Here is a 261295-nt window from a genome sequence, read left to right on the forward strand (position 1 = left end):
TATGTCTGTTTATTAGCCTAGACAGAACTAGTCTCAGGGAATAAATAACAGTAGTTTATTCTACAGAAACTGATTTGGGAATAATTATTCAATGGAGGAAAGTGCCGATATTTCAGTACAACATCTGCAGGAAGTATTATTTGCACAGTATTATTCAAACATATATTGAGGTACTGAATAAGGAAAACATTTATCCATAATAAGTATTTGGTAAAAATATTACCCAGATTTGCAATGAATAATTCATTCTGCATTAGTAACATGTGTGTGACTGTGCACATTATTCATATCTTTATAAATGCTGTGGTAAATTGCTACAGGTTAAGAGGTACTTAGATCCTTTTCTGTGTAGAATGCAATTTTTCAGGGGAACTGAGCCACTCAGAAGTTTAAATATGATAATGAGTTGCAGATACTAAGTATGTGTATAAATCAGGCTGTGGCAGCGTTAGTCACAGGGAGGCTGTTTGGCACTGGCATGGAATATGAGGCATGTATAAGAGAAGAGAGAAAAACAGAATGTGAAGCAGTAGTAACATTTTCTTTAGATTTAGCTTCTTGCACTGACCCAAAAAGCTCATCATTCTAAAGAAACTGGAGTTGTTCAATTCATAAAATGTATGGTTTCTGAGAGGAGTTAAAGTTAAGCTGGTTCAGTTCTTCACCCTTTGATTTCAAAGAGCTCTCTAGACTGTATCAACCCATATGTCTGGTTAAAACTTTGCATATGTTGTAAAGCAGTTTTGATAACACAGTAATAATATTGCCATAACCAACGGATATTAATAACAGGCCATTAAGAAAACATTTTATCTATTTATACCACTCTCTCTGTTTATACACATCCTAACAGACCATTATTTCTGTTCATCGAACTAGCCAGTGACCCTAGAACAGGGCTCTACGTGTGACTAGACTGTGCTAATGAAACATTAATTATTTTATCTGGAAGTCCTGAAGTCTGCTAAAGAAAAGCAGGGGATGATAGCACAGGCCACCAAGAGCACAAGAACCTGATGACAGCAGGGCGTTGGAAGGTCCAGGCACAGGACATTACCAGAAGCCTTATGCACAAATCACAAGTAGTAAATTACTAATCTCAAGAGAAACGCAATCTTAAGAGCTGGATAGAACCAGTTTTAGGGCCTAACTGGGACATGTGTTGAGTTGTGTAACAGCCTATTGCATCTGGCCAGCAGCACAGGTGGAGACATCTTTAGATGGCACACAAGATTGTGACAAAACCAACTAGTTGCACAGGAATCTTATTTCAGAATTGGGTGTGTGAATTGATCACTCTGATGTTGTGCATTGGTACACATGTAAAACTATTTCATCCTATTTGCTCTAGTGTTGTATTGCTTGAGTTTGATTTGAGGCTTTGGTTGTAATTTGGGTGCGGCATGCAGAAAGCTATACACCTTGGTTTTCTTGGAAGAGAAACATCAACACCAACTGCTGTGTTTCTTCAAACACCTTTGTTTTATACAAAGCTTGCAGACCTTCATCATCCCAGATGATGCTGTTCCATATGTCCAATTCTAGCATAATCTGGCATTGGAAATCTCTGGAAGAGACTTCAAGAAGCAGATACGTTTAAACATAAAATATGGGCTTAGAGCCTATACTGTCTTTGCAGCAACAAGATTATGATCTTGTGACAGATCTTTCAGCTAAAGAAAACTGATGTGCCTTTTCTCCCTGCTTTTGTGCTGAATTAGGCTGGTAGAGCAAAAAAATAAATAACGTTTACACAAAGCTGGACTAGAATCATGTAGGGTTTATAACATGGTCACACCTGAACAGCTTGATGATGTCAAGTATATAAATTAAAGATGTTCCTGGTGTGTAAAAAGATGCAGCATGCTGTAAGTGACAAAGCTGAAATACTGACTTACAAATTAGCCATGGCATCCGGTGAGCTTGTTAAACAGCATCCCTTGAGAAGACAGTGGCAAATGTGAATGATCAGCCATGAATCCAGTTAATGCATATCCTGTAAGAATAGATTTTGAGCCCACATTTTTTATCCGCAGACAGTTCTGAAAAACAGCATCTGGGAAATGATTCCTCAGCGCAGACATTTTGTAGAGGGCTGGTCTTACTACTCCAGGACCCCCTTTTTCTGATAGGAAGAATAAAGGACTTGACTGGGAAATAATGTGAGCAGTATTCTGATCCACCATGTGTTGATAGTGCATGTCAGACAGGGGTCATGGGCAGCCAACCTCCCTTGGGTTCACACAAGACTGTGAAGGCTGGAGCAAATCTACTTTCCTCTTCCTCTTCTGGGAAAGAAGTTTCAACCTGAAGAAACAGCACAACTTCATTCTTCAGCTCATATTCACATCTCATTGCTAGAGGCATTACTCTCTCATTTTGAAACCACCTTATTGCTTTTCCAGATTTGATCTGCCTTTCTATTTATTTTGTCTTAGTTTTGTGAGAGCTAGTGTTGAAGTGCTGTTCTGAATGAGTTACCTTTAAACACTGAGAGATGCCTTCTCAGGTGGTTTCTTTTTTTCCTGCTTTATACCTGATTTTGTCTACATGAATACTTTGTGTTTTCAGAAAGTAATCAATCTCTGCTGTATCGAATCTTAGTATCTCCGTTAAGGACCAAGAGTTTTACACAAACAGAATCCTCTCCACTTCCCCAGTTTCTTGATATCTTTGTTATGTGGCCTATAGTTGATATATTCTGACTCCCCATCCTGCCTCAGCACACTTCATTCTGGAAGGTTTTGCTTGTACGTGCCTGGCTTCCTCTGAGGAGCAGAAGTGCTTTGCCTTTGCCCACACTCCAGAAGAAAATGAGGTGCTATTGGCAACTCTTAGAATAAACAGCTGCAGCTTCCATGCTGAAATTGAAGGAAAGAGTGCCTTCAGAGCAAGGCATGGGGTAGCTCACGCCATAGATCCCAGCAGATCTAACCCTCTGATGTGAGGTTATGTAGACCAAGACATGATTCTGCATGCCTTTTTACTACTAATGCTTCAGTAAGTGAAAGTTTGTCACTTCAGATGTAGGCTATGTGATGTAAAAACACAAATGCATCTATTTTGCTGAATGTCTGAGTAGTCGTATTTTAAATTTATTTTTTCCATTTATATTTTCTCTTGAGAGTGTATTAATGCAATATTTACCTGTATTGGTTTGTACTGAAAGGACCCAACTCAATTCCATTTTTCAGATTCAAAAAATATGTTTAAACTTTACTCTTGCAGGATCTGATTCTTTATTTCACTCAAGCAAATCCAAGCTGTTCAGGCTGTTAAAAACACACAACAATAACAAAACTCCAGCTTGGCAGTTTCATCAAAAATTTAACAGCATTAAACGATGCATTAGCCAAGACTTCATTACTTTTACCCGATATAGCATGGTGCGTTATAAATATTATCAAAACTGACCTTCAGTTGTCAAATTAAGTTAATAGATTTGATGCACATTTAGCCAAACCTCTACACTTAGTTTGGCAGGGCAGAGCCCTGGGCCTCTCTAAGATGTACAGTCCCTTGGCAGTACTGCTGGTGTGTTGGAGCTGATAGCCCAGAGCTGGTGTGTCCTGCTCTGAAGGAGGGATGTGAAGTTCAAAACCACAAGTTATAAATCTTCACGTGGGCACTGGGCATCTTCATCCTGGAGCTTGTTCCAAGCTCGGTGGATTTTGGGCCAGAGGAGACCACAGGGACCAGTCAATTTGACCATCTGTCGAGAGAATTTCACATGTTGTAGCTGGTAAATTTGCCTCATACAAATCAGATTACTGCACTCGTGCTGCCTTTAATTGAGCACTGTATTAAAAACCACCTCCAACAAAATAATCTATATTTCCCTTTTTATTTGTGGCTCAGCTTTTGCAAATCACTAATACACAGTGACAAAAAGCTCCATGAGAAATATTGTGAGCCTTGGGTAAAACGCCAAGAAGTGTAATTACTGCTGTGAGCAACAAGCTATTGCACATGTGGTGAAAGTGTGATCCTAGCATTGATTTTCCATTACTGTATCAAACTACATGTGTGAAGCATTATTAGCACTTTAGCAGTTGATATAAAAATCTGTCATTTGCTACAGCTGCCTCAGTGCCTGCCCTCTAGCAGCCCCAAAACCTGCCCCATGCCCTCCTGCTGTGTGTCTCAGTGGTGTGAGAAATGATCACTCTTGACACCCAAGAACTAGACAGGGAGAGGGGAGATGGCAGCACATCCCATCTGCAAGATTGTACCTGCCGCAGCACCCTGAATGATGCAGGGAAGGGAGTCCTGGTTTTGCAAAGTGTGCAGTAATTCATGCCCCGAGAACAGGAGCTGCCAGTGCACATGTGCCAATACACCCCAGTGCTGCAGTGAGAGCCAGCACCTGGGAAATGACCTCCTTTGCTCAGGATTGGGTGAAGAAGTCTTGTCTTCTAAATAAGCCTATGATCCAAGGCAGACATGATAAAGAGCCTTTCTGTTTTGAAACTTCCCACACTTCCCAGTTCTATGTAGGAACATATTGCAAATCCCCAAGATAAAACTGCAGTGGTACCCTCTTGGCCCTTGTGCCAGAAAATTTTGTTTTCAAATGCAATTGGTAAAATGGTTGTTCTGCGAGACACAGCCATTCTGTGCAAAGCCTTACTTCCCTTTCTTCAGAGATTCTTTCCTTTCTCTAAAATGTGGGTGAGGTGCCTTACTAGGGTCCTCAGGGCCACAAGAAAGGACAGCAAAAGGAGTCAGAAATGGCCCACTGGAACCTCCACCTTTCAAAAGGTGGAAATTCTGGGAGGGAACAAAATAAAACAAGAGCTAGGCAGATGGTGTCAGATGCTGTAGTTGGAGGGGTAGTAAGGGGGGGGGGGGGAAGGGGGTGGAGGAGTGTGGTGCATGAGGATCAATGTTGTGTTTGGATAAATCCAGAAATAACAATCTGTACCAGTCCTACAAGTGCTCTGTCTCGAAGAACTGATGGCTCAAGAGGTTACAAGCAAGAAGGCAAGAAGATGGTAAGAAAAAGAGTGGAAGTAGAGGAGAATGGAGGGAAGATTGGGGGATTAAGAGGGGATAATGAGATAAGCTGTTGCATGTAATTGTTTAACCGCAGCTGGGAACTAAGTACTACACAGCCACTTGCTCACCCTGCCTCAGCAGGATGGGGAGAATTGCATTGGAAGGGGAAAGTACGAAAACTCATGGGTTGAGATATGAACAGTTTCCTTACTGAAGTAATAATAATGAATGAAGTAATAATGTAATGAAAAGGAAAATAACAAGGCAAGAGAAATAAAACCCAAGACAGACAATTGATGCAAATGAAAACAGTTGCTCACCACTGATCACTGATGTGCAGCCAGTCCCTGAGCAGCAGCCCCCCAGCCAACCTTGCCCCTAGGTTCTTTTTCTGAGCATGATGCCACATGGTCTGGGATATCCCTTGGGTCAGTTGGAATCAGCTGTCCCAGCTGTGTCCCCTCCCAACTTCTTGTGCACGCCCAGCCTACTCGCTGGTGGGATGGTGTGAGAGGAAAAAAAGGCCTTGACTCTGTGTAAGCAATGTTCAGCAGTAGCAAAAACATCCTTGAATTATCCACACTGTTTCCAGCACAGATCCAAAACACAGCCCGTACCAGAGAAAATTAACTCTATCCTAGCCAAAACCAGTACACTGCAAAAACAGTGAAGTATTTTTGTAATGTGCTGCATAGAAAGGTGAAAACCTGTTGAGATTTGTATCATAAGGTCAGGCTTTATGTGAGCATGTATTACCTGGAAATGATACCGCTTATCCAGACTTTCCCAGTACTAATTTTGCTATAAAGTGACAGTCATACATTTAGCAATTGTGATTTGAAGGTAATTAAAATTTCTTCAGTATCAGCAATGCATTATTCTGTATTATTTGGGGCAGTGAGATTAATCACAAACAAGAATGCCCTACAAGAATATGAATTAATAGAATAGGAATATATAATAATTCCTAAATTAATAGGAATGTAAAATGTGGTCAAGGAACTGGCTGCCGAAAACCTTGCTTTCAGTAATTCCAATTGCTATTGCTTTTTAAGCAAATTTTCTAATATTGAAAACTGCAACGCTTCCTGGGTTTGTTGTTGTTTCTTGTATGGTTTACTGAGGCAAAGAGGTCCACATGATGTTTGGGGTTTCTCCTTACAAATAGCAAGAATAGGCTTCAACCCAGGGACCTGTGACAATTAAATGCTTCCTCCCTGGTTTTCCTTAGCAAGCGAAATAGGAATAGGAACATGGGAATGCTTTTGTTTTGTTTCCTAGTACACACAGATAAAGAGTAATATTTATCTGTACCCTCAACTAATTTTACAGTATTCCATCGAGCTTGTATTCCTCCCACCTTGCCACAGAATTAATTCTGTAAGCCACCCTGTCAACTGGATCCCACTCCTGTTCTGGTGAGGGAGCATGTGTTTCTCCATCAGTCTGACTCCATAGGAGTCACCTGTGTGGTCCTGCTTGGAGTTGCCACAGCTTTACTGAGGCACTCTGCAGGCAGGGCTGTGGGAGAGGCAGCCAGCTCTGTGCCATTTGCCATCTCTTGCAATAAAGGGCTCTCTCTGGGCTGCCCGCTTCCATGAATCATGTCTCACAGGGCAGACCTGAGAGTAGTTCTTGTACTTGAAAATGGTGCTGCTCCACCAAAATCCAGAAGAGTGAAGTACTCTGCCTGACCACAGCACACCACCTTCTGCCCTGCCACCTTTGCCCTTCCCCATGGTCTTTGCCCCAGGTACATCTCCAGCTTTGCCAGGAGGTATTCTCGTCTTTATAGTTGCTTCTCAGCCTGACCCCTCTGCTAGAAGAGAAATTAGAGATTAATTTCAGGTGCAGCGGTAGTTTTATGTGATGTGGCTGCTGCTTCAATCCCCAGATGCAGTTGCTGGGCGCTGAACAGACTGTGCAGAATAACGGTTTTCAATCAACATTGACCTGAACTGCAGGTGAACCCACCCTTGAGAGACAAGAAGCTCTGCAGAGCTCCCATTCAGGATTCCCTTTGGCATGCCGAGTCGCTACCACCACCTTTCATTCCCAGGACTGTTTAAAGCAAACTCCATTTCACTCAGGTCATGACCTTTTATTTGATTTTTCAGAGAATTATGACCTACTTTGTGGCAGGGCTTTGTGCCTGCTTTTAGCTCTTCAGATGGAGAAACCAGTAAGTTAAGTACTAGAGGACAAGTGTTTATTTTTAATACTAGCTTCTCAGTGTAACCAACCATAAAATATTCAGGGTTCTTCCTTGTAAATCTAGCAGCTGCTAGTTCAGAATCTGCTGCTTTTACTCCTGACCTTGATAAAGTCTCCTATTCCTTACTGCAAAGTATTACATGAAATTCTGCCAAAATGAAATCTCTGGCCTGAAACACTGTAAATAGTCCATAGCTTAGAATAATGCTGCATCTTGCCACTGGCTAAACTGATCTATGTGTTACCACATCTACTAGCAGAAAGGGAAAAAAAAAAAGGAGATTCCCCATTCCCCACTCTCTTAATCTACCTTTCTCTATACTAATCTGAAGATGAGTTTGTGAATGGTCAATAAGGAGGCCAGGGCTCAAGGACAGCTTGCTGAGCATCTGGCCTACATCCTCAGCTGATGTATATCACATATATTTTGAAGCTCATTACACTGGCAGCAGATTGGGTTCATGAATGCTAAATAGGTACTCCTATTAGGACCTATTCAAGTTCAACAAACCATAATTTTCTGTTCCAGTTCTTTTCCCAGATTAAGTCCAGATAAGCAAATTAGAGCATGTTACAAGAAGACACGCCAACATAGCACTGTTTTGAAGCCATGATTTGATTTTTTGCTGAAAGGAAGCATGTAGCTGATTCTGTACCTTAACCAGGTCACATTGAAGGTTCCCCAGATTATATTTGCCCCATCCTAAAACAACAAAAGTGCTACCAATTGGGCTATAACACATTGTGCATTTCTGAATAGTGTGACAAATGGCAAGTTACACATAATAAGCAGACCTCTAGGAATGTGGACTAACCAAAGCCCTGACAGAGACACAGCCGTGAAGATCTTACTTTGCTGACAGCCTCTGAACTTCGCTCCGCTTTGCTTTGTCCAAGACAGGCTGCAACGCATTTATCCAATAAACTTGTCACATGCGAAAGGCTCGGTCGGGCCTGCCTTTTCTGAAAGGTAAGAGGATCTCAGATTGTTTACAAGAAGGTATTGCACAATTCCAACTCAAGTTAAAAACCAGGCTGGCAGGCTCTGTGGGAGCCATACTGGATAGCACCTCCCCAGCTACCTGGGTCAAAGGCTTGCATAACATTGGGAACAATAATATTTATCTGTGATATTATCTAAAGCATAACCTTCATTAAAAACATCATCTACCATAATTTTTTTCCAGATAAGTATGTAACTTTGGATTTCTAAGATGCAAAAGAAAAAAGAAAAAAAGGGACTAGCTCACTATATTAGCATGTATTGTTCAGTTAATTTTAGATTTTGTGGCATTCTCTTGGTAAACCATTTCACACATTGAGACAGTTACCCCGTACATTTGCACATGTGCAGAAACATCAGGACACACAGACTTGCTTTATTCATCTTCCACACAGCTCCAAGGAAGAAGCTCTGATGAAGTCAGTGCAGTTACTCCAATGTGAGATGCATTACTCTCATCTTCACACCACACAGATACATAGAGTGATGCTGTCACTGTGCTGTTTTAAACACTGTATTTTGCGCTGAGTCTTCAAATTTATGTTATTTGTCTCAGTAAATGTTTGATGGTCTCAGTGTAGCATCTAGTGGAGAAAGGGTAAATAACAGAAAAAAAACCCACCAAAGCAGAAATGCGCCATTAAGCCTTGCACGTGGCAGGGGTGAAAATGTGAACTGTTGGGGAATGAGAATACTCACTTCCCCCAGTCATTCAGCAAAACACTGCAAAGGTTAGTCTCACACGACTGCAGTTAACTGGATATAGTACAGGGCTTGTGATCCTGGCAGAGCAGGATGGTATCACTGCCTTGAATTCAGTTCAAGGTCTCTGTGCCTGAGTTAATGCAATCACTGTGAAAGCGAACTGTCCTTTAGGAGCTTCCACACTTAGTTTAAATTTGCTCTCACTCCAGCAACAGTGTTTCTGTCCTGCTCATGTTAAGCTTTGTGTTTCTCCTGTTCATGCTACTTCTTTTTCCAGTCTAACTACAGAGCCAGAGCTCCTGTTGCCCAGGTTCCATCCTGCCTTATTCCCTGTACATCCCAAATGATGTTGGTGTTACTGCAGCGGCTTGCTGCCCTGGAAACACCACAGCCAGATCTGGCTCACAGACGACTTGCCTCAGGACTAGTCCTGGACCCATGGCATAGCCAGACCTCGCAAGGCTCGGGAAAGCTGTGAATGAGCAAGCAAAGCAGGAATTGTTTCTGCTGTTTTCCTGCAGATTTAATCTGGGATTCATTAATCTGGATTAATTTAGACTTTGAGACATATCAAATCTCAGCAGGTACTGGAAAATGGGGTCTTCTGTTATTTAACAATGGCAAAAAAATTAGTTACATTTTTACTTTTATTTATGTTTTTACTGAAACACATTATTATATCCTGTTTATAAACAAATTAGAGTGGAATATCTGTGGCAACAGAGGAAAGCTTAATTTTCAATAACCATGAATTTAACAGAGGAAAAAATAGAAGGCTTGTTTTGTAATTATTTTCTTCAAACTTTATTGGGACTTTTTCATGTGCATAATGGCTTTAGTATTTTATGGGGAGGTGAACAAAGCAGCACAAATCTGTACATGACGATCTGCCTCCAGGCACACAGTTCATATGGAGAGTCCTCCAGAAGCACCACTGTTAGAGGAGGGAGACAGCTATGAAATTAATAATGGGGTTGCAGAGGCAGTTCCTCATGATATGACATGAAAATGTGGTGCCTTGGGCAGGAATAGAGAGTAGAAAGTAAGTATGCCCCTCATTAAGAGTACCTCTAGAGAACACTGTGATTAATCCAAAATGATCTGAGATACAATTTCTTTCCAATCCATGAGGACTCTGTTGCCACATATATGTAGCAAGCAATTACAGAAGCATCTGTGTTAGCCTGGTGGAACCAGTATTTAGCAGGAGACTTAGGACTCTGTATTTGGCATTGCTAAATCTTGTAAGCAAGATAGCAAGGTGCTCAGATCTGTTTACTCCTTTATCCCCATTAACCAACCGGAAAGTGTAAAGTGGGGGGGAATTCTCATTTTACTGTCTTGGTACAAAGAGTATCGTTGATCGTGCTGCCTGACAGCAGAGTGGGGGGGATTCTCATTTTCCTGTCTTGGTGCAAAGAGTATAGCTGATCGTGCTGCCTGACAGCAGTGAGGCTGTCGAGGTCATCTCCTGAAATGCCTTTCAGCTCTATCCTAATCTCAGTCCAACCCCTCATTACTTCCCGTTCCTCTAAACTGCTGGGGGTCCCATCCAGTGATGTGATCCCACAACAAAAGCCCACTGGAATCAAGATAATTACCCTGCTTTCTGGAAACCTAAGAAAGGGCAGCAGCTATCCCCCAAAACCTCTTACAGCAGTCCAGCAAGTGACAGCTTAGTGCTGAAGAGAGCAAGCTCCAGATTTTTATCTTTTTAAGTGGAGAGGAACTATTTTATGCACACTTTCTGCTGTCCTAAAGGTGACTTGGGCGTATCAGTAGCAACACTGTTGGTAAAGCCAAGCAGTCAAAAAAGAGTTTGTTTCTAAGACTGTGAAATAGAAAATATAGCTGCATTTTAGTCTGCATTCTGAGTTTTTCTCTGACTTTTGACTTTTGTGTTTCAAAGTGCCCACAACTATTATGACTAGAAACATCATCATTATCACTTTTACCATCAGTACTATGGCTGCTTATAACAGTAGTACATTAAAGCTGAGATTCTTGGATAATAAGCGAGTTTCATGAACTGTGGGCAACATTACAGACCTGCTATAGATCAAATAAAAGCCACATTAAATCTGCAGCTAATTGGTAGTCTTGGTGGTGGTGGCACCAGAGGGATGAAGCACTGAGCCATCCTGTCCTCAGTGTGTGGCTCCTTTGCTGTTGAGTAAGACGGGTGCAGGTAGAATAGCGGTGTAAGTGCAATACAATGCTTTATTATTTTCAATGCAGACTACAGTCCGTGAGACTGACAATTCACCCTTTATTGCTTTCTCTGTTCTTCTGCACCCCTAGTAATCCAGAAGCCAATATTGTATCTGTGAAAGCATCTTTTCAGGGCTCTAGCCACATCAACAGCAGTGAAACAGTTTGAAAACTTCCATCGGCTCTCTGGTCCCCTTGTTTTTGCTGATTGTTTCAGAAGACATCATCTGGTACACTATCCATACTATTTTTAGTCTGTATATCTTTAAGTACAACCTTTTTGCAGTCTTGATCTGAAAATATTTTTACCCTATTAGAAAATGCAGTGAAATTAATTTTCTGTAAATGTTGATGATTTTTATTATAATTAATCTGGCTAATTTCTAGATGATTAGCTCAAGCCTTCTAATAAATTTTTGCTATTTATAACATGAACTTTGGAACTACTTCAGGAAGCCAGAAACTGAACATTGTATGAATCAAGAATTCAGAACGGGTTGTACAGTTCCTGGAAGAACTTCACCAGTCAAAAATCTTTCTCGACAATTTTAATTACTTTGCAGGGAGGCCAGAATGTGGGTGTACCAGGAAGTAGTTTGCACATATGTTTATTTTAGCTGAATTGCTGCTCTGCTGCCTTTTGTCTTTTTATTCTAAAAGGTCAAATTTGGCAGTTTTCTGTACTGCACACTCAAATAGATGGTTAATGGAAGGTAAGAGCTAGCCACAACAGTCAATAAACACTCCTCCACTTTTCTCTTTAGAGATACTTGTGAAGAACATTTACTTTTGAAACATGTCATTGTTATACTGCAAGGAAGAAAGATGTTTTTAGGACTGGAGTTGCATTTCTGGCTATGGCTTACCAGCAAGGGAAAACCTTTTGCTGGTGTTTGCTGTTGGCAGACAACGTTGACCTCAAAACCTCAACTGTGAAACTGTGGAGCGGTGAGTGGTGACATATGGTCTCCTCTGTGTTTCAGATGAGTGAATAGTTCTGTGCAAACTTTTGTAAAGAAGCTTGTAAAAGCCCACAGTAACCAAACACTACAGTGCTTTTTTTAAAATCCACAGCAACAAAATGGGAAGAGATAACAGAACACCCATTTTGTCCTCCCTTCTTTTATATGTATTTGTGTTTTTCAAAAGGTTTCCCAATGTTTCGCTTGAAAGGGGCCTGAAATATGAAAACTGCCCATCTGAAAGCCTGAGCTCATTCCAGTGCTTGTCTTGCAGAGCAAGGAAACAAAACCAACAAAAGCAACTTCTTTACAGAGATGGAACGTGTATTGCTTATCTACACAGGCTGCTCGTCACCTCAAATAATAAAATGCCACTGGCCTTCACTCACAAGTGGAAATCTTAGCAACAGAAATGTAAATAGGATAGAGTACAAAACAGCAACCTGTACACATATGGCATCCTTATTAGAATCACTGCTATCTGACCTTTAGCTTTGAAAGAAAATTGTCTATTTCCTGAAAGGTACCTACAATTCAGCCAGATACAGGTCAATGCAAAGTTAGGGAAAAAACATTAAAGCCTGTACAGCTGGAATCTGCATGCCTGAGCTGCCCATTTCAAAATAATAATTGAACATATTTCTATTACTATAGAAAGAAATCAATAGCAGAATTGAACTAGATCTTTACAAACTGACCCCACTTGTACTCTCTTGCATTTTGCATGTTTCTTTCTGTCCTCTCAAGCACTCCACAAATTTTCTGAGAAGTTGGAAAGCCAGGAGGCTGCAGTGGAAGTTCTTAGTGCTGGGTTGCTTAATGATGGATCTAGAAAAGGCAAAAACTATTTTAAAACATGCAACACAGCTCAAACCGAAGTTATAGGCTTGCTGCAGAAATTACTGGGTGAGGTTCTTTGGGCTTAGTCAAAGTGGAGGTCTAAGTAAATGGTCATTTTTGACTTTGTATCTATGCAATTGGTTTACCTAAAATAAGATCACTATGGTTCTCATCTTGAAACATCAATCAAATCCCTTCTAAGGTTCTAAAAATGTTCACTAGATGTTTCATTCATTAAAATATTTTATCAGCATTTCTCATGTTCAATACTCACAAGATATGTTAGGAAGCAAAAAGTCTGAAACAGACATCTTTCTCCTGCAGCCCTAGTGTAAGAAAGACTGAATTAAGTCACACCAAAGGTCCAGATAACCTGGCACCCTGCAGTTGCCTATAGAAGAAATACAAGGACAGAACAGGTACAGCTTCATTTTTCCTCCTATTTACCATCTCAATCTCTGGCAATCTAAGAACAAAATTAGAGGCTCTGTCCATCTCTTTGCAAAGCAGCCTGTTCTTCTGGTAATTTGTCTAGTTAGTTCTTTCAGCCCTTAGCTTTTTTGGCATCTAAAATATCTCATGACAATGAATTACCCAAATTAAGCAGATGTTCTTTGAATAGTAATTCTTTTGCTTTACATTTCCATCTGAAAAAAAAAAGATTCATCCTAGCTCTCATTAAGTAATGAGTAATTGTTCCCTGTTCACCTTTCCCATGTCAGACATGAGTTTTGATACCTGTATAATTATGCCCCCCCTTTGTCATCTATTTCCAGGTAGTCCCAGAGTACTTGATCTTAGAAGTCACTCCATCTTTCTGTCTCAATCCTGTTTGGTGGGTTTGTTTTGGTGGGATTTTTTTTTTTTTTTGTATGTTGTTCTGATGCTTAAGATGCTACCAGAAGTTGAGGGGCTGTAAGCAGAATTTTGTATTTCATTAAAGGCAAGAACAAGATTCCTTAGGATTTATGGAGTACCATTATGTTTTATGTTTGCTGTTTGATTCTCTTTTTTCCTTATCACTCCTAACTGCCTCTCTGAGCACTGAGAGAACAATTTCAAAAAACTGTCCATAGTAACTCCAAAACATCTTTGCTGACTGATATGAAGTAATTTGGAGCTTAATGTATTGCACAGGTAGATCTGTTTTCATGTCATGGACATCTGTGCTCATTGCATTTTAGCTGCTGTTTTATCACTTAGTCTTTAATTTTTCCATTTTTTTTTTTCCTAAATTGTGCCAACAGTTTTGGTTTTGGTTGCATGAATAATTGTGAATCGCTGGAAAACACTGTCATCTCAGTGTTCAATTCTGTTTCACTTACCACTTGCAAACAGGTTTTAAAGAATAGGTCCCCTTGAAATCTCACTGGTTACTCCCTTCTTCGTGTTCATTTACCCATCTATTTTCCTTTTGAAGCAGTTACTAATCACAAAAGGAACTCCTCTCTTGTCCTTCCTAAAAATGTTTGGGGAAATCTATGCACATGATTGCTCTGTGTAGGCTGCATATTAAGTCTTCTTCATGTCACATCTACAGTCCCCTTATTGTTCAGACTGGGAAGCTACTCAAAACATGCTGTCTCCTTCTGTCTCATACCTTTGGATTCTCTTCCTGTGGAAATTAGACCAACAATAAAAGTAAGCTGGGAAGAGGAGAGGAGGCAGGAGATAGCAGAAATTGGTACGTACTTCATCTGTTTCCAGTAGGGAGTTGGATTATGGCTTAGGATTCCAGTGTCCCAACATTTATACGAAGTTTATGTAAGCCAGCTCCCCTTTATCAATACTTGCTGACATTGCTAATATTTTTAAAGCACTAACAGATTTGCTGTTTCCATCTCTTCCCATTACATGGTGATGAGACATGGGTTAGACTGACTGATCTGTCATTTCCAGGTTTTCCCTGAAGTCTTGTCTAAAAATGGGATTGTTGTATGCCACTTTTGAATCCTCCAGAATGGAGCTCACTCCAAACCATAAGCACAGTTAATAGTTTGGCAGTTTCAGAGCCAAGTTCCTTTAGAATGCTCTGGTGAGAAGCAAGTTGTCCTGACAGGCAGGTACCATACAATTTACTGATTGGCTGCTAACCCATACCTATTAAGTTTTGTGCTTTTTTTCTGACTGTACCCCTAAAATAGGTTTTGTTGTGGCAGTCATCTCAAATCTGCCATAAAGAACAGTGGTAAAAAAAAAAAAAGTACTTCGCTTTTCTCCCGTGGTTTCCTTGAATGCTTCTGTTATATGTCTATTTCCTCCTGGTTCCGCATGTTCTCTGGCAGATCTCCTGTTTCTGATGTATTTGGAAAAGTTTTTATGCTTGAGAACATTTTTTTGGTCTACTTTATTATGGTCTTATTTTAACTTGCCAGAGTTTATGCTATTCCTCTTTTGGACGGAAGCAGAAAATAACACTATTCCACAAGTGAATGTACACATGGCATTCACAAGAGGCTCAGGTATTTGCAGTGGGTATCTGCAAATGCAACCTATGGCACTTTGGTGTGTGCAAGACAGTTTGTCAAAGGCTGGCTGGAGAATAAAGGACTGAGCAAAATGTGGTCCAGCAACTGTAGGTACTAATGTTTCCATCAGCTTGCATTCTTGGTATATTCCTAGAGGGTTGTCTTTTAAATATAATTTTAAGAAAAATACAACCAGCCTCCAATCTGAATAATACCTGCAGCAAGCTTACTAGCACAAATTATTATTTCACAGCATTTTAATAGCAACTAATATTGTGGAACCCCATTGCAGCAGGTATTGCACAAGGTTAAGGAGAAAGTTAGTCCCTGGCCCAAACACCAAAATGATTCTGTCCCTGTAGCTTACCTAGGACACAGCTGAATGAGCACGCTCAGTACTTAGGTCACTCCTACATTTTAACAGTGACCCCAGAGCCTTGTTGGGGTACAGACTTGGTGGGCCATTCACAGTGACAGGTGGTATGCTCCACACAGGATTTGGCCAATCTCACTTTAAGGCTGTGCCTGTGCCTCTGAGGTTTCCATGAGTGAGGCTTGTATGTCTAAGTGTTTTGCTGAATCAGGGCCCCACTTTATAAGAAATGTGCTATTAAACATATGTTATGCTTAATCTTAGTGTTAAGACTAAGTGCTTTGTCTCCTGCTCCTTTCCCAGCTAAACTCCACCTGTGGTGAGAGTCATTCATCTTGAATTGCTTTAATGCAGTGTTTAAGTATGTCATCTTGGCAACAAGGCAGTTTGCATGGCATTTCAGTGAAAGATTAAAATCCCATTCACATTTTTAATACACATTTCTCTCACATAAATTCTCACAGCTTGGTTGGAAGGTCCTGCATGAGTAATAAGGTTGTTGGCACAAACACATACCAGATCTATTAAGTAAAGGAGAAGAATTTGTTTGTTCCTACATTTATATAAGAGCTGTGAGGCTTACGTTGCACAAAATGGTTTAAGACACTGGCATTTTATTAGCAGGACATTACTAGTCATGAGATAACACATCCTCCCCAAAATGCATCAGGGTCAGTACAGATAAATCTCTGCACACTGGTTTGAAAATTAAGCTCTTGCTATATGAAGTATCTATGCAAAAGGCAGCTTTCACTGCTTATATACAAAGGCAGACTATAGCAAAAAACTTGCTCTTTTATGTAACAGCCACGCTACTGAAAGTGAGCTGACTGAATATTCTATATGTGAATGTGTTTTTTCAAGTAAATAGAGAGTCACATTTCAGTTTACTTTCTTTCATTCATAATTTTGGGAAGCGATCACTCAGGGTATGTAACATACAACTCAGAAATCAGAATTCTGCAAAGCAAGTTCTCTGCTGAACTCCACATTATCAGGTCTGAGTGATATTTTTGCACAAATATTCTGCAGTGCAGTTTTGCCCCACAGATGCTGCAAGAGCGTGAGCTGGAGAACTTTGTCTCAGTATCTTATGACATTTAGTGCTCTTGCAACGTAGGCCCAACCTGAAGTACTTTGCACATGGTGGGAATCTTCCACTGCCTTTATTTAGGGCTTTGAATTAAGCCTTCTATGAACAATGAATTATAAGAATAATAATGCATTGCAAGGAAATAACTGGTGAATGTCCAGCCTTTAATATCTGTATGTCACCAATTTTGTGTTAGAATAGCAAAACATATCCTTTCCTGACAGCTTAAAGTTACATTTGCCAAACAAATGTTGTGTAGTTCCACAGTCACATTGAACAGTTTGGATTGTTTCTTTATTACACGCCCTGTATCAAGTAATGTATTAGTTGTTGTTATTCTCAAAATGAACATAACTGTATGTTTGATATAAACCAGTAAAGAGAATTATAAGAAAATGTGAGAGGCAGACTTGGAAGCTCATGTGCAAATGGATTAAAATGTACCTATGCAATTTATGAATAAATTTGCCATGATCTGAAAGAGAATTACCAGGAAACCAAGATAACTCTGCAGCTAAGGATCCCTTTAATGACCAAAAGAATGTATCTCATCCACTGCTCGAGAGGTCCAGCAGTAGTTCAGAAATGCAGAGTGCAGTTATTGGATGTCTCTAGATGCACCACAATTAGTTTGTCGATATGAGTATGGAAATGTTTGAGAGCTGAAGCAACATGGACACAATGAGGAATGGTATTACTGATGCTGTGTGTGGTATTTTGGGGCTTTATGCAAGTCTAGGAATTATTCAACCCAGGGAAAACATACACATTTCAAACGTTGTCACCTTATTTACAGACTTTCATTAATAAAGTTTAAATATCAGCAATTTCTGAGTGTTTTCTAGTCATAATAATTTAAAAGCCTAGTATTTAAAAGTGCTCCAGAAATTATGCATTATCTAAAACTACTGCTTGACTGCCTTCCCCAAACTCAGTCTTCCAACCCCTGATTTAACTTAGTCCTGATAGAAGACGAGACAACTGGAGAATCCTGTGTGTGCTAATAATCACTCAGGAAAACAGAGAGGAGGTTAAGAGTTCAGATTGTGTAGCCAGTAAAATGAAGGGAGTATGACTGCTTTCTTAAAAATAATTGGGGGTAAACACCGCTAAGAGGTAAGGGCTATTTAAGCAAAGGAACAAAATTGGCACGAGATTAGGTTGGAAATATACAAAAGGTTTTCAAACATCAAAAGAATGAGAGTTTAGAAAGCTTCCTAATTAGAAGACTACATGCAAGCTCCCTTAGTGTTATTCTGCATCTTGCTACAGTTAGGAATTTAATTGTGAAATCCAAAACTCATTCCCAGCTGTATATTCTGTGTCTGTTATTTGGGAAACAGCTGTATTTTAATAAATGCACATTAAAGACAGTTTTCACCCTTTCACACATTCTATAAATACATCAAAGTACTGAGTTGTGAGAACTAAGGTCTCCCAAAGCCAACCTTCCCATAGGCCACATGTGAAAATCTTTAAGGGGCCAAGAGGCACAATACACCACATACCTTGAAGAACTCTGGCAAGGACTTGCAGTCAGAAATGACTCTCTAGGACATTTGCAGGGTGAGGCTGGGTGGACATGTGGCCAAGACATGTTATACCATTAAAACAGCCGCATTTCCTGTCTCTGGCTCATTTCCATTCACCATTAGGAATCTGACTACCTGGCAGCCCTGATGTCAGTTCAGGCTTGCTGCCATTTAACTGACATTGCCCTGACCTGAAACTTGCACTCAAGACTACTTACAAGCACGGTAACATCGAGATGTACCAGTTACCGACTGTCAGTAAAGCACACTACTGCAGTGCACCGGGGATCACTACCTCACCGCCTTTGTTAAATGCTTCCTCCAGCTCTACTTGCTCATTACGCTCCCGTGCCACCCCTCCAGGGCCAGACTGCTGCCCTACCGTGTCCTGTGGCCTATACCCTACGGAGACTCTGACCAGGCTGGTTCCCAGGCTGCACCTGAGAGTGTGGAAAACTTCATCTCTCCCACCCTACCCAGGCAGGAGCAGCAGCACTGTTTATCAGGAAGGCTGTGGCTACACCTCGCCTTCCCACAGCCCCATTTCTGAAGAGGAGCAACCCCAGCTCTCCCCGGGCCTCCCTGTCCGGGACAGGCCTATGCTGACGGTATTTCGGGTGAACGGCCCGTAGCGGGAGAGAAGACAGAAGCCGAGCCCGTGGGTCCCACCGCCACCATCCCCTCAAGAACGACCTCCATCGCCGCGCAAAACAAGAGACATACTGAGATCACCCCCGCTAGCCCTGCAAACCCCGACACGCTACAGCGCGGAGCACCGCCCCTTAAGTGATGGATGGAGGATCCAACCGATCAGACCGCAGGACAGACTCAGTCCTGCCTCTTCCTTTTTACAGACAAGCAGCTGGGCCAATCACAAGTCAAGCAGACCTCTCACTTCCCTTCTGACTCTCACGAGCTTTCGCAGGTCGGCTCCCGCCCCATCGCCCGCCGCGAGTGACTGCGCAGCCGCCATGTTGGTTGCTATGTTGCGAGGGCTTCTCGTATGAGGCAGGCGGGCGGGCACGAGGGGAGGAGGCTGTTGTTCCTCCACCTTCTCCCCCACAGGCGTTCGCTCACTTGCTTGCTTACCGTCAGGGAGGGCGCTTCTGCAGAGCCGCGCCGCTTCTCCCCTCCCTGGTCCCCTCTGCCTCCCGGCCGGGTCTCCGCACAGGACGATTGCCGGTGTGTGTGAGGCGGAGACGTGCCCCGTGAGGGGGAGACCCGACCAGCCCTGCGCTGCTCTGCCTGCACCCCGGCTCCCGCCTCGCCACCCCTTGCGGCCAGTCACTGTGAGGAAAGGGGAAAAGCAGAGGCCGGAGGGGGGGATCCGCTGCTGTCTCCCCCCTCCGGGCTTCCCCCTCCGTTCCTCCCCCAGCTCTTCCCCTTCATCCACCTCCCGGTCCCTCGGCCCAGCTGCCGCAGTACGATGTGGTCCTCGCCGCTGCGGCTGGGCGCGGGGCGGCTGCTCTCGCCGCTCCCGAGGCTGCGGCTGGGGCGGTCGCTGCGGGGGAACTGAAGGCAGAGAGCGGCGCTCCCGCGCACGGAGGTGCGGTGCGGTGCTGCGCGGTGGTGCGCGCGCGCACCCCGGCGCGTGCCCGAGCGTCTGCGGCGCGTGCCCGTGCGCGGTGCGGGGGGTCGCGGGGCCGCAGCGGCGAGCGCAGCCCCCGCGCCTCTTCCCTCCGCGGTCCCCGCTCCATCTGGAAGGACGTGGCTGTTATATGAAGGTAAGGCCGTCGGGGCGCCCGGGTCTCCGTACTGTGGGGGGAGAGGGGCGTCGGCACGGGGGGTGATACTGTGCGCCGTATTCCTGTGCTATGACCCCCGTCCACCTCCCGTGGCTGTAGGGGCCGCCGCTCCCCTCAGCCTCGCTCTCCCTCCCGTAACTTCGCGCACAGGTCGCCGGTGGCGGAGAGTGGCTGTGCCGAGAGCTCTCTTGGGGTGGGGGGGCGGGGGTGTGGGGGTGCTCTTTCTGTGTGTTTATGTGTCCCCGAAAAGAAGGGAGATGGGGAGATCCGGATCCTCTCTGGCTCAGGCGTCGGGGGAATTGTGTGGAACCGGCCGTCGGCCCGCGGAGAGGGCTCGTAAACAGCCCTTGGGGAGCGAGCTGCGGGGCCGCGGGCGGTGGGGGCAGGTCGGGGCTGTTGGGAACTGTAAAATGTGGTGAACTCTGCTGAGTGCCCGAAACAGATTATTGCTTTTAACATGTTTTATATGAAAGTTTGCGTTCCTGTGCTTTCTAGGCACATGTACGCGTTGCCCTGGTTATGGGCAAGGGAAATGGGTTTGAGTGCTGTCGTTGCATTCCTCTGGTACATTTTTAGTATCTCCCTCAAGCAGAAGGCTTGTATAATCGCCTGTGTCTATATGCGAGAGAGGATTTCGGTGTACCTGGGGATGGGTTAATTCGTGTATACTGTTGCAGCACCAGCTAGAAGAAGAATAACGTCTTTTCCTCTCAAAAAATCTCCAAGAGCTAGTTGCTAAAACTAGATAGCTGCCAGTGGAAGTGAAATGTTCCCACCACTTGCCTATTCAAAGAATTTATGTCGTTTAGTTGTAAAATATATGTGAATGAACTTTGTGCTGTTACTTACCACCCTTCCAGGGCTTCAGTGTGGCCAAGCTGTTACATTATTTTAACTGTGAGATAGAAAGTATTTATGTGATATGTGTATTACAGAAGTGCTAGTGGATCTCAGCTGAAGAATAATTGTTACATTACAGTATGCATATACATTTTCTCACCCACGGGCCCTTTTTTTTTTGCCCTGAGCCAAACTCTGTGTTGAGGGGGGGTTGGGGGGTGGGGAGGGGGTGTGTGAGTGCACGTTTGCCTGCCTGTTACTGGCAAATAACTGCTCTGTAATGCTGGGAGCCGCTGGCGTGTTCACCCACATGCAGAGGTTTATGAGCTTGTGGCACCGTGAATGTGCGTTGCTGGAATACAAGAATGGGGTACATTAGAATTGGTAAAACCATTTTCTTATGAGGTATGTATATTATATTGTAGGAAAGTTTTCCAGTTCATTGCCTAAACATAAAATATTCAGTATCGTGATCTTACGGATGCCATTTTCTTGACAATGGATTTCTTGCTTCACTGACCTAAAAAGTTGTTTTTACATATTGTCATGACTCTGCCTTTGCATCATGTTGATAAAATATGACTCTGGGTGATAAGCTTACAGATATGTATGTGTGTGTCTATATGCTTCCCAGGCATGTTTATGCTTTATAAACTCAGAAATGTGCCCGTTGGTCTGATTTTTTGAGATAATTTTGTTGTCATTAGAGTTTGTGTATTTTTAGATTATGTTTCTGGTTTTGTAGATTTTTTCTTTATTAGATCAAATCATTGCAATACAAATTCATTTTCCTCAAAAGTAGAGATGTAACAAAAGGTAAAATATTAATACATTTTCTTAATGTTTGCAGTTAAGTTTGTTTGGAATCAGGCTCACCTACTTAGGGTTTAGTTTGATGTCAGTTTCTTGTTTGGTAAAATTTTCCACGAAATGTGTAGTTTGTTGCCATGCTTTTTCAATGTCTAATTTAGGTTGTACATAGAAGTATTGATTGAACACCCTTGCTAAAAATACTTGCACTATAGCAGCCGATTGGATGTACTAATACTGTAGCACCAGGAAAGTTAAGCCTATACTGTTCTTCTGTGACTAGAATTAATTTATTAGCAGCTACATTTGTAAAATGTGAACAAAAGCAAAATCCTGTAATCTTAGAAGTAATACTCATGGCTCTATGGAGTGAGCTCTTTATTAATGAATGGAATTCATGTAGTACTATTTACATGTCATTACCATTAGCATATTTGGGATATATTATAACTTAATACCCAGGGTACATCATTTTGTCTGTGATCTTGCAGTGACCCCTGTTTGGGCAGAGGGATCCACCTACACAAAACTCGCTGCAGGAACTTGTAGCTGTAACAGGCATTCTGTAGCCTTTAGTCTGATGTTTATCGTGAGCATTTGCTGTGTGTGAATGTTTTGTATGTTTTGTTGTTAACCTTTGTGTTTGCGTGGCATGCTATACAGGCTTCTATGGGTGCAGAAAGCTGCAGGATTGGTGCCTGGAGTAACAGCCTGATACAGTAGTGTGTGACATGATTATTTTGGGAAAAAGAGGGTTTAAAATTTCTTTCATATTGTAATTTAGTGCTCCTGAAAGGTCCTGATCAGCATTTCGGGGTTCCATCTCTCTAGGGTCTTGTTATCATTGGTAGGTTATCTTATGAATGTTTTGTTGAATGTGTCTGGAAGTTCTGTGCATTTCTTTATGCTCACATATAAAAAGTAAAATGTGTACTCTATAAGCAGATTCTGGAGAACTGAGTGGAAGTTACAACTTGGAATACACTGGATGAGGAGATAGGATGGTTCATTTAGTCTCTTAAACTAACCTGTACATGGGAAACAAAGGACAGAATGGCTTGCTCAGGCAGTTTAGACCTTAGGATGAGGTAAATGGGTTGGGTTATGTGTCTAAGTAAAATTATGGTGGATTAAAAATTCTGCTTTAACTTTTCAGCTGATCAAAATTTAATTAAAACAAATAGGAGGGGCATGCATGTGTTCTATTGTTGATGTCAACCTTATATTGATAAATAGCACATTTTTGTGATTTGTCTTCTCAGGTTTTCATACTATTAGATCCTTTGATACATCATGATTCTGACTCATCCTTCCCTGTGTTCTGCCTCCCAACCTCACAGTTTGGGTGTAAATTTGGTACAAGATCACATGAATCCCATGCCTTCAAACCCTGTTTTTGTGTTACCTCACTTCCATTCTCACCAGTTAGAAAATGGTCAAACAAGAGAATCTTTCAGCAGATGGTTGATTCTGCTTTCTCTTTTTTTTTTTTTTTTTTTTCTTTTTTTGGGTAATATCTCACTTTCACTCTGGTGCTGTCGCTGTTTTATAAAATGGCCAGACAAAATTCTCATGAGTTTTATTATGCTCCAGCATCAACAACTGTAAAAATGGTTTGTGTGTATATATAATACGGGATTGTTTGTTGTTTGTAATGGAAAGAAGGAACTGTGGAGGTGGAAGAAAAAGAGGAGGGGAGAATGGCCTGGGCAGGAGACAAAACCAAAAAAGCTCAACAGTGGCCTGGTAACACAACAGCAGGTCTTTAAAGTCTGGGCCAGCTGTTCATATATGCTTGTTTGGGAACAGAAGCTGTTTTTCCTTGAGGATTTGTAATCCACTGAATTAGCACAAAAATAGTTTTACTTAGGCTTTTGAAAGTCTTTAATTTCTAAAATTTTTCTGTTTCCTCTAAGTTCTCTCTGATACGTCATAAAGGTACGTATCTTCGGGTACATATTTAAAAAATCCATTCTTTATTTTGAAGGATTTCAGAGTTATTAGAAAGTTACTGCTATTTGTCACTTACAAAATAGATTGCTTCAAGTTTACAGCAGTTAATGTGTTCACAGATGTTTTATTGATGTGTCGACATAGCAGAACCAGGTGTCCAGATGTAGGTTACAAGAATATGGTCTTTTATGGTGATCTGTGTTACAGCATTACTAAAGTCTGTGCTGCTTGTACGCTTGCTGTCCCAGTACTATGATATAGAATATTACAGATGATGGTCATGTAGTTACTCAGGTGGATCACACAAGCATAACTAGATGAATATTTGTTTGAAATGTGAGAATTACACCAGTTTCTTCTTTCTTAGCTTATGTGCCTTCAAAAAAAACTTGGTAGGGTGATGCAATTAGACCTCTCTTGGCCCATTACTTCTTGGACAAGTTATAAGGTGACTGTTGGGTGATAAATGCAATTCCATATGCGTGGTTTATGAGATACTGCCATCTCTACAGTTACATGAGGAAGGGGGAAATGGCTAATATCTATTTAAAAATAAACAGTCTTTTAATTATGGGTACTTATGACCTGTAAGGAGGAATGCTCTAGGAAATATTTTCGCTGATTGGGAAATGAAATGCAGTTGCCACTTTAGAGTTTTCAAGCCATCCATTAAATTTTAGAGGAAAAAAAATGATAATGCATTTGCTATTGCATGTATGTTTGTACATTGCCCTTCTCAACATTTCTTATTTTCTGCAGGGTAACTACCTGAGAGAATGACTGAATTATTCTGCATGACCAAAAGCCAAAATCTTCAAATGAAAATCAAATGTAGTGCTGCTAGAGATTAACATTTTCACACGTGGATTTTTTAATTAGAATGGTGTAGATTAGATTAAAGGAAGATGTATTCAGTTCTCTTGTCAACCTGGGGTTTATACTTTAAAAATCGCTAAATATCTGGTATTAAATGCTGAAAACCTTGTTCTAACTGAGGCTTTTTTGGGATGATGTTCCAGTCTGGAGGCTTCAGTTGAATGTAATTTTGTTATTTTGTTTGATAGTTTTAATAAGGTAATTTTATTTTTTATTTTTTTTTTTAGTAGAAATACAATTTGAGTTTATGCTGTTAATTGTGTTTGTCTCTAAGAGGATATTAACTTTTAAGACAGTTGGGTATACTTTAGCTTTTCCTGAGTCCTTTGGTGAGTTTATTCCATTTATGTACCAACATCTTGCTGCTTTAAAAAACCCAAACCAACCAGCCCCAAAAAACCCCACAAACCAAATCCCCAAATAATATCCTGTGTCTGTTGTGAAAGACCAGAAATAAGAAACACTGAAACTGAATGTTTGTTGACTGCAATGGAAGTTACTTTTAAAATGTTTTCTCAGATGAGAAAATTATTCTAAGTCTTATATATATGTATTATGGCATCGGTCAGGCTTAAAGCCAGAAATTGGAACTCTATCTGCAGCAGATAGCTGTCCATGTAAACCAAAACATCAGCTGGTTAAAGATAAGAACCTGCTATGTTTCCTCTGTCTCAGAGATGTGCTAGCATACTTTTTCTTGGAAGAAGGTTAACAAGCAGTAGTGTTGTGTTTTCTTTAGCAGTGGAAAGTGGTATTTGCAGAAGAGGCAAGCAAGTGGATTTGATACACTGAAAAGCTGTGTTTTTTAAAAGAAGAGATTCAAGTGTGACATAGCAGAAACTTGTGTTCTGTCTTGGCCGTGCCAATAGAGATTCAGTAGAGAATAGAAATAGAAATGTTGTTCATTTCTCTGGGTAGAGAGCTGACCACCTTTTCAGTAAGAACACATAGAAGTATACCTGTTAGTGGAAGAACAGTTATTGCTGTTAACCCTCTGAACTCCTGGGTTAGCATAGCTTTGTCTGGCTGAGTGGATAATTTCCTGAGGATGCCTTGCTTTGTATTTTCCTAAGACATGTCAAAGAGTAATAAGTTTAAAAACATGCTCATCGTAACTTAAAGCTCCCACCATAACTGATTTTTAGGGAAAAAAAAAAATTAAAAAACCAACATGGGATGTATTTCTCCTGGGACAAAAGAGGATGCTTCTCAGATCTTACACCAGTGATTCAATGCGTTTACTTAAATAATTGAAAAATAAATAATAAATAAAGACAAAGACAAAATAATTTAGGAGGAAAATCACATGGTGAAACTGTGGACTTGTTTGTGGTGTGGTTTTTTTTTTTTTTTTGCTTTTTTTGCTTCTTTTTTTGAATTCAGAAGTGCTTTTGAGGGTGGGAAATGCAGACTTCCCATGAAAAATTGGCTTAGGAGAAAGTTAAAATTAACATACGTCACTTTGCATTTGTCCGTCTTTGTACTTGTAACAAGCTTTTAGTGTCATCTGAAAAAGTAGTAAGACATATTTTTGTCTTTAGATTTATGAATAGAGTTAAAGGTGGCCAGTGCTGATGACCACCAATGTGTTGCAGTGTAAGTTTTTTGGTTGTGGTTTGTTTTTTTTTTTCTTTCCTCTTTTTTCCTCCATGCAGATTGTGTATGTGCACTGCATATGGCAGCTTTTTATTGTCTCTAAACTGCATATAGCCTTAGTACTGTTTTTGAAGCATTCATATAGTGTGCCTACTCAGAAAAGGTATACTTCAGGAAAAGGGACTTGTATAAAATAGTTTGTCTTTCTAAAAATAGAATTTTATATCACTTGGAATTTGAGTTTTAAATCACTGTGGCCTGTAACCTCCAAATTGTGAGCTGCTATTAAGACTTGCCTTGGAAGTGGTTCTGGCTTTTTTTGGGAGGCAGGCTGCTGTTAGGATTGATACCACAATCTGTTTTTAGTACTTGAGTGCAAATGAAGTTATGGGTGAGTCCTGGGAATCCTAATCTGCAAGTAATTCTCCATTTACTGTGTTTTAGTATTGTGTGTTGACTCTGTAAGAAGACATGCATCCTGTTAGCTCATCTCAATGCACCTGCTTTCCTTGGAGCTGATCTCTTTAATGTTTGAAAGGACCTTTCCAGATGTAGTGTTTATGGAAAAGGGTTAGAATGTGTCTGCCTCTAAAACTTAAAGAATGTATCATGTTTGTCTAAGTCTGGATGAACAAGACAGGAAAGAGGAAACGGGGAGATGCCTTGCAGTGATTATAAAACATACCAAGTTTTGAAAAACACAATTAGGAAAGGTGAATAAGGGTTGTGTTTTTTTTGTTTGTTTAATATCAGCAAATCTCATGACCACATGGGAAGCTGCTGCTGAAATAACTGTGGAACATGCAAGCACAGGAGGGGGAAACTGAAATACAGAAGTGGCATTACAATGGAACATATAGATCAGTCAGCTATGTTATGGGGTCCGTCATACCTCCAAATAATTTGAATATATTTTAGTTTGCTTGGTTTCTGTGAGCTTGAGTTAGACTCCTGACTTAGATCTTTCATTATAGGGCTAATACAGTTGCTTCTAGTTGTGCTTCTAGATTCTCAAATTCACTGTATGTCCAGCTACGTAAGGAGGGACAGAACATTAATGGTGGTAAGAGTTTTTAACTTTTATCTTTTTTAACCCTTCAGTTATGAATATTTTGCTTTTATTTTCATTTTATGATATATTAAAATATACCATATAAGTCAGAATTGTAAACCACTCAGTTTGGAAATGGCTTGAACTTTTAAACTTTCAGATATTCATATTTGGGACTAAGGACATAATTTTTGGAGATCTTTGTCAGGAAAGCAAAAGCTATTTTTTGCTTTGCTTTCCTGGGTGGTCTGATTTGCTTAGGCATCTTCATTTACTAGATTTGCTATTACTTTAGAGACCTTAAGGCATTGGTGATATTGTGTTTTCCATTAGCTCCTAGTATAGATTTTGAGTTCTTTGTTCTACGGCTCTTGGATCTGCTGGGTAAGTGACTTGGTATCTGGGGAGGGGCAGAATGTGCTGGATATTCTCTGGGTTCTGTTTGTAAGGCCCTTTTTGACTTTTCACAGTCCCTGTGCTTGCAGAAACTGGATTATTCTCAAAATTTGACATAATTAAGTGAATTTTATTGACTTGAATAGTAAGCATAATAAATGTATTAATTAAAACATCTCTGCTTTCAAAACCAAGCCACTTAAAAGGCTGAGAGAGATACAGTAAGAAAATGAGGCATGAGTAACCATTAAGGATATATGCAGTTACGCTTAGAATACCTCTGTAGAAGACTAGAAAATAGACTGAAAATTAACATCTCACAAAAAGTCCTCTAAGAGGAAATTCCTAAAGGAGAACTTCATTCTTGAGATTAATTAAATGAAAGATTAGAAATCCTCTAGATAGCTGTAAGCTATTTAATAAGACTGAAGTAAGCAATTAAAAGACTCAGTTGTAGTTACCAGCAGAGGCATTGCCTTCTTTTTATGATTCTGGTGCTGCTCCCCCTCCCCATCACATATGCTCTCTCTCCTTTTACAGGAAAGCTGTATGTGAGGCTCATTAATGCTAGATGTTTTCTGCAGAAGAATTTTCATAAAAAGCATCCCTCTCTGAATAAGGGTAATGTAGATGATTACTTCTTTGGCATTGAAAACACATACGCAGTCCTGAGAAAACAGGAATAAAAGTGCTTTGTAGGAATTATACTAATGAAATGTATGTGAGAGAGTAGCTTGAAAGAGAAAGCTGATTAACATCTGAAACTTCAGCTAACATTTAGCCACCTTTGAATAGAAGTCGTGTTGCCAATAAAGCTACTTTGTCAAATCTCCGGTTTCCATTTCTAAGTCACATTGATGTAAGCATTTTTCAATCCACCTCTTTACAGTTCACCCCCCCGCCCCCCATATCTTCCAGACAAACAGATTAATTCAGACTGTTCTGGGAAATGGTTATATTTACTCTGGTATCTGCAAAAGGCATTTTTCACTTCTGACTTTCTCATTCATTCTGAGTATGTTTTGCATTCTGCTGCACCTGGAGTACCATGACAATTGTGTGTGCTCTAGCATTTTTGTACAATAAGCTGGGGTGTGTTGTATCACTGGAGATCTATCCCTCATCTGAGGGCAGTGTGTGATAGCAAATCATGTCGTCATGTTAGGGAAAAAAAAAATGTAATTGCAGACTGACACTAGATTCCCCAAGATTGAAGTAATTGCCATAGTTCAGCAGAATTACTGTGCTACAACTAAATGAGACAAAACAGAAAAAAATGAATCCTTACATGTACCAAGTAGTGCTATTATGATAATTTTAAGTTATTTCAAAATGTTACTGACTACTTAAGTCATTAAAGAACAGTCTTTTTATGAGAAGTTTACGTGAAAACAGATGAGGTCTTCAGTGAAAATAAAGATAGACTGATAAAGAAGTTTTGAAGGTAAATGTGTTAATGCTATGTTTTTTTTTTCTGCTGTAAATGGAAAGCCATATTTTAAAAATCTGCTTTCCAGACCTATATGGCTTTAATGAGTACTCAGAAAAAAGCACAGTGAAATCTTTTTTTCTTTTGGCAATGTATAAATATCCTTATTTTCATAACATTTAAGATGAAAACATAATCCATTGTCAGACTTTAAGCAAAACTGTAAAAAGGGATTCCTTTCCTAGTAGTTGTTTATTGTCTTTATAATAGTTCTTTGTGTCTAAGTAAAAATAATAAAAAACGCTGACTAATTATTTATAAAATTTTTTTTTTTGGTAGCTTTCAAAGTGTGGAAATGGGCTTGCAGCCTACTATGCTATGTACAATTACTAGAAACCAGTTTGTGTTTTAAAGGCCTAACATTTCTAAAGTTGAGGTAATGGATTTATCTCCTTAACAGTGTTAGTGGGATGTCCAGTTGCCTTGCAAATGCTTTAAAGTGTATTAAGAATGGCACAAAAATGAATGCTTAGGAATGAGGGCATTGGAGACCCAGGTCTCAAGCCTTCGATACACTTCCAGCACTTGCAAAGAAAGTTCTGTAATATATGTATTCTTAATAACTATTTTAACTAATGTTGCCTAAAATCAGTAGGGAATTGGCTTTCGGAAGTGTATCTGTTCATTGTCCATCATATAATTAATATATATTGTGCACTTCCCATATATCTGTGGACATGCTAAATAAAATATCTTCATATTGTATAGTGGACAGAAGGAGTGATACTGTTTTAAAAATCTGTAACACTAAACCCATGTTTTACTGGAAAACATATTTGAAGAGTATCACAAGAATTTTTTAAAACAATTTTTGAAAAGCATATAGCAATGTTCATGCTTCCTCTTTAGGAGTGAAAGGGAAATGTATTTTGTACAAGACTTCATCATTTCTGCCAAGCAGTGTGGTACATGCTAGCACTTCAAAAAAACGTTGAAATGTTCTGTTGACTTTTTGCAACTTTTTTTGGCAATACTGTGCTTTCCATTTATTTTGTCCCTTGTTTAGCAGTTTTTTGTGTGTGTTTTCAAAAGCACTTCCATTCACCATTCAAGGAATTCAATAGAATTCTAATAGGAACTGCACATAAATAACTACAGAAATCAATGCTTCAATTCAGCCAAGAGTTTTTTGTGACTTCAGAAGCCACAAGAGCATTTATTATTAGAAACACACAATTGACTTTTCTTGTATTATCTTTTTGCATAGCGATTTGTTTTTTACCACCACAACAAGATGTTTGACAGTTTCATTTGAAAATGATGTATTTACATTTGGCATTCAAAACAGTGTAATTTTTATCTTTTCTGTGACTCTCTAATCATGTTAATTTGCATATTCAGCTCTGTGCAGAGGTTATTAGTGAAATATTCACTGGTGGATTTCTCCTCAGAGGTCAAGCAAATATTAAGTGTAGTTTTTTGTTCCTGTATTGTAGTGAAAATCTAAAGAAATCTTTAATGAATGGAGTTTTGGGGTTAATTTTTGTCTGTTCAGCTTATGCAATATAAAGCATATACTCTTTTCCGAAATTCTCCATTTCCTGACTATAGCAACTACAAAAGTAACCAACCTAGCACAAGGTTGTCTTGGAAGTACTTCCAACCTTTACTATTCACATTGCACCTTGGGCCATGTCAACTGTAACAGTCCTTTCAATCCTGAAGATTTTAGATGGGTTATACAGAGTGAGATGGTCTCAAAGGGTGTTGTTTGAGCACACTAGAAGCTTTAGAAAATTAATGCTGCTTTTCTTTTGAAATAGCCCCAAGATGATGTGACATGAAATACAATGCTCTGTGTTCACTAGTACTTACTGTCTTCTAAATGGATCCCTTGAGTGCTGTGGCTTTGGGACAGCTCTTGTGCACAGTTTCCATCAGGTTATCCTCTTGGGTGTAAAGCATATCCAAAAGGAAACAGAGTTTTGTTCTGGTTGTCAGGAGGTTACTCGTCAATTAATGGATTTTACTGTATTAAAATTTTGTTTTTCACTGTTGCTGATACTTTGAAAAACAAAGTCAAGTTAACAGCAGGAGCTTTTAGATTGCAATAGCCTTTCCCCTCTGCCCCTCCCCCAAACTCCTAATTCCTGCTCACAAGCCAGGCTGGTTCTGCATGAGGATGATGTCATGTTAGGAACTGCTTTGTGTAATTTCATCTTGGAACCAACTGGTGCCATGACCCGTGACTTGTGTCTCTCCTGGCGCCCTTTACCTTGAGATACAGACCAGCAGTCCCACCATCATGTACCTTGTTGTTGCATTGAGCAGATGCTGGTGGTGGGTGCGTGTTTTGATACTTGAAAAACATTTCAGCTAGATGGAGAGGTAGAGAAGCATGGCCTGTCCTAATATTTGAAGTTGAAAGACTACTCAGGTGAACTTACACTGCACCTTGAGAAGGGTTTTAATGGTGTTGAGGGGGAAGAGAGGCAAGGTAGAGCATGGTGAGGAAAAAGACTAGTAGCACAGTGTCATAACTGTCATTCCATTAGTGTTCAGTGTTGTCACTTGGAATTATATGCATTTAGGATTTGAGTGCTGCCACAATGTTAGCTTAGGAAAAAGATAAAGGAAGAGAAGTCAGACCTTCTTTTGGTTCCTCAAAGTTCTTCCGCGCTTCCTTTTAGCGCTTCTGTATAATTCAGGTTGCATTTGAGTCAGCTGCTTTCATCTTGACAATTATGTCGTTTGAGCATCCACAAAGTTAGTATGCTAATGTCTGCATTTCAACTGACTGATAGGTACACCAAAACCTATCTTACATTTGTCTGTGCAATATAAAGCTTCTTTTAATTTCACTGGCTGTTCAGCATTTACAGAAACAAGATGATGGAACGCTGCTGGCACAGTTTCGAAGTCTAATGTCTGAAGTTTATTAAACGTGGATTTCTTCCTGAAACACACTCTGGCCCTTCCTCTGTTCTTGTAGGTGCTTGGTATTTAACTCGTATATAAGCCAGACTGAAAGAAATAATAATGGGTATCTAAAAATTATGTGATTGTTATGGAAACTTGATTCTGTTAAGGGGCAAAAAAGGCTTTTTAGATTTGTCTGAAAGTAAGCATTCATTGTATTTTCAGGTTTGTGAGTCTTCTGCTTCCTTATGAAACCCAGTTCATGACAGTAGGCAAGACAAACCGGATGCCTCGTGTTTTTCTTGAAATCGTCTGAATATTATCCATCCCCTCTTGCACTGCTGCTTTTACATAGCTAATCCCAAATGTACCAGTGGAGAGGAGAAGAACATCTATAATTTGTTTTGAATGCAGGAAAGAGAAACAGAAGAGAAAAGAATCGGAAAAGAGAAGGGGGAAGGGGGATGACTGGAAAGAAAGAAACAGTCTTCCCAACTCTTGGAAGTAGTTGCCAGAAAACCTGAAGTGTGAAGGTATTAAAATACATTATTGGTATGGAGCAAAAAAGACTTTATTGCTTGATAGAGTGTGCTGTGTTTTGTAGGTCCACCCTATCATGTAATCCCTTGTATTGAACGTCCTTTCAAACTTGTTGACATTCCTTATACCCTGTTTGTAAAACAGGTGGTTAGAAATTTACCTCAGGCAAAAATTACTGCCTTAAATTTGGATTACATTCTTCTCTGGTTGCTTTATTCATTGTGTTTTGTACTCATTCATTTTTCAGAAGTGCGTTCTCCTGCCTGGGCAGTGTGTAAGTCTGTTGCTCTCCTCCATATCATTTAGAAACAAGTATCTAATTGGTGTTAACATTTTAAGGTTCTTAATAAATGTTCCATCAGTTATGTATGGAGAAAAAATTGTGTTTCGAAGTGCTTGAAAACTATGATACATACAGTTTTTGCAGTCTCAGGTGAATCAATCTGAATTCTTTCTGGTTTATCATTATTGTGCTTTCTCAAGTATTTCATTTTGGTACTGGAACAGTCTCTTGACAGTTCTTAATTGACTTATGCCTCTCTTTTTAGCAAAAAAAAAAAAGGGTCTGAGCTTTTGCAATACTGAGCAGCATGAGAGAGGACCTTCATCTGTCCTGTGGGCTGTGCGCCTGACTAAGCATCCTCATATGAGGAATTCCATGTCTACAGAAGCATGACATAGCTGGGTTATGTTTGCATCTGATGACCTACTAAAAATATTCTCTTTCCTTCCCACTTACCTTCTAAGATCCTTGTCTGCAAAATTGGTTTATAACTGCTATGTATACAATATCTCTATTTTTGTAGTGGATTATGCCTGCTTGAGAGAGTATAGAAATTGTCCAAATTCTAAAAAGAAATGTTTTTGGAAGATAGTTTTCCAACTAGGTTTTTAAGAATAAATGTTCTTGTGTTCTGGAGACACTAAAGACAGTAGGAGTTATTTTTTTCCTAAGTTTACACTTGTTTTACTGTGAATGAAATAGATCTTAATTAAGTCTCAGTAAATGACTGGATACAATGTTCATGAGGAGTTGTGGAAATTGCTGGGATTAGTAAAGAAAGCACAAATTGGATCAGAAGCTGACCATAGAGAAGACTGCAAACGGCTATACCGTAAAAGCAGCTAACAGGATAGAGAGAGATTATTAGTCATGCTCTTCAAATATCAGTCTTGATATTATTCCTGTCTGATTACATTTGTTAACAACCTTGGTGTTAACACAAGAAATACGTCTCTTGTTCTTAAAAGCTGTAGATAACTCAGAGTTCAGATTTTTTTTTTTTTTTTAATCCTGTAAGGAAATTAAGATAAACCCATAGATTTAAGTACTAAAAAAAATAAAAGATCAGTACAATTTAATGATACGAAATCAAGTATTTAAGGCATAAGAGTGTATCTTTGGTTTAGGAATCATGAATTGCTAAGTAGGAGGAATTTGGTAATGCTCATAGTAATTAAGTAACAACTCACAATATGAAGTACCAGCAAGGCTTAACCCACTGAATAGTTGACAGTGAACGGCCGACAGAGCAGGATGTACTTAATAATTTCTGCTGTGTCTGCACTGGCTAATGGTTTTTGTTACTGGCTTGGGTAACACAAGAGAATTGAGAGTAGCCTGTCTAAAGTTTCACTTGTAGCACCAGCTAAGGGTGACTGTGAATATATCCGAGGAAGAAGTTTCAGTGCAGAATACTACTTGAAACTTGGCAAGGCAAAGTAGGATCAAATTCATTAGTGTCTGTAGAACATAGTGTGTCTCTTAAAAATGAATTTAGAAATAACATAGTGCCTCCTCATAGCAGCCTTCCAATATATGAAGGGGGCCTACAAGAGTGCTGGAGAGGGACTCTTCATCAGGGACTGTAGTGATAGGACAAGGGGTAATGGGTTCAAACTTAAACAGGGTAGATATAGATTAGATATAAGGAAGAAGTTCTTCACTATGAGGGTAGTGAGGCACTGGAACAAAGTGCCCAGAGAAGTTGTGGCTGCCCCATTCTGAGCAGTGTTCAAGGCCATTTTGGACAGAGCCTTGAGCAGCCTGGTTTAGTGAAGGTGTCCCTGCCCACGGCAGGGGGTTGAAACTAGATCATCTTAAGGTCCTTTCCAACCCTACCCATTCTGTGATTGTAAAACTATTTTCTAAGAAATAATCTTTTTAAAGTTTAGACTGTTTCTCTTGCACAGTTGTTTTGTAGACTTTCTTTACTTTTCGCATGAGAATACACCTGGGAAAAAAGAGCATTCTTTGAGAGTTTTGAAACGTCTTAGCTTTTAAAAAGAATTACATAAATCAAATTTCAACTCTAAGACACATTTTCAATTTTAATATTAATATTAAAAACTTAGTTTTAACAGTAACCTATATTATAGGTAGGTAGAACTGGCAACAAACTGAAATAATGGCCTCACACTTCAGGAGATTTGTGCTGAAACCAGCTGAGGTCGTAAAAGAAATTCTGACTCTGTCCCCATTTCTCTGAAATAGAATGCTGGTGCTCAGTCTGATATTAGGACAGCCAAAAGGTTGATCAACAGGAACATCTGGAACTGAGTGTCAAATGGCCTCATGTGGCAGTACAACTAACTGGAGCTCACTCTTAACATGTGTCCTAGTTCAGATTTACAGCATTTGCAGTAAGATTATCAGTCTGTTATGCTTTTTTTCCTCTCTCCTGAGTTTGTAAAAATACAGGAAGGGGAAAAAACCCTTTATTTGTTTCTGAACGATTGATGTAATTTTAATAATTGTGTGGAGTAGGTAATGTTCTTTAAAGGCTTTTGTACATCTGCTGTGTGCACTGGTCTGGCTGTCTCAAAAACTTTTCAGTGCCAACAATGTGCCAAGGTGAGCTGATCATGTGTTGTAAACCTTAAGGGTGTTTGGAATGCTTTTGATGAATTGCCTTTCCTTTAGGATTTCTGTTCCAGCTTGCCTTTAGTCTCACCTGAGCTTACTTGGATCAGCTTTATAGCAATACAAAAAAAAAAAAAAAATAAAAAATTGCAGGATTTGTCTATATAGGAATTTCATGTAAAATAAAATTTTGCAACCAGCAAAGTCATTATTTCAAACTTGTCCTTATGGATGTTCTTATTCCCTGTTGAGTGTCTCATTGACTTTTGATTGAATTCCCTTCCAGAGTCAAATAAAGGCAGCCTTAATGTTGAATAAATGGGTGCTGTTTTGGATTATGTTATGTTGTGGATTATGTTGGATTATGAGAAGGAGAGAAGAAAAAAGAGAAAGAACAAGATGTGTTAGATTTTTAGTAAACTGACTCAGAACCTGGACATCTGAAATGATTTGTCTTGAACCTCTGGGGGAGGCATCTTTTTTCTTTCTCAAGGAAAAAGATTTTTGTGGAGTCTTCTATGTATGTTAAACATTTTAACTATCAAATTGCAGGAAAGCACAAAATACCAATGTGTATGGGACCTAAAATTGTAAATATATTTCATGTGATAATTAAATTCTACATGACTTGGGCTTCTAAGCACTTCCACCAGTTCTGAAAAGTAAATTTACAGTATTATTTCAGTGTCAGTTTCTCTGCATTTGTTTTAGAAAGAAAACTTAAGCTTCTAAACCAGTTAAATGGTATTGAAGAGTTCATTTGCCATCTGAAAGACATCTTTCAAGTTGTAACCTAAAGCAAAGCTGTCTAATAGATAGGTGCAGCTAAAAATACATAGGGATCTTAATACTTCTCCTTTGTGCCCAATTAAACATTGGCTACTGTGTACAAATATTTTTCTTCTGTAGCAATTACTGTTCCAGGACCTACACCCTTGCCTGGTGTAGTCATTTTCCAGATGTTAACTCAGCCACACGTACTTAAGCCTATGTTAGCTCAACTATTTTCATAGACTATAGCAGTAATACATCCCTTGAGCATCATAAGACCTCTGAAGCAAGGTTCTCTATGGCTATGCAGATTACTACACAAATTTTTTAATGGAATTACTGTAAATGTTACTAATACTTAGTCTTTTCAGAGGATATATACATTCACTGACATCTTAAAAGTTGTGTTCATACATCAGAACCTTTCTGAATAGTAGTATTAGTGCATGAAATCTTTCATTTACAAAGGTTTTGGCCCTTACTGTTGAGAAGAGAAACTTAAGATCATGTGTATAAGTGATGCAGCTCCCCAAACCTGTAGGGAGCCTGCAGCAGTTCCTAGAGGCAGATTGTTTTGTCTGCTTTAATTGTCTTTGACTTTCTAATTCCAGTGCCACCATCTTTGTACTTCTCATGATCTCCTGCCAGGTTGTGATAGAGGTGGGTGGTAGTTGCTGTGGTTTTTGGCTAATGTGGTGCAGCAGAAGCAGTTGCACAGAAAGGTCGAGATCTAGGATGCTGCATTCAAATAACCGCTAGACACAGCTGATAATGACAGAAGTTTGAAAGGGAGGGAGTGTATCCTACTTTATCTCCTCCTGTTGCTGCTGCTTCTTTTCTGCTTTATCCACAACTGGGCATTGGTACAGGCCTTTGGAGTCCATCCCTGTACAGCTACATGGTATTTTCAGGTAGGAGAAGATGTATCATCAAGCAGCTACATAATGAGCTTGGCCTTGCCTACCCCACCCCCTACTGCCTCGGCCAAAAGTTTTATACCAGTTACATTAAGTGCACTGATGTGAAATTCGCAACATCTCTAATCTCGTTTGTATTTTCATACCTCAGAATATCATGTGATTTTGTTCTATTGGCAAAAGCAGCAATGATGATTTTCAGTATCTATTTAGACTTGGACATCTGCAAGGTAAAAAATTGTTATGAATTAAAAGTCTAGACTCCAGCAATAATCTGACAAATAGTAAAACTGAGTAAGAAATTTAAGTGAAAGTTTCAGTTAGAGAGGCTAATTGTAGAAAAGTACATCGGCACCAACTACAACAGGAAAGTCTGTTTTTCTGGAAAGGTTTGCCAAAGTCATTGACAAAGATAAAATGCAGTCTTTCCTGAGCTGTTTTGTGTGATTGTGTGCCAAAGATGATATGCTAAAGGGATCACAGACTTTATGCCAAGTTATGCGGGATTTAAGGATTGCTTGTTAACTAGAGGAGGAAATTTTTTCTGAGTTGCATAAATTAACCTTTCTTCTAACAATTTATCTTTTGTTTATGTATTACTGTTCCTTGTTCATTTATACTGTCATCATCATTCCCCCTTCCCCACTATGCACTAGTGAATTCTCATTCCATGGGGGAAAAAATTCAGAAAGGCTGGCACAGTATGTGCTGCAGATAAGAATCCAATTGCTGTGTTGGATCAGATTAAAGATCCAGAACTCATTCATCATTGTCAGGATTACTAACATGGAGAAGTGTAAGATGCAGGTCCTGTATACAGTGAACCTTCCTTGGTGTAGTCACATACAAACTGTTTATAAATCAGTTTCCTAGTTTTGTTTGGTTTTAAGATGTAGATACTAATGGCTGTAACTTTTATTCTTTAGGAGATGCAACTATTTTTACATGCTCATGGTAAACCCACAAGCATTTCCGATATCTTTTAGGTGATGAAGTACTGGACTGAAAAGGAAGCCACTAGTGTGTTATCTTTTAAATAGAGTATTGTATAAGCTTTAGTGTTCGTTTTCATAGCAAAAGAACAAACAAGCATACATTTGAAATTGTGAGGATTGTGTTGTTTATACATATGGCATGGAACTGTTATAAAAGACCTCATTCTAATGCCAGTCCTGATAAGAACAGCGAGAGATGTATGACCAGTGTGGGCTGCTGCCACTGACTCACTGTGTAATGACAGGCAAATTACTCAGTTTTCTGCATCTCGTTCTACTCCTTTAGAAATGAGAAATACTGTTTCCCAGTAAAAAGTCTTTGAGATCTTCAGATAAAGGAGGAGTTTGGTTTTTTTTTTTTGGTACGCCTACTGAGTATATAAATTTGAAGTGAGAAAATGCAGCAAATACCAGGTTCTATGCAAGTCTTTTACCAGTACAGACACAATATGATGAGTCTTGCTTCTCATTCTGGTTTGTATTAAATCACCTTGTGCTCCTGAAGATCTTTGTAAAGCACAAGTGAAAAGATGGGTTTAGGTCAGACTTGGCACTTGAGTCTGTGTTCTCTTTAAGCCTTTTTATAGTTAAGTACAGCTTCAGTAAAACTAACATGTGCATTGATAACTACCATTCTGTTTTCTTTGATATGCCAGACCCTGTACCACCTTCAGATGAAATAGTACATAGAGCCTTTAGAGCAGTTTTCTGTCAGTCTCCATCACCTCTTTTATGTAACGTCTTTGACTATGTTTTATCACTGAACCTTCATGTTTTGGGAAACTTGATCTTTCAGGAATCATCTGTGTTAACACTATAGTCTTAATCTTTCCTCTTGTATGTCATGAAACAAAATACGAATTAATGATTCAGACACCACAAAACAAATCACATGCCACTTCCCAACTATTCTTCATTGTCATTGTTTGCTGCATTGTATGCAAGTCTTTTATTCTGTAGTGAAAGAGACCTAAATAATGCAGGAGATTTTAAGAGGGGTCAGTAGCAGGTAAGTGGTGAAATGATACAGCAGTTTCAGTTATATACTGAATACTGTTTGGATAAACATAAACAGAATGCTGTTATTTCAGCACTGACGTGATTTTATTTTTTTTTTTAATAAATTCAGTCTTATTTTATGGTAGTTGATAAATAGCTGTGGAAGTGGTGGAGGGTACATCAAATTTCTGGTCTCTGATGCTTCAAGGAAGAATATGCTGTTCCCTCTTTTTGTAAGTGATTGCCCCTTTGGTTTTGCATCTTCATCTCCTTCCATTCCATTTATCATAATATTTCATGCCTTTTTTTAAATGCTGACTTCCTTAGATGTTCACATACCCCCCCCCCCCCCCAAGTGCCTGCTTTAGCTTCAGTATTTAAAAAAAAAAATAAAAGAAAAAATAAATTCATCCCATCAGTGACTGTAGCCATCGCTGTTTTATCTAGTCATGTTCTGTCCCCAGTTCAGTAAATACACAATAAAAAGCCTTTGGTTTTGAAAGTCTTTACATTTTCCCCCACCTTTTCAACCATTTCCAAGTCTTGAAATTGCTTTTACTGAAATGAATGATCTTTACTTAGCTGGATGCTAATACTTTTAAACAGGTGTGCTTGTTTTGATCACGGAAGAAGCAGCTTCCCCCCTTTGTGATGCTGTCCTTGTGCTGCAGTAGTGCTTATGCTGCTGCACAGTGAACTGTTTTGGGGAATTGGTTTGTCTGAAAAATCATTTTGCCGAAATTGTGTTGCTGCTTAATTCTCCACTCTGGTTTACCATATGGCTGTACAAATGGCTATGTCAGCAGTAGGGAGAGGATGATGTAAGGCTGGAAATGAGGATCCAGACTCAGGAGTGGGTTAAGAATGCTGTGTTAACTAGTGGTGCCAGGTTATGTCAAAATAAAGAGTTCATCAGAGTAAAGTCTAATTGTCTCTGACATGATCACATCCTACTTCTGGAAATTCTGATTTCTGCTGCTTTTTTTTCTTTATGTCTCTTCCTCTCCCCCTTATTGTTTAATGTGTTTTCCAACTCTGTTTATCTCTTTCTTACAATTGATCAATAACATCACTGAAATCCTTCATTTTTAGGTGTACATAGGAGGTGGAACCTGTCATCCCCAGAACATGTTGAAAACCTATGTAAATCATCTGGGTGGGCCTTATTAGTCAAACCTCTACTATTATTTGGAAATACCTGTCAAATAATTACGATAAGGTTTAGACTGATAAGCTGTTGGAATTGGATATGTATAAGTTTCAAAAGAATTATTCAAATCAGTAGTTTTCCAAGGCAGCATATGGTGAGTTTAGTGTGAGATTTTAAAGACCTCAGCCGTTTTGGTAGGGTCATTGGCAACCAAAAAAAAAAGGTAATATAACCTCATCTGTTTTCATAGTGTCTTCCACCAGGGACCAGATACCTTCACAACAAATAATTTTGCTTTTCATGTTCCTGAAATCACAAGGCGCTGTTTGTCTATTCACAAATGCACTAAATAATCCCACTCTCTCCTTAAGTCTACAGAGACATACACTCATTAGTCTGCAGTCAAGTTATTAGTAGCAGCATAAAAGTGTTTGTGGGTTGTTTCTGGTTTTTGAGGAGGGTATGGGGGGAAGAGTGTGTTTTTTTTTTTTTTTTTTTTTTTTACTCTACAGATCCTAAACACATTCGGAAATAATGAAATATACATCTGAATTTAAGTTACCTGCAAAGCTGGGCATTTTCAAATCTGAACCTTGATTAAGGCCCACAAAGGATATGACTTCATGTCTAAATCCAACTCTATATACTCCTGCGGTAATGGGTAAATAGATGTTCCGGCTCAATCCAAACCTGTACGTAATACATACATCTGCATGTGTTTAAGTCTTAAAGTGTTTCAGCTAACCTAAGAGTATCTGCCATTGTTCTTAAAAAAAAATCGTGTAAATTGTTCCGTCTATTTCTTTATTTACTTGGGGAAAAAAGTAACAGAAAAAGTGGCATTGTCAACAGTGTAATACATATCCCTGAAACAGTTTCTGCAGCTCTGCTTTGATATTCAGCTGTGTACCCTCTGATCAATCATATGAGCTCTAGTTCATTGTGTTGTCTTTGCCTCCTTTATGGCTATTGTAATCCTGATAATCTGCTTTCAAAATTTCCATGTGTTTCTAGGGCTAAAGGATCAATCTTTGGCTCTTTCAAAGATCAAACCACTAAGTAAAAGAAAAATATGAGCTTAATGCACCAAACTGGACTTGATCATACAGATGATCTTTCTGTTTGTTTTAGTTTGGGTTTTTTTTTTTTGAGCCAGTTTTTTTTATAAGTAGGTCATTTTCTAAACTTGAGTACCAGGATTTGATGGCACTGCCTTTGTGAAGGTCCCCTTATGAACTGTTGAACTCCTATTTCTTGAAGTCTAACCCCAAATCAGAAATGGAGAACAGACTATTCTGTGTCACATCAAATGTAAATAAATGACATCTTTTTGTGAGTTTATGTTCCATGAGTCTCTACACCTTCTCCCAAAATATCCTGAGTTGCTATTTTGTGTGCACTTGGGGATCTGATGTCATTGTTGTAAGACTGGCAGTACTCCTCTGCCTGGTAGCATTTACTGTCATCTTCCTTCTATTCTCAGTAGCCATATAATACCTTTTTAGCCTGTACCTGTTCTGAACTGCTGGTACCTGCTGATAACATGGTTCGTACTGCCTGCTCTTTTCCATAAGCCCTTGCACACTGTTCTCTTTTTCCCTACTGAAAGGAAGGCATGATACTCATTCAGGAGTTGCTCTTGGATTCCTGGGGTAATATTTTTCTTGAATTGTTGCCAGTGGAGATAGTGATTGTGTTCTCTTTACCTAAAAGTTGCTGTAAAATAGTTCTGTTTCTCCCATTGCCTTGCCTAGATTTTATGTGCTTTCCATAGATGTCATATTTTTGTCTGTAAGTATTCTGAAAACAGGCATTTAAGTAAAGGTTCTCTGATCTCCCTTAACTCTGATAGTTATTCTGGAAAGTGATTTTATGTTCTCTTAAATTATCTATCAACCATATTCAGTAGAAAACTGAAAGGAACTTGATAGTGAAGCCAACAAAATAGGCAAACAAACTAACTACGAAGGTGTTAGTAGTTGCTTGTAGTAGTTAGTGTTTTTTCCTGTTTTATTTGAGATAAATATTCAAACAACTATAATTTTAAGACCCATATTTTCCCATCCCTTGTGGTCAGACTGAAAACTGAACAGTCCATGGAATTGTAAAATGAGATGTAAGAACCAGATTAGCAGTATTATTAAAACTTGCCATATAATGGCTACTACTACTCCAGCTACCAGTATCTTCCCATACAATTTTTCAGAAGAACGTAACCACAAATTTACAAAATGGCCTAATAGAATACATAGTGGCAAACATGTTATTGGCTGTTCACAGATGTTAGATATTTTGCTGTAGTGACCACCTTGTGCCAGAGATGTACATGTAGCATAGCCTGTATATCTGTTGGTAAAAAAAAAAAAAAAAAGCCTACCACAAAGTCTGCCTGAGCTGTAGGTTTGGGTATCTGTGCTCTTCAGTTACTTATTTTGGATGTCTTCAGAGCTAGATGAGATTTTTCTGCGCTCACATGAGCTCTGTCAGCACTTGTTCAGTCTAGTTGGCACCTCCTCATTTCTCTGGGTTGTTTTTTTTTTTCTTTTTTGCAGATTTTCTTAGAGAAAGGTGGATGATCTAACACTGAAGAAATTCTAATTTGTGTGTCTCTTTATATACTTCCAGAGGACAGATGGACATGTCTGTTATTTAATAATGCTTGTGTTACATCCTTTGTAGGGAATCAGAATAGCTCATAGCAGTCTGCCTGCCTGTCAGTAGCAGACACAAGCTTCTTGCTGGTTTTGTGTTAAATAACCGGGATTTCTGCTCTGTGGGCTCCAGCTTTCAAAGTTTTGAGAACAGCACATTCTCGGATGGGCATTGTATATTTCTCATACTCTTGGCTGCTGAGAAGTTCTGAGAGATTTTTGGGTGACCTTCTGGTAAATAAACATTCTGTGCTTTTTCTTGGAGAGTGGGAGCTACTTTTGAAAAGGATAAAGCAGTGTTGGCAATAAACCCTTTACCATTGCCCCTCTCTCTGATGTACATAACATCACCCTCGTTCTTAAGGCATTGCCAGAGCTTCCTGATACCAGCATCTGAATCTGGAAAGGACAAGCTTTGTTTCATTCTTTCCTCTGAATATCTGAGTGTTCTTCAGCTCTCACTACTCTTCTGCTTGCCTTCTGAGCCACCCCACCATCAACAAACACTTAAGGAGTGGCATGGTACACAGCGCAGGCTACCTGCTGTTTCACAAGTGGTGGGTAATGTTCCTGGCAGCCTCAATTCAGTAATTGAGTGATCCAGCTGGAACTGCATCTCTTGCTCTCTGGCTTCACAGACTCCAGTTTTGGACTGTCTAGCACTGACTTCAAAGGAGAGCATTGGACAAAGCTGAAACTTCTCAAACCTTTACTGGACTGTAAAAGGACCCATCAGGCTGTATGTTTCTACTCCCCTTGCAACTTCTTGGAGCCAGCAAACCATTTCCAGTTATGGGTCACTGGGTTTTCCTTCCTGTGATGTAGGGAATAAATTGTATGCAGTTGTCACATCTTTCCACAGAAGGTATCAACAATTTCATGGTGGACCAGAATGTTGTTTCTGTTTGCTGACAGTTCAGAGACTGTTGAAATCTGACATTGGCTGCCCACCTCAGCAAGTGCATGGTTTTATCTAAATGACAAGTCAGTATTTGCCAACCTATAGCAACAGATGCTTGCTGAAGTGTACTTGTTCTGAAGTACTGCTAATGCTGGTATGGCAGCTGGAATTCAGAAATGGTAATCAGGACTTTGTTGACTAAAATACTCCCCATGATCATAGTACTAATGTAATTATTTAGTTCTCCTTCATATGCTATCAAAGAATGCAGTTTCTATATGCTCCAGGTTTATTCTGCGTTTCATGGGTTGAAGTTTTTTGCCTTTTTGTAATACAGCAAGCTTGTTTGTCTAAGTCACGGATCCTCTAATTATATCAGGAAGGACTTAACTGGGAAAACCAAGATAAGTGTTTGTTTTTTTTTATTTTGGCTTGGCATTCTGAATCTTCATGGGCCTTACTATTTTGGATTTTCTCCTACATCTTTTGTTACAATGAAGCTTGTTGCTGACTCAGTTTACCACTGTGTTTTTGGAAATACCGAATTTCCTAAAGCCCCTATTTAAAGTTCTTCTTTTAGTGAAAGACTTTGGCCCCCCAGAAGAACTGAATGTGGTCTGTGATATTCTGATGAGAACATCTTGCTATTTAGAAAGAAATTAATCTCATCCCATCAGTGAATGTGGCTATTGCTTGTGTGATAATTAGTGCCTTCATTTTGGGAAAATACCTCTTCTGAACATCTGTCAGAGTGTGAGGAAGAGCTTTGTGCTCTCAGTTGAGCATGTACCGCTGTGCAGAGAGACTTTACTTTGCAAAATGACACTCTTCGTGCTTTTACCTGTGGCTCCTGCAGCTCCTTCCAGGGAAACTGGGCTGTGCTGCACAGCTGCTGGCTGGGGAAAGCGTACGTGAGTAGACACTGGAAAACACAAGAACCCAGTTACTGGTTTCTTTGTTAACATGCACATTCCATATCCTGCCATATGTCCTTCTTCTTTAGCTTTTTAGCTCTGGGATATTACAGATGATGTCTTCAGGAGTGCTTCAGTAATGTTGGACTGTGTACTTGTAAAACACTAATAGACTAAAGTAACAAACTTTTTAATAATGTTATGGTAGTGTTAATGCAGCATGGAAAAATGAACTAAAATAATCATCAACAGCAATGAAAGAGCATTTGGTTTTATCCTTTATAGTGGTATTAAATGCGAGACTCATGAAATTTTCTTACCTAACCCTTGAGGGCCTATCTTTACAGCAATTGGGAAGAATAATATTTTTCATAGGCAATATAAATAAACTTCACTTCTAAGATAATATAGTTTAGCTGTTAGCTAACTAGCTTTTTAGCTTAGCCTATTCTTTTTTTAAGGATATGAATTCTAGATAAAGAAAAAACTGTCGGAATAAGCAGTCCAAGGAAGTATTACTGTTGTTGCCTTCTAATAAAAGAAGTCGCATAATAGCCAAATTTTTATGATATTGTGGCTTTGCCCCCAAGGGAAAAAATAGTGGTGCTCTATATGAGGTAGAAGTTTTACTGTCACGTAACGCAGAAGGCAGCAGTTTAGTTATAAAACAGTGCCTAAAGAAGAGGACGTAAGAGAGTGAGTTGGCCTGATTACAGAGGCACATGAATGAAAAGAGTTTTTAAGCATAATGCCCAAGAGGAGCAGTGCAGGTGTGCTGACTCGAAGAGCTCATCACCTGTTAAAGCCATCTTCACAGATTAGTTTGTGTCTTGTTAGACTGTTCCTTCTCAATGTGTTTTATACAATAATTTCACTTTAAAGAAAAAATTAATGTAATCTATCTTCAGAGTGCCTTGTCACACTCAATAGAGGCTGTAAGTTTTTTTTCTCTTTTTATTTGTTGGAAAACTTAGCTGCTGGAAAGCTGTATTGTGTCACTGTCAACATGTTTATGCATGTTGAGGATAAACTTAATCAGTTTTCCTGCAGGGTTTTCTCTTCTCCTGAAAGTCTTGTTTTTGAAGGAGGTTGTCCCTAAGAATACAGGCACTGAATTTTTCCTGTTGGTGAAGATGATAAAAAAATGAGGCAGGGCAAAGTTCTGAAACCCAGAATTAACTCAGAATTTTTGCATCTGGGAGACTGTTACGGAGAAATTACTTGACTGTGCATGGTGTGGGAATCTTTCTGTACCTTGCATTAAGATACATGAAATTTTAAAAGCCTTTCAATGATTTTTGGTAATACTGTATAGGTGATTATGGTGCCATCTATCCCTTCCTGTCATAACTTTGTGGAAAGCATCTCAGCAGGCGTTGCTCTGACTAGATGTACCTTACCCAGCGTCTCTCTCAGGTTTGGGAGCAGGTTCTTGTCTTGGGCATGGTTCTTGTCTCTTGGCTACAGGCTTTTTTTCTTTCTTTTGGGTGGTACATGTTTGGTTTTCTGTGGGTTTGGGGGACATTTTGGTAATTTCTGTTGCTGTTCCATCTTCTGCACCCATCCCAAAGGAGTAGGGCATGGAGTAGCAAAGACAAGGGTGAAACAGTTAGAAAGCAAACTCTTAGAGCCTTAAGAAGCTAAGAAGGGATGTGGAGGAGATCTAGAGCGCTTGAAGGGGAGGGGATTGGTACAGAAGTGATAGTTTCATTAATAAGTAATTATCTTTGTAGCTTCACCGCATCAACCTGTGATTCTGTAACCATCAACTCATTTGTGAATCTGACCCATGTTTGTACCTGCCTTTCCAGGGAAAACAACAGGAACAAGAGCCAGGCTATTTTAGGATTACTTAATTAGTAATTTATTTAAATTGCCTAATGATGCCTAATGATTTTTAAAGGGCTATTAATAGCCATGTTTAAAAGTCTAAAAACATAAACTTAACAATGTACTATACCCGCTGTCCACTGTTACCTATTATTTATTTCAGAGATGATTACATGTGCTGGCTAAGACAACAAATCTTGCGTTTGAAGTTAAATATTCATAGAAGAATGATTCTCTTAAGAGAGACTGTATCTGTCTTTAGAAGATGAGAAAATATATTGAGAAGATTTTCTTGTTTATATTACCAACATGATAGGAATTTTTGTTGTCTGAAATGGTATTCATGAAAGTAACTTAAACATCCATTATTGTAACTTATTTTCATTTCTCTGCAAGCCTGTGCTGATACCTTTTGAGTATAAAAGCCATTGCCTTTTATTGTGACCCAGGAAAGTTTAGGACTGCATTTTCCTTTGAATTCCCTTTTAGAAAAGGGAAATGAATCTGTCCTGAAATGTTGACTGCTTGGTATTCCTTCTACCATTAATAGTCTCTGCACATGGCATTGTTCAGAGAGAGAATCTGCACAGGTTTTTTTTTTGTTTGTTTCTTGTTTGTGGTTTGCTTGTCGTTGTCGTCCCCGCTTTCCCCCCCCCCCCCCCCCCCTTTTAGAAAAGGGTTGAGCAGAAAAAGTGTTCAATGATAGCCTCAAAGGAAAGGTATTTAAGGAAGCGATGACTTGACTTGTTGGCAGCTTCCCTTTGACTATTTTTATGGACAATTGCAAAAACTTTGATCCTCACCTTCACCAGAAGGACAAGAAGCTGGGAAGCTTGGGTACATTCTGCAAACCTTTTTCTCGCTAAGGACACTTTATTTTATCATTTCTTTCAAAAGACTTGAATCTTTTTGGCTCCACAGTCTTGCAGGAATTTCAGGATTTGTTTGTCAGAGGTCCATGTCTCCACATACCAGTGCACACTGGGTCACTTGGTACTGGTACATAACCAATCCTTGAGAACTGCAGCGGTGGGCAGAAATATGCCTTCTTATTAGGTCTTCCACTGTGTTCAGCATTACACCTGAGACATTACACCTGAGGAAGTAGTTACTTCCTAGATTTATGAACTGCAGCATCATAGTATGCTTAGTTTTAACTGTGGGGAGTTAAACCCTTTTGATAGGGGTTTTGACTAAGTGACAGCTGCTTGCATAATAGCTTGTACTGAATTTTTAAATATTAAAGGTCTGCTATCATAAAAGTAATTGACTTGTCTTACTGCAATGCTCCTCAAATAGCTTTGGAGATAAAATTTCCTCCCTTCTCTAGAAATAACAAATATAGCAGCAGGGTGTGTTTTATACTGTGACTGTTACTTAAGCCATCATTGCAGATCAGCTACTTAAAATGTGTGCTCCTTATATGCTTTTGGAAATTGTGGTATTGTGGATAAGTTTGTTTTCTTCTTGAAGATTAACATTACCTTTTTTATTTTGACTATGAAATCCCTTTCTGGAATTGGTAGCATGCCAGCATAGGTAAAAACAAGCTCACTAAGCCCTGTGTTAGGTTTCCACTGTCAGGATTTTGTAGACTAACACATGCTTCAAATACTTGTTAGGAATTTGAAGCATATAGACATTCAGCATAATCGTTCCTTAGTCTTCAAAGTATTTTTTTTCAGTGGAATCAAAGCAGAACAGAGAGCACTGAGGGAGTTGTTTAAAATCTGTCGTTCAGTCCTGCTGCCTTGCACAGTACCTTGCTCAGCAGAGGTGGTGGGGCTCAGGAGCTTTTAGCACTTGCACAGAGGAGCCAAGTGAACTGACTGCAGTGAAGATGGAACAGCCATGCAGACTTCTGGTTTCTAACAGCCTGGGGATTATAACTGCTTTTGTTCACTTACAATAGTATCTGTTAACTGCAATACAGTGGAAGGTACTAACCAAATGATTCTTTTGCTGAGCATTTGCAAAGCTGCTGTATGTTGGAATTAGTTTGCATAGAAGGCTCTTAAATCAATTAGGCTTCAAAGAGAAAAAGAATGCTACATCCTTATTTTTAAAACAGTGGGGAAAGATTGTTAAAAGCTAGGACATGCCAGTCTTTCCCGTGAGCAGTTGAACAGTAAAGTATCATGTTCATTTTTAACATTATTTTTTTGCACAAGCAGTGTGAACTTCATTGTGACGTCTAAAGTGGAATTAATCACTTGATTAAGACTTCTTTTGAGAGCAACTTTTATGGTTGCATTATTTGATTATGAATTAAATTATGAATTAGGTGCCATTTATAGACAATACAGTGGAAATGTTGATTTGTGTTTCAAAAGTTTAGTGACTAGATACATAAACCATCTCTTTTAGTATGGTTTTCTTATAATTAGGTTTTGTTTGAAACAAAATTGGTCTCATCTTTCATACCAGAAGTTTGAGAAGTTTTGCTGTGATGACATGTGGACTTCTGCACTGGGGTGTGGGCTATATTCAGGTTGGTATTTATATTCTTGGTGGGGGGAAAAAGCCAAAAACCAAACTCACCCCCAGCCTCTCAGCTGGATTGTGGTAACTGTGTGTATGCAGCCTGCAACATGGTGAAGAGCCTGGGGATGGGGATTTGAACCATCTTAGAGTTTTAGTGGCAGAGAGCATGTTTTAACAGGTGCTTACCAGAACTCTGTTGTTTTTGTTGTTTTTTGTAGTTGTTTTTGTGGTGTTTTTTTTTTTCAAAGACAAATAAGAGGTAATTTGATTACTGTCACAGTATCATTAGGAGTGATGGGTTCCTCCCGTACTGGTTTGTGGCAGAAGGTATGTGTTGGGCTCCTATCTGGGAATCTATTTGGCCAGATGAAAGTTCTAATGAGCAGCCGAGAAGTAAGCCACTGAAAGTGGAGACCCTGTGTTACGCAGGTGATTAAATTGCATTCAGGGTTTTGTTCATGCTTAAAAGTGGTCAATACATGAGAGAAACCATAAATAACAGTGTTATAAATAGCAATGTGACATTAAACTTATAAATAATCTTTTATCATTTTGTGGTCCTTTCTTCTTTTAATAGCCTGTTGCTCTTTAAATTCAGCACGCACCAACTCTGCATGTGTGTATTCATTTGTCCTTCTCAGCAATGTTTTATTCCAGCTGGAGCTGTGATGTTTCTTTTATTGCTTTATTTTTAGTTAACTGGCTTGTAACATGGTTGTGTGCCTGCTTTTTCAGTGAACGTGAAACTTCATCCTGAACTGAGCCAATATGATAAAGAAGCATTAAATCCTCTGTTGTTTTCCTGGACATGAATGCTTTAGAGGGTATTGTAGAAGTTATTTTCCTACTAAAAATAAATACCCTAAATACCAGAATAATTGAATTAATTAATCTCAAACCAAGAGTATTGAAAGTTTCTTGCTGATTCTGAATGGCAGCTGATTTCGAAGTTTTCAGCTCCAAGCCACACGGCCAGATAACTTTTCCCAGTGAGATATTTTATTAAGTACAATGATACTAAATGTTTTTCTATAGAAAACATACACATTGTACCTAGAAAATATTTCATTATTATGGTAGTAAAAGGAATCTAACTTCTAATTAAGGCCTGAGATTTAGTTAGGTGGGTTGAGATGAATAATATGTAAGTACAGAGTATGTCAGTAAATTTTAGTTTTGTTTGGGTTACATGGTATGATTTCATTTTAGCGCTGTAGTGCATTAAAAAATTCCTTCTGTCTAGGTTTTATGCTTGTTCCAGTTGTATAGCTGCAACTTTGTACCTTTTTGGATGTGGGAATACAGGGAGTTTTATTTTTTTGGCATTATATTCATAGTTAGCTTTGAAAGTGTGATGTTGCTTTTGACACCATTAATAACATCTGCTATTTTTGTTAATATTGTGGCAAGTTCCAAGTATTACTGTTATTCTATAAAGAAGAAAGCTATAAGGAAGAAAACAGCCATATTCAACAAAAAAATAAAACTTGAAAGCATTTTTCAGAAGTCTTTGATCAACCCATGTAAGAATTATAAACCTTTCCTGTAAGTTTGGGTCTTGTCTCCATTGCATTATGTTGCATTGTGTTTCCTTCCAATCCTTTTTTTTTTTTTTTAACAGCTGCTTCTGTAAGTTTGTCAGTTTAATTTCAAAAGAAGGAAATGCAAAAGAAGGAAACACATTTTTCGATAACTCTTAGGAATACATATGAAGGTAATCTCTCCTCTTACTCGTTTATGTACAAAACTGATCGTGGTTTAGCAATTTGCAAAACTCAGAATGTATGAAGTGCATTAGAGCCTGCAGTCAGGCCTAAATGATTAATCATGTCGTAAGCTCTGACAGGGTGCCACTGTTGAGATTGCCACAATTTTGGAAAAATTTTGGTTTGGCTTTAAGTTTGCCTTTTTTTAAGAAGTACAGATAAAACTGTCCTGTTGTTCTATGGTCAAGATCTTTGGAAATGATCCTTTAACAAAGTAGGTTTGTACAATGTATAAATCTGAGGAGCTCAGACTTGTTTCACATCCTCTGCTAAAGAAACTAAACCCACAAAACTGTGGTTTATTTTCTTTTTTTTATTTCACTGCAGGTGACTGATTATCAGATTTAACTGCTTAATCATTTAAACATGAGTGATATCTTCATTGCCAGATTCAGTCAAATAATTTTGAACTTCTAGTCCTCTTGAGCTGGCTTGTAACTGGAAATTATTTCCTGTAAAGAAAATCTTTGAGAGGAGGCAGCAGCAAATCAGGAAAATACCTAAGCTAAGCTGAAGTAACAAAAATGTGAGCACTCTTAATAATAAATAAATAAATAAATAAATAAAAGGAGACCTTAACATTCAGGATGGTACGACTAGGATGATTCTTTCACTCCTGGGCAGGTCCATCAGCAAAGCTGCTCTCTCGTTGTGCAGAGAGCGTATAGTTCTAGTCCTTGGATGTTCTCTGGGGTCTCTCTCTAGTGTGCATCCCAACAGCAACCGAAGAGGTGACCTGCTCCTCTCTCATACTCCAGGGCCAAAAAGCTGGGGAGAGGCTGAGTATCAGGGTGCTTGGAAAAGGAGTGCAAGACAGGGTGGCAGAGAGCCAGGGGCACCGGTGGAGTGAGGTCACTTCTCTGGGCAGCACTGCTAGAAGACTTCCCTTGATTTGTTTTCTGTTGGATAAGGAAGTGAAGTTGACAAGCATTTTCCAGGCAGGTAGCCAGGCAGGCATTATTTTAATGTTTCCAGTGGAAAATTGGTCTTTTTTGGCAAAACTGAAATTTTCTACATGAAAATTTCTATTTTATGGAAATGGTATTTCTGATTAAGAACTAACTTTGATGGAAAAGGTCCAGTTGGTTGTATTCAGCCTTAGAATTAGCATCTGCTGTGTTTAAGTCTATTGAAGATAATTTGGCTTAGGTTTAGAAACTCTGAACAGAATATAAACTGACAACTTTCCTCCCTCTGTCTAATACTTCAGTTCTAGTGGGAGCCAAAATTCAACTTGAAGTTGTCTATGAGTAGAATAAAACCTTTTTTTCTGAATTTTGCCATTTTGTCTTCAATTCAGACTGCCTTCAGCTACAAAGGCTTCGCAATACAGATGCTATGGCTGGACCTAAAGCTGCTAATTCAACTAGTTGCTCTGGTTTTGAAGATCCTGTTGTGTGCAGCAGTATTGATCTGTGGGTGCTTAGGTGGCTAATAGCTAGCTCACAGATATTCTCCATTGGTATGTTTTCTGTTGGTGTTTTCTTCAGATAATTGTGGTTGAGGCTTGTAGGGCATACAGAATGTGAGATTTGTGTTCATTTATAGTCACGCAAAGTTAGAACATGTAACTTTTCAGCGTTTGGTGCCTTACCCCTGTTTGACCTGCATAGTTGTATACAGTTGTTGAAGACCAGCAGTTGTTATTTGCTTATTTTCTTTTTCTATTTGGCTACCTGTTTGTTGACAAGAAAAGCTGAAATCAAAACCTAATTCTCACATACTACATTTCCTTGCATGTGTAGTCAGGCTGTTACTCAAGTTCAGAGCTGTTGGTAATTAGTGTCCTGAAAGTGCTGAACTAGGTTATTCTAGCTATAGCCAGTTGTAAATTGTCATTAAAGGCTCGAAGATAACCAGGCTCCTTTTAGATACTAAAGAGCTTTTAGTTTCTGCTGGGCCTGTAGGGGACTGTAACCCCCTTCTTTAATAGGTAAAGATATCTCTTTTGGAGGCCTACAGCAAAGGGGAATCAAATTTAGTTACTGCTTTATACTTTTGAGGAAAACTGTAGGAATAAGTCTAGGGACTTGGGTGTTTGTTTTGTGTCATTGTTGTCTTCCCCTCCCCACCTTTCTTAAGTAAGATATAAAGTACTAATTTGTTATCATCTGATGTTTCTGGTTTTAGTTTGTCTGAACTTGAGCTGATTTCAACTTTTTTTTTCTTCTGGTCTGTAAATATTTAGGCTTCCTAATCTTAGAGTTATATGGGAGTCAGAATTTCCTTTTAATGAAAAATTTATTTAAATCTATTTAACCTAATTTAAGAACACATTTTAAAAAATACTGCAAATTTATTTTGAGAAGTTTCTATCTAGAAGATATTTTAGTAATGTTTCATTATAGTCTCAATCTATTACATCTTATTAAAGCATTGAGTCATGAAACCTAGAATAAGAGATCCAGCTCCAGGAATGGGAAGAGTTACATGTAATCATCTGTGTGAGTGTCATGGATTGCCATCTTTAAGCCTGGTGCCCGTTATGGATATCACAGAGTTTAAGATACTGGAGGTAGAACTGACTTGGAAAACTTTTGTGTTTATTCAAAGTAATTTTTACACATGATAAACACTTTCAAATCAGCTGACAGTCTAATATATACTAGGAAACAAGGAGGTTTTCTATCTTATCAATTCATTTATGTATTTGTTTAATTTACAATATTTTTAAAATACAGAAGGATAGTTAAATTCACTGTTTTGTGATATTTAAACAGTGCTCTTTTTCTTTTTCCTGTGGGTTTATCCTTTTCCAACTGCTTCAGCTATCTGCCCTTCCACGGGGTTTGGTCTGCTTCCTTTTTTTTTTTTTTCCTTAAGTTAGATTTTTTTTATCCCTGCTAGCTTTACCGTTTTACGTCCTATGCTGATTATTCCAGGAGCTTGGGCTGCTGCTGCTAATGCGGTGCACATAGAATCATAGAATCGTTAGGGTTGGAAAGGACCTTAAGATCATCTAGCTCCAACCCCCCTGCCGTAAGCAGGGACACCTTACGCTAAATCGTATCACCCAAGGCCTTGTCCAACCTGGTCTTGAACACTGCCAGGGATGGAGCATTCACGTGTTTGTTTGCTGTTCGTCGCTGAAGTGGTCATATAGCAGTGCAGTGATGGCAGCCATGCACCCGAGGGGCCCAAAATTTTCAGATGTGCTTTAGGAATTAATGCTTTTTGTGTTAGATTTGTCTCTTCATGTGGCTGAGGATTGAGGATGTGGAAAAGGAGGATGTAAGAGTAGCTCATTCATTGAAATGTAGGTGAGACTGTGGACATTTTGAGGGCATGTGAGTTGCTCTTTATTGCTCTCAAGGGTGAGGTACTTGCAGATAGGAGTTTCTTTAGGTGTATTATATTTCTTGCATCTGTGAGGGATTTAATCAAGCAGCTCAGAGTATGTGTGAATAATAGAAGTCTTGAGGGAATGCATAAAAGCAGCTGGAGATTAGATAAGTTTCTTGTACCAGTTTTGCTTATGAAGCATGGAGGCTGCTCAGGGCCAGGCTCTAAAGAAGGGTGCAGGAAGCCCTGGCTGATGAGAGTGAGCTTGAATTCCAGAGCTGCCAGCCCCATGCATGTACCTGAGCTAATGAGAGCACAGTCTGCTTGCCCACCAGTGAAGAGAAGCTGCTGAGGTGTTGGAAACTTCATCTTCCAAACTTCCAAGTGTCTCCTTGTATCCTTGCTCTATTTTGACAACTTCTTGGGAATATAGTAGCACTGAAGGAGTTGCTTGTAGTTATGTTGTGCAGTCACTGTAACTGTCCCAGTTCATCAATGGGACAAATGTAATGTCCCTGTTTTCCGCTGAAAGTGTTAGGAAGAGTTTAATAAGTGGCCATGAGAGCTTTCCAGAGTATATTATTTTCCTTCAGCAGAATGAATTTGATTAATTTATATATTACAGATAATAAGTAAACTTATGAAAGAATATGCAGGTTTTGATAGAGGCCAAAATCATTAATGATGCTGTTGCCTGTCTTGAAGTCTAGCTTGATCCTTTGAACCCAGTGACAACAAAGTGGAATGACCCAAAGTTCACAGTATCAGCTTTCAACAATTATGGATACTTTCCATTGTTTGGTCAGCAGAAAGCAGGAAGTAATGAATGAAGTATGAATCGTTGGAATGATATTAGGACTGTAGTGCATGGGTTGATTAACTTAAATGAAAATGAATTTCTGCTCTGATTTTATTTGTAAGGAATGTTCTGAAGCTGTGTGCTACATTGGAATTGCTGAAAGCTTTCAAAACAAATTTTTGAAAGACAAAGAATTTGAACATTCATTTGTTGGACTAATGTCCATTTCCCTCAAAATAGTGCACAATCAGCTAATGTTTAGCATTTTCAAACTGGTCTTGGCTAAAAAAGTTAGTTTCACTAATGTGTTTTCAGTAAATGTATACGAAGATGGGCTGTAGATATAACTCAGTGTTTCTTTTGAATGCAGTGTGTTGTACTACTCTGTTTAAACCTTAAAAATTGTCTTTGTGCTCTCAATTATTTTTTTTCTCCTAATTAGATTAGATAATTTAGTAAACATGGGGCCTGCAGTCTATTTAATGTATTCAAGCTACATCATGTTATAAGGATGTGGGCTTTCTAAGAGTCTGGCCTGCTTTAGGAAAATTCATTCCTCTTGTAGGAAATTCGTGTACTGTGTTGGACCCAAATCAGGAGTTGGGCTGCACTGGAAATCCATGCTTTCCGGGTTGTGAAAATAGCAGCTTCTAAACAAATGGAGATCTGGCAGTGCATTAGCTTCTTAGCTGCTTTAGATCAGCTTTGAAAAATGAAATTTCTCATGTCCTTGCACAGACATGTGCATACTGTACTGTGCTGAGGTGGTTGTACAGTTGTACGTGATGCAAACTCTTTGAAAGAACTCTTTACTTCAAGTCAGTGAATTGATTGCTCTCTTGGATAAATTAATTTTCAGGTAATTACCTTCTTAACCACCTGCTTATTTATTAAGCTGCTTAAATGGTTAGTTTATTGTAAGCCCAAGCAAATTGTTGTTTTATGGTATAAATTTACATAAAAGAATAGAAAATGCCGAAAATTCACTCATGAAGCTTCTGTATGCTCTTTAATGCCCTAGCCAAGCCAGTATTGCAGGAATGTTCTGCCCTTCGATAGGGAACACTCCCTAGAATTGCTTCATCGCTTGAAACCTGAGCTTAGGTTAGGTTTAGGCCCTTCACAAAGTTGAGAGGTAAGTGGTGTTCGTTGTGCGAGTTCTGTCCTTCTCCAGTTGCTGCAGCATCAGGTACTTTGGATTGTTAATTCCAGTGATTTTAGCCTACATGGCCATGGTACTGTCCATTAAATGGGTGTGCACACGGAGTAATACCTTGCTTTTTAAAGCAGTTGTCAATTTTTTGGGGCTTGCATCCCAGCTTTTGTCTTTATTTCTTTTGGGACTGCTTATTTTATTTTGGAGCTCAGGGCAGTCCTTTATTACTTCCATACTAACTTTAGCTTATAATGTATTTTTGTTGCAGAATTCTGCAACCAGGGTGGCTGAATTTTTATCAGTTTTGTCATTTTATGACATTTTATGTCAGTATTTGCTGGGAAATCAGATACTTATGATCTGTAACCTCATAAGCAATAGCTACCCATCTCACTGTTTTGCTATGTTTTGTATGTTTTGAAAACATACAACAAGAATGGCAATACTTGGTCAGAAGAAACAATACTGTCTGTGTTCATGGGGCATGTATTTCTGGGAGAAAGGAGTAGTAAAGATGATACGGATACCATTCAGGACCAATTATGTTGTAAAACAGGTGTCACAATATGACCAGTAATTGCAGAGTCTGTCTGTTATTAACAGCTACATCCTTTTTGTTACGTACGTATGGTGATAGAGGTTTAAATATGGGTTGTATACACATGGTTGGCCACAAAGCAGTTACATGTAATCTGGCAGATCTTAGAGGAGGAGTAGTTTGAGAGGCGTTTTAATGTAATCCCTACATACTCCCATAGTTACTTTTCTGACATAGGGGGAAAGAGTAACTTTGTGGTTTGTGGAAAGTAGCCTGTCTTCTCTCACCTTACTCTCTGTTACTATCATGGCTGTTGCATTTACATTTTGTAGAAGTATTTCAGGATTTCAGTTATTATACTTAGTTGTAAAACTGCTGCAAAAGCCTCATAGTTTCATGAAAGAAACTTTTCTACTTTGAGGTGGTAGTTCAGGCTACTACATACTCATATGAGTATGTGAGGAAAAAATCTTTATGTGTGTTCTATTTGTTTCTTCCTTCCTTAAAGAGAGTGAGAAGGCATTGCTCTTCAGGTCTGTGAGCTAGATGAACTGTTGCTCTGACCCACTATAGCTGGTCCTGTTTCCTTAGCAAACTCATAATACAGTGCCTTCTTCCTTGAATTTGACAGTGTAATTTATGTACACAAAGACCTGAATTACAGTCTGCAACTTTTCAATGTTTTTGGTTAGAGTGAAGATCATCTGTGTTATAACAGGAACCTTGCTGGGTGTGCAGGTTGTGTCTATGAAGGACATGGAGAATGGCTGTTTGGTATTAAAAGATTTTGAGCATCACTGAGGGCTGATTTCCTTCTTGCTAGCTCTTATGAATTTGTTGCTCAGTTTCAAACTGAGAAACGTTCTGTCTAGCTTCAGGCAGTAATGAGGAAGGAAGAAATACTGTTGGTCTTTATCAGCAAGTCAGACAAAAATAGGAAGAGAACGGAAAGCAAAGGTAGTAAGATTTGCCTTTTTTTCCCCTTAAAGCATGGTGGCTTTTAACAAGAGGTTTTTTTCTGCTGCAAAATTGTGGATTATTGGACCACTCTAAAGTGTTGGCTGTAGTCGTTAATTGTGTAGCATCATTGCTGATCTTTATGCCATTATGGCTAATAAAGCAATTGACACGTTTATGTCTGTGTGACAAAATATTTTGTGAAAAGTTATGTTGTTGCCTTGCGTCACTGGTATAGAGGTTCAGTTCCTATTCTTCTGTTAAAGGTTTTCTTCTGCCTTCTGAAGACGTGTAGAAGGCATAGCTGAAGCAGCCTCTTCATGAGGAGCTGTCAGACATGTACTTTCTTGTTAGGCTTTACTTTGGAGTTTTAATATTTGCAACACAATTTGTCATTATTATTAAGTGAAAGTTGTGAGTTTAGTGTACAGCTGGTGGGTTTATCTGGTGTCTTTATCCTTTCTCAGTTTGTCGTGTTAGTTTAGCAAAACAAAAATAAACTTGCTGTTATTCTATGTGAATACAGCATTGAATTTCTGAAGCCAGAGTGACTAAATAGCCAAAAAAAAAAAAAAAGCTGTCTGATAAGAAAAGCAGTACTTTCAATCTGAAAATGCTGGTTAAGTCAAAACTGAAACGTTTTGCAAGGGTGGATTATTGTAAAAAAGATTAATTTTTTTTAAATGTCTGAGATGTGTGGTCATGCTGAAAGAGCTGAAGATATGCTCTAGGAAAGCAAAATACCTCAGGGATTTTTTGGGCAGTTGCTTAGGAAGTTGGCTGCGGGCAGTGGGAAGAAGGTTACACCGCAGAGTCCCAGGCCTTCCTGATACTGGCAGCTTGGATCTTGGTCTTCCACTTTCCCACAAAGGCCTACATATCTAAGCCATCAGCTATTTAGGAAGGGATTGATCTTTTACTTGTTATCCCTATTCACTTGTGTGCATTGGATCACAGGTGCCTTGTATGATCCAGGCAAATGCTCTAATCGCTGCTGGGATGTTTGCTGCCCCCTGCTAAATTTGCTCAGTTTTGAGAATACCTGCTTTATTTTTCTACTTCTTAAAGTATTTAAATTTTCTATCTCAGTATGTTCTCTACCTAAGTGATGAAACTCTTGTTTGCTTACACCCTTGTCAGAGGATGTAGAAATAGTTTGCTGAATGTGTAATTAAGTGAATTACAAGCCCTGATCCTGTGAGGTATTTAAGAAACTAACAAGTATCGTTGGATAGGGCCAGTAGCATCAGGTGTTCACGTAAGTACTTTGCTGGACGGGGGTTGCATGGTAATCATTAGAATCTGAGTTTTGTAAAGCAAATGTCACATTTCAATTCTTAACATTCTGTTTATCAGCACTTAGAGGAGGATGTAGACTTGTATTGGTCACGGCTCCTTATTTGGAGAGTAAGAATCACTTGTGCTCGCAAACTAGATATGTAAATCCAATCAAAGTTATGTAGATGGAACGTTCAGTACTTTGACAAATCTTTATATATGCATTTTACAATTTAAAAAGGGGGGAAAAAAGCAATGCTGATGTTTTTGTTACTGCTGTGTATTCTCATGTCTAATGATTACCCAGTGAATGCACAGGCTTTGCAGAATAATGCATCTACATGTTGGTGTATTTGCTGTTTTATTCATACTTTTTCCCTATAAAGTGTTTCGGTGGAAGCATTAGGTGGGGAGGGGGGGGGGTGTCTGTTTTGTACTGAAGTGAATTATTTAATTGATGCCTTGTAGCCATGATACCCGTCAGTTACAGTGCTTTTTGAAGTACAAAAATAAAAAAACAACCCACCCCTAAAAACCCCAGACCCATAAAAAAACCAAAACTCCAAGACCACAAAACAACCTTAAAATAAGGAGGAGGTTGACAGCAGAAAATAAAGGACTAAATATTTTGGAATAAGGTTGTGGCAAAATTTGTAAGACACTGTTTTGTTATTGGATACCCTGAATTTAGTACTCATTTTTCCTTTGTCTGTAATAGAGTTTTTCACAATGGACCTGCTGTGTGTTGATGTTTCCTTGTAGTATGACATTCTTGCATTTGCATTTTTTGATCTTCTTTAATTCTCTATTTGTTTTGCCTAAAGACCCTGTGTGGACAGTAATGACCGCACGTTTCCGATTGCCTGCTGGCAGAACCTACAATGTACGAGCATCTGAGCTGGCAAGAGACAGGCAGCATACGGAGGTGGTCTGCAACATTCTTCTCCTGGATAACACTGTACAAGCTTTCAGAGTTAATGTAAGTAATTTGCTTACTGCAGATTGGTATCGCTGAGCTTGTTGACCTTTGCTGGATTTGTATGGCTAGAGTTTGACTTTTAAAATACTGTTAAGTAAAGAATAGGAGGGGAAGTTGTGTTCAGACAGTCATGCTTGCACACATATATACTAAATCACTGTGAACTTAGTCATTCTGACATTCTCTATAATACTAACACAGTTTCATTTCAAAATTTATTATACAAAGAGTTATTTATTTCTAGCAATTCTCTTCATGGACTGAAATCATAGAGTGGAAATGGAGGGCAGTTGTGCCACTGAGTTGAACGAGAAGCAAGCTTTTGTTTTGCTCCATTCCAGTTTTTGCATTTTGAGCATGAGTAAGGTGTAGTGGTAACTCTTCTCATGACTGTATAGCTAATTATGTTCAATCGTGTATGTGGTTATATTTGGTTATGACTGTCATCTTAAAGTATCTCTTTGCTTTTTGCTTTTCTCAGATTATATTCTTGTTCTATGATTTCCCTCATTTAAACTTACCATCTTCTAACTCAGTGTTGAGGATGGCAGAAAAAAGAACAGGAAGCTGGTTGGTGAATGCTGAGGACTGTTACTGGGAAGACTGAATAACTTACACATAAGAGCCTGGAATTTAGAACAGGTTATTAATAAGATTTTCTAATCTATAATCCTTGATAAGGATTTAAAATTAAAAAGTTCATAGTTTTGTGCAACCATTTCTTTTAAATTCTTGAGGAAAAATCCCTAGGAACAGCAGCCAAAGACCTCAGAAGGTAACATTAAAGCATTTAAAGTGGTGTTTGTGTGAGAAGAACCAGGACTCAGCACGAAAGAAGCTGTGGGGTGTCCTGGTTCAGGAGAACTCATCTTTTACTTTATAAGATACAGCATTGACGACTTACATGGAGAAAGGTTGAATGATGTGATGATGGAAATTACAGGTGGTGTGATTTTAGGTTTTTGAAGAGAAAATTGAACTTAATGGAGTGAAGCAGTAGTTAGGTATCCAATAAGGCCATGGAACTGTGTGAGAGAGTTGTGTTCGTATGGCTACAGCTTGACTTCCAAAATAGTGTTAAGTACAGAACAGGAGGGGAAGTTGTGTTGAGGCAGGCATGCTTGCACACGTACATACTAGAAGAAAAAGAAGGGAAGAAAAAGAGAAGAGGCTCAAGGAAGACCTTATAGCAGCCTTACAGTAGGTAAAGGGTGGCCTACAAGAGAGCTAGAGAGGGTCTTTTTACAAGGGCATGTAGTGACAGGACAAGGCGGAATGGCTTAAAGATGACAGATGGGAGACTTAGATGAGATATTAGGGAAAAATTCTTCATTATGAGGGTGGTGAGATGCTGGAACAGGTTGCCCAAAGAAGCTGTGGCTGCTTATCTGTGGCAGTGTTCAAGGCCAGGTTGGACGGGGCTTTAAGCAACTTGGTTTAGTGAAAGGTGTCTCTGCCTATAGCAGGGGGGCTGGAACTATATGGTCTTTAAGGTCCCATCCAACGCAAACCATTCTGTGGTTCTGTGAAAATGCAACAAGAGGAAGAGAGCTAAATCTCAGTTTTCAAGGCATATCTACTTTCTGGATGGCTAAAAGTAGACCGTTTGTTAACGTGAAGCCTCATTTTCTTTCTGGGATAATTTCTCCTAAATCCCTTTTATCTTTTTCTCTGCAATAGTCTACTTCTCTTAACCTTCTCATCCTTGCTAACAGTTTCCCAGTCCGTACAGCCCGCCAAAAAGTAGTATGTGGAGAATATAGTTGGAGACAAAGCATTACAAGTGCATGAGAAATTGTAAATGCTGGGTACTTTGCTTTCAGGTGCATGAGTTTTCCATTAAAGTATCTATCTTGCGGGGGTTTATTTGTTTGTAAGAGTTGGCTAAAATAAAAAATAATTGTTGTACAATAGGTATGGGAGGTTATGCTTCTTTTTGATCTAGCTGTTCAAAAGCTGTATGTTAGAAAATGCTAGCCCCTGTGTAGAGTAGAACCACCAGTTATAAATCCTCAAATGTCTGTTCTCTGTCTCCCAAGAAAAAATTATATAATATGTTCTCACCACCTCCCTAGTGTACTAAATATTTTAGTTACATGGATCACGCTTTACTGCTTATAAAGATGAGCCTGCAAGTTTGGCAATTAAAACTGAGTTTAGGGAATAAAAAGTTCCTTGGTGCTCAAGATTTTGATCTTGTGTCTTAGCCTTAATCTGTTTTTTTACAGAAATAGGGAATAATAAAGTATTCAGTTATAGCAGATGTATGCTAACCTACATGGTATATAGGTTTTCAGGTTTTATAGCTGTGTTTTACTTTATTGTGGTTGACACAGTACTTGGCAATAAATATTTATGGATTTGTTTTCAAAATACGAAGAACAAAGATAACACCAAATAAATTAGCAAGGTTTTTTCTCCTGGTGATTGCTATATAGGTATTCCGTATGCTAATGATTGTAAAGCTTAATCATCCAGAGTATGCAGTGCCATATTAATAAAAATGTACTCAAATGCTCTTTCTTCTCCAGCTGCAAAGTACTGATCACAGACAACGTCTCTTGATAATTTGTGACATGTTCTAAGTTCGCATTTCAACCAGCCCTTTCCATTGATCTGCAAAATAGGCATTCTCTTTGTGCTAAGACTTACATAGCATAGGGAATAACAAATCAAATCAAATAATCCCTGTGGACTGCAGGCAGGAAGAGGTTATTTTGGCTGCAGGCAGAAGAATCAGTTGGAACTACCTGTGCATATGTTTGAAGAGTAGAAATCCTCTCTGTAAAATGCTCTGCTTAGCAAATGAAGCATACTCTTACTTCAGCCCTGAAAAGCATATTCTGTAGAACGTGGAGCTGGAATCAGTGAGACTGATTTGAGTTAATAATGTGATCAGGATGATTTGCATTACCATAAACCTGCTTCTTCAAGATCATATTGCTTTAATTGGTTTTAATTAATTGTTTCAATACCTCAAATTGTATCTTTTCTGTGCAGGCTGACTTAACTGTATTCCCCCAAAGCCAGTACATGATATGGAGATCACTAAATCTGTAAAAAACCCTCTACACCAACCCTCCTTTAATTTTAGAAGAGAAAAAATTCAATAATTCAATCTCCGTTATTACTTAGTTGCGTTTTGTTTTTTTTTTTTTGAGGTGTTTTGGGGTTGGGTGTTTTTTTTTTGTTTTTTTTTTTTTGAGGAAAACAAATAAAAGCCTGCTTGTACACTTTTATTTAAAGTAGGATAACTTTCTGGAAAGCTAATGTAAGCTGTAGAATGAAAGGAGACAGTAGTGCAGCGCTGGCTTTTTGGGGATGTACTTGCTTGAGCTGCAACACAAATACTGTGTTGAGCTGTGAGAGGTTCCAGTGTTTCCACTAGCGAAGAAGCAAGCCTCCCACAGACCTGTGAGCAACAGAGCTGTTTGACCTCCTTCAGAAAAGCTTGAGACCTGTCATCCCTGTCATCAGAAGTCCAGATTTGTTTGGACTCACGCAGCAGCAGTAGCTCCCAATGTTTGCTGTGGATGCGGCCAGTTCTGTAGGCCAGCAACAAAACTGAAATATTGTAAGATAAATAGGGAAGATGGTGGTAGTTGGTAAGCAGGCATTAAAGCTATATAACTAGAGATGTTTTCCTAAATTTTCAAACATGGGTAAGCAGCTAACAATCATTTTGCAATTAGAAATGAATGTGTATATATCCAGTGTACCAGATGTTAGCCAGTAGATGATAGATACTTCAAAAAGTGCAGTTGATATATTGATGTCTAGTGCTGATGTCAAATTTGTTTTGAAAGACCAAAATTTGTTAGACATTTTGCCTCCAGCAATGACTAATAAGAAGTACACATAGCATTCTAACATTCCAACTGTGGTGGTTTAAATTTAAGCCCAGCCAGTAACTCAGAACCGTGCAGCCACTCTCTCACTCTCTGCCTTCATCCCCATGCCATGCTCCTGGAGGGATGGGGAGGAGAATCAAAAGAATGTAAGTCCCATGGGTTGAGATAAGAGCAATCCAGTAAATAAGGTATAATACAAAAAAAAGTTGATGTTTTGTATCTAACTACTGCAATTTAATGTTAGATAGTTCCTGTTTTTCATCTATTTACCTGTTATTCCCTGTTTTAAGAGGAAATATTAATGTTTAACTTATCTGTAGGAATAATGCAAGTTTCTTTTTATGTTTATCCACATTTATGGGTTTTACTTTTATGTATATATAAATATATAAAGGCAAAAATAGAAACTTGTTATCATACTTTCTATAATTTATAGCAGCTATTTAATAGTTATGATAGTATTACAAGTATTCTGGACCTTTCATGACAAGTAGGATTGTGACCTTCTGCTCTGGCAAGCTGTAACATCATTATATAAATATCAGAGATGGGTTAAACTGAGGTCTGGTTTTACGAGATGCTTATCTTTATTTTGCACTGAGAGTAAAACACTGTGATCAAAACAAATGCTTCATGTTGAAACTAGTCTTCTCTTACCTAATTTGCTGCTCTGTTACAGGAGAAATACCTTCTTTGCAGTCGTGAAATGACGTTCTGAATTACTAAATTCAAACCGGTCAACAAGTTCCAAATTGTTCGTTAGGAAGCATCTATTCAGATACTTAAGCAACAGTATAAATTCTCAGGTTTAGATTGGAAAAAAGCTACAGAATTGATATCTGCATGTTATTTGAAGAAGTAACATGTCAGCTGTAGTAAATGTAAGCCTAAGCTTGCGTTCCACATATCTCCCATTTTCTGACAGTTACCATCAGAAGTTCATTGAGTTCTGATTTATATCTAAATGAGGAAAATGCCAAGAAGCAATTAGTGTTGCTGTGTTATTTTAAAATTAGTTTTATTTGCTGGGAAATTTGTACTAATTACGGGTTTATTTCAAAATATATCAGAAATCTGTCATTTAGTAAAAATGAAAGTGAGTATTTTTGGATTGTATATTAAAATTGCCTTATGCATTTATACTGTTGTGTATTTACTATGTTAACATCTGTTTGGGTTTTTTTACCTTGTTTTTAGTTACTAGAAAATAAATCTTTCAGTAGTGAACTTTTTAACTATGGTGCTCCTGCAGGCTGCTCATTTCATTAATCATCGAGAAATTTTCTCTCTATGTTTTTTTTATAGTAAATATAGCACTTCTTAGATCACTTTTAACTTAGCCAAATTTATAGAGGCCCTGAAATATATGCCTTATGTAATTTCCACTTAAAACGTGCAGAGCTCTGCTTATTATTGTCCTGCTGGAATAATTTCAAGCATAATTTCTTATATCTATTTTCTATTCCATTGTGAAATGAATTATCAAGCTTCTTGGAGTTTTTAGCCTTTTTAGCTTTCATAGTTTACTCAACCTCAGTGTAATTTCAGCTAAACAGGAAGATGAGTTTTGTTAGGATGCTCTTAGATGTTAACAAACAACTAAAGTGATTTCTAGATTTTTCTCATATATGGATACCAATGAAATTCTTGCAACCTTCCTTTGACCTTTTAGTTACATACTTCTGTTTTAACAGCTATGAAAGTAAACTTGTATAATCTCTTTGAGAAGTGAAGTTCTGCTCTGTTTGGGAGCAGAACAGCAGGTTTTTTTTTTGTTTAAAAACCTTAAAAATGTCTTAATACCCCTAGCCAAGTTTAATTCCAACTGGGCCTTAGCTTTCCTAACCTGGTCCCTAGCTTCCCGGACAACATCCCTGTACTCTTCCCATGCTACCTGTCCTTGCTTCCACTTATTATAAGCCTCTTTTTTCATTTGAATTTTCCTCAGGAGCTCCTTATCCATCCAAGGAGGTCTCCTGGCCCTCCTGCTGCACTTCCTTCTAGTTGGGATGCAACACTCCTGAGCTTGTAGCAGGGGATCCTTGAATATCAACCAACAGTCTTGGGTCCCCCTGCCCTCTAGGGCTATATCCCATGGAACCTTCTGAAGCAGGTTCCTGAAGAGGCCAAAGTCTGCTCTTTTGAAGTCCAGGGCAGTGAGCTTGCTGCACGCTCTTCTCACTGTCCTGAGGATCTCAAATTTGACTATCTCTCAGTTAGATATTTGGCTGCTTCACCTGTCTATACCATTTAACTTTGGAAACATTTTGTTCATTTAGATTCAGGAATAGATTTTTAGGTGAAATAGGTAAGACTAACTTGTACAAACCTGTACTTTCAAATTCAGTGACCCAAAAAAGCCTGCGAAGTTCTTTGTCACATTCTAGCCTTTTTATTTTCTGAGGCTTTTTTTTTTTTTTCTTCAGTACTCTTTTTAAATATCAGAAGATTTGGCTACTGAATGGCTTTCAGGAATAATCATGTAGCTAGCTGAGAAGTGAGAAATTCTTACTGTCAGAAAATGGCAAAGAGGAAAAATAATAATTCCTTACATATGCTTCAGAAAGTGAGATGAAGCTCATTTAAAAATATCCTGGGGTATGCTTTGTGATATTTAATATATAGGCTGCTAGAGCACATCTGAAAGAATGTTTATGTGTTCTGCTTGCCTGAAGTCTTTGTGTCCAATTATATATTTGTTAATTAAAATATACGTGTATTTTTTCTCTGCAGAAACATGATCAGGGACAAGTTCTGTTGGATGTAGTCTTCAAGCATCTTGATTTGACAGAGAGAGATTACTTTGGTTTACAGTTGGCTGATGAATCTACTGATAACCCTGTAAGTTGACTGTTTTATAAATACATTTTTATAAATCATAATTGCATTCTGTGCTCTGTGTCATTGTAAAGAGAATTAAATAGAGTCCATGGGTTTAAAGCCATGGGTGCCATCTTTTCCAACTGTGTTATTTGAGTTGGTCAGTATCACCTTGTAGCTGTGATAAAACTAAATGTGAATAGTTACAAATTTGCACGTTTGGAGTAAAATGTTGAGATCTGTGCTTATGAAATGTTGCATTAAAAGGATATTGCTTGTTTTATTGTACCTGTTTACTAAACTGCATAATCATTCTCTGTTGGCATAAGAAATAGTAACTTTTTTTTTTTAAATTATATGGGGAGTTTATATTGATCTGTATGGTGTTTTTGTTTCTAGCCCAGATACCGTGTAGCTCTTTCAGTAGTGTTGCATATAGTCCACTGTGACAAAGCCTGTCATCTCATCAATTTAACAGAAAAAGGGACTCCTTTGAAACTGAGTATTTATGATAATTGATGTGCTTCAATTGAAAGGAAATTTCGTAGGACTGAAACTTTGTAAATCACCAGTAGAAATTAACAGATCTAGCTGTAATGTTCATTGCAATAGTTATAGCTGTAGGGCTGAGATCATGATTGCTTGAAGAATACTTCCCAAGCAGGAAGTAGGAAGTTCTTTTGTAGATGTCAAATGATCAATACTTGTTATAAAGTGCAATTTAACTAAGTATTATTCTTTGTAATACAGTTCCTTATCAATTCCTATTATGTGTGTTTGTCAGTGATGGGTTCTAAATTTATCTCCCAACTTGTATGTCAGAAGTCATTTTTGTTCACAAATGGTGCAGAATGTGATCTGTAGAGATAAGTGACACTGTGTTAATCATTCAGTAACTAAGGTGAATTTCAGAAAATAGTTCAACTTTCTTTAGTAAGAGCAGATTTCATCTACTGTTGTTTTACCATCAAGAGAGACTGTTCTAAATAGAAGGAATAGTGTTGTTTTTTTTTTTTATCTTACTAAAAGGTTGGGATTTTTCTTTTACCTATTTTTAATGCCTTTTTTTAATGTAGCATAGGAATCAAGAAATCATAATACTGCCATGATTTTTCTGCCAAAATAGTGAACTACTTGCCCATTTCTTTCTTCTCTAGAGCAAATTATTCATAATTATATTATCTTTCTACATTCTGGTAACATTATTAAAATGAGCAGAGACATATAGCATAGTGGTAGATACTTTACAAAGTTTCCTGCTGTAATTTTGTGGCTAGATCTGTTAAGACATTGGCAGACAGGCCTCATTTCATCTTTGTATTCTAAACTTTGTTTCCAGGCTGAAAAGACATAGGCATGCTCTAGAAAAGGCTGAATTATTTTTCAGCTTTGCTTAAGAAGTATGTAACATGACTGCTACTGCTGAACCCAGGACAGAGTATCACTCTATTTCACTCAACATTGAGAAGTTTGTAGTGTTTTTATCTGAGTTTTCAAAGCTTAGATGTCTAAGCTCTGATTTTTTTTTTAGTTTATCTATCTGGAAGCAGCTGAACACAACACTGTAATAGAAGGCTCTGGGAAATAGTTAGTCCAAAAGAAGAATGACTTCAGAGCTCTTGATATAAGAACATGCTTTAAAGGTTTAGTATTCTTTAACTAATAAATATTTTGGCATTTTAGCACATATCTAGTTGACGTGAAAACAATGTGTCGGAGAAATAGAAATATTATGAATATTAGTATGAATATTAGTCATGAAGTATTTATGGGTTTGACTAATTCCTTTTTTTTTTCATTAATATCTGTTTACACTCAGTTCATTTGGACAAAGAAACCAGATTAGATTGACAAATATTCTAGTTAATTCTGAAATAACACAGCAGAATATTGCCAAGATGCAGCCAATATGTCAGCCGATAAAGGTGATGGGGGAAAGAGGATTCTGCTAATTGAGTGTGAAACCTCTGTCATTGTGCCTAAACATGGATGTCATAAACTGCACAAGCTTTTTTTTTTTTTTTTTTTTTTTTTGTATAATATTAATATCACAGTAAAAGTCAGTGCAACAAAGCTGTGTACAGGAGGAGTAGAATATTTGGCTAGGGTCTTGGCCGCTGGGTGCCTGGAGCAATGCCAAGAAGGAGGTACTGGTATATAGTTGGAATAGGGGTGCAGTGGGATTGAGTGAGTAGGAGCCAATAACACCAAGCTGTGTGGTGTGGTCAACATTCTGGATGGAAATGACGCCATCCAGAGGGACTTTGACAGGCATATGATTCTATCTTTACAACCAGAAAGAAATGTAAATACAAGCTTTTCTGCTAGGCATTTCAGTTTCAGGTTTTACGGATTAACTGTAATCTCCAACAGTACTTCTCACAAAAAAGAAAAATATAAATCCAAGGATTATCAGTTGTATCTGTGCATTTATCAGATATATTGGGTCATGACCCCTTGCTTAAAGATACTCAAGTATCATTCACTATGGTTTGAAAGATTCTTATATAATATTCATGTGTATTGCTGGTGGGAGGGTCCTTTATTAAGCCTTTACATGCAGTCTTACAAGTTAATTGATCCTGTTTGAGATTTTCTCTTTGACATAATCACACTCTTTAAGATGTATCAAACGGCCTCTTCGGTCTCTCTTAAGACATTCTCTACAAGGATAATGCATTTAGATCTAGTCATCATTACTTGTTGTTCCTAATGTGTAGAATGTCTCATAATTAACTTCAGACCTATAGTGTCTGTCAGATAGCTCAGGTATCTCTGTGTGTTTGCTTCCTCCTCCCCCTCACATGAAAAAAAAATCAAAAAAAAGCCCTGTGATAAAGGTGAGGTAGTTACATGCCATACAGGATTAGGTCTCTGTCACTTCATAGGAACTGTGGCCGTATAACTGTTTCCAGAGGCCTGTGAGCTTGCATTGCAGGGATGAGGAATTGAACAGTATTTATAGCAGAGACGCTTCTGAGTTGTTCCAGGGGAGGTTTAGATTGGATATTAGGACAAATTTCTTCACCAAAACAGTTGTCAAGTATTGGAACAGGCTGCCCAGGGAGTGGTGGTGTCACCATCCCTGGACATAGTTAAAAGATGTGTAGGTGAGGTCCGCAGAGACATGGTTTTGTGGTGGACATGGCAGTGCTGGGTTAATGGTTGGACTTGATGATCCTAAAGGTCTTTTCCAGCCTAGCTGATTCTATGCGTTAACTGAGCTATGTTGGTATATGCAGAGTCTGCTGGGTTGATGGTGGGGAGTAGTTTAAACAACATGTAGGGCTTTCCAGAGAATCATACTTCTAGATGAAATTTGCAGCATTGATTTTTCTGAGGATTTGTCTGTACTTCCCTACAGCAGTGTTCTCCCATAAAGATGGTCAAGATTGGGTACTGTTTCGTAAAATTGCTGTGTAGTCCTTTCATCCAGTAGGCTGAATGCTGAGCCTCTGGTTTCCAAGATCCCAATTAGCAACTTAGCTAATTCACTTCCTATATATTTCAGACGTGCAAAATGCAGAGTCAAAAGTACTGGAACTAGTTTAAGCAAATTAACTTGAGTTGGGTAAGTTAGCCTGCCTCTAGTTCTTCCCTGCTACAGTTTGTTCACCTTAGATAATAATTTTAAAGAGTAGTGAAGATTGTTAATGACACCATGATTGTGTTCTAACCTCTCACAGGCTCATGTGATAATTGGAGAACCAAGTCATAGTTGAATTAGACCTACAAGAGACAGATTCCTGGACAACAGAGGTTAATATCAGGGAAGGAAGAACAATAGCAGCTGTTGATGATAATGTTGGTGTCTTTCAAGGATCAGTAATAAGACTTTGTATGTCAGTAAGACGTTTTGGTAAAACACCGAGTAAAAAGTAATAGAAAAGCATTAGTTTATTGATATTTAAGGCTATAATGTGTACTTCTTTTGTTTCTCTAAAGTTGATGTTGTAATTTGTCTCTTTCCAGAGGTGGCTGGATCCAAACAAACCTATCAGGAAACAATTAAAAAGTGAGTACATGTATGTATTTGGTCAATTCATATACCATTGTTATGCTGGTTTTCCAGGGTACCCTGATTAATTAGAAATAACTTTGCTTGATTGCAGGAGGATCTCCTCACAGTTTGAACTTCAGAGTTAAGTTTTTTGTAAGTGACCCAAACAAGCTCCAAGAAGAATATACAAGGTAGGTCTAGTTAATTTAACAGTAAAACATTTTCCTAGAAGGTTTATATTTAAGGGGAAAATTATCAGTAATTTTTTAAGGTATAACATAGAAATTTTGTTTTAAATCATTTTTGTGTCATATTTGCAAGCTTCTAATTTTTGCCTAATAATTACAGATATGAACTATGCAGTTGCATCAAATCAATATAACAAAAAGCTTCTGTGAATAAATTTACAAATTTATATGCAAAGTGAAGTAACCACGTGAAGAAAATACTACTAAGTAGAAACAGAAAAGGGAAAATAGAGAAGAGAGGAAAAACTTAATCCCACTATTCACCAATGAGTACAAATTTAATTTTATCCTTCCTTGTGTTCTCCTCTGTGACTAAAAAAAATCCTGAGCTTTCTGCTTTTCTTTCTTGCCTCCCCCTCCCCAGTTTTCTGCTTTACACTAATAAAATTAATCTCTGTTTGCATGTAGTTCTAGCTTGAAGCATGTAAGCTTATTTTGATACCACTGTGTTGAAGTATGTTGACGAAGATTCTCATTGTGAATCAAGATAGGAAGCTTGTGAGTTGCAATTAGTCCCTGAAGAGCTGCCTCAAATTTTCTGAATTCTTAATTAGTTCTCGTCTTCTACATAAGTGGCGTGATTTGGCAGATTGGAATTTTTGGATGTCAGCCATTCTGAAAACAGGTCACCACTGTTCAAAAAACAGTATTTAAATTATTAAGGATAGCTTTAGAAATGTAAGTACCAAAACTGTGAAAATTTGAGTCCACGTTTGTTTATAATTTCTTTCAATTTGTCATATTTTGGACAAAATTTTACACACATACATGCAGACAGAATTTACTAAAATGAATCACAGAGATCCTAGATCAGGCTTTGTTTTGTTGAAATACTTGCTTTAGAAAAAATAGGCAATTTAGAACATCAAAATAATGTATCAGAATAGTAGTGTTACTTGAATTGATGGGCGGTATGTAGTATTTCTAAGGAGATGGAGGAAACAGTAAAAGTTGACCAATATGAAGTAAACACTAGAGAAGAGAGAGAACTGTTTATTTTAAATGGTATTTTGCAAATGCAAAGTTATAAATAAAGCATCCTTTTAGATGAGAAATAATCTATGGTTGCTGTATCTAGGTCAGCTCTGCTTTTTTTGCTAATACGCATAATTGCCCATGAGAAAACTTGTTTGTATTTGGAATTGTTATAAAGAGAGAGGAGTTATCTATGGGTTTTTTTTTTGAGTGAAGTTAGAATGCCATATCACAAATAGGTATATTAGTGTAATAGATATTTCCCCCTTAAGAAAAGAAAAGAAACAAAGCACAAACTTCAGGGAATTCCAGCTTAAGCTGAAACCTTTCAGAGATGCTAATTTTTTATAAATTTCATGAAAACAAAGGAATGAATTGACATATGAGACAGTATAAATAGATGTGAGGGAAAGGTTCATTGCAAGCTCTTGTCTCACTAGATCTCTGTGAATTCATGTGAGGGAGGGAGATTATAAAGGCCCCAGCTCAGGAAAGGTCAGCAGGAGCTCACCGTGTGTTGGAGTTTAGCTTGAGGAACGTTTCTTGGAAGGAAATGAAGCTTCATTAGTTCCGCTCATGGCAGAAGAACTTGATTATTAACATTGACTCCAGCTAGCAATAATTGTCGTACCCTTTTCTAGATATATCTGTATAAGGAAGATAAAAACACTGTAATGCAGTGCCACCTTCATTGTTTTAGCTGAGTTTGTTGTGCAGGCTGTTTCAGAGCTACATTGCTAAATTGCTATTCTATAGATTTCTTTCACATATTACTCAATAGTATGTGAGGCTTCCATGTTCAAACTGGGGCAATTAGCTAACGAGCTGAAAACAGAAAATGGACTCTGCTTGGTGCTCCTTAATCATGAGGTCCTTTAAATACCATGGAATAGTTCTAATAAAGCATACACCAAAAAAAAGGAAAGTAAAATGGAGGTGCAGCTACACATACAGAATGCTTTCTGACCTAATTTTGCAGCCATAAATGTTAACAGGAAAAATAGGAAAAATTTTACTTGTTCAGTGTTTTTGTGAAGAGATGCTGAAGCTAAGCATGTGAGGCATATCCTTTTAATATATAGAATCATAGAAGGTTAGGGTTGGAACAGACCTTAAGAACATCTAGTTCCTATCCCCCTGCCATGGGTAGGGATGCCTGACACTAGACCATGTTGCCCAAGGCTCTGTCCCACCTGGCCTTAAACACTGCCAGGGATGGAGCATTTACCACTTCTTTGGTCAACCTGTTCCAGTGCCTCACCACCCTCCCAGTAAAGAACCTCCTTATATATCCAACCTGAACTTCCCCTGACGCGTCATTTATTGCTTTTTAAACAGTTAAAGAAATTTTCCTTTATCTGTCTCTCTTTTGGTTTCAATATGCATTTTTAGGTGGAAAATAAGAAAATATTTTGAGGTCTCTAAAGCCTGGCTGATCTCTCATTTTAACTTCTTGAAGTTAAGCTTCAACTAAGCTTCTTGCCATTCTGATTAGTTAAAGAACCTCTAGATGGTTTTGTATGAGTTGAGCACATGGGCTAACATCTTTGCTTGTCAGTCTGCAAGCGTCTTCCCTCATTTTCTTGCAAACATGGAGTGTTTACCTTTCCTCTATATTTAGCTTGTAAATGATTGTATTTTTGTGTGTGTGTTTGTAAACATTTGTGGAAGTCTTTGAAGTAGGAATTAATCCACTTTCTGAAGACTATAAAGCTATGACAAGTCATGTTATGTGTAATAAAGTGATATATTTTGGTTTTAATGTCTTAGTGCAAGTCAGTATTGGGAAATATTTAATGTTTGGTTTCCATCAAACTTGAACTGTTTTTTATACGTAATTTTGATGAGTGTTTACAAGGAGTGGGTATGGCTGACCCTGATTTTGAATCAGAACTACAAGAAGGAAACCAGGTGATGACGATAATAACGATGATGAGGCAGGAGGTCCCAAACAGCACAAATTCGTAAGAAAGCAGGAATTATTAAATTTTCCATTCAGTGCAACTTTTACTTTTAAATAAAAAGGCATTGGGGCCTAAATTCTCCAGCTGCTTTTATGCTCTATTATAAGGGGGTTTGTTGAAAGTTCAAGTTTGTGCTAACATCCTGCCATCTCAGTAAGTCTTGTCTGTTACCCCACTTAAATCTTTGTCGGTGGAGGTTTATGGCCGGTGTAATTTGCCACTTGATGTGAACATTTATACTTCTTTCAAATGGTCTAAAACCTTTGAGTGAAATATGAAGGAACAAGATTGAACGAAAAAGAGATTCATTCTGAGACGTGAACAAAATATCTGGGTTTTGTTGGAGAAACAAAGGAAGTAATTTAGAGGGAAATCTTTGCGGTTTAAGGTTTGTTGGGGGTTTTTAAGTCATAGTGTTTCTGCTGCTGCTGTTTGGTGATTAATAGTTCTTGTTTTAAAGTGTTCATCAATTCCTTTTGCTGATTTGAACAAGTAGACATGGGAAGACTTTATAAATTTCTAAAACAAGCCTTTCTCACATCATAATTAAAGAAAAATTAAGAAGTTTAGGGAAGTCAGTTGGAAGTCATTTCACATAATAGAATCCAACTTGTTTAAGAATGTAGCTCCAGAATACAAAGAGTAATTACTTTAATTTAAATGGAACCAGGGTAGTATCATACAGTTAATGAGATTAAATTAATTTTATCTGCCTGGAGTACAAATCCTTTTTATCAAAGTACCCCCATACACAGATGCAGACTTCAGCTTTTGAATGTCATATTGCCATTCATCATGAAGGCACTTCTTTTTCTTTGCTTTTTATTTTTTATGTTTAAGTTCAGCCTAAATACTTGAAAATATATCAGGTAGAATGTGGCATTTGCAGCCATTTAGTGAAATATAATGTAACTTCATAGCCTGTAAATAGTTTAATTTACAAAGCTATATTATTATTTTACTAATCAAGTTTAATTTCTTTCACATAGGAGTTTAAGAAATAGCATGCAAAATGTGAAGTTTTAGTTTTGCACTAACTGAAAGCAAAATGCATTTAATTGATGAAAAATGATTAAGTAATTGTAATTTTACTTACTGTGGTTTTTGTTTATTTCTTTACATAAGGTACCAGTATTTTTTGCAAATTAAACAGGACATTCTTACTGGAAGGTAAGACATTTTTGTTGTGTTAAATGTTAAATGGAACTTGAAAAAAATTGAAAGCTAATGGTGAGGGATTTTACCTTAAAAAAAAAAAATTAAAATAAATTATTGTTTATGCAATGAGGAATATGTATAATAATTATCTATCTAGTTTATTCATAGACTGAAAGGTGAGGCTTTCTCAAATAATTGAATTCCGTACAAAATAGGTAATTTTAATTTTTTTGTTAATTTAAAAACAAAACAGATTGCCGTGTCCTTACAATACTGCTGCTCTTCTCGCTTCCTATGCTGTTCAGTGTAAGTATCATTAGTATTCATGTTAATACTAAAATACATAAAAAGTAGTATTAATTGGTTTCTAAAGACTGTAGTTTGTATGGCATTATATTGTGATGTTTGTGGACATGATGCTACTTTCTCATGATTAAGGTAATATGGTTGGTTGTTTTTTATCTCCCAGCATGTTTTGCTGAATTAGAAATGGAAAAAATATTGGTAGCACTCTGCTTGCTTTCTTTAAACCCATGCTGTTAAAAAGTCCCAAAATAGCCCTCTTGTATTTCTGTGTTTTCTGAAGGAGGAGGGGAGTTCTTGAGAATGATGCTAAAGTGCTTTTTTAGACTCATAAACATTTTTAACATACCATACAGTGAATCTCCAAATAAGTGTGAAAAGAAAATTCTGGACATACATGGCCCAGAAGTCCAATACCCGTTTGGTCAATTTTTAGCCATTCAGTGAGTAGATCTGTGTTGAAGACCAAGATTTAGTCTTCTTCCTCCCTTTTCATTTTCCTTTATAAACTTAAATTGTTCAGTGGGTAAAAAGAAAACACAACACATAACAACCAACTAAGAGACTGTTCAGCACTTAGTTCCTGTAATTTGTGGTTGTCAGAAATTCAGTTTTACAAGCAATGCTGATATATCTATCTTTATTCATGTGTTTTTCTGCTATTAAAGATACTTATATGTACATTTAGTATGATGTAGACTTTGTACGTAGCAGAGAAGTAGCATCCATGTTAATCTTTTCAGGGAAAAAACGTATAGTAATGTTAATGTAATGTTTTATGTGCAGTTTTGATAGGTGGTCACCTTTTTCCAGATCAATAAGTAGAGCAATTTCTCTTAAACAAAGCTCCCATACTCCAGCTACTGGGAAATAGATACGTACTGCAAGTGCTGTCATGGCCTTTAGTGACATGGTTTAGTGATGGACTTGGTGGTTATGGGGGAGCGATTGGACTTGATGATCTTAAAGGCCATACCAGCCTACCTGGTTATATGGTTCTATGATTCTGTAGTGGAGCAGTGAAAAGTTTATAACATTTTTAGCTTTGAACAATGCAATATATTTGGTTTTATAATATTGTAGAAGTGGTGGGTATGTGCAGTTTATTGTAGTTACTTTTATATGAGAGACTCTGCTGCTCTTAAATTTTAAAATGTGCAGACCTCTGTCTAATGATTTTCTGTGCTGCCTGTTACTAAACTGTGTTTAGCTCTCAGGATTCTCTATATAGGTAGATATATAGGTAAATATATATAGGATATATATAATATAGGATTTTATATATAGGTAAATGGAAAATGTGTATCTCAGTCCCATAATCTCTCTAGTAGATTTTAGCAAGGCAGGCACTCTGTTATGAAACCCAGCCCAATTTTCCAGTTTTAAAACTATTTAAAATAGGATCTGTTTCTATTGATGAACTATTCCTGCTTTTCCTTTACTCCCACTCTGAGTGCCTTTATTCCTCTTGTCAGTTCTTCCATGCTCCGTGAAAGTGTCCGTAGTCCTGCCTAGAACCCCACATCATGCTGTGTTGCTGTGAACTTTCCAGTTTTCACATGTTGTGTTACTTATCTGTCACTGTAGATCTGTTACATAGATTGCAGATACTTAAAGCTGAATTTCTTTCATTGTAGGTAGAAAGCCTCAAAACCTGTATTTTTAGCAAATGTTGTTTGTATGTGTTTTTCTGACAACAAATGTGATTTTTAGTTCGGCTTAAAATTTGAAGAAAGTGTAAGAAATTATGTATACGCACTTTTTAGTAGTTTCAAGTAAAGTTTTCAAGTAAAGTAGTTTCAATGTGGGTGTATGTATGTGTACTTTTTTCCATACATATTATTGAATGTGCAAAAAATAGTTTACAAATGCTTCTAAATATATCTTGGTACAAAATGAGTTGGTGGGTTTTGCAGGTCCTAATGACGATATAGCAATTGTGATGTTAACAATATATATATTATGTAATTACATGAAAGCAAACAAAGGTGAAAAAAAAAAGAAAAAATACCTTCAGATATATATTTAGTGCTAGCCATTATGACAGCATTTATGAATTTGTGTATTAAAAATTAAACACTTTATAAACTTCCTTCATAAGTAACTACTCAAAGCTCTCTTTAAATATCATGAGAATGTGAGTGTATATTCAAAGGGGAAGAAAGGAGTACAAATGTCTTCTCTATTTTTGTTTGCTGTAGATCATAAAGTATGCGTGAGCAGACTCTTGTGAATTTTGGGGGCATTGCACCGTGCCAAGTACATCAGTGATAAACAATAATCTCTCTTTTTAATATTTTAGCTGAGCTGGGAGACTACAACCATTCAGAAAACTTTCCAGGCTACCTCTCAGACTATTCTTTCATCCCTAGCCAGCCTCAAGACTTTGAAAAAGAAATAGCAAAATTACATCAGCAGCACATGTAAGGATTAACAGCAGAAGTTATTGACTGACTTTGTCAAATCCTGACTGCTGGTGCTGTTCTGTTACAAAAAGAAAATGAGTGTTTTGTCTTAAAGGTTTCTGGGTTTTTTTTCTTGCTTGGTATATTTTCTTCTTAAGAGTATGTTTAATGTGGAGTTTTCTTATAGATAGTCTGTATAATGGTACCATTAATACTCTGCACAGATAGAATATCTATGACAGAATGACAGGGAAAATAAATGAAAAAATCAACATGTTAAAGGTACTAAAACCAGTATGTGTATGACACAGGATATTGCATTAGTAGGATATAATTTCTTTGAGGTTTTGTTTGGTTTTGTTTATTTTTCCACAGTGTTTGAGAATGCCTTGTGCATAAAGGCTCAGTTTTCATGGTGCTCTCACCAGTAAGCAAGAGTTACTTTAGAAGTAACAAAGTCCTTTTCTTCAATATCTGCTCTTTCCTGCATGCAAGTTTGTGACCTTTTACTAAAGAGGAAAAGGCAGTGAAGTAATGGAAAATATATTTATTTATTTATTTATTTATTTTTTAGTGTGTAACATTGTGGTACTTTTTCAGTGATAGTTGCTTGGTATTTCAGAACTTAAGTGCCTTTTGTTATAGTTAAGTTTAACAAAAGGTAAGCTATGTTTACAAAAACATTCACTTAACTGAGGCATAATTTTGGTTTTAGAAACTACTGAATATTATATTACCTTTAAGTCAATGGCTTAGCAAATTCTGTTTAGTGGGATAAAGAAATTTAAAGTGACTTGCTGGTAAATTGAACTTTAAGGGTGAATTTTGGGTAGGAACTGTTGATACCAATACAAAATACAGGACCGCAAAAGCGATTTCCAGATTCTAGAGCTCCACAGGTATTTAAATGGTACAGTGCATTAGAATCAAAACGTGTGCACAGCACAGCACAACGAGCTGTGTTGTGGACTATAGTCAACACTTTGTCTACGCAAAGTTGGGTTTTTTTTTCTGTTAAAAAGGCTTTTAACCTGAGCAGAACGTTTTTTGTTTTTTTTTTCTGTTAAAATTTTTGGGTTACAGTCTATATATATCGAGAAAGGAAATTCAAATATCAGGGTTGGGATAAAAGTCATAAAATACATGCAGATTTTGAGCTCACTCGGGTGCCTGATGTGGGGGATGTGTTATAATGTTTCTGATTTAGCTTCTGTCTTTCAGAGGATTGTCTCCTGCAGAAGCAGAGTTCAGTTATCTCAATACAGCACGTACCTTAGAACTTTATGGAGTTGAATTGCACTATGCTAGGGTAAGTTTAGATGAACTAGTATTGAAATGTAAAAATGGATTCCTCTGAGATTTATGGGAAAATAAATGCTTATTTTTAGTAAGTTTTCCTGGCTGCTGCTTACAAGAGAAAAAAAAGGAAAATAATATCTTATTAGGTAACTAACTGTGATTTACTTATTTTGGTAGCTGCTGCTTCCCTCTAGTGAAGGTATTTCTTTGCTTAAATCTGGGCTTAGTAATATACATGTTGTTATCGTTGAGCCTTTTTGACCTGAATGCCAGTTCAGTTGGCTACAGGTGAATAAGGAATATGTACTTGTTGAATGTGCTTTTGGTATTTACAGTTCTGTCAGCTTTGAAAAATATTTAATCTGGTTCCTATTAGAACCAAATTATAAATCATTGGTTTTATGTAATATGAACTGTTAATATAAAGTGAGGTGCTATAATTTCATATAATATCAGTTATATCTGGTAAAGCAAGGCGCTCAAGGTCTTGACTCAAACAAGCTTAACCTGTCAGTACAGTGCTATTTCTGCAGAGCTTCTAAATATATTTGATTTTTAGTAGCTAAGACACCTTTTTTTTTTTTTTTTTAAATATTCTTGTCCTACTCCATAAGGTTAAAGAAACAGGTAATAGAATTTGAAATTAATTATTTCAAATAGGATCTGTTTCTGTCGGTGAACTACCTGGACTTCTTTCCTGCCTTCCCTTTCCTTGATTATCCTCCCACTCCATGGGTGCCTTCATTCCTCTTGTCCATTCTTCCATGCTCCATAAAAGTGTCAGTAGGCCTGTCCAGGACCCCACATCATGCTGTGTTGCTGTGAACTTTCCAGTTTTCACATGCTGTGTTACTTATCTAGCACTGTAGATCTGTTACATGGATTGCAGTTATTTAAAGGTGATTTTTTTATTATAGTTATAATCACACTTCTGTCTATATCCTACTAATATCGTGCACATACAAAGAAATCTATAGCAGGTGTTTGATTAGAGTACAAAGATATTTCAGGAAAAATGTACTATTTAAATATGCTTATAATATTGTTTGTTTTAGAATCTCTCCTCTCTCTGTTCTGAGATTGCAATTTCATTTCAGGTAGGAATTTAAGTTGCTGGTTGCTTTTAGTGTAGCAAATCTCAAGCCAGTCTCTTAGTACTTTTGTTTGTAATGAACTGTTAGGATACTCTATATTATGTATTTATTCAAAGTTGGTGGGAGACAGAAGATCTAACTTAAGAAATTAAAATTCTGTGGTAGTGTATGAAGAACTCGGAGCAAGCATTTGGCCTTGTCCTAAATAGTAATGAATAGTTCTTTCTTGTCTTATTAAAACATATTTCCTTCCATGTTAACTGTGATCTGTTGTACTATGGTAATTACGTATTTAGAGAGAGAGATGAGTATGAATGTATATGAGGTTTCAAACATTTATATTGTTCTTCAAGTAATTTTCTCTTTTCTTTTAAAGGATCAGAGTAACAATGAAATAATGATTGGAGTGATGTCAGGTGGAATACTAATTTTTAAGAACAGAGTACGAATTAACACTTTTCAGTGGTAAGGACAGCTGTTCAAGCTAATATTTTTTGTTTAGTGTTTCTCAAGATATATTTTAACCATTGTCAGTATCACATGCTTTACAAAAAGAGTGAAACTTCATTGTAGTGTATCAAGTTGAAATGATTTAACTTTCGCTGTGTGATGGGTAATTTTATGATGGGGTTTTTGTCTTGTTCTGCATGCTGTTAAATGTTTGTGGTGCAAACTGTAATGAATTTTAATGCAGTTTTTCTTCAGAAGTTTGCAAGCATACTTTGTTTAATTTACTGTATAACCAGGGCCAGTGTTATGGTCTAGCCCATAGTCTTTAAAGAGACAACTGATCTTAAAAATGCTAGCCTGGAGAGTGATTACTCTTACCTGTTTTGTCACATATCACTTGATTGCACTGTGTGTGTAAATTTTAATATAGGTATGGTACTTGAGGATAACCGAGGTAGAGCATTCAGAACATTGTCATCTCTTCATCCCCAGATAACCATTTTCATGATAAGGATCAAAAAAGTGTGTTTATTCCAGTGTTGTAATTTATTTCTCTTGTAACTAAAATAATTTTTAAAACTGTTCTATAAACACAGGGGTTATCCTCATTAAATATATTACTCTAATTATTAGTCTTTTTAAGTTGGGAGCCTGTTCTTATTTATACACATAAGGGAAAAGATCTAAAAGAAATTCTGTTCTGCACTGTAAGTTCCGTAGTACTCAACAGAAGTTGTGTTACCTTCTCCAATGCTTTTTTTGAGTTCCCTCAGAAGTAGCCTTCCCTTGGTTTCATTTGTCTGCCTTGGAATCTACTTTGATAGCCGTACTTATTACATATGTTGTAGAGTATGCTATAACAGCATTCTCAGTGGACAAAGTCAGCCATATGAAATTATCAAAATAGACATTAGTTCATGAGGCACAAAAGCTGTTCACTCTAGAAAAATAATGAAACATTTTACGTTTTCATTTGCTACTGGCGTGTGTGGTTGGACATTGCAGCCCTGGACTTTAGAATTCTAAGGTTCTTGGCTGGACTGTAATCTTTGTATAAACAGATTAAATTGATTACCACAATTGAAACTTTTCTCTGAGTTCAAAATGATATGGGCAGTTGAAATCCTTGGGGTTTGCTTATTTTCTGTTAACACATGGTAAGATCTATTACCTATAGTTAGTGACCTGTTTTCACTTAGTAAGTTCCCTTGCAGAGATGCAAGATATTAGTCACAGTCTTGATCTTTCCTGCAACCCAAGGAATTTTTGCAACATTCTGGTTTTCTATGCTAAGCTCAGTTTCGAGTGTTGTAGGATATTATGTATTTTGTGGTTTACCATGTTGGCAGTGTGAATGGTCAACTTTCAGTAGATTTTTTGAGAGAAATTTAAAAAAAGCTACGGCATAGCGTGCTATCCACAGACAGATACAACTGAACATGATAAACATTTGCCTGTAAGCATTCAAGGGAAAGTAAGCCTGAGACAATTATGGAGCATGTAAGTTTTCAGTGTCCATGGTTACTTGGATAAATTAAAAATAGATCTTGCAATGGGAAGTTTGAAGCTACTGTACTACTCAGTCAGACCCGCCTTTGTATTAGTGACACATAGTAAGAAAGATACCTTTCATTTGGTAAGAGTTCTGAAGTGTTAGAGCCGTTTCTGGGTTAAGGCTGCTTTATAAATGCAATACTGTAATAATCAGGAAGGTTTTAATTCAGACTGCTTTTACTGCTGTTATTTTTGGGAAAACATTAGTAGAAATCTGTTCTATAAAACACACCAGTAAATTACTGAGTGCGTACAATATAAGTCATAATTAAGCTACATGCCTCTACTGGAAGCTAGAGGTTTCTGTGAGCTCTGCTTCATATTGTTTGTATGCCAAGAATGCTGATCTAAATTCTTAGTGTGGTTTTGTGTGTGTGTGTAATTACTTAAACAGTTCTTCTTTGTGTTCAACTATATCAGCTGACATGGGGGATATTAATTTCTTCCTGTGAATGCTATAGTACCAACATAAAAAAAAAAGAAAATAGAACCAAACCACACCCCCGTCCGCCTTGTCCTATTATAGGCTTTCTTTTTCTATGAGTAATAACGTGAAATGTCAGTTCTTGCAGTATAGCTCAGTAACAGACCTATTACCTTTCCTTTTTATCCATAGTCAGGCAGCTGCTCCAGTGATACCAGTACTGATACTTTTTCTTCTCACTTCCATTTACTCTTGCTCCTGTGCACCTGAAGCTGTGTAATGTCTTCCCAGTGCTTTATGGCTACAGCGAATGTTTAGATATCCCTTTTTCAGTACTCCTGAGATGAGTTTTGGGACAAGTGAGAGGGTAGACACACATGTATGTGAGAAGAAATAAAGGTTTAACTGTATAGCTCAGAAGAATTAAGTAAAATGCCTTTATCCTCTCCCTCTTAATTTGAGATTATATCTAAATTGCATATTATGGACCTTATGATCCTGGAGAGAAATGAAACAGGAGGGAGACAAGGCAGGAGTAAGGCAAAACAAAAGAGACTGCCTTTTATCCAGTGTGTCCTAATTTGATCTTCCTGTATTGTGGGTAATTTCTCATTTCCCCAGACAGTGCTACCAGGCACAGTGACCTGTGAATATGGGGAGTAGATTTTGCCTTTGAAAAGCATGGAGTACCTCAGCATTTCCTTTATCACTAGATCACCTGTTTACCAGTGGAGACAGGCTTTCCTTTGTCTCTCTTCTGTGGTCTCTGTCCACTTTGAAAGCTTTGTTGCCTTTTACATCCATTGCCAGTTGTAATTGCAGTTGAGTTTTGGATTTCCAAGTTTTATCCTTGAATGCCTAGGTGGTACTTCTGCGTTCCTTCTTGGTCGTTTGATCCTGCTTCCATGTCCTGTACGCTTTCTTTTGTGTTCTAGTCAGCAGTTCAGAGTTTACCCAAGTTGGCCTCCTCACATACTGGCGTATTTTCTAGCATGTTGGGATTGTACTGAATTGAAAAGATTGTCCTTTTAGATTGGCTATCTCTCCTCAGTTCCTGTGCCTCAAAACGCAGCTTCCAAGGGATTTTACCTACTAAAGCTCTAAGCAAGCTGGAATTTCTGCTTCTGAACTCCACAGTGGTTTAGTTTATTGCATCCCTCCTCACTGCCCTCAGGATCTTTAGTTTCACCGTCTCACAGCTGCTGGAGCAAAGTTTGTGTTTGCTAAATCTGGACAGTCTTTCCTTGTTTGTGAGTTGTGATACCAAGAGTATCTTTGCTAGCTGACCAGTCCAAAATCTGTGTCCGAGGAGTCTTGGACAAGAAATTTGCTGGATTGCTTGTGTCCTGCCTTATCAGGGAGGGTTGGTGAAGTCCCTAGTGAGATATCATGAGACTCCTTCCACGTGTTTGAGTACAGTCTTCACTTTAGATAAAGACTTTTACATATCTCTTCATTTAAAAGATGTATCTTATAATTTAGGATGTCTGAGGTGACTGGAAAATTCTACCAGGAAAATATTTTTTTTATGCCTGCTTGTTCTTACCCTTTTCTTTGGATACGCACCATTGCCAAGAGTTGGAGAAAGAAAACACAGGCAGACATGCGTTTACTTTGACTGGATATGGATATACTTATTGAATGACTAGCAAGGTATTAGCAGTGCATATGAACTCTGTATTTTTTTTTAATAGCTGAGATTCAGCTTTGCTGAGTCATTTCTTTATACTTGAACAGTGACTTTTGCAGTTTGATTTAGACCTTATTTGCTCATGTTACAGTTTTGAGTCCGTTCCAGATGCTTTCAGGCTTAAAAGTCAGCTGACCTCACTGCCTAAATTATGGGGTAAGATTAAAAACCAGTATGTGTAGCTTCCATCCTTATCATACTCCCCGAGTCTGTAAATCACTAAAGGCAGTTATTTCTTTAGCACAAGAGGGAAAACAAAGAGTAAAACTTAGTAATATATTTTTATAAACAGAATAATTTTGATTTTTATTGTCAGGTTTTCTGTTGGCATGCTAAGCATCTGAGATGTTGTAGAGCATGTGCAGCTCAGTTTTCAGAAGAGGTATATGTTAAAATGTTCTTTTAATTGCTCTGTACTCAAAAATTTTGGAAAATTAATCCTGACCTACTTCTGGTTAACTGCATCCTAAATAGCCTCATGAATCTTTTTTTTCTGTTTATTTCCACAGTCGAACTGCTATAATCATAGAACCATAGAATCGCCTTCATTGGAAGGGACCTTAAAGGTCATCTGGTTCCAACCTCTCCCTGCCATGGGCAGGGATGTTAGTCCCTAGTCACTAATGTTCATCCCATCCAGCAAATTTAAGACTCATCCCTAATTATTCTGAAGTGATTGTCAGAGGAGGTGCTAAGAAAATTGCTGCACTGCTTGCTTTTTTTTCTTTTTATAACTAATGGCAAACCTAGGAAAGAAAAGATAAATAGGAAAAGATTTCAATAAGCATAATGTAAAGGCTGATATTTACAGACTGCTTGTATGTTATTAGAGATAGAAATTCTCTTAGTGAATTAGAACATCAAAGATAGGTTCCTCTCTGAATAATCCCCTGGAGAAAAATTTAGCCATTTGCTTTATTTAAGATTCTATATATCTATTTCTATATATAGTTATCCAACTTAGGTGTCAGTGTTTTGATTCTCATCCTTCCTAGTCCGGAGGGTTTTTTATTCAGTAAGTTGATTAATATGCAAGTAATAATTCCAGTCTTTATTAATGTCCCTGTATATTCTTCATTAATAAGTTTATGATGAAAATTGTAACACTGTCTTCACTGATGTGTTGGGTTGTTTTTTTTTTAATTATGGGGTTGGTTTTGGTTTGGGTTTTTTTGTTTTTGTTTTTTTTTGGCTTGCTTTTTTGGGGGTGGGGGGGACTTTTCTTTTCTTTTCTTTTTTTTTCTTTATTTTGTAGCTTCACCAAAGCCCATATAATAGCTTGAAGTACAGGGACCATCAGATTACAGTTCAGATTAGTAAGGGTGCTCTGTATAAACATGCTGTCTAAAAGGTTGATTTTAAGTCCTGAAGAGTTTGCAGTGTAATTTCCTGCAAGGTAGCTGTGTGATCCAGATTGTCTTTTGCTTTGAGTTTCATGACAGTTGTCAGCGAAATCTCCTTTGAGTGACCAAAATAACACTCCTCTATATTTAATAAAGGATGCACATTATCTTAATATTGCATTTCCTTGAAAAAGTATGTAATTAGATTGTGATGGAAATATGGCCTGTCTTTTCCCATTTAGCATAACTAGCATTGCAGTGACTATGCAAAATTGTCTGGAGTTCCTGTCAGCATCTCATAAGTTTATAGACAACCTACAAGATGAAAAGATCTGTAGGCTGATTTTTCCCTGTCATGTGATATTTTAAATGTTTTTTTCCTCCTTACAGTGTGATAATTTTTTTTTCTTTGTTTTTAACTTGATAAATACAAAGATTGTAAGTCTTTATCTCTGTGCTTTTGTCTTAGCTATTTTACTAAAACAAGTTCTGGTTATATTTAAAGGCATATAAGAACCTAGAGAAAGAATGTCTTTCAGGAATCATGTGAAGTTGAAAGTTGGGTTTTTTTTTCATATTTTAAAGGATAATGAAAGCGGTCTCAGAAAAGAGAACATCTGGTTGGAATGACCTGGGGATTGGAATAGCTCTTTGGAACTGGGAAAAGATATTTAAATTAGCAACTGTCTTGGGTTTAGGGTAGAAACAAGGGAGTTTGATAAATGACTTAAATATAGGTCTTACAAATTTCAGATTATACAAGCTATTTTATGTAATCTTTGATATTTAATTTTTTGTCATTGGAAATTAAATGAAATCTGTTCTCTCTAGAAAGTGTATTTTCAGTAGGTGTATTTAAGCCTTTAACCATGACTCAGTATATTAAGTGTTTAAATACTGTGATTTTATTTTTCATTTAGGTTGAAGATTGTAAAAATTTCTTTTAAGTGCAAGCAGTTTTTTATTCAACTTAGGAAAGAATTGGTGAGTACTGCTTTAAATATCATAAAAATGAAAGCAACGAAATCACTCCATACCATATGCCTGCATTATACTGGCTGATACTATGTTGATTCTTGCCTTTATCTGCAATTAAAAGTTCAGTTTCACCAACCTTCCAGCTATTTCAGTTTTTAAGTGGACCATTACAGTGCTTCATACTTCTTTCTTCCATTTAATTTGCCTTATATTTTAGATATGTTTAGTTTTACATTTGTGTACAGGAAATGCAACTTGCTTATATGAGACAAACATTGAAAAGGTTGAAAGTAAATCAATGTTAAATTTAAATTCCATAAGAAACCAAATTAAAACTAAAGGTAATTCTTAATGCTGCTTCAGTTGTGCATGTGCTTGTAAGGAAATGTTTCATTAAAACATGCTGATTTGCATTATTCAGATTTAGTAATACAAGTTGGCAGTATTACTTATATTTAAACAGAAGAGGTAAGAAAGTCTTTGCAGTTTTATATTGCATATGGCAATTTTTTATGCTTACTTCTAAGTTTGGGGAAAAAGTTGAAGCTTTCTGTGAAGAACATGTAGGTTTCACTGCTTGTGGTGTGTGTTTGCTACCCTGTGAAGTACTGCAGGACCACTGCACATTTAATTCAGCAAGAAATGGATTGTTCCATGCCTCCAAGAGATTAGTCTAAACCCAATACAGTTGTATCACTGGGAAAAGATGGAGAAATTAATTAAAAATATGACTATGTGATTAACTCATCAGATTAGCTAGAAGGTTTTGTACAGTTCTTACAGCTTAAAGGATTTGAAGACCTGAAATGCAGACTTACTGACTAGATAAAAAAGGTGTATTCTAGGTAGAAATACATCCTGAGTATTATAGGACTATTCCAGATTTAGAGACAATATGGTTAAACAAGAAAAATGTAAGGAGGAAATACCTGTTATGACAGATCAGGGTAATGGCTGGTGACTAGTACTGATACTGAAAATAGGAGTCAGGTGTATCCCTTAAAAGCAGGTTCTTTAAAATGAGGCCCAGGAGTTTGCAGTTTTCACAAATGGAACTACCTGGTCACATGCAGACACCTTGTTCTGAATTAGTTAGCAGGAGAGGTTTAACCTGTGTGCCTTGGAATAGTGTGTGGAGCTATCAGTTCAGAAGTAGAATCAGACGAGTTAGAGGATTTTGAAGTAATTCTTCAAAGAAAGAAATTCTTCTGGAGAAAGAAACGGATTTTAGATATTACATGAAATAAATGAGAATACCTGTAAATGTGAAAAATACCTGTAAATGTGAAAAAAAAAAAAAGGGATGATACAGAAGGGTGGAGGGAATATTTCAGAGAAATACCAGAGACACAGGTATTTCCTATTACCCTACAGGAGCTATATGCTAGTTCTCAAAGGTAAACCAATCTCTGAAAGACCAGATGTCAATTTTGTCTTGATACCAGTGTGTGTAACTTCCATTACTACTGCAGGAATGTTGTATTTAGACCTGAGATAAGAATGTGGGCTTTTATTTGGAATTCAGAAACTACAAACTACAGTTGTTTTGTAAGTCAGAACTTGAGGAAAAGCCTGTGGTATCAATGTTCAGGGCCTTGAAGACTAAGATATGTAGAAGTAAAATTGGATTTGGTGTAGTACTTAAGTGTTTTCTCTTATTTTCTGGAGAAAAAAAAAATCTGCATATAATCAAAGGTAATATAATTTTTTTCTAATTTTTTTTTCTGTTCCTTGTTAATACTCTGCATATTGCTACTTGCAGCAGAATGTAGTATATGTAACTACTATAATTTCTCTTCTGAGGCATCTTATCGAAGCCAAAAAATTAAAAAGCCTTATACTGTTTTCCTTAAAACTCTATGTATCAGATGAAAACTGATGGCAAGAACTTAATTTTCATTCATTCCAAGTCATGAATATCATGAGATCAAAGCTCAAATTTGGCTTCCAAAGAAATCATACCTGAACTATTTTTTTAATCAAACCTTATATTAAAATTATTTCCAGCTATTTTCCCAGAGTAGACTTGTAGGATAAGATTCAGCTCACCTATACTCTGCTTCAGTTAAATTAAAAGAACATACTTTCGTGATAATTATCTCACTGAAGTCAGTCATTAGACTTCCTCCGTAGTAACCAGGCACATGGAAAGGGTGGAACATCTTGCATGAATTGCAAGTACGTTTTACAATGGAATAAGTTGCTCTCTGGTGGTATATGCTTACTTGTGCTTTCACACCCATTAACAATAAAGGAAGCCTAAATGACTCTCTTTAGGCAGAAGAAACTAGGTGAAGTGACTCAGTGATTGCACATTTGGTATGTAAAATAGCTTTGGTCTAGTGCTTTGACTGTATACTTAAAAGCACCGATGTGGCAGTGAAAATATATTCTTGGTATGCTGATGATGTGTTTTGAAGTTTTGTGTAAATTTATACCAAATTCTACAGCTGAATAACCATATTTATTCAGATGCAAAGCTGAGATATTATAGGGTATTAAATTAGCGGACTTGAGAGAGGAATTCTATTTTTTCAAAACTGGGCTACGTACGCTTTTAGGGATTTTTTGAATACTGTTAATGAGTATTGAGAGCTTTTAATTCCAACTGTCCTCCAAAGTGCAAGTGCCTTATCTTTTAATCATCTATTAATTTTATTCTCTGGCTTGGCATTGCTTAGAGGCATCAACATAAGTAAAGAATTATTTGCCTACTTTTAATAGATTATATCTGTGTTTAAATAAATCCCTTGAAGTCAGATGAAGCTGTCTAACATCAGTCATTTTCCACTGGTAGCATAACGTAATCTTGAATGGAAGCTGGTTATATATTCTGACAATTATATAGCTGGAGCATGCGTCCAGTGAAGTAAGTTTTCTTTCCATTGTTTGTTTATGATTTTGTGGAGGGAAAAGAATGTTTCATGTGTGACTTCTTCATCCAACATTAGAAGGTCTCTGAGCCATAATTTTAGTGGCAGGATTTTTTTCACCGTATTTTTATTTATTCTTCCAGTTCCATATGCTGCTTCCCTTCCATGCTTTGAAGCTGCTTGAGAATAATTCAGTAGTTTCATTTTTCTAGATGTTTCCATAAGATTCTCTGGTTTTAGTTAGTGGTATCCTGAGCTGTTGTAATATAAATAGCATCAAACTCATAATGCTGTGCAGCATACTTTAGTGGTCTTGATGCTTTGACAGCCAAATAAACTGTTCAAGATTTTCTTCTGCACTTTCAGAGCTCAGATGTCCACTGAAAAATTATTTGAGTCTGTAACAAAACCATACCATGTGTATTGTCCACGACCAAGGCTTGGTTTCAGTGAGTGGTCAAATATTTCTATTTGTTTATTTATATATAAAAAAATAAAATAGGTTATATATCTGAAGTTTGGGCTTAGAATTTTTTCTTCTTACTGACTTCTAGAAAGAAATTGGGCTAGAATCACAAGGTGATGTATGGGTTTCTCTGCCCAAGTACATACTTGATATTAAGTAACACTGGCATTTTTTAGATGCCTATTTGATTGTTGCCTAATCCTCTTGAAGTTTCTGTCTTGTTTTGTTTTGGTGTGTTGTTTGGTTTTTTTTTGTGAAGAGCAGATACTGTTGGTATAATCTGCATTGAATTTAAGCTTCTACAGGACTTTTTTCCACTACTTCTGCAATATCTAGAGTCTCTGGTGCATCTGCCGTTTATAAATTGCAAGTCATTTTGTCTCTGAGATGGGGTAGGGAATTTTTGCATTGTTCTGGTATTTTTCTTTGCTTAGGCAAAGTGAAACAGACCCCCTAGAGAGTATGTTTTCCAGCCCAGTTTCTGGCCTCACCAGTAAGAGGTCTGCTCTGAATCCCCTGTTTCAAGCCATGGAGTGGCTTGTGTTGGATGGGACCTTTAAAGATCATCTAGTTCCAACCCCTCTGTTATTGGCAGGGACACCTTAACTCGACCAGGTTGCTCAAAGCCCCCGTCCAGCATGGCCTTGAGCACTGCCAAGGATGAGGCAGCCGCAGCTTTTCTGGGCAGTCTGTTCCAGTGTGTCACCACGCTCATAGTGAAGAATTTCTTCCATTTGTCTCATCTAAATCTACCCTCTTTCAGTTTAAAGCGATTCCCCCTTGTCCTGTCACTACACATCCTTGTAAAAAGTCCCTCTGCAGCTTTCCTGTAGGCCCCCTTTAGGTACTGGCTGCTATGAGGTGTCCCTGGAACCTTCTCTTTTTCAGGCTGAATAAGCCCAACTCTCTGAGCCTGTTGTCGTAAGAGATGAGCTCCAGCCCTCTGATCATCTTCATGGCCCTCCTCTGGACTCAGTCTGATAGGTCCACATTGTTCTTATTTTGAGGGCCCCAGAGCTGGATGCAGTACTGCAGGTGGGGTCTTACAAGAATGGAGTCGAGGAGAATCACGTCCTTCTGCCTGCTGGCCACACTGCGTTTCCTGCAGCCTGCATATGGTTGGATTTCTGGGCTGCAGTTCCAACTGCTTCACTCTTCTCCCTCTCTATATTAAGCAGACTATTTTCCTCTCTCTAATAGGAACCATGGACACAATTAGTAAGACAGTAATTTCAGAGCAGAATCCAACTGTAACTCCCTGAGGTTGTCTTCTAACACTGTCTCAGCAGACCTAAGGCCCTGAAATACCTGTATGTCATTGTCCTACAGAGCATTCAGCATCTTCCTGGAGTCTTGTGCTATAAAAACATTCCCATAGGATGCAGTATAACCATCCTGTTATTTTGTGTGCTTTTGGCTGAAGTACGTGGACACTATGAACGTTGCCTTGGGGTCTTATGCTGACCTCTCATTGTTTCAAGCCTACGATTTTCAAGGAAAACAGTGGCAATCTTAGGCTAAGTCCAGCTACAATACAGCAGTAGAGCCAGGGCTTGCACTCCAGAGTCATCAGCAAAGATTAATTTCAAGTGCCAGACTTATGTTTTGGTATTACAGAAGCTGCAGGTATGGACAGGAGAAGGATGGGTGCACTTAGGAGCCAATATCTTATACTCTTCTGTAGCTTAAAGATGGATTCGTAGCTGTAATTAAGATGAAGGGAAGGGTCTGAGAAACACTTCTCTCTGCACTGCAATGAAAGCCTTAAAAGCTATGAATAGAACTATTGTTGAAGTACCTTTAAAGCTCTAACACACCAAGTTCCTGTGAAAGTGCTGTTTCGCATTACAATTAAGCTGATCTAGCTGCAGCTCCTTCTCATCATGATACCAGCTCCTCCTTCATGCTTCATGCCTGATCTAATGATCAGATGGTGCCATGAGAATCAGATCAGCTCCTTCTCTGGAATACAAAATAGGGGGAACAGCAGGGATTTTATTTTTCCCCAACCCATAATTATAATGCTTTGAGTGACATGAAAATGTATGATCATCAGTTCATATAATGTGTCAAATTCTCTTTTCAACAGTGTAAAAGTCTGACAGAGCATTAAAATTTGCTACATCATGAGAACTTCCTGTTGGAACTTAACATCTGAGCTGGCTCATCCTTTACTGTATCCAGATGAGGCAGTTCATAATTTTACATAGTTAGTTGGTCTCTTGCAGAATAGCAATGTATCTTGTTTATATTATTGTACATTTACTTTGTTCATAAAGCCTTTTCTAACTGAATAGGTAATGGATTTAATTTGTTTTGTTAACATGTCTAGAAAATACAGGGAACAGCTGTCAATACCTGGAAATTAAGAGAATGTAGCACATTTTTTAAGTTGAAATAAAGTATCAGGTTTTAGTTTCTTGGATGTAATTTCTTGAATTTCACCAATAGATACTCAGGACTTGATGTTTACTCTTTAAATCCATTTTATTGTTTACCCTTCATCATGCAGCTGAAAATACAGTGCTGTTCTTAGCTGTTGGTCATGAGGACTTCCCAAATACAACACTGGGAGAAGAGTTGCAGGTCTCTGCCCTGGTATTTCAGCAAATCTAAAGATGAGCAGACCAGCAAATGTGTAACTTGGAAAAGGAGTTACTGCTAAGTGGAAACAGTTCAGGTGTGCTGAATGTTGGGAAGGATTTAGTACTGTGAAGAGAAAGCAGAGTGCTGATGGTGTTTTTTGACCTACAAAGATTGTAATCAAGCTCCCTCAACAGGCAGAATAGCTTAGCTTGTTTTGCACTTTTGCCTCTTTGCTTTACCAGGAATCGAATTAATCATTTAGAAGCGTGAACATCAGTTGCTCTCAAGATCAGTACCTGGTCCCAATTTGTAATTGGCACATGTGTGTGGTAGTTCCTCGCCTTAACTTCGGGAATCTTGAACCAGGGAATCATGTTGCTTCAGAATTCTTTAATCAGAGAAATGTTTTAATGCAGCTTGGGTCCTGGCTTTTGGGACCATTTCCATCTATTTGCTTCAGTATCACTACACTGACTGTTAACCTTTTAACAGGCTCAGTAAAAAAAAAATTGTTTAAAGAACATATTTTTAGAGGGTTTATTATCTTAAAAATACTTAAGAGGTATTTTTAAAGGGTTTATAATCCATAAAATTAATGTAAAAGTAGAGAACCACCTCAAAAACCATAATGTAAAAAAATAATAATTAAAATAACCCAAATATAACAGTATCTATCTTAATTTCAGAAGTAACTGGGCATAATTTTTATCTGACATAAATTTTTCTCATTTTTAGCATGAATCTAGAGAAACGTTACTAGGATTCAATATGGTGAATTACCGCGCATGTAAGAATTTATGGAAAGCTTGTGTGGAGCATCACACATTCTTCCGTTTGGACAGACCGCTCCCCCCTCAGAAGAACTTTTTTGCACATTATTTCACTTTGGGTTCCAAGTTCCGGTACTGGTAAGTGCTAATTTGAAATACATGCAAAAGAACATAAGAGAACAGGCAACACATTAATGAACATAGGGAATAATTTAGAATCTGTATGAAGAGGTGTCATAATTCAAGCAGCTTTTGAATCCTGCAACTGCCCCCTTCCCCTGCTGGCCTAAGTTTCAAATGTTGTCAGTAACTCTCTAGGCTATCTTGAAAATATAATTATTGTATTACTGGGGGTTGTTATGGAGTTAGTACTCTTGAGATTGTCTCACAGGCTGCTTTTGCCTGCTTACCTGCTGGGTTATGTTTATCTTAAAAACGTTGTCTCAGAAATTCAGAGTCTTTGACCTGGTGTTTTTGAAAATTGATGGATCTCAGATCTTTTCGCAGCAACAAACCAGACCTAAATAAAGGTCAAGCAGAAATAAAGGAAAAGAAGCTTATACAAGTAAAGCCCACTTAAGCTAGATGCATACAAATAGGAACTAGGTGAAAACAAAAGACATGTATTTTCTTCACCAAAGCCAGAAGTTTAGAAAATAAGGATGAAGTCCATAAATTTTTTAAGGGTGAACTTTATATACGAAAAGCTTGGAGATACAAAGAATGCTGTGGAATGACTATAATCCCCAAGTATAATTTTTATTCTAACGATGGAATGGGTGGTGTTGGGTTTTAGTGTTTTACGCTTTTTACAAAAAAAAAAAAAAATCTCAGTTCAGGAACTGAGTTAACTGTCTCTGCGAGTCATGCAGCTTGCCAATGGCTTAAATAGTGCCAGAAGTAGAGAATAATAGAATCCATCCAGAATGGCAACAGTGTCTGTGACGTATGAAGAGAGATGATGAAAAGCTGGAAAACACAATAACAGACTATTTCTGTTACCCTTGTGAATTGCATAAATATATAAAGAGGAAAGTAATTCAGTGGCTAAATTTTTATGCCATCTGTGCTTTTGACCAGCATTCACAGCACCCATTTGAGAAACAGCATTCTGTGATCCTGAACAGTATTTGAGACTTGATTCAATGTTGCTGTAGTGAATTTTGGGGAGCTTTTTCATTTCTTTAAAGATTTTGAATTTGAATCATTGTGGTTACTATTACAGAAAAGCTCTTTGATGATGACATTCAACTTATGTTAATGTAAGATGAAAAGGGAAACTGCATAAAAATGAAGAAGGTCATTAAAGTTAATGAAGCAGCCAAAAGGCTAGAATTTCTGCAAGTAGTTTGAGAGGTTGTTTGGAGGCAGCATAATAGTAGTAACTCGCACACAAGGAGAGGTTAAGGGCACTGGGTTTGTTTAACCTAGCAAAGAGGACGCTAAGGGGAAAAGCAAGAGGGTTAGCAAGGCTAACGCTACTTCAGGGGCAGTGTCAGAAATGGTGGAGACAAACCTGTGCTGGCAATGACAGCTGGTAGAACAAGGGGCAGCATCCACAAGTTTTACCCGGAAGGTTGTAGCTGTAAACGGTTTTGGGGTTTTGATTTCTTGGAGGATAGTGCATTACTGTAACAAGTTACCCAGAGGGGTTGTGGAATCTCTATTTTTGGAGGCTTTCAAAACTTGTCTAGACAAAGCTGTGGCCAGACATGTCCTAGTGTTAGCAGGAGATTGGAATAGGGACTTCTAGCCAACATTTCTATGATTAAAACCAACTAATAAAATACTAAACTGCCAGGGCTAGACTGAATTATCTCCAGTTCTGAAAGAAATCAAAGACATGAAATGGTTGAATTATTAAATGTGTTACATATTCTATTATATCCATTGGAATAAATGATTCTAATGCAACGATTCTAAAAAGCTTCCAGGAGGGATCAAGAAGACAACTGATGAGAAAATCTGACTTCTGTACACCGTGCTTGGATTTTCAAAGTGGTTCTAAAAGTGTTCCTCTCCAAATACTGAAACTACCAAAACATGAAGAGTTTTATTATATGTTAGCAGCTGTGAACTGTTTTAACCAGATGGGAAACAAGTAGGACCCTTCTTCGCAATGAAGGAAGTTACCACTGAAGCGATGCAGGGCTTTGTAGTAAAAGCTGAAGCTGACTGTCAAAAGTTTCGGTGGTATGTCGCAATGAGGGGTCAGTAGGCAGTAAGATGGTAGATGAAGTTCAGTGTCCAAAAATGAAAAATAATATACACAAGGAGGAGCATCAATTTGAAGCAAGTTATTACTGTCTTGGAGCTTCATAGTTCTCTAAAAACATTAAATCAGTTATTAGTAGCTGTTAGGGAAAGGCAAATATAATGTTAAAGTTATTGGAATGGAATAGGGGAAAATACAGATGGCTTACTGCTTGTCAGGGTTAAAATGTGTAACACCAGGAAGTTAGAAGGCAGCAGTTTTGAAAAAAGACATTTCTTACATTCACACCGTGGCAGAGGTTGGAAGGTAGCTCTGGACCCTGTCTAGTGTAATGCCGTGTTCAAACAGGGTCCACTATAGCAGGTTGCCTTAGAACTGTGTCCAGCCAGGTTTTAACTCTCTCCAAGAACGGAGACTGCACTATCTCTGAGCAACCTGATAGAGTGTTTAATAGCCTTCACAGTAAAAAAGGGGTTGGTTGTGTTTTTTTTAAGGGGGTTTGGGCATGTTGTTGTCGTCATTTCCCCCCCCCCCCCCAGTTTAAGTGGTGTATCCCATAATTCAGTTTGTGACATTGCTTATTGTCCTGTTTCTGGGTCCATTGGAAAAAATCTGGCTGTATTTTTCATTTCCCTCTTCAGGCGTTTATACACACTCATTTGATCCCCAAGTGTTCTTTTCCTGGGCCTGAACAGCCCACATAAGCCAGTTCTTCTGGACCCTTAATTGTCTTTGTGGCCTTTTGCTTGACTTGAGGAAACCTGGAACTCAACACACACTCCACTCCACATGTGGTCTTACCTGTGTTGAGTAAACCTGCTTTCCAGCCAGTTGGCCCTCAGCCTCTGCGTTGGGTTATTCCTCCTCCTCAAGGTGCAGGTTGTTGCATTTCCCTTCACTGAATTTTGTGAGATTCCAGTTGGCAAATTTCTCCAGCCTTCACACATCCAGTAGTTCTGTAGTATGAATATGAAAATAGCTAATTATTCGTTCATTTCATTGTGTGAATGTTCCTGTAAGGAACAAAACAGAGCAGAGTTTTAAGCATCAGTATTGTTTTAGGACATGTGTTTTCTGACTCTGCCTTGGTCTGAAGTTATAAATGGGGAAGTGGCTGCAAGAGGGAGATTTACTGGTATCTTGCCCCCAGTTCTTAACTGCTAATAGACACTCAAAAAAACCCAACACACCACCCTGTATTTTTTTCTAAAATAGAAATTATGAAATATTATAAAGGATCTTTGATTTGACACAAGACATCTGCTCTTATCTGAAAAGTCAGCAAGTTCCAAGATCTAATCTTGGTTTTGACAAGTTGTGTAGAAGAATACAAGCCTGATGTGCTTATTATCAAATTTCTTCATGGTATTTTGCTGAACTAAGTAGTGACTAAATTATTAGCAATTCAGGGAGTAGTTTCGGAAGAATACAGAGGGGGTGCTGTAACTTTTGATTGTGACTGTAACAGGAAAGATTATAATGTTATCCAAAGATCCAATCAGTACTTTCTTGGGAAGGGAAGAGAAGAGAAGAGAAAGCTTTATGTTATGCCTGAAATTGATTGTTCTTTGTTACAGTTACACTATGATAGGAAAGAAGACCTCCACTTCTACCAAATGCTTTCTAAAGTTACGTTGTACTGAATTATTGGCATGATTGCTTGAGCGTAACTGAAATAGAATTTGGGTTTTGTTTTGTTTTGTGGTTTTTGGGGGGGTTGGTTTCTGGTTTTGTTGTGTTTTTCTTTTTGGCAGAGATGTCTCAATTTTAAGGAATAAAATGTTATCCTAAATTTTTTATATTTAGTGGTTTCGTTTGGTTTTGTTTTCCAGTGGGAGAACAGAGGTCCAGTCTGTGCAGTATGGTAAAGAAAGAGCAAACAAAGATAGGGTGTTTGCAAGGTAAGCAATTTGCGTTTGTACAAGATCAGTAAGTCTCCTGTTTGTGTATTTTTAGGTGTTATGGGATCACTGTTTTCTGTGGGCAAAAATGTAAAATAAAGAACAACTATTGTCAACTGTTGTTGGTGGCTTGACTTAGCCATATTAAGGAGTTTAATTTTGAAATGGGATGGTGTCTTTATGAGGCAGCCAGAAACTGGGGGGAATCTTATGATGGAAAAAGTTAATAAGGGTATTCTTTAATATTTCCTCTTTCAGAATAGCCTTCAATCTGTGTAATTTGTTCTTACATGTACTAGTCCTTTTTGTGCTGTCTTTATTGCAAAGAATAGTCTCTTTAACTCATCCATTAAAATATTGAGTTAATGGGTATGTTTTATCCCTGATAACAACTTGCAACTGTCCATGCATACTTCCTTTAGAATAAGGTACTGTGAGTGTCTCACGTAGTGAGAACAGCTTTATTGCTGAAGTCCCAGTGAGATACTTTACTATGAAAAATTTGAGAGTGAGCTGCTTCTGAAGGTGTTCTGTCACAGAGGAGTTGGCTAATCATACAATCTATTACTTAAGATTCCTGAGGGGTTTAGTGATTACAGGAAAGCAGTCAAGACACAGATTTAGTTCTTCATTCAGAACTTAGGATACAGTATTCAAAAGTAAAACTGCTGCTGCACCCATTTGGCAGTCTGCTCTGATCCCTAATAGATAGAGTCCTTCTGAGGAGGGAGTGTGCTCTGTCCTTTTTTTATGCTTATACTTTTGCTGAGATCTTAATGTCTTTTAACATAGTTACCTCTTAAGGAACTCTGGAGTTCAAATTTATGCTCAAAGACTTAGTAACAAGTCCACCAACCTTTCTCAAGTACCTGCAAACACTGCTTTTCAGATCATTGGTGAATTTAGCCTTGATTTCCTGTGTTGTGGTGTCCCCCTTGCTTTCTTTACCCCTGTACAATGTAATGTGAGTTTTCAGCTGGGCACACTGTAGATACTTAGCTCCATATTAGAAGGATTTGGGGGCAGATGTGCTGTGAACTGTTTTTCAGCAGGTAGATTTTATAAAACCAGTTTGTTCTGTGTGCTGTAGAATTATTTTTTGCTTAATTTATTTTGGGAACCTGCTTAAATTTTTACTTAGGGCGACATTTTTAGTTCTCAAAAGACTCAGCACTATGACAACAGAGTTTTAGTTATTTAAATTACAGTTATGAATCAATTAAAAGCTATTTTTTGTGTTGCACTCTGAACTTGGCAATTCCCCACAAGTAAGTAGGGTGGAGTAGAACCAAAACTTGGTTTTGAGGAATATATTTATAATTTTAAAAACTCTTCTTCAGTAGATGGCACTCTTCCCTTTGCATCAGAGCTGAACAAGTGGTACCTGGGTCACTTGTATTTTATAAAATATATTCTGGATTAAATTGAAGGCCGTGGCTAGAACTGCTCTGATGTTTTCTCAAGTCTTTTGGGGTTTTTTAGTTAAAAAAAAAATACTTGGCTTTTCTGTCCTCAGTAATTATATTTTCCACTGTTGCTTTTAAGATTGAAGAATAAAGCATTCTCCTCACCTCTTGAGTTTTTTATTAATGTTAATGTCTGATAAATGTCTGAGGTGTATGTGTGTACATCAGTGAGCTGAAATTTATGGTGTATACCATAAATACACACATCGAAAAACTTTCAATAAATCATGCGTCCTCTGTCCTCCCCAGCACAGTGTGCAATTAATGGCTTTTCAATTTTAAAGACTTCTAGTATTTGTAAAGGTGAAAACACTTGAAACATTAAGACGTTCCTAGAACATTATGTGGTTCAAGAAGCTTAATCTAAGAACATTATGTTTTATTCTTGGTCTTCTAAATATTTACATTTCAAGCTGAAATACTGAGCAGATGTTAGCCCTTTTGTATTTGTACAGAGAGCAAATTTAGCTTTTTAAGGTTTTCCAGGTATAACATGGGGTTTGTTCCTGGGACTTTCCTTTTTCTTTCTCAGTGTGTCTTTCTCAGACAAAGTCATTGAGTTCAATGGACAAGCAGCTCCTTCTGGTTGCTTTTGAAAGTTCGTCTAGGTATTGGTTGCCTTTTGCTGTGAAGTCAGAGCGTGCTAGCGTTACAGTCAGGTCAGTCTTGAGAATTAAGTGAATACAGGAAAAAAAACTAAGTACTTACTGTTGCTTTTATTATTCCCACATCAAAAGATGTGTTCAAGATCAGTTGTTAAGAAAAACAGTTTCAGTATTTTGTTGGTTTTTTTTCTAGAGCTCTCCAGATTTACACTCTTATCATTATCTAACTAGAAACTGCCTTACTGAGCTAATACTGTCTAAGCAAATTTTTGAATCATTTCATTGTAAGAAAATAACACAATTATATTGAGATGTTATTTGAGTTACCTGTTTGTTCTAAGTTAGGAAATGGTGATTGCCAAAAGTAGCGATCCTTTCACACTGTGCAGAGCACAGAGAGCACCAGACATGGAAATAAAATTTCTTAACAGCCATTTGATTAAAACAAACAGTTATAACCTACAATTTAGCAGGCTTAGCTCTGTCCTCGGGACTTTACTTTAAAATTAGGTGAAGTTGTATTCATGTATTTCTTTACTTCCAAACTATAAAAACACTTTAATTTTTAAAAATGGATAGTCTGTAATAAATTTGATACATTTTGTAGATGCTGTTTTCTTAATCTTCAGGCAGCAATAACTTCAGCATTTAGAAGACAGTTGCTGTGGTTGTTTAGGTTATTATTTTTTTTAATCTTTATTACAGCTATTCTCTTGGCCTCATTTATTGTAAGATATTCACAACCCAAGAAGACCCATGAGAATTCTCAGGAGCATACTAAAAGTGAAAACAGATAATAAAAGTGCAAAAAGTTCAATCAAGTCATAAATTGAGAGATTTCTTAAAGACCATTGTTTGCTCTTAAAGTCCTTGCAAAGTATTTTAGTTCTGTTCAATTCTGATGGAAGGTAGTTTGATAGTGAGTAGGTATCTCAGTCATTGTATTTGCAAACTCCCTATCATTAAGTTACAATCTCTATTTCCAAAAATCCAGTCTTGCTTCAACCATGTATTTATTCAGGTTAATTAAGTAGTTCCTCGGTTGCTTTAAATTGCATATGTAATTTGTGTTGTCCCTGCAGATTTGTGTAGACTCAGCCTCTTGATTTGAAACAGTAGTTTCGAGGTTTGATGACAAATACGTCCCTGTGCCCTTTGTCAAAACACAAAGCTAGGCTGTGGCTCCAGGTTATATTTCTTTCTGGGGCAGAAGTGATTTAAAAGATTCCCACCTGTATTCCCAAACAATACCCTCTTTCTTTCCCAGCTCCTGCAAGAATTTAGCAGGACACAAAACCAATTCTGTCTTTGAAAGCTCTTTTGTGTACTGTAGCTGAGATAGTATAATTTGTCATGCCTTTTTTTAGTTGCATTATGTGATTTCATCCCTTCTGCTTGGGGTTGTGTGTGTGTGTTTGATGGAGTATTGCAGCTTGTAAGACTGGTTTTGATTTTGGGGGCAGGTAAAGCCTCTGTCCCTACTCAGATAGAAAGGACTTCTTCCAACATATTTAGGAATGTCTCTGCAGATACACCAGAAATTGAATCTGAAAGAGTTTACTCTGTTAAAAGCAGTGCTGTGTGCTGAGGTACAGTACAAGCATCCAGACTGAACAGACAAACATGGACTTTAGAATTTCAAACTTTATAAAAGAATTTTGAAAGTTTTTTATGGCTTACTTCCCCCTTCCCATCTCCTCAGCTGTATTCTGGCATGAGAAACCTATTTGAATATTGTAAAGAATTAGCAGTACAGGAGAAACTTGCTGGAATATTTCACAACAAATCTTAAATTACAGTGAGAAATAAGTTATTGTTAGAAGTGCTGGCAGGAGGATGAGTATCAAAAAGCCACAGCACTGAGAAGTTTGATGCTGCAGTGTGGTAATTTTTTCTTTGAAATTTCTGCAAAGACAGGAAATGGAGGCAACAAACGTGTGGGTGGGACTCTGAGGTTAGAGCTGTTAATAAAATAATTGAAACGAACCTTTGCTGATAAGTGCTGCAGATGTTTAGTGTGGTGGTAAGCTGTTGTTTCTGAAAGATCAGACCCTAACCACAGAAAAAGGTGAGTTTTCTTAACATTGGATTTTTTTGATGGGGAAGAAGGTGCTTTTCTCATTTTAGAGTTATGTTCATTTGTTGCATAGATTGAGGAAGTTTTCAAAAACGTAATTATAAACTATCAGTTAAGATACAGTGCAGAGTGCAGTAGGGGCTTTTTGAAGCAGTCAGAGGTGAATTTTTGGAAAAACTTCGATTTCCCCCCCCCTTATATATATATATATATATATATATATATATATATATATATCTGTCTCTCTTTGTAATTTAATTTGTTTTATACAGACAAGAATAGTGCCCTTTCATTGTTGCGCTTTAAAAATAATATATATATAGACACACCAACATTCCTGTATTACAGTTGTTGCTTATTCACTGAAGGTTTTGCATGTCTGTCAGAAGATACTGTACCTGCACACCTGTATTTACCCAGTTTAGCACTGGATGTATTATGTTCCTCTGCATTTTTCCCTCAGCCCTTTCTTTGGTTAGTTAGAATCCACCTCTTGGCAGAGCTGGCTCTGGGTGCTTATCTGCTGGCTGTAGGCATGCTGTCAGCAAAGTCTAGGTAATGATAACTTTTGATTAATAAGAGAAGAATGAGCAGATAACATTAGACATACTGTTCAGATCTGCAGGTTTCTTATTATTTCACTTGTTCAGAACTGCTCAAATTTGCTATGTTTGGGAAGAAAAATAGATAAGTAGTTTGAGATGCTCCAATTTGAAGCAAATTACAGAAACTGAAGTGTTGTTTTAATTGACATTATATCAAGCTAATTACTTTTTGAATCAAACTAATACTGCTTAAATACAGTGAAGAAAACAGATGTGTTTTTTCCTCAGGAATTAAATAATTATTTTCTCTGTTTTCAAATAATCAATATGCTGTCAGATTTTTTTTTTCCCCCTGCATGCAGTAAGACTTGAAACAGTAGTATTTTGAACAGCCCATCTCAGTTAACTGTCTGAAATTTGTCAGCTGTTATTTAGTAAGGCTTTCGGGTAGCAAAGCAGAAAGTACATGTTCAAAACTGCTTAGGAGTGTAAAACCAGAAATAAACCCTCCACACACTGACCACCCCTTCTTTAGTATCAAACAAACACTGCTGACAGCAGTAGGACTTAAGTACCTATGTAAAGATAGGTAATTTGATATGATGCTTGGTTGGTTATCATTGTGGTCTCTTTTTGCTTAAGGTGGTGGCTTGCATTGAGCTCTAAGTTCCATGAGAAGCAAAAATGTATTTGCAACTAACGTTCTCATTTTCGGAAGGATGTAATTTGTGTGTGGGTATTTCCTTAATTTCTCAAAGTTCCTTCCTTCTGGACTTACACTTTCAGTAAATCAGTAAGATGATGATGAAGATAAATAACAGTTACCATGTGTCCTAAAACCAGCAAAGGCAGAGATTGTTTTGTGATACAGGTGTATGGAGCTGGGGAAAGAAATAGAGGAGTTATGCTGATACACTAATATGTTGTCGCCTCATTGTGCAAAGCTGGAAACTGGATGTCCTGATTTCAGCTGGGATAATTTTCTTCTTAGTAGCTTATAGAGTGCTGTGTTTTGGATTTGGTATGAGAACAATGCTAATAACACAGTGATGCTTCAGTTGTTGCTAAGTAGTGCTTACCCTGACCAACTCTTTTCAGTCTCTGATGCTTTGCCCAGAAGCTGGGAGGGAGCAGGGACAGGACATCTGGCCGAAACTAGTCAAAGGGATACCAGAGAATGTCATGCTCAGTGTAGAAACTAGGGGGAGTTGGCTGGGAGGGGCTGGTCAGGGCTCAGGACAGGCTGGCACCAGCCAGTGGGTGGTGAGCAATTGTATTGTGCATCGCTTGTTGGTTACCCCTTATTATTGTTGTTACTGTTCTTTTACTTTATTTACTTTATTTCAGTTATTAAACTGTTCTTATCAAAACCAAGAGGTTTTACCTTTTTTCTCAGTTCTTCCCATCCCACAGCGGGGTGTGAATGAGCAAGTGGCTGTGTGGTCCTAAGTTGCTGGCCAGGGTGAAATCATGACAGTAGAGTGTCATGATAGAATATAAAGGCAAATTGGAATTAAATGGTCATAGCATAAAGACTGATGAAATTGAGGTTTCACTGGAACAAGAGAGGGTTGGGTAATGGTAGTGGAGAAGCTTGAAGTATGTAGCACCATTAAAGTAGTCGGAATAAAAGCCCGATAACATAAAATACACCAGACAGGTAAGGATTATTTAAAAGAATTTTTGTTGTTGGATAAAGAATTTTCAGTTAAAGACAAACAGCAAAAGTCTGGGTATGTTTAGTTGTAGGATGATCGAACCATCCAATGTGATGCTACAAAAAAAGCAACCACAATTCTTCAATGATTCATTTGATAATTTCCACTATAAAAGAGAAATGAAGTATTTTATGAGGGATTGCAAATATGGTCTCATTTGTGCTTAAGAAACAGGTGAAAGAAACAGCAGAAGGGGATTGTAGGTATCCTGGGATTACTCAAGAATGAGAAGAAAAAGTTTCCTCAACACCAAGAAAGGGCAACAAATAGAAAATGCTGTTACTTTTGTACAAAAAAATTGGTGATATGACCTTTAACCTGAAGGACTTTTGTGGTACAGTACCAAATGAAGTTTGGTTACTGACAAAGAAGTGTAAATAGAATGATTGCATCTGCGATACAGGTAACAAAACATGTTCTGGAAGAAAGCCTGTCACCTGTATGAAAATCCCTGATAAGTAAACAAAACTCAGGAGCTCTGTTGTCATGTTGATGACTATCCCACTTCTAGTTCTTCATAGTCTTTGGGACATTGTTTTGGGCTGGTGTTTGCACTGCTTTATTTTTCCTGAAATGGCTGAATAGTGTTACTTAGAGGGTTGGGGTTTTTTGTGGTTTTTTTTTTTTTTGTTTGTTTGCTTGTCTTCTGTTTTATTTCTAAGTTCAGACCTCTTAATGGCTATTTTGTTTGAATCGGATTCTCTTTGAGGCATTAGAAATGCCTGGTGAAGTTCAGTGGGTTCCTATTCCATCTTGCCTGTCTTCCTTCCAGCCAGTAGTATTTCATGACTGTATTTCATTGATGTTCTTGTACAGAGTACAGAAAATTAAGTACAATATATTGAGAAAATAAAGAACTGCCCATGTAAATAGTTTTGCATAATTCTATTTCCTTTTTTCCATATAATTTGGTTGTCTGTGATAGAACATCATTTTAATTCTGGTGAATTTTATGTATTTGTATGAGGCAAATTTGTATTTGCTCATACAATTTTTGGTTAGTCATTTTATTTTCTTCTTCTAGATCCCCCAGTAAACCCTTAGCACGAAAATTAATGAGTGGGATGGACTGGGAAGTAGTGAGTAGGAATTCACTGTCTGATGATAGGTTGGAAACACAAAGCCTGCCATCACGGTCTCCACCTGGAACCCCAAATCAGTAAGTAGTGTCCAATCTTCTCTCTCTAGAAGTAACTGCCTACCTCTAATGTGAACGACTTGTCTGTATAATAAAAGGATTAATGCATCACTGAGACAAATAACTTGACAAATTACGTGCTGAGTGGTTCTATGGAACATTTAGCTCCAGATAAGAGAAACTATTTGGGTGTGAATTTTAGGTACTTCTCACTCAACCTGTAAGAAGTGCAAGATGTAGCATGCTACCCTAAATTTGAGAGCTTGAGTTTTCTTGACAGGTTAAAACTAACTTATTAATTGTCTAAGAAAACACTGGTAATAAAATCTGTGTGATATTTTTGAAATAATTTATCCTGGTTAATACCACTTCCTAAAACATTAGGTAAGTTACTTAATTGGAAATCCTTGTGGATTTATTCCCCTCAGTTTTTCTGCATTTCCTTTCAAAGGTCACTCTTCCCACATGATAGAACTTTCTGTTTATGTTTATAGTTAGTGAAAACTCATTCCTGATTTCTTTGGGGAAATAACCAGTTTTTTTCTGTGTGCTGAAAATGGCTTAAGAATCAGTATTGCCCAATTTTGGATTGCATAAACCAGAAGGTTTTAAGATTCTTTGGCACTACAGCATATTATTCAAAAGACTGTTGTTGTAAATATCTGTAGCATTTAAAAATTCTTGTGAAATTATATTTATGCTTATAGCATAATATAATTTAATCGTGTATGTTTTAAAGCAAAGAAGGGTGTTAATGTCCCTGTGCTAGTTTTATATATGGGAAAATTTTAGGTCACAGAAATAAGGCTCACAGTGCAAAGCTTATGATCTTTGTAGGAGAAGATGCAGAGGATAAAATGTTCAGATTAATTTCTGCCATGAAGAGACCTAGATTTTTTTTTTTCTTGGGGATTAATTTTTCTTTTCATTGACTGGACTTTCAGTTCAGTAGCTTGTTCATTGGACCATCATGCTTTCAGGCTTCTTCAATTAAAAAAAAAGAATTAAAAAATTAGCCATTTAGTGTTTATGAAAATAAATTTTGAACACTTTAAAAAGGAAAATAATGAATACCATGTTGATCTGACAACATAATTCAGTGATTTTTGAAGCCTGATTTAATAAAAATATGTAGATGAACATATGCTTGCACTAAGTGTAAATAACTATTTTAATGTTCCTTTGTAGTAGAGTAAGAAATGCAGCCTAATAATATTCTTTTCACATTGCACTGCTGTGCTTTCCCTCTTAGTCGCAATTCTGCCTTCACTCAAGAAGGAGCACGGTTACGACCCTCATCGGTTGGACATTTAGTGGACCATGTAGTTCACACATCCCCAAGTGAAGTATTTGTAAATCACAGATCTCCGTCTTCCACCCAGGCTAATAGCATCATACTGGAATCATCACCGTAAGTCCTGTTGGTCATTACAGTAAGGTAGCATATACGGAGAGCCAGAAAATCTAATAAAAAGGTAGCTGTTATTTCTGGAGTATTAGTAGAAGCCTTACTGAAAATTAAGTGATATAGAAGACCTATATCTAACATGTTCCTGGTGAAGGGTTACAGTACCTTGCCCACCCAGCCAAAATGCGGATTTGCTGTAACATAACCATTAGTGTCTGGATGTGGAAGTGAAAGTTATTTTTTTCATAGGACTGTTTTATGATAAAAGTTTTTAATTCCCATGAGTTTGAAAATTTTGCTTTTTGTCCAAGCACAGAAGTATGAGTGAGCTTTAAAAATTACTTGCCAAAATACCTTTTTAGCACCCCAGCATTCTAAGACTCCTAGTACATTTTGTGTATTGTTTAAGATAGCACTGTCAGGCTTCTGTTACACTAATTATTCTTGAAACTGTAACCTTGCTATGCTATAGTGGGCAAAAATAAAACCTGTTACTGTGTATTAAGTTCAGAAGGATGACAAAAAAAATACTGAATTATTTGAATATGCGAAATAGTTACTTGTGACAGTGATGAATTGGGGCAAGAAGGTGCATGGTGTACACTGTATTAACACTGCCACTGTATCTTTTTATGTAGAGCTATACATGTAATGCTAAACTTGCCCTCATAATTTTGTATAATCTCTCTTAGTAAGGAAATTGTGCAAATTGTTTAAAAACATTTGTGAATTTAAAAATAGCACATACATAACTACACATTTATAAAAACAAATTGTATGTCTTGGGAAAAATTATTCTGGGAAGGCATTTGACACAGTTCAACAGCTTTGCTTGGACTATACCTTCTTCGCTTGGACTGTACCTTCTTTACTTGAACTATACCTTCAGTTTTAACAGCTGTGTGTAGCTTCAGGGAGGGAAATAGAATACCAAATTTTTAAAGTTTTGTAAAGTAACACAAGACATTTTTTATGATAGGGTACAATAGTTATAGTTTCATCATCACCTCGTTATTGAGCTTTCAGAGTTATAAGACAGTAATTTGGCCTAATTAATCTAAAATCCCTGTTTTTTTTGGTGGGCTTTTTATCAAAGGCAGGGGAGTCTCAAAACTCTGGAATGCTTGTGAATCTTTTCTCATATTAGAGTTTTGCTGTACAAAAGCCACACAACGTCAGGTTCCTTCTGTTGCAAGACTTCCAACTTAAGTCAGTTATGGGAAACACTGAATGGTAGAGTGATACAGTCAAGTAAGCACAGTTCTTAGTCTCTTTTTATTCATATGCCTTTAAGTTGTAAAAGATGTTCCTGAGTGTTCTTGAGATTTGTTTATTTAATACCTGATTTCTCGTGTAAGTTGCCATGGAAATGGGTCTTAAAAGAAAGGAAGTGGTTTTGTAAAGTGGTTATGCAACTATGGTGTTCTTTTTCATTATTTTGCACTTTGTATACCCACGCAGAAGAAGTATTGCTCTTCTGTCACTAAGCTTTGGCGCTTTTTTTTTTTGTTGGTTTTTTTTTTCCTTTGTTGGAAGCTTTAAAGTGGAATTTAATTTAATTAAACCAGTGTAGTTATCTAGCATAAGGTATTTTTTTGAATGAGGACATTCACTGTCAAAAATACATGAACACCATTAGGATCTTTTGAAAGTTTCAGATAATGTTGATTTAAGATTCAAGATCTGTGAAAGAAACTAGTACTCATGAAGTTCATATTAGCTATATAATTTAAAATTGCATTGTTTTAGAGTCAAAAAAACCTGTTTCTTAAACAGTTTGACCTTTCTGAGTAGAAAAAAAAAATTGAGTAGTTCATCCACTAATCTGTTGGGAATTTTTTTTAATTGATAAATTTACATACGTAAGAAAGTCAGGGAAGGTAACCAGACAGGCTTTGGGTTTCATGATCTTTTTGAATTTGGAGTCAGCATAGCAAAAGAAATTAGAGTTTCAGTGCAGTATTTAGAAGAATACTATAGCTTAGCTAATACAACCTTGAATTCCACATTTTTCTTCTTCATCTGCGTATGCTATTCAAAACTCAGTTGAGAGACGCTGCTTGTAGTTTCCTGAGGTAATTATAACCTTAAATTCCAACAGCAGTGATATGCGTTTAGTTTAATAAATTTAGGGGGTGTGTATGAAACTTTTGCTTGATATATTAAAAGGTCTGACCGGATATATGTAACAAAAATACCCCAAGCTTGTCAGAGCCAGGGCTTGTGTGTTATTTTATTCTTATGTAAATTGCTGAATGCAGTAACAGAGAGCTGCTTTGCGTGCAAAATAGGCTCCTTTCACTGCCATTGTCTAGGCATTCATAAGGAAATTCAAAGCTGACTGGGCAAATATAAAGCCAATGAAGTTTTTGCCCAAGGCTTGGTTGTTAGTTCTCACAATTCATTATGCTAATACATTACAGTACTTGCATTGCTGCTTCTAAAACGCTCATTTAAGTAACTTTTCAAATCTTTTCTAAAAGTTTGTATGTTTGGTAGGAATTTATTTGTGTTTGTTGTCATGAATGTACAGACATCTAGTCAAACATAAGATCCCATCTTTTGCTTTTATCAGAATGACGTTTTGTCTCTACACTCATGTTTTCTGTTCCTTTTTTATTCAGTTTAAAACTCTCACGAGTAATTGTTCACAGGAAAATACATAGCTATGTTGCCCTTCACTTAAAAGGCGGAATAATCTGTACGGGCCAGACTTGAATGAATAAATGCATAGGCAGTTAAAAAGCTCTGGGTGACCTTTGTGTCAAAGTCTAAATAGTTTATAGCTACCTTGAAAGTTCATTTTGCAAATGTTGGTAATCATATTTTATCTCTTTCTCCACAAAGATTAAGTTAGAAAAGCTGCTTATCCTGAAAAATAAAAGTATGATAATTTTTACTATCACTTGTGTTGAAAAGTGTTTAGGAATACTATTTTTACTCCCTAGTGTGTTTTGAACATGAGGCTCTTCAGACATAAGATACTGAATAATTAGTTATGGTTTTTTCTTCTAACTCTGCATGGCAAAAAAATATTTTCTGAAAGTAGAAATTAAACAGAAGCATACCGGAGAACATATTTTTAGGATCTTTTCAAATGTACCGTTTCACACACTGACCAAAAAAATTATCAATATTTTCTAAGAAAATTTACTAGATTTTTGAAAAGGAAAACATGTTTTTTCAAAGTCAAGTGTTCTAATTCCAGTACAGTTTTCATGCTTTTTGAAAGGTTCATCCTTTATTTTAAATCACTGTAGACAGTTGTGATCTGACTTTTTAATTGAAAACGTGAATCTGGGATCAGGCTTTCTTTAACTGCATAGAAACAAGTTACGTGGTATGGAATTTGATTTGTGCCTTCAGTTTTCTAACTTGCAGAAACTTGAAATGCTGTGCTGCCTCATAATGAGAGTCTTACCCTGCAAACAGCTTACTGTGGCTAGACCAGTTAAATACATAGGACTACTCTTGTGGTTCCCTGTGCTTTTTAGAGAGATACTATGCTATGAGTTACCACTACAGCTCTGTGATAACGAAAGGGACAGTGTTCTATTCTGGTGTCAGGGAGTGTATGTACTTCCCTCCCCATGCAGCGGTCGACCTGTGATAAACCAGTTCTCCTTGTTGAACAAGCAGAGAGCTACCCAGCCTTGTCAAAAAATCAACTTATTTTTGCTTGCTTGGTGAGCTGCCTTAGCCAAGGGAGGAGTGCCAGAATGGTTCAAGGAAAGGGCCCTGTGGGTACGTGTGAAAGAAGGAACGGAGGCACCCATTTTTGGTGGTAGCATGCTCTCTAGATTTAGCTGTAACCTGTAACTTCATTCTTGGTGGTTTTTGGATTTGCCACTAGTATCAGTGGGTTGTTGTCCTAAGTCATTATATGACTTAATAATAACTTTTAATGTGGTTAGTGGGGAGGAAGGCATGCTGGTATTTAGAAACTGGCATTCAAACAAGTTAATGGGAACTATGTGCTAACTGCCTTTTTGGGCCTCTCAAAATGTTCTTCTTAATTCTTAAATATAAAACCATATAATGAAAGATGAATCATGTATTTATGTAATACAAATTATACAGTTAAGCTTTTATTCCAAAAGGACTAATAAAGGAAATTATCCGTATTATACATAAACATAGAGAACATTTTTATAAGTCTACAGTAGACTGCTTGCTGCTCTAAAGCAGAAATAGAACTTTCTGCTATTTAATCTCCAGTAATGGTGTTATAACTCAACTAAAAAAGGCATGCAATGAATGCATTTTTTACAGTGTTTCAAAGCTCTGCATGTTTCAAAGGGGAAAATGTTCAAGGGGGAAAAAAAAAACAGCTCTCTTCAAATGCACACATACACTTTTAATTGGAAAATTAACACTCTCATTTTCGTGGGCATTTCAAATAAATAAGTGCAGGGAGACAGCTGAGTTGTCTTCAGCTTGCAGTCCTCCTGGTTTTAGATCAAAAGCCAAAAATTAGTTATGCTGCTTGTCTCTGGGTTTAAGACTTAAATTGTAGGCATTAATTTAAGATGCAAACTAATTGATATTCTTATGGAGGAAAAATTAAGTGACATATCTATTTTAGTTTTTTGGGTTTTTTTTTTTAGCAAGAGTGCAGAGTATAAATACAGTGAGTTTTACAATAGTTCAGCATAAAATGGGTTGATGATACTAAAACCATTTAAAAAAAAAGTCATGTGTAAAAGATGGAAGTTACTGGTTCTGTGTACAGTTACTTGTGAAGAAAAAAGCAGCAACATGTCCAAACATACACTTCCAGTATATTCTACCACAGTACATTTTTGTGATTCTAAAAATACATATAGACATTCAGTTCTCAAACTCTTGAGTTTCTTCTAGCATTTTCAGTTTATTTGGAACCCTGAAAGAACTGTCAATATCTCATGATCATTCCACTTCATACTTCTATTTTGGTGTTTAGATCTCAAGAAACTCCTATAGATGGGCAGCCTCCTGCATTACCACCCAAACAATTTAAAAAGAACAGTTGGAACCAAATTCATCATTCGCACTCACAGCAAGAACTGGATAACCATATTAATGAAACATTTGATGTTCCTGAATCACCAGAAAAATCCACAGTAAGTTTTTGGATCCACTTTAACTATTCTGCTTTTTATTGGAATGATAGTCCTACTTTCATGAGCTTGGTTCTGTTGCATTTCAGAGAGCTCTTATATTTGTGCATTACATTGCAGCATTTCCATTATATATACTGTCTCTTTGCTAGCTCCCACTATTTTTTCCACCTGCTGGTGTAGTCCTTTGTCAGTTGTTGTCAAATGACTTACATTTTGATGGATATGTAAGCATTTTGAATATTAGCTTTTCAGCACATGCAGAAATTTCTAACTAACCTCTTCTTTAAGGTGTCATTTACTGTCAGTTTTAGAGACGACATTGTAGACACTACCACTGGTGTTTAATCTAGTTTATATCAAAAAGCTGAAACTGAAAGTGCTCTAGAGTGGTTTTGTCAGGAGAGGTTTCTTGAATCTCTTGGTTGCATTTCTCATCAGAATTTCCAAGGAAGAGACTCGAGCAAGGGCACCTGTGACAACAAACGTAAAAATCAAAGAACAAGTTCTTTTTCCACACTTAAGCACATGCTAGATGAGTCAAGATCAGTCACTTGATTATTGCCTGACTGAGGTGAAATCTCACTAACCATTTTTGTGAGTTTTTCTTCTGTCCCTCCAGAAGTTTTCAAGTGGTTCTTGGTTTTATAGTGATAAAAAACAGGGACAGGAGATGTTTTGCAGTATGGGAAAACTGTTTTAAATCTAGATGTAGCAAATACTGCATAAAAAGCTTTGGCAACCTCAGACATTCAAAATTGTGAGTCAGCTCCCAAAATTGGTATTTTAGAAATGCCTTTGGTTTATTTTCATTTTCATTCTGAACTCTAAGCCTAGGGTGTTCTCTCAGGCCTTGTTATAAAGCTAAAATTCTCATAAACCCCGTATTTAATTTCATACGGGGGGCTTTAATAAAATTCACAAAAGTGACTTGCATATTTATGAGCATTTTGGGAATGTTGCAAAAAAACATTGCTTTAAATAACAAAAGCTTTGTCTTCTGTCAGTGCTTACCTGAATCATATTAAAGTACTGTTCTGTCTTGAAAGTTAACACTACTCATCAAGTTATCTTTACCAAATTGACAAAAATAACTTTCAGTTGTTTTTTTTAACTCCTTTTAGTTCTGCAAAACCAACACAGCTGCATGAGAATGAGATTCTTTTCTCTCTGTGCATTGTCGGTGTGATTGTTTGCTTTGGTCCAATGGGCCACATTTATGCAGCCTTGCTTAAGGCAGTATGCTGTTGTAATTGAAGATCTGATTTGGTCTGCTGATGGCTTTTTATTTCGCATATTAGAGAAGAAGGAATACAGCATGACTGAAGTTTTGTGAAATGGTGAATTTAAGTTTTGGAATGTGTTTGGGTTTGGTTGTGTTTTTTTTCCTAAGTTGCTTTTCTGACCAGAATGCACTTCAGGTTTCTGCACCACTTCTGCTGCTCTGTCTCAAATATTGTAAGGAAACCCTCTCACCCCTTACACTTCATTTAGCAGTTAAATTTCCTTCTTAAACACCCTTCCTTATCGGTAATTTACACTGTTACTTTCCTCTCCTTCCCCAAATTTTTCATCTTATCATACTATGAATGCATTCAAGGGAGTTGTTTTGCTTTATCCAAGAGCTTGAAACACCTGAAATTCAGTTTAAGAGCCAAGATGAGCAGACTTCTTTTACCTATTGAGCCTGCAGATTTTGAACATTCTTACGTGTAGGAATGTTTGTTTTAAGAAGTCCTTTTGTTTGGTTTCTTCCTTTCAGAATATCAGTTTTATGCTTTGGCTTGAAACAAATTTCTTTAATAATACTTCACGGGCTCTCCATAGAAACTATAGAAGCACTAGCTGATGTTCACTCTGTGAAATATATTAAGTATAAACTCAAGACCACTTCAATGGCACTAAGTTGATTTTTCCAGATTAAAAAGTATGTAATATTCCTCAGTTTATTGGTAGTTCCTTTAAAGGTGCTGTGTGATCAGAATGAAACTGAAAAGCAAGCAGCTGAAATTGTCAGAGCTTGCTTGGTGCAGAGCATGTGTCATGCCTCGTATTCCACTATATTGAAATGGAATAGGGGTATGGAACCAAGATTTTGCCAAACTTTTCCTTGCTTATTACCAGTATGTTGCTGTTAATAGAAAGAAAACCATACCTTCAATTATCTTATTTTTCATCATATTACATTTTTACTGCAGGCTTTTTACTGAGGTGTTAATTAAAATTATTTTAAGGCATTTCCGTTTAGTAAACTCTTTTTCTTAGGCCTGCTTGAAGCCAATTAGTCTTTTGTAATTCTGTTTCTTACTTTGAGAGAACACACTTTTCAGTTATGTCACAGAATCACAGACTGGTTAGGATTGGAAGGGGCCTTTGGAGGTGATCTAGTCTAATCCCACTACCAATGCAGGGCCACCTAGAGCAGGTTATATAGGAATGCATCCAGGTGGGTTTTGAATGTCTCCAGAGAGGGACACTCCACAACTCACCTGGGCAGCCTGTTCCAAGACTTCTAAATGTGTAACTTTTCTCTTCTATGGAAAACTCAAGGTAAGACCATTTGTACCAGTACTTGATGTTTTCTCAAGCGTCCAGGAACAGTTACTTGATGAGGAAACTGCAAAATTATTACATACAGTATCCTCAAAGTCTAATTACAAATAATATGTATGTTAATATAATATAATCTTTGTTTACTAGCCCAATGGTGGTGTCCCTCATGACAATCTTGTTATGATCAGAATGAAACCAGATGAAAATGGAAGGTTTGGCTTCAATGTAAAGGTAACAGTACATCTATTCCCTTCATGTATATTAAGATTATTTTCTGACATTTGTGATTTATTACTAACTTAATTTGTTTTTAAAGGGTGGATATGATCAGAAGATGCCGGTAATAGTGTCCAGGGTGGCTCCAGGAACACCTGTAAGTTACAGAAAATTGGACTTGGTAGCATTACCTGTGTATTTTAAAGTATGTATTTAAAACTGTGAATTATTTCAGAACTGCCTATGAAAATCACAGCTTGTGCTCCAACATTATTATAACAAAGCAAATTATGTTTAGTAAGAATTTGATGGGGCTACGTAACATTTTTTAAAGTTCTTCAATTATCTGAAATACTTTTTTTTTTTTACTGAAACAAAGCTTAATTCCTGAAAATTACAAGGAGTTCCAGATATTCAGTATGTGCTGTTTCTTGAGCTGTGTCATCCTAAAAATACATTTACTTGGTTACCTTTTCTAAATACAGGCATTCATATAAGCTCACATAAATTATATACAGAAAGAATCTTTTAGTATGTTTAAAATAACTGAAATAGCAAATCTCTCATTTTAGTGACATATGTACCTGAATAAAGCCAAGAGTTATACTAAAATCAGGTATCATGAATCATTCATCAGGTCTGATTGTCTGTTCTTACTGGTGCTTTGTGATTATCAATAGTGTCTTCAAGCTAGGCACAATATTTTGTCAGTTGACTGCCAGAAATACTGACCTGGTATTCAGCTGAGAGGAGTCAGCTCTGTTCATACCTTTTAGAGTGAGCCATTTATTTGCTAACATTTAAGAAGTACAGCTTTTTTTTTTTTATTTCTTTAAATTTTGTTTTTTACTATTTGAAACTATTCAAGTGTTTGTCAAGAGCATTGTTTTTGTCCCTGTTTATTATTCCTGAAATATTTAATAACATAAATAATTTTGGCTGAACACTTTAAACATCCACTCTCTAAGGACAAGGTATTTGGTGATGGCATGTGCTCTTTCTTTTCTGCAACAGTGTTTAGGCTATGATAATAATGATTTTTATTACCTGATTCCTCTCTCTGGGATTACTGGGATTTGTGCATTGTCTTCGGTCCTTAGTCTTGTCATTACAAATGCAGCGTTTCATACCTGAAGCATTTAAGCCTGTGAAATTGATTTGGACAAGGCTTTGCCATGTTACTCCCTTCTCTTCAAAGATAGGAGCGTCCTGCTTTTTAATTGCCTGTACAAAAATGTGATTCAAACAGTTGAACTTTCTACTTCAACCAGAGGGGTAGAGTAACAGCTGCTGAAGGACATGTTACAATGACAGTCACCTCCCAGCTGCAAATGGACTTATTAATGTGAATGGCACTGTCTTATGTATTGTGTAACACTTAAATTTATCATTTGAATACAAAGCAGCAACCATAGCAACTAAGCTATTAAGATTCAAGTCCCTATGTATAGTTACTTTATGTTGCTATTTTAAGGTGAGAAATTGGAAATGGCTTCTTTTACAGCTTTGTTTTTTTTATTACTTTTTTTCCCCCTCCACCTTGCAGGCTGATCTCTGTGTCCCTCGTCTGAATGAAGGGGACCAGGTTGTACTGATTAACGGCAGGGATATAGCAGAACATACCCATGACCAAGTTGTTATGTTTATTAAAGCTAGCTGTGAGAGACACTCAGGGGAACTTGTGCTCCTAGTTCGACCCAATGGTGAGTTATTTATACATAATAATAAGAAAAACTAATAAATCCACAGCTTGCTTTCATTTTCTAACCTTCATTTTGTGTCCTGAGATGGAATGCTTAACATTGTTGTAACAAAGAACTCCCTTCCTTGAAACAGAGTTGCAGCGAGAGAATATATTGTGGAAATCTTGATCAGTCCTTTACTCTAAGGAGCTATGCATAATAACTTAAGTGTTGAAAATTAACAGGAAAGTCAGAGATCAAATATTTCAAACTGATAGGTAATTTGAATTTTGTTCTCATTCTCATTGATAAAAATGTCCAGAAAGCTGTATGGATAATGAGTGCAGTTTCTGAGGCTGCTGTTATTCCATTAAGGAAAACAAAACACAAGCAAATGAACAAAAACTCCTCACTAAACACCCCATGTTTAGGTGACTTTGGAGGTCTATATAAGCAAAATCCTTCCATATACTTTTAAAACAATCCAGAACAGCTGGTAACATTTCTACATGATGAGGCTTAATAGAAGAAAGTGCTTGAAATGGAGTCTAAATAACAGCTTGTGCATTATATTCATGAAATACCCCACTGGAGCATTGCCAGCAAATGGTCACTGGATTTAATTCAGCTGCATATCTGAAGTGTAATACAATTGCAGGGGAAAAAATAAAATGAAAAATAATGATGTTTAATAGGAATAATTTAAATTAGTTTAGGAGAGTACCTCAGCCACCTAAAAGCAATTTTTCCTTTATTCATTTATTTGCACTCCCCACTTGTTCTCTTATTCTGTAAGTTCTCTTGCAGCTTTTTTGTGCTTACTTTCTTTTTCAGTTAAAATTGTTAGCTTTGTTTACAAATTTACTAAAACAGTTATCCTTGTGTGTTGATTATCTTCATAATTTGGATAAAAACATTTGAGTTTTAAAGTGAGGAGTTGCCAGTTTTTTCCTTCATGGTCATGAGACATTTAAACGCAGGCTTTCAAGCATCATGTCTCTTATGTGTAGTAGAAGATGCGTATTATGTTTCAGTTTGTTTATAGGCAGGGCACGCAAACAGTTTTAATAGCAGTATAATAGCATACATTAATGCTGTTTTCTCAGGTGGTCTGCACATCTTGCCCTAGTTGCTGAAGCCTAAAATCAGTTCAAAGTGAGTTAAAAGCATAAATGCTATTATAATGACTTCAGAGGCATGATGTGAGAATCCGAGATTAGGGAGTTACATCAGAGAAGGTAGGGCATAACCCAAATTTTCATCAAACTTTTAGCAGTCAGTGATGTGCTTTCACTTAAAATTACTAGTAAACAAAAAATATTTTTTATGGATTATAATAATCAGTAAAGGCTACTTTTGCTAATGGAGGCTAAAATCAGTGTGCTAGTAAATGCGGACTTTTCTAAAGGAGAAACACTTGTTTGTTGTGCTGTTTTAAACAAATGATGCAGACTTAACTTTGCTTGCCAAACAGCATGTTCAGTCAGTGTTCATACCTTTATTTGTTACAGCTGTCTATGATGTTGTGGAAGAGAAGCTGGAGAGCGAGCCTGACTTCCAGTACATCCCTGAGAAATCTCCACTTGATGGTGTCCATCAAGATGATAATGCTCTGAGAGAATCCATGATTCAGCTAGCAGAGGGGCTTATCACTGGAACTGTTTTGGCTCAGTTTGATGTGAGTACCATGTTGCCTGTAGCTGTGTGCTACAATTCTAAGAAATTATTTAAGAAGAGAGGACTTCAATTGAATTTCATTAGAGTCAGCATCTTGTGGCAGAACAACTGTCTTGTGCTCTCAAAAGAAAAATAACAACCAAAATAAATCCAATCCTGTGTTGTATGTACAAATTTATAGCACTGAATAATCCTAATACTAGTTTTTAGTGTTGTTATAAATAGCTTTATTGATTACTTACCGATTTTTGTGGTTATGAGGGACCTATGCTAATAAAATGCTTTCACAGAGATGAAAACTGAAAAATGTAAACCGAAATGTGTTCTGTATTCAGACCTTCATTCCACGTCTAATTTACTGTAACATTGTCTTCAAACAAATTGTGACATCTTGATCATTTTCAGTGATCCCACAGCATAACTCATAGTGCTTTCTTTTGAAAAGTACATTATTATGTGTATTGAAGCTACAGTTGCTCAGTAGTTTACGTTCTAAAAAGTACCCCATGGCAAATAATAAAGTAACAGGTCTTTTGCATCTATTATGATCTGACCATTGGTTTTGTCTTTAGCAATTGTATAGGAAAAAGCCTGGAATGACAATGTCTTGTGCCAGATTACCTCAAAACATTTCCAAAAATAGATACAGAGACATTTCGCCTTGTAAGTATGTGTGTTTGTATATGTGCTCTAAAAATATTTTACTGTGGTTAGTAAATAAGTAACGTATTTCTAAATTTTTTTTCAGATGATGCTACACGGGTTATTTTAAAAAGTAATGAAGATTACATCAATGCAAATTATATAAATGTGAGTGGCATTTTTCAAAGAACTGCAAAATTAAGTAATTTTGCAGTTTTTCCGTGAAGTTGGTTAAAAAAAAATGTTTTCATAAATCTAGTTGTGACTAGAATGGCTGATAAACCTGTAGTCAGGTGGTGTAAAATTTACTCTTGTTATACTTATTTGGTAATGTTTTCTGGCAGGTTTTTCTATAAATGAATCCCAGAGAAAGAAAAAAACAGTAAGAGAAGCTAGCTCCCTCTACAAGAGGAATTAATTCCTTTCCAAGTATTAATGTGGCAGTAGTGTTCAACATCAGTAATGTTTAATCTGGCACCACTTTCTTTTACACCTTCACCCCTCCTCCCCTCCGCATTCTCAATAACAACAAAATTACAGCTACTTACTTTTCCTTTCTGGAACACAAAACAGTGATTAAATTAAATTCCAAGATCAGCATTTTAAAAGCTAGTGTCAGAAACCCATAGAGCATGAAATGTTTGCACCTGAATTATTTGCCAATTGGTCTATCATTTCTTTTTTTAAAAAATTAATTGTGATTATGGCAACAACATAACTGTCAGGTAATATGTGGGGTGTACTTGTATCTTATGTGTGTGAAGCATTTTGAAGGGTTTTTATTAGTGCCGATCTAGATTTAATAACTTGTAATAAACAGAGTTAATATAGTTGATGCTTCTTTAATGTGTTAGCTCCTAAACAGTAAACATCTGATGCCTGACTTTGATTGTCCGTAAGCATGAAAAGAACTACTTTGTCTTCTCTTAGATGGAAATCCCTTCTTCCACAATAATAAACCAGTACATTGCTTGTCAAGGTCCATTACCGAACACTTGTCCTGACTTTTGGCAGATGACTTGGGAACAAGGCTCATCTATGGTTGTAATGTTAACGACTCAAGTTGAACGGGGCAGAGTAAGTAAAAGATTTCTTTACTTGCATAGTCTTATAGAAACCTGTTGGTGATTAGCCTTTTTAAAGATTTGAGGAGCATACTAGTATGACATGTAATATGACAAAGGGTAATGTTTTTAAACTAAAAGAAGGTATATTTAGTGTAGATAAAAGGAAGGCACTTTTTTACAATGAGGGTGATGGGAACACTGGAGCAGATTGCCTAGAACAGTGGTAGATGCTCCATCCCTGGAAACATTCAAAGTCAGGCATGACAGGGCTCTGAGCAACCTGATCTAGTTGAAGATGTCCCTGCTCATTGCAGGGGTTTGGACTAAATGATGTTTTTAAGTCCCTTCCAAACCATTCTGTCATTCTTCATAGAGGGCAGTGCATTATTGGTACTGTTGCAGTGATGACTCTTATATTTTAAACCTTCTGATATTGTTAAAGTAGTTAATATTTAAACTTTACTCAGTTCTGAAATATATTGAAGCCTTCACATATTTCTTCAAATGTATTGAAGCCTTCACATATTTCTTAAAATATTTTAGGCTTCTTTACTGTAAAGTAAAAAGCATCTAGAATTTACCATCACAGTAGGTTTTTTCTCTAAACTTCAAATGAAGGAACTCCAAGAAGTTTCATCAATTTTTTAGATTAGTTCTTTGATATGTAGGAAATTAATTTTTTTAAGGCAGCCTACCACAGCTTTGTACTGTTAAGATCCCATGCCTGAAGGCTGTCTTCAAGAGAAACCTTGATAAGCTTGAAATCTAAAACTTTTCATGAAATGTTCTTCTGTGGATGTAAACAGTTGTTTAATCCTATGAAAGAATCATTTTCCTTTAAATCATTTCCATACAAATATCTGTAAAAGTACTGGTAATAACATAATTATAATTACAAATTTCTAAAACCAACTTGTGTATGGTGCTGTAAAAGGCCTCAGGTGTATTTTGTGATGTTTCTGGTTTTATTTTTTAAGCTATAGTTTTTCCTTGATAGCTTTGTTTATTAAGCAGCCCTGTCCTTTGGAGGCAGGCAAAACAATCAGATCTGGTCTTATGCACAGTGTGATTTCAGAGTTACTGGGTTTATAGTCTGGAGCATTCACAGTAGCACTGTCTGGTTCAGTGTGTGGACAGAAATGACACTCTGGAATAAAGGTTTAGTGGAATTTCTCCACATTCAGGATTTCTTTTGAAGATGGATTTATGGTAGGTTGTGGGTGTTGTGATCAACTCAGACTATAGTTCAGCTCTCTATATATATTTTGGTTTAATAACCATATATTTGCTGGGAGGTCAGGCCTCTAAATATAATTAAAATAATTGAAGGGGACTTGCAGCATTTTTAAACCATTTTTCAGTGACTCAGTGTTTGCATAATGCTGCCTGCTCCCAAATAAACATGATTAGAGGGCATTTCAGTACAAGTGTGCTTTTTCCTTTGAGTTTTCTTTGCAGATCTGCTAAGAACAGACTTGCAATAGCAGTTCTCTGAGGTTCCCCCACCCCTTCAGTAATGATATTTGTGGAGTTCTTTGGAGAGCTGCTTAATAATGAAATAAAAGAACTTATTTGTCTTATACCCATAGGCAGACTCCCTGCTCTAAAGCTGATCATGAGGCTACTGACATCACTAGCCCACTGCATGCCGAGATGTCTCAGTGGAGCAGGAAGTCTGCAAATCTGGCTGCTCTTAAAGAATTGCCAGGTGGGTTGGAAAAACAAAAGTACACTTGAGCTGAAATGACCTCTGCAATTAGGCATTTAAGCAATATATCTGAAAGTCTTAGTAGTTGAAGTTTTCATTCACATTTAATGACTTGATTGGGAGTCTTTGAAGTCCACTGTCTGCATCCCCCTAATTTCTTCATTAGTTTAGCAACCTTTTCGGGGCTTATTGCCTTTTGGTTCTGGATTTTTTTAAGTTTCATTTGTTCTTTTCCCGTATAAATGTGCTTTAAGAACATTAGATTAAGATTTTGGAGGTCAGAAATGTTTGTAAAGCAGCACCTTTGTCACTGAAGCGTAAGATGGAATATTTATAGATATACTTTGTTTTAAAATTTTAATGAAAGTTAAAGGCATCCATCTTCAGTGAAACTAACCTCAAGAGCTGGTGCATGTGTCCTCTTGAAAACAGAACCAGGAAATCTTCATGATACCGTATTTTATTAACGATAATTAGGTAACAGCCTATTTGGTAAGTAAAGTAATAGTAATTACAAAATTATCAAAATAGTCTTTTATGAACAAAGGTATAAAGAACCGTAGAGAATGAAAATAATCTCAGACGTCTTTAAAAATGTGTTCACTTCAGGTTAAATGCCACCAGTACTGGCCAGAGCCATCAGGAAGCTCATCATATGGGAATTTCCAGATTACTTGCCATTCAGAAGAAGGAAATCCTGCTTATGTTTTCCGAGAAATGACACTGACTAATCTAGAGGTAAAATCGCAATACATTTTTAAAGTACTTACCTGTGGAATCCTCACAGACTAGCTAAAACTTAATGAGGGTTTCATTTCAGCTTCGTGGTATATCCACATAGAACTGTTTATTTCTAGAGCCTGTAGAAAACTGCTTTTTATTGCCATGTACATACCTAGTTTAAATTCTGCTCTTAGAATGATAACAAATCTTTCACTAGCAAAATGTTACAAAGATTCAATTTCCATAATCATATTAATTGGGTTTCAGTCATGTAAAAGATGTATAATTTGTCTTAGAAGTCTTTACTGGTGTCTTTCATGCCCTGGCCAAAGAAAAAGAGTAATTAAAGAAGTTGAGGAACTTGTTGTTCCCTGGATGTTTTCAAAACGTGAGCCACTAGAGGTATTTCATTATTACAACTGAAATTGTGTCTTTGTACAGGCAAACAGTTCTTAAATCTTAATAATTTCATTGTTAAGAGTATATGCAAGTAGATGGAAGATAAATCCTGCTGAGAGAATTAATTGGGATTGATGACTATATGTAAACAAAGACCTTCTTGAACGTGCATTATGTGATTCTTGGAGCACATGTAGTTTTCAGAGTGTCCCCAGCTAGTATTTCAATCTCAAAAATGTCTGGAAATGAATATCTGGCAGTTAGTTCATATACTCATTTCTCACTGCTTGGGTTACCAGATGAGATAACCAGTTTTACAGAATTGCTTTTAGTTAGGTTGCAGTTAAAAATCCTTCCCTGTGTCCTGTTGTGACAATCTGTAAATGATTCTGTGCCTAAAAGGTATTTAAAGGATCTTTGAAATCCTGCTTTTACAGTGATTGTATGTTCTGTCCCCTCCACTAAATAAAGGCAGATTATATTTGTGATATTAGAGCAAGGGGCAGGAGAGAGTGGAAAACAAAGTCATTCTGCATCTTATATATACACTTGATAAAATTAAGAGGTGCAGATAAAGCCAAGACAATGCTGCTGTTCACACAGGGTCTGAAGGAAAGCTTTTATGCCTGAAAGTCCATCCCCTTCCTACCCCGGTTCTGTGATCTGATCTAGTAAGATTGTACCTCTTTCTGTTAAATTTATTTTGCTAAAAATTTGACCACCTTCTTGTACATCTAATGTTCAGGTAGATCATTGGTATCCTTGAATTGCTTTGCTATTACATGGCGTATAATATTTTTAACCTGTTGAAGATGTAAACATTTGTGGATTGCCTTTTTTGTTTTTAAGGAAAAAATAGTAATTAGAAAATCCAGGATAAGCAGTGACTAGCAGTAATAAGCAGTAATAAAGTGCTGCTAGTTTCCTGAAGCCACTTCTATTACAGGTTCAAGTTGCTGTGAATGTACCATTGATTATTATTTTTTAATTATTATTTTTTGCTTTTTTTTTTCCTGAATTACTCTCTATAAACTTGTGTTTCTGATTAGAAAGAGGAAAGCCGCCAACTAACCCAAATCCAGTATATAGCATGGCCTGATCATGGGGTTCCTGATGATTCTAGCGATTTCCTAGATTTTGTGTGTCTTGTGCGAAAGAAGAGGGCTGGCAGAGAAGAACCTGTTGTTGTTCATTGCAGGTATCCCTTTTTTTTCCCAACTTCATTAAATCATCAAACTGCTCTTGTTTATCATCAAATAGATTTTCTGTGATTTGTTGTAAATAAACATTTAATTGTATCTGCTTTGGGGGTGGATGACAAGAAAGCTCAACATTAAAATTAAGCAATTACCTAAAACTGTAATCATGTGTCAGTAAAGAAAATTTTGAGTATCTATATGCATTGATCTGTGCAGGGATTTTGTTAGGTTTTGGGGTATTTTTTGTGGTTTGTTTACAGTTTAAATACTTTTGCTGTAATGATTTAGGGAAATGGCAACACATATTTAGAAACCTTTTCCTGATGGTGAATATTCTACAAAACTCCAGAACAACTATATAAATAATCCATAGCAGAAAACATGAGTGGTATATGCAATGATCAAATAAGTCTCTCAAGTCAGCAGTCTTAGGCTGCATGATATTTTGATGTCATACATTAAGATGACACATTTTCTCTTAATAATTTGCTTTTGTCATGAATTAGAATAGCTCTATTTCTCAGATTTTTATATATACAAAATGTGGGGGGTTGTTTTTCTTGTGCAATAGTTTTTAGTAGCATTTTACATTTGTATAGTAAAATCCAAAATCTTAATCCTTTAAAATACCTAATTAGTAAACTATAATAACAATACCAAATGACTGTAAATTAGCATATGTCATCATTATTATCATCCTCCAAAGGTTTCTAGTAATTGTAATATTCCTTATTCTGAAATAAGAAGATAGGGTTCATTTCGAGAACATAAACATGGCTTTGTCAAATCAGCCCAACATTCCAGTAATGATCATACCAGTAATTGTGAAATGACACAAAAATGTACAGTGTATGCTAGGTATTTCTGTGTTTTGTTATCATCTAGACAATAGTGTGGTTTATAATATGATCTGAATAAATATCTGTTTGGAAATTCTGCTTAAGTGGATGGCTGAGTTAAGGCCATCCCTCTTCAAAGGACTGACAATTCTACACTGAGTGGTTTTGCTCTGTTCAGGCAGGTGGAGGCTTCCAGTGACACAGACACAATCCCTGCCCTAACAGTATGGGAATCATAATGATCAATCATGAGAATCATTGAGAAGGAAGGTCTTTCAGGTATGAACTATGCTCCAGACATCATGTTTCATTTTCCATTTTGTTATTTTGTTGTTTTTTCTCAGTGCTGGGATTGGACGGACTGGAGTTCTTATCACTATGGAGACAGCTATGTGTCTTATTGAGTGCAATCAGCCTGTTTATCCATTAGATATTGTAAGAACCATGAGAGATCAAAGAGCCATGATGATCCAAACACCTGTGAGTATCATACTTGCTGTTCTGTGCTGCAGAAGAATAATTTCCTATTATCTAGTCATATAATTAGATGTATTTTTAATATACTTGCTGTTGATTATACTGCAAAGAGATCACCTTTACCCAGTACAGGTGTAGCCTTGGCTCCAGGCAGGAGTAAATTGCAAAGGCTATTGGAAAGTAGCAATTCTTTAGATTTTCCACAAAGAAAAAATTGAAAAAAGCAGCAGCTGTTTCAGGGATACCTGGCAATTAATGTCAAGAAGCCAATTTTCAGTACTGTTAAAGTTACTCAGTGGAAACAGCAGGAGCCTAATTCCAGGTGTTAAGAATGGGAGCAGTATAAAATCTAAGCATGGAAAGATCTAAGACATGCAAGGAAAATCTTCAGTGATACAATTCAGTGATTTTAATATTGCCTTAGCTATAATGAAAACAAGACTTAACTTTGCCCTGTAGTGACTCTGAGAAATAGTATGTTTTAAAAACTGTGTAATTCAATCTGATCGAGGTATATCAGTAATTTTAAGTATGTTTAGTCTAAAAAAGTATCTTGCTACCAGTATTCCCTTGGTGTTCTCTTCACATTTGGTGCATCTTACGATGCTAGACTTTTTCCTGGATCTGTAATGTTTGGAGCTTTTTGAGCTAATTGTGATGTTGCTTTAATGTGTTATATTTCAAAATTGCAAATGTTTTAGAACATATTTAGAAACTTCTTATCAGTCATATGTACCTAAGAATAGTTAGTGTTCACATTTTTAGAAAATATCTAAAAAGGGTTAAAAGATTGAGCTTTGTTCTAAAAACAAAAGGCTTGGACTCATGGTTGTTCCAAGCTATCCAGGAACCACTTCTTAATGCTAATCATTCTGGGGTTTTTTAATCTTTTTTTTTTTAAATCACTATTCAGTTGTAGAGTTTTGCTCGTAGTATATGTAGCATTTAAAAAGAAAGTGTTTAGAAGGAGAAAACACACTAGGTCCAGTAGCAGCTCTCTCTCACAGCTACCTAAAGGTAATTGAAGATACAGTTACCTGAGGGTAATGGGTAGTAGCTTTGATGTCCCTGCTGCTGTTCCTCTATAATCAAATTTGAATAAGCCTTTTGTGTTCTTCATAGAGTATTCAAACTGACAAAAAGTGTATATGGATCTCCATTTCTAGGTTTCTAAGTCATCTCATTCAGTGCTGCTGTCCAGTATTCATGTTGCACTAGAAAAAAAGTTGTATTATTCAGTTAGCACAGGAAGGATGAAGAAGGTGGTCATACATGAAAAATAATAAAGGGTGACTCTTGCTGTTTGTGGTGACTATACAGTATGAATAGCATGTCTCTCTAGCAAATATAGAGAGGAAGAAAATTCTATCAGTAAAGGTAGGAGGTTCAATGGTAAGAGGTTTAATGGCAGTTTTTCACACCATGTGCTAAATATCTTCTGGTCTTCTCATTTTTCTTAGAGAAACCAGAAAAAATTTTCAAGATTCAGTGAAATGCAGGTGTTTACTGCATCAGTGAGAGAAGGCATAATAAAAGACTTGAAGTGGTTGGGTTTTTAAGATTTCATAAACATTATCTATTATAATTTTTCCCTTGGCACTCTCTTCCTGATTTGTATATCCTGAAAGATTCATTTAGTGTCCACAAGATGGCCCTGTGCATGGGCGTCTGCTGTGTGTACTACGAGAGGAGAGTTCAGTCTCCTTCAGGAGCCATTGGAGGCAAAATAAGTATTTTACACAAATACGTATAAATTTAACTGTTTTAATATACATGCAACAGTAAATAATTATTTTATTGCTAAATCTGTCACTGTGCCTATTGAAGATCTGACATCACTAGTGACTGCACAAAGAGGAATATTCCACAACACAGAAAAGGCAGATATGCTGGCTTTCTGATCAACATACATACCATTATGCAGTGTTCAGTGATAGTTGTGGTGCTTTAAAAAACAGTGGCTTTATTTATTTTCATTTTATTCTAAGTTGATTACGGTTGGGATTTTTAAAGAATTGTTTGTTAAAATATATATATATTAGTGGCCTCTGTGTATGCAGGTGTGAGACTTGAATACATTGCAGAGTTAGACATTATCTAATGTAAAGAAACTGGAGTTCTGGGTTTTTTTTTCAAACATGAAACAGTTTTCTTTATTACCAAATTCTGAGAGAGAGGTGCCAGTAACATACCAGCACTAATCTAAGTATGAAAAAGTGCTTTGAAACTACAACTTTTAAATCCAAGTGAATGAAAATCTCAGGTCAATGAAACTTCAGCAATGAAATGAAGAGCAGAAAATAACTGAATAGGTGATGTTGTAATAATAGCACTGGTTTTGTGGATATGACTTTTGGTATGTATTTCAAAGTGCTGTTCATCCCATTCTTCTGTTGAGAAACAAAATGTTCTAATATAAAGTCCCTGATTTGTGTTTCCTAAACTCGCTTTGAAGCTCAGTTCTTGGACCATCAAGAGAAGGGGATGGGGAAATCTTAGAGGCCTTTTCTGCTTCCAGATGACATGGGTCAAGTACATTTCTTTTCAATTTACTGAATTTACTTTCCTTTTCAGAGTCAATACAGATTTGTATGTGAAGCTATTTTGAAGGTGTATGAAGAAGGATTTGTTAAACCTTTACAAACATCACTGCATAAGTAAAGAGCAAAAAACCCCCAGGATATCAGTTGAGGAATCCTGTCCTCTATAATAAACTGGCAGCATTCTTTGTGCCATAATACTGCTTGCAGGAAATGATAGTGAAGTACAGCAAAGAATTGACAAAGGACTTTGAAAACTTCAGCACTGTTGCACTTTATGTTGAAACAAAATCAGTCTCTGAAACTCTTCTAACTTTCATCTGTTTGAAGACTTTATTTTTGTGCTTTGCTCCGAACAAACCATAAACTGAAAGAACTAATTGTGTTCAGGGTAATCTACGATATTTTGTTGTAGTGCCATATACTGCGCTTCTGATTGAATTGCTACAAACAAGGCTTGGAATTATTTCACTCTGTTTTACACCCATGTCTCTTAAAATGAAAAAGAAACGAAAAAACACACTAAGCCATGGTCTTTTTCCAGTGCTAGGTTTATTTACTACGTACAGACTCTCACTGTTTTGTTTTTTACAACGTTAGCAATATTGCTGTTACTAGATAGATACACACTGCCTACTGATGCAGCACACTTTGTCCTACACCCTTACTAGAGACCAGCTGGTTGTTAGAGGAGAGCTGGCGTCTGTGTTAACCCAGCGGTAGCTGCATAATGCCCACTTACCAGCATCTTGTACAAAATAATAATAATAAAAATATAAAAAAATAAACAGCATTTCTTTGACACAGCTTGTGTGTCATGCACTGGTGTATTCTGATTCGTGTGACTTAAGATTACGTGATGGGAACTAGTGCATGCATTATGTCTTAACCCCTTAAGTGCCTTGAGACTTACAGCGTACATCCAGTGAAAGGCACTCATGATTCTGTGGGGGTGGTATTGTCCTGTCATATTTATCTTAATGGGTTCACATTTTAAAAAAGGCCCTTGGTGCTTGGACTATGTTACCACAAGGGGTCATGGAAATACCATTCCCTCTTTCTTTATACAAGTACCTGCGTGCTGCTTTCGGTAGTGAAAGCTCCTTTGCCAACTTAATGAATGAGCATTGTATGCTGCTGTGCTGTAATTATGTGAAAAATCTGACACATTCCTTCATTCCTTCCAACTAGTAACTTACTAGCAGCTTACAATGAAATGCTGGTAGGGTCATTAGGAGCTGATACTTCCATTTATCCTTTTATTGAGAATAGCTGTCTTACTCGATTAGAACATAACTTTTTAATAGCACTGATAATTAAGTTGAACTTACAATCAGATGTGATTTAATTCCATTATCTGCTAACCAATTACTTGTTATATCCGCATAGTTGATTTCAAGCCATGTTCGTACAGGTCTGCCTTTTATTTTATATTATTTTATTTTATTTTTTAATTGTTTGGCTGGGGGGAAGGGAGGAGAACACTATGAAGTTGTCCCAGAACTTCATTTTAATTCCATAATGACCCCAGTCGCCTTCTGTTATGCTTGTACAAAATTGTTCCAGTTGAATATGGGTTGCTTCTTATTTAAGTAGCTAGCAGATTTGTAAGAAATGTCTGTGATACAGTATCTGAGCTCATTCTAAAGGTACATAAATGTCCCACTTTTAATATTTTTTCAGTATAGGAGAAACCAAGTCAGAAGCAAGGTATCCGGTGTAATATACTGTAAGAAAAAAATCAGTCACTTTGACTGCCCTGTGACAACATAACTGTGTGTCCTCTATTTAAAAGTTCTAATTTATTGTATTGGTTTCCTGAAAATGTTTACCCAGTAAATTTTGTTATAAACTGTATAGAGCATAGAATTAAAATGGAATGTTCTACACTAAATAATTTTTAACTATTGAAGAATTATATAATATACTGTGTTCTATGGACATTTGAAACAGATCAGCTATGAACTATTAATGAAAGGGGATTCAGGCAAAGTGAAATCCTAGCTTAGGACTTAGTAATAAACATGAACCACAATGCCAAATGGAAGATAGAGTTTTAAATATTTTTAGAAAACAAAATAATATTAAATGGCCTGTGGCCCTGTTACTTGTGTTTCTGGATTTGATGTTTAAATCAATATTATCCCTCAGTGAAAAATTAATCTTACAAGAATCTTCTGATAAACTGAAAAAGAGTAATAAGGTAGCTTTAATCTTGGTTTTATTTTAAGCCATTTGCAACAAAAGAAAACTCCTCTTTAGAATTCTTCTTTAACTTCCATGTGACAAGATTATTAGCTGAGATGCTGGCTAGTTGGAAGGTTATTTTAAACTGAGCACTTAACATCTAAAAATTAAAGTAATTTATCCATTATATTGAAATAAATTTTCTTCATAGTCAAGTTCTAAATGAAAGTAAGGGAAATCAGACACGGGAGTTTATATCAACATTATATAGTGTTGGTATGTCATGTATTTAAATATTCCTATGTAAAGTTGCCAAAGCAGTTTTGATTTCAAAAGACCCATTTATACCACAATTAAGTGTGGAATATTTATTGGTTGTCTGTCATTACTGTTTTGATTACAAACACAGGCAAGAATAATAACTCTCTTCAGAATTTTTCTCTGGACTGGCTTAGGTGGATTTGTAGTTTATGAATTAGTTGCACTGGGGAAAAAATGAACAAAGTAACTATTCTTAGATAATTGGCCATCAGCAACTCAGTGGCTTTTTGGCTTCTCCAAAATCAGGATAGTGGAAACCAAAATTTTGATTGGGAAAGGGAATAGTGCTGAAGCCTTTCTGTACTGTAAAACTTTTGTTCATATGTTTCTGCCTGTTGTGGTATAAATGGCCTTTAAAATACTTTTATATGGCCAAAAAAAAAAAAAGCAAAACTTCTAAATATTTTACATTGGGTCATGAAGATCTGTATCATCCTTAAGAGCTTTTTAAAGAAGTTTTTTTGTATGCTTCATGCTGTACAAAACATGAATGTATCTTTCAGACATAATGACCTATAGACCTATATGTGATTGGTGTTATGACTGTTGAATTTTATGAATAATTATTTTCATACCATTTGATTAGGAAAAATGTTGGGTGGATGCGGGAAAGAGTATGTTTGTAACACTTCCATGATGCAAATCCAGTTTAAGAAAAACAAAAAAATTCATTGTAAATAAGAGCAATATTATGACAATTTTGTGCCAATGTATAATGTTAAGACTTTTGTTTTCCTTTTAGGCTGGGATTGAAAACTACCACTACCATCTCTTGTTTAAAGTGTATTTGAAAGTTTTGGGTTGTGGTTTTTTTTTTGTTTGTTTGTTTTTGTTTGTTTTTTTTTTTTTTGTAGAAATACCTGGGGCTCTAGTGGCAGCTTTAAGTGTTCTGGGGCCTTTTTTCTTTCTTTGCTAAATATGAAATAAGGTGCAGGTATTGTTTAATAAACCATCTACAGATTGTCAGCCAATCCACTTTGAGAAATACTGCTTTAGATACTCCAGGTAACTGAGAGCTGAAGAATTCACTTATCCTGAATTTGGAAGCATTTGGGGTTTTAAATAACTTGCAAGTCTTAAGCAACAAAACACTGCTGTTATGCATTTTATTTTTATATATTCTCTCCCAGTTATGAAAAAGCCTGAATTTTTTTTTCTCACTACATTTAATGCTAGCTGATGTGTCTTCCATGTTTCTCTGTTAAAACTTGAAAGCTTATGTTCCATATAGATAAAGCAATAATACTTATTCTGGAATGCCTGATTACAGTCTGGCACACCATCTATTAGAGAAAGCAGTTGGGAGATAAAGGAACATGAGAGTTTGTTATGGAACCTGTGTAGCTGGCAACTTTCCTTGGAGACCTTCCAGAAAGCTTTGTGGTACCTGTGGAAGGGCCAAAATGCAGCAGACCTGCTGCAGTTGCACTGCTCAAGGCAATGGGAAGTAGGGAAGGTCTGGCATAGAGATGCTGGAGCTCCAGGTATGCAGTGGAGCTGAATTATGTGGTATTTTTATGCTTCTGCAGTGTGCGTGCAGGTGTGTGGGCGATGTTTCATGGCTCAGGGAATTGGCACAAGCATGAAAAACTCTACAGATCCACCAGTTTCCAAGTAAAAGCAGGTCTTCCAATATGTATGCTGTAGTTTTGACTATAGAGCCAATATGCAGGCAATCTTCAAGACCCTCAGCCCTAAGGATAAAAGGAGGGATTGGGTTATGGTCCAAATTAAAATTTTGCATGTTTAGACTTCCATAAAGTACGGGAGTGTTGCCCTGTAATGTCAGTTGTAGTCTTTGTAGTTCACATTTCAGGTCCCAGGTTGGCTGGGTCCATTTGCTCATTTAAGTACCCACCTTTTGCATTGAGACTGGAAAAGTTCTTTTCCATTGCTATTCAGTGCTGGGATCCAATATCAAAGTCTGGTAAAAACATACTCGTTGCTTAGATGTGAATCTTGCATGAAATTACAGGGATTATAATTAATGGTGATTGGGAAGCTGTTACAAGGGCAGAATGGTTTGTTTCAGTGTAACTGTTCTGTCCAGTCTCTCTTATCCCACCGCAGTTATCAATTGAAACTGATAACTTGTTTGAGGTTTTTTGTTTGTTTAGCAGTCTACAGAGGCCAGTTTGTTATCACTGGATTGTACCTCTGTGCTAGTTGCTACTGGTAATGTGCATCTTCTCACTTCTACACCTACAAGTTTTAACTGGTGCATAAGTTGTAAGCTCTGGCTGTTGGCTGAGGCACATTTTGCTCGTTGAGAGCTCAGTGGTGAGAATTTGAGATAAATCACTTTAAAAATATGCTGAAATTTCCAGTTAAAAAGATTTTGACTTTTTTATTTCTTCAAATCTGTAGCCTCATTTTAAAACAAACAAACAATAAAACCAAACCACCACTGAAATATCTATCATTGCAGTCTGCTGTAGCATGAGCTATGGTTTCACAGGCTGGCTGACAGTTTGTTGGTTGTGTTATTTCGTATTTAGCAACCTTACACATTTTAAAGGGTAAATTTTTTCCAAGTGTTTTGGTGTTTAAATAGTAGCACTTTATCTCATGCTTACTACTGACTGAACTACTGGACAAAATAAATTGGGTTTGGAGGTAAATGCTTAATGGGTTTCTGTACAGAGATGATTCGGATTACACCCTGGTACAAATGTTTTCTATTGTTCCACCCATTTCTGGTTTGTTTCTTATGCATTTCTGAGGGACTCTCAGAAAACAGATATTAATATTTCTATCATGTCAATTTTCCTATCTTAAAAAGAATATAAAGCTTGCGTTTGGGAAAAAAAAATGGTGCAACTAAAAACTGCAGGGTACTTGTAAATGTATCTCTGATCTCTCTCAGCTAGCTACAGATTAGCTGTGTTTACTGGAAAGGTTTCTGCCAAGCATTATTTCTAACATCAGATCACCTGGAAATAAGTATATTTTTTTTCTTAACTTATTTGAATTTTGATAACTAAAGATAATGCATAGCAAAGTTTAAAGAAGTTGTCACCCTTTTGCTCCTAGGCCAGGGGCCTAGGACATGAGTGAAACGGTTAAACAGTTTACATTAAGCTGTTGTTTTCTTTAACTAAAATATATCCACAAAGACTAAGCTATAAACGATCCAGTGCAATTATCTCAGTACATTGGGGCACCGCAGTATCAACCCACAATAATCTTACAGGAAAATTAAGTAGGAAAACAAAAGTTTTACTTTATCCAATGCAGCTAGATTTGTTTTCCATTTGCTTTGGTTCATTTACCAGTGATGCCACTTTAACCCATCAATTTGGCAGGACTGTTTGTGTAAGGTTTGGGTTTTTTTCTGTGCCAGGTGCTATACTATGTGTATATGCAAAGGGAAGAATATTATTTAGATCATATTAACAATCAGATGGTGGCAATATTTTTTGCTAATTTCTGATAATTAATTTGCATTTCCAGGTGTGACTTTCAGTTGCCAAATTTCATCTCATTTCATACTGCTGAATGATGGACTGCAAGTGTGATCATCTCAGAGTTGAATAGCTCTTTCATTGTTTAGACTAACTCTTGTGTATCTTTATTAATGTTGGGGGGTGGGAAGGTTCTTCCCATAAGTAGACTTTTGCCTATAAATCTGTTTAAAAGCACATGAGGGGGAGGAAAAAAAACCTAAATGCAACATCTTGGCTAAAGAGCCAGTGTGGTTGATCAAAAATGATGGAAAATTGAAATTGGTCAATGGACAATGTGAAAATAAATTCATCTTTTGTCACTGCAGCTACTGTATGCTTTAAAGGGCCTTATGTATTTGTCTTCATTTTGATAAAATGAAATATCTTGCCATTAAAATGATACACTAACTTCTACCGAAAACCAGCAGTTCCCAGGATAAATATGCTAATTAACATTTAACAAATCTTGTTTTAGTCTTAAGTAAAATTTCATTCTATTATGTGAAAAAATGCTGTTATGCATATTTTGTGGATATATTTAATTTCAGTTGACAGATAGTTGTCTAGGTACAGACTTGAAAAAACATATAGTTTACTTGTGGATATTAATTGTTTAATTGCAAAATAAAGATGTGCTTTAGTAATTTAAAGTTTTATTTTTTTTTGCAATTTTCTTGCTACTGTTCACTCGGTTTTGCTATGCTACTTTTATACACTTCTGGTGCCAGATAACGTTCATCTTGTGTTTTACTTTTTGCCATCATATGCCATAAATAGGATGCTATAGTACTATGGATTGAGCACTAGATGAGAATGCTAAATTATCAGGAATGAAATTGCTTGGGTACAGAAGAAGCAGGACATATCAACCAAAGTTTTTTACCTGAAAATATCTACTGCAGGTTTTGCTCTAATGGAAGAATAACTTTATCTCTTATACAGTGAGTGTTTTGGAGACTGTTTTTAATTGAGATTATAGTCTGATCACAAAACTGAGGGTGTGAGGAATACTGATATGAACAAAAATTCCAGACGGAAGCTTGTGATGAAATATTTGCTGCCAAAAAGCAAGGGGGTGTTCAAAGCAAAACTAGGAAAAGATGATGAAAGTTAAGACAAAATCTCAGGAGGGATGAGAGTCAAAGTAAAGAGACCCCCCCCCATATTTTCATAATTTGACTCATTAATGCCGGGTTTAAAGCGAGGACAAGGTGTTTGGATTTGAAGTACAAAAAGATAAACTACTGGGAAAGCATTCGAGAGGAGAAACAGGTACGTAGTAGGAAGAGATCTGTTTAAAATGGAATAGAGTGGATAGAAGATGAGTCACAGCTACCACAGTTGCATGTGTGTATACTTGGACTGTATCTGAGTGGCAAATATTGAGGAAGGACTCTTGATTACATGGAAAGTAGCAAGAGGCTGGTGTGAAGTAAGAAGAGCAAAAATGGCCAAAAAAATTTTTGTATCATTGAAGCTACAAAAAGGAAGCTGGAGCTAACAGCCTTCTTGGTGGCAACAAGAGAGCTTGTGAGTGACAGAGTGGAAAGAAACTCAATGTGAAGAAATAATTGAAGATGGGCAGAAAACGTAGGGACACATAATTCTTCAGGATGCTTTGTCTAGTAGGCAAATATGTAGACATAATGTCCAGGAGCTACTATTTTTCTAACAGAGATCTCCACTAAAAACTTAAGCATCCTTGTTATGCAAATGATCGGTTAGTTGATGTGCACTGAGAATTCATCAGGTAGCTGAAAGCCTCCAAGATAAACTATTTTTCCCCTTTAAATATAAAAAGATTCTGTATGTTTTCTGTGGGAACTTTATTATAAGATCCCACATGTATTTCATGACAGACTACCAGGAGCAAGCCTAGTCCCTGCTCCCCTGGTAAAACCTATCTAAATTAGCCCATTTTGTGGTTTATGTTCCTGGGTAAATAGCCAGGCACAAACCTGAATCTTGCCTTTTCTGTAAGCTTGCCCTGCTCCTTCCGTTTGGGGCAGGAGAGTATTGCTCCGTTGTCAACCCCAGGATGCTAAAATAACTGACGTTTAAGGTTAAAATCAGCGTGTTGCTTTATCAGCAAATACTGGGCAAGTCGGCAAGTGCTATCAAGACAAGTCGATGTATCGGGCACTGAAGCTAATTTTCCCTAGCAATATGTGCTTCATTATGCCAGTTCCTGCGCATAACTGTGAGTGGCCGGTTATCTCAGCCCGGGCTTCACTGCTGGGTGTAGAAAACACCGCGCTACCGGTAGCAAAAGTGGTCCCAGTAACAAGCCAAAGTCTCTGCTTTCCCAGGCTGCTACCACAGGCTGGATTCCCAGTTATCCTGGGATTTTGAGAGAGCCCGGGGCTCGTTTGCCCAGCGCAGGGTCACTGCTAGCAGAGTTTATGTTGCCTTACCGTTTGTATTGCCTTTCCTGAGGTTTTCTATTTGGAGATCTCAAATAGGAGATCAAACACAAATATTTATGTACTAAAGAAAATACGGTGCGGTGCAGCCCTTTGTAATTGCTGCTGTAACGCCAGCGAGAGGGGCTTCTCCCTGAGGCGGCAGAAACAAACGGGAAAAGCGATCAAAGTATACAGATCAGCGGGACAAACTATACTGGTGTTTTCAAAGGACAGCAGTGCACGAACTGCACTTCTTCGCCATAGTCTTGTTCCAGCGTATAAACAGTGTTCGCTTGCCGCTGGTTCTGCCTTACTGGATTTATTGCTGCCATCATCCTGTCAGGCGCGTTTAACGAGACGATTTTCTTCAGCACGGTTTACGGGCGCGTTTCCCCGAGGATTCCCGCTGGGGACCGCTGCAGTTTCCTGGCCGAGCCGCTTAGGGGAACTTCCTACCGCGCCTTAGCAAGAACGCCAGGAATTTCGCGGAATGGATCAAAGCCACCCCGGCCCCCCACCGGGAAGCGCCGGTCGCGGGCTGGTTTCCGGCTCCCCCTGCTTCGCCGCGGGGCCCCTCTCCCCCCCATCCCGGGCAGCACGTTAACCACGCCACGCCCGCGGCGGCCCTCCGCTGGGCGATACCACCTGGCTCGGGGCGGGGGCGCCCCTTCTCCACGGCGATCCGCCCCTTTAAAGGGGCGATTCCCGCGCTGGCGTCCCAAAGAAGTGCGCACTCTACCGCCCGCTTGCCGCTTTTCCTCCCTGCCGGCCTCCTCCTTGATCTACACTCCCACGCCAAGCGGAGAGAGCAGCAGCGGAAGCCGCCAGGTGAATAAGTGTGGACGGGAGGAAATGGGCGGGGAGTCGTTGCCTGTTTAAGGGCCTCCCACCTCGCTCCGCCATGTTCGGAGGCCCGCCCCCTCCCGGGGGCTCCCCTCCACTCCTGCCCACCCTTAGGGCCTCGAGGAGCCGCCGCGGGGACGCGCTCCAGCCGCCGCCGGCTTCGCAGATCCTGCCGCCCGGGCCGCGGGACCTCCCGCTGCCACAGGTGAGCGCCGCGGGGAGCCCGCTGCCTCCGCCAGCGCAGAGGGGCGGTGGCGCCGCGCCGGTGCCCGAGCGGCCAGGGCGGGGGAGGGGGTCCGCGACCCCTGAGGCGAGGCTTCCGGGCAGGTGGGCTGGGGCCGGGGGAGGGGGATCTGCGGCCGTTTCGTGCCGGCCGGACAGGGCGGGTGTTCGCCGCGCTGTGCGCTCGGGATGGGTTGCGATCCGGAGAGACCGGCCGGTTGTTGGGACTCGGGGCTGACTCACCGCCGAGTCCTCGAGTTTGCCGCGCCGGGAGGCCGTCTTCCCCGCGCCGAGCGGGGAGCAGCGACACGGAGTAGCCGTGCCCGAACAGCTCTCGCTTGTCCGTGCAAAGCCTCCCTGTGAAGAGCCCGGCGCCAGCACCCCTGCACGGCCTGAAAGCCAGGTGGTGGGGCGGGAAGTGGGTTCACCTGTAGCTTTCTTTATGGTGAGAGGGATGGAGTTTGTCAGCCAAGAAAGTAGCTGGGATCCTTAGGTGCTTTCCAGCCTTGAGTTGAGCATCACAGCCTCGTTGAGAAGTGTGGCAGTGTTGGTGGTAATGAAACATTGCAGTCAGTTATATGAGATCTACACAGTCGCTGTTTTTTCCCTAGCGTACTTACAGATTGTCCTAAAAATCACCCAGCTACCATCAACAGTTTGAGCTGAGTTTTGTTCAAGGTAGCCGTAGGCTGTGCATGTCTAAAGAAGCTAAACGTCTGTTTGGATCTCTAACTGGTTTTTTGCCAAAGTTTGGCATTTTTAAAGAGCTTTCAATGTAGGGTATTATTTTTTTCTTTTCTGTGAAAAAGTAACATCTTGTCCTTCCTTTGTGGATTTCATAGCAAAGATGCTGAGCTTTTTCCGCCGAACCCTGGGACGACGGTCTATGCGCAAGCATGCGGAGAAGGAACGGCTAAGAGAGGCCCAGAGAGCTGCAACCCATATCCCTGCAGCTGGGGATGCAAAATCCATCATTACTTGCCGAGTAGCGCTGCTGGATGGGACGGATGTCAGCGTGGACTTACCGGTACGAGCAATGCAAGTCTGTGTTTAAATACTTTTGGCTTGTGTCAATCTGATTGTGCCCTTTGCTGTTTACTAGTTGGTTAAAGGCACATCTCTTTGTCATAGCCACCGACCCTGTGACCTGATGTCCACTAAGTTACTGGTTGTAAAAAGGTTTGGAAAGAATAGTTAACTTTTGTTATTTACTGAAACTGGAGAGCATTTTGTTAGATGTCACTGTGCCTTACACCTTGAATGTTTTCTAATATTTTAATCTAATTGTTGCGTCAAAGCTCAATTTGGAGAAGGGGTAAGGTTTCAGACGAATTATATTTTCTTTTCAGTGAGCTGTGTATGTATCTTGAGAAGAAAGATAAATCTTTAGGTGTAACTTTGTTGAAGAAGAGGGATGAGCAGAAGTACTAGCAGCAACTTGCTGTGTGTGTTTTGTTTGTTTTGCTCTTATGTCAGATGCAGTTTTTAGCACTGACTTGACAGGGGAGGGGAAGAGAAAAATTCTACCACTTTCCTCTGCTGAAGGCAGACTGCATAGCAGGGAACATCATTGGGACTGAGGTGTTAGCCGCTGTTTTGCATTTCTAAGGCTCCCTTAATATACACGTGTCTGTTCTGATCTGCTTAATTATATACCTGGTTTTGGCCAACAGGATGAACAGTAGCAATAGAAGTGATGGGCTCTGTTTTTCCATTAGCATGTGTTCTAGTTGTTAGTTACTTATTCTGAGCTTGCATAGCTGGGTTAGGAAACTGTGGGTCTGCAAGACCTTCTGACTAGTTCTGCAGGATTTTGGCTGCAATAACAGTTGCACTGTTACTGAAGCTGCTGGCTGTCAAGAGTGTGTGGAGCAGCCATTCTTTAAATGGCTTTTTTTTTTCCTTCCTTTCTTATTTTAAGCACAACTCTAGAGTCCTATAACGTTAGGTAGTCTGAGGAAGGATTGGCTTGTTAAGAGTATTGAGTGGTGCTGTTGACATAGTGAGTGGAAATAACTCCTGTGATATTCAGAACCCCAAGTAATATAGAGTTAAGGAACCAGTTTGGCATCTTTATTTGTGAAATAACTGTACAGATAGGTGTTTATAGAGGGCAGTGAAACTAATTTGTACATCTGTGAAACAATAAAATGAACATCCGGTGCTGCTCAGTGCCTAGGATGTTTGATTTGAGGCCAGGAATGCTTGCAAACACTTTGTAGCAAGAGTTACACTTAAAAAGTAGTTAAGTTTAAATTGGTCTCCACATATCCAGAGCAGTAATCTTTGGAGCTGGAGTTGGCTCTGTAGTTAAATTCCTGGCGCCTCTAACATTTCTAAGGCTTTGAGGAGCATAAATTGAACCTGAAGAGGTGTCATGACCTGCCATCTGGACTATAAAACTTAAATCAAGGTGCAGGAGGCACTATTTATTTCTACAGGAAACTTTTTTCACTCTTCCTTTTTTTCTTTATAAGCCAGTAAAAAGTCTTGTCTGTGGACATCTAAGTTAGGAGTAACAGTAAACAAGCATGCTAAATCAACATAGCTAGATGCAGTAATTACAGTGCGTTGTCAGTGTACCTGACACATACCAGTTCCTTTGGTGATTAAAATACAATAAATTAAGAGTAGATTAAATGTTTCATTACAGACTCCTTAATGTGTTTGTTCGTGTGTCTCCACTTGTGTCGTTCATATTTTGGGGGTGACTTTTGAAGAGGAAAAGGTGTGGGGGAGAACAAGGGATGAAGTAGTGGGTACAAAATCGTGGCAAAACAATACTGCTTTCTAGAATCTAAAGCTAAATTAAATATACATGCATGTATCTATGGAAAGAGGTTTTGGTTGTTTTTTTTTCTTTGTTTTGTTTCTGTTTATCTTTTTCTTATACAAAACCTTTTCCTGAAAACCATCGTCTGGTGTGTTTGAGTCAAACACCTTTTCCAAGACTGGTTCTGTTACTTTGTTGGCAGTAGATTTGGTTTAAAATGAACTCTTGTTATCTCAAAGAGATGCCCTCAGGTCTGCCAGTTCAGTTGTGTATGGTCTGTGAATTTTTTTTATTAAAAAAGTATATATATATATGTATATATATATATGTATAAATAACAGAAAATGTTAAGACTGAATCATTTTGCAAACAGGTTTGTTCGAGGCCAGAGAAAGAGTCTTGGCAGGAGTGAATGCTGAACCTTTTTTAATCGATGGCTACATAAATACTTTTCAGTGGCATAAGTTGTTGCTGCCACAGAAGGAAAAGACGTTGCTTTTGTTATTGAGTTGTCCTTGTGTTCACATACCCCTTGGCGAAAGAAACAGTTTCTTGGCAGCCAGGCAGTAAGCAAAGTCAAGAGAATGCTGTGGCTGAAAATAATCAGTATAATTTTGTTATGTTAGTTTCCAGCTGGAGTGATTCTCCAATCTGGTTTCCCATGTGCCTTCACAAATGTGGTGAAGAAACATTTAGAGGCAGTATCAGGCTTCTGCTTGTTGAGCTATACCCTACAGTGAATTTGCTATGGAAAGAAGAGTGTTCTGGAGTTATGATCATTCATATAATTGAGATTGCTGAATTTCTGCTTACATTTAAAAATAAATAAATAAAAGGAGGGAAAAAAAACCTCCAATAAAACCCAAAGGAAACCATGGGGAACATTACCACACAAGCCAAACAAGTTTTCAGGTCTTTAAGCAGCACAGGCTGATGTTTTTACAAATATTGAAAATGAGACAGAAGTGACATGTTGTAAGTGATGGAGTTGAGACTTTATTTATTAAACACAGAATCAGGATTTGAGCAGTAATTCTGCTTTTTGTCCACTGATCTTGTCTCTGGTGTCTGTCAAGCCACTTAATCTGTCTGCTTTTCTATTTCTTCTGTTTTTTTTTTAATTACAAAATTGCCTGACTTGAACTGTCCATCAAAGCTTCAGTTCTGTGCAGTACCTAGACTGAATTCTATTTAAGAAGCTATTTATTTTGCAGCCATGGCAATGACTGAAGAATATCAGTGTTACATATGCTATTTACTGTCTCTTTGGTATATTCAAAATGGAAAGCATGAAGTTTATGGGAGTTAAGAGTGTTCTTTTGGGGCAGATTGAAAGGTGTGGGGTATTTATGTCCCCACCTTCACCTCAGATTCTAAAGTTGTGTTTTGACCTGTTTGTTTTCCTGGAGTATTACCATTTTTTGAAGCTTTATGTTTGTCCAAATGCACTCAGTGATTTTGACAGACTCGTGCTTAGTGAAAGACTGAGGAGCTTATTATTCTTCTTCTCTATGAAAAGTTTTTGTAAAATATATGGTGTGTTAACTGCACTGCTGTTGATGTTGTTCATCATACACTGCCTTACTGTTAACTAGGGTTCCACTTGAACAAAAGTCAGGTTGTGCTTTTCCTGCTAATTGTTTGAGATCCGTGGGTGGAATGTTTGTTCAGTGGTATGAGCAGTGAGAGGACAAGAACTCTGTTTTGCTGACATCCCTTATCTTACTTTTAATCCTGTTCCCATGCAAAACTAAACGTCATCTTCCCCGGCTGCAGCCCTGGAATTCCCAAAAGCTGTGAACAGCCCTGGTTAGTACCTCAAGACTCCCATCAGATCGGTCATACCGGTCTGGGCCCCCAAGGGAAACCCTCATCAGCTGGAATTCTGGCTTTTCATGTGGTCATGGTTTGTGGGGAAAGACAGGATGGGGAGGGCAACACAGCAGTGATTGTCCTTGAAAGCTGTTTTGAATTGGAGTAACCAGTAGCTTATGAAATACCTCTGAACAAAAATACTTGTTGAAAATGTAAAATGTAGTGCTGTTTTGAGTTCTGGAGGGTTCCAGAGGAATTTTAAGTCAAAGGATGTAAAAATTGAGTGTTGTAAGTCAGTTCTACCCTATTCATAGCAGTAATTGGGAGAGGCGAAGAATAACCTAGATAAAGGGGGAAAATGGTACTATAAATAATGTAAATTAGATTACAGGCATACTCTTGGAATACGCACCTTTTTAAAAACTCTGGAGAGCTTTCTGTGGAAGAACAAGGTCAGCCTTACAACAACAGCAGATAGAAGGTACAGGATCTCATAGAAGCAGCACTGTACTTTGTGGAAGCCAGGGGTGTTTCAGTAAAAAAAATCCCTGACCCTGCTTAACCCACAATTTACATAATCTTCTCATGGATAATAGAGCGTTAATTGTGTTCCAGTTTCTGTACGTGCAGCCAAAGTTTTAGGCAAAAGCTTCCTAGTGTAAGGTGAAAGACGCAAATTACAAGAATGGATGCTCTTTGAGTAACTTTTAATCTTAGAATATTCGTTACTTACGCATGCATGAAGTTTAATATGGAGTTTGCAGAATGAGATAGTTTTGTCCTTATTATAATGCAGTATCATTAAAACAAGGTTGTGTATAAACCAGTCCAAGAGCTCTGTGGAATAGCAGAAACTAGCTTATCTGTTTACAATTTTGGAGTAATGCTTACAAAATAAGATAAAAAAGACTGTATTTGTAGTGGTTATTTTAAATACAGTTAAGAAATCTATCTGGAATGCCAAAAACGCTGTCAGCAAACTGTTAATGAGTGCTGGTGGCTTTTTGTGCAGAGGGGGATATCTATGTTGATCTGACTACAAGATCAGAGATGTGTTGTGATAGTTGATTTTACTTAGTAATCTGCTGTGTGTTTGATTGCTTTTTAAAGTTTGTAAATATTTGTGTCTGCTTGCTGAATACTTGTAGCTGTAAATATGAAATATACAATGCTGTCTGTGGCACAGATGCTGATTAAAAAGATGATTTAGTAATGCTGAAAGTGTTGGAAAAATCAGTCATTGTGTGAAATGAGTAATCTTAAGTGTTCAAAGCTAGCTTTTAAAACTTCAAAATAAAGCGCAGGTGACAAATAATGAGTAAACAAGCACATGTGTTATGACGATGAAATTTTGGATTAAAACTTTTTTGCCCATGTGATCTCTGTCTTCAACTGTTGGCATGCATTTGACTATTTGCTTAAACTTCCAAAAGACCTTTAGGGGACTGAAACTGGAAAAAATCAATCCAGAGCTGAGTTACAAAGCAGAGGTGCTGTCTGTGTGGTGTAGATGGGCATGGTTGTAGCACAGAGTGATGTGGTGCTTTCTGAGCTGCCAGATTTAAATGCATGTTGAGATTAAATGTAAAACAGTATATGCTGAGTTGCTTCAGCACTTCTGAGAAGCAGCAGAATCACAAACTGCTGTGCTGGAAGTCCCATCACTTTGACTGCAGGTGGGCATTTCAGGTTTGTTGTGATGCAGGCTGCCCTGGCACAGCTGGAAAGGGAGGAAGGGAGCAGCTGGAAGAGTCTATGGCTGCTGTCAGAGTGATTTGTTTCATCTGCAGTGTGCTGCTGAGTGTTTCTGGGGATGGTGCTGCAGGCTGCTTTAGTTGCCCGAAGGTTTAGCATTCTTAACTCTCAGCATAACAGAGCATTTTGCCTGAAGCCCAGCCTTCCTGCTGAACTGCCCCTGTAAAGACCTCAGCCAAAGACCAAGACTCTTGTATGTTCGTAATCAGAGCGCTCCTGAGAAACTTGCAGGTGGAGCATCAAATGATACTGAAATGTTTGAGAATATACTGGAGGGAGGTATTCAGTCTCTAAACTTTAATGCTGGACAAACTGTTTGGATACATTCTGTATTAGAAAGAACATTAGGAGGTAGATTCAGAAATTGATTAAATCAAATGTGTGACTAGAAGATACGAACTTTCTGGGAGAGGAAAAATGAGAGACTTCTGGCAAAAGAAACTGTCAAGTATGAATGTTTCATATTTTTGGTTTTTTATGCATAAGGTCAGTGAGCCTGGGCACAGTACATTACAATCCTTCTATATGGTATTCTAATAAATGCCCATTTATGAAGGTATTGAAATAAATTTTTAATGAAAATTTCTGGGAGATGCCTTTTTCTTTCTCCAGAGAATAGTAGACCGAAATCCTTAATCCCAAATGCTTGTCTTCCAGTATTTGGGAGAGACTGAGTAAATGGAAGAATTGACAGGCTCTGAAGGTAGAAATTAACTCTCTGCAGCCTTCCACCCTGAAGGGTATCTTACTCAGTGCACAAATACATGGTGCCATGTTGTCAAATGTTGGGCATAAACCAGAGAGAGAAGCAGAACTGGTGTTTTACTGCCAGTGGCATCTGTAGATGAAGGAGAAAATTGACTGGAAAAGTTATTTGAAAGATTGGTGCTTAGAGTTTGAGGAGAGGAGCAGCTCCATTTGTAGGTCAGTACTTAAAGCCATAAGAAGATCAGGGTGATGCAAATAATGTGTACTTCTAACACTGCCTTTGTAAAGATAAGGGGGTTTAACCCTCCAGTTCTCCAGCAGAATTTAATGGTGTTAACTACAGATTCTGTATTCATTATATTGCGCTGAAATCTTTTTCCTTTAAAGCTCACAGTTGGAGCTTTCTCGTATTTTTTCAAAATGTCTTGTTTGGGAAAAGGGGGATTAACCTCATAAAAAAAAAAAAATATGGACAGGCTCATCTGCTGCTTCTGCAGTGCCGTTGCCTGCAAACCAGCATAGGTGACGTCCTAGCAACTGGGTAGCTGTAAATCGTGAATAGCGGTCCCTAGCTTCTCCGGGTTTAAATCAGGTCTTTTTGAGGAAACTAGTGTGAGTATGAATGGTAACACTCCTAATGAGTGGATGAAAAGCAGAAAGGGAGGTTTTTGCCCTTCAGTAGCTCCTGAAGGTAGTAGCTCCTGTTAGTGATTGTTAAGTAGCAATATTAACATAATCATTTGAAGAAGTCTTCTGAGAGAAAAGTACAGCTGCAAAGACGCAAGGGTTTATAATGAAGGTAAAGCCTGTTCATCTAAATAAAATAATTTTTTATTTTATTTTAAAATAAACTTCATCTCTAAAACCATGAGAAGAGAATATAAACACTGCTTTTCTAGTTTTAAGCTGTGACTGAGATGCCTGAGCCAAGCTGAATGTCTCCGTATCACTTTATGCTGGAGATGAAGGGACAAACCAGCCTGCTGAGGTGAACACCAGAGCTGGCTTTACCAGCCTTGCTGCTTTTGAGCTACTGGGGTTGAATCTAACCTTCCTAACACCTACTCAGACAGCAATTGCAGTTACTATGAGCAGCATGAGATGTCATTAGTACATAGTTGGGAGCATCCCTGCCATTCCAGGGAGGCGGGTGGGGATTCATGCCAAAGTGATCAAAAGATGCTTTTATTTCAGAGTGTGGCAAAACCGCATAGATTACCTGTCCTATGTAAATGATATATTTTTATTTAAGTTTCCAAGTTCAGCTGTTGATTCTCCTGCTGTGCGACGTTTACTGTTGCTTCCTACGGAGTATTGCAAACTGTGTAAATCGAGTAGTCAGGTTTTACAGAATGAGGAGTTTAATTTGTGCCCCGAAGGGAGGACCAGCCACTGGCTGGACTGCTTCTTAGTGGAGTCGTTAATAGTTCATCGGTAACCATTAGGCAGCTCAAAAATATTTGTCCTTTGAGAATAACCTGAGCTCTGCTGCAAGGAAAACAAAGGTGGGGGGAGAAGCATGGAATAGCAACAGGGTAAAAATGTCATTTAAATTGAATGTTGCCATTAGAAAGGGTAATTTGTTATCAGAAAATGTAATAAAAATGTACCTTTGCTATGGCTTTTGAAAAGACTTCCGATCACGAAGAAATTTATTTTGATTCATAAAAATTGACTGGTTATAAAGCAGTATTGGTTTTGGTTGCCATTTGTTTAAATAAACAAAGTCTTTAGTAAGGCTTTAAAAAAATTTTGATTTAACGCTAAATCACATGTGACATTTTTGCTGACTCACACCGAATACAGCCATTGATGGTCTTATGCAAAGTACAGCATAATTAATTCCATTTTGACAGCCCTGGTGATGTAAATCAGAAACCAAGCTGTAGCTTTGCAGATCTTTCCACAGCCGCTCCAGTGCTATTCTTCAGGGACTTTCTTCCCTATGAGTCATTCTGAGTCCCCTTAATCTTTAAGTCCTTTGCTGAGATTACCGAAATGGCGAACACGCTCTGAAATGAAATGTGACACTTGCAGAATTTGGAGCAATAGTAAGTGTTGGTTGTTGGTAGTTTGAAGTAGTATGTGTAGTAGTTCCTGCCTCGAGTTAAAGTGCTCCATTGCCTGTCCTTTGGAAGGAATGTGGCTGAGATAACTGGTTAATTACAGCTTTAAAAGATGACTTGTTGAGAAAGAGGGAAGGATTCTAAAATGTTCTGTCCGATAAGGGGACATTTTCCTCTAGTTTTAGACAAGCTGAAGAAAGCTTCATGCAAAATAAAATATTTTTCTAGTTTGCTGTTGCAAATACTGAATTTATTTCAGTTGCGTTACTATGTCTTATTGTTTAAGTAGAAGATATCCAGTGCTGAGAGGGAATATCAACATTTCAGTGCCTTGCTCTTCAAAGAAAGAGACTATAGTCTCAGATAGTGGAGGAAATGTGTGGTTTTATATGTAAGGCAACTTGACTTAAGGCTTCTGTTACGGGAGTTTTGCTGGTGTTTAATAAACGTATTACCCAAGAATACCTTTTCTTGTAGTCAACAGGAATAACTTGCCCTGATTCAATTTTGCAAGTTCTACATCTTGGCATTTTCATTATACAACATATTGTAGATACTGTGTGAAGTTCCCCCTGGTCTAATTGCCTTTCATCCCCCCTACTTCCCCAATATTTGGAAATTAGTAACAGTGGGAGAACTGGCTTAGGCAGGTTCAGTTTACAGACTCCTCTGAGATTTTGCTTTCAGCTGTGAAACGTCATGTTGGATTTAAGTAATGCATCGAGTAAACCAATGATTATGATTGCAAAGTGGAATATAAAATATTTAAAGATCAGGTTAGAGGAAGGTGGCAAAAATTCTGCATGCTACTTACATGGATATTGGCGATTAGAACAGATTTTTTTTCTGAGGAGAATGTTCTGGCTAGCCCAGAATTTTGAAAGGTGGACTGATTTTGCTAATTAGCACCTTAGGAAGTTAGCCCATTTCTCAATTTGTGAATATATAAGTATTAAGACAAAAATTGCAGGATGATAGCATTATGGAAATAGATAAATCCTTAAATAGCTTGCAGAGTGAGCATAAATCCTTTCTGCATTTCTTTGCATTTATAGAATCATGGAATGGTTTGTGTTGGAAGGGACCTTAAATATCAGTTTCGCCCCCCTGCCATGGCCAAGGACACCTTCCACTAGACCAGGTTGCTCAAAGCCCTGTCCACCCTGGCCTTGAACTCTTCCAGAGATGGGGCAGCCACAGCTTCTTTGGGCAGCCTGTTTCAGTGCCTCACCACTCTCACAGTGAAGAACTTCTTTCTAATATCTAAATCTCCCCTGTTAGCTTAAAGTCATTCCCTATGTCCTGTCACTGCATGTTCTTGTAAAAAGTCCCTCCCCAGCTTTCTTGTAGGCCTTCTTTAGGTACTGGAAGCTGCTATGAGGTCTCCCTGGAGCCCTCTGTTCTCCAGGCTGAACAAGCCCAGTGCTCTCAGCCTGTTTTCACAGGAGAGGTGCTCCTCTTTGTGGCCCTTCTCTAGACTCGCATGAGCAGGCCCATATCCTCCTTATTTTGGGGGGCCCAGAGCTGGGTTCAGTACTGCAAGTGGGGTCTCACGAGAGTGAAGTAGAAGGAGAGGATCACCTCTGTCAGCCTGTGTGGTTCCACTTGTTTTAATGCAGTCCAGTATGTGTTTGGCTTTCTGGGCTGCAAGCATACATTGCTAGGTCATGTTGAGCTTATTGTTAACCAGCACTCCAAGTCCTTCTTCTCAGGGCTGCTCTCAATCCAGTCTCTGCCAGCCTGTATTTGTGGTTAGGATTGTCCTGACCCACGTGCAGGGTTCTTTTCAACACTGTGACTTGTACCCTGGCCTACTAAATTATTAATGTATTTTTATTGCATTTAGGCATCTTGGGTATTACTGTTAATCTTTTTTTTTTTTTTTTCAGTGTATTATCTTTATAGTAAATCCTTTATAGACTTCATAGCATGAAAAAGTATGTGTTGTGTTGTGTAGAAATTGACCAGTGCTATTTACCTGCCTGGTCTTTAAAAACAACTGTTTAATTTTTTACATCATCACTGTAAAAATGATGTTTAGTTGGGGCCAGAGCTAAATTACATATAAGCATATGTGGTGACTTTTTGCACCCTCAAGTGAGTTTTATGAACATACTTTTGTAAACATGTTACCTAAGTACTATTTGTTAAAGGTGCTTGGCCGAACTGTTTCCTGGTGGTTGTTAAAAGCCCTTGCTAATGGAATGCTCTATCCTAATTCAACATGCTTTGCTACCTCCTTCTAAAGTGGTGAATTGCCTAGATATCAGCCAGTAGTAAATTCATAAGCAATTTGCTGTACTTTGTTCTGAAAATTTTTCAATGCTTTAATTATTACAATTGTACTGCTGTTATTTGCAGTTCTGTTAAACTTTATGGAGTAAAGAAAGCCTAAAAGAGACAACGGTAAAATGCCAGTTTAACATTGTGTTGTTCAAGTCAGTGTTGACATTTTTCAAAAGGAAAGGACTATGTGAGTCCTTTAAGGATATGCTTCTTGTGGGGTGTACATTGGCCTTTAAGCAAAACAATCATCAGAAAATAGGAAAGAAAAAAACCAAGTTCCACATATTTTCAGAAGCTTAGTTTTGGGATTCTCTTACTTTTGGAATTACAATATAAAGTATACCGAGAAGAACGTAGAAGCTACAATAAATCTACCTGCTAAGTACTAAATCCTTTTATATTTTCAGAAAAAAGCCAAAGGCCAGCTCCTGTTTGAACAAATCATGTACCATCTGGACCTTATAGAAAGTGACTATTTTGGATTAAGGTTCATGGATTCTGCACAAGTGGCGGTAAGTAGCAGTGCTTTGTTTATTCATTTATTTATTTTAAGCAACAGTCTAAACCTGAAATCTTAATATTGACAAAAACAGTATAAGAAAGCTGCCTTTTTTGATTTAAGGTTTTGCATGGAAGCTCTGTGGCGTGTTAGTTTGTGACTCCAAGTTTAATTCCACCTCAAGCACTCTTAACACCTTACAGCGCTGTTGTTTCTTCCTTTCTTGTCTTTCACTTGTTAACTGTCACACCTCCTGTTGTCATTAGTGAGGCTGGCTCAGAGCCTGGTGTGGCACGTAAAAATTCTTGATGCTGCTGATGCAGAGAGGAAGGGGCAAAACTAGTGTGTGCTTAGCCCTTTATTGTTCTGCAGAGTGGAGAAAGTTTTCCTTTGCCAATGCCATAAACTTTCTCCTCAGCAAAAGTTTCTTTCTTAATGTCTGCTTGGGAAATAATCTTGGCAAGAAGGGTATACCTTTGATTTGCTCAAATCAGTTGTGACTTAGACCTGCAACTAGAAATTTTTGAGAGAATATAGGTGTGTTTGTATGTATCAGACAGTTTTAGTAGAGCATTCTTGCAAACTTGAGTTTGTTTTTGAAGTTCATCATGTGTTTGTGAAAATGTGACTGCTTTTGAAAACAGCAGAGCCTTATTTGTCAAAAGAACCACAGTTCTTTCCACTTATGGGCTGTGCAATTGTTATAAAAATCTAGCCAATCTGTTTTAATTGATTTTTATTATAATTAATATCGAGAGACAATAAGCAAGCAGCTCTGGGTACACCAGGGAGTCTCCGCTCTGCCCGTGACGTACACCGGGAACTTCTGGGGATAGTCTCTTACACTTTTTGGCTTCCTGGGCTTCTTGGGCTTCAGCCAATCCCATTGTCTTCTTTTCCCGGGCTTCTCCACCTGTTCTTGGGTTCTTGTCTCCGGGTGAAGAAATATTATGTCTATCACAAGTCTGACGGCCATCTTAGCCCCCGTGAATTTCATTCCTTATGTGTTTATTTGTTTAGTGCACAGATTTCACAACGTTCTGTAACAGGACATATCTCTTAAGTTACCTACCCCCCCCCTTTTCTAAGAACATTCATGCAATTTAAACAATGAACAAAACATTTCTTTGCACAATATTGCAGTTGACCCAGGGGAATTATTCCCTTGTTTCTCCTTCCTCCTCACTGTGGTATTGACAGGGGCACTTATCATACTCTTTGCACATAGCACAATGATCACAAAGGATTCCATCTCCACACAAAGTGCAATGATCACTAGGACCCCTGAGTTGCTGACACGAATCACTCTGATGTAACTCGCACAATTCTGTATAGATACTTCTTGCCAAGTACAAGGACAGCTGCATTTCTTCCTGCCTACAAGGACAGCTACAATTTGAGTGAGGTGTTAGACAAGGAGTGCATTTTTGTCTCTGTCCTGCATCCCTGTAACTTAAACATGTATTCACTTACACAACATCCCCAAGTATAATGAGATCTGAGTTTTCATACTGTGTATGTCAGTCAGTTATTTGTTAGAGGTATGACCTTATTGCATATATGTTAGATGGATGATGGATGTTTCAAGTGCACTTGAAACGGAATTATTCCATGATTAGAATGGCAGAGTGGGCGTACAGACAGTTGCTTCCGAGATAAATACCTGAACTGTTTGAGGTCAACATACAAAATTAGAGGCAATACGTTATTACAGGAAATGATGTATATTCCTTTACTTCTGAGGTGACATCTTCATTGCTACTGCTTTATATAATGGCAAAAAACCTCCCCAAGCTTGAATCTTTGAAAGAAGCTGATACTGGACACAGTTACATCCACCCCAAATCACACTTTTATAACCTGATAGCTTCTTTTCAGAATTTCTGTGACTGAGCTTTTATGCTTAGCTTGTAACTGTAGAGAACATTCTGTTAGGATAAAATAATTTGGCTTCAGCATCTGAAGCAAAACTTATGGCTAGTGGGATTAGCTGCTGCTTGGCTGCAGTTCCTAGTAGTGAAAGTGGCCTTAAACCTCTTGCAGAACAAGAGACATTTAACACTAAAGAGAGAAAGAGCATTGCACTAACAGATGGATGTCATCCAGAACCATGAATATCTCCTACCAACAGAAATCAGAGAACAGCCCATTGCATACCATTTTATATTTATAAAACTCATGTTAACTGTGTTAAGCATGTGCAGTTTAGGATGTTGATTATTGATAGTGAATCACTCCATTGCATTTATCTTTTTACTTTAGGAAGAAAATAATCTGTATATTTAAATAAGGTATTCTACTTAATTTCTGCCATGTGGCTTCTGAAGTATTTCCGCATGCCCCTAGGATCCTATAAGAGCATAGTGTTAGTTATAACTGGTGAAACTGTATGGTAGACATTTTGCCTTATTGTTCTGTTAGTAAATAACATCATTCCATCTTGAATTGGGGAAATAAGAGTTAATCTTTTCTGACTCGGCAATTGCTCATGTCTTGGTTTTGTCCAGAAAATTTTACTTCCAGTCCAGACAGCACCTGATTGAGTATTTGATACTGCACTATCTACCAGCTACAGGAGATTTCAAACTTAATTTACTTCCTTTTCTTAACTATGTGTGACTGAAAAGAGGCAGAGTAGAGATAACAATTTGTTTAAACTGGACTTTAATGATATATTCCGCATAATGAAGCAGAAAAGGTAGCATTTTGCCAGGAAGGCTGAATGCACCAACCAGAGATAATTGCTTTAAGAAGTGAAGAACTGTTGTAATGTCAGCCATCCTTGCAAAGAGGAGCTGGCACATTCTAGGAGAAACCCAGTCTGCAGCTGGAAACAAAGAGAGACACTAATCAAGTGACTTGTCAAAGATTATTCAGGAGACCTGTTAAATAAACAGTGTAGGAATTCAGTCCCTTACTGTGGACAAGATTGCCCGCTGGCTCTGAAGGAGATCTTTCTGCTACCCAATTTAAATTAAAGTATGTTGCCTTATTATGTGATGATACACACTGGCAAACTAGCAACATGTAGTTAAACAAAAGTTTGAGAAATACCTTGCTTGTTTTAACTACAAATGAGTTTTCAACAGACTAATTTTGAACAACTGAAGGAGAGCTTTGTTTCCTTCTCTTGAGCTGCTGAAGTGATTCGTAGTTAGGTGTTTGAGTTTATGATGTACTGGGGAGTGTGGGAACCAAAGTATAATACAAACTCTTCCTGACAATTTGGAATTCAGAATTCAAATACTAGCTTCTTTAGAGCAGTTCTTGAAACAGTTGGTGGATTGGAAAACTTGTTTTCGTATATTTTCTGTGTTCATTGCTAGTCTGATGGTTAGGAATAGATCTCCCCCAGCACCTCCCACAAGTAAGAAGCAGGAGGTGGCAGAAGGAGTTCCTTGCAAAACTGTCCACTATATAACAGACTTGATCTAGCAGACAAGGGAACAGGCTGTTGTTACTTGGAGTAACTTCATTTCAGGCTGACAGTGAACAGTGCACCATGTCCAATAACACAAAAGATGAAGTTTTTTATTAACTTCTTGGGCTGTTTGGCTTTTTTTTTTTAGCAGTGCTAGAGATATGTTTCTGGTAAGGATTTAACAGGTGGTAAATTTCTAATTCTAATGTACAGGTTGCAAGAATCAAATACTTGCTCTTCCTAATGGAACTGCACAACACATTGGTTTGTTACTGTGGCAGTTTAATCTAACATAGTGCTTAATGCTGAAAATTATTTGTATAGCGTTGCACTAAGTATGCACTGATTCATTGCATAAAGTATGGGAGCAGTTTTAACCTCCCTGTCTTACTAAAAAGAACAGTTTACCCTACCTTCTTGAAATGTTGCTGGGTTTTTGGAGGGGGAGGGTGTTGTGGTTTGAGGTTTTCTGGTGGTTGTTTTGTTTGTTTTTAATTTCTGAAGCAGCAAACTTCTTGTAAGGACTTAGAGTACTCTCTGCAGTTTGTTGTTCATACTGCTTTTTGTTTAGCAAACTTTATCTCTGGATTTCAGCAGTAGACTCTGCTGAGCAAACTCATCAAAACATAAGCTTTTTGCCAGGTCCACTTGAATTCCATGTTAATCACTTGAAATAAATCTTAAATTTCCTGACGTCTGTGTGTGTCCATGCAGTGTTGGTTTGGTGGTGGTTGGTTTGGGTTTTTTTTTTTGTTGTTCTCCGCATTCCACCTCCCCGCCCCCTCCTACCCCCCCCCATTTAAAAGCAGTTCTGCTTCCCTTCTTCCCCACACACCCTTATCATTCAAACAGCGCTCCTGTAGGCAGCTGTGGTAAGAGCCAAGCAAAGTAAACGCTGTCAGTGCCTGTCGCGGGCCTCTCAGTTGCCTTCCCATGGAATGTGGAGGAGATGAGAGAAAACAGGAGGGAGGGAGATGAAAGAGACATGCACAGCCAGTCCTGGAGTCTAGAAATGGCTCTCTTTGCCATTGCTATATATAAATCACCTGCAAGCCTGCAAGTGAATTGTTTTGTATATTTTCATAGTAGAGGAAGGAGTAAGTAAATAGTCTTTTATAGCAAGCGAGTTTATGGAATAGGAAGAGAGGTTATTTTATTTTCCTAAAGAAACAGCAACAAAAAATGCTCAACTCATATTCACTGGTAGTATAAGCAAAGCTGGTGTAAATGTGCTTCATTCTGCCTTAAGCTTCCTGCTTTGTTTTAAATACGTATTAGGTATGTTTCAACTAGCTTTCTGCAGCTACTTTGTTTTAACAGGTAATGAGAGCTTTCTCAGCTGGGTGCACAGCAGCAGTAGATGGTTCAATAGTTCTGATCTGCAGCTAATACATCAATCACTACATACCCTGGGTGTAGTACAGACTGACTTAACACTCTGCAGAAGGCAGGGCTGCTCTGAAGACAGGAATGTTTGCACTTGGCATTGCAACCTGAAAATACCGGTTCTTTCTCATAACCCTGTTGCTTTTCTGTCGTCCATGGGGCCCACTGTGGATTTCATGGCACATAGTCTAACCAAAGTAGTGTTGCTAAGTAATAATTCATCTGTATTAATTGCAAAGTGACATTTGGGATTGATCAAGTGAGGTTGTTTTACCTGGGAATTGTGAACCATGCAGGACATGATAGATAGCTTGGTCTGGCTGTCGAGTCAATGCAGTTTATATTGAATATGGTGCTATGTTTACCGTTTAACTGAGTCATCTCTTTTGGAGGAGGGAGCTGTTCACTGTGCACAGCACTTAGCTAGCAGTAGAGACCTACTTCCATGTGTTAACTTTCCAGCTTTGTCTTTCATTTCTGGCATAAACTCTTCAGCAGTGGGAGTATATGCAGTTATTTTGTGGAACATATATGTGTATCTGTTTCTCTCCATCTGCCATCAGTAGCTTAATTTTCACATGCTGTTGTATGCAATATAAGTGAAACTATTATTTTGGCTTCATGTCTAGTATATAGCTTATAATTACTATTATTCGGTGAGGCAGTAATGTCCTCCCATGTGACAGTTGTTAAAATGTCACCTGTAAATAGATTCTGGAGAATTAGGTATAGCTGACCCTTATTCTGGGACATAGACAGCTTTGCTGTTACTAGACTGAAGTCATCTAAAGAAAATGCCTGAAAGCCAGCAATATTTATTTTGACTCTCCCCTTCCACCCCAAGTAAACATCACAAGCAACTAAGTGCCAGTCTGCAGCTATGGTTTATGCCTCTCTGGCACATTGTCACTGGCTGACCTAGTAACGTGTGAATTAAGTGTTTGTTTAGACAGCATAAAAATTTTAGTAATTAAAGTGGTTTGTCGTAACTTTTTTAAAGTACATAATGCTTTCTTGAAGATTGGCTTTAAACAGGATGTCTCTGTTGTTCAAAACTGACATTTTGCATTAAAAACTGAGTGAAAGGATCATGCTGAGAGAGCTGTGAAAGATTTTTATTAGATTGTTTTAATGAACTACTTGTTATTCCAAGATGGTCTTCACTAACACATAGTTTGTTGGTTTTTCATGTTTTTGTTCTTTCTGTGAGATTTCTTTATTGATAATTCAGTGAAAGTAATTTATTTTTCAGCACTGGTTGGACAACACAAAAAGCATTAAAAAGCAAGTAAAAAGTAAGTGTTCTTTCCATTTTCTCCTGGGATCTCATATTGAAAATACAGGAGGGAAAGAGAGTTGAAATGGGTGGTGAAGAGCAGTGTTCTGTAAGGGGTGACAAGACCCAGGAACAAAAACCCAGCATGGTGCTGCTGATTGTTTAATGACCTCTTCCCTCTGTAGCTCATATTACATTAGTCTAATGTCCTTAATTAAACATGGTATAGGCTTATTAATTGCAATTTAGATGGGGACAAGGCAGCTGAAGATATTTTAGTATTACCGATCATTATCCTGACTATAGGAAAACTTGTCTTGGAGCCTCCATCCTCTGAGGCAGTCCTGAACGTCTGAGTCTGTGTTTGGTCCACCAAGTCCTTACCTGCTGCACAAGGGTTTATAGTATGGCCTGGTTTCAGTGGTGCATGCTTGGGTAAGCTGTGGCATCAGCTTCCTTGCTCTGCGCTGTGCGAAGTCTTCAGGGATTTGTGGTGCTGTGTTAATGCAACAGAGATTTTGGAAGCACCAAGAGAGAGAGAAAATTCCTCCTGTCAAATGCAAGAATCAGCAGAGCGCTGCACATTTTTAAAGAATCGTTAATCCGTCCTTTTGCTGAATTAACTCTTTGGTTTCCTGAAGAGGTGATTGTTCCACAGAAGGGTCTGTTAAATATGTGCCTGAACTTCTCTGGAATAAAGGGGCCTGAGTTAACAGAAATGGGTATTTCCCAGGCTGGGAAGGTGTAACAGAGACAAAGAGTGTGCCTAGGGGTTTGGTCTTCAGACCAAATGGCAGAGTTAAGATGCTCAGCTTTCTTGGTGGTGGATAGAGTCCTTAAATATAGGAATTAACCTAGTCTTTGTGTGATTTTGGCAGGACAAATAGACTTAATGTTGGATTGACTTCTAACATATCAAACTATTTTGTGTGTATATTTAAGAGTCCTTTCACCCTGATGTTTTTCATGCATTCCCCTGTCACAAATGAATTCCTGCCTTAAGACATTGTGGTAGGACAGAGCCAATTTCAGTCAAGTTTTGTGATGTGATTTCATGTATTAAAAAAAAAAAAAGAATGTTGAATGAATTCTACTTTGCAGTTGGCCCACCGTATTGTCTGCATTTTCGTGTGAAGTTTTACTCATCAGAGCCCAACAATCTACGTGAAGAGCTAACAAGGTAAGAAGAATTTTACGTGAGAGAGGGGTACCCAGGAAAGGCCAGTAAAATGTTTTTGTGGTATTTATCTAAACAGTTGTGTGATGTTTTGAAGAATTCCTTAGAGCTGCTTGCTTATTTGTTTTTTTTTTTTGTAAATGCTTCTAATCTAGTTCTCATGAAATAAACGAACTGTAATACAAAGAGATCTATATATTTACTATATTGATGCACCATTTTCCATTAGGCAATTCTGGCAACTAATCTAAGTAGTTTATACACAGTGGACAGAGATTTTCACTGAAGAGAACAGACATCATTCCTCTTTCTTTATTATTCTTAAATTGCATTTAATTTCAACTGTGTGTAGTCATCCTGTCTCTTTAGACAGAAAGATATCAAATTGCAAGTTAGAGTTTATCTTTGGCAAAAGTTCTCTTTGAAGTTTCACTTTGCCACTATGAAACATTTCATTCATCTTGAGTTCTGCCAGTCAGACCTTGCTACACAGGCTTTAGCAGGGCAGACCTGAAACCTGAGGGCTTTTAAAGCCTGTTTGCCTGCTTAGCTAATCATCCAGAATAGGAAAACAGCAAGTCTTTCTTCTGTCTCGAGGACATTTTATGCCCTAAAGAAGCAGCGGGAAGGGGAGCTCTGCCATGGTTATGTGTATCACTAGCAGGGGCTTTCTGAGGGTTCTACCTTCTCTTGGTGCAGCTGGGGCTACTTTTCAGTTTCCACAGGTGCAGCTTGCTAATGTTTTCTGCCCGCTTTCCATCAGATGCCACCAGTCAGAGGTCATGTAACACAGCCTCAGCATGGGAAGTATGCTTGAATTGTTTTGCAAGTGTTATGTGGCTGATAAGCACAGACTGGACACACGCACTATACACTGGAGGCCTGTGCTCATTCTTTTGGTATCTAGGGTCAGCACCAAACAAATTTATTCCTCACATATGGGCCAGAGTACAAATGACTTTGGATAATGTTTGGTTTAGCAAAGTATTTGTGGATTTCCAAGGGACCTGTAGGAAAATGGCTTTCATCTGTTTTGTGTCTATGTATGTGAGTACAAGTACCCATAGGCACATGTTAAAACAGAAGCATCATCTTTGGTTTTGTGTGGATGGCTTCTGTTCAGTTATAGTAGAATTCAAACTGGATACCATTGCGGAGCCTGGTGTTTAGTTGATGGGACAACTGCTTGTCTTGGCAAAGGAAAGCTGTGTACCAAGGTGGCTCAAGAGAGCTACTCTTTGTGGGTATTGGATAGGAAGGATTGGTGTTGCACACCAAAGGGATATTTGTATTCAATATTTGCCCAATTTCTAAGTAAGAAGAGTGCTGAATAAGCAAGGCAGTGAAGAAAAGCTGGCTCCGAAGAGTGAAACGTTTGAAAAGGCTGTTCTGTTGTTTTGGTTTGGGGTTTTTTTGTTGCTTTGCAGTCAGCTGAAAGGGTTAGATTTTAACTAAGCAATCCATATTAGGAACATTTATTTTTGAGATACTTTAAAATATTTATTCTCTTACAAGATCTGTATAGCTATGAATAATGAAGAAAATGTGGAAGACTTAAGTTGTTCTTTGCCCTAGTAGGATCAGGAGAGGGAAAAAGAAGATGGGTATTCTCTTTCTTCTTCCATGAAGCACTGTAGGTTAGCTTGTGACAACTTTTAGTTTTGGGTTTACTTCATTTGAAATGTGTGCAAATCATACAAACCCAACTGATAAAGCCTTAAAAGATCACAGTGCAGTTTCTTTAGTCTTGAAAGCCCATGTAAAGAGTAGAAAACGTTTTTATTTGTCAGGCTCTAACTTCCTCCTGTAAGCTGAGTCACACATTAGAAGTATTAATCAATGACATTTATTTCTTATTTAATCCTACAGGTATTTATTTGTTCTGCAGCTGAAACTGGATATTCTTAGTGGAAAGTAAGTATTACTGATAAACAGCCTTTTAAACAGTTACAGTATGTTTAGCATAGGATTTATTACACTTACATTTGGATAATTAATAAGTTTTGCTAAGTAATGTAATGTGGGGCTTTTTCTCTAAGATATGAGTTTTCTATGCGTGACTAGCAGCAGAGGAATGCTTAAATAATGTAGTGCTTCTCTCTTGTTAATTTGCTGAAAATCTACTAATCCTTTTTTCATTTTCTTATCCCAAACTGTTGCAGTTTCTCACTGTTGGGTGTATGAATTGTCTGCTAAGTAGTGTCAGCTAAGGGTTTAACAATGCACTTGTCTTACAACAGATTGGAATGTCCTTTTGACACAGCCGTCCAGCTGGCAGCTTATAACATGCAAGGTCAGTAGGTACAAGTGGGGAAGGATGAAGTTGTATGAACAGCTTTGTGTGTAGACTATTACTTTTAGTCTGTCCTTGTTGTATGCAGAAAATAAGTTTTGTGCAGCTGCTAGCGATCCAGTGTGAAACAGCTCTTTTTGATTGTAATTTTGTTGTGAGCATGTATAGAAAATTAGTCAGTTCCCTAGGAAATGTAGCAAAGAGGTTCTGAACAGAAACAGCTTTGTCCTAAACTTGTTTTCTCAGGTGCGTGTGTGCAAACCTGTCCACTTTCACATATGAGATACGAGTTTTGCAGCCTTTGTGAATTGCTTTGAGGTAGTAACATAGTTCACTATTTTTCATTGTAGTTTTTGCCATGTGCTTTATTTGTTGTACAAACTGGGTACAAAATTACTTTGGTTCTGCACTCCATTGAAAAATCTTGCATACAAAATCCACCAGCTTTTGACTGCAGCTTATTTGTAGAAACATGTAGAAAACAGTGCGTGATGTCTCAAGCTGGTACTTGAGCATTTATGGCTGAACTGCACTTGCTAGTATTTCAGTTCCCTCTTCTGTCAAGAGGTGACATGCTGTCATTTCTCAGCTGTACAGCACTGTGCTTCAGCCCTCTGAGACTCTTATGAATGAATTGTCTTTAACTTTTGATTCCAGCTGAGACTCCAGCATCCATGGCTTCTCTGAGAACTATGGTCTGACCTTCAATTGCTTGTATAGGTTGTACATCACTGATCTTTATGGATGATGTCTGCTGTTCGTTGGATGAGGGTGTGATCTTAGCAAATATGAACTTTTCTGTTGTTTCAAGCAGGGGAATACACAAAAGAAAGTGAAGTTTTAGAAATGTCTGCTAGAGCAGGCATTTAGGTCCTTGGAGGATACAGTTAAATGGCCTTATTCAACCCAGTTTAAATCTACAAAAAAAAAATCCCAGAACCTCAGCTGTAAAGTCCTCTTTGATGAAGAGAGAAATTTTAGATGTGCCGTGCGTTTGTGCTGCACAAATTCTCTACACAACATTCATCTTATAGACCAGTACACTGTTGTACTTACTTTTTGCAGGGCTTAGGTAACATGACTAAGTCACTGAAATTCTTTCTTGTACAGATGTTTTCCAAAACAGATTTTGTTCTTCCGGCAGGGCCTGCTAATGGCTTTTATCATGTGTAGGTATAGAAAGCTGGGATTAAACTGTAAAGGTACCTGCCTTTTTAACCCACTTTTTTGTGTGGAAGGAAAACAGTTAGACTACATTCCATAGTTTAAAGTATTAGCATTGTTAGAGCCTTAAGGTACAGGTTCAGTGAATAACTTTTGGAAAAAACAAGGTGATCTAATTATGTCATATATCCATTGCTTTTTGTGCTGGTCTTTTCTTTCCTCTCTCCACAGTCCTTGTAGCAAGGCTTTAATCTTACTGCCTGACAGCTGTGTACTTTTATTTAAATCAGCTGGAACCTAAGCTGGCTTTGACAGCATTCCTTTCAACAGAGGCAGGCGCTTTAGTGGGAGTAAATTACTGTAGAACTACAGACTTCCTCAGTCAGCATTTAAAAAAAAAAAGGGGGGGGGGGGGGGGGGGGGATAAAAAGGCTCTTATTATGCTGCAGTGTTCAGAAATCCAAGAAGGGGGTTTTTAGAATTTGTATGTAGTTTCTGCACATATGGATACTGTATGTGTGTATTTGACTTTGCCATGTCATCCCAAAGATGTCACTTGGTTTTTTTTCCTACACAAACATTGGTAGGTTTTTTTTTCAAGCATAACAATTATTGGCCTGTATCAGACACCAAGGACTGAGTTATAGAATTATTCCTAAATTTTTGGACATGAGCTGAACATTAAGAAACTGCTTGAAATTAATGAGAGGAGCAAATGCTTTAGTGATTCTGAAAATCAGGGCATTTTTATAAAGGTTTCTAACTGTGATTTTCAGCATTTTAGGCATACATCAATCTTCAGAAGCTGGACCCCCCCTGTGGAAGGGGGTTGTGCTTTTGATGTGGCAAACCCGTTGAATAGTATGTTCTGTATGCTCTCTAAATAGCATCTCATATTGCCCCTATTGAGCATGCAGCAGTGGACTGGATGAGCCATTTGACTGACCCAGTAGGGCATTTATTATGTTCTTAGATGAAAAGGAGAGCAACAAATAACAGCTGCAGGATTGTTCCCTGACACAGAGTAATTATATCAAGATGGGGGAAGTTATAAAACCAGAAACTGATTTTTAGAATGGTTTTATGAAGAGTCAGAACTGGTTTTGGGGTTTGCAGCTCTCAAGAGATTCTGTTTTAATAATTTAAGGCAAAATTCTGTTTTAACTTAAGTCTGTTTTAACCTGTCATCTCAATAAAGATATAAGTGATAAAACATTGAAAACTTTCTGCAAGAAAGAAAAGAGATGAGTTTCAAGGATGTTGACAGCTTCCTTGGAAGTTTGTTAAGGAATGCGTCAATAGCACTTTGTAAAAATTAATGCAAAGCTTTTGTGCAGACAACACAACTACTTGTTCAGTGTTAATAATTTTGCTGTTAAAAAAGGTAGTGCTTCAAATAATTGGGAGGACTGGAGGTTGAGAAACAACACAAAAAGAAATTTAATATATTAGATTAACTAGAAAAGTATGCAAAAGTTCCTGTGTCATTGTGAACGCTGCTTGACAATGCTGTTCTTCTGTAGCTGAACTTGGAGACTATGATCCTGCTGAACATGTGCCTGAACTGGTGTCCGAGTTCAGGTTTGTTCCCACCCAGACTGAAGAGATGGAACTAGCCATTTTTGAGAAGTGGAAGGAATGCAGGTACTAGATCTTCCAGTGCATGCTAACCAGCTATTAGCACTGATTTTTCTGTGAGAGAATGTATTAAGATGCTGCTGGTGCTTCTTTGGTCCTGTTCAGAAATGTAATTCTAATATGGTTCTGTCATATTTTGTAAGAGGATGTAATGTGCAACATTGAAGTTTTTCAAAGGTCTGAGTTAAATGATGAGGTACAGATTCTTGAAATGTAATAATTTTTTAGCAATGGTTTCAGATTAAAACTTACAAAAGTGACATTGATGTTCAAAGCAAACAAGTGTCAGCAGCATTGGGGTTTTTCACAAACTTGCAGGAAGTTCTTTTCCTCTTTCTTATATACCGGGTTTTGCTTTCTGTGCTTTGTCAGGCATCTTACCTAACAGCAAAACGTTTATTTCAGGGGTCAAACACCAGCACAGGCTGAAACTAACTACTTAAACAAAGCTAAGTGGCTGGAAATGTATGGTGTAGACATGCACATAGTCAAGGTATGTTTAACCACAGCATGGTGACCTTTGGTAATGATAACGTTAGCTTTGTTGTGCATTTCAACACTGGGTTTGCTTGGAGGTGTGGGGTGGAATATTGTACTCGTCTAAGCTGTGTAACAGGTGATCTGGCTTTGCATCAGCTTTCCACTTTACAGTATACTTTTTAGAAGGTATAACTTTAGAGTAAGCATATCTGCTCTGTGTTAAATACGTGATTGGTGTGGCAATATGGACTGCAGTTTGTATTTAGACTAAAAGCTATGTGAAAATCATAGTAGTTAAGTTAAAACTGGCTGGGGTCTAGTCAGCTACAAATGAAGAACTACAAGTGAAAATAGATCTCCTGTGGAGAAGGAAGTGCAGAGAACCACACAAGAGGTCCCTATTACACAAACAAATCAAGAAACTTTAATTTTCAATTTTAGTCAGCCTTATTGAGGATTTGCAGATTAGAAAAATCCATTGCATAAGGTCATTGAAACACAAGAGTTTTGTTGTATAAAATAAGCAGGTATATGTTTAATTGTGACAGTGGGCAAATAAGCTACATTACACTGGAGTAACTTGGATAAAGGGCTAACCATCAAAATGAACATAATCTTTATTTTGTGGCAATTAGGCAAGAGATGGCAATGATTACAGCCTGGGATTAACACCTACAGGAGTTCTTGTCTTTGAAGGAGACACAAAGATTGGTTTGTTTTTCTGGTAAGCTCTCTGATTGTACATTAAGATACATTTTAAATTTTTACTCTTTTGCTTCATTTGCACTAGTCTTACTATTGAAAAGGAGGCAGAAGCAATAGTGCTAGTGCAGGTTTTATATATAATGTCATCTGGGCAGCTTTTTCAGTAAGAAAATGTCTCTGTGCCTAGTAAAGGGCAGAAACATCTCTTTCTGCCCATCAGTAAGGACTAATCAAGAACAAATAAACCCAAACCCAGATCTATATACATCTAGTCATGGGATATAGAAGTTCCTCTGGTTTTTATGAACATGTGCTTCTTTATCTGTCAAGTACCTGAATAACACCCCACAGTTTCTCATAAGCATTGTGATGAAATTTTGTAGGGCTTTATATTGCATAAAGCACAAGGTGAAGAACCTAGCTAGCATATTTTGGACTGGATATACAGTAATTCATGGATTTAAGTGCTTTATTATCTTCATTCCCATCCAGTCTTTCAAAACTGTATACAAAGAGTTAAGGAGGCAGATGATGAGGTAAAATTTCATCATAGATCTATTCATTTTGGGTTAACCCAGTCCAATTTTGTAAATGGCAGAACAACACTCACTTTTTAGCAGAAATATTATCTGTGTGTCTTGTTCCTCCACCATCATTTCTAGGTATTTTTTTTTTTTGGTGAGCAGGGAGGGGAAGAAATGGTTGCAGTTTTGTGTCATGTCATGCTTGCATTGTTTTGGCTGGGATTTTGTGAAACAGAGTCATCATAGGAATTGATCCGTGCTATATTATACAATGATTTTTATTTCTGTAATAAAGTAATGTTATTTTGGTCTGCCTTTGTGTCTTTCTGAGTTCAGTTTTGTGGGCTTGTGGAAGAGTAGGCAAGCAGGAGCATTTGGGTGCAGTTTGATTTCAGTTCAGATTACCTTTTTAGAAGTTGCTGACTTCTTATGAAACTTTCTAATTAAATTTTAAATTTTGAAGTGCTACATTGGTATCCACAGTATAATGAAACACTACATGAACTTAAAACATCCATAAAACCAGAAAAAGAAAATCTGGTAGAAATACTTGGATCAGCACATTGAATGTACCTCTCAGTGAGTTACTAAGATAGTTTGATGTAACCTGCTTTTTCTGTTCATCTTGCAGGCCAAAGATAACAAGGCTTGATTTTAAGAAGAACAAACTCACTCTAGTAGTTGTTGAAGATGATGAACAGGTAGCTAACTATCTGCTTAGTTACATCTCAGTCTTAATTATACAGTACTAGTTTACATACTCCTGGTCTCCTTTAAGTTTTGAGAATTAACAAGACTTTTCGTTGTGACTTGGGAAGAGGAGGGGAATGAAGGGACTTAAGTATAAAATAAATAGGCTTAATTACTTTTATTCTCACCCTGTTTTTAAAAGGGGAATACCTTGTGAAACTAGTGTAGACCAGATAATTGGAAACAGTGTGCATTGTGCAAGAAAGTTTACAAAAGGGCTGTGTACCACATTTAGGGGAATGAATTTAGGTTCATACTTGCTTTGACTTATTCAAGCCCCTTGTAAATTGTCAGTGTGCTTTGTGTGCTTTAAGGGAAAGGAGCAGGAGCACACTTTTGTCTTTAGACTGGATCATCCCAAAGCCTGCAAACACTTGTGGAAATGTGCAGTGGAACATCATGCCTTCTTCCGGCTCCGAGGTCCTGTCCAAAAAAGCTCAAGTCGATCAGGTTTCATTCGATTAGGATCCCGGTTCAGATACAGGTCAGTATCAGTTAGCATGCACCTTCTGTCATTTCTTGCTTTTCTGGGATATTATGTGTGGAAACACGAGAGAATCTGGTATTCATTCACCTAGGACACAGATCAGTGAAACTTGCAAACTGAGTGAGTTGCATTATTAGTTTTATTAAAAGTATGGATTTTCCCCCTGCGTTTTTCTGATGTGTCTTCAGGTGATTCTGGTCTGTGCAGTAGGAAACCAAAGGTTTCTCAAGGTTTGTGTTCTTTACATAGCATCTGTAGTATGTTGTTTATAGGTCACTTCATCTTGAAAGTCCACCCTTTTAAAAACTATAGAGGGATTGATGATTGACTTAACCAGCTGGGGATATCTCAAGTCTTTTGACTCCTGAGTTTCCTGTCTGTGTGATGGTAGTGCTTCAGAAGCCTAAGATAAAGCCAGTGCATGGACAGACTTCTCAATGGTTTGTAATCCCAGACCTGTCTGCAGGATACTATGTGTTGCCCCACCAGAGTTGGTGAGAACGTATGGAAGGGAGTGAGGTGTGACCCTAGGCAGTACACACGTACTTTGCTTCCATTTCCAGCAGCTGTAGCAATACGTCAAGTCTGCTTCAGGAAGGATCGATGGTACCAAAGAGCCAGCAAAACAGGAGGCTCCTACTGCCTTGGGGCAAACTCTGGCCAAATTTGGGGAAAAAAGACTTGCCTGGGAACAAGAGGATCTAAATGCTGGAATTTAGTCCTATTATCATTTTTCTTTATAGCCTTTGGCAACATACCTTTAGCTTTACTCTCCTAGAATTTTTAACTTCACCCAAACTGCAGGCACTTTGACAACAGGAATATGTAAAGGACAAATGTGTTTTTTCAGCAATTTAGTGTTTTAAGGAGTCATTGCTTCAGCCTTCTGTCTTGGAAAATTGGGGTAAAGATTAGGATGTGTGTGGAACGCCTTCCCTTTTTTGTGAAAAGCCTTCTGAGTTGTTAAGATTGGTATTCTGAGTGAAACTGAGATCAGTTATTAAGCTCTGAATTTAAAATAAAATGTGATGTTTTGATGAGCAGTGTCTATGTTCTGTCATTAAAAGCAAGCCATTTATCTTACTGGTTTATATTTTTACATGGCACTGTTAGTGGGAAAACAGAGTATCAAACGACCAAGACCAATAAGGCCAGGAGATCAGCATCCTTTGAAAGAAGGCCCAGCAAGAGATACTCAAGACGAACACTGCAAATGAAAGGTAAAAGACCTTCTTTTCTGGGAAGTATAATACACTGTGAGAATAAAGTAATAGTATCCTTCAAAGGTTGTGTGTAGGGATTCTTCTGTAGCTGGTTGCCCTTGAGTTTTCAAAATGAGGTTTTCTTTGACTTATCTGGGAGATCACATGTATTTATCAGAAAAAGCTTTTGTCCAGAGCATGTCATCCTAGCTTGTAAAGCACCCAGTAACATTGCGCAGTAGGCCTCTGTACAAAGATGGAAAACGTGGGTCCAGAGACCAGCAGTATATTAATGATAATATTTGAAATTTATTAATCAAGTTTGAAATTTTTCAAAGGGGTTTTGTCACTGTAGGAGTTGCACTCTTTCACAACTTTACAGCATGTGATACCTTGTCTCTTACTCCCAATTGCGTAGATCAAGCGTGACCTCCGTGCATGCTTTCAGATATTTCCTTTTAGATCCAACTCTTTGGTTTGCTGTTCAGATTTTTTTATTCTCTTTTTCCAATGTACAATTTGGATTTTACACATTGTACATGGGATACAGGCAACTTAGCTCTTTGTTGCCTATTTTTAGGCAGTGCTAGATTTTATTTATAATGTATAATATATTAGATATTTGGAATTTATATATAATATCAATATTTAACAGAACCTAATTATATATTTTAATTAGCGCTTTCTATTTTTGCAGCACATGCTGCTAAACTGGAAGAAACAAGGTAAGATGCATTCCAATACTTAAATTTCTCTTTGATGTTTGCCACCTGTACTTAAGCACATGTCTGCAGGAGGAAATTATAATATTAGTTACATGCAGAGAGCATTAACCTCTTAACCATGGTTTTGCTGTGGATTTTTTGTTTGCTTTATGCAAAGCCTCTGGTTTAAAGCCTCCTGTGTTGCTGTCACATAGAAGATTTTGCCAGACTTGCTTACTAGCAGGAAAAGAGGTTTTATGACTAGCTATGATTCTGGCTGTTTATGAGCTATAGTTCTGTGTGCTGCCATATAAAGAGATTGGGTAAAAGCGTGTGAGGGTGTCTTCTTTCCAGAATCTGCCTACTCTGGCTGTGTGACTGAAATACTTAATCAAGTGAAGGTCAGAGACGGGGAAAATACAGCAAAATAAATATTGGAAATATAGCAATGATTTTCTGTTCTGTACTATGCATGCATTTATTTTACATACTGAAGCGTTTTTTTATATATTTATCCTAAATTTATTCAGAATCAATATTAAGAGGGAGGCCTTTTGGTTCTTTATTTCTGTACCTAAATTTTGCATGCGTAGGTTCGTACTTGCTGTTGCAATGTAAAATACTCATGTGAATCTGAATCATACAGTTTTCAAACTCTTCTCTGAAGGAGGACAGGAAACTATGCTCTAATTAATTACCTGGTAGTAAAGGAACTAGGTCACTCAGTTATGGTTCTGTCCTTTGCCCTTGTAATCTGTGAACACTGCAGTGATCAAATGCAACCAAATTGTTTTTTAAAAGTAGGTACTCATAGATGTTAAGCATCAGGGCAATCCGGAGCTGAGTAAGGAATGTAAGGAAGTAACATTTCAAAACAAAGGTGTAATACAGCCCTGTGTTTTGTTTGTAGCAGCAAGGTTGTTTCTCGTGTGAGAGGGAGGAGAAAGTCTAGGAATTGTCTAAGGACAAGACTGCAATTACTTTAATAGAGGTCTGTCTTTGTGACCTCCTGTATTGTCTCTTCTTTTTATAAAACAGGAAAGTACTCGTCAAAACTGGGTGCCATTAAAGTGCTTAAAGTTCCTCGCATGCAAGATGTGACTGATTAATTAGTGCCCTCAGCATGTTGTGTTGTCATACCCTTCTCTGAGTTTCATGCTGCTTAGGTCATTCTGAGAGTGGGAAGAGAAACTTCATCTGCAGTTTCTCCTGATAAGACAGCAGTCTTCTGATCTGTACCTAGGTGTGGCAGTGTTGTTAGTCTCCAGAGCAATCTATGCCATTTCTGAAACTCTACACTCAAGCTTCGGTAATTGAAATTCATCATGAAAGATGTATGTTGTTCCATTCTTTTGTTTTAACTCAGTACAGGGGAATGTGCTACCCACAAGGCATTCCTTAATATTTCTGTTAAATGTGCACTATTCTGTGGTAACCTCCACGTTCTCTCAGTAGAGCAGGTGCAAAGTTGGGGAACGGGCAAGAAACAGCTTTTTTGCTCTTGATATGATGGTATTTAAGTAAAATAATTCTAAAGAATTGCTGAAGTAGATACGGAAATCTATTTGGATTGTCAGCTTGCCAGATTGGATAGCTACTGTCCAGACTCTAAAACAAAAGATTAATTTATTAAATATATTAAATATTTAATATAAAATTATTAGTAATGCTGTGTTGAGCAGCTGTGCATGTAATTTCGAATGGCTGCTTTTAAGACTCTGAAGCAGGAATTCATTCAGTCCATTAGAGATTGTATGCAGAAGAAACTTACTAATGATAAACTTTATGATGTGAAACTTCAAATCAGAAAAGTCTTAGATGTGAAACAAATGCAGTATCTGCAGCATGTAGGTAAGGTTTTGACAATGTCACATTTTACTGAGTGTTTAAGTAAAACTATATTGGTTTTGCTTTAAAGTGCCCCACCTTACTGCTGAATCAGGAAGAGTTTCTAAACCAAACTGGTTTAGTAAAGGAAGAGGGAAAACTAGGTGAATTACAGAGAAACTGCATCTTGAACAAATAAAAAATGCGATACCCCTAGTTACCTAGAAAGAGGCAACTGACCTAAACCAGAAGTTATTAAGGGTTCTTTTGAGAACAGTTAAGTACTTTGGAAAGATCTTCATTAGACTTGGTATTTCTTTCTGAAAATCCTTGCAGTTCTGCTTTGTTAATCTAATTCTAATTTAAATTCTTTTTTGTCTTTTAGTACTGCAAACAATGCAGTTACACACCAAACTAATGGATCACAAGTAAGAACTCTCTCTTTTAAAAGACATTTTTCATGTACTCCACAGAATAGAGGATTTTTTTTTACTCGTTCTTAAAATCCAGTGGTTGACCAATTGAAAGTTACAAACGGTTAACTACTAAATTGCATGCCAAGAAATGACTACTAATTAACAAGAAAGATAATTAGTTAATTTAGTTGGACTAAGGAAGACACCTTGTGCTCCAGTACTATAGAAACTATGCTATTATAGACACAGATTTTCATAAGCACACAGAGTACCTTTGTGTGAGGGTTGTAATTATCCAAACTACATTAATTCTACATGTTAAGTAACCTTGAAAAAAAAAAAAAGGGGTGGGGGGGGTGGAGGGGTGTGCAATTCATCAGCACCTACTTTGATTCCTGGTTAGAGTATTTCTTTTCCTCTGAAAGGGAAATGCACCTGCAAATTTAAGAACACATTGTTAGCAAAAGTTCAATGTTTTCTTGGTTTAAGAGGGAAATCAGACTCCTGTCCCTTTGCATACAGAATACTTTGTTTCACTGCAAAGGATTGTTAGCATGAAGTAATTCTTCTTCCCAGTATCAAAAAACAGGACTTGGATTTTGGAAGGACCCTGTCTCTTTCTGGTGCATTTCAAATGCAGGGTGCAACAGGAAAGGATCATATTGGTAGAAATGAGATTATGGTTTGGTTTAACATTAAAATACTCAATCTGTACTGATACCTAGGTTGCTACTCTGCCCAGCCTTTTGCCTTCTATGCAAAAGGAGTTGTTTTCTGTGAGCACTTACATTTCAAGTGGCAGTCCAAAGGCTCACAACCCGAAGGTGCTGGCTGTTACTGCAAAATTACCATCACAGAAGGAAAGCATTATTGCATGAATTTAAAAAGGACACAGCAGGCTGTAGCTTCTTAGTGAAACTTTAGAGCAGCATATGGTCCCAGTATGCCATACTGGAAAAGACTAGGCATAGTCTTTCTTTACTGTGGAAGTAAGGAAAGAAAACAGCCTTGCTTTAGCTTGGTACTTAAGGAGTGATGACATGTTTTGCTATGTGTAATGTGTCATTGCTTCATTAATGTGTGTATAGTAACTTACTTGTTTATATTCTGTCTCCAAAGAGCTGGAATGCAAAACCAAACCTACCTGTCCTAACAGCGGTTCCTTCTGCCCCAGTCTTAGTGGAAATAGAAAACCTCCCAAGGAGCCCAGGAGCCAGCCAGCAAGACAAGAAGTGGTATGTTCTGCTTTGCTGGGAAATGAATTCTGCTTGCTTATGCATGATTCAAGTAGTTGTTTCTTTATCTGCACTTAAATAAGCTGCCATCCTTGTATTCTTTATGTAAGTTGACAGTCAACTTACAATTAGTGATGATGCAGCTGATTTGTTGCTGTGAATGTAGGATGGGGAGGTGAGGACAACAGGCTTAGTCACTGCTAACTGAAAGAAAATTTCTCCAGGGGTGAAGAAATTATTAAATCAGCAACAGCATTTTCAAGTCTTGGAGAGAGCTGGGTCCTTCTCAGTTGCAATAATACTCCTTGTAATCCTTTGCTTGATATCACGGGGCCAAAGGACTTACCTCTATGCTTAACAAAATGCAGAACCTTGTAAACCACTATCCTTGTGAATTGTCATTTGAACGTTGTGAAATGAGCAAGCTGACTTTTTTCGTTATTCTGGACAGAATGGGAGCTTGAGGAAAATGACATAAGCAGAAGATAAGAGCTTTGATTTCATGTAATCAGACTGTTTTATGATTGGATGCATCTCAAAATGAGGGTGATTTGTTTGAAGGTAAATGTACATATAATTTACCTGAAAGTAATTTCATATTGCAAAGCTATTTCAAAGCCAAAACTGTCATATGTCAATGTAGTACTTGTGCACATGCCAACTTAACTTTTTCAGCTTCTTGTGCATTCAAAGGCAGTATGGCTTCTCCTTGAAGTGTAATTCTGGTTTCTGTGAGGTTCCAGGAGCACCAGTAGCAGTGATGGAATTGAGCAACACAAAACCTCTTATCTTAAGCAGTTTCAGCCCTCAAGAGAAAGGTCCTTCTCCCATTGTTGGACATATAAACCTACTTTGCTGCAGTATCTCTTAAAAGTATATGATATCTGTTTCTAACAGTGCTGTGACAAATGTACTTCAATTTCCTAAATCTTACTGATTAAAGACTTTTAATCCCATGGATTTTGGATTATAAGGGGGGTGGTAATTCTGCTTTGTGTTGCATTTTATTGAAGTGTCAATCAGAATATATGATCAATGCTGGGTTTTTTTCTTTTGCCCTCCTTATCTAGTGTCTGAAATCTGTGCTTGTCTATGATGAGATCCTGTTGATCACTCGATTCCTTCCGTGGTGGTGGGTGAAAGGTGGTGGTTTCTTTATTCTTCAGCATTTTCAATATGGTTTGCGTTTTATTCCTTTGGTCTAATTGCAAGATGAATGCTAGAAAATGGCATTTTCTTTGGTGGAAGTGTTTGACTCTTGCTCCAAACAGCTCTTCTTGGGTATCTGATTTGTGCTAGTGTTCTTGCTAGTATTTGCAAGGCTTCTGTTGCTTATGAAATCCCACTGCTTTTGTTTAGAAGCAGAGAGGAGTCTGTAGCCAATCTGTTTCAGTTTTGGTCTCGGTCTGCCTGGTTTTAGGATTAAGAATTTGAGCCTGTCTGTCTTAATATTGTCAAGGAATCTAAGCTTACATGCCAGCTGCTGCAGTGTCTAGCCTTTTTGTAGAAGAGTGCGGGTGAATACAAAATACACCTGCTTGTAACCCAAAACAACATGCCATAAAGAAAACAAGCTGCTTGGCAATGGATGCATTTTAACTGAGAGTGTGCATGTGTTATGTTTCTTAGAGACATATCATTATTGAAGGCAGTTGTCTTCTGGCAAAGAGGTTTTAATGTGTTCAGAGATAACAGTACTGCCTGTAATAAAGGGCAAATCCAGCTGTAGGAAGAAGACAACAGTTTGGAGCTGAGTCATCAATTGAGCTGCATTCTGGTTTCCTAGATGGGAAGTGGGGTTAGGTTAATATAATTACCAGAACATATGAATTTATTGTGGAGGCTTGGCTATTGCGCCTTCCAAGTCTTGGTGTCTCAATGCTGCTAACAAGATCTTTTTTCGACTGTTACTGTCTTTAATTGGCCTGTTTCTGCATGAGTTATCTTTGCTTTCTGTCAGAAAAATAGTCTTCTTTTAGAGAGAGTTTGCCAAGGATTGCTGAGAACACCAAAATCTTTTGGACTGGGGGTTTTTTAGATGGTTAGATTGAAGGGGTTTAGAAGTAAGGTCTTGACCTCATGAGTTTCTGTATGCTGCTTGGCAGATGCCTGTATTGGCTACCTTGCAGCTTAGATTCCTTCCTAATGTCAATGTTTCCTTTAATTTGAAATGTTAATGCTGCAGCTGCCAGCAGCAGTTGTGCCAGATTGTAGAGTACTTTGCCAGATAGGAAGGATTTTAGGGTTTTTATTTTTTATTTCTTTTTTACATTCCTGTAAAATTGTCTGTACAGGAAAGCTGGTCTGCAAATGGTCTGGAATATTAACTGTACAGCTGGGAAGCCTAAAACGCCATCAGTGTCATTGTAACTTTAATCTTTGCTCAAGAAGCTGTTTCTGTGCTAACACAGGACAGGAGACAACTAATATTTTTTTCCTTACTGTGGAATAAGTAGGGATTTTTTTATTTTATTTTTGTTTGCTAGTGGATGTAGCTTTCACTTAACTGCATAAATTAGAAAAACAGGGAAAATAATGTAACTGATTATGACTGGAGCCCTCAGTTTTCACAGGTCACTTCCTTGGTGTATTTCATGAAAAAACAGATCTCTGAATTTAGCCATGGGTGACCTTTATATAAATCCTCTCTCTTTTCTAAAGGAGGACTGTCCCTGACCATTAATCATTCACTGCTGTTGTGAATCCTGCATGCTTTTCTGCTTCCTTGCCTTAATATGTGTGATCTTCCTACTCATGAGCTGGCTGCCTGACTGCTCTGGCAGGGCTGGGAGTTTTAAACCAGGCTTTCTGGATCGTGAGAAGGTGGAATTTGAGCTGGGGGCTCTCCAGGACCTCTCTAGATAAACAACAATAGTGCTTCCACTTTGTTTACATTTGGGTCATTAAATAGCGAATTTTACACTGAACTGAAGGAATAAGTTTGTTTTAGGAATTTCTTTACTTGATTAGTTTATGTTTTTTTTAATATCTGACTTTACCTTGCCTCAGCCTCTCCTAAAACATACCAGTGAAAGATCCTAGTGCAACATGGACAACAGTTAACAGTTCATTGTCTGTTTTTTAAAGTCTTTTAAAATTCAGCTGTTTCAGTGAATTTCTTGTCGCTGCTGCTGTGAAGATGCTTGTGCCTAAAGCCTTACAGCTTTATGCCTCCAGCTAAGGGCTTCTCATAAAAATATGTTTCAGAACACTGTTTAAAGTAATTAGTGTTCTCCCCTGCTCCTTTTCCTCACTTTTGGAGGACTTTATTCGAGTTGTGGTATAGACTGGCTATAGCTATGCACAGGATTTCTATGGTTTTGATTTTAGGAGCTAAAAATTTAAAATTTACAAACCGTTATGCCCCCATATGCAAACTTAGAAAGCAAGGTCTTAGTTTCTATTGTGATCTTCTTAAAAATTCTTCTTTTCCCAACTAAGTGTATATTAATCAAGTATAGCTATAGTCAGCTTCTTCGGTACTATTTAGTCCCTTAGTAACCTAAATTGTGAAACTGTGTGCTCTACTCTTTCCTCCTGCATGATAACTTTCCTGAGTTTCTGTTTCCTTCTCTTTTTTTAACTTGCATTAGAATCTACGTTTTCCAGTGATTTTGAGTACTATGCTTGTTTCAGGTGTACATTTAGAGCTGCCACTTAAACCCTCTCAGCTTCCTGCGAATAAAATACACTGTATACTTGGGAGGCCTGTTCCTCCATCATGTTATCTTCTCCCATCTGTAAAATGCACATGGTTCTTGCTCAGTTTTGTGAAGTGCTTTGAAATATGAAATGCTGTTCATTTGGTAAGCGTAGACAGTGTATACATGGGATTGCTTAACTTGTCATTTCAGGCTTGTTTAAAAATGTGCATGGTGCTGAGCAGGAAAGGGGTTTATTTGACAGTGTCGTCATGTATGCATACTTTTGCATGCCTCCTTCTCTCAGTATTTACCTTCCAGCAATGCCTGTTTTCCTTGCCTTTTTGCACCAGTCTTCTTGTCTTTGCTTTACTTTTCCACCCTCTTCCTCATCCATACCTGTTTACTAATTGTGCCCCTCCCACTCCACGATAATACAGGCCCTTTGATGCTGCCGACCGCTGTCATCGTGGTGGAAGCCCGTGGGACGCGTGGGCCCTGCCGAGGACCCGCGCAGCGGAGGGACAGTACACCGCTTTTGTCCATGAGCGCAATGTGAAGAATGCAGGAATGCATAGCGGTGCTGGGACCTATGCTGTCCAAACCACCATGACCAGTCTCTGAGACATGGGCCTTTCTGGAGCTTGAGACTGCTGTCTAGCACAGGCTGGGAAAATATGTTTTGAGCTGTTTCTAAGATAAGGACAACAGACCCAAGGCTGATCATAGAAGGGGGAAAAAACCTTTTATTACAAAGGCCCTTCGTGTTGTGCTGTTGGTATTTAGTCCTTAAAGAAAAAAGTAACATATAGACCAGAAACCACCCATCACTCTTAGATTGAAAAGAGCATATATCTTTTTAATTGTGCTAAGGTTTTTCTTAATCATGGAAAGAAAAATGTTTTATTTTTAGGTGGGTTTAATTTCGAGTGCCATGCAGGCAGTCAGATTCATAATAATGCTACACGTGGAACTGGTAGATTATAATGTGTTTCAAAAGCATCTAAAGAGAGGTAGAGGATAGAACTGACCCTTCTTTTGAACCATGATTATTTAAAGATATCTAAGATAAATGAAATGGTTGATCTGAAAACTAACTTTTTATTTTATTTTATTTTTCTTTTTAGCAAGCCCTATGCTAAAAAATATTCTTTGGAAATGGAATATAATTATTTTAATTTTTTAAGAATAAAATGATCAGAACTCCTGAAAAGGCAAAGAGTAATTTTTGGTGGTTTTTTGGTTTCGTTGTGTTTGTTTCTGGGTGTTGGTTTTTTTGCTTTCTACAAAATTTTCTTCCTTTTTTCTTTTTCGTGCTGTGCTCCAGTTAAAATGAAACCAAAATATTCCTGACAAACACCAGTCCTACCATATGATTCATGAGGTTAATAATTGAGTCAGTGTTAAGACTCCAGCTTCATGGCTTGTTGGTGTTCTTGGGAGCCATTAACAGCGTGAAGAACTGCCTTTACCATTGAACACACTGTGTTTTCTAAAGTTAGCTGCTTTTAAATTCCAATATTATTTTCATATTAAAAAGAAAAAAATAGGAAAAAATGTGGTAGAGTGCTTTTAAAATTCACTTATATTGGGCTCTTAGAATAAAGAGGTTTGGAATTATTTTAAATTTGTTTAAATAAGTTTCAAATTTCTACAGAGACCAGAAATACAAAAGATTAGTTTTCAGGTATCCATCTCTGACAAACCAAGCAAGCAAGTCTTTAGCCAGGACATAACTTTATATTGCATGTGGTGTTTTGGCCACTCACCTTTGCATCTGACGGGGGAAAGAGATTGCTAATGAAATATGAGTCTGCTTAGAAAAAAGAGTTAATAAGAAGGATATGCAAGCTACGTATTAAAGATCTGTGGGATCTGCAGAGATGATCAGAACAATCTGTTGGGCTGGTTTTAGTTTTAGATTTTGCAAGGTAAATGTTGTGAACTTTTGAAGCAAAGCAGAAACTATTTGCTTACTGTTTATGAAGTTGCATAAGAATATGCAAATGGAAACAGGTGTTTTAACTTTATCTTATCATTTCCGTGTAGATGAGAGAGAAGCAGCAATTAATTTGAGTGGAGGAATTTGGGATAGTTTTGTATTTAAAATGCAAGAGCACTGTTGCAATAACAAGTCACTGTTTTACTGCAGAGTTATAAGTTCAACTGTGCTTGTGTAGTAGTCAGGCCACTATAAGTGGTGGCTGACTCCTCACGTATCAGAGAAATTTTGTGTAGCGATCACAGAATTAAAGAATAATTGGGGTTGGAAGATGCCTCTGGAGATCATGTGGTCCACCCCCATGCTAAAAGCAGGGTTGAGTAGAACAGGTTGCTCAGGACCATGCCAGCCAGGTTTTGAGTATCTCCAAGGATGGAGACTTTACACCCTCTCATGTTCTACCAACCTCACAGCAAAAAAATTTGTTTTTTCTTGTGTTTAAGTTAATCTCTTGTATTTCAGTTTGTGCCCATTGTTTCTTGTCCTGGACTCCCTTGAGAAGAGTCAGGCTGTTGTCTTTACTCTCCCCCCATCAGGTTTTTTTGAGCTTTCTCTTCTCCAGGCAGAACAGTAGCAGCTGTCTGGCCTCTCCCCCTATGTCAGATGCTCCAAACCCTTGATCGTCTTTCTGGTCCTCTGCTGCTCTTCCTTCAGGAGGGCCACATCTCTTTTGTCCTGGGGAGACCAGAGCTGGGCACAGCACTCCAAGGGTGTCTTACCAGTGCTGAGTGGAGGGCTGGGTGTCCCAGCTGCCTCCCGTGTGCTGGCTGTCAGGGACTGCCTTGGCATGAACTGCAAGTTTGCTAAGTAAAGCTCTGCATAAAGTTTTTGTAGTAGGTTTTTTGCATGACTGGAGAACTAGCCCAGATTCAGGGTAGGGGAAGCAACTCTGATTGCCTGCAATCCATCTGCCTTTAGGATTGATTTGTTTTAGTATGGTGTATGTTGCAAGCTTTTGCCATGTGGCTTTGATTCTTGCATACGTCCTGAAGGTTGATTTTGCTCTAAGCTGAGTTTATTTTAGTGTGATTTCATTGACTTAGAGAAAATTGCTGTCCTGGTTCCCACCATGGTAGGTGACAGCTCTTAATAGCAGGTGGGGAAATTGTACCACATTAGTACCAAAACCAGCTAGCTGCATTTTTACAGGGACAGGTCGTGTGCTCTAGAAATAGCACTGAGGAAACAGGTGGATGTCTTTCTAAACAGTGTGGTGGTGACAGATTCCACAAAGGTTAGGCAGCCAGCACCTTTTCCTAAGGGTGTTTCCTTTCCTGTAGTTGTTGGCTTATGTGTGTTATGCTATGTTGGCATTTGGAATTATCTTCAAACAAATGGGAGACAGCAGAAGTCTTGGAACTTAGAACCAGACTCGGCCTGTTTAGTTAAAAACTGAATGAGTTTGAAGAGTCTCCATTTGTAGGATCCTACATAACCAGGATTTTTTTCTTTGCTTTCTTCACTTTAAAAGGAAAAGGAAGTTCATATTTCTGAGTATTTTGCATTTCTGTTCAGAGGAAAAAAATCTGAAAAGGTGACAGGCTTAATTTTACTGCTCTTCTTACTTCAGGTACAGCACTGAATGACTCAAAATGAAGGAAATGAAGAAAGAATTTCCTACTAGTGTGCTACCTTGCAGTGTCAGCATAAGAAACTATTTTGTGTCACTAACAGAAGAAATAAATTAGCTTGTGTGGTGCTCCACACTGTTTCAAATTAGATTACTTGCAAAAGAATTAGTTCTTTTGCAGCAGACTCACATAGTTACTGTATTTTGTAGATTGTATTCCGCATACTGGAAGGAAGTATAGTTTTGCTTTTCAGCTAGGAAATTAGAAAAAAGAAATACCCTCTTTGTAGCTGTCAGCTTTCTCAGTCACCTTATGCATTGTATGCTGTATGGTACAATCTAATAGCAATGTATTTGTCAGGCAAAAAGAAGAAATCATGCAGTAGCTAACTCCCTGTGAGAGTTCCATGTCACAACTTCTGTGTGATTTAGTAGTGGGTTGACAAACCTTTCCGTGCACTTTGGCTATTCGTAATTATTTGTGTGGCTTGCACTCCTGGTATCTTATATCAGCTTTACCCTCAGAATATTTCTTAAAATGTGCTGATAGCAATTGTTTCTGAAGACATAAAGCCTGGCACTTACTACTATGCAAAGTTATCCCCTTTTAAGTGGGTAGATACATGTCCTGGGTTCAGCAGTACCAGTCATTTTTCTCCTTCTTGGTAGCTGGTGCAGTGCTGTGTTTTGACTTCCAGCCTGGGAACAGAACTGGTGATACCGATGTTTTCGGTTGTCACTAAGTGATGTTTACCCTGACCAAGGACTTTGTGAGGCTCATGCTCTGCCAGGGAGGAGGGGAAGCTGGAAGGAATCAGAGACGGGACACCTGCCCCAGGCTAGCCAAAGAGATGTTCCATACCACAGCACGTCATGCCCGGGGCGGGGGGTAACTGGGAGTTACCCGGAAGGACACAGGCTTCTGGGTCGGACTCGTTTCTTGGCTGGTGGTATTGTATTCCCTTCCCTTGTTATTTTCTCTTATCGTTGTTGTTGTTGGTAGTAGCAGTGGTGATTTGTGTTGTACGTTGGTTGCTGGACTGTTCTTGTCTCAACCTGTGGGAGTTGCACTCTTTTGATCCTTCTTACCATCCCTCCAGGAGCGGGGAAGGGAGAGCCTGGTGGGGGGGCGCCTTGATTGCTCTCAGCCTGGCACCACTCACTGGGAGTGAGTGAACAAGCTGTCTGGCTAGGGTTTAAACCACAACAATACAGGAACGTGGAAAGCTAATGTCCATTTCATTCTTGAGTACTGCACACTGACTGCTGTAGAAATCCCACTTTTCCTGGGAAGCCTTTTATTACCTTTACATTTGGTATGACAGGTCATCAGTGTTTTGTAAGAGAAGTCTAATTCTCTGCAGTGTTGAAAATAGTGTGAAGAATCTGGGTGGCCTCAAGCAATTTAATACTCTCTGGGGAGCTTGTCTTCTGTGCCTGCAAATTCCAGTGGTTGAGGGTCTCCATAGTATGACTTTCTTCTTGTGACTACCTATCTCGGGGTGGCCGAGTAGGTCTTTCAGTGGGTCTGAAGGCAAAATCAGATCACTTTGTACTTGAATGCTGCCTTTGGAGGCTTCTTTTGAGTCTGCCTAAAATGGTGCAAAATGCTAGTGTAATTATCCTACCAATTTTCTAATTAAGATAAATATTATTTTTCACTCATTTTCTCTCCACTCTGCTGCATTGAGAAGAAAAGCATTAGAAGATTACAGCATGAAGAAGTGTTACTGGTGCTGTACGTCACCTCTTACATGAAGTTCATAGGAGCTTATACCTGGTTCCTTCAACATGTCATGGCATTAGCACCTTTCTGTGCTGCAGGCAAACTTTGGATTTCCTATACTGGTTGTCATAGTAAACATTTGGGAGGCTATTTGCAAAAAAATATCAGAAGACAGGAAGAAAAGTGATGGCTTCATGTGAAGATCATAAAACACACCAGCTCTCATGCATAGGCATCCTCCAATAGTAAGATATGGGATTCAGTCTGTTTCCTTAAGTGAGAGAGCATCTATTCCTGCCTGTTTCTTCTAATAACTGAAGTTCTCTGTATCCATCATACCTTCTTTGCAAGACTATCTGCTGCTTGCCTTTTCCCATTAGTGCTGCACAGAGAGGCTGTACAGTAGGTGGGAAAGTTTCCTATTTACTTCGCTAGTAGCTTATTCCTCTGCTTTAAGAGAATCAAGCAGGTGACCTCAGTTTGCCTCACAGCAATTAATTGTGTCCTGGATTCAGCAGTAGCAGTCATTTTTCTCCTTCTTAGGAGCTGGTGCAGTGCTGTGTTTTTGACTCTCAGCCTGAGAATAACGCTGATAACACCAGTGTTTTTAGTTGTTGCTCGATAATGTTTAGTCTGACCAAGGACTTTCTGAGTCTCATGCTCTGCCAGGGAGGAGGGGAAGCCGGGAGGAAGCAGAGACAGGACACCTGACCCAAACTGACCAAAGAGGTATTCCATACCACACCACGCTATGCCCAGTATATAAATGGGGGCAGTTACCCAGAAGGGCTAGATCACTGCTTGGGTCGGGCTGGGTATCAGTCGGTGGATGGTGAGCAGTTGTATTCTCTTCCCTTGTTATTTCCCTTATCATTATTATTATTGGTGGTAGCAGTGGTGATTTGTGTTATACCTTAGTTACTGGACTGCTCTTATCTCAATCTGTGGGAGTTCCGTTCTTTCGATTCTCCTCCCCGTCCCTCCAGAGCGGTGGCAGGAAGGGGGGAGTAGTGAGCTAGAGGCTGTGTGGTTCTGGGTTGCTGGCTGGGCTTAAGCTACGACATTGTCTTAAGATGATTCGTACATTATTAGCACTAAAATGGTGGTATCCTATAATCTGTTTCAGAGGTATGTTTTTAACATTGGAAGGATTCTTTTGAGTGCTTGAGTTGGAGGGAGGAGTTTTTTCAAGGAGCCTCTAGTGAAACAGAGGTTCCAGGGGCTGGAGGGAGGCATGGGGCATTAAACCCAGTAGCGATAAGGGGCAGGTTGGTCTGAACTGTCAAATAGAAGTGTTTCTGTCTATGCATAAGGGGTAAGTTCTGTTGTGGCAAGTGCTTGCATGATATCATTGTTCTCGTATCTAGGACAGGACTTTCAAAAGGGATAGATTTTTCTTCTTAAACTAAATATTGCAACCAAACTATATGTAAGGAAGTGTGATTGTTGATTGAAATGGGGGACAGTCAAACTGCAGTTGTGTGCACCAGTTGTCTGATCAGCCATCATGTTTGCAGCAGTTGTTTTTTCCATATTTGTTACAGTTTGCTGTTAGGATAGCTTTAACAGTGTGCTGTTAGGATAGTTTAACAGTTTAACTGTTCCTGAACTTCAAAGAGATGGATGAGATTACTGACTGCATGTGCAACATAAGCATCACAATGTAACTTTTGTTGTAATTGTTTTTCTCTTTTGTAAATACAGATGGTAGGACAAAGTAAAAAGTAGATGTTACCATTAGAAAGCAAAGGAGGTGAAAGAAGTTATCCTGACAGGGTACAGAGTACATGCTATAGTTCACATAAAATACTGTCATAGCTAAGATTTCCTTCATGTCTCTGCCCAAGTTAATAAAACTGAAACTAGTTAAAGGTGTGCCTAACCATAGCATAGTGTCGGTGCAAACCTGTGCAGTGCCCCCTTCTGCCCTCTCTTCTACTTAAGAATGCTGGTTGTACAAATAGCTTTTTGTGAACAGTTTCAACTTTCTTCCCCCTTTTTCTTGAGAAGCATTTCTAAAGCATATCTTGAGTTTGTTAGAAAAACTTCAGATGTTTATTCCAAAAAGTGTATTTAATGGATAAAAACTTTCCTTCTCCTCCTATGTGATGAAAAAGCAGGCAACATGGACCCGTTCTGTCATGAAGTTACTTCTACAGACATGATATGTTGCCCCCCCCCCTTTTTTTTTAAACTCACTGAAAGCCAGTGTCTATTAGTTACCTGAAACAGTTTTTACAGAATGTGTCTGATTACCAAAAAAAAGATTGCATGTGTTCAAGGTTTTTTTTGTTACAGAAGAGTGGTAACATGATTCTGCATATCTCTGCTCGTCTTTCTACCTTTGCAGCGTACCTTTTGTTGATTTGCTAGACAGCACAGAGTTGCCAGAAACTTGTGTTGATGATGCAATAGGTCATCCAGTTGTTGGCTTGGCAACAGGAGATTCAGAAGAGGCTGTTAGTTGCCCCCATCCTGGCACAAAGGAAACTGCTACTGAAAAAGCAGACTCTGATCGTAAGCAAACTTACTGATTTTTTTTTTTCCTATTATCATGATGTGTGGAGTCAAAGTTAAATGATTAGGTTGTTATGAGGTCGTTTCCTGACCAAAATTCAGAAGTGTTTTAGGAAACTCCCTGAGATTATAATGCATAGGACAGTTTTACCCACAACTAGGGCAACAAAGTCAGTCAGCTCGCCCTGTTTCAACTGGAAGCAACTCATTTCCACAGGCAGAGGTACAAGGAAAAGTCACAGTTCTTCATGGGATTTGATTTCAGCCACAGATACAGTGAAGTGCAGCCATCTGAGCGATTAGCTCTTGCTGCTTGCTCATTCTTTGTGAGGATGGTTGGGTTAATGAACGTGAGGGGTGCAGAGTGTTGTGATTAGGTACATACAGTCTGTAGGCTTAGAAGTTGTATTCAAAGCTGAGTAAGTAGCTTTCCCTATCCCTGTGCTTTCCCCTAAAGCTTTAAAGCCATTGAATTAGTGCTCAGGACTAATGCAAGTTACAAGTCATGTAACTCCATCATAACATTAAGAAGTTGATATCTTTTTTATCTTTTTCAGCATTTGAAGACACATTCCTAAAGCTGAAACAGCTGGAGACAGAATGCAGCAGCCCTGTGCTACCGGAGCATCCTAATGTGAACATAAATGTGCAGGTACTTGGGCTTCCTTCCTCCTGGCTGCATCACTGAGCTTTGTTTAGATCATTCTGAGAAGTCTTGCACTTACTTTGGGCTGTTTGCAAGATTTTAAAGAGTATGAGTGAGTTATACTGGGGGGTAGTAAAGAAAATACGAATTCTTTGTTATATATAAACTTGTGTGTGACAAGGCAGTGAGATAAAGATGGGGGCAGGGATGCAAATGCATGTGTGCAGTCTGCAGCCTGGGGAAATTTTCCAAAATCCATGGGAGTAAAAGGCATAAATGCTTGAAATGTTCCTCAGGTATCTTTATCTGTACGTTACGTAACTCCATTATGTTGTATAGTTCACCCTCTTTCTGGGGGAGGTTTGCTGCTTTCCTGTTTCTTTTTTCCCATTAACTTTTTTTCAGTTACCGTTTGGTAACCCTCCCAGCAATTGTTCTGAAGATTTGTTTTAAGTCAAGCTTGGTGATCGGTCCCTCCTGTTAAGTAACCAGTTTTTACCTGCTTTCTGAAGTAGGTGCTAGTGCTTTTTATGTTTACTTAGAGAGGAGTGATGTGATTTGATTGAGTGCTCTCATAAATGCTTTGGAGCAAGTCAGGCTGCATTTCCACAGGCAACTGAGCTAAAGTACTAGCTTCAGTGCCCTGAACAGGATGAGGGCTCTTTTCTCCTTTGATCCTCCCTTACAACAGCAGTGAACTTTCATAGATTCACTGGTTGTCAGACTACTGCACCTATGCAGGATGTTGGGGTTTTTAATGAGCTTTAAAAAAAATGTAATTTAGATTTCCCTTACTCTGTTACCCTGGTGTTAAAGCTTTAGGTGCTTCACTGCACTTTGAACAAGCGAAGAGAGTAAAACACCTGGCAGTGTTACCTCTGGGTGTACTATCCTACCGTGTAGGGAGGCCCAAGGATTTATCAAACTTTGGTGAAACAGCTATGATTTTTCTTGCTGCTTCAATAGTAAAATGAACCAGGTACCACAAGAAGTGTTTAGCAGTATGTGTTTGGGCTAAGCCCATTCCTGAATGTTTGTCCTCCCCTTTTGTGTAAGAGAAGGCTGCTGCATTGTGTGCTTGGTGCTGCAGGCAGTTTGGCTCGTGTCCCCTTTAAAGACTGGTCAGGGATGCCTTGTGCACCTCTCTGCTAGGTGAGTGTATTACAAAGATTAACAAGTCTCTTAAGATTAGTCAGTAGCCTGTAGGTCCTGTTATGCCAAAACACTGCCTCCATATAAACTAAAGCAAATGAACAGTTTATTTCAGAATATTTTTGCCTGTTGAGCTCCATTTAGTTCAGACAGAGAAGGGAAAAAGCATTTAATTGGTTACATGGAGAGAGTGGAGCAGTGTGTGTTAGTGTTTTTTAAATCGTGGCTGATATATAGTAAGCAAGATAAGATTCCTGTAAGGATCTAATCTAATAAACAGATGCCAATACAGTACAGTTACAGTTATCCAGCTGCTGTCATATGAGGTGCCAAGTAACTTTGGGTGTTAGAGGTTACAGATACTGGGGCGATAGTAACCTGATTAGAGAGCAGGAACTTTTGCATAACTGAGAAATACGTGATGGATCAGTGGTATTCCAATGTGATTCTTCTTTTGGGTAAACAAAACTTCAGCTTTCAAGAAGGAAGTTCAGATCATGTTGTAAAAATATAAGAGTAGATAATCAGTGGTTTTCCTTGGGTAGAAAAGACTGAATAAAGCTTTTCAGCCTATGATGTAGCATACCAAGAGGTCTCTTGAGAGTGTTTGTTTAAAAAGGTACACAAAGATTAGAGACTGTCCCTGTATACTCTAAATTCTGTATGTTTCAAATTGCAAAGACATGTAGGTTGCAGTAATACCAAATGAGCACACCTGGTTGTGATTAGAGATGAAAATTAATGGTTTGGAAAGGAGTCCTGAAAAGAGTGACCTAAGAATAACTGTTGAAACCACTTTTTTCCTGCTTTTGAAGGCTGCTTTAGAAAAAATACATATTTCCACCTGTAATGTTTGTTACAAAACATACCTATTGGCTTTCCTCCTGCACTTCTGTTCTTAATCTCTTTGTAGAAGAGATGTTTATGGCATATTCTGACTGAACTGACTAGGACTGTAATATATCCACTAAAACCTTGCAACGAGCTTCGATCCTGGAGCTTGCTGCTGCTTCAAATGAACAGGGTCTTAAAGCGTTCTCTCTGAAAGTGTGTGATTACAGATTTCAATATATCTTGTCTCCCTTAAGTTTTACCAGTGCATAAGGTACCTGCTATGTAGAGACAGTTACAGTACATAAAAGGTTTGGTAAAATGCATCATGGTAAAGCATTAGCTTTCAGTTATGAGGGCAGAGCTGTATCCTGAATTTTGTAAGTGGCACTGTCAAATGCCAACAAACTGCTTGTTTTACCTTTGTTAACTAAAAATAACTAAAACCTGTTTTCTGTCAGGGGTCAAAGATGGCATGACAGTCATCTCTATTAATTCAGTACTTGTAATCAATCAAACTGGATTGATTTCTTTGGTAGGGAAATATTTATCTAGCTATCCATCTTTTTTAGGAAAAAAGAGAAATCTTTGTAGAATGAAAACTGGGAAGGGGGGAATGAATGGTTTCATTCTTCACCACTACTCCCTGCCAAATTCTGTTGGGATGGAAGAATGTGACTTTGTCCTTTCCCAGCTTTCTCTAGCACAGTGACCAGATCTGCCAAAAGAGATCTGCAAATAGCTCTTAAATACACACTCAGCTTTCATCAGCTGCTGAAGTGAAAGGAACAGTAAAAAGTTCACCCTGTTTCACCATGTTTGAAGTCTGCTCTGGAGTCAGGAATGCGAGGGCGTGAGGGTTTTCTTTTTCTGAATTTGTTGTGATCTGTAAACATGTGGAAATTGTTCCAAAATTAGTCTGTATTAGACTCCCATCTCTGTGCACAAAGTGATTTTTCAGTGGCACCAGAAATGCTGCTCAGAAGCACAAAGGATTGGGATCGCACACCCCTGTTGCTGTCTTTAGTCTTTCTTTTTCCTTCTCTTTTTACATTGCTGCGTAGTTATGTATTTTAACTGAAGAATTGAGTACAAATATAGCTTGTTTGGTACATGGAAACAGTAACAATTTGTAATGAGCTAGAATATTGATGAACCCCAGCAGGTTTATTGGTTTATGTGAACAACAGAACTGTCTTGTAAATGAGATATCTTGAGGTGTTGTCAGGTGCCAGATGCTTTCCCCTCTAGCTATATACTCTTTCCATTAAAAAAAAAAAACATAATACAGTAAAACACCAGTGCTTTTTTCAGTCACAAAATAGAAAGGATTGATAAAAATGTTTCTTTAATATTGATGAAAATATTGAATAGAACTTACACTTGATTAAAATATTTCTTAATAGTACTAAACTTTTCCAAAAGTTGGGAATCTAATCATTAATAAACTAAAAGCAACTTAATTAAACTGTTTGTTCAGGTGTTCATTTAAAATATCAAGTTTACTGTATCAGTGGTACTGGAATAGCGCCTTAGAAACTCTGTCAGGGATTTGTATAAACCATCTGCTTCAGTGGGGTCCAGTGTAAGAATTTAAGGGTTATCACGCTTGGGTACTGCGACTGTACAGGTAATAATAATTCAGTTTTAATTCTTCCAGACTTTTGGCAATTTCAGCAGCTTCTCTAAAATAAGAACACTTAAACATTAATTATTTTGTTTGTCTTCATGAATTATGGGAATGTCTGTCTCTTAATATCTGCTAGCAATAGTCACTAGCAACACTGGGTGTTGCTCATACTTGTGTTGATCATGTCAGCCCTTATGTTGACAGTGGTCTTGAGTATTTTGCAGAGTTCATTGCTGACTGGAGTCAGAATTTTAAAAGGGTTCTCCTCTAGAGTCTCGTAAGCTCCTGTTTGGGTACCCTGAGAGATGAGAAAAGGAGGAGATAAGGAAACTTTTTCACCTCTCTAAAGGCTAAATACTTAGAAGTTCTCACTCCACTGAATGAAAAAAAACTAAAGGGGGATGGAGAGCTGTGTGTAGGACAGGTATTCACCTCTCTAACTCCTCTCCCGTGCTCACTCTGTGCAATGGGCTTCATTCCTTCTGGACACGCTGCAGTTGGTGCATGTGGGAATGCAGCAGGGGGTGCCTGCCCGGGGGGGTGTTGCAGGGATGCAGCACTGGCCCCCAGGAAAGAGCCGGCTTCAGGGCATATGCTGAGGAAAGTAGGACTCTGTCTCCCCCTGCTGAACCGTATCCTGAGAAGAAAGGTCACAAGATTTAGTTTTCACTCAGCTGATTAACTTCTGTTGCTAATCAAATAGCAATTAGTAGATTGAATGCTTAATTAACGTTTTGTAATTAAGTAATGCAGTTCACATAATGAAATACACTGTAGTGAAAGGTATCTCATTTTTAATTGTCTTCATTTTATATCTGCCTGCTAGTTTGTTCTGATATCATCAGTGATGGAAGAGGTAGTTAATAGCACACTAAACTGTTGTTCTAAGTGGATTTTAAGTTAAAAACCTTCCAACTTGCATTTCAGGGTAAATTATCAATTTATAGTCAGGCTTTACTGGTATGATAAAATATGATGGTTGCTGTATTGATTTACAGGTAAACTAGGCTGCAAATATAGACTCCAGTTCTCACACACTGTATTTTTAGCACAGCACTTTACATCTTCACTTTTAAGCATTGTACTTTTTTTTTTTACTTTATGTTTTGCTGTGACTTTGCAACTGAGTTCCAAAATAAAGGGGGAAATGCTTTTTCATTTTGGTATAAATCTGGTAACTTTCCCCTTCCTCAGAGCACTGTTGTTATTTAGAGATGTTAATAAATTTCAGCCTAGAGTTTTCCATGTGGGAACTGCTTCTAATAAAGATTTTTTTTCCTGTCTAGGATGAAGTGGTGAAGTTGACAGATAAATGTCTTAACAATGCAATTGAGAGCCCAGTCGTAGCAGCAACGTGGCTTCCAGCAGATATCAAAAGTAATATCCTGAAGGCCCAGGCAGAAGCAGGGCACAAGGTAAATACTCATCTGATAAGGACTGTGATGCTTTCAAATACTTTATTTCTCTTCAATTGCCTGGTGGTGGTGAAGGTGCCTTGCAGATAAGGATATTCCAGGAGCCAAAGTCCAAGGCAGAGTAAAGAGAGCCTTTCAGGCTTTCTTCACAATAATAGTGGTCCAGTTTTGGAACAGCGTTTGCCCAAGGAGGAACCTCCATCCTTGATGATAACTCCATCCTTGTTAACTGGACAAAGCCCTGAACAAGCCCTGGTTTGAGTGGTTCTTGAACCAGATAACTCCAAATGTTGCCTTCTAACCAAGAACGTGTTCTGTGATTCTGTGACTAGCACTTTGCTTCTAGCATGTCCAAGTAGATTCTGTAGCAATTAGTGGTATTTTATTTGGCTATGTTGGCGAGTTATTTTCATTTCTACACTGAATTGATGCTTTAAGTCCCTGAGCAGTAAAAGAACATAGTTTCATGCTGGCAGGAAGGCACTCTGCTCTTCTGTGATTCTCTGAACCAACACAAGATGGAAACAGGTATCAGAAATGTCTTTGTTCATTTTTTTTCTTCTCAGGTCATAAGAGAAGACAGCCTGACAGGTGTCAAGAATTCCAATGTTCAGGATGCTGCTGCCAGGTACTGAATAGATTTGGAAGAAACATGTGATTTAGTTACCCAAATACAGCACTGAGAACCTGCAGTTCACTGTGGACTTCTGGTGATTCAGTGATCATTGCATTTTACCTTGCGTAGTGTAGCTTTACCTGGTGAGTGTGAAGTGGTTTTAAAATGAAAACCAGCAAAGTTTTATTATATACAAGGTAATCCAGATACTCTTTATTTGCCCGTATTTTAATTGTGTGCAAAACTAACAGTTGATTTCCTGGGAATTACAGAAACTCAAATGATTGCTAGTTCCAGTTGGTGTTTCATGCACTGAAAAAAGTTAGTTACAACATGTAATTTCTTGACCACTTACGAAGATAAGCATGTGTCACACCTCAAAGAGCACATGGGGGTAGTGAACAAAATGTACATCTAGCCATCTCAAAAGTATGCTGTAACTAGTGATTCATGAAGAGCCTCCCATGGAAGGCTGTACTTGTTTTGTTTTTTTGTTTTTTGTTTTTTGTTGTTGTTGTTTTGTGCCAGGAACATTATCCCATCAGGCAAAACACAGAGTAGTCCCCCAACAACCAGTCCAGTATTTCTGGACCCAGGAGAGCTGCTGAAAGCAATCCCTGCCTCAAACATCTTTGTTCTGTAAGTGATTCAGGAGAAATGTGTTTCTGGGATAAAGGAACCATGTGGAGATTAGCATGAGCAGGTCTGAAAATATGAGGAACAGTTGCTGAGCTTCTAGGCTACATCTGACTAAGCAGGTTGACAAATGCATCTTCAAGTACTGTTGCACCAGTTGATCAATACAAGGCAGGCCTTGGGGTGAATATCTTAGCAAGCATTGAGTGAATCTCTCTCATCTTCTGAAAGGACTGAAATACCTGACATACTGCTGCTCTGGCTCTAAAGAAGAAGATAAGAGCATGGCTGGGAAGGCTTCAGGCGAATTAGGAACAAGGGCTGAAGAAGCTCCTTTGAGATAGAAGATGCTGATAACTGTTGGGTCTATACACAACTGTAGCTGAAACCATGAAAGAGAGCAGTAATCTGCAGAAATAGTTGGAAGGCATTTTCTTCAGCATGCTTACAAGTATGCCACACATAGAATTGGTGTCCAGTTTTTGGGTTGAGCTATCAGGGAGGAGCAGCAGTGTTTCTTGCTATCCAGGTAGTGTGCTGATAAGAATGTTTTCTCCTTTCAGTAATGCACTGAATGAGAACAATGCTGCCTCTAACCATGAGGACCTGCTGACTCCAGCTAATCTGGCTCCACCTGAGGAGGCTGCTGTTTCAAAGGTATCGCCACCTGTCAGCCTGGAAGGTTTCTGTATGTCACATTCTGAGCTGCTGCCGCCTCCAGGCAAGCACAGCAGACCTTGCTGCATGCCTCTCATAACTCAATGAATACCAGTCTTGGTGAATACCAGAGTGCTTTCTGGAGCAGGCAGGGTCACTGTATACATCTCTCCAAAGGCCATTTCTGAGTGTCCTTTCAGGTTTTTTGCCTGAAACTTCTTTTTCTAAACCAATTGTTTTCCTCACACTTGTGGGGAGCCCTTTATACCCCAGTGATTTGATGCTTGACATTGTTTCCAATATGTTGATGAGAATAAGTAAAATAAAAAGTCTGTTGAAAAAGATTATACATAAAAATTTGAGAGAACAAACCTGATAAGCCATGGCATTCATCAAGAGCATAACATTAAGTTCCTTAACATAATTTGGGAAGCCACTGGAGTATTCAGCAGACCTGTCTGATTACTAATGGGAATTCAATTCAAAACTGATTTATTCCATAGAGCACTCCAGATGACCATGACGTTTCCTTAACATCACTGACAGAGAATCTAATTGACTTTACAGAAGCCACACCTCGGGTAAATGTATTTCAAAATCAGACTTATTCCTTCAAATGTACAGTGGGTTTTACTCATGAACTCTCCTCTGGCTCTAGTATCTGTCAACCAGGCTTGGATCTGCTGCAGTAGAGTGAAGTGGTAATTGACCTGGATCACTGCGTATATGCTGCCCTACTTGAAGAGTGGCTGGCGTAGGGTTGTGAACACTGCAGCTTTGTAATGGGAATGAAGGAACCTGAAGAATTAATTTGTATTTGTGCCACAAGAGCCTGTAGTATTTAGTATAGCTGTGACTGCCAGCCTGCTTCTTAGGCTTCTGGGTATATATAACGCTTGAGAAATTATATGTAAATGTGCATACACACACAGAGACATATATATGTGTGTGTATATATATATATAAAATAAATACTTGAAAAATAAATGTTAATACAAAACAACTCTTTTATATAGGTAAAGAAATATCTTATAATCTGTGCTGGCAAAAAAAAAGTTACTGTGTGCACCAAAAAACAAGGAAGGAGTAGGACATCTGAACTGTTCACAGAAATGTGCTCTTGGTAAATGTTTTTCACAAAGCAGGAAAAGATAATGGGTTCAGTTGCCTTTGGAAGGGAGTACTATGCTGAAACTGCTCCCAGTGAGTTTCTGTGAGTGAGTGGGTGTTAGCTGTATGCTCTGTGGGTGCCATTTACCTTCTGTTACAAAGTCACATCTGCAGCTCATCACTAGCGTGGTTTAAAGATTAGCAGTAGACAACTACCCGAGATGGATGTGGGGGACAGGATTGCTTTGGGAGGCAGTATTTTAGAATGTTCTCAGCTACTTCCAACCTTTCCTAATGAGCATTTGTTTGGTTCTTGTAGGTGTCCTCCCAGCCCGTGATAACACCAATGTGGATAGTGCCAGTGAGTTATTTGACCAATCCTTAACAAGTAAAATAGTAAAATATAATAATTTTTAATAATTTGAAAGCCCACAAAATAACATACTAGACCAGAAATAAAGCAAATTCAGCTGGAGTAAATCAAGCAACACATATATTCTGTTAATATATAAACTTTGGGATGTTGGTTGATGAGAAGCTCAACATGACACAGCAATGTGCACTTGCAGTCCAGAAGCCAGACATATCCTGGGCTGTATTAAAAGAAGCGTGGCCAGCAGGTTGAAGGAGGGCGTTTCTCCCCCTCTGCTCTGCTCTTAAGAGACCGCATTTGTAGTACTGTACTCAGCTCTGGGGTCCCAACATAAGAAGGATGTGAATCTCTTGGAATGAGACCAGAGGAGGGCCACAAACATGATCAGAGGGCTGGAGCAATTCTGCTATGGAGACAGGCTGAGAGAGCTGGGTTTGTTCAACCTGGGGAAGGCTGCTGGGAGACCTTAGAGTAGCCTTCCAGTGCCTAAAGGGGGCCAACAAGGAAGATGGAGAGGAACTTTTCTCGAGGACAGGTAGGGACAGGACAAGGGGTAATGGCTTTAAACTGAAAGAGGCGAGATTCAGATTAGATACAAGGAAGAAGTTCTTCACTGGGAGGGTGGTGAGGCGCTGGCAGAGGTTGCCCACAGAAGTTGTGGCTGCCCCATCCCTGGTAGTGTGCAAGGCCAGGTTGGACAGGGCTTAGAGCAACCTGATTTAGTGGAAGGTATCCGTGCCCATGGCAGGGAGTCTTAAGGTCCCATCCAACACAAACCAGTCTATGATTAGCTTGTCTTGTCCTGGCACGTTTTTATTTCAGTTTTCTGTTTCGTTCTCCCCAATTCAGACTGGACTTATTCCCAATGGACCTTTGGGAAATGATGTTGCCTTAGCTATGAAGTCAGTGAAAGGCAGCATGGAGACCCTGTTGTCATCAGCTGGATTGCCACCACCCCAGCAGACATCCGAAGTCCTTGCAAGGTAAGGCGTCCTCAGCACACACTTCAGAGTCTGTATGGGGTAGAAGGGAAGCTTGTGCTCTTACTACTTCCATTTAAACAATTATAGTGGTCATTTATACAGAGTACCTTGTTTTGCTGTGCTTACAAGCTACAGTTCTGTCTTGCTAAATTGTAGCATTTGAAATCTTACAAAGAAATAGAGCAGCTGATGTGTGTATATTTTTGTATATCATTGGAGCGTAAGGAAACTTTCTGAAATTCAGGTAAGTAAAAGAACAAAGCATACAAATTTAGCTGGAATTTGAGGTACATCTGTGTCATTGTAAGAGCTATAAAATTGAACGGTTCTTTTTAGTTGTCATTTCAGTTTGTTTCCTTATCCACGAACATGTTTTAGTACTGGACTAAAATGATGGTACAAGTGATTTTTCAGAGAAATGTCATTACAGTGTTCCAATACTTGTCAGGATTGGCAGGGGTGATGGGTGGCAGGGGGATTGATCTCATTAAATTACAAGGGGAACAGCTATTAATGCGTTTTGCAACAATACTCTTTAATAGAGTCATGGGAGAGGAGTGTATTTACTGGACCTCTTTTATTTTTTTTCCGCCTTTTAGCCCTGTTTCTGAGGATACTACAATAAGAACGAAGTGTTTACTTACCACAGAACTCTAGAAGGAGTTTCTGCACCTTCCCACTTCACAGAAAGTCAAATCTTCTAACACACCTCCAAGGTATCCTTCAAGAAGGCTTGCTTTGGGTTCTTGCTGAACAGGAGTCAAACAGCCTGCTGGTTTGCTGGGATCCAGGAAGAGACTTCTACACTTATTGCAATCTAACTGGAATTACTGTCAAAATCAGAATGTAAAACCAATGCACGTTTGATCTTCTCCTCGGGGAGAAGTGAAGTACCACACTGGAACTAATTCTGAACACGAGGAACAGAATCTGGTTGTGTTCCATTCACACTAGGTTTAGTCTTACGTACCCTGTGCTGCCTCTCAGGTGTTAATGGGAAGCATTCACTGTGAAGTTAGTGTTGTAGTGTGCGACCACAGTGTAGAAGTGTGAGCACATATTCCTATCTCTCTAGATTGACAGTGGAAAGATTAGGAGAATTTGTAGGGCCACCTCGTGGCCGTGCTATGTACACAGTATTCTCGCAGTACTGATGACTGCTTCATACAGCCAAGGACATTTTCTTCTGTGTGATTATACACTGTTTTTCCTTTGTTTTACCAACACATACTCTCCTTTTGGCCTTAAACCCCTTAATAATCTTTGCACCTCTTTTTACAGTACCTGGAAAGAATGAAAATCTAGTCCATCCATGATCAACTGTGCTGACTGGATTTGAGCTGCAATTTGCAACCAGGAAAAGGAAAATTAACCTGCCAAACAACTTTTAGCATTAGCAGGCTACAGCAGAGGTCCCGCATTTTGACACTGATTATTTGATTTCCTGTATGACTCAAATACACATGTTCTAGGCTAGAGGTATGTCTGTTTTAAATGCTGAAGCAGTGAAGGCACTTCAGGATCTGCTTATTGGTTAGTTTTGTTGTCTTAGAACTAGGAAGGAAAATTATTTTCTTGTTTCTGTCTTGTTTCTGGATGTTGTTTCCAGATGCTGTGCTTTGGGAATGCTTTTATCAGGGATGTTAGCAGTGTGTGGGTACAACTAGATCAGTTCTTAACACCACCACAAATCCTGTTCCGAGTGTTATCTAGTAGTTGTATGTGGAACAAAGAATAGAAGGAATAAGGTGAAAACAGGAAAAAAAAAAGATAAAAAGCTCCTGTAAGCAGTTTACTCCATTGCAGAACAAAGGTAGAAGCACTTGCTGGTGAAGGCCTCTTGGTGCTCAAGTCAAGTACAGGATAAAACGCGTACAGTTTGAAGAGATCATTTTAATCCTGGGTAGCAGTATCTCCACGTGGCTAAGGAGAGGTAAGCATGTGAGCTCTATGGGTACAGCCTGTGAAAAGGTCAGTGCAGAATCAGAGGAGAAACACAGAAGCCCAATGGTAAAACTCCACATCTGCTAACAGGGGAGAACATAGGCGGAACAACTGGGATCTTTCTTAGGAGGAGGTTTGTACATAGCCCTGGGGTTAAAGGATGTTTTCTGCACAGTGCTGCTGTTTATAAATATTTATATACATGTGTTTTTTTAAAACAATTTTAAATGTGACAGTTGGTTCTGGAACCTGTATGCACAGCTTCACCTCTGCACACTGATTACATGCATGTGTCTCAGCGTAGACACAGATGTGGACCAAATCACTGTGGACTGTGCAGGTCAGCTGGTGCCTGACTGGGCTGCTTCTTTCCGACTGGGGCGTTCTTACTGCTGCTCTTGTGCTCTTGTTTGCAAAAGGTTGAATGAGAGTATTAAGGAAGAAGCCACATGGTATTTACATGGCACACTGCCACTCCTCAAAACCCCTGAGGCCTTAATAGAGAAACCCAGATACTGTGGGAGCTCGTGGGAGCACCATGCCAGAGTGATTCTCTGCAAACTATGATTTGCAGCTATTGCTTCAAGAACTGGGATTCAAGACTGTGGGGGTAGGCTCTTCAGCCCCTCTCCAGCCAGCACCTAAAGCTCTGTGTGGGTGGGCTGCCTGCTCCCTGAACCACCAGCCAGAGCAGAGCTCCTGTTCTTGATGGAGTTCTTACGCACCCATTACTCAGCTCTGTCGGCATTACTTCCAGTTGAGTACTGGATTCTTTTTATAATTTTAAGTCTGAGCCTTATTGCACATTAAAATGTTGAAGGTTCCCAATTCAAATATCAAATGTCTTAGTCCGGATTAAAAACACAATTGCCAGCAAAGTTCCTGCAGGAAAAGGGAAGCTATGGCTGCGACAGCATGATTCCTGCACAAAGCCAGGACTGTGGGGGGAAACTTGGCACATACTGTTGATCTGTTTGCTCAGCAGCTGAGTTGGCATTCGCCAGCTACATGTGTTGGTTTTGTAAATAGACAGAATGCAGCAGCATTTTCTTTAAGGCATGTTTGATATTTGACTCTTCCCATTGGGTTCAGGAGCTCTGTGAACTGTTTATTAGCTTGAATCGCTCCCAAAAAGTAGAATAGCAGAGGCTTACAGCTTTGCAGCACTGCATGTTGAACACTATCCTTGGATTCCCCCTAAACAGCCCCATACAGCAGAGAACAGGTAAATAACGTGTGGTGAGTGTGTCCCCCTAAAATCTAAATGGTTCCAAGCAGCCAACATTTCTGTTTCAGCATGGGTGAGATGATGTTGATTGGAGGGGACTTTGTATTTACACACGTGTGCACACACATAGAAATTTCAAAGCGTCAAGGTTTTCCTAAATTTTCAGAGGACTGGTACTTGAAACTTTATTTAAAAATTCAAAAATTTCAGCTGTTAAACTGGGGACTTGCCATTTCTAGTAGATTTGGGGCTGCAAACACAGTTCTTTCCAGTGATATCTGATAGGTGGAAGAAATACTCTGTTTAACCCAGTATAGCTTATTTAGCTAGTCCTAATCATGGTTTACATAGGGAGCCTGGTGAGCCTGAGGCACCACAGCTGGGTGATCTGAACACACTGTACTTTGGCATCACTGTTTTGCTTTAAAACTACAGTGTTGAGTGCTGACTGGCCACCAGGTAGCATAGTGGTGTTACTCGTCAGACACAAACAGGTATGGTAGTTCCTACACTTATACTAATAACTGTTAATGAATGCCTGTCTGCTACTGAGGAAAAGGGATTTTCTCACCAATACTCTGCTACTGATTGATTGGCGTAAGGTCTAATCATCTATTTTTTGGAATGTATTTAAAGAGGTTTCTAAATAAAACTTGTGTGTGAATCTGGTGTTGGATGGTGGCAGGACTGCCAACCTCTTCAGAGCTGGAAGAGTTGACAGGAGGCAATGAATGTGTGTTCCGTTGGAGGCATTTGGGAAAAGCCAGTTTCCTGGTTGAAAAGATGCTTGCTTTTTTTTTTTCCCAACAAAGTTATCCCCTACTGACTTACTAACACATGTCCCAGCCTGTCCCCATTAACTGGCCTTGCACCCTTTTGCTGTGTGCCCATGCGGTACTCATCACAGACAGATGCTTTTTTTAACTCTATGATTAAAATGTAAATTAAAAACACAAGTGATTGAATCTAAAGTGATTTTACTCCAGCCACCCGCTGTAAGTGATTGGAGTAAAAGGTTTTATAGAACTCTTAACATTTATAATAACAGAAACACCCTGGTCTCTATCTCAAACTGCTGAATCTTGGGGAGGTGTTGATCTTAGAACGGCGTTTCAGGCTGACCTGCTCAGTCCGACAGGCAGAGACCAGAGCATCTGCACATGCTGGCTATGTGGTGATGGTCTGACGAGCTGGTGGAACAGGTATTTAAGTGTGGGAGTTCAGGCCGTCTTGCACTTGAATTAAGGGAATCTTCTTCAGCAGTAACGGCTTAAAATTAGATGAGTTGAATGACATAAAACAACTACTTACCTGGTAATCTGTCATGGTTCATGAATTAGCTTGATTAAATTCCATGTACACTTTGTCAAAGGCAGCTGTGTAAAAGCTATTTGTTGGACAATTTTTTGGACACAACTTTGACAAGAAAATTTGCAGCACCATTAGAGGAGTTCAGGCAAACAGTACAGTTATATTTGAGTCTCTTCACAAACTGTTCTCAGCCCTTGCCTGTTAACGTGTTGTCTGCACCTTCCTCATTCTCATTTCTTGAAGCAAAGATGTACTGTTAAGGTCAGCGTGTCCTTCACCAACAGCATTGGATATATTTTTCACATGGTGAACATATTCTGGTACAGCCCAGAACTTCTCCAGATTAAGTATTAGCAGCTCTGTTGCACAGCCAGATAGCATTTAAAGCTCTATGGGCACACAGAGTGTTAGTCTAGAAGGTTGTAGTGTGTGTATAGATAGCTTTTAGACATGGTAGTGTCACAGCTTTCAAATGCAGCTGGACAATCATTACTTTTGTACCCAAAAAAAAACCAACAAAGCACGCTAGTGGCCTTTCAGCGGTGCCGATGTGATCCCCATGTGTTTGGCTGAGTGTCAGCATCATGGACGTGTTGGCCCCTGCTGCCAGGCCCAACTGGAGGCAGCACAGGTGTGATTTCATTCAGGGTGCTCAGGAGGGAGACCCACAGGCTGCTGCAGCCAGGATCCATTGCTCAGCATTGTGTGGTGGTGTGTGCCCAAGGAGTGGGTGCTACCTCTGTGCTGAAGTCAGACCCTATGCAGCAGGGAGCTGTGAGATTCTCCTACAAAATTCACTCCTTGTTACTGTTTGGTGTGAGCACTCTGCTTCATAAACACCCACCCCCACAACTGGACAAACTTATTTTTAAAGTATGTAAGACTTTTTTTAGCTAGACTTTTTTTGTTGAAACCACACTAACTACTGTGTTTTTACCTTTTATATGTAAAGCTTGGCAGTAGCTCTCAATGTATAATTTATTTGTTGGTTTGTGGGTTTTTTATAAAACGAAGTGCGCCCTCTTCTGTTTCACAACGGTAGTGATGTATGAACTGCTTTAGGCACTGCACTAAGATCTGTATTGACACTGTTCATGGGAACAAGAAACTGTGATCTGTAGTCCACTCTACCCAGTCTTGAAATGTTTCTACTGTAGTTTTGTCTCAAATATACCACATCAGTGCAAAAGTCTCACAGAGTCATCTTTAAGCACCACGGTGTTATGCTGCTATGACAGTAAAGGACAGGTGGGTCAGCTGGGACTGCGGACACAAGCTGTGTGTGTGACATCTAAGGCAAAGGTGTGTGGCAGGCATATGCTGAGCACTCACCAAGGGGCTTCTCAGGCTGTGTATTAGCTGTGCAGGACTGCTCAGGTTGCTTGGCAGCCTCTAATGTAAGAGAAGGGTACTTGGGTTAGAGAGAGATCTGTAAACTTACTGGGATGTCAGAACTGCAGGTTGTGTGTTTACAAACTTAATTTGTTGTCAATTAAAGCATAACTTAAGATGGCATCTAAACTTACAGATAGACACTAAAGAAAGCGTTAAATGCTTTGATTCCAGAAGAGCTGAGATCGTGCAGCAGGACTGTTAGGTGTTCAGTGGTTTTGAAAGTCAAAGCACTGAGGTGTGTGCCTGGAAAGGAGGCTTGAACTTCCGAGTGCAGTTCTACAACATGCAGACAGCAGTGCATGCCAACTAGCTCAGCAATCTTGCTTTTATTTCCAATAAGGGATGGTTTTATGGTCTGAGGTACAGTAGTACTAATGACTGTTTAAAGGAAACTGTCTATTTCCAAACCCTAACTGTGGTGAAATGCTTAGGAAATCAGCAAAGGGAAACCGAACCATTTAGTCATCTCTGTTCCTCAACAGTTAATAAATTTGGTAAAGTACTGAAAGGAACAGAAATAATTCCATCCTACTGACTGAAATCACAGAAAGCCATTTCCCTTGTGGTGTAATCTGTTGTGTAGGTCAAACTACAGTCCCACTGGTTGAGTCACTGAATTGTCCTTCAAATCCATTTATAATTCAAAACAGTGAAACACAGGGAGTTTATTTTAAGAATCCTTACAATGTCTACATTTTAAAAGAAAGTCCCTCTGCTGTTCATGCATTTCAGTGTTCAGAAACTAAATGGTAATTAATGAGTTTGTTGAGATAGTTAAGGCCAATGCATTTGTCCTCTTGTATATGATTTAGGACACAACAATGCATCTCACATCTCAAAGATTACTGAAGAGTGCTGCATCTTTCTGCTTGTATTCTGTAGATTGAACTAGACTGTGGGCATTTCAAATACATGCCAGCTTCCCTTTCTTTCAGAGACATTTTAAAATATCTAAGATCAGTGGGAGCCCCTTCGGTCCAAGCCCAGCCAAAACCCATGTGTTTTGTTTGCTTTCTAAATAGTTGCCATTAGCTGGAGTAATTCCATTCATTATTTCATGTAGGCCACCACAGGGCTCTCAGATGGCAGCAGCTTCTAGTCACTCACTTGGGCTGGGGATGAATTCTCATTAACTGCTACAGTTACAGACAAATACCATAAGCACATCCAGGATCTCTCTTTCTCTGTGAAAGGTGACAGACCCGGATAAAAAGGTGCCAGCAAACCAGGAGTGAAACCACTTGAGGTGCTCCAAGAGCCCTGTTAAGTGTAGTTGATAGCACTGGTTGAGTTTTGAAAGGGCAGACAACTCAGGAAATGGGATATAGTAGTGGTGTGAGCAGGTTTTGCATGCTGAGGTCATAGATACCTTTTTGTGGGGGGAGAGAACATAAAATATGGATCATGGTGACTGGAAGAACTGAGGTTCCAGGTGCTTCTGCTGTGGGATGCAGTTGCTTTACATCTTGCACCCCTTCCCTTCCAGCTTGAGCTCACCCTTGTGTTTTACAGACCTAGGAATTGGCCAGCAAGGGGAGAAGTAGCCTCCAGTGGCTTCAGCAAGTCTGCTGGAGCAGTCTCCCACTTTCAGGACTGGAGCTCTCTCCATTTTTACAGCATTATCAGGACTAACTGCAGCTCAGCCTCCAGCAAGTAAGCCCCAAGCCCCCCATTTCTCCAGCCACAGCCCTTCCCCAGGCTCCTGCACACCTCATGTCTGTCCAGGGGTGAGCAACAGTGAGGACCCCTGTGGTATCAGGCTGGTTTGGGAGGTGTAGGATCTCTTGGGTGAAGAAGCTGGCGATGATTGCTGAAGGTGCTGATGCAGCCACCTGACTTGGAATGGCAGCAGGGGCCAGGGGAAGAAACAGAGGAGATGGGCACATTCTGCAAGCTGTGTTTCCCACCCCGTGCCAAGCTGTTGCCTTTGGGTTGGCTTGTGTCCTGCCTGTGTTGGCTCCAAGTAAATGTTAAACCCTTTGTGGGGCTGCCAAAGGGAAGAGAGTTTGGGAGGGAGGAAGAAAGGAATGACAGAGGCTGGATGGCATTTTCCCGGGGCTCTTGCACATCCCCAGGATATCTGAAGCTGCCAAGAAACCTTCCTGCAACTTGGAAAATCACTGGTTTATTGTTGCCCTTTCCAGTTAAATTTTCTTTCCTTGTCAGCCCTAGATAAAAGTCTGTATGTTACAGCAACTCTCTGGAGAATGCCAAAACAAGGCATGTCAGCCAGCAAAGGAAAAACATGCTGCTGATTTAGAACTACAGTGTTCTATATGCTCAACTCAATCGGCCTGTTGACATCCTTTAAACACACCTCCCCAAACCAAGCAATTCCCCATTCTTGGAGAAGAAATTCAAAGCTTGGGCTGGCTGAAGTGCCATGAGATTACTGGGGCCCTTGTTCAGAAAGGTAAGTTCTTTGTTCTGCTTGAAAACATAAACACATACTTTAAATTCATGAAAGCTCAGGAAATGGGCACACACTGACATGAAATGCAGCAGGATTTATTTACATACAATCCTCTCTGTTTCCAAACAAAGCCCATGGAAAGTCCAAATAATTCTCAGGTAGCTTTTCTGTGAACTCATCTATAATTTTCCTATTGAATTAATGTGAAAGCTACTTGTAAAGAGGTGATGGAAGTATCTGTAAACACTCTCACTTCAAATTCATTATTCCCATGGAACTTCTGAAAAGTGATCTTTTCAAATTCCAGAAGTACTAAGTTACACTTTCCAGTAATTTTAGTTATCAGGATCTCTTCTTAAAGATGGCTGAGGTGCAGTCAGAAGGACAGTGTCTCAGTAACTTCTATGGAAACAAATGCTTGAAATCCTGGACAATATTCTCTTTCGAAAAAAAAAAAAGCACATTTTCTTTTCAGAATATTAAAAGAAGCCACGCATGAACTCAGGATTTGTTAGTATACAGGGGAAAGTGTAACAAATACTATGTACGTTGACAAAACACAGAGAGATGGAGTCAGAAACACAGAAATCTCTTTGTGGCTAAAATTTGAGTTACCAGCCAGGAGTCACCACTCCTGTCAAGCCTTCCTCTTTTCATTTTTTCTCCTTTTGATCCTGTGCTCAGGCATTAAGCCTACCATTCAGTTGGCAACTGTTTTGTTCTTCCAGGTGTAATGCACTTCCTCTGCTCTAATGCTGCACATGGTTTCACTTCCCCAGGATTAAATGCAATCCTTGAGCATCTTCTACGTTTCACTTGCTAATTTGTCTAGGCCATGTCATGTTGCTGTTAAGATTCATCATACCCCTCCAATGTGACCAAAACACGCACAAACTTTATTCAAATGCAGGTTTCAAAGTGCATATATATTTCTTATGCCAGTGCAAAATAAGCAAGCTTTGAGCCTTAAATAGCAGTTACGGAGCTGTAGGGGTTATTTGTTCCAGTTTTCAAGGCAGCATCAGTCACTGCAATTTGAAAGGATACTAACTGATGAGAAGAAGAGTAACAAAAAAAAAGCATAATTCCAACATGCTCCTCTCAGAAATCGCAACTTCTAACTTAAAATATGTATTAGGGTTTGTTCACATTGTAAAAATCTATTCAGAGCTGGTATGAGGTTTTACTACTTTTTCTCCAGTGTGCCCATAGGAAACTGAAGACAGTTGCAAGCAGTTGGTTTACCACCTACTGGCATGGTTGTGGTGACTGCAATCAAAGAGATCACAAGCTGTCAAACTCCATTTGCCTGACTGAGATCTCAGATGAGCTGGACAAAGGTTTACCCCCAATGAGCAGCAGCACATCGGTATCCACTGCAGGTGCGAGCTGACAGCTGGCTCCCTCCTCTTCTCCAACCATCTGAGCAGCAGCAAAAGTCTCTTCTTCTGAAGAGACAAGCAGACACAGAGACCCATCCTTTGACAAAATGCTTGTTGCTCTGTTAGGGTGTAGTTCTGCCTCTGAAGTGGTTTGCAATGGACAAAAGCCCAGAGGCAAGCTAAAGGTTTTCATTTCAATTGCATCGCTTTCCTCATTGCCAAGCACTTGGTACGCGGTCTGCTGACGGAAGTAGTTGCAAAGGCGAGTGTGCTTTGGGATGGTCACCAGCTGGTAATGGTCCTTCTGCTTACTCTTCCAATGGCTAGGGAACGTGTCAGTGAAATCTGAAGTAGTTTGGAAACCAATACCAATTCCTAAGATGCAGTGATACATTTTAGGAGAAAAGTTTGCCTTGGTGATAATGCTAAGCTTCTTCCATGTCTGTGTATTGAAATGATACTTCCAGAGGTCATCATTAGGACTGGAATTTGAAATCCCTCCACCAAAAATCAGCATGGAGTCTTTGAAGACTATTGAAGCATGACCTACCACTGGAGGAGGTCCTTGGCTAAATGTAAGAGAAACCAGCAGTTAAGGGGCGATCAGCAGGAAAGTGACACTGATTTTAGGCTCTCTTTTTCTTTTGACTCAGAAGAATGACTACTAAATAGCTGCACTGGGACATCAAAATTGCACTGCTGACAGCTGCATCAACACATTGCCAACAGCTCTTCCAAGCAAAGCCAACTGGCACCCAAGGGGTGGCAACAGTACTACGTCTTGATCTGAGAAATTCCCACAGTCATTGAAAGGACAACATCTCCCTCTCTGCCTGCATACAGTATCAAATGGTAAGATTAATTCTCTCTTTCTGTGCTAATTTAGTGTAACAAATAGTATCATTTACCTTGTTCTGATGTTGGACCAGCTGCTGTTTACAAAGTCCCACTTCCATAAATCCTTCTGTTCACTCAGCCCCATCAGTCCTCCGAAGAGGTACATGCCTGTGTGATAAACCACTGCTGAATGGCCATGCCGAGGTCCTGGGCCAATACTGTGAGATGGGGTGGAAACACACAACCATTTTCTTGTATCTGAAAGCAAAATACTCATTTATAGATGTACCAGATTTACCTAGTAAATATCCCTAGTATTTCACAAGGGATTTATTTCAAGAAGAAAGTAACTATGCTGTTGGAGAATAAGGGTTTCTGCTGTAAGCTTGCTTTAAGTTAACAGCATAAATTCTAACACTGAAAAGTGCATTTCAAAAATCAGTTTTGAAATAAACTTTTACTGAAAATGTCAGCTGCTGTATGACAGATGTCATGGAAATCTTATTTACAGAGCAGTTTTTCCTACAGCTTTGTTAATTCACTAACTCTGACACAGAAATATAATTTTCTGGCTGTGAGAGGGGAAAAAACAGTCAACAAAAACATTCCTTCAGCAATATCTATGCTTATTCTCCCTGTGAGGGAATGAGGGATGAGATAAACCTATCATTCATTTCAAAATAGTGACTGAATGGCCACCAGATAACAAAAGTTATCCATTTAGGAAGCCTTGGGAATCATCTGATTTGCAACCACCAGATTAGTGATGAATATGCTAATGAAACCATCTCCTGTCAGGTTTGGTTCCCCATGGTCAGTTCTAGATCTGAGATTCAAAAGGTGGCATCAATAGGCTGAAGTCAGGGTCCTTGCTGCATCTGACAGTTTTTGGTAATCCTTGAAGACTCGAATGAGTAGTGAACAAAACAGTCTCCCTGATTTTCAGCTCTAAAATTGGCAAACACCACAAAACCTCTTCCAGTACAATTCATTTCAGCTGGGTATTAGTTTAATTGACAGACTTCATAATTAAATGCTGCCAAACAGAAGCCAAAACTAACTGAACATTTCTACTGATCCGAATTTATTTAACAGAGCCAGGCATGCTTTCCTACAGCAGTCATTGTTTTGATCCTACACTGGCTCAAAACCTTATGCTTTTTAACTTACCAAAATGAAAAGTCCAAAACTCCTGTGAAATGCCTCTGATGCCGAAGTACCCCCCGTAGATGTACATACTGGAGTGGTATACTACTGCACTGTGACCTTTTCTGTTAGTTGGTGACAAGCTCTAAAACAGTTCAACAAAACACTGTTAACAGATCAAATTGTATCAGTAGCAATGTCTGTCTTGGGAATATTCCCAAGTAATGAAAGCCATGGCTTTGGGTTTTGTTAAACTTCTTTGAAAATTCAGAATAAATCCACCACTGATGACTTGTATTGATGCAAATAGAAGCCATTCCCAAATCTAAGCAACCCTCCCTTTTTAAGTCCACCACAATACCTACTGCCTTCCCTGATGGGAGTACTCCCATCAGTACTACTGCGTTCACAACTACTGGTAGGCAAAGTTTCAGGGCATGTTGTAAATACATTGGTCAACTCTTGGGACTATAATGGGGGATGTAGCCCTTTCTACCACCCTGAACCTCTCCTCACTGAGGAACCTTTAGTCTCAGGAGGAACTACCTCATGGTACTTGGTGTGAATTTGCCTACCACAAGTCCCAGACTCTGCCCAGACTCTGAGAAGGAAACCAGGTGGTTCTCACTGTGCCTACAACAGCTTTTGGCACTGCTGAGACTCGTAAACCCAAATCTGGGGAGGCCCAGCTAAACCCAAAATGAAATATAAGGCAAGTGTTTGGTTTGTTCTTTTGTTCACATTTTAAAATTTATTAGTGTAGCTGCCAATCTGTTTTCACAGCACTACTTCTTAAAAGCTCAGACTTCAATATTCCACTTAAAATTAGCTTCCTTGATAAGGATATCACAAAACCGAAACAATAGTAGAGGAGAGGACTTACCTTCTTATATAGGCCTTAAAATTTAAGAGCCATATTTTCAAATACTGATTTAAAGAAGGAAAAAGCCTTCATTATTCAAAGTGCAAAGAAATAAAGTATAGCCACATGTCTCCGAAGAGATGAGATTGGAACTGTTTGGGGGAACATATTTCAAAGCAATCTGTTTAATCAACAAAGCAACAGGCATTTGATTCACACATTCACCACTTCCTGGCTCCTTACCTCAGTCTCTGCTGGTACGTTACAGCACTCTGTCCATCTTGCAGAATCTAGGGGATTGTTGTAATAAAGCGCAGTTTATATCCCAGACCACAAGAGGACACTCCTCCAACGTTAATTTTTCAAATTACTGATCTCATTTTCAAGTAAGTCTCATCCTGGCGTTTTCCACTGACAAGCAAGAAGAAATCTGCTTCACAGTAAAACAGCAGCACCGAAAGACTTACAGGAGACATAGCTTAAATGTTTTTTCTGTATCCTTATCTGATACTGAATCATGGAGATACCATACTGTACCTGCTGTTTCCTCAGGCTAAATTTCACAGTGCAGAAATAATCTGCGATTTTCAGCATTTTCTGAACTTGCAGAACCCCCATATTTACTGACGGATGTATGGCTCCTACTTACTATGTAAACCTTACGACAACAGCCTTGCCCTTTTTCCTTTTCACAGATCCCTTAAAATTAGTCCTCAAGTAACAGTCAGAAATCACTGATCTATGATTACCATAATGGAGAGAAAATACTAGGTACCCAGCACCAGAGGTAGAATGAGAAAGCATTGCAAGCTTACAGTGCTAAAAGCTATACTTGCCAGGAAAGATTTTAAATATGACCATGAAAAAACTAGACATGCAACAGATTTTGAGTATCTCATTCCCAGTTTTCACTGATAAGTACTGTGAGTAATAAAATGCTTTTTCCTATGGAATATATTGTACCTGAGCTGCTCTGTTCTTTCAGCAAGTATTTCAGATAAATGGTGGAAAGCAAAGAAAGGATTTAGAAAAACCCAAACGTTAACTTTTAAAGTTACATAGTAAAGTAGCAAAAGAAGCCAGGGAACTTAAATCTTGGTCTTGCCGCAAGATTTACTAGCTCAAAAAGAACTCAATCTCTCTCTCTCTTTCCTCCATCTGCCATCAAAATAAACAGCTATTACTATACGCAGTATTTCAAAACAGACAATATATAGTGTATGACATTGCTATTAAATTCAAATGTTGCACTGCTTTTATTAGAATACATACTTAAGAGATACCAAATGCTTTTTCTCATGAAAAAAAAAGAAAAAAAAAATGGCCTGTGTTAGGAAATGCTGATGTTAATTTCCTACCTTCTTATTTAATTATATTGTTTTTTTCCTGTTCCATCATTTCTGTTGCCAGCTTGTGTATTTTTTTTCAGTAAAAACACCAAATGAGGTCTATAGTTCACTGATTTACTTTCTTCCATAATAAAACAAAGAGCTTGGGTTTTAAAATATATGTAACATAATGAAAAAACCTTTAAATATTATATGTAATAATTATTGGGGTTTATGATGAAACAGTAAACTTCAGAGGGAAGGAGAGAGGAATGGAAATTCTGAGAGCTTGAAATACGTAAAACTTCCCCATAAAATACTTTCTAATTAAAGTAAGAGCTGACTCTTTGATAGCTTAACAGCCTAATTTTAGGGGGAAAATTTGCACACAGTTTTACAGACATTACTTCTTGTAAAGCCTAGGGAAGACTATGTTACAAGCAGCAGAAAACAGTTTGGTTCTTACTATTTATTAGTACCTATGGACTTGGAATGTTCCATGGAAAAGACTGGCTATTGTGTATCATACCAGTGTCATATATCCAGAGAGGAGTTTTCGCTTGCGTAAAAGCAGAATCCACCATCCCACCAAAAATGTACAGGTTCCCCTGCAAAATGCAAAAGCATTTCTTACTGACAGGTAGACATACAGCATAAAAGCAGTTTTTAAAACAACTCTTAAATAAAAAGGCTGCCATCACCAAAACATAATTAACAATAATGGATATGATGATCTACTAACAATTCAGGAGGCCATCATAAAATGCCACCAACTTTTAATACTGTCTTTATCCCCTCCCAGAAGGAAACCATGGTGAACATTCTGCTATTTTAATGGGGACAGCATTCCAGAACCACTCATTGCCTTCTCAAATCTAGGACAGCTTGAGGGATGTGGATCTGGAATTCTTGGAGACATTGCTCAGGTAATATTAGATTTTGCATGTTTATAGAAATATTTCATTGCATTGCAGCTCCTGATATCCTAAATCCTGTTTTTCTCTCATAGGCAAAACTGCAATTGTTATTTGCCTTCACTCTCTCATCTCTCTTCAGTGCAAGTTCTTAAGTGAATGTTTTTATGCTGTAGCTTATCATGCAAATGAATTCAAAGCAACTGTTACAACTATACTACTAAGTCAAAGAATGTGCTGCCAAGGTCTTTATTTTGTATCACTATTATGTATTGAGCAATGACTGAGGAAATCACACTGCTGCAAAGCTAAACTGCTGTAACTTTATTCAGAAAGTATGCAAAACACTGGTACAGCTACATCCAGAATTGCACTGACATAAAAGTATTTTCTGTACGTAATAATCTATGGCATTTTATTTAATTGCATAATAGGAAATAAAATATCAGGATATGAACAATATAAATCTTGGTCTACTACCTTATAAGCCACCATTGAATGGTCCTCCAGTTCTTCTGGACCATCTCTTGAGCAATCCAGCATTTCCCATTCATTTTTGACTATAAACCAAAGTTGAATTAAAGACAGCAGTTCAAAAATGTTAGGGAAAAGGTGAAAAGATTGGCTTTGAATTCGGCTGCACTATCAGTCAGTGGGGAAAAATGAAGCATTTTGTCATCTTTCCTCTCCATTAGTTCAGAACATTGAGACACTTCCCCTTCTATTTAGCAAACTTAAAATGTAATAGAAATTGACCTTGTTATTGCTTTTCTATATTTTTATATATTTTATATATTTTTTATACGCTCTTATACTGTTACCTGCACCAAAACTCAACTATTGTGTGAGCATGAACCCCAGCACAATTATATGTGGTTCTCTAGCAGCAACAATTGAACAGGGAACACCAAAAAATACAAAGGGTCATATTTGATAGTGCATTATTACACATGCATAAACTATTCCCATGTTATAGAGTGAAGATAGGCCTTGTTAGAACTAGGGTATTTTAAATGACCCAATATTTCTGGTCAAGGGAAAAAAAAGGAGGTGAAATTTCTGAGATACCTGCAAGAGTAATGAACACATACCATTTGCTCAATGAACAAAATGCAGTTTAGCCATCATTTTGATTGAGAGACTATATGGGGATAAAGTGTTCATCTCTTAAGTACAGTGTCCCAGGTTTTATGATGACTGGATGTAGAATCTCTTTAATCCTGATATACAAGTGAAAGGAGCAAACTTACCGATGTTGTATCGCCAAAAATCTCTAAGACTGGTGGTGTTCCGTCCTCCATAGAGATAAAGAAATCCTCTACAAATAATGCAAGCATGTTTATATCGGTCACAGGGAGAGGCCTTCTTTGGGGATGCAGATTTCCAGTCACACTGTGCAGTTTTTCCTTTCATGCTGACAACTAGAATTTTATCCAAATACCAACTTGCAAAGGACAGCCATGTCAGGGGAGGATCCCAAAACAGCAGGGACAGGACTTAAACCCTGCTTGGTCTATAAAAAGACAAAAAAAAAAAAAAAGAAAAAATAGCTTTAGGTTAAAAAAAAAAAAGAGAGGAAAGAAGATTTTTTTTTTTTTTTTTTCTATCTGCCTTGTGATAAAAAGTTACTGTGTTTTCTCTTCATTCCCATCAAAAGCACCCTGACAGTTTTGGCAATCTATAATAATAGGCTAACTTAAGTAAAGCGTTTGAAATGCTGACTCGCAGAGTCTTGTATCAGCAAGGATAGGACAGGAGCATTCCTGGAGTTGAACGTTTTCCAAAGAACATCGGTGAGCTCAAGTGCTAAACTCCCATACCCTACATGTGCAATATGCTGGAACCAAGGCTCACTCTTTTTTCGCTGCTAAAATAGAACCTAAAACAAACCTGTACTTAAAACAAAATTCGGAAAGAGTTAATATTACAGGTAAAGGAAATAATTTGTCTGGAATTTATTTAGGGATTCATCTTTAAACCACCTGAAATAGGATATATCTCGAAAAAAGTAACACTATCCCCTCATTTGCCACAAGATGTCACTGTGTTCTGCGAAGACAGAAGTACCAGGAACAATATTCCTCTATTAATCATCTTTAATATATATCATGATCACTGTTTTGAAGTAGGTCATTTTATGAAGCACAATATTGTTGGCATTAGGCTAAATACTGAGATTTGTGTTGATAACGTATCTAGGGTGATACATGTCACCAAATGAGATGACAAAGTCTCCCAGTTCCAAGACTCTTTCTGTGAAAGCCATATTCCAGACCTATTGAGGACCTAGGGTGGAACTTGTTGGGTAACAATCTGTCAGTACGGACACACTGTTAACTCTTAAGTACTGCAAAGTAATGTTTGTTCTTCCACAGTTACAGTGTTTTCCATGACTCACTTGTCTAGTTTGAGTGTGTACGTATATACATCCCAGTGGATTACATCCTGTAGCTCTCAGCTCATGTTGGTCCTCGTTGCCCTTTCATTACACCTCCTTCCTCAAGGTTCTAGCAGATTTGCCCTGGCAGATCAGCTGCAACATGACTGCTCCAGTTTGCTGCTCCACTGGGTGTAGACACAAGGTGTGTACTTAAAACTCAGTCATTCCAGTTCACAGCTTGCTGCGCTGCACATAGTGGCCATTCCTACACAACCCCTGCTGTAGGAAGTACCTGTCAGCAAAGTGCCAATGTAAAATCTGGGAAAAAAGAAGCCCTTTACACCTCTAAATTATCATTTAAGCAGGTAGGCTATTGAAGATGCTGATAGTCTGAGCTCTATCTGCAAAGTCAGCTTAGATGTAGATGTCTTCAAGCACTCACTGTGTGCTGCCTCAGCAGCTAGCTCAAGGCCAGAACAGCAGTAGCCTCCTGTAATTCTAGAACATGAAGACTGGTACCTACTCCTCCTTAAAATCAAATTGGCTCCATCAAGCTTGTGCTGAGCTGGTGAAAGAAAGCTTAGCTGACCTTGGGACAGTACCATGCATGGTATGAAATGTTTCTGTAGCATGTGTATTATCCCAGGTCCTTGCATTTTCTGGGATATCACCACTGCTACTGTCCTAAAAATACCAAGTGAACTGTAGCCCTTCGTATCTCCCTAATACTACTGACCTCTCTCACTGTTAAACATACAGAAAGTTAGGACACAGCCTTTATAAAATATGAACAGCTTAACTGTTACTTTGATTCCTGAAATCAGAATAGACACAATGGGACAATATGCTATGTCAGATATTTAATATTCTATTTGGAGAAAGTGTAACTCTATATTTTGACTATTTGACTATTTTGAAATTTGTACTTCTCGCTATTTATACTCAAACAAAATATTTACAAGATGAATCCTTACTCCATCCCTCTCTTCAGGTACTTACAGAGAAGTCCAGGGGAAGTTGCACATAATTTCAGGATAAACAAAACAAGCTACAGAAGATAGTAATTTTTAATATATATTTTGTTTCATACTAATATGAAATGCATCTAATGCATCTAATCTAATTTATCATCCAATTTATGTCTAAAATTTATCATTTGCAAGACGAATATATTCAGTGACAAAAAACATGCTAGAGATTTTCTTGCAGCATATTTTGGCAAGACTAGCTATTCAAATGCAAAGCTTTTTTTATGCAAACTAGTATTATAAGCTATTATTGTAGAAACCCAAAGTATATTCTTTGTATGTTGTCTCTGAAAGAATACAAGATTGGCAGCATTTACAAAGGTGTGCATTTCTCTTTTCCAGGGGAATTGGCAGTTATGGAGTAGTGACGCATTATAGGTGTCTGTAATACTTTACAGCATGCCACTGAAAAGGGAAAAGCAGCTGACGTCATGAAACACAGATTCTCCCCCTAACTCTGCCAAGCTTCTGTGGTAACCATAGCCAATTAATTTATTTACTTCTACAGCTAAACTTGGACAAAGACTCCTCCTTAGTAAAACATTTCAAACTTGCTGATACAGTGCTGTGTGAGAGTGCTGAGGTATTACTACTCCTGATATAATGTGCAAGACATGATAGGTCTTTGCTATTAATCTTTAGAAAGGTAAAATAGGCTTGTCCCCTTGAGTACTGGTTTGTTTTTTTTTTTCCTCAGCTATAGAACTGGTTATTCCTCTTCCTACATACTTATGTTTGTTATTCTTCCTGCAAACCTTGCCTTCTATTATACAAACATTCAGAGAAGATGACAGCCCTGATTTTATATAGTAGATTAGCCACAAAAGCCTGTCCCCTTGTTTATCTACCCTAGCTGAACTCTGTGTAAAGCAGGCGAGCAGGGTGGGATAATAAAAAGCCAATCTGGGATTAACTGAATGGGTGCCTCCTCCCAGTCACACCTGAGCATCAACTGACCCCTGTGAAACATGGCTATATACTACCCTTTCAGCATAAAGCATTCTTGGAAGCAGACCTAAAATCACTCAAACAGCGCAGTTCACAAACTGTTTTATTTCAGAATTGGGGAAAAAGCACATTCAAAGTTAATCTTGAGTCTTGCCTTTCATCACTGGTATTTTAAAGTACAAACTTGACTCCTGCATTGCCTTTTTATAGAACCAGCTTCACCAAAGTTCATCTGCTGTTCGCCTTAACAGTCCTGTTCCCAGAGAAAAAACTGCTGTTCTCCTGAGATCAGTGTCACTGAACAGTATCCTCTGCGTCATGCAACCCTGACCTCAGCTTCAACTTGGTACAAGCAAGATCAGTTATCCAATAGGAAGCTCCAACTTCAGCAGGATTTCCACAAAAATACCCAAAAGGATAACTCAGGGCATTTTTATTCAACTTTTCCTTCCCCCCCCCCCCAAAACAGATGTAGCATACACACAAAAAATGGCTGCTGTTCTCCAAACTCTTCTGCTATTTCATTCTAAAAATAGCTCCTGTGCAATCAATCCCAATTGTTGAGCGGCTGGAGGAGCTGCGAGACAAGGACCTAAAGAGCTGCAATTAGCATGGTAACTATAGCACAGAGTGCTTATCAATTAATGGTACCACACTACTGTTTCATAATACAAATAACTCAGGAAATGTAGAAAGACAGGAATTACTTCAGGAAATGTAGTTTATATGTTCATTATATAATTATTTATATTTTTATTAGATGTGGTTTCAGAGGCAAATGATTTATTTATTTAAAATATTACTTAAATATGATCTTCATTACAGCTTTTTTCTACCTCAGGCCCCTGATTCATTTCCATCTGTTTTCAATATACTCAGAACTGTTTCAGATTTAAAAGGATCTGGCCTTTTGAAATATAATGAGATATGAAACCACTCATATGGGGGAAAGAAAGTAGGAACTATTTTTGGGGGGGGTTGGGAGGGCAGTGTGTGTATGTTTATTTTCTTGTTAATTACCCAGTTTTCTGAACTCAACCCTTAAACCTCCGCATGCAGAACACTGTATTATATTATTTTTTATTGCTCTTCAAAAATAATAACAGATCTTCCCAGTTCTACTTATCTTAGAAACCTTTTCTTTAGTGGCAATTTTATTGTAATGGTTGTTCCAATGGGACTGCCTGCATGAATAAGGAGGAAACTGACTGAAGACTTGTGAAGCAGTTACAAAGTTTTTAAAATGAACCCACTTATTTTAGGATAGTTTAGAGGGCAAGGCTTTTCTTCAGTATACCACATTTACTTGCAAGGCTTTACTACGTGTGATAAACTTTAGTATCCTCAAGTTTTCTATTTTATTATTTCCTAAAATCAAATTGTTATGAACTGCTTCTGGACTGGGTTTTTTTGGTTTGGTTTGTTGTTTTTTTTTGTTTTCAAAATACAAGAACTAATTTTCAGAGATGCTCAGCTTCAGAATTTCAGCTTCAAAGTCCAGACTGGCTCTAGGAATATAGGCTACCTGTAATATTTCTGTATTATTAGAATTCTGAGTTGAAGTAAGGGCCCTGCTTTTGCTATGTGTTGTAAAACATGCAGGTACTACATGACTGAGCTCACAACTGAAGTAGTCAAGTCAAAAGGAAGAAGATGGAAAATGGTTATTTCTTCTTATAGGGGGAAGTGGAAGGACAGAAAGAGGATTTGTAAAATGACAAGTCCAAACAGGGCCCCAGCTCCATCCTGATTTCAGGGTTCAGAAAAATGACAGGTATTTTAAAGTAAAATAATAAACACCCCCACTGGCTTTATAAAGCTTAGAGTGAACATACTGAAAATTTACAGAAAATCTGAAAAGCTTTAATGTTGAATAAGCCTTATTGGAATTTTAGCAAGTTTTAGGATAGTATTCTTAAACATTATCATTGTTATATTTCACTGCTTCAGAATGCTTTTTCAGAATGTCTTGAACAGGTATTTCAAAGGAGGTAACTCTTCTAGAACAGTCATGTGTAATTAGTTTCTATATACTGTAAACCTACATATATAACTACTACTTCTGAAGTGTGGAGTCCTTAGATCACCAAGAGCATTGGTATCTTTACTGCAAAACAGATGACAGCATCACAAATTTCTCCTCTGAACACTGTCTGCCTGCTTCTGAGCTCTGCAGGCAAAGCACTGCATTCTTTTAATTCAGACAACATTAGTTATTAAAGCTCTAGTTTAAAATTTTCAGAATAAATTTATATGTTTGCATATAATTCCAAATTTTAAGTTTGCAAATTGATATTATTAATATATTCTCTTTTGGTTTTATTTTTAGAAGCTTTAACTCAGAAAATAAATTCATTATATTCATTAGTGTGTAGCACTACTCCATCTATATTACAAAGTTCTTAAGAAGTAATAAATATAAGAGTTTGTTAAATAAAGAGGTATAAATATATTTAGTTGTATTTTCTGTGTGCTAGGTATATTTCTCATTTTAAAGGTAACAAATACAACCTGGCTTGGAGTAATACAATAAATATTTAATTTCCCTAATACTGCAAAGGGAGTGGTATCTGGAAAAAAAACAACTGAGTACTTAAAATATTTCTGGGATTGTTACACATTTATATACACCTCTAGTATATCAATCAGGAAATTACCTTTGCCACTGTACTGAAATAAGTTTTATGGTACTAACAAAAAATAAATACATCTATATACATCTATATACTTTCATGCCTTATTTTCCTTAATAAATTAAAAATCCAGTTGTTGGGTTTTGTTGGGGTTTTGGTTCTTTTTTTGAGGGGGAGGCTGGGTTTTTTTTTAAGAACAGGGCTTTTTATAAATAGAAGAAACTATATATTATTTTTGAGTAATAGATGTCCCCAAGTAACCTTAATTATGATTTCCAGCACTCCAATTAATCATTTGGCTGCAACCTATTTTGAATGAATTTTGAAGAAAAAACTTCCAGAAATACGTATCTGTAGGTGGCACAAGTCCAGCATATTATGGACATATATATCCAGTACACCAGCCATGCCTGACCAAAGTTTGTGATGATAATCAATGTCTGTGGTTTATTTATTTTTGGTCCTTAATAGAATATTTACTCCAGAAATCCAGTATGCTTTTCAAATCTTCCTTCGGGTCTTGCTGGCAACTCCATCTGTAGACGTGTCAAGAGCTCAGTTTCTGTTACAGTCTTACCATATAACTGGGATAGATGCCCTGACTTTGAGGTGTCACTGCAGCAAGATGGCTCTTTGGATGTTAGCTGAGATGAACAGGTAATTTTTCACGTTCTAGATATGGCAAAGCTGGGAAATACAGTTCCTGGTCCTCTCACTTTAAGGAAAAAGAAACTCCCACCATGTTACAGGGCAGACTAAGAGATTTATTTGGCCTTTACCCTTTCCCTGTAAGTAATCTGTACTGTCACAACTGGAAACAGGTAATTTCAATACATGGGTCATCACCCCTTCCCCGCAGAAACAGCGGCACTCAGTGTGCCTGGAAGGCATCATTTGGCAATTTCACAAAAACTTACTTGTTGGATTCTTTTAAGGCACAGTAGATAGATGCCCTGGAGATTCAATGTAATAAATCTGTACTTAGGTGTAACTGAATGCATCTTCTTGACATCTCATGACCTGCTGCTGCAGCAGCTTCAAAATACTTTATTTCCTAATGGAGACTTTACTTGTGCTAATTCACAAAATTTGCTAGGTTAGGAAGAAAGACACTGGTTGACAAAGCAGTCAGTGGCTGCCCAGTCTGCCTACTCTCCTCAGGCACAAATCAGAGTACTATAGTATATACTTGACAGCTGAGAGTATATCCGTGAAAAGCTATCTTCCATTAAAAAAAGGTATGCATTGACTTCTGCTTGTTTGTTCTTTATATCCCCTGACTGCGGAAAAGGAACATCTAATAAAACACTGAGCCACAGTTACAACTTAATGCCGCATTTCATGGAAGATAGACAATGTGTTTTTCTTGTCCCCAAGACATTTTGCCCTTAGGCGAACATGGAGCAATGGAACAGAGAAGACATACAAGGTTATGAGAACAGCAGAAGCTGTAGCTTGAAGAAATATGAGTAAAGAGAAAGCATATGGCAATGAGAATAATAAAATGTTCCAAATGCTGGCAAATATTAAAACATCCAGATATCATGTTAGAATCAGTATGAATTTAGATTACACAGTATGGGAGAAGTCATGAGACACTTGCATGAGAAAGACTCAGCTGGCACAACTGGAAAGACTGTCAGTAATGACTGGAGAAAAAAATGAGTACAAAAAGGATCTTTTATAAGGAAAATGAATTTACACTGTCAGGTGAAAGATGGTTGCATAAAAACAGATGATACAATTGCATAGCTGGAATAGGTTGCATAGAGAAGCTTTTAGTCTGGCAAGGAAAACAAAGGGGTCAAGCTGACAAACGGTAATAATAACCATGATGGTTCACAATAACCTTGATGCCAACAGTAACTAGACTGCACCAGCAAATGGAAAACAAAAACCAAACCCAACAAAACCCACATAATTTCAAAATATAAAGGAAACAGAAAGCATATGAGTAACTTTGCACATACAAGTTGTCGCTCCAAATTCAAATGGAATTACTCATGTGAATAAAACCAGTGATATGCATGAGCCTGCACAATGTAGCCTAGATACCAGAGCAAAAGAAGGACCAAGTCTTTTGTTACAAGCCTGAAAAAAATGTTTGCAAGCTGTTTTCATATTCAGACTCCAAATGACAGGGTGTATTTCTGACTGGAGCCTGGCTTTCTGAAAAGTCCTCACTCCCAGCTAACGTGGTCCAATATTCATCCCAAGCCAGATGCACTTTGGCTTAGGTTTTGGATGGTTGCATTTCTTTGTCATTTGCTTGGTAGAAGGCATTTTGGTGCTTTATGCTCTTTGGTTGTGGAAAAGGGAACGAGAAAAAGGAGGGTGGTGAATATCCTAAATTGGAAGTGGGGATAAAAGAGCTCTGGCTGGCCCTACCGCAGACCTCATGCACAGCACCGCGGAAGTTGCAGGTCCCCTTTCCCCAGCAGTCTCCTGGCTGCGTAGTGCTGACGCTGCTTCCTTCCTTTCACATGCTTTGTTTCCTTTCGTACCGTTGGACGAAAGCAACTTTGTGTACAACTGCACACAGCTGTACAACAGCAGTGGTGTACAGCAGTACAACCGTGTGTGCTGCAAGGCTAAGTGCTCCCTGTGATGCTGTGCATGCACTAGAGCTGGTCAGTGCCCTCACCAGCGGCCTTCTACTCCCCTTCTCTGGGCGGCAGTGCAGGCCACAGGCTCTGGCTTCTCCTGGGCGGGCACCTGGGCTGGTGGCTGTGTTGGTAGCAGGTGCCCCGGGCAGGCCTCACCTCGGCACCTTCATCTCTCTCGGAGGGCTGCTGATCACTGTCTCAGCCGGGGCTCGGTCCTGGCAGCGTATGGAGGTAAAAAAAACATGAAAAAAAAAAAAAGAAAACAAAAGAGGAAAATTAATGCTCTCGTGAGCCGGCATTTGGCCAGGAGTAAAACCCGCGTGGCTGCTCCCGCTGCCTCCCCTCAGGCTTGCCCCCACAGAGGGTCTCCGCACCCTGCGCACCCCGACCCCCGGCATGAAACGAACACACACGCACTCCGGAGGAGGGTGAAGTCCCCGCCCGCGGCCCCTGGGCGGCCCAGCCCGCACCGCGGCGGAAAGAAGGCTGCCAGCCCTCGGCCGCGAGCAGGGCCCGGTCAGGCACGGCGTGAGGCTAGGGGCGCTGCCGCGCTGGGGGCGGGGGGCGGCAGGTCTGTTCCGCTTCGGCAGCGGCACCTGGGACCCACCCCCCACTTGCAGGGGTAGCGGCCTTCTTCTCCCTCATCCCCGGCTCCCCCTCACCTCCCAAGGCCAGCGGCGAGCCCAGGGCTAGCGAGAGGCTCAGCTTCCACCCGAGGCTGCGCCGCGGAGGCGCGCGGATGAGCGGTCAGTGCGCTGCCGGTCCTGCTCGTCCCCGGGGCGGGGATGGGCTCCGGGAGGAGCCGGTGGGTGCCGGGGGCAGATCGCGGGAGCGGGTCCGCCCTCCGGCGGGGTCCGCTTGCGGGGCAGAGGGTGGGGCTGGCGGGGAGGCTGCGCGGCTCCTGCGAGCTGTGTGCGCTGCTGGGAGCGGCGCTCCGGAGCCGTGGAGTGCCGCGGTATAGCCCTGTTGCTCGCGAGGAATGTGTGAAATCTTGTTTCTGGCCTGAACGCAGCCAGAAACAAGTTTCTGTTTGTACGGAGAGCAGTTGTTTGTTTCTGCGCTCAGTTCCAAGCTCTTTTAAGTCAGCATTTAGCCCAAAGATCCCTCCGTGTATGCCTTCTCTGAGCCACAGTCCCAGTGCTTGCTTGGACTTGCGTCCTTGGCTTTCTGCTTGTCTGCTTCAGCTTCCACGGGGTTTGCCTTTATTTTTTCTCTGCTTCTCCTTCACAGCTACATAAGGCTTTATTAAACACTCGGGAATGAAACTCCCCCACCCACAGTGCCTCTGTTTTCTATGTTGACATGTTTTCCTGCTTTGGAGTGGAGGCTACTGCTTTTTCCTTAGTATTGCTCCTAAAAAAAAGAAAGACCACAATTGCTTTTTCAAGTTACCGTAAGTGGAGACCAATAGATACACGCAGTCCATAGCAATGTAAAGTGTGTGGCCTGGACTATAGGAATACTATAAATAATATAACTAGTAACCTTAAATAATATTATATGATGTGTAATATATCTGAGTACGGTAGCAATATATGCTGCTGATTTTTTCATGCTAGGATTTTAGATGTTACTGGCCGGTCAAGACCTATGGTGCAGAACTTTCCACAGACCTTCTTAATTGCCTCCTGCTAAGGATTAAAAAAAAAAACCAAACCAGCAAATAAGGCAACAAAACCCCAACAAACTCAAACCCCAAAACAAACCCACACAGTTTTCATAAAAAGAACTCTGAGATCATTAGCTAACATTTGGAAGTCCCTCAAATTAACATGCGTGAAGGACTGTGGCCAAACTCCCACTGGCTCCCATAAAAGCAGAAATCAGTCCTTCAAGCAAGATTCTCTACAAAATAACACCCAGAAGCCCCTGCAGAAGGGATTGCCAATCTCACCATCTGACTAGATTAAAAACAGCAGTAACAATGTGATAATTGACAGGAGAAACTTCCCTGACAAGGAATGAATCAGTGTTTATTTTTAGCTTTTTCTCCAAATGCTTTATTTAAACAAAAGATTAGCTAATTATTTCCGACATTATATTGTCCACACCAGAAACAGGAGGTGGCAGCTCCTTATGTATCTGCAGGGAGCACTTTGGTTTGGCTCACCCTTTGAGGTCTGCACACTGGATAGATGTGATTATGCCAGTTGTCCTTTCATTTCTAATCTGATCAAGTATGAAAACTATCAAGGTTTCACTAAATTTAGACACCTCCCAATCAATATTTTTTATTTCCTAAATAGCAAGCCACAAAAAAGGTTTCAGAAAATGTATATTATTATTTTCCCTGTATTCCACCTTTGCTCCAAAGCTTCGCTTGGACAAGTCATCAGTGTTAATCCTGTCACTGCAACTGTCCACTGCAGCCTTTTGCAATGGCAGAGCACTCGCATTCCGATAACATAAGGTTGCTCTACCTGTGCACAGAAGCCAGCAATAAGATTATATGTAGTAGAAGGCAGTTCATCCGAGAAGGGACTAGCAAAAGATTTGTCCCATTTTATGGGATAAATGCAAGGGCGCAGTGTCTATCCTGAAGACACTGAACAACATCTATGTTTCTGGTAATAAGCTTTTGGGTTCTGTTTATTTTGAAGGGGGGACTTTGAAGGTTTTGAGTTTTTTTCTTACACTTTGAATGAATTGTGGATTGCAGCATGGGTTTCATTAGCAGAAAAGGAATCCGATTCCTCTGAAAATATCGGAGGACACTTTTTTTTCCTTACTTGCTATGGAGCTAAAAAATATAAATGACCCTTTGTTTCATTTCACTGCATATGTATAATACAAGGATTGCTACAAAGTATACAAGTAGCTAATTTACTGGTTTCTTATTTTCATAGTCTCAAAGCAATTGTACTGCACTAAATTAATAGGTCAAGCCATATTAATTTTAGTCCTGAAAAATTAGTGTCATTTTCAGCATTCAAGTATTTATTCTTCAGTGGAAAATGTTTTTCATTTCTTTTCAACACTCCTTAATATTTCAGATAGTTTTGGCTATGACTACTTAGGCTAGGCCAATTCTAGGTGAAATCATTTATTTGAACCATTTTAGTGCAAACCTGTTCACTCTTGAACAGAATGACATGTGAAGTAGAAGTAGACGACCATAAAAATAATGCAAAATTATCAGTTTCTTTGTGTGCATCCCACTGGTATGTTACAGAGGATAAGAGGGAGGAACTCCGTTGTATTGTTCACAGGACCAAGCTGGATCTTCAGTGTCTCATCCCACCTCACATGGTAGTGCAAGTGATGCACCAAAATGGAGTTTTACCTAGAAATAAAAGTATCCTTTCTCCTGTTTCTGCATCTTCTCAAGAAACCATTGCAGAAAGTGCTGCTCATTGGGATGAGCTTTCTGCCTTGCAAGTATTATCTGCAATCATGACCCATAACCCGAGATAATTTAATTACTATTTAGAAGTAAGATGAATATAGAACACTAACAGAAACATTGTACAAAATGGTTTAATCTGTGGGCAATCAGGCCAGACAAATAGGTGAATCAGGCATAATCATTTATAGATATCTGCATTGCAAGAGATACTGTTAACTACAAAGGAATACATTATAGATGGGGGAGAGGGTGAGACAGAATAAAGTAGATCAGTAAAATCTGCAATAAATACATGGAGTTTTAACCAGAATTTATTTTTATTGACTACAGACCAAGTCCAAAACCTAAGAAATTAGGGCAAAATTTGAGCTCCTAAATCTAAAAGAGAGCGAAAAATCCCAGTGAGCTGTGTCTGACCTTGCATCATGCCTAAATTCCTGAGCCACCTGATGTATTTTTTTAAATAAGCTACTCTGCCATATAGAGCCTCTCTGTCAGTGCCCATATCTGCACCAGTGCAACATAACTAAGCAGCTGGGCACTTGTTTGTCTCCCAGTTCCTCAGTCGGAAACTAAAAACTATGTTACTCCATTCAAGCCCCCAGAGTGGCTCGGTTCAAGAAGTAATCTTCAAACCCTTCTAATGGATGTTAGTGGGACTGAGTCTTTGCAACTGCATGTGTTCCCTCTAAAAAGACATTTTTATAATATACTAGAGCAGATAAAGCACTTATGCAGGAAGTGGAGGGCCTGAATTTAGGGCCTGTTCTTGGCAGATCAGAGATATCGGTAGTCACATTGATGTCTGGGTGCACAAATATTCAGCTGAAACCAGCCTCAAAGTTTGGTGACTTGCACTCTCAACTCTGTCCCCTGCACAGGACACATCTAGAGCAGGTGGTGAAGCTCTGTACAAGGATGCTCAAATCGGCATTGACATGTTCTTATCAGAACTGAGTAATGGCTTGCCATCAAGGGGGGCTGAAAAGTGGCACAGTTTGTTAGCTGATATGCAGCGTATATTACGATGGTGGTGCATACTGGTTCTCAGTCTAGCTAGCCCAGGAGCCTCCCACTTCAACATGTTCCTATGCTCAAGTAAACAATAATCTGTATTCGTTGTGTAAACTATCTCAATATGAAAAACTGATTAAAAAAAAAAAGGAGAAATTATTACTCTTTAACAGAAGTTTTCCTCTCAGCCTCGCAATAGCCACTCAGGAGTTTAGGTTTGGAGCTGTCAGGTTCATAGGTATAATCAGTACCTGCTACTAGTCACCTCTACAGACTATCTTCGGCGAATACAGGTTTAGGAATTACCGCTGGATGGCACTCTTGTGCCACAGAGTACGTAACTGCATGGGATTTTGCCTGGCTGCAAATACGGACGTCTAAAGACGAAGAACCAAGTTCGCTTCTTTCTTATACCGTCGTAAATTTGGAGCGGCTTCATGTAAGGTCTTCAGTTTAATTTAGAGTTGTAGCAGCATAACTGGGAGAAGAATATGAACCAGATGTTGAGAAGCAATATTTTGGCTATTGATTCTATCGATAATGTTTTAAACAATTTATGGATCTTAAATACAAGGAGCGGGGCAGGCCGTGGCCATGAAAGCCCAAGTGCGCCCACCTTCAGTTCATCTGTGTTGTTACAGGCTACAGTAAATTTTAATAATTGAACTTAATTCTTTTTTGCATGCCAGAATTTTTACCATTAAGGCTGCTGTATTATACACATTATTCTATAAAGATACAGGAAAATTCTTCTATGGCTGGCTGTAAAAAAAAAACAACCAAAAACAAACAAAAAAAACAACCAAAACTATCAACATTTAAATTCTTTGTTTTGAAGTTTCAAGTCTTGGTATTTAAAATGTTTGGCAAATATTTCAATGATTTCTAGTCCCAAATATTATGTTTTGATTTTGAAGTATTTGAAAAATGGCTCAATTAGTTTCACATAGAATAATCATTCTGCAAAAGTCAACATTTTGGGGTTTTTTTCCTTCAGAAACTAGTTTTCTGAGAAGGAATCAATTTTGGACCAAATCTGCATTTTAAAAACTCATGATTATCTCAGCTTTCTAGTGGAATAGAATCATATCTACAGTAACTCTTTACTAAAGATAACACATTTGGCTTAATGTGTACTGTACATGTGTTATGTATCAGTGCAGTGTATGGGAGAATACCAGGAAATTTCTGCAAATATCAGGGAAATATCTTCATTAAATTTGTGCTTCTGCTCCTTTTCTGTTGGTATAGGTGGTGACATCTCTCCCCTGTAAAAAGCTTCAGTTCCCCCAGCCCTGAATGTGTACAGAATATTGGGAATGTCTGAGAATTTCAAGAACTCTTTCAGCAAAGTCGTCTCCTCCACCGTCAGTTCCACCAAAACCAATAAGAGAGCTAGTAATCAATTTTAAGATGAGGCATTTTCTATTTTGAGGCTGGTAGCGTATCTCTGGTTTCAGCCAGGGAAGAAAGTGCTTAGAGTGTTTTATCACAGCCAGCTCTTGTGAATAACTTGGCATAACTGGAAGAAGGAAGTTGTGTAAATATGGGCTAAAGCTTATTCTTGGTAAATGCACAGTTCCTTACGCTTGGGATCTTTATTGTCTGGTTTTATCATTTGTATGCTGTCCCTTCAGTTCTCTATTTGTAGCACAAGAATAATATCATGCTAGTTCTTTTATGATTGACAGAAGAGTTCCTATATGTGTGTTAAAGGTACTCAGAGGCAAACCTGGCAGGCCCAGAGCAAGACTGTTTCAGCACACTTTTCCTGCCCTCCTTGGTTTTGTCTTATTCTGAGCATAATTCGATCACTCTGGGAACATGCTCAAAATTAAGAATTGGCTGTTATGACTGAATATCGCAGGCAACCTGAATCTAGTCAGACAATAGGGTAGAAGCTGTTGTCTTACTGTTCTGCCTTTCCATCCTCCCACCTTATGCTAGGACTTAGAGCATCCATAGTTGACAGGATAGTCTGCAATTACCCTATAAGAATCTGTGTTTCCCCCCACTTTGATTTATGTAGTGTCAACATTTACTGAAGAGCTGGTAGTTATCTTAATTATCAAAATCTATTTTATGGTAATACCCCAGGACTATGTTCTTACTTATGGTTTCTTTGCACTAGCTATTGTACATACTGGTAGTTGAGAGAGACACTGTTGTGGAAAGCTTAAAAGCTCTAGGTAGCACAAGTAAAGAACTGAGATCCAGGGAAATTGAATGATTTGCCCAAGGTCACATGCTAGGTTTGTGGCAGTGTTAATCTACCCGATCTGATTATCTGAGAGTGTAGGCACCAATGCATGTTCTGGTGTACGTATCAGCCACAGGAATGCTAAACCAGAGAAGTTTGTTGGAAAAATAAAGGGAGGGAAAGGAGAGGAGAGGGGGAGAGAAAGAATAAAAGGCATGCTTGGCACTACTTGAAGACTTGAAAGAAATTTCCATTTTCCCATTCTTCAGATACTTTGGAAATACATAAACTCTGCATTTTAAAATGTTGTTTCAAACTGGAATAACATCTGTTGCATGTAGCCAAGGAACATCTGTTTTTCCGTTCCTGGAACCCTGAGCTGAGGCAGCCGTTTTCCTGTCAGCTATGCTGTGGAGTGAAATTGGTTCAATAGGTCATTCTGTTCTCTCCATTTCTTAGTTCTCAGTTTTCTATTAAAAAGATGGCCAACAACGAGAGTAAGCAGAGGGGAAAGGAAATTGTGTGTAACGTACATATTAGCCTGTGGAAAAAAACCTCTTTTGCTTCAGACTAAGTTAGATCACAGAATCACAGAATCCTAAGGGTTGGAAGGGACCTCAAAAGATCATCTAGTCCAACCCTCCTGCAAGAGCAGGGTAACCTACAGTACATCACACAGGAACTTGTCCAGGCGGGCCTTGAATATCTCCAACGTAGGAGACTCCACAACCCCCCTGGGCAACCTGTTCCAGTGCTCTGTCACTCTCACAGTAAAGACATTTTTCCTGATGTTCACATGGAACCTCCTATGCTCCAGTTTACACCCATTGCCCCTTGTCCTATCACTGGACATCACGGGAAAAAACCTCGCTCCATCATCCTGACACTCACCCTTTACATATTTGTAAACATTGATGAGGTCACCCCTCAGTCTCCTCTTCTCCAAGCTAAAGAGACCCAGCTCCCTCAGCCTCTCCTCATAAGGGAGATGTTCCATTCCCTTAATCATCTTTGTGGCTCTGCGCTGGACTCTTTCAAGCAATTCCCTGTCCTTCTTGAACTGAGGGGCCCAGAACTGGACACAATATTCCAGATGCGGCCTCACCAAGGCAGAGTAGAGGGGGAGGAGAACCTCTCTTGACCTACTAACCACACCCTTTCTAATGCACCCTAGGATGCCATTGGCCTTCTTGGCCACAGGGGCACATTGCTGGCTCATGGTCATCCTCCTATCCACCAGGACCCCCAGGTCCCTTTCCACTTCACTACTGTCCAGCAGGTCAGCCCCCAACCTGTACTGGTGCATGGGGTTGTTCTTCCCCACATGCAAGACTCTACACTTGCCCTTGTTGAATTTCAAGTTCCTCTCCGCCCAACTCTCCAGCCTGTCCAGGTCTCGCTGAATGGCAACACAGCCCTCTGATGTGTCAGCCACTCCTCCCAGTTTAGTATCATCAGCGAACTTGCTGAGGGTACATTCAGTTCCCTCATCCAGGTCATTGATGAAAATATTAAACAGCACTGGTCCCAGCACCGACCCCTGAGGGACTCCACTAGTCACAGACCTCCAGCTAGATTCTGCCCCATTGACCACAACTCTCTGCCTTCTTCCTTCCAACCAGTTCTTGATCCACCTCACTACCTGATCATCAAGCCCACACTTCCTTAGCTTATCTATGAGGATGCTGTGGGAGACAGTATCAAATGCCTTACTGAAATCAAGAAAAACCACATCTACCCCTCTACCATCATCCATCCACGTAGTTACTTGCTCATAGAAGGCTATAAGGTTGGTCAAACATGACTTCCCCTTGGTAAAGCCATGTTGGCTGCTCTTAATGACCCCCTCATCCTTGATATATCTAGAGATGGTGTCAAGAATAAGTTGTTCCATCACCTTTCCAGGGATGGAGATAAGGCTGACCAGTCTATAATTACCCGGGTAGTAGATAACTACCGAGAGTAGAGCTATTAAGCATTAGAAAGAACACCAGCTATTACATGTAACTGTAAGATTTATTAGCCTCCAAATGGTTTATCTTTCATCAGTGGAAATAACAAGCTGATAGAAATCCCACTGAAAACAATGAACATCATACTGATAGTCACTAGGCTGTCAGAGATTTGACCCTCTCTGGTATCACCGGTAGATGGCCTTGTGGAAGCTGGTCACCAGTTCACAATTGCAAGATTGTCGTTAACTATCATCTGAGCAGCTCTAGACAATGCAGTTATTGAAGAACAAGAAATACCTGATGTTTTCATTGTATACATTGTCTCTTCAACAATTGCTCACTCCAGTGGAGTCAAGCTGAGGACAGCTGGGAGGGAGAACCAGAAGAAGAGTTCGAAAGCTTCAAGTAGAGAAGACCATAAGCATATTGTGTAGGTTTTAGTTCTTACTTTCCCAGCTCTCTGGGCTTTGACAATGCCTTGGACAAACAAACACATTCTAGAGAACTGCATTTTTTTCCCTTCATCTTTTAAGAACAGAACCAAGCCTCATAAAGGCATTTAGATGCTTATGCTCTCCCTAAAATCATCAGGCATTTAAAGCATAAATAACACGAAAAGCATGCACCATGATCTGATATTTAATTAACAGTGCAAATCTATCATTCAGTCACTGGCATTAAAATTAGGAGACTAGTAACACTGAGGTGGCAGAACACTCTCTATGTATCTTTAGTGAAACATGGCAGCACCCTTGTTTTTCAGAACCAATCTCAAAAACAACTGGGAAAAGAAATGCTGTGATCTTCTGCCATGAATATTTTGGTAACACGAAAGTGCTGTTGGAGTCCTATTTCTTATACAGATGTAAGTTGCCACCACTCATGTGACTTGTAAAACAAAACTAATCTGTAGGAAGGGTTTCTCCATTTTTTCCCTCACAAGTGACCTTACCCTTCCCTGTCCGTGAATTTAACATACTGAGGAAGTGAATCCTAATCTGAGGAAGAATTTCCAAAGCAGAATTAGAGACACAGCAGTTTCTGTGGCAGGGTCTTGTAAAGTGCTGATGGTATGAATTAACTAATGGGGGTTAGGTCTGTGTGCATAGAGGAAACTTGCTAAAGGCAGATAGGGCACAGGAAAGGAAAAGGGAGTTGTATAGCTCATAGCCAGTTGCAAGCAGCTTCCTGACACTATTTATTTGGTGAAACATTTTGTTTCCTTTAGAACAGTGTTTGACTTTGCTTTCACTATTGCCAGTGTAAGTCAAATATCTTTGCTGGTATCGTGTCTGGTTTACATTACCCAACATTCACAGTCTGATATTGAAGTGACCATTCCGCAGATAGTTTGTAATTATCCAAATCCATGTAGTGGTATGGTCCCCAACTAGACTACAGCCAAATGTATGCTTCAAATAAACAAGATCTAGTCTGGCTGCCAAGAAAGACTGTGCTATTTTACTTCACGAATAGCAAAAAAAGTCAGTAATAATATATGCAATATGGAAAATGCTTTGTCAGTGAATAGCTGGGAATGGAATGATCCAGTTTACTCTGTGATACATGGGTTTGTAGCCTATTTTGCTCAATGCCATCTTCATCTGCTGTCTTCAACCTCACCTGATTTTTGTATCGCCATATATACACTTTGTCAAACAGTTACATTTGTTGTGTGTTTGGCACATCAGTTTTTGCAGTTGCCATGATTTACAGAATCACCTTAGTGGTGTGATTGTAAGGACCAGCGTTAATTACAGAAAACCCGTGTGCTTGAGTTCCAATTTAGTCCTGCTGGTTAGCCGGATTTTCTCACACCTGGAACTCCATGTAGGAGCGAGAGACCTCTAGTGGCTCAGTAGAATATGGTAAATGAAGATCTCATTTTTGTGCAATGTAGAATATTCAGTGAAAATTAGACTAAATTAAAGATTTAGTCAGTGGTTGAAGTGCAGTTTAATACATGTAATTCTATCTTCTTGTGAAAAGATGAGCTGACTTCGAAACTTATAGAGGTTAAATTGTATTTCCTAGCTATTTTCAGAGGGGCAGAACATCCTCTTTCATTAGAAGAAGCTGGAGTGCAGGATAGATAGGTAAGAAATAGGAACAAATCACACAATACAGCCCTATACATTTTTTCTTACTGCAAATGAACACATGTATTTTGTGCATGGTAATTCAGGGTGTGATTAATTAGACTAGATAATACCTGATAACTCTCAATGACTAGAAATAACTGTGAAGAGCAGAAGAGGAGACTTTTCCTTTCTCTGAAATGTGTTTCCTATATTAATACTTAAATAATATGTTTCTTTAACAAGTAACCCACTCTGACCCATGTTTTTCTCTCCTTCCTTTGTTCTTATCCTAGCCAATAACAACATGGCATCCTGATAGCTTTTATTACAAAAGATGAGTTGCACACTGGAGAACAAAAAGCTATCTGCATCAAATTATTAAGTTGGTTTTATATTGTGAACCTGTGTTTGTATTAGGTTTGCCATTCTAGTCCCTACAGAAAGTCCAGATGGACTATGTTAGTCTGTTATGCTGCTCAGACCAGGGACAGTGGTTGACCTCTCCTGGAATAACTAAAACTGAGAGACCAACATTAGGCAGTCAAGAGCTGTCATCTCTGATTGTCTCTCATTCCTATCCTAATTCCACAAACCAACTAATTCAATTTATGCAGAGTATTTTGGCTGGAGCATATGACTAAAAGAGGCAGCCTACATATAAAGAGGTAGGCTTCTTTGCAAATGAGAGCAAATCATTGCCAAATACTAAGACAATCTGGAGAAAGCAACAGGAGGCATTCTGTCTCACCTGAGATGCTGAGAAAACCTGGAAGCCACAGGAGTGAGATCATACTGAGAAAAGACAAACCACTTGCTATTTTGCAAAATGTGTAACTTAGGAGATATTTTTAAGGGTAATGAGAGATGATAAAAAAAATGCTTTGCTAAACAAAGTGGGTTTTATTTTCCTTTCCCCTCTGAACAAGCTAAACTAGAATCTTGTAGGCCTTGGTGAAACTAATAAAATAAGAAAGCAAAGGGTTTTCCCATTCTGACACACCAGATCCAGCTCCATATCCTATGCTAGGGCTCAGAGAAGGTTTCTCAGCCTACGTATATGCCATTAAAATGATATAGAATTAGTTTTTTTAACACTGCTTAGATTACATTGGGAGCTTGGGACACAGAGATTTGGTTTAGTAGTTCAGGCTGATGTTGTGGGGGTTGAATTTACAGAGTTTATTGTTTCATCAAGGTACAATGGAAGCAAGAACTTTATTAACACCCTACAATTAATGAGTAGTGAACACATCAAGCATATGATAGACCCTGAATCATTAAGATCAATGAAATTATTTCTTTAGAGAGAGGTATTAAGAGCCTTTATGTGATACAGTTAGCAGGTTCTAAACTCCTAAAGTTTTAAGTGCACTAACACACACAAAGTTACGTTCTTGGGGTCCTAGTTATCTCCAGATTTGTTTCAACAGTAGCTCATTTCATAGAATCATAGAATAGTTAGGGTGGGAAAGGACCTTAAGATCATCTAGTTCCAACCCCCCTGCCATGGGCAGAGACACCTCCCACTAAACCATTTCAGAAAGAAGTTGCAATGAAGAGAGCCTCTGAAGGATTTTTCTGTTTGGACCTCTTGTGAAGGCTATGTTTAGGATGTGAAGACAGATATACCAAAATCCCATTTCTGACAACATTCAAACTACATTTACCACTATTAGGGGAAAAAAAATAACTGAATTTGGTTCATCTGGCAAATAATCCAATCTCTTTATTTCAGATACTTTTGGGAAAGAATGGCAAAGCCAAGGTACACCTGACTGTATGAAGTACCCTGATGCAAGTGTGGCCAACTACCAGAATGAAATGAAAACAAAAAAAAAACCCCACCAAACAGCTTTTTAATAAATATTTATTATGAGAAGGTCATGACTTCTTAAATCTTTACTTACCTTTGCCACTGCAAGGTTCTGGTTACCATATTACCGCTTTACTGGTTAATAGGGCAGTACAAAATGAATCTACAGTTACATGAGTTTCAGACTCATAATTTTCCTCAGGAAAAGATCTAGGAAAAATCAGCTGTCCTGTACTGACCCAAGATCAGGTGAAAAGAGTGTGTGTTGGGAAAGGTTGGAGTATGCCTTGCACAGATTGTGAGCAGAAAGGGTAAATAGGGGAGTGGAGACTCAGCACCTGACATCCTTTAAGTGTAAGGTCTGTTACAATGCTGGAAATCAGCCTGGGACTCCTTTGCTTTTACTTCTGTTGATGTTGGAGTGCCAACAGCAAAAGGCTATGACTCCTCAACTCAGGCTTCCACTCTTGCTGCCCTAGTGCTTTGCCCCTGGCCTTATGCAGGGATGGGTATGTATTTACTAACTAGTACAGGCAGACACAAATTTCCATTGACTAATCTTCCTCTGGAAAGGTGAGTCATCATATAGAAAAGGTTGTTTCTGCTTGTTCTCTGTTCAGATTATAATCCAGTAGGAGCTCCAAAAACACCAGGCCAGTAGCTTCAACATGTATGACCATCTCTGTTCTCCCATAGTAACAGAGGGAAACTTGGAGAGATGTCTTCGAGCTTTCTGCAGGGAAAGATCTCCATTGGAAATTACTTTGAAAGAAGCTGGCAAGGATCCTGGTAAGAATTTAGCCTTTTCTGTCCCTGTTTTTCCATCTGTCAAAACAAGGCATAATCCTTCACTACTTCACAACGGTATTGTGAGGACTCATCAGTTAACATGTTTACATTACTAAATGTGATCCCCTATTATAAATCACCTAGGTTTTCATTCTTAGGAACACAAACTCACCTCACACTTATTAAAGATTTTTCTCTCTTTTCACACATCCTCTGCTTTCTGCTGCTTTCTGCTGCTGCAAAATGCAGTTGCTGCTGGTGTTGCTCTTGAACACCTGAGAGCAGTTTTAACAGTCACACTGAATATTCTTGAGCAATTAAATAATTGGCAAAGGAAAAGAATTCTTCAGTTTCTCTTTTTCCTTTCTATTAGTGTTGGAAAAGTATTTATACCTCATAGTGCTCACCACTAAAATTTCTCATCACTGCTCTGCCTCCTTGGTATTGTCATATATAATAATCTTTGCATATATTTATAAAGCATCTTTTAGTCCAGAGATCTCTGAGAGAATTTATTGTAATCAAGACTGGAATTATTTCTAAACAAACTCCAGTATAAATATCATGTGTTGTCTATGTTTGTATGCTGCAGGACTTGTAACTCTTTCTACAAAAAAACAGCTCTCTCCGGAACAGAACAGTAGCAGACCAAAATATCTGAACTGTCTTAAACATGAAGTGTATTATCTAACTGAAATTGCAGAGAACCTAAGAAAGCATAACTATCTGCAAGCTCCTGTAATCAGTTTCATGCCAAAGCCAACAATATACTTTTAGCTGTGGCACACTGTTGAAGATTTATTTAGAGATGTAAGAGGTACCCAGATCTGGAGGTGGTGACCATTTTAGTTATGGTCCTGCTGCCTTCTAATTATCCAGGTTATCATCCTACACACAACCTTGCCTGACCTGTGAAAGAGTCATTTCCTTTTCTTCTTCCCTCCTATGATCTTTTTTACTGCTGTTCATCACTGTCTCTCCTAAAGCCTTCTCGATATCATAGTTTCCTCCCACTTTTCCCAAGCTCAAAACTATTTCCCTATCCAGGTTTACTACTGGATGCTATAGGTTAAGGTAGGGAAATATCCCAGCCTTACACCTGCACAGAGGAACAGGAGTTACACTTCATATGAACTTCACAGTGAGGGTGGTCAAACCCTTAAACAGGATGCCCAGTGATATTGGAATATCAACTCTTGGAGATATTCACACCTGGACCAAGCAAGGCACTAAGCAACTGACCTAACTTTGAAGATAACACCATTTTGAGAGGGTAAAAAATGAGATGATCTCCAGTGATTCCTTCTAATCAAAATTATTTAATGATTCCATAATTCTAACTAAATTTTGAAGGAAAATTGGAAAACAACACAAGAATCTAAGAGAAAGATGTTCTTCTGGCAAGAAGAAAAAGGAATACAACAAAACAGACCAGAGCTGTGCACAATTAGTCACTTTTCATCTTGCACTGAAGAAATTCAGTGTGAAGTTAGATGGATGTTAAAATCAGTTAGGAACCAAGAAAAGAATCAGCACCAACATGCCTGTGGTTAGCCTAGACTTGCTTCATGTACCTGGACTCAAGGCCTGGTTAGTAGTGCGTGTTGTCTTCATAATATCCTCAGTTAGAATATTCCAAGGTACCACCTGGTTTATTTCCTGCAGATTCAGGTTAGCAGCATAATGCAGGCAGTACTCTACCTTCTCAGAGCTTGGACTGGGCAATGACTCAGGTGCTCCAGTCAGAAGTGTGCTGTAGAGTAACCTTGTTGGGGGAGTGGAGAGGAGTAGGAACAGACCAGAGGTACCTCTGCTCCCTTCATAGCAAGCAGCAGGTCCAGCTCCCTCATCCTCTGAACATTTAAAAGTATGTGGTACATGCAATGTACAAATCAAACCCAGATCTGTGACAAGTCTATGCTGTTACAGGAAATCTTCTCACATGCAGGTGATTACCTGTATAGGTTTTATTGTGCTACTAAAAGTCAAGGCAAAAGCAGACAAACAGAAATGTAAATGCAAACTCTATCCCAGTTGTTGAGGACTTCCCAGATTCTACAAAAGTGAATGTATTAGTGATCTTAATTCATATTCCTGAACCTCACAATTTATGTTTACCCAATTTGAAATGTCACTACCCTTTACTACACAGAACAACTAAAGATCCTTGATTCAGAAGTACAAGTAGTTAAAAATCTCTAGAATCTTTATGAAGAAAATGGTGTTCCAGTTTATTTTACTACTACTGCTGTTTTATCTGAGAGACACATCACCGCTGGTTAAACAAGCATTGATGATACCAGCATCTGTTTCATAAATATTATACTATATGGTATTGTTCTTCCACTGTCTTCTTAAATAGAACAAGTTCCTGAAATTGAAAGTGCAGTAACAAAGGGCACAAACAGAATAAGAAATCTGGCAGCAAAGTATTTATTTTTAAACAATAGAGTTGCAAGAACAACACCCTATTGTACAGCTCAGTAGAAGGGTACTGACAAACACTGAAACATAAAATGCTCTATCAATCACTACACTGCTTTAATATGATAAAGTTCCCAAGCCATTAAACCAAAAGCTAATAGAGAAACTTGGAAATTACAGTAAACTTATACATCAGTCATGGGTGGCCTTAATGCTGAATCTGGATGATGTGAAAATTCGCAGGAAATTTTTAACACAAAAAAATCTCAAGAGCAAGCACAATGGCTGGCATAACAGAGAATTTAGCAATTCCAGACACAACATAAAAGTGTTGTGTCCTTGAAGGCTGTGCTAAATTTTTCTCTGAGTGTTTTATGGGATTATAACAGAAACAAAAATATCCTGGACACCTTGAAAGAAAAATGAGTGACTTATTAGACCAATTGATAAAGCTGGAAAGAACAGACAAGCTTCCAGGCATGCAGGTACTTCTTTGGATCTGAAATAGAAACATCAAACTTCAAAGCTAAACCAGCTTAAGAACAATTGTGCTGAGTTAGGACATCTGCTTTGCTTCAAATGTTTATTAATTTCTTTTTTAAAGGCTGTAAATGATTACCTGGGAAATAAATTTATAATAATATAGCCCTGTAAATGAATTATTTTTTTCTAAAGTAGGCTTGCAATTAGAAAGGGATCTAGGGAGTAAAACTTACCCCAGCAAATCTGCACAAAATCACATTAACTTTGCAAGTTAATTTACAAGCCTATTGGCATACATTGCCTTAGAAAACATTAATTGGGCTCCTAACTCACTTAGATGCTTTAGAAGATCTTACTTTCCCTGAAAAAGGAAATAAACGAATCAGGATACTGCCAATGGTGGATACACATGGATCCTTGTTGCTTACACAAACCCAACTATGGCTGCAGAGCCAGCTATCCTGGGGACTGGTGTATTTGCCTGAACAGACCTGGTAACAAGCTCAAAGCTTAAGATTTGGCATAACCACAGACAACAGACAAAGCCAGGCAACACTAAGCAATACTCTGAGGTGGCTTGGTTGTAATATGTCTCTTAGGCTAGTCCTACTAATGATTTAAATATAGTTTTCTAAGCATGTCATTTGCATTTATTGAAACTTTCACTGGAGATGGTAGGGAGGTGAAGCAGAAAAGTAGTTTTCTGTTATTGGCCATTCAGGAATTTTTAAGCTGTTACTTTTTTCAATCATCTACAACAGTTTCCTTGGTTTTAGAATGAGTGCATGATATCATATCCTGAGCCCTTCCCTTTTGCAGCTTTCTGAGGCACGAGGAGGAGTCCAGCTACAGTCATTGTGTGAATTAGTCTGTAATACTGTAGTGGAGTTGCTTATGCCATCATCCTCCTGCCTGCCTCATTCATACGCCTTCAGAAACTGCTCTTCTAGGACGAACAATCCTTTAAGCACAGTGAGTATCAGCTAAGAAAGCAAACTATCTAATTTGTAAAGCTGAATCAGAGAGAGATTATGTCTCTATGTATTTACATGTATATGCGGTTAGGAACAGAAATACAAGTGAAAGAACTCACTGTCATTGTCCATCACTGAAGTGAGAAGAAAAAGGAGATTCCTGCCCAGCTGGGGTGAGAAAAGGGATAGCAGCAACATGGGAGACTTTTGGGGTGCAGAGACTGGATTAAAGATGTGGGCTAGGTGTAGGAAAGGGTCGAGGTATGTGCACTGTGGTAGGCAACATACCATTTTGCCGTGGACAAACAGGAAAAAACAGCTGCTAAAATATACACAAGAGGTTGAGCATGAGCACATGGCGTTGTACTAATGCTGGATGAGAAGCACCTCTTGTTTATTTTTAATCTTGCTTAACAATGCATGCAGTAGTGCTTGCTAGTAATAAGCAAAATGAAAGGAGAATAAGAGAACTGGTTTTCTGCACTAATCTCCTCTCATCCCTAAAGAATACAGGCCAAATAAACATTAACAGTGAGTCATTGATTCTTTTTAGGATAACTACATAACCTGTGGAGTTGTTTTGCTTACTTCTGCTCTTCTCCATCTTGGTCTTTAGCTCTGAAATACAGAGCTAAAGGCTCTGCTGTTCTTGATGGAGGGCCTAAGGTTTTGTCTAGATATCCCTTCAATGCTAATTTAGTAGAAACTTGTTGACTATATCAGTAATACATTTAGAGTTATATTATGATTTAACTCTGTTTTGATGGGAACCAACAGAAAGCAGTGGTGATATTTTTGTGACTATTTCAGATAACAATAACTGGCTTCAGAAATGTGCAAATAAATTGTGTCCTTTCCCCAACCTGTCTTTGGTAAGGCCAGCAGCTGTACAGGAAACACATAACCTTTGAATATGCCATTGATCACCCTAATTTATCTGTTTTGTCTTTGCTGTGGTTTTGGTTGGCTTATTCATCAGGCCCCACCACAATGTTAGTAAAAATAATTGCTTCTTGTTATCTACTAAACTGCATGATGAGGTGAAAACTCCTCTTCAGTTAAAAGTTGCTGATGTTAATTTTATGACAGAACAAGCCTGCAATTTTCTACAACATTGTTATGATAAAAGTAGAAGGATGATAAACATGGGCTTGTGCATTTCTTGATATAGCCTCTGTATCATCCAGACTGCTGTACTAGAGGCCACCCACTGCACGGTTCTACATCCCAGAGCAGCCTGTACTAGCTGCTTCTGATACAGTTGCAAGTATCAGCTGTCCAATGGGCTTCACAGGCAATGACGTTTTAAGTGCCTGTCAGCTGTTAGTTGAGTTGTACTGTACAACTTGAGGGGTTTCTAACGCTTTCATTTCACAGAATATCACAGTGCATATTCACATTTCTGTATAAGTGTTTGTTTCTTGAATTCACAGAGATCTTTGTTCCAATGATGTCATGTAGTAATAAGTTCGGTAAAAAACGTAAAAAAATGTAAAAAAATGTAAAAAAATAAGAAACATTATTGTTTCCTTTCTCCAGATTTAAATATGCTGCTTTTCACTTCCATTAGATGTAAATTTAATTATGCATCGTAGGAAAGAAAAACTCACCTTAGTCTTTTAATTGCTCTTCTGAAGAATGACAATGTATTTTTATTCTTAGTTATAGTTTGGACTGTATAGGTTGTGGGTATGCTGTATTTCAATTTATAGACTCATTTCAAGGACTTCAGCCACAGTTTTAGAATCATAGGGTAGTTTGGGTTGGAAGGGACCTGTAAAGACCATCTAGTTCACCCCCCTGCAATGAGCAGGGACATCTTCAACTAGATAGGTTGCTCAAAGCCCCATCCAACCTGACCTTGAGTGTTTCCAGGGATGGCTCATCTACCACTGCTATGGGCAACCTGTTCCTGTTTTACCACCCTTGTAAAAATGTCTTCCCTACATCTAGTCTGAATCTCTCCTTTTCCAGTTTAAAGCCATTACCCCTTGTCTTATTGCAACAGGCCCTGCTAAAAAGTTTGTCTCCATCTTTCTTATAAGCCCTCTTTAGGTACTAGAAGCTGCTCTGAGGTGTCCTTGGAGCCTTCTCCAGGCTGAATAACCCCAACTCTCTCAGCCTGTCTTCATAGGAAAGGTGTTCCAGTCTTCTGATCATTTTTGTGCTCCTCCTCTAGACTTGTTCTACCAGGTCTGTGTCTTTGCTGTGCTGAAGGCTCCAGAGCTGGATGCAGTACTGCAGGTGGAGTCTCACAAGAGCAAAAGGGGAGAATCACCTCCCTTGTTCTGCTGGTTACACTCCTTTTGATGCAGCCCGGGATACGGTTGCCTTTCTGGGCTGCAAGCACACATTGCCAGGTCATGTCCAGGTTTTCATACACCAGTGCTCTGAAGTCTAGCTCCTGATCCTGTCCCTACACAGCTGGGCAGCATGCATGTACTCTTCCTAGGATGCCTGCCTGTGCATTTTCTTCTTGCCTTTTAGTTTGACTCATCCGTGCTGGTCTCTTGCCCTCTTTTCCTAACTTCTTACACATGGGGATTGAGAGCTGTTGTGCTCTATGGAAAGCATCCTTAAAGATCTGACAGCTCTGTTCTGCTCCCTTGCCTCTGAAGGCTAACTCCTTAAAAAGCTTTCCTAAAATTTAGAGTCCTGACTTTACTCTTTACCTGACCTATATCCCTCAAGACTGTGAACTCCACCAGTGCATGATCACTGCAGACCAGGCTGCCTCCAATCTTGACATCACCAATTAGCTCACTTGCATTGGAGACCAACAGGTCCTGTAATTAGTTAGTTGTCATGCTTAAAAAATTGAAAGATGAAAGGGATGTGAGTTTCCTTTATAGAGACCGCCCAACTCTGCTCTCATATCCTGTTCATATAAGTGTTTAATAATAAATTTTCCACCACCTTACATCCATGAAATGTTAGGTGTGCAGCAAATGCTTAATTAATTAATGTCACAAAGAACTTCTGAGGTAGGTTCCCTCATTTTACAGGTGAGACAGAGAGTGAGACAGTTAAATTAAGTACTTGATTAATATCACACAGTGAGTCAGTGCTAATGCTGAAAATAGGTTATGTCTTCTGGTTCATTGCCCTGTATTTTAATCATGAAACCAGAGTCAATGCTAAAGTTAAATTAATGCCTTAAATGATGAAAATAATTGTTCTCAATTTCATGTTGGAGTATTGCCTTAATACTTGCAAAAGTTTTCCCTGCTTAGGAATTTTTAGTATTGTTCAGATACTGCTTTAGATATCAGCTCTTCAGATATCAGATTAATATGTTTTGGTTACAGTAATCCTTAACTTCAAAATTACACTCAAGCAGATCTCCACAAAAAATAAGGAACACACACTTAAAACTCACAACAATCTCTTTGCTGTCAGTGTAGTAATGCTCTTTTTCATACTCTCAACAGCTGTTCTACTTAATAATACCCAAAGCTTTAATTAATGGAGCATAGTAAAGTTATTGCCCCACAGAAAGTGAAAGATAGACTGCTGGTTACACTGTCATGACTAAATAAAAATGTAGCCTGAAGCACAAAACAGCAATTGTGTCTTAAGAAATATCTACTTAGAAGTGCAGTTCTGAACTATGCTGTGTCATCTCTAAATAAACTGGTACATAAAGAGGTGTGATCCTTGAAAACATGTTTAAATGGATTGTGCTTGTATTCAGGCTAATGGTATGCCCCATCAGCTTTTCCTGAGTATAATCCACATATTTATGTTGATAGGATATACATAAATTTTTACAGTATTCACTATCTTACCTGTTAAATGGCATTCTTCAGCATAGGAAAGAATAAATGGCCTATAAAATATGTATGCAGGCATAAGACTGAAGGAGGCTCAGCAGAGGGAATGAAGAAATAATACTGCCATGGCTTGCTCCCTGCTAAACCTGGATATCGACACAGATGTCTGTTGCACAGACTTATACAGTGCTTTGCATCATGCAGTATTTTTGACGTGTGTGAGACAAGCAGCACAAGGCTGTGGTCAGCTCCAAGATTTTTGTAAAGACTTTTGCCATATTTAATGGATAGGGAATTGCTGTGCAAACACCCTCCCAACTTAATTGCAACTTAACAATTAAATATCTTAAAAATTCCACTGCTTTCAGTTTCTTTTGTAGACAAAGATTTTTTTATCACAGAGTTCAGAAAATGGCCTGATGCCAAGTGATAAGCAGCTTGCAAGACAGCACTGTGTTTGTGCCCATGTATCAGGGCTAGAGATACTGCCTTTGAAAGGGGTTTTTAAAAACCAGGCAGGAATTGTCCAGAGCAAAGTGGACAAAGAAGACACTTCTGTGACTTTCTTAGACTTTGAAATGAAGCCCAAGAAAGCAATGCAAATAAGTGAAAATATTTCGTGGCTCTTCACTCATGTCTCTTTCTAGCCATAGTTCATATTATTAATCCATCAAACGTAATTGTAATAGTGTTTGAGAGACTGAAAATTTTAATCAAATATTAGCTATGATTTCTGAAAAACAGGGTTTGATATTAGAATGTACCCAGGTGCCAAATATTCCAGATTGGGAATAGAAAGAAGACTCTCTGGTCTGTGTGTCTAATCAAAACTAACCAAAAGAACAGAAATTAAATACGTGCCCATACAGTTCATGGGCAGAGAATCTTTTTCAGCAGCAATTCAGCTAATAGGTATGAAGAATGAGTCATCTTGAGAAAATCAGAAATTACTTATGGATAATCTAATTGAGAATGGAGAATGCATAACACAGTATTGAACCTGAGAAGAGCTCTGATATAATATGGGCCTTGAATTTTGGACATAGAGTTATACTTTTTTCATCTATTACTTGAAAGAATAGAAAACAAGTCAGCCTTTTTGATTAAGTAGACATCATACTATTTTACATGACTACTTTATTTAAGATCCTACTTCCAGTGAAAATCTCAGTGTGTCCTGGCTACCTTAGTAATGGCATTACTAATCACTGCTATTGCAGCTTTGTTCTTTTGCTTCAGCACAGCAAGAAATCGTTTTAGGAATGGCAGCTCTTCAAGCAGTGGGGATTATAGGCATGGTAACAGTACATGTTTGTGAAAGGTATATGCTGTCTGCCTTCATTCTCCATATGACAGTGAGAGAGAAACTGAGGTACAGCCACAGTGCTAGTATTAATATAATGTGAATAATTAATATAGTGAATGTATTATTATGTAGATTTGTTTCACAGAATTAAGAAATCATTTGTGGTAATGTGGTGCTTATACATCAGAGCCAGGAAATGAAATGGAAAAGAAAATGAAAAGAAATGCATAATGAGGGAGTTGGCCAGTTTAGTTCTATTGTGCAAGCACAGTGAAAGGTACAAAGCTAACGAATGCCACAAGTAACAAAAAAATCCAGTATCAGTTACCCTAAATTGTATCAATTATAAAAGGTGGAGTAAGCAATGCAGACAAGGTACATTTTTTTCCAGCATTCCTTATTATGTGTTAATCTGTAAAGATCCAAGAATCTTGGATCGTGCAACTTGCAAAATACCACTAGAATGTTTCTTGCTTGAGCTAGGTACAGAAAGGCAAGTACAAGCTGAAACTGTCAATATGGGGAAGGCCTTCTCTGTTCAATAAAACAAGCAGTTTCTGATGAAATTACTTTTGCTTGAGGACTAATTTGTGGTTCCAAGTGTCTTTCAGTGCTGACAGCTGAAGAAGGTAGCTCTGGGCCAGATTGTAATGTTCACTCCTTGCTCTAATGGGCGGATGTATTTAATTAACCTTTGTTTCTGCAGAAGCAGACATGCTGGCAAGCTGTAGGAATGCTAAAGGAGGGAAATCTAAACAGCAGTGAACCTAGGCACATTCTATATATCTAGTACTCGGTAAAGAATGTTAATGTAGGCAAATACTGTTTCCTAGGAGATGGGTTTGTACAAGTAACTTCTGTAAAAGAAATTTAACATGCTTCGCCCTGGAGAGCTCTCCTCCATTAATTTCACAAGACCCAGCTGTTGTCTCATGCTCTTGGGACTCTTGTCTCTCCTGTTTGGTTAAAGACTGGGCAGAATTCTGCAACTGGGGGTCATAAAAGCACGTATTCAAGGTGGAAATATTCTGCTTAGTACCTCTTGAATAGAGTTAGATCTGACAGACTTGCTGCCTGTTGCATGTCCAGCAGTGATTTCTCAAGATACCATAGCTTGGACAGACCCTTCCCAGAGCTTCCTGTAGAACACAGATCTTAAGGTTTATAACTAATTCTTCAGAATATGGCAAGTCTAATGTAAAGCAGATATCCTTTTCATAAGGTTGCACTGTTTTTTACTTGAAAAACTAAAGCACTGTAGATTACAATTCACATAAACGGAGCAAACTCCCTGGCCACAATGTCCCTTGGCCCTAATCTTTCAGTAAAAAGTCACCAACTTTGCATGAGTGTTTTTAAAGCATGCAAATTAAAGCTTATCTTCTCATCCTAACTTTATCAGTTCTGCTGCCACAATAGCATCATTGTTTCCGATCTCCTCCCGTTAGTAAGCGGCACCCTCCATTCTTCTCACTTCCTTTCTGCCCAAACCTTTCCATCTTAGGGACTGAAACGTCCCTAAGAAACGTTGAAAGTTTAAGTTAAAACTTCTTCTTAAAGTTTTGCTACTACTGTGCTCTAAATGCCAACATCTTTCAGTCCTGGTTGTCTCAGTCTAAGTCAGCCAAGACCCTGTTTTTACTCAAAACACACCTTTTAAACTTGAGTAATGAACATTCCTTCAACTCTTGTAGTTTTATAAAGAAGTTGTATTCCCAAACTGACAGAAACATTTAGGTTACAGCATTTTTCTCACTAAAACTACACTGTAGCAACAGTCAATCACAATCATAAACAGTACTTTTCCCACCTCAGCACTGTGATGCTGAACTTTTCCCTTCCTAATACTGTGAAATCATTTCCACATTGCTACAGTATGTAGGAACTGGGGTTAAGGCTGCAGTTAAATTACTAAGTACATAATTCCGTACTTTGTCCACTGGGTTTCTGTTTCAGAATGGAGAGATATGGCAACAAAAGAGATAGCTAAGGGAAAATAAAACTGGCTACAGTTGTCAGGATTATGAGTTCAGTATAATACTGCAGCTTGTTCATACTGGTCTCTGTTTTTTTTTCTGGTAACAGCTGATGACTCCAAAAGCCACAAGCTTTTGGTTAAGTTTTCAGGTGACGACAATTTCCTTTATAATGTTGCCCAGTGCCTGAGATTATAGCAATAGGATTGGGTGGGCCTGCTATGAGCAGAGAGTGTCCTATTCCAAAGAGAAGGTTTACACAAAGACTGAGAATAGAGTAAGAGTTTTTCTGTCCACATATAGATGGTGATTTCCAAAAGCTCTTAGCACTGGCCAAACCTAGAGCACAGTCAGTGGCTGTAATCAGGCTGACACAGATTACTTTTGAAAATTCTTCATCAGCATGGTTCAACATGCAGCCCACTGACTGGCCTGATCAGGTCTTCAGGATCTTCAGTCTGGCCTGAACCACCTTTTCTATGGAAATTCCAAGGAGCAAGCTGCTGCATAATCTCAAAGAGAAGGAAAGGAGAGAGGGTGATTCTTGCCCATGCTTCTGAGAGGTGTGCAAGAACAGCACCTGACATAGATGAATTGTTTTGCTTCTGTCTAAATGAGTTTGTAAGTAAGTGCTTGGACATGTGAAAGAAAGCACTCCCACACAGCCTGCTGCTGCCTTATCTCCTTGCTGGGCAGGTAAGACCAGCAGCACTCCTACACAACTGCCACTCTCCTTTGCTGCTTGTTGGGAATGAGGGAAGGGGATAGGATATGGGATACACGGTAGAGAGCAAGGGACAGTAGTGTTCCCCTGCATCCTATTGCTACATGCAGCCTCCCCCTCAAGCCTGCTTCACTGTTTGAGAATGAAAGTGTGAATGGTAGGAGGTATGAAATCACAGTCCTGAACTGCTATTGATTGTCATCTCAATGGCCTGTTCTTAACCTGGGATCTGACTCATGCAGCCTCTGAGGCTTGACTATTCTATTAATACACTTCATGTTGCTGTAGGTATCACTCACTGATGAGTCACAATACAGTTCTTTGTACTCTTTGTATTGTATTTGTGTCTTTCTTTGGCCATCTGCATGTGATGCATGACTCAATTTCCCTGTACAACTGTAGGAATTATGAATTTCTTGTAAATATGGAAATAATTTCAGTAAGTGTGAATTCTGTATGTGTACAAGGATACAGGATCTATGGGTTAATCTTGCAAGCTTTTTATTCAAATGAATACTTTCAGCAGGTTTTGGGCCCTATCTTCCTTCAGTACAGTAACCATACTGCTGATGGGGACTGAAAAGAAGTTGCTGTCCTTGTAGTTGGCAGCAGCGCTCATTTGCTAGTGGGAAAAAACACCATTCTGAGCTAATACAAAGATTAAAAAACAATGGAAAGAATTACAATATTAGCCTAATTTTAACATAATCTAGGTATGAATTATCAAAACTGATAGCTCTCACTTAAATACAAGTTGAAACAACTTCTGTATCTTCAGGGAGACTCTCTAATTGAGATCAATGTAAATCTCAGCTGAAACTTCTGCTTGAGGAAAAGTGCTACTGGATGTGTCCATGGCTTGGTTTCAGCACATGCAGCCAGTTACAGTACAGGGGAAAGCTACATTAACTTTCAGTCAAGCTAAAGGGGTGCCTCTCCTGATTTTGATAGATGGCAGTTAATTACATCTTTCCTCTTTGGAAGAAGTATACATTTCTTTCTTTTGTTAGCATGTCTGATAACAGCAGGGGATTTTTCTGAGGGTAGTCTTGGAACAAAACAGCAGCTTCAGGCACTCTGGAAGAAGCCAAATACAAGGGAAGGGTGGAGTAAAGTTGCTATTTGATAATAGGAATAATCTACAAGAAAGTTCCCTTATCTCTCTCCAGTGCTTGTTTTTCAAAAAACTAATTGTGATGAAAAGGCAGGAGCTATTCTTCTCTGCTGTAAATTCTTTTCTGATAAGTCTTCTGGAAGAAATCACAATGCTATCTGCGTGCAAATTCTTCCTAAAATGCATTTCTTCCAAAGAGTGTTTCTATGCTAATCCACTAGGCGTTGCTATTTACATCTTTACAAGAAATTGAGTACTTAACCTGGACTGATTGTAGATTAAGAATTACTAGATGCATGCATGTCCTATAGGAAAGCATAGTCCATGGGAAGAATCTATTGCCTCCTGGCAGTAGTTCTTTGTATTGTGTTTTTATTTCTTACTGTTGATTGTAATCCTTACAGGGAAGGGATGTTTGTCTTAATGCACCTTTAAGGCATCATATATGTCTGTAACTTGATGCAAATTAGTGAAGATTAAGAAGGAAACAAGAGGTAATTGTACAATACAAATTAACTTTGCCTTGAATAGCAGTCGAATTCTACTCTGTGATCCCAATGTAAATCCAGATTTGGTGCTGAAGTCACTGGAATGGAATATGGTCATAGCTCTTGATACAAAGAAGACCGAAGGGGAAAGGAGGCCAGTGATGCTGTATCTAATAGATTCATTCCCATTATCTTATAGTATGCAAACATTAAATAACCCTGGTCTTGTCTTCAGGACATGCTGACTATATGCTGCCTCATGCTATAGGCAGCTACTAGAACTCTGAATTGTAGATCTATTTAACAGTGTGTAAAGCAGTGGTTGCCAAACCAGGCACTACACTACTGAGGTCACTATAGTTTCAAATAAGGTCACAAGCTACAGGAAATCCAATTTGATCATGTATCTATGCTAGTATTTGGGGTTGTGTTAAATTCTTGCTCTACAATAGCAATTTTTTGCTGTGAAATATTTGGGGAACTTCTGTGTTTTGCTCTGTGAAAAACTGGGTGGAGACACTATTTCCTCTGAGCCATCAGTGGAAGAAGTCCATTGTTACAGGGGTGAAACATGTGAACATGACAGCTAGAACTGAAAAAAAAACCTTCAACTGTGAACGTATTTAAATCTGTTGGTACAGCATACTTTAAACCCAAAGGTGTCAACACGATTGTTTTCCAAAATTGTAATTAATCTGTATGTCCAAAATACTATATTGCTTTAATAACTATCACAACAAATTTAATTATAGATCAGTCCTTCACAACCAAAATACACTCACTGCTATGTAAAACATGGCAGTTATTTATGCGTGATATACAACAGAGAAGAAAGAAATAAGATTATTACATCCATCAGAAATGGATGGACCCCAATTTTGTTTAGCAGTGTGTGCACATCTGTGCTGGCATCTGTCAAGGAAGCCCTGCCAGTAAAGGAAGGGAATGTTGTAGAGGTAGCAAGCTGGGAGCCGGGAAGGAAGGCACTACTTCCTGATACTCATTAGCAAGCTCAGAGGAAGGACAGCATCCTGCCTAGTTATGCTAAATCAGCTAGAGTCCCTTATTAACACAGCAAATCCCTTACCCATCATTATTTAAGCAGAAGGATATTCAGATTTGGACAGGAAAGAGATGCCATGCTTTAATACATGGTTGTTCAAAGTACCCATTGAACTTCACTGTCCTATACTGTGACTTCCTAATTTGCTCAAGGGAGCCGTAAAATTAAGAACCTGAGGACTTGCCTGCCTTTGTTTTGTCACCCTTTATTCAACAACACTTACTCTATTTTCAACTTTTTATGTGCTGTGCCTCTATTTAAAACATTTATACCATTAAAATCCTCAGCTGAGAACTTTCATCCTTTAGTGGCACAACTACTGCATACCATTTGTGAATTTCAAACATTAAGTGTGACTAAATAGCAGAGTTTGAAAAACAGTGGTCTGTCTTTACACATAGAACTGCCATATCCCCTAAGCCAAGGTGATTTGATTCTGACTTGGAAAGGGACATGAGGGTTCAATCTCTTGTGCCCTACCAGTGCTTCTCTTCTTGCCTAGAAGTTGCCAGTTCCACAGGCAGTTTTTGTAATATTAATATTTTTGAGAACTAACAACTGTTAACCACATAGTTCATTGTTTTAACTGTTTACTAGTGGATTTGGTTGTCTTACAGCATTTAGACAAATTAGCACAAATGGCAGTTTACATGACAGATTTAAATCTGCCATCCTTATGGGGCGGCTCCACACACAAGTTATGATCAGCAAAATTCAATTGCAAAAAAGCCTTGTAAAATCTTTGTTAAATAGTGTAGATTGAAATGGGTATATGCTCAAATTAATCTAAGTCATACAGACCAGAATGCATTAAAAAACCCAAACAACAAACCAACAAGGAAAAACAAACAAAGAATGCTGATGTTAGGCTAAATTCTCAGGCTATGTTTCATTACTATCACTGTTACCATATATCAAAGACTTTCAAGCCAGTTCTGATACTTCTCCCCTTGGTATTTATAACTCTGATTGTTACATTCTTAACTGTCTTCTTAACTGTCATGTTCTTAGCTAACCTTTCCCTCTTAAAATTTCTTAGTCCACATTATTTCAGCAAAGCAGCCTATCTAGTTGAAAATGTCCCTGCTCACTGCAGGAGGGTTGGACTAGATGACCTTTAAAGGTCCTTTCCAACTCAAACCTTTCTATGATTCTATGATTCCATTTCCTGTGCTTGGGAGGGTGAATCTATACTGTGTATTAGGAGCCTGTATCAGCACTAACAGGATGCAGACAAGAAAAACATGCATTTTATTAACAGGAACAAGAACGAGAGTGTGAAGTTTTGGCAGAATTAGAATGAAATGTTTGTACATGGAACGGAATAAGAACTGGAACTAAAACATTTTTCATATAACTAAAATAAGGCTTCCAGCAAAGTAGCTTGGTAGATTTGGAAATCATAGGACCTTAAAAGAAAATGCTTAAGCTCAATGAATGAAAGCTTTAGCTGTCTATCTGGAACCGTGTCTCTGGCATGCTGAAAAAGGCTTTTTTCATTTGGGTGTACAAATGAGTTACGTCCTAGAGCAATAAGCCATTGACACTCTACTGACTAACAAATAGTCAAAAATCTGGAATCTAACAAAAAAAGGAGATAAAATTAATGCTGGTTAATAAGAATAAAAAAAAATACTCAAATTCTCATGCTGGAACATAGAGCATGGTTCTCACAGACCGAAATATAAATAGGAAGTAGCTCTGTGGTGTGAATCTAAAATAAGACCAGGAGTAGCCATAAGTGTGATGCCATCTCATGTATCATAGCTCTGTCTGCTGGTCAGCACTTCCTAAACTGGACTAGCATGTTTCCATATTGCTTCCAGCAGCAGCTCAAGAGTCTCCCCACAATCCAAACCTGTGACAGAGCAAGCTTGGTTTGAAATTTGCTAGATGAAGTAGGAATGTGTGTCAAAAAAAGCTGCCATTCATTGTATTGGTCAGCTTTACAGGCTGGTCTTCTTCTTAATTATGGCTTTTTGTGGAATGAAATCTTTATCTGGGGTAGGCGATCATGGTCCTCAGTAGCTGGCCAGAAAAGCATAAAAAGCCTTATTTCTTCCATAGCCAAAAAGAACATATATTTAGCTTGAAGGATATGGAAACCTTCTCTTTTGAGAAATAAATTACACAGCCTTTTTCATTGCTGATTTGTGACCTTGAGATCTGTAAGATTATGCAGTATCCTCCTTTCTGACAGCTGCAAATTTATTACAACTAATGTGTTAAGGGGAGCAGCCCTTTTATTAGAAGCTTTTACAAGGAAGGAGATGAAAGTTGCTAGTGAAATGGATGCTGTGGGTGTAGCAACCAAAGACAAAGCACAGCAATCACACCTACTTGTTTTTACACTTGTGGCTTTTGGGAACTGATAGGAAAGATTACTTTTGATTTATACCTATTTAGAAGAAGCAAGACCTGATAATTATTAGGTAGCTCACCTGTGTCATGCAACAGCTGTGCCAAAAGCCAACAGTTGAACTACAAGACAGAGAGGTCTAAGCTGCCACTTCTAGATGCAGTCTAAATCATGGCAGAGAGTTGCAGCACTACTCTGCCTGTAGAGTTCAAATTTCCTCAAATTTCAGGGCTCATCTTTAATAATTGGCTAGAAATGAGCTCATCTTTACAATTCCTTTTAGAATTCCTTGCCCAGAGAAAGCTGTTCTTACAAAAAGTTTCAGTACACTAAGATCCAGATAGCTTTTCTGTCATTAAGGTTCTATGTATGTTCATTAAGGTTTTGTTTCTTGGTTCTTGCCATGCAAGCAATGCAATTAAAAAGTAGAAGCAGGTGAAGACTGCAACTCTTTCTGCCATGATTCAGACTGTATTTAAAAATGGCAGCTTAGACCTCTCTCTGTTAATATCATACAGCAAAGTAAGAAAATACGAATCAGCTAAGTGGAAAATGACCTGAGTTTTACCATCTTTTCCTGAATTGAAAATTTCCCAATTTATCCCCAGAAAACCCTTGGAGAAAAGCCACAAGGAAACTGTTACTCAGCTTTTGGTGCTGAGAAGTCAAAAGAGTCCAGTTGATCCAACAAAGGATTCTTTACATGCTAATCGAAAGAGAGATTCAGCAGGTGGTCACGCTGTTTAGGCTCTGTGGAAAGAAACTGAAAAGGCAGAACTACATTAGGCTGAATCTAGCATGGACGTGACATGACTACTGCATTTTGCATTTGACATAATGGATATCTTCAGCCAAAGCAGCCAAATCCATGGCATTTTTCCTTTCCAAAGAGCATGACGGACTGCCCTTTCTTGGAAGGAAGTGGCAGCTGCCACAAGACTATAATAGTATCTCAGGCTTGCTCCATATAAAGATATTTTCTAAATTTAGAAGGAAGTAACTTGGTGGCTTAAAACATTTCTCAAGAAAAGATAAACATTTTGCTTCTTCCATTTATTTTGCCCATTTCCAGCTATTTACCTGCCTCTTAGCTGTCCTGAGTGTCTTGCATCCTAAATTAATTTTAACTGTTAAATGGAACTGCTAAGATCACAAACATTACCATCCACCATCACCCACCTTTGCAAAGGGACTGGGCAGACTTCGGGGAAAGTAACATTTTAAGTTGTTACAGTAAGATTCAGTAACACTCTCAGATGCCTTCTCTGAATGGAATCTATGCAAGCCAACTATTTCAGTGGGAAGCTGATAGGAAATGACTTAGGAAGAGGATATCTTGTAAATCCTGCCCTTCTCCATAAATTAAAAGAGGAAAGGAAAGAGTGAGTAGCAGTCTTTTCTTTCAAATCACAGGAAGAAGATTCTTCCTTTGTATTCATAGTCTTAGAGGATACAGCATCTATCTCACATGTAGTAAACCAGACATCAGCTTCCTCCTCTTCTTAGGTGATTGGAGCCCATATCTAGTAGGAAAATTCCAAATAGCAAGCCAAAGACTATCTTATGCTAGGCAAGGGGTGTATTTAATGCCTGTTGAAGGATGGCATAATATTCTCTAAACCAGAACCAGCAGAAGAGTGAGCTGTATTACCTAACAGTTACAGAACACACTGAGCAGTCCCTGATCTCATAAAGATATCTCAATTTATATTGGCTACACTAGTGGCATTAGTGTCTTTACAGTTGTAGCTTCCATGGGCGGGCTTACATTACCTGCTTAGCATTGTCCATCTATTTCCATGAACAAGGCATGCTAATGGAACAGTGTAAATGAGCAATGCTAGTTTTTAACCTAACCAATTAACTTACAGTGACCCACATAAGGGTTTAAGATTGAGGTTTGCAGGCTGAAGTCTTCTATTGTTCTGCAGAAAGGAAAAATGTGATTTTTTTTTCTCTTATACTGTGCATATGCAGAGATCAGTTGCTACCTGCAGAAACCAGGTCTTGAACATAATTTAATTCCTTCTGTTCAACTGAAATAATGATGATCACAATGTTTCAATATGAAGTTGATTTTTACACTATATAAACTGTTATGAGGCCAACAATTCATTTGACATGCACCACCAAGCACCTCACATGTGGCAACTCAAGATTTCTGAACTGGCACTAGTAGTTTTCAGAATAGTTTCCCTAACTAATCAGTTTTCATCCCTTCTCTAATTCTAACAATATAATTGCTACTGTCCAAAGCTAAGAGCAAATGGTGCTGCTCATAATCAAACCACTTGAGGAGATTAGTCTAGGTAGAAGGGTGAGTGGATTTGCTTGTGAGTATATAACACAGTTCTCTTGTGCTGTAAATCAGTGTAACTCTAATGAAATTTGGGAAAAAAAGCAGCATTTCACCTTTAAACATAATTTTAGTTGTGCCTAATCACAGTGGCCTCAACTTTTAAATTAAAAATATGTAGGTATACACATATATATGCATATATCTTTCTATCTACTCAAAGGTTCTTTACACCTTATATTGCACTTTTGCTTGCTCACATCCACATCGCCAGAGTCTCAACTCAAAATTTCCTGGTTCTTGGCAATGTCATGGTTTAAATTCAGTCAGCCACGCAGTCTTTCTCTCACTCCCCTGCCACCCCCTCACCCTTTTCTCCCCCCCCCCCCCCGGCTCCTGGACAGATGGGGAGGAGAATCTAAAGAATGTAACTCCCATGGGCTGAGATAAGAACAGTCCGGTAACTAAGGTATAACACAAATCACTACTGCTGCTGCCACCGATAATAATAATGATAAGGGAAATAACAAGGGAAGAGAATACAACTGCTCACCACTCGCCAACTGATATCCAGCCCAACCTGAGCAGTGATCTCGCCCTTCCGGGTAACTGCCCCCAGTTTATAGAGTGGCCATGATGTGCTGTGGTATGCAGTACCCCTTTGGCTAGTTTGGGTCAGGTGTCCTGTCTCTGTTTCCTCCCTGCTTCCCCTCCTCCTTGGCAGAGCATGAGACTCAGAAAGTCCTTGGTCAGACTAAACATTACTGAGCAACAACTAAAAACATTGGTGTTATCAGCACTGTTCCCAGGCTGAGAGTCAAAAACACAGCACTGCACCAGCTCCTAAGAAGGAGAAAAATGACTGCTACTGCTGAACCCAGGACAGGCAATTACTATAGGTTTTATTTTAATGAGGTCCTTCTTTTTTATTTTTATGGCTTTCCAGAAATAAATTACAATGAAATTATAAAACTTGGGGATTGAAGAGATGCTTGAGCTGTGGGCTTGCAGGTTCTGATGGAGTCTCATAATTTGGCCAAGATTGAGGACCCCACAATCCAGTGCAGCTCCTCCCAAGCTTTTTTAAAAAGAATAGGAGGTTTAATATAAATTGCATCAGAAGATAAAATATATTTTTTTAATTTACTGTTTATTTATTAATGATTTCTGGTTGAATATTAATTAACCTATTAATCTGTTGATCAGCAAATTGTTACTACTGACATAATAACTTCTATCAAATAGTCTTTTATAAAAAGTTAATCTCTGACTATTTTGACAGATCCTAAGTATACGTTGCTGTTCACTGAAAAGATAAAATATAATAGAGTTACCAGAACGTTATGGGATATAATGTATGCTTATTTTGAAATTACCTTGCTTAATCCTCTAATGTAAAACATATCATACTCTTATCAATTTAACAAGAAAAAAAAAAGAGAGTCTATTTGTAGACCATATTAGGATATCAACCACAAGTAATATCTTTTCTAAAGAAGAATGCTGTGTAAAGTAACATAGAAGCATTCAGCTCAATAGAGAAAATTCTCTCAAATGCAGCAGTATTATCAGGTGACTGTCTCATGTCCTTAACAGGCTCTATACTTGACAACAAAGTAATGTCATAACAATACGATACTTATATTGGGATATTCAGAGACACACAAACTTTCCAGTGAAATAAACTTCACTGGTGGAACAAATTACTGCAGGTTTCCAGCAATAGCCACTTTATCCGCTTTTTTGACACTTTCACCTCTGCGCTGAAATACAGCAACTTATAAACAATGAAATGCTATATTGTGTACTTTTAGGGAGTAAAGAATCTTTAGCAAATTGCAGCTGAAGAGGAATTTTGGTAGATAAAATTTGTATCACCATCCAAACCACGTCATACAGAACTTGGATTTCCACTAGAGATTTTTCCATTCAAGTTCACATTCAGACCTTCTTTAATTTAACATTTGCCAGCATGATAGTGAAAAGTTACATTGTACGTGCAAGAAAAGTCTGATTTTTTTAGCTACTGAGACATGTCAGAGTTTATTCTAGAAGGTATGCCATTGATGAATATGTAAAATACTATCATAACAATAACTACAACAAAATTCAGGTCCCAATTAATAAGAGCCTTCTTATAAATTGTGAGGTGCTTGAGGAAAAAAAATAAAATCTATTGACACTTAAATGGAAAAGGTGCATCAAAGCTGTTTGCGATAAATGTTGCAATTAAACACGGAAAACTGCAACTGCATTGACAACAATAAGGATAGCAGACTAAATATGCAGGGTTTTTATGGTGTAAGAATATGTTTGCATTAAAAAATGCTCTTGTTTAATTTGCAGAAACACATTTTAACCTCATTCTAAGTTACATTAACTTAATTAGATATTGTAGACAGAAGTAGGCACTTAAAAATGACACAATTTTAATTGACAAATCTTCTTTCTGAAGTGTTGCTCCCACCCTGCTGAAATGCTGGTTGCTATCAAAGCCAATAATTTTCATTACTAGTTTAGTACATTTGTCAATAATTCCATTTGGAAAATCTGATTAAAAAATAAGTGACACAAGATCTGTTACCATCAATGCTTTTCAGGCATGCTCAAATCACTCTCCAACTGCAGCTACTCCATAAGGTAGCACCGTGCAATTCAGTGAGCTAAATTCTCAATAATGTTAGCTTATTATTCTGGAAAAAATCCCCTGCCTTTTCTATTTCCAGAATAATTATGGGTTTTACACAACCAGCTTTGGTGTGATAATGATAATCACATTCAACTTTATTTGTAAGACACTAAAGTATGCTTTCTACCATACATATAACTGGTAAAGCTTTAGTTAATATATGTTTCAGCAGTGTACTTCAGGAAAAGTGGGCCAGCTGGAATGAGTCCAAAGAAGAGAGACTGATTGGCAATTAGGAAACATGACCCATAAAAAACAACTGAAAAAACAGGTGTTATTTGAAGGAAGAATTCTGAGGAGGGTTTTTTTTTTGTTTGTTTTTTAATATTTAGCAGATTGATGCAAAAAGGAAAAAATAATCTGATTGCTTATGTTCAGTATGCAACTAATTAATATGCTTAAATTGCAATAAGTGTTACTTAAGGTAAATGTTGTGGATTTTTTTCTTATGATAGAGTAATCTAATATTTTACATAAACTGCTATAATGATATTTCAATCTTAAGAAAATGACATGCCAAAATTTATGTATCTTGCCTTTGGGTCATGGAATAAGACTATCTGACCTCTTATGACTCTCTGTAGACTTTTTATTTTCTTTTGATTCTTGACTATCAAGATATTTACAATAAATTTAACTCCTTCTGTAAAGGCTCCAAAATCAGGCCCTAAATGTGTCATGCTGTTCATAATCATGATGATCATAAATGTAGCACTTATAAAACTGCAATGTAAAATTCCTTACCTCACAAAGTATCAGTGAGAATATCCTTAAAAATTACCTTGTGATCCTGACAAATCCCAGCAGTATCTAAAATGGAAAGGTTACTTGATCGCGAGCTTTTATTTTAGTGTGGTGCCTTCCTGCTGTCTGTATCAAAAAAAAAGAGTGCATGATATAGTCAAAATGGCATAAACTCCTACAAGGCCAAAACCACAGTCATATTTCATTTACTATTTTCTGTTTCTGATATATTTAGTTTACTGCATTATGGTTTTTGAATGCTGAAATTCATAAATCATGGCAAGGTCAGCTTTGTTCTCCTGAGTACACAAATATTCTGTATAATGTAATTCTTCTTAGATATCCAACCCCAAAGAGGTCTTTGACTAAATTATTTTAAAACAAACTCTGTTTGAATGCACACTATGTACATGTACTTCTTCTGACAAGTTATCTGAGCTGAGAATAACTCTGGCATCTGAATTCTACACATACAAAACCAAACAGAACAAAAAGAATCTCACAGCATTCTAGATAATCCAATAGGGTGGGGTTTTTTTCCTATTTTTTGAAGGTTGAATTCTTCCCCCCCCCCCCCCGTTTTATGTTAGCATTCATTTTGATTGAAAAAATGGTTTAAAAATTAGGATTAAAAAATACAGCATCTTTGGATTTAATAGATTAAGAAAAATTTAGGGGTCTGGCTACCTTCAGTGAACCATTGCTGTGTGCTGCACAGGTGCTACAAGGGACTGGCTGTGCGTGTAACTAAGAATTCCTTCAGAGAGGGACAAAACCTCCTTGCTGCTTTAACCTGTTCTCATGTTCTTGGCTCAGCCTCAGAGCTGGAGATGTGGCAGGACCACTTCCTTCTCCTCTCACCCCTGATTTCTTCGTGGTTATTACTGGCAACAGTTCCTGTCTCAGCCTCTCATAAACTTGAGCTGTGAATCAGGTACCTATCCTTCAGCTGTCCCTTGTCTACATTCAGATGTCAATAAAGACGATAATCTGGCTCTTACTTCCGTTATTGTGAGATTGCAAATGACATCACTAAATCTGCAAAGACTGACTTCCCAGATAGTGCTGATTCCCTTGCAATTCAAGACCCTCCCTTGAAGTTCCTCCTCAGTTTATCTACCTTTCTTTTTACCCCTGAGACTAATATTACATGCACCCTGCAGGGACAGGGAGGCGGATTCCTTCTATTCATCATTTGCAGCCTCCTAGGCATTATAGTTCTTCAAACAAATCTTTCCTGAACTGGCTCCTTACTTTGTTCCTCCCATAGTCACCTATGTAAAAAAAAAAAAAAAAAAAAAAAAATAGGCCAGAGATGTTATAAAGCACTGTCAAAAGAGAACTGGATATGCAGATGGTGGTTTTACGCAAACACTGTGCAGGTTTAAATGACAAATGTGGAGGCTTCTACATCTAGCTTGAATCTATCAGAAAGAAGAGGGAGATAACAATGTTAGCCTCCCTCCCCCTCAGCAGTGGAGGATATGGTAATCTGAGGGATTGGATCACTAGATTCCATTAAATTCACATAGCTGCCCCTTTCCCTGCAGCACTTAGGCTAGGTTTGGTGATCTGCTATCCATCTTACTAGGTCTACTACCATCTTTTCCATTTAATTCCTTATATACATTCCATTGATTTTCTTTGTCAATTACTTCCACAATAAAAAAAAAAAGATTAAAAAAAAAAATAGAGCCATATATATGGGTTTTACTGTTTCCCATCACTAGTTTCTAGAACTAATTTCAGTTAATCCTTGTTTCAACTAACCATCTTTCTAGAATACATTTCTACATACAGAACAGAACTGCTCAGAAGGGAAGTATGAGTCCTTATCTTGCAAAGAAAATATATTTGCTGTTCGGCCAGCCCACGCTTACTGTTTTTCATGACTCTGGCAGTGACCCACAACTCTGTTTCATTCTTCGTGAGCTAATAACTAAATACATGCATCAAAAATACTGTCTCTATCTCTAAGAATCTGCAATTTAAAACTTATAGAATGATAAAGCAACAGCTGGAGATAATTTTTTTTATTTCTACTGAAATCTTATTTTTTTTAGAAAGTGAATGTTTATTGTCTGCAAAGCACCTGGAATAAAATAAATCCAAATAAATGACAATGAAAAGGGATTTTCTTCCCTAAATTGTTCTATAGATTTCTTTTTCCCCCCTAAAGTACTGAAGCAAAAATATATCTGTAACCATGGAGATTATACCAGGCAACATGCATAATAATTCAAAACGTGGCATCAGACAAATGTTCTTTGTCATGACTGGATTACTACAAAGAAGTAGGTTTCCCCTAAACAATTTGCAGAAGCAGGATAGATGTGGTTAATTTCCCAACCTGCTTTTTTGGCTGGGGAGGAAGGGGAAGTCTCAGCACTATGGTATGGGCAGCAGACTAGGATTGTGTTTGCTTTGAAAACACATAGCTTCCCAGGCTGTTGGTAGTTTCAACTCATAGATATGATGGTTTAGATAGACTCATAGATATGGTTTAGTGGAAGGTGTCCCTGCCCATGTCAGGGGGATTGGAACTAGATGATCTTAAGGTCCTTTCCAACCCTAACTATTCTATGATTCTATGATTTGCTGAAAAGATATTTATCTTCCATGAATAGTCACATCAGAGCAAGTAGTCCCACCATGCTGCCTGCACAACATTAAAGATGGCCATGGAGACATATAGTTATAGAATAAAGAGGAAACAGCTCCAATTAACTTTTAGTTTGTGGGTTTTTTTTTATTATGTACAAGTGCCCAAAATCTATCTTAAAAAACAATTCAGGCATAATCAGAAATACCAAGATTTGGGTAATTTAAGTGTTAGCTATAATTCAACATTCTTTCACATTTGGCAATATTTCTTTCTCTGCTTATTCCTTCTCTGCATGGATGGCATCAAATAGTAAATAGCTCTCAGTCTGCTAGCTTCTGATGCAGGATGAATATTGATGTGGTACTTAATCTGATACAATCTGTAACACAGAGAAAGAATTACTGCAATCAGGACATCTTATAAAAAACACTTGAAAAGAGAAAGTCACTTTTCTGCTTAACGGGTTAACTAAAATCTGGTGTTTTGCAGTTGTTTGAGTTAGGAGGAGAAACTGATGATGATGCAAAGATCATTTAAATCATGTTTACTTACAAACAATGTAAAAAACCTTGGTTTCCTACAAGACAGGAAAAATCAGGAGATATTTCCTTTTTATGCAGTCCTGAAGTACTCAGATGTTTCTCAGAGCCACACACACCTACTTGTTTACTGCCACTGTAATTTCTTGTTTCCAATTCCTGGCATTTTTGCCAACCCTGAAATTACAGATTATAGTAAATCTCTTTCCAATTCCTCCTCCTCTATTTTATTTTGGCAATAGGCCGTTGTTTCACCTATCACTTTTATAAAGCTGGGTTACCTTTTTTTTTTTGTTTGTTTTCATTTAAGTGACAGGCCTTTTTTATGCTCTCCAAATTCAAAATACAATTTCACTCAGCCTTCAATGGATAGAGGTAGAAGGTAATTAATCATTTCCCCTCTCTTCTATAAGAGGCTACAAAGAGGCCCAGTGTGAAAGAGTTAACACAACTACTTAACCTATTACTTCTGTCCCAGAGGATTGAACCCCCCCGAGATCAATTGTAAGAATGACTTCCATTGTTTCCCAGAGTGGGTGTTATCATGCAAAGTGCTGTTTTTCTAGATGGATTTTACCCAATATATTCAATCTAACTTCAGTGTGTGGAACTTAAATAGGTCAACATCGAAAAGCAGGAAAAAATGGCCAATTAAAGCAGCAAGAGAAGGTATGTTTTCCTTTGTAAGTGACATGACAGCTATTTCTGACTGTGATTAGTAACATTTCAATTGGCCAGACAGAATTTGGATTTGCAGACTGATTGAAGAAAGATGTGCAGTAAATATAGCAATAGCCATTATAGTTTTTCCAGAGCACTTGGAACTGGTCCGTACACAATATTGCAGCACAATAATAAAACACTCAGAATTCATTAGAAGCAGGGACATTTCCATTTCAAAGAATCATAGAATGGTATGGGTTGGAAAGGACCGTAAGATCATCCAGTTCCAACCCCCTGCCATGGGCAGGGGCACCTCACACTAAACCATGTCACCCAAGGCTCTGTCCAACACTGCCAGGGATGAGGCATTCACAGCCTCCTTGGGCAACCTGTTCCAGTGCCTCACCACCCTCACAGTAAAGAACTTCCGTATGTCTAAACTAAACTTCCCCCGTTTATTTGTTTGACTTCCAGCCTCAGGATTACTAATTTATGCATCCATCAGTAGAATTTGCACTAAAACGTGTAACGTATTGAAGATGAGCCCTTCCTAACTTCTGGATCAAAACAGAGCCTGGAGGGTTTGTGGGCTCAGCCTGCTAGCGGGGCTCTCTGAGGGTCCCGCTGCTGCGGCAGCTCCCCACAGGCTCCTTTCCCCTCACAAACGGAAACAGAAGCCGCGGCAGCGGGGTGTGCAGCCTATTCCTGCTACTCCTCCCGGCTGCCTCCGCAGTGCTGAACCCCCCTCAGCACCTCTAACACCCCTCCCACAGCCAGCAGCCACCCCCCGCCCCGGTACCAACCACCGCCCCCTCGCCCCGCCTCCCAAGCCGCTTGGCCCGAGAGCTCCATGTGACCGCCGCGCGGGCGCGCGCGCAGGGAGCCGAGCTCGGCGGGAGCGGCGCCGACGAGGGCGGAAGTGCGCGGCGGGAGCGCGCGGGCGGTGGCACCCCGATGAGAGCGTGGGGGGCGGCGGCGGTTAAAGCGGAGCCGGGTGGCAGGCTGGACCCACAGCGCGGAGCCGGGTCTTAGCGCCCAGGGAAGAGGGTAAGGGGTGTGTGAGCGCTCGCGCTTCCGAGCGACCCTGCCAGACCCCACCCTTCTCCGGGGTGTGGGAAACTTGACTGTCCTGGCCTTGCCGTCTCGGTGAGGGGCCGTGGGAGCCGTCGGATCCTGGCCGCGGCCTGAGCGGGCCTGGGCCCGCCGGCCGGGGGATGCGGTCGAATCGCTCCCGCTCCCTCCACTCTGTGGGGAGGGAGGCATTCCCTGGATGTGCGGGGCAGCCCCCTTCCTCGTGGGTGTGTGAGACGAGGAGAGCCCGGCGGCTTCCCGTACCACAGGAAGGACGCAGTTCCTTGGCCGTCGGAACGCGCTGGGGCTGTGGGTGAGGAAGGAGGTCGGTAAGCAGAGCCTCAGGTGTAGCTGGTGTCCTTAGGGCTTGCGTGGGAGCCGGAGTAGGGTGAGGCTGCAGCCCCTCTTCTGGGTTTGGCCGCTTCCTCTGCGTCCCGGTGGGGCTGAGGTGGAGTCAGCGAAGCTGGGTGGCTGCTGTGACTTGTGCCTACAAGTGGATGGAGCTCTGGGGAAGTGGGCAAGGAGAAGCTGGCCTTGAGCGTTGGTTTCTCTGGCCGGTTTCTTCTGTGCAAGCTCCTCTGCCTTCCCCTGGCTGCCCTGGAATAAGTGATAATGTTTCATCTCTGGAGGATAAACAGAGGGTTTAAGGTGTTGTTGGTCCCGGCTGAATCAGAAGTTTCTGAGGGATCTTTTTTCATCTGGCCAGGTTCTCTCTCTGTTGCTGTTTATTCTCCCTGCAGCCTTACCGGTGTAGATCTTGTGGGAGGAGAAGGGTGGTGCCTTAGTGTGACCTTACCTGCAGAAGGGCAGGAGAGCGGTGGTGAGGTGAAGCATCACTGACAGTGTTTCCTGAACAGCCGGTGGAGGCCTAACTCAGTGTTTGTGCTGGAGTCCTGTTGAATCAATTCTGATCATGAAAGAGGAAGCTTAGTCTTGAAAACCCCTAGGTATTTTCATGCGAGAAAGGGAGCAGGGAGTCTGTATCTGCACTAGGACCAGCTTTGCCTTTTTCAAAGCTTAAGTCTGCAGCCTGCAGTTGCTTTTTGTTTGTTGAACTGTCCAAATGTTACTTCTGTAGTTCTGAGATTCTTGCTTCTCTCGTGAGGTGCAGGGAAATGCCTGCATTTTCCAAAACATCCTCAGAACAATGATTTTTCAGGAAAAATGTTTTTTTTTTTGTTTGTTTGTTTGTTTTCTGATGCCTTAAATGCCCCTTGTCTCTTCTTCCTTCTCTTTTCCCCCCACCCCCAACTCAAGTTATCAAAGCTGAGAGCAGGAACTAACATAACTGGGAACCAGACTTGCAAGTGATTTGCTTGCTGAAAATAACTTCATTGCAGTGAATTTAATAGCAACAGCTCAGTCTTACTTGGCAATAGCATCTTTACACTTATTCACTTGTAGCAGACTTGTTAAATAGTTTTATCTACTGCTTTAATCACTTATGGCCCTGTGCACTGAATGTAGATTTTTATTTTTTTTTGTTGCTTATGATCAGATGATACCAACTTACCATGGTAAGAATTTTTGCATTTACTTCCTGTAACTTCCTTTACTTTCTATTTTAAGTTTTCAGACTACTATTGTAAATAAGTTTGTTATATTAGATTAGTAGTAAATTGTTTGTTTGAACACCTCTTTTGGAGTAGGCTAACTTGATTGTTTTGCATGCCTGGAGATAACTGAAGCTGCCCTGTTTTCACTGGTGTTATGTATATGCTGTGGAGGAATGTCTAGTTTAAAGATTTGTTTGGAATGCTTTACAGAAACTCTGAACTGAAAGCTTAATTTGGCCAGGCAATGCTCTTTCTTGGTCACCCTTTAAAACTCTAAAACTTGTCTCTAATTGTCAGTGCAGCGGTACTGGGTATCTGGGTAGAAGAGCAGTTGAGACATTTTGATCATGTCAAAGCAGTAATGATAGGACAGCATGGATATGTACACTGAAATCCTGGATGATGCACAGATTATGTGATCTGATGCCCTGTTCAGGCTTCAAGCTTTTTCAGCTGTAACTTAACTGATTAAGCACTAACTTATTTGGCCAAACGGTGCATAAAATGGCTTGCTTCTCTGAGGAGTGTTGGGGTCCAGGCTCCACAAGCAACAGAACTGTCTTGTTAGTAGAGCAGAAGTGGACAAGTGATACAGAAGAACAAGCCCTGATGTCATGATCTTGGAATCTGGTTTGTAGTTTGATCTTGTCAACTCTGTTCACTTTCCATGCAGTGGATACTTGTATTTTAAGTTGATAATTTCGTATTAACTGAATTCAGACTCCATGTGAATAAGTGAATTGCTTTTTATTACACAATGAATTAATGGCCTCTTTTAGCAGAGGTACTGAAGGGGCCTGTTTCTCGTGACAGCTGTGCAGGCAGTAAGCACTCATAGAAATACAAGTGCGTAATGGTATCAAGACAAACAAACGGTGCCTAAAGGTCAGTAGTTTTCTTGTGCCTGGAGCAAACAACTCAGCGTTGGAGTAATGGTCTGTGGGGGTTTGAGTGAAAGGCAGTGGCTGGGAAGGCTGCAGAAATAGATGAACAGGAATGGGATGCTTGCTGCTTTTTACAGCCTGCGTGCCTGAGTTCAAGTAACTTTTGCACTTGATGCTGATCCTGATTATCAGCCAGGTTAGCAGCTATATTCTCAAACTCTGTCTTGACTTGGGTATGCTATCCTGTTGATAAAAACCTTCAGTAATTTAGGTTTCATCTCTTTACCTTCCATCCCCATGTCTCTGGTAACTATTGTGCACTACCATCAAGCAGTGTTTGATAAGGTTCCATTGCTTGTTACCTGCTACTGTGTGGAGCAGCAAGGCTAGCAAACAGGTATGACTACTTCACTTTCCTAGTGGCAATAATAAATTTTGTGGCTTTTGTTCTATGATGCAATTGATACCTGCCTCCTGATAACAGGGTATAGAGCAGATATTTTTGAAGTGTTTGTCAAAGAGCAATCATTTTGCCCATAGCTCCTTTTAGCCCATTAAACAGGACTAAGCAATTGTCATCCATGCCTGCCATAGAAATATCAAGTTGTCTTGTCATTTAAGCAAGATAAGTCTATATAACTTGTGCTTTGTCTCTTCATGTTCTTCCAGATACTGCTTTTATAGAAATATTAGAGGATCTGTTTTGTCTTTTGTGCTTGAGATGTGCAAATATGTTTTTCAAGACCTGTCAAAATGAGAGTCATGATGTCATGTAATGTGAGAATGTGATTTAGGCTGCTAAATATCTTCTTGAATCGTTATGGTTACAGAGTGCTTGCCTAGAGCAGTCACTTTCAACTGTTTTAAAAGGAGCCCTGTGCCCATAGCTGTATTAATGCTTGCTGAATCGGTTGAGAAAAGAACAAATAATGGTTAATTACAAGAGGGAGGCTTAGTGGAGATGCAGTCCTGACTAGAAATCTTTGCAGAATCACATGTCAAAGACCAAAAATCTGTCCTGGGATTATAAGTATTTGTTACAGCCTTAATCCTATCAACTGTTACTTTGAATTAGTGTTGCTGTCAGTTGATGTGATTAGTATGAAATATTTCAGGTCACTATAAGTGCAATGAAACTAATGTTTTTAATATGCTCTTCTTAAATTTGGAATGTGGCAGAACTAATCTGAAGTTGAAGTGTAGAACTGGGGAGCTGGGAATGTCCCAAGTCGTTCAGGTGCTGTGATTTCTCTGGTTTCTAGCTCTCTCTGTATGTATCTCTACCTGTAATGAAAAGATCATTCTTCAGAAGAGTACCAGAGACCTGAACTTAGCCCCACCTTTGAAAGTGGCTTTGTCTGTGTAGATGGACATGTTAAAGAATATTTCTGATTTATATTTAATATTGATAGCAGATTTGTTTGCAAGCCAGTAGTTTAAATTATGGGGTGGGGGCGGGGGGGGAAAGCCCACCTTATAGATAAGACTGGAATAGAGTACTGCATTACAGGATTATACTCAAAACATGACACAGTACTTTAGCAGTTTAAGTGTAGGAGCTACCAGAATTTTGGACTCCATGTTGCAGAACACTAACTAAAGTGGCCTTTTTTGAAAGGAGTTGGTTTGTAATATTAGTGCTACTCTGCTCAGCAGGGCACTGTCTTGGGCGCTACTCTAAAGCAGACATTCAACAAGTGAAGTGTATTTAGATCAAGCTGCATGCCAGTTGCCCCAGTTTCCCAGAAAAGAGGTGGGTTTGCAAATGGAAGAAGCTGCTCCCTGATTAGAACGAGCTGATTCTAAAGTATATAGTGATTGCTGGTACAGCCTTTCCACTAACCGCTGCTGCAGTAAGAAACTACTCCCCATGATGATACTCTTCTACTATTTAGTGTTTTTGGCTTACTGTGAGATCGCCTTTTTGGTAGGTAAGGAATTCTCATTAGTGTAGTAACCAAGAAGTCTCACTGTCTGACTTCTATGTCAGCCTTCTGCTTTTATCTATCATATCATAAAATAGACTAGCTAAGCCACTTGAGGAAATAGTTTTTCGTAATACAGGAATGTGTGCTTGAAACTGATGCTATTTGTCATTCTACTTTATAATTTTTAAAACGCATTTTAGGAAACAATTTAATTTTTAAACAATTCTGCAAGCTCTTGGAGAATTTACTTTTCAGTTTATCTTACAAGGCAAAGTAAAATCAAAATAGACTTAGTGTTGAAACCATTCTGAAGCTATAATGGAAGGAAACCAGTTAAAATTATTAGACATTAGTCTGGTGGTACTGTACATCTGTATCTTCATTTAGTTTGTGAAGCAGGGATCAAGCAGTGATCTCGTCCAACTCCTTAAGTATTCACAACTGTCATATATTAGTAGCTTTCATCTGATGACTGTGCCTCTTATTATACTCTTGTAAATGTAAGTTGAGGTTTCTAATGAAGTGTTAATCATTAAAAACCTGCTGTAAATTTTCCATCTCTGCAGTACTACTTGTCCAAGTTGTCAAATAGGCCTTCTACTTCCAAAGACTCCCCATAAATAAGATTCATAGCAACCGTGTTGCTGGGGCACAGACTTGAATTACAGAGTTGCTGAGGCTGGAAGACACTTCTGGGACTGTCTAGTCCAGCCCTCCTGATCAACGTACTAATCCTGATGCATAAACTGGCTCACCACCCATCCCTAGGTAGAGCTTTGTACGTTCCTGCTCTTCTCATGACGAGGGCAGCTCTCCTGCCTTGCCTTTCTGGCCTGTCTAATTGGATGCTACAGTAGATGGCTACAGGCTCTTTAGGACAATGAGAGCTATCACCGTGAGGTGATGAACTTTGCAGCTACACACAGACTCCAGCATCTCCCATTTGTTCCCTGTGCCGCATGCATTAGTCTACAGAAGCACCCTGTTGTGATTATATCCCAGGAAAGGCAGAAGAGCTGAGATGAGCTGGCTGTGTATCAGAATAGTAGTTTTTTATTGGTAATGTGCTCTGTGGAGAAAGGAAATGTCTTAGAGCACACAAGGATAAGTGTTAAGTTTATGTTCTGCATTAGCTCTGTATTTTCGTGTGACCTCCTACTTTTTAGGTCATAAAGGGAAGTGTCCTGGGCTAAATGTGTCCTAATTTCTTTGTGTTGAAGTCAAGTGACTCTAAGTCTGCCACCCAAACCCAGAGTTAACAAACATGATGAATTGTCCTACTCTTCCCTGTGCAGCACTTTGAACGCTCTGTTGTTGGAGAGCACATGCTTGGCTGTGAATGTTTTTATAGTGGTAGGCAGAGCATTCGTCACAGGGGAGACCAAGGGTAACACTTCTCCAAAAAGGAAACTCTCCACAGCTTTTTACTTTTACTAACTTTACACTTAAGAGTAGGGATACTGAAATTGCATGTGACCCCTGTACTCGTGTAGTAATGCAGTTTCCATTTAAAGATAGAAATACTGCTTTTTGGCTTTGATCTAATGTATATGAATACAGAAGAGTAGAAAATTACATGCCTTTCTGTTATTGAAAACATTCTTTCTTAGACCAGTAGAAAGGTAGCTGCTTGTATGT

General features: G+C 38.6%; 3 protein-coding genes and 1 long non-coding RNA gene across 11 annotated transcripts; 2 read left to right on the forward strand and 2 right to left on the reverse strand.

Annotated features, from left to right (window-relative positions):
• Nucleotides 1-19966: 19966 nt before the first annotated feature.
• On the forward strand, nt 19967-127735 carry PTPN4 (protein tyrosine phosphatase non-receptor type 4). 4 transcript variants are annotated; one of them, XM_057430352.1, is made up of 27 exons: nt 19967-20123; nt 59630-59784; nt 66369-66476; nt 70428-70470; nt 70568-70646; nt 74768-74812; nt 75054-75106; nt 77406-77526; nt 78730-78817; nt 80278-80366; nt 86283-86346; nt 93001-93173; nt 97083-97151; nt 104587-104721; nt 105953-106111; nt 111051-111210; nt 113908-113991; nt 114077-114133; nt 115523-115679; nt 117170-117336; nt 117908-117998; nt 118084-118145; nt 118908-119054; nt 121362-121490; nt 122924-123072; nt 124257-124392; nt 126964-127735. In XM_057430352.1, exons 2-27 carry the CDS (start codon nt 59647-59649, stop codon nt 127048-127050), a joined length of 2790 nt encoding a protein of 929 aa, XP_057286335.1. In that variant the 5' UTR covers nt 19967-20123; nt 59630-59646; the 3' UTR covers nt 127051-127735. The 4 variants fall into 4 exon arrangements, 3 of the variants coding, with proteins under 3 accessions (XP_057286335.1, XP_057286333.1, XP_057286334.1); XM_057430350.1 differs by lacking the exons at nt 19967-20123; nt 74768-74812; XM_057430351.1 differs by lacking the exons at nt 19967-20123; nt 66369-66476.
• A 4064-nt stretch (nt 127736-131799) lies between these two features.
• Nucleotides 131800-132303, reverse strand: LOC130610455 (uncharacterized). The gene is made up of 2 exons (XR_008975051.1): nt 132176-132303; nt 131800-132115 (listed from the first exon to the last, which is right to left on the reverse strand). It is a non-coding gene; the product is annotated as an uncharacterized LOC130610455 (long non-coding RNA).
• A 3832-nt stretch (nt 132304-136135) lies between these two features.
• Nucleotides 136136-191951, forward strand: EPB41L5 (erythrocyte membrane protein band 4.1 like 5). 5 transcript variants are annotated; one of them, XR_008975050.1, is made up of 27 exons: nt 136136-136336; nt 137196-137380; nt 148164-148268; nt 154315-154357; nt 155440-155518; nt 157385-157429; nt 157756-157808; nt 160496-160616; nt 161016-161103; nt 161726-161814; nt 162951-163020; nt 163384-163553; nt 164670-164776; nt 165456-165483; nt 167675-167717; nt 168825-168940; nt 180230-180396; nt 180954-181048; nt 185942-186070; nt 186637-186698; nt 187215-187325; nt 187886-187979; nt 188483-188560; nt 189409-189450; nt 190312-190445; nt 191045-191161; nt 191727-191951. XR_008975050.1 is itself a non-coding variant. In XM_057430353.1 (26 exons), exons 2-26 carry the CDS (start codon nt 137201-137203, stop codon nt 191100-191102), a joined length of 2307 nt encoding a protein of 768 aa, XP_057286336.1. In that variant the 5' UTR covers nt 136136-136336; nt 137196-137200; the 3' UTR covers nt 191103-191951. The 5 variants fall into 5 exon arrangements, 4 of the variants coding, with proteins under 4 accessions (XP_057286336.1, XP_057286338.1, XP_057286339.1 ...); XM_057430353.1 differs by having other exon boundaries at nt 191045-191951; XM_057430354.1 differs by lacking the exon at nt 136136-136336 and adding an exon at nt 136756-136863 and having other exon boundaries at nt 191045-191951.
• An 8069-nt stretch (nt 191952-200020) lies between these two features.
• On the reverse strand, nt 200021-214856 carry LOC130610389 (leucine-zipper-like transcriptional regulator 1 homolog). The gene is made up of 8 exons (XM_057430222.1): nt 214604-214856; nt 206456-206718; nt 205686-205765; nt 204821-204899; nt 203207-203253; nt 202126-202246; nt 201027-201213; nt 200021-200687 (listed from the first exon to the last, which is right to left on the reverse strand). Exons 2-8 carry the CDS (start codon nt 206616-206618, stop codon nt 200021-200023), a joined length of 1344 nt encoding a protein of 447 aa, XP_057286205.1. The 5' UTR covers nt 206619-206718; nt 214604-214856.
• Between the last annotated feature and the right edge of the window lie 46439 nt (nt 214857-261295).

This window comes from Pezoporus wallicus, unplaced genomic scaffold (assembly GCF_028554395.1).
Source record: "Pezoporus wallicus isolate ANWC-B61680 ecotype Strahan unplaced genomic scaffold, APGP_CSIRO_Pwel_v1 contig_5261, whole genome shotgun sequence".
NCBI lineage: Eukaryota > Metazoa > Chordata > Aves > Psittaciformes > Psittacidae > Pezoporus > Pezoporus wallicus.

Coding starts and splice junctions, on each gene's coding strand:
- PTPN4 (XM_057430352.1), top strand. CDS start 59,647: ATGACCGCACGTTTCCGATTGCCTGCTGGCAGAACCTACAATGTACGA. Junction 97,152..104,586: donor AAAGATAGGGTGTTTGCAAG/GTAAGCAATTTG, acceptor TTCTTCTTCTAG/ATCCCCCAGTAAACCCTTAG. Junction 114,134..115,522: donor GGGTGGCTCCAGGAACACCT/GTAAGTTACAGA, acceptor TCCACCTTGCAG/GCTGATCTCTGTGTCCCTCG.
- LOC130610389 (XM_057430222.1), bottom strand. CDS start 206,618: ATGAAAGGAAAAACTGCACAGTGTGACTGGAAATCTGCATCCCCAAAG. Junction 204,900..205,685: donor ATTCAATGGTGGCTTATAAG/GTAGTAGACCAA, acceptor TGCATTTTGCAG/GGGAACCTGTACATTTTTGG. Junction 200,688..201,026: donor TGGTCCAACATCAGAACAAG/GTAAATGATACT, acceptor TCTTACATTTAG/CCAAGGACCTCCTCCAGTGG.
- EPB41L5 (XM_057430353.1), top strand. CDS start 137,201: ATGCTGAGCTTTTTCCGCCGAACCCTGGGACGACGGTCTATGCGCAAG. Junction 163,021..163,383: donor TTGTTGAAGATGATGAACAG/GTAGCTAACTAT, acceptor GTGTGCTTTAAG/GGAAAGGAGCAGGAGCACAC. Junction 180,397..180,953: donor TGAAAAAGCAGACTCTGATC/GTAAGCAAACTT, acceptor TATCTTTTTCAG/CATTTGAAGACACATTCCTA.